Genomic DNA, 288,358 nt, shown 5'->3' with positions numbered 1-288,358 from the left:
CTTCTTACTTGTCCCTGTGGTCTGAGATATGTAGCGATGACCACTAGGAAGACCCATATTTCAGAACACAAGAGTTCAATTCGATGTAATAAAATCATTAGCAAATTGACCACACATTTTTATGATATGGAACATGGACCTCATGAACTTACCAGGACAGACTTGGACAAAACAGATATTTCACAGCCAATTGCCAACAAGACACAATTCTTGATTAGCAAGGAACAGCGTTCGTCTTTAGACTAAAGAGTGATAGTCAAGGACTCAATAATGAGATTCCTGGGTTCTCTCTGTCGTGCTCATAGTATGCCCACTTATAATAATAATAGGACTATTGTCCATATGATTACTACTTACTGAGAGATACATTTGTGCATAATAGACCATTCACAAAGATTACTACACTTCAGCATACTATCTAGGGCTCACAACCTGTGAGAGGCCTTTTCCCATGTGGGTCATGTAGTGTCTGTGCTCAGGCGACACACACAACACCTATCGACATAGGCACAGAATGGCAATGGTCATTACAACATCACACAAATTGTAACTCTGAGAATTTGGTTTATCTTCTTACTTGTCCCTGTGGTCTGAGATATGTAGTGATGACCACTAGGAAGACCCATATTTCAGAATACAAGAGTACAATTCGATGTAATAAAATCATTAGCAAATTGACCAGACATTTTTATGATATGGAACATGGACCTCATGAACTTACAAGGACAGACTTGGACAAAACAGATATTTCACAGCCAATTGCCAACAAGACACAATTCTTGATTAGCAAGGAACAACGTTCGTCTTTAGACTAAAGAGTGATAGTCAAGGACTCAATAATGAGATTCCTGGGTTCTCTCTGTCGTGCTCATAGTATGCCCACTTATAATAATAATAGGACTATTGTCCATATGATTACTGCTTACTGAGAGATACATTTGTGCATAATAGACCATTCACAAAGATTACTACACTTCAGCATACCATCTGGGGCTCACAACCTGTGAGAGGCCATTTCCCATGTGGGTCATGTAGTGTTTGTGCTAAGGCGACACACACAACACCTATCGACATAGGCACAGAATGGCAATGGTCATTACAACATCAAACAAATTGTAACTCTGAGAATTTGGTTTATCTTCTTACTTGTCCCTGTGGTCTGAGATATGTAGCGATGACCACTAGGAAGACCCATATTTCAGAACACAAGAGTACAATTCGATGTAATAAAATCATTAGCAAATTGACCACACATTTTTATGATATGGAACATGGACCTCATGAACTTACAAGGACAGACTTTGTCAAAACAGATATTTCATAGCCAATTGCCAACAAGACACAATTCTTGATTAGCAAGGAACAACGTTCGTCTTTAGACTAAAGAGTGATAGTTAAGGACTCAATAATGAGATTCCTCGGTTCTCTTTGTCGTGCTCATAGTATGCCCACTTATAATAATAATAGGACTATTGTCCATATGATTACTGCTTAAAGGCCCACAAAGTTACTTCTCTATCTTTCTGGAGGGAGATTTTATATTGTGTATTCATCATGTTTCAGTTATGTTGCACGGTATTTGTTGTACGTGTGATATATTACAATCTAAATAGACTGTTCATGTTGGTCATTTTATTTGTTGGTTTACAGTTTTCCATTAAATCGATATAGCTATTGTGGTCCACTGGCCTTTGAATCAATTTTTTTTCTCCGCTATACCCCTTTGTTAGAAATGGGGGTCTCTAGTTGGCAGAGGTAGGTACCTTTGTCCAAATAGGGACCCTTGCTTCTAGTCAGGATAAGGGGGATACACACTTTAGATAACCCCTGAGTCCCCCTCTTGGTAGCTTGGCCCTATCAGACAGGCTTATCCCAAAGGCAATGTGTAAAGTATTTGTACCAACACTCACAGAAACACAGTGAAAACACCACAAATAGACACCACACCAGTTTAGATAAATAAAATATCTTTATCTAAACTACACAAGACCAAAACGACTAAAATCCAACATACGGTTACCAAGGAGAATGTCTTCAAAACAGTTGTTGCAAAAATATAGTTGTAGATGATAAATGCGACACTTTAGTCTCAAAGTACCTGGAATGCGTAACACAAATCAAACAAAAGGGGCACAGAGAAGGTGATGCGTCGATTCTTCCTGTGCTCCGGTACTGATGCGACAAGATGGCGCCTCGATGCGTTGTAACGATCCGGTGCAATGCGACAAAATGGTGCTCTGTTCCAATGAGACAACGTGGAGGCAATGCGTGCACACCCCATGGCCGTGCAGCAAAGTTAGTGGTTTTCTGAACTGCGACAGGCCCTGCGACACGCTCCCCCAGTGATGCGACGACACCCTCAGTGACTGCATTATGCTTCTCCGGTGTTGTGGCGGTGCTCAGAGGCAGTGAGTTTCCTCAACAATGCAACTGCCCTGTGAAACACTTCTCTGGTGATGCGACGGCACCCTCTGTGGCGGTGTCCCACTTCTCCGGTGATGCGACGGCAAACAGCGGCAGCGGCGACACGCTTCCTTGATGATGCGACAGCTGCTGCTGCGGCGGCGTCAGGCTTCTCTCTCGTTGCATCGCGCTTCTAGCTACCAAAAGCAAAAAGGCCTCCCTTACAGTTACAGGCCCTCCTGGCAGACTGGAACTCCCAGCAAGGAAGTTCAGGGAAGCTGGAGGTGAAGTCTTTTTGTGCCTAGAACTTCAGAAACAGGAGGCCAGTTCTTCTCAGGCCCTTGGAGAATTTCTTTCAGATGGACACACCACACAGCAAAGTCCTTCTTCAAGCAAGGGACACAGTACACAGCAAAGTCCCTTGGTCCTCTCCTCAGTAGAAACAGCAAACTGCAGGCCAACCAAAGACACACAGCAAGAGCAGTACTTCTCCTCAGTCTCTTCAGCTGATCTTCTTTGGCAGGGATTCCTCTTGATCACAAAGTAGTCTTGGAAACTTTTATATCCCTGTGTTTCCACAACAAGAGGCCAGATCTTCTCAGGCCTTTGGAGATTTTCTTTTCAGGACAAAGCAAAGTCCTTGTCAAGCAGGGGCACACAGCACACAGCAAAGTCCCTTGTCCTTACTTTGGCAGAAATAGCAACTGCAGGCCAACCCCAGACACACAGCAAGGGCAGTACTTCTCCTTCAGCTCTTCAGCTTTTCTCCTAGGCAAAGGTTCCCCCTTGTCCCCAAAGTAGTCTAAATTTCAGGGGTTTCAGCTTTCATATTTATACCCCAAAGGTCTTTGTTCTCTATGTGTAAGGGGTCCTGGACCCAGTCCAAACCAGTTCTGGGTGCACTCTGCCAGTGCACAACTTCTTAAATTGTGAGTATGGGCCAAGGTTGTTGTAAACGAATCTAGGACCCTAGTGTAACTTTTCTCGATTCATGCCCTTATATAGGTATACTTTACCCTGTCCTTATATAGGCATAGAAACCATTACCATATTTGACCTGAACCTTACAGCCCAAATACGGCAAGGCTACTTCCACTAAGTTCCGAGAATTCACAACGATTTCTTGGAAAAACCCGCCTTCAGCAGCTAGGCTCTTCCGCCTGCTTGAATATTAAGTTATCCAAGAAATCCTGGAGTTTTCTGGGAATTGAACCTTTGAGTGACGTTATTAAGTCCAATCATGCGTCAAACTCGGCACCTTCATGGTATAAATATGCCTACATTTGCCCAAACTAACACACAGTGGTTCTTGGAGCAGATCGATTAACTACTTGCCCGACGCCCTGTAGCAGCAAGTGCCGAAGGAAGCCGACCCTCCAGCAGACGCACTGAGAGACGCTGTTTCTTCTCTTGCCGAGAAATCCAGCTCCAGTGCTTCCAGCTTACCCTTGCGGGTATCTGGGAGATCGAGTCCTGAGAGAGAGATACAAGACCTCCTTCATTCTAAAACCAAGGTACGGAGCTGATTAGACCCTTAGAGAATTCTTGATTAGACTCTTGGTAGATTCTAGGCAAAGAATACTAAACTTAAAACTACTCCTAAACTTATTTATTCTCTTGTGCTAGGCTTAGGTCAGGTACATCAGGGTAGGCGTATTTTAGAAGCACCAGTTGAGTACTTTTAGCCTTCTCATTTATCATTGTATGTATTTTATGCATTTTATCTAATTAAAGCAACTTATGGCTTAGAAACCATATCATGCTTTTACAGTACTACTTTATAATACTGTTTGTATTATATGCCTTGTACTTTATAACCAGCATTACTATTGTAGCAGTACATTTCTCATGCCTGAGGTAGAAGACTGTTCAATAAATACCTTTTATTGAAAACGCCCGTCTCTCTCTAATTTCTCAGCAACTCTGGTGAAACTAAGTATACACGATTGACTGAGTAAAATAGTTATCTATTGTTTCCACGACTCTGAAGATTGATTTCTTATTCTTGGGAAACAAAGTTGTCATGTTATATGGTTGTCAGAAACTAATACCTTCTTGTACGTTCGAGAAAGTTTCTAATGACCTCTGAGCTAGCTGGCACACACATAATTAAGTCTAATATATTCGGCAGAGACCTAGTTGACCTTAGTCCTACGTCTAAGCTGCAGTATATATTATTCCAATGCGCAGAGCCTATTGGGAATATAGGAGCTACACTACAGGGTCATCAGACGCACCACAGGAGGTGGAGCCAGCATTGTGGCAGGCAGGCACAGCCCTATTAATGCCCAAGTGCTACTCCTCCCACCACTCCAAATACAGATAGGTCTATTCAGCCTAGTGCTGACTCACCCAGACTCCTGGAGTCACCCCAGCCCCTGTCACACCCAGACCAGACAGTCAATCCACAAACAGGCAGAGGCACGCAGTAAGGTTGAACACGAAAATAGCCACTTTCTAAAAGTGCTATTTTCAAATACAGAATGTAAAAACCATCCTTCCTAAAATATGTGTTATTATATTCTGAGTTCAGGGATACCAAACTCCAATTTTCTATGTCACTCCTATGAGAAGATATGCAGGTAAACATGTTACCCAGCATTCTCTATTCTGTCCTATGGGCAAGATAGCCTTTCAATAGTGAAAAACAAAATTGGCACGTATTTCACTATCAGGACATGATACACACACCAGTACATGTCCTACCTTCTACATACACATCACCCTGCCCACAGGGGTACCTTGGGCCTACCATAGGGGTGTCCTAGGTGTAAGAACAGGGAAGGGTAAGGTCTGGCAAGTGGGTACACTGGCCAGGTCAACATGGCAGTTAACAAACTGTGCACAGACACTGTGGTGGCAGGCTTGAGACCTCTTTTCAGGGATACTTATGTGGGTGGCACAATCAATGCTGCAAGCCCACTAGTAGCATTTAAATTACCAGCCCTGGCACACTCTGCGCACTTTACTAGGGACCAACTGGTAAAACAAATATGCCAATCATGGATAACCAATCACAATAGCAATTTACAGGGAGAGCATATGCACTTTCGCACTGATCAGCAGTGGTAAAGTGCCCAGAGTCCTATAGCCAACAACCACAGGTCAGGTAAAATGAAGGAGAAAGAAGTAATAAGTTTGGGGATAACCCTGCAAAAAGGGTCATTTCCAACACCCTTCTTTTATATCAGAATTTGTGAGATATGTATTGCTACAAAGAATACATGAGCAAATTGCTGTAGTTTTCTGTAGTCGCTATCAAGATTACACTTCCCATCTTACTCTTGATCATGTACTGAATGATGAGTTTCTGCCCTCTGTGACATGGTACGTTTCACGCCACTCGCCGGAAGGCGTTCCTCATGCACATATGGAAAATTAACTGCGGTTTCCTATGCCTTTTACTGACTGCGGACCGGACCACGTTGGGACCGTATCTTTTTCTTCACAAGGTATGAACAAACTTTGTTTCCTTATAGTTGATTTAGGTACTGGGATGCCATTATGGTGTATTTGGGGGTCATTTCTGTGATTTGGACGCTGGTTCTGAACGATCCGGCATTTTGATAGATCTTTCTATTGCATGTGATGGACACTAGCCAATTCCAGGAAGCCGTGTATGTTTCCATGACACTGTTGGTCCGTTTTTTGGCTGTGAATAATGATTAAGTGTGACTGGTGCTATTTACGTCTTTGGTCATAGTGACTTTTTTCCTCTATCTATAGCTCGAGTCATTTCTGCCCTTTTAAAATACGACCCGGTTTTTGGCACTAGTTAAAGAGATATATATTTAATTTTCTGTTGCTACCTTAAACATGTTAGCAGATTTTACTTTCACTTTTTTCTACTGTGTGTCAACTGCAAAGTCTACTGTATACTCTGTGTGATCTCTCTATACTACAGTCTATAGTCATATTTTATCACCAACTTTATATATTTTTATACGGACTGGATGCCGCCGTGAGTCTGTGATACTGAGGTTACAGGTATCCATGCAGTCACCCTACCATTCGGGTAAGTGCTGTACACTACATTTACACTAAATTACACTACTATATGCACTTTAATTATAATTACGCATACTAGGGGCTGTGTGTTTAACTGTTGAAATGCACTATTTTTTGGTTTCTCTTTCTATGGAGTTTGTTGACCAGTACATTTGCACTTTCTTCTGGTCCTGATGAAAGCAGTTGCATCCCAATGGGAGCATTAGGCATGAAACATGTCAACCTTTTTTCACTATTTTTGACAGATTAAATTCCCCTATGACAGATATTTTCTTTCAAACCCTGCCTTTGTATGCAGTATTAAAATTGTTTAGCACACATAGAGCTAGTTATAGTCACTTTCACTCATTCACTTAGCCCCTCCCCATACCCTGCTCATCTAGAGGTTTAGTCTACCTTATTATCTCTACTTAAACATCCCTGAGTTCCTCGCCTCACAGAGAGGGGGTTCTAAGCCACACTACGACTAGGCTCGTAGTGTGAGGAAATCCCCTATGATGAAGCATGACATCTTTGGGTGGGTGAGGGGAATCGTCCTTAGAAAGGGATAGTCCAATACTTTATTGTTGTATTAGACCCAGTTGCCTGTTATTGTGTTTTCTATTTGCCTTCTCTCATCTGGACTGCAGCACTGTGGATAATGCCAATATAATGCAGGCTTTGTCTAATCCATTCTTCCCACACCTGCGGCATCTCTCCCCATCCTTACTGCAGAAATCCAATAACTTATCCATGCTGTTTCCAGCATCTGCCCAGCGTCCCTCTCCTTCACGTGCTTCATGCAGTGGCAGATGCCTCGGAACAGGGGTGGTGGGGGGAAGGAATGAAAAATAATTAAAAATAAGCGTACCTTACTGGCAACACCAGAAGCATCCAGGCTCCCATACTCTTGCAGCCAATCATGAAGCTAGCATTTTGATTGGTCTGGTCACCCTATCCGGCAGTTCGGGCATTGAATGGGAGCATGAGCATGTTCTCCACTGGGCTGTGCAACACAGCCAGGTGGAGAACATGCTAAGTGCCCATGACAGTTTGGCCCGCACAAGAGGGCCGGCCAACCTGTCATGTGCACTTAGGGAGAACAAACCACTCCTGCTCCCTCTGACGGCGGCGAGCCCTGCCTGGCCCGCCCTAACATAGCTGTGAGTGGCACAGAAAAATAAAAGGATAATAAGGTCTTATTATTATTATTTTATTTTTATTTTGCACTGTTCAATGAGCAGTGGGGCGAAGCTCCTCCGCCTTTGCGGGGAAGTCGCCATTGAGATCACCCGTTCGCACATATGAACAATGCAACTTTTCTGTATTTTTTCAACAGGCTGTATCGATGAGGAAATAATTCAGCCAGGGCACTTACCGCTCATATCAATACTCTCTATGTGCTGCTGCATATTTCTTCATACGTCCCTTTTTTTTTCCAACCAATATAAGCCGCGCTGAATACAAGCCGCGCTAGAGGACATTGACACTACTGAGGCGGAAGCTGGGCAATTCGCTTGCTAATTTTAAAAAAATTGTATTTTGCATTGTGTTTTTACCTGGCTGCTCACTCACTTCTGGGCACCTTTCCCCTAAAGTCTTGCTGAAATATCCCCGCGCAGTGGATGTAAGCGGGTTGGGAAATCCATCGCCGCCATCACTCGCCAAGCCCACAGGCCATGCCCACTCACGTGAGGCCACGCCCCCTCCACCCTACATCAATGTGAATTCCTTGGACGCGCAACGGACGAGCGCAGCGGGCGTGCCACCAGCGCGCCGAAGGCGCACCAAAGGCAAGCCCGTCTGCGCCCGTCCGCGCCAGGCCAGGCCCAGGGGCCTGCCAAGCCGGCTATCTCATCTCATACGCGGCCGACTCCCTCAGAGAACTACAACTCCCTCACCGCTCACCCTCTCCCATCACCATCAGACGCATCACCACAGCCGGCCTCGCATGCTCAGACCTACGCCCCCCCCAGTCGGAGCACTCCCCAGCTACACCGGTCAGGAGTGACACTCCCATCCGGGTGTTGTATCTGAACACCCGCTCCTTAGTAAAACATCAAGCCGACATCTATATCCTCCTGTCTAAAGAGAAGCCAGACGTACTTCTGCTTAGAGAAACCTGGCTGACTACAGATTCTCTCCCTGACATCCTGGCGGCCCTCCCCCCAGACTACTACATCCTCCATACCGATCGCTCCGGTGATCGCCCTGGGGGTGGAGTGGCAGCCATAATATCAAAACACCTCAACTTTATCTCCACATCTTCCCTTGTCCTCCCGGAAGTAGACAACCTAATCATCAACCTAAAAACGGATGTAGGAGCCTTGACACTCCTTCTCCTATATCGGCCCCCTCACTCTATGCCATCCTTCGCTGTCACCTTGATCGAACAGCTGTCCGACCTACTTACATCGCATTCCAGACTAGCTCTCTTTGGCGACCTTAATTACTGGTTCAACGACGCCAACGCCGGGCCCCACGCCACAGAACTCTTTGAAGCCCTCAATAGCCTTAACATGATTCAACAAATCTCCCTGCCCACCCACATCAAGGGCCACATCCTTGACCAGATCTGGACCCAAAACTTAACACTCTCCCAGCCCTCTGTCTCCCCCTGCGTTTGGTCAGACCACCACCTAGTCGAAACCACCCTCACCGTCATTGGCAGAACCCCCGCCCCTCTGATGGCTGGCGGCCTCTCACGCAAATAGAGTTCTCATGACTCCCAAGGTTTTCTCTCGACCTTATCCGACACCCGCCCAGCCATCAATCCGCTAACTAACATCGACATGATGGAAAGCAATATTGGCACCTGGCTAAAATCGGCCAGTGACCAATTCGCCCCCTCACCAAATTTCCCCCCACCAGACACCACAACTCCCACAGATGGTTCTCTAACGACCTTAAGCAACATAAACTGAAGGTGCACCCATTGGAACGGACATGGAGACGCAATTACTCCGAACCTGACAGACTACAATACACTATAGCCCGCAGAGAATACAAAAATGCAATTTCCTCCGCTAAATCGGAACATTTTTCAACCAGAATCTCGTCCGTGGACAATAAATCAAAGGAGGTCTTCAAAATCATGAACAAACTCACCTCAGATGACAGAACTCTCCCAGGCCAGACCCCCACCCAAGAGACTTGCGATGCTCTTAATCTTTTCTTTGTTGAGAAAATCAATAAAATCAAGGACTCCATCCCCCCTCCCTCAGACACTCCCCCTAGACACTCCTTTGCATAACTCATCGATCTTCACCCACTTCCCCACCCTCAACCCCAACTCACTAGCTGAACTCGCGACCCGGGTAAAATCAGGCTCTCCGAATGACTGCTGCCCCCCTCGGTCCTACGGACCGTCGGCCTCAATCTACCCGACTGCATTTTACCTCTGCTGAATGGCTCCCTCAGCACGGGTATTGTCCCCAGTTCCTTCAAAGAGGCCATCTTAGTGCCCCTTCCGAAGAAACCTGTCGCGGACCCGGCGGAACTCTCCAACTACCGTCCCATATCCCTCTTGCCATACTTTTCCAAACTAATGGAGGCCCACGTCACCCGGTGTCTCTCCAACTTCATCGAGACCTCCTGCTACCTGGAACCTAACCAGGCCGGCTTCAGGCCAGCCCACTCCACCGAGGCCGTCATTCTGGCAGTCCTCGACACGCTAAGGAGGAACGCTGATACAGGGATCCCCCAGGCCCTCGTACTCCTGGATCTGTCAGCCGCGTTTGACACGGTTGACCACAACATCCTTTTTCACCGTGTCGAGCAGGCTGGCATCCAGGGTCCTGCCCTCAAATGGACTCAGTCCTTTTTGACCGGCAGAACACAAGCTGTCCGCTTGGGCCCCTACATAGCGCCCAAAACTCCCACTACCTGTGGAGTCCCTCAGGCTTCCTCCCTGTCACCCCTACTATTCAACCTCTACCTTCGGCCCCTGATCCGTTCGCTTCAAAACTGGGACATCACAGTGTACAACTACGCTGACGATTTGCAGATCATCTTTCCACTCAACTCTTCGAACGCTGTGGACAATTTCCATTCCGCCATGATACACATCCAGGAGTGGATGAACTGCAATCAACTAAAATTAAATCCTGGAAAAACTGAGCTCCTTCTTCCTGGATTCAGCTCCTCCCACTGGGGCTCGCAGTTCTGGCCCAACAAACTAGGCCGCCCCGATGCCTGCGAAATCGGTAAAGAGTCTTGGTGTGACCATCGATGCCGAACTCTCCCTCAGACCTCAATTTGGCACCGTGATCTCATCACGTACGTTCCAGCTTCGTAAAATCCGCAAAGTCAGTCATTTACTACCACCAGCCGCTCTGACCCAGGTCATCATCTCCCTGGTGCTATCCCGCCTGGACTTCTCCAATTCCCTGTATCACGTACTCCCAAAATCACTACTACACCGCCTCCAGGTCGTGCAGAACCAAGCAGCCCGCCTCATCTACAAAACCCCCAAATGGCAGTCGGCTAAACCCCTGCTGCACAAGCTGCACTGGCTGCCTATAGAACAGAGGGCGGCCTTCAAGCTGGGCTGCCTCACGTTCAAAACCCTCCACTGTACCAGCCCCGCTTTCCTGACTTCACTCATCAACCCACACCGCCCTACTCGCAACCTCCGCTCAGCTCACCTCAACCTGCTTGCTGTCCCCAAAACCAAAACCAACAAATTCGGTGGCCGTCGGTTCGCCCTCCAGGCCCATAAATTCTGGAATCCTCTCCCCCTGACCATCAAATCCAGTAGCTCCCTCCTTCATTTCAGGAAACTGCTAAAAACCTTCCTCTTTCCCCCACCCTGTTAAACCCCGTTTCTTCCGTCCTCAGCCCTACCTCTGTCCTACAGCGCCAGGAAACCCATGGTGTCAGCGCGCTTTACAAATCTCATTTAACATAACATAACATAGCAGTCGTAAAATCCTAAGTAATTTGGACAAACTTGCCCCTAATAATGTGCAGTATAGCTTACATGCAATCTCTCACCAAACTGTTTGCATATGTTCTGTCGACAAGTAACGAATGGTCATAAGTCAGTGGCTTTAGACTGCCACCTGTAATATTCACGTTGATAAGTTAATGTCAACTTACCTGCTCAGCAATAGGCACATTCGACTTTCAAGAGATTCCCTTTTAGCACACATTTTGCCTGGGGTGAGCTACTGGAGAGTTACTGTGTTTTATTCTTTTTTACACTGAACTGTTTTTAGCCTATGATCTTTTTATGATACTGCCTGTTTATTATGTTCTAAACGATTGTAATGGTTTTAATTAATCAAACAGTAATGGATCTCAGACTCAGACATTAATTTTCTTTAATCCAGCCCTCTGCAGTGATTGTTCCTGTAATTTAAGACAGGGCTAAACATTCCTTATATTTAATTAAGTACTGCGTCCAACCGATTACACAGGATGTACCCATCAATCTCTGCTATATGTGTCTGGTGACATTCCAAGCACATGAACCTGATAAACATGTTCTTGGGCTACACAGAACTATCTGGGTGCTGGCATGGAGTCAATCACACTGTAAATCAGCTGACAAGAAAACCAATTAGCAACTGTCTAGTAAGTTACTACAAATACCCCTAACTAATTCAGTAGATTTATTGTTGATAGCAGGAACTGCTTAGCAGTGAACATAAGCCATTACTTGCTCCTCCAACTGCCATCCGGCCACTGCCACTCATCACCATTCTATTCTGGAACAGGATGACACCCACAGGCTGCTAAAGTTCTATCGGGTGACAAAAAGGCCAACCCACTACTTATCACTACAAACTGCTAGATGGTGTGATTTCTAGGCTTACGAAAACACATTAAAAAAAATAAATCAAATTGTAGATTTCCTGACCTAGCCCGACTTTTCACCAAAACACAACTGACAAGGGTGTGGGCACCGGCCTCAAGTGGGCAGAAGAAATACGGCATTAATGACACAGAAGACCAGGCGAAGGAAAGCAACATGCTTGACAGGCTAGGATGCTATACACACATAGCTCATAGAGAAAAATGTAACTAGAGTGCAGATAGCCAATTAAATCAGAAATAATAGGCTTATTACTTATTAAGCATCCCAAATGCACTTCACGTGAGGCATGACACATGACAGCTCATCCACATATAGGAAATGCATCGTCCCATAGGGGTTTGGGGGGTGAAAAACAATTATAAAGAATTGTGAGGGGAAGCGAAATGAAACAACTTGGTGACGCATGTGTAAAGGTCCCCAATGTGGGAGGGTAACTGGAGTGATGCATTGGAATTTCTCAAGCGATATTGTAATTTTTAAACAACGGGATGGAATAATTGCATAATATATGTACTGTAATGTAATATTGCCCTGCATCACTGTAAAATGTGCATCTTTCCTACTAACAAAATGTCAATAAATAAATGTAATATTTTTACTGTTGTGGCATCTTGTACTTATGCATGTCTTCTCCCTTTCTCTTGGCCAGCCCTGACTAGAAGAGTGATGTGCTTGCGTTTGATTTTACAAGAGAAAGACATCTCCTCTGTCTCATGCTCTGGATGATCATTCAGCAGAGGGCACTTATTGTTGTTCAGTGATGCTCAGCCTCTGAGTCCATATTAGTCCGCCTGTATTTGATGATCCCTATAACCCACCTGAAAGCTCCTGTTCTACAGACATGTTCACCTGAATCATATCTCCATCCATTTTTAAGAGGGTGAGCAAGTAGTTTGAGAGTTGTTCACTGCACCCAGGTGGACAGGGTCTAATCCTTCAACAGCTTTTCTGTATGTATCAGGAAGGGGGAATCTTCTCGATTTGAGTAGGATTTCATCAGTTTGATAGTAGGATGGCAGCTTAACCACACTGTGGGGAATATGTATTAGGAAGTGGCAGAGTGAGGCTTTAGCCTTCATGGCTTAACGCCTCACTTCGCCACTTCTGAAACGCAAGGCTACACCATATTTACAACAATATGGTGCAGCCTTGTGTTTCCCCTGCTCTGACGCTACACTTAGCAGTGTAGCGCCAACACAGGCACCCTTGCACAACAGTGCAAGGGTGTGTGCATGCAGGGGAGGATTGTTTATGTGTACGATGGTGTCCCTTCCTGCACATATAAAATCCTAAAATGCCATTTTGTCACTTTTATGATAGTCACAAAATCGTATTTTTTTACAGATGGTTTATGTAGAGGAATGGACACATTCCTGTACATAAACAATCCATGGCAGTTTGCTTTTTCCATGTGTGCTGCACAATGGAAAAAGCTAAAACAAGCAGAAATAATGAATTTCTCGTCATTCCGCCAAGTTAAGTCCTGAACACCGGAATATGGATGAACGGAGGTAAGTCAACATTAATGTGTTTTCTACCCCCCACACTGCCCCTCCCCCACCCCACTTCACCGCCCCACGAAACTCCCTCCACGGGCCGCTACTGCCTGTGTCCTTTTGGTGAATGCATACTTTGTACAGCACTTAGAAAATGGGGGCCACATTGCAACCGCCGCTCATCTCTCAAATTTGCAGCATTTGCCTCACAAGCGGTTCTTCCCCTTCCTTCATCTGGCCTTCAATTTAATTCTGTTAAACTAGCTCAAGCTGTGGAGATTTAAGGGCTTGAAAGCATCTTTCTTTTTCCCAGCCATTTTCATTGAAGTTTTACTTTTACACATCAGGGTCCTCATTTATGAAAAGTGACGCATCGCTGCGTGAAAACAGTGATGCGTCACTTTTCACTGCGCCCTGCTTGCGACACCAATGATGCGTCATATTTACAGTATGACGCATCATGGCACAAGGAGTTACAGATACGTCAGAATTTCTGACGTATCTGTATGCCGCAAAAGTGACGCATTGCTGGATTGTGTCACAAAAGTGACGCAACTCCAGCAATGTGACCTTTCACATGGAGCAAGCCCCATGTGAATGGGCCTGCGTCAGACTTACGCCTGCTGTGAGGCAGGGGTGGGTTGTAAGAATCTGGTGGCGTGTGCAATGTCATCTCTGTGGAAACAGCTTTCAGCCATCTTATTCGCAGCAGCAGCAATGTCTACGGAGTTTTTTTTATTATTTTTTATTTTTAAAGTTTATTACTTGAAATATAGTTTCCCCTTGGGCTGCTGCAGTTATTTTTCATTGGTTTTCAGAACCTTTTTTTTAATCTATCTTCGGCCTTCTGCTACACGCATAAACCTCTCCCATTTGCTTCTCTGATTTATGTATCCCATTCTCAATCTCTTCTGGCTGGAGCCGTACCTTCCATGGATATGAACTTCAACTGCCAGCCCCCGTGTCAAGTGGCTTCTACATTACAAATGCACGGTCTTCTACTAAGCGAAGTTTACCTGTTCTTATCGGGGTTTGCTCCTAAAATTCATGAAGTTTAATGTTCTGTGTATTTTAAAGGATTATATATTTTTGTTAATATGGTTATACAGTAAATCATAGCCTATACTGCAATATGTGTATTATGCACTGGCTTGCTATGTTGGCATGAAAGATCCAGGTGAGTGACACTCCCGGGTAGATATGCAAAGGGTTTAGTTTATAACTACATCACGAGGGACTCTTAAGATAAATTGTATTAATTTAAAACGTTATTAATTCAAGGAAACATAGATCACACAAGCTGAAGACTGAAAGTCAGTTGAATATTAAGTTTAATTTATTCCCATATGTGGACTTTTCAAATAAAGGAAAGTACAGTAGTGTTATCTCTGCGGAGCAGACTGGGATGCTGAAGTTTTGTTAGAAAGCTCTTTGTGCATGATTTGAATATTTTCACAAATTCAGTCTATAGTAATAATAAGACTATTAGACTTTACCTGCACTGTAGATAAACTAAAAGGCTATGGTGCAGCATTAGTTAAAATAGGTCATGCAATTTTGCACTCCTAATTTCACAAGTAGTCACAGTGCTCCTGATGGAAGAGAGACTCAATTCAAGCAAAATGTTAATTCCAAATAAATGTCATTTTTTATTTTAGGTGGAGAGTCAGCATTGTCTTACATGGGGAGTCAGCATAAAGCGCAGTGACTTCGATATGCTGTGCATTGCTTCCCTAGGGTTAAATTTTTAAAAAAAATCTGATAAATTAACAGGAAATCGATATTAATGAAACAAAAATCTCATGAAATTTGTATCGTACAAAGGTACAACAATGTCAAAAGAAGGCTACAGCATTCAACCAAAAGGAGTAATGCCAATCTGCCCACATAGAAATGAAGCTGTATAAATCCCCTTCAATATAAAAAAGACTTACTATCGTTCCAACATCAAAAATGTACAGGATATCACACCACCTACTACAACGTGAAAACCGCTTATCAGATACATGCACAACCGAATACTGCTGTGAATGAAACATACTGTACACGACAGACACCTAATAAAAAAGAACTTGCGTTGCTACACCACCCAAAAACAGGAATATTCACAGACGGTCTCTGTAAATGGACCCATGGTTGAAGTAAGCAACTTATCTGCATGAAGGATCTGAAAACATTCAGGTTCCATAGTAGCAAATGGTACATCATCGAAAACGCAGGGAAATTTTCAAATTCTCACATGCACATCTAGCATTATTGGCAGCGTCATATATAGGATATGCAGCAAATTCAATCCAAATGTTTGTATTTAGTCATCAAGTGACCATAAAAGATGCAATAATATACAGTCGTACATAATAGTGTCACTTCAATACATGCATACACAGTTAAAAGAATAAAAGCAATACACTTTATCATTAGAAAATTCAAACGAAGAAAAATTTCACTATACAGTGTCTGACCTCAGTCGTATGGCATGTTGTATAAAAGTGGCGAATGAAAAAGATAAACTTGGTGTGATAATAGTTATTGCAGAAACACCATGGCAGCCCTGCAATGCCTAAATATAGCTTATTTGACAAAAGGGAAAATATGCTTCTTCTTCAGCATAGAATACAATTAACAGAATAACATAAAGTGCAACGAGCTTTGTGCAGAAGAGCCATCATATGAGCAAACAGGTACATTTGAGAAATATATGCCCTGCACAGGGTATGCCACAAGGAATTGTACAATATTCAGCCTCAATCTTGTCAACATGGATCTACGTGCAAATTAGATACCCAGGATGAATAGGGTTCAGTACCAGAACTAGTGCAAACCAAGACATAAGTTGAAACAGAAGGCTTCTTAGAGCCTATTATTTACCATCTTTCATGTGTGCATTTAGTAAAAAAAATGTTCCCTTAATGGTTTGGAAAAGCTAGCAGACAAAATAGTTGGCTTTCCAAAGAGATCAGGTAAGTTGACGCTATTACATGTATTATGATTATACGATATCCTAGGGAATTTTAGTTCTCTCTCAAGTTTGAGGCAGTAAGTTAAGACTGACTGATTGAAAGAGGTTTTATTATTGGTCCATACCTTCAGCCATAATAAGAGCCGCTGTAACTTAGCAAAATAGTTTATCTAGCCCAACCCCACTTCAGAAGGCAGCTATAAGTACTAGCAGTTTTTGGTACGGCCAGCAGTCTTTTGATAAAGCAGTTCTCAACCCTCAGTAGACCAGCATATTCAGTAACTCCCTATAAGTATGCCCCATAGATAGCATTAGAGCAATATTCCGCCTAATAAATTGTCAGGAGATCTCTGATGGGTTTGCTGCCCAATCTGGATGCAAAATTAAAAATCACCTCTGTGCTCCTTGCAAGGGCCGCAGTTCTAGCAGTTTTCAAAAGACCCCAAGTGAGTTTATGACCAAACAAGATTCCCAGGTATGGCTAGGAGGGAACCGCACTAATCTCATTATTAACAATAAAAGAAGTTGGTTTCTTTTTCTGCGAACCATGGACCATTATTTGTGTTTTTGGTTGATTTACTCTGAGGTCCAAGTTAGCCATGAAAATTCAAAACTGATCTAACAGCCTCCACAAATCAATTGCAGTTCTAGTTAACAAAACTTTGTCATATGCATAAATCATTGCTGGAACGCTGCGGTCCTCTACCCTTGGACAGTCACCTTTAAGATCTATCAAGTATTTCTCAAGACTATTGACATATTAGGAAAAGGTGCCAGAACGCAGATTTGACGTATGCCTCTGGCTACCTTAAAGGGTTCAGTTGTCTCCCCACTAGGGTGAAACCTCAAACTGGCAGTCACTTCTGAATGTAATTCCTTAAAGAGATTGACAATGCTTGCCTCAACCCCAAGTTAATTCATTAGGCCCAAAGTTTGAACTATTAACCAAATTGAACACCAAACTCAGGTCCATAAAAGTTAAGTATATCTTACGTTCCTTAGCATCTTTGTTTATTATGAGGTATAAATTGAGCCATTGCTCAAGTGTCCCGAGACTGGTGCGGAAGTCAAACTGCAGTTCTGAGAGGATGTCGTTCTCATCAGCCCAAGTTTGCAATCACCCTAACAAGATCTAAACCCAATATTGTTGCAGTGGAATTAATTAGCTACATAGGGCAATAACTTTGTGGGTTCCCTGTGCAACCTTTCTTGAAAATGGTTGAAATGTTTGCATGTGACCAAGCTTTGGAGAGGTCCATGCCTGACACAGCCATCAAAACATTTGACAGAAGAGGGTCCCACAACGGTATGTTTGCCTTGACCCCTTCGCTGATTGGCCCTTTCCCCCCCTGTGCTAAGCCTTTTTTGGTTATTTGGGGTGGTGCGCGCTTAGGCCTCTATAACGTTTCGTCCAGATAACGAATCCGCTCCAAATTTGCGTCCTTTTCTTCCAAGATCACAGGGATTCTAAAGGTACCCAGGGTTTGTAGATTGCCCTGGAGGGGACTGAGAAATTTGCCAAAATACATCTACATTTTTTGGGGGGAGGGGAATGGGGAGGGGAATAAAGGGCTACAGATGAAAGCATATGTTTTCCCCCTGAAAATGGTATCAACAAAGGGTTTGTAGAGCTGAAATCACCATCTTCCCAGATTTCAGGGACAAGCAGACGTTTGTCAGAAAACCAAATTTTTTACACAGTTTTGGCATTTTTCCTATGTTTTGTGCTTTCAACCTCCTTCCAGTTAATGGTAAAAATAGGTATGAAAGCAATGGGGGATCCTGGAAAGCTATACATTTATGAAAAGTAGATAAAGCTTTAAATTCAGCAAGGGGTGATTTGTGTAGATCCTTCAAGGTTTTTGTAGAGAAACTAACAGATGAACATAGAAAAATTGAAAATGGATTAAAACAAAACAGCCATTAGTGCCAACGTTTTCACCTGTAACTTCAAATAAGTATGACAGATGTTTGAAAGCAATATACCGTTACATCCGCTGGATCCTTCTAGTTCTGAGGATATATAGGACTTGTAGGTTCACAAAGAACCTGAGGAACACAGAGCCAATAACTGAGCAGTGTCTTGCAATGGTTTTTTATTGTGCATCGGGTTTATAGCAATTCATTTGGAAAAATATAAACAGGGAAAAATCGGTTTGAAATTCACCTATGTAATTCTGAAATGGGAACAAAATATAGAGTTTAGAAACAGTAGCTATTTGGACATCTCCAAAATTGTGGGTACCCATACCAGCATCTGAATTATAGGTCATTTTTCAAAGTTACTTCTTTTTACACATTGGAAGGCAGAAATGCATTGAAAGTCAATAGGTAATAACAGCTGCTCCACAATTTTGTGTTCCCCTAAGTCTTCCGATAAAAATAATACCTCACTTGTGTAGGTAGGTGAAGTAGCCGTATCAGGAAACGGCCCAAAACGCAACATGGACACACCACATTTTCACAGTGAAAATGGACCCTTTTTTTTGCAAAGTGCCTAGCTGTAGATTTTGAACTCTAACTCTGCCAGCAACTAGGGAAACCTAGCAAACTTATACATTTACGCAACTTACACACCCAGGGAAATCCGAGATGGGGTGAATTAACTGGCTCTTACCATGTTCTGTTACCCAGAATCCCTTACAAACCTAAACATTTGTAAAAAAACAAATTTTCTTGACATTTCTGTGGAGAAAAGCTTGGGAATCTGCATGGATCCACAAAATTCCAGCCATCCCGCATTTCCCAAAGTCTTCCGAGAAAAATGATACCTCACTTGTGCGGGTAAGCTTTGGCCCACGACAGGAAATGGCCCAAAACGCAACGTGGACACAACACATTTTTACAGTCAAAACTGACCCTTTTTACCAAGTGTCTAGCTGTAGACTTTGGACGCTACCTCTGCCGGCACCGGGGAAACCTAGCAAACCTCTACATTTTTGAAAACTAGACACCCAGAGGAATCCAGGATGCCGTGACTTGTCTGGTTCTCACCAGGTTCTGTTACCTAGAATCCCTTGCAAACCTAAACATTTGTAAAAAAAAACACATTTTCTTCACATTTCTGTGGTGAAAAGTTCTGGAATCTGCATGGAGCCCCAAATTCCAGCCACCCCACATTTCCCAAAGTCTGCCGAGAAAAATGGTACCTTACATATGTGGGTAAGTCTAGTGCCCACGCCAGGAACGGCCCAAAACTCGATGTGGACACACCACATTTTACAGTGAAAACTGACTCTATTTTGCAAAGTGCCAAGCTTTAGATTTTGAATACTAGCTCTGCCGGTACCCAGGTACACCCACAAAACCTATACTTTTTCAAAACTAAACACCCAGGGAATCTAGGACGGGGTGACTTGACTGGCTCTCACCACGGTTCTGTTACGCAGAATCCCTTGCAAACCTCAACATTTGTAAAAAAAAAACACATTTTCCTCACATTTCTGTGATGGAAAGTTCTGTAATCTGTGTGGATCCACAAAATTCCACCCATCTCGGATTCCCCAAAGTCTTACGAGAAAAATGGTACCTCACTTGTGTGGGTGGGTCAAGTACCAGTGACAGGCAAGGGCCCAAAACCTATTGAGGCGACTTCAAAACTACCTATCACAAAACAACCTGTTTTGCAAAGGGGGGGTCCCATGAGTTTTGTGCCTGGGCACGGAGGCCATCTAGGGAAACCTACCAAACCCACACATTTCTAAAAGCTAGACACCCTGGGGGGTCCAGCCAGGTATGGCTCGTGTGGGTCCCCCAACATTTCCCTACCGAGAATCCTCTGCAAACCTCAGATTTAGCTAAAAAAAAAACTTTTTCTGAAATTTCTGTGTGGGTAAGTTCTGCAATCTATGTGGATCCACAAATTTCCTACCACCCAGCGTTCCCCCAGGTCTTCCAATAAAAATTATACCTCAATTGCGTGGGTAGGTCAAGTACCCGTGACAGTCAAGGGCTGAAAACATATTGAGAAGAAATCAAAATGACCTATCACAAAACAACCTGGTTTTGCAAGAGGGGTCACCTGGGTTTTTGGCACCGGGCTCAGCGGCCATCTAGGAAAACTGCCAAACCCACACATTGATGAAAACTAGACACACGGGTGAGTCAGGCGGGGTATGGCTTGCATGGACCCCCCAACGCTTTCCTGCCCAGAATGCCCTGCAAACCTCAAATGTAGCTTAAGAAAACATGTTTTCAACATATGTTTGGGTGGAATCACCATGGCGGCACTGGGGGAATGCTGTGTAGAAGCAAATATGTGGATCCACGCAGATTCCAGAAATTTCCTCCACAGAAATGTGAGGCAAATGTGATTTTTTTTACAGGTTTTTAGGTTTGCATGGGATTCTGGGTAATGGAACCTGGTGAGAGCCAGTCAAGTCACCCCATCCTGGATTCCCTGGGTGTCTAGGTTTCAAAAATGTATAGGTCTGCTAGGTTTTCCTAGGTTCTGGCAGAGTTAGGGTTCAAAATCTAGAGCTAGACACAATGCGAAAAAGGGTCTGTTTTCACTGTGAAAATGTGGTGTGTCCATGTTGCGTTTTGTGCCGTTTCCTGTTGTGGGCCCTAGGCCTACCCACACAAGTGAGGTACCATTTTTTTTCGAGGACTTTAGGGAACGTGGGGTGGGTAGAATTTTGGGGGTCCACGCAGATTTCAGAACTTTCCACCACAGAAATTTGAGTAAAATGTGTTTTTTTTACAAATGTGTAGGTTTGCAAGGGATTCTGGGTAACATAACCTGGTGAAAGCTAAGCATGGGCATGAAATCCGTTACGTTCGCGGAATTTGCGGCAAAATCCGCGAAATAGCCTTCGGGACGGATTTTCAAAAACTGAAGTACATGAAGCACTAACAGGGTTACAGCAGGTGCCCAAGTTGAAGCTAATTTCTTTGTATCCATTTACAAAATGGTTACAAAGAAATTAACTTCAACTTGGGCACCTGCTGTAACCCTGTAAGTGCTTCCTGAGCGGCGCCTCCAGAGTGGTTGCCTACTTGCAACTATTCTCTGACCCTGTTCTGACCCTCGAAGCAGGGTCAGAGAATAGTTACAAGTGTGGCACAATGCTCCAGGCTGTCACAAAAATTAAACCACAACAGGAAGCACTTACAGATAAGGAACCAGGTGCCGGACTTGAAGCTCAAATTCAGTAATACATTAACCAGCCCCTGGCTGGGCAGGTGTGCTTTCTCCCCATAATCTACAGTGGTGAACCAGAGGGTGCTGTGATGAACCAGAAGGTGCAGTTGTGAACCAGAGGGTTTTGTGATGAACCAGAGGGTGGCAGTGGTGAACCAGAGGGTGGCAGTGGTGAACCAGAGGGTGCTGTGATGAACCAGAGGGTGGCAGTGCTGAACCAGAGGGTGGCAGTGATGAACCAGAGGGTGGCAGTGGTGAACCAGAGGGTGACAGTGATGAACCAGAGGGTGGCAGTGGTGAACCAGAGAATCTGTGATGATGAACCAGAGGGTGGCAGTGGTGATCCAGAGGGTGGCAGTGATGAACCAGAGGGTGGCAGTGGTGAACCAGAGGGTGGTAGTTGTGAACCAGAGGGTGGCAGTGGTGAACCAGAGGGTGCTGTGATGAACCAGAGGGTGGCAGTGATGAACTAGAGGGTGACAGTGATGAACCAGAGTGTAGCAGTGGTGAACCAGAGGGTGGCAGTGATGAACCAGAGGGTGGCAGTGGTGAACCAGAGGGTGACAGTGATGAACCAGAGGGTGGCAGTGGTGAACAGAGGGTGGCAGTGATGAACCAGAGGGTGGCAGTGGTTTACCAGAGAATGTGTGATGAACCAGAGGGTGGCAGTGGTGATCCAGAGGGTGGCAGTGATGAACCAGAGGGTGGCAGTGGTGAACCAGAGGGTGGCAGTTGTGAACCAGAGGGTGGCAGTGATGAACTAGAGGGTGGCGCTGCTAAACTGCCCGGGAGCCCTGTGGGTGTGAGCCCCCGCGTTGCTGAGCTGCCCAGGAGTTGTTTATTTATTTATTTATTTATTTGAGCGTTTTTATATAGCGCGGACTTTACCCGAAGGTGTCAGAGCGCTTCACAATAGGAACAGAACTAATACATGAGAACATTACAAGTGAACAAAATACAAAAGCAAACGTTACATTAAATGAAGCAAAAATGACAATCGTGAGCCAACAAAATACAAGAGGTAGCAGTTGTTGTGAGCCCCCGCGCTACTGAACTGCCCCGGGGCCCAGTGGGTGTGAGCCCCTGCGCTGCTGAACTGCTCCAGAGCCCTCTCAGTGTGAAAATCATTCATGCTCAATTGCCTGGGAGCTCTCTGGGTGGGAGCACACATTGTGCTAAGTGCCCCCCTGCCCCCAGTACATATATACCCGTACCGCACAGCACCATTATGCTCTTGCACCATGAAGTCTGGTGCCTGGATACTCCTGATCCGTGTAGGTGGTACCACCGTCTGGTGCAGTCAAAATGTAACTTGCTACACAGCACCAATAAACACGTGTCCCCCTGGCACTGGCATGCGCTTGAACCAGGCGTGCAGCACCTGCATGCCACTGCACCCTACTGCCCAGCGCCAGCATATGCCTGTACGGGGCAGTTTAGTATGAGATGGGACATTATCCAGCAGCAGAAGCTGCATGCGCCTGAACCCACTGAGCAGGATCAGAATGGCTTTGTACTAAAACGCGCAGCAGAGCTATCTTGGACAACTGAAGGATTCTGGGGTCCTGTGCCAAACATATTTTTGCATCCATGAGTTTTCCGAGCGCCATCCCCGTGTAGCTTCTGTGACCAGGAGGCAACTTTCTCCTCATCTGCTGCTCTGCACGGTCTCTGACCCTTTATAAACAAGATGCATGTGAAGTCGCATAGTAGACCCGCCCGTTTGGCCCCGTCCACCACACAATAGCGGTATGAAACGTCTTCCTGCCCGTCCCCACTATAATGGGCAGCTCATTCAAGGGACCTCGGCGCCTTTTGGCGTGCTGGCAAAGTTACAGGCACACGTGGTCACGTATTTGTGCAGATGGCAAAAAAATCCGCGAGTTCGCGGGAAAATTTGTGAACTTGCAGATTTTTTTGCCATGTCGCAAATTTCACCCATACTTAGTGAAAGCCAGTCAAGTCTCCCCATCCTGGATTCCCCTGGATGTCTAGTTTTCAAAAATGTGTAGGTTTGCTAGGTTTCCCTAGGTGCCGGCAGAGCCGGGGTTCAAAATCTACAGCTAGGGTCAGTTTTCACTGTGAAAATTTGGTGTGTCCATGTTGAGTTTTAGGCTGTTTTCTGTCGAGGGCACTAGCCCTACCCACTCAACTGAGGTACCATTTTTCTTGGATGACTTTGGGGTACCCAGGGAGGGGAGAATATTGTGGATCCACGCAGATTCCAGAACTTTACACCACAGAAATGTGAGGAAAATGAAAATTAGGTTTGCGAGGGATTTTGGATAATAGAACAGGGTGAGAGCCAGTCAAGTCACCCTATCCTAGATTCCCCTGGGTGTCTAGTTTTCCGAAATGTATAGGTTTGCTAGGTTTCTCTAGGTGCAGGCAGAGCTAGGTTTCGAAATCTACAGATAGGCACTTTTAAAAAAAAGGTCCTGTTTTTACTGTGAAAATGTGGTGTGTCCACGTTGCGTTTTGGGCCGTTTCCTGTTGCGGGCACTAGGCCTACCCACACAAGTGAGGTACCATTTTTCTCAGAAGAATTTTGTGGATCCATGCTGATTCCAGAACTTTCCACCACAGAAATGTGAGGAAAATGTGTTTTATCTTACACATTTTTAGGTTTGAAAGGAATTCTGGGTAGTAGAACCTGGTGGGAGCCAGTCAAGTCACCAATCCTGGATTCCCCTGTGTGTCTAGTTTTAAAAACTGTATAGGTTTGCTGGATTTCCCTAGGTGCCGGCAGAGCTAGGGTTCAAAATCTACAGCTAGGCACTTTACAAGAAAAGGGTCAGTTTTCACTGTAAAAATAAAGTGTGTCCATGTTGCGTTTTGAGCCGTTTCCTGTTGCGGGCACTAGGCCTACCCACACATGTGAGGTACCATTTTTATCGGGAGACTTATGGTAACACAGAATTGTGGAGCAACTGTTATTACCTATTGACTTTTGATGCATTTCTGCCTTTCAAATGAAAGACAATGTATAAAAAAGAAGTCATTTTGAAAAATTACCTATAATTCTCATGGTAGTATGGGTAATCACAATTTTGGAAATGTGTAAATATCTACTGTTTTTAAACTCTATATTTTGTTCCAATTTCAGAAATACATAGGTGTCTTTCATACCGATGTTCCCATAGATATAGTTTCTCAAATTAATTACTATATACCCAGGACATAATAAAAAACCATTGTAAGATGCTGTTCAGTTATTGGCTCTGAGTTCGTCGGGTTCTTTTTGAACATACAAGTCCTATATATCCCCACAACCAAAAAGGTCCAGCAGATGTATATTGTTTTCAAACAGCTGTCATAATGAGAAGAAGTTACAGGTCAAAACTTTGACACAAATGGCTGTTTTTTCAACTAATTTTCAATTTTTCCTATATTCAACGGTTAGTTTCTATAAAGAAACCTTGACGGATCTACACAAATGACCCCTTGCTGAATTAAGAATGTTGTCTACTTGCCTATAATGTATAGCTTTCCACAATCCATTATTGCTTTTATACCCACTTCTACCATTAACTGGAAAGAGGTTGAAAGAACAAAAAATAACAAAAATAGGCTTTGTCGCAGAAAAATGCCAAAACTGTGATTTTCTGACAAAAGTCTACTTGTCCCTGAAAGCTAGGAAGATGATGATTTCAGTACCACAGCCCCTTTTTAATACCATTTGCAGGGGAAAAAACAGACACTTTCATCTGTAGCCCTTTTTTCCCATTCTACCCAAAACAATTCCTTGTATTTTGGCTAATTTCTGAGTCCCCTCCAGGGCAATCCACAAACCCTCGGGACCTTTAGAATCCCCATGATGTTGGAAAACAAGGACACAAATTGGCTTGGATACCTTATGTGGTCAAAAAGTTGCAGGGGCCCAAGCATGAACTACCCCATATAGCTAAAAAAAGGCTTAGCATGGGGGGGGCTAGCAGCTTAGGAGTTAATGTTCACTTCCCTGTCACATATACCCATTGTAAATAAACACTCCTTACACACCTATGTTTTCGTGTCAGCTCCATGTTTATCACAGGATGTACAATGTTAAGTCTGATTACAATGTAGCAGGAGCACTGATTGTTTGGAGGCATTGAGAGGCTCAAGGGCACTAGGAAAACACAAGAGAACAATATTCAGGTGTCAGGTGCTGGCATCACAGCCATTATAGAACACTTGTCATCAAGGTACTCAAATCTGCACACATTACAATGAGCAACAGTACCAACATGGACATCCTGTAGCTGTGCATAACTACCCTGTCCCAGAAACATTAGCAGCCAGCACAGAGCCAACAACAGGCAGCAGTCACAAAGCTTCCCTAGGCCTTTTCAGCAACAACAAAATCAACAGACAATGGCACTATTGTACATTGGTACCTTCAAGGGAGCTAGTGGTTGAGAGCTGTTGACACAGGTCGACACCTTCCGCCTCTCCACTATCCTTATCACTGAACATTTGTGGGTTTGCAGGCAGGATCCTTGGCTGCTCATCATCGTCCAGGAGCAGGGGGATCTCTTTGCGCAAGGCCAGGTAGTGGAGCATGCAGCATGCAACTACGATCTGACACACCTTCTGGGGAGAGTACATCAGTGCACCTCCGGTCTTATCAAGGCAGAGAAACCAAAAGTACGCTCCACCACACGACGTGTCCTTCCATGGGCTCATTGTAGCGGATTTTACCCGGGGTCTGGGGATTCCTCAGTGGGCTCAGCAGTCAAAGCTGGTTGGGATATGCAGAGTCACCTAGGTGTAAGACACACAGAAAGAACTTGTAGCAGAACATGCTTTATGTGTGACAGCATGTCACACATATAGCACGCTCATTATCTCTGCTTAATCACCCACAATCCACTCACACTTTGGATGCAGATTTGCCATCAGCTGTGGTACAATGCTGTTACGCAGGATGTAGAAGTCATGGGCTGATCCTGGAAATTTGCTATAGACAGGTGAGATTATCATATCCGCCTGGCATACCACTTGCACATTGATGGAATGGAAATGCTTCCTATTCCTGTAGATGTGCTCACGTGCTGTGGTGGAACCAGGCCAACATGTGTGCAGTCAATGGTACCAACAACATTAGGGATGTGGGCAAGGTCATAAATATCACCCTTCACAGCCGCCAATTCATGCCTCCTTGGGAAATGGATGTATCTGTCCTGTAGGTCATCATAGCGGACAGGACATCACATAGCACCATGCTGAACATTGGTTGTGACATCCCAGCTGCGCTGGACACCGTGTACTGGAATGAACCAGCAGCAAAGAAATGCCGGGCCCCCATCACCTTACACGTTGGTGTCAAAGCAGCCGGATAGGTTCTGCCAGGCCTCAGATGGTGCTCCAACAGAGCATATAGGTCTTGAAGGGTAGGTCGATCCAGACAGAATTTATGTATGATGTCCTCAACCTCAATGTCCGTAAGCACTGTGACTGGACGATGCACATTTGGTCGCCTCCTAGGTGAGATGAAAGGGGACACATGCCAATCCAATCCCGCTATGAGATGTGTCAAACATCCTACACTTTGACTGACACAGCGCCAACAATGACTGGCATCAAACTTCAGGTTACAGCACAACTTACATGTAGGGACATCTTGATCTAAACTAGTCGTACACTTGTCCAATATTCACAAAGTGAGTACCCCCAAAACAGATTCAGACTATGTGAATGCCAAAAGGCACATTTCAACATCTTGTGTTGCCAGTCCTGAGAGTAATTGACACAGCACATGTGTGAGACAGCAACACTGCTAGCATCTACGTAGCTGCTGTACCTGCCACAATGAGCACAGTGTGCATAACAATCAAGTATATACAGGAGCTCGGCAATGTACACAGTGAAATTGGCACATCATGTAGTCAGACCTTCATTACTGTGTGTTGCTTAGCCATCTCACACATTGAAATGTGTACATATTTGAGAGTCCATCACACCACAGATCTGTGTACATGAACAAAAATATCATAAGTGACATGTGAGGGAGTACATGCCAATGCACGTAATTCAGTGCACTGACATGGCATGTGTAGTCATCAGTGGGCTAAATGTTACAGTGGCATTGGTTTGCACTATTTATTTATTTATTTATTTATTTTTTGCATTTATAATGCGCGCAGATACCCACAAAGGGTTTCCCGGCGCCAGGACTGAGAGACCGACAACACAGAAAGCAACACGGTCAAAGACCACAATTATTTATTGAAAAGCCAGGTTTTAACGCTTTTCTTAAAACTGGCAAAGTTTTCCTCCTTTCGTAGAGCTGAGGGAAGGGAGTTCCAAAGGACTGGTCCCAGATGGGAAAAGGATTTCCCTCCCACTCGGGCCAGTTTAAATCTAGGAACCACAAAGTTTGCTCCATTTGAAGAACGGAGGTTGCGTGCAGGAGCGTAGGGCCTAACTAGTTTTTGCAGATACTTTGGTGCGGTTCCTGCCTTGATCTTAAACATATAGGTCAAAGCTTTGAACCGGACCCGGTTCTCAACCCTGAGCCAGTGCAGGTCCTTGAGGTGCTTCGAAATCCTTGCTGTCCGGGGGATTTTACACAGCAGCCTGGCTGCGGAGTTCTGGACAAGCTGAAGCCGCCTGATCACGGCTAAGTTGGAACCCAGGTATAAGATGTTACCGTAGTCAAGCCTAGATGTAATAAGTGCATTGACTACGGTCTTCTGGGTATCCGCAGGCAGCATCCAGATAATCTTCCGCAGCCATTTGAGGATAGTGAAGCAAGTGCCAGCCACTTTATTGACCTGCTGTTTCATCGATAGTGAATCATCGATGCACACCCCTAAATTTCTGACCTGGGTAGCCGGGATAGGAAAAGCTATCTGGTGGCATGATTCATGTGTCTACTGTACAATGTTGAAAATTTGCTGTTGCCACTGCCACAGCATGATGTGTCCATAGGTGCCATAAGCGTGCACCACCACTGCAATCAAGGCCATAGGCACCAATGTCAAGTGTCTAAATCGCGGAAGAGACAGCCTGGCCCCTGCGGTGTGACACCGGCAATGCCCAAGCCCTTGCAGCCAATGGGAACCGCATTCGCTGTAGTGATATGCACTTTGTAAAATGGCGGTTGTCGTGCTCCGCCACCACAATTATGGCCATAAGCACCAATGTCAAGAGGCTAAATCATGGTAGCGACCGCCTGTCCCCTAGGGTGTGTCACCGCCAATGCCCATGCCCTTGCAGCCAATGGGAAGCGCAATTGCGGTAGTGATATACACATCATAAAATGGTGGTTGGCGTGCTCCACCACCACAATTATGGCCATAGGCACCAATGTCAACAGCCAAATCGTGGTTGCAAATGTCTGGCCCCTGGGGCGTGTCACCGCCAATGCCCATGCCCTTACAGCCAATGGGAACCGAAATTTACTGTAGACAAACGCAATTTTGAAAATCGTGGTAGGCGTGCCCTGCTACTGCGGGGCCAGTCATTGGATACAATTGTAAGATGCACGATCGCGGTAGCGACTTCCTGGCCCCTGCGGTGTATCACCGCTAATGCCCATGCCCCTATAGCCAATGGAAACCGCAATCGCTACCGTGGGACCGGTCATTGGTCAAATTTGAAAGAAGCTGACCTGGAAGACCAATTGCAGCAGCTTAGTACCACTGAAACTACCCCAGGGGGCTATGTATGTGTGGGAGAGATTCACACATTTCTACTGTTTCCAGACACAGCTGACTGACACTCTTTACCAACTGCTGCTGCTGTTCCTGGCTCATGGACCCAAGGATTGCGAGGACTGAGAACATCAGGGACCATCCCTTCACCACAGAGGAGCAGGAGGTCCTGGTGGAAGAGATGCTCACACAGTATGGGAGGCTATATGATGATCCTGATGTCATGGTAAGTGTTTCAGAGTGAAAGTAGGGGAGTGCACACATGAAGTTCATCTGCTGCAGTATGTGCCTGAGAGTGTGAGTTTGTTTGATATACTGCATAGCATGCTGACTTCAGGGAAATTGGGTTTGTAACCTATTTTACACATTTCCCGGGCTGCATATCAGGATGGGAGGGACACACAGTGTTTTTGCAGCCATGCAGTGACACTGCAAGTTTGGAAAGTGGGAGTCAGGACAGACATTGCATGTGCTAATGGATGTTTGAGTCCATGAGGTGTCCACAGGCTATTTGTGACATTACAAAGACTTTTCGTCCAGAGGGTACTGATGGAAGTGGGTTTGACTTTATATTGCCACCATGGATATGTAAGCATTATGCATAAGAGTGAAATGCTTGAGAGTGACACTCTTGGTGGAAATTCACCTATGACACAGCAGATTGTTGTACTTCTGAAACATCCCCCTTCCATTCACTTCATTATGTGTACTGACTCGCATGTGTAGGCACTGTTTGCCCTCTCATATTGTGCATGCATGTGACAGTTCTGATGGCCCATGTTAACCTGCAGTGTGAGTCCCCTGGCATGCACAATTACTGCCCAATTTGACAGGGACCCATCACTGAATTTACAGAGTGACACATATGGGTTGTCTGCTACCCTATTCATCAATGAGCTATCTTAGGCCTGTAGATTGCTCAAGACAGACCTTGTGATAAGGGTGTGAGATTGTAAGATCATGTCCCTATATGTGACCTCCATGACACAGTGAGCCATTCACTGGGCAAGGACATTGAGGGGTGTGCAGTGTTGGACACAATGAGTCTGCCCCGACACATCATTTACAATGTAATGTATGTCTTGCTCCCTCACAAACTGCATCACAGATGTGGGCCTTCTTCACATTGATTTCTGTGCTGGCCTTCTACATGTGTATGAGATGGCCAGGTACTGTGTCAATCCTCATACCTGCATGCATTTAGGTACGATTATCTCATGCTAATATACTATATGCATGCTGTATTGTCTCTGCTAAACATATCTGAATAGCTGTGCTGAGTGTGTGCATGCTCCTGCACTGAGACACAGTGGTACATAACCCAGTGTCACGGAAATGTCCTCTTCTTGTCTCCCATGCCTGCAGCTCAAAGTCCACCTGCGTAAGGTCGTATGGAAGGCCATTGCACGCAAGTTGCAGGCTCTGGGTGTGTCCAACCGATGACACACACTGTCACAAGACGTGGGATGACATCTGCCGGCTTAGAATAAACGAGGCAGAGATGGCGCTGGGGATGCTCCCTTGGACTGGCAGGTTGGCATGCAGGAAGCATAACACCACTAATGACCCACATCTTGGCAGTGACACAACCAGAGCTGGATGGACGTTTAAGGGCCCATCAGCAGAAAGGTGGGGGTGAGTATTCTGGGAAGGACTTTGGGTGTGAGTGACTGAATGTATTCCAACCCTGAGCCAGTGTGGAGCTCTGTGACGTTTCTAGTGTGATGCAATGGCTTGTAAGTGACCTCTGTGTTGGGTGCAGCTGTCATGCATTTTCGCTACATGTACTTTCTCATTTCTTTAATGTAATGGCTCTTGACATTGCATGCAGAGTTGTACCCTTATGGCATTGGCTGCATTAGGGGAGTCATGGATATCCCCTGACAGTGAATGGCATTGTGCCTCATTTTAGTGTTTCGTTGATATGTGCAGTGCCTAACCTCGAAATTGTGAGAACTACACATCTGACACCAATGTGAAACTGTAGTTGTGCTTCAAAGCACAACATAGTGGACAGCAGGAGCTTATGGAATTGCAAAAGGACATTTGGAAGTTTGTATCTGTGTTGTCCCCTTATAGTGACTCCATATGTGACTGTAATAAAATGTTGAGGTGTACATCTTTTTCACCTACAGGGTCCTAATTATGCTCACAGGGATCTGTATGTCAGGTTTCACAGAGGCACGGGCAAGCAATTTGACTGTATGGACATCAGAAGGGTCATTAATTCCAAGTGTGCATGTTACCATGCATGTTTTGAGTTTTGAATTAAGGTTGCACATGCAGACTGCACAGGGTGGTGCGCAACATGGGAGTATTATCATCTTGTTTTGTGCTTTGCTTGCATATGCTGTTTGTGTGTATGGCACTAAACTGAACCGACGTCTCTGTCTCTTGCAGCGTCTACTGAGGGCACAGAAGGACAGGGGATGGACACCAGTGGTGAGGCATCTTGCACGACTGCTACACATGAGCTCACTGACACTGATGTGACCAGTACCTTGGAGGGGGACAGGAGTGCCCTTGAGGAATCACGCCCAGAAGCACCAACCTCAACGTCATCTGACACCAGCAGTGACTTCTTGATGTTGGCGGGCCCAGAGCATGGGAACTCTGCTTCCTCCGAAATTGATGGGACCCCCTCAAGAAGGTAAGTAAAGGCCAGGGAACAGAGGGGAAAAAAACAAGTAATAAGAGAAGAAGTTCCCTCCTAGGCCACAGTTATTTCAAATCTGTATTTCTCAAATTATTCATTTATTAGTGACAAATTGTACCAACCACATTTTTTTCTCATTTTTTTCAAAAATATATATCATTTATTATTTTTATACTTTAAAGTATTAGCATTGCTTTCACAAATACAGTACAAAATTCATTATTTGAAAACACCAGATGAAGCCAAATCACAAAATCCATATGACAAAAGTAAATAATTAACACAATATTATCCCATCGAGGTGCCTTTAATCTGTTTAAAAAGAGAGCCATTGTATTCAAAAAAATTGTTCAGAAGAACAATTTCAAGACACTGTAAAATGAACATGTCTGGGCGGTTATTGGGGTATCTATCCAAAAGAGATGACACCGCCTGTAACGCTCGACACTGAGGTATGTTGGTATAAAGTGCCTCAATGTCGAGCGTCACAAGGATGTCAGTCTCAAGATCAAAAGGTAAACCTTCGATTTTTTTAATGATGTCACCCGTGTCCCGGATATATGACGAGTATTTCTGTGTGAGTGGACACAAAAAGGTGTCCACATATTTGGACAGGGGCTCCGTACATGAACCGATGGTAGATATTATTGGTCGCATCGGGGGGTCACTCTCAGATTTGTGGGTCTTTGGTAGACCATACAGGGCCGAGATAATCGGACAAGACTTATTCAGAAACGCGAGTTCATCCTCACAAATGAATCCTTCCCTGAATGCCTCCTGGGTCATTTCTTGTATACGTACGTTCAATCTGTCTATTTCCCTTCTTTGTGCCGGTCGATAATGGTCTGTTACTGCCAGCATCTCCATCATTTTTTGGTCGTACAAGGTTTTGTCAAACACTGTAACGCCTCCACCTTTGTCGCAAGGTTTAATGACAATAGAGGGGTCTGCCTTCAGTTTATTTAATGATGTTAGTTCCAATTGAGATAAATTAAGTTTGGGTTTTTGTGGTTTCTTGATGATACGTTCAATGTCCCGAAGGACATTTTGTTCAAAGATGCGAACCTCAGCTCCTACCATGTCCAAGGTGGGGGTGAATGTAGATGGAGGTTTACAATTAGATAGATTGTCGTCTACACTATTGGTCGGTCTATCTAAAAAGTATCTGTTTAGCCTAACCTTGCGGAAGAAAGCAAATAAATCCTCATGTAATTTAAACTTATTCAGACATACGCTAGGCACAAATGACAAACCTTTACTAAGTAAAAATCTGTGGGGTTTTCTATTGTGTTTGGTGGCAAGGCTTACAACCACTGTCATTATATTTTTTAGGTCCCCTTGGGTCTCACTGGGTTGCTGTTTCATCTGGGGAAAGGTCCTGAGGAAGGTGGCCTAGAGCCGCCGAAACGCGCGTCGACTACCAGAGTGCGGGTCTCAAAATTCTGGTTGAGACTGTTCTAGTGACAGGGGGCTCCCTGTCTACTAGTACCCAGCTACCTTTTCACAATTGGAGCTTTTGTGAATGAGTATGCATGAGTGTGTTAGTTGTTTGTGTGGGTGAGAACCTTTTGGGACACATGAATAATCATTTTTTCTCCCTTTTTTAACGAAAATAATTTCCTTTGTGTCTTTTTGTATAATGTTGTTGTAAATAGTGATTCCTTTTTCTTTGTTGTACATATTGTGTTAATTATTTACTTTTGTCATATGGATTTTGTGATTTGGCTTCATCTGGTGTTTTCAAATAATGAATTTTGTACTGTATTTGTGAAAGCAATGCTAATACTTTAAAGTATAAAAATAATAAATGATATATATTTTTGAAAAAAATGAGAAAAAAATGTGGTTGGTACAATTTGTCACTAATAAATGAATAATTTGATAAATACAGATTTGAAATAACTGTGGCCTAGGAGGGAACTTCTTCTCTTATAACTCTGCTTCCTCCTTCACCACACATCGTCCAGTGCACACCCTCCCAGCTACTTCCACTAGTGCTGCACGTGCTTGCAACAGTAAGAAGGGAAGAGTGTCTTTTCCTCCCGGCACTGCTGCTCCTGCCCCTGTCTTCCCTGCTGCACTCAGTGTTGAGGCTGTGGACCTTTTGCGCCAGTTGTGTGTGGGTCAGACAACTCTCCTGAATGCCTTCCAAGACCATGACAAGAAGTTGGCACAGGTAGTTGCCTTCATGGTGGGCATTCATTCTGACGTTGGTGGGCTACACATGACTGTCCAGTCTTTGTCCTCCACAGTGACGGCAACCATTCAGCTGTCACAGGCTCAGAGTCCAGCTCCAGTCCCTTCGGCAACCCCCCGGCCAGTGGCTACATCTGATCAGATTGACCGCACACCACAACCCACAGGCTCCAGGTACACCACACAGCACAAAACAGCAGCACCCAAATCGGGCCAGAGTGCAGACACCATCCCCAAAACAAACATAAGTCACACAGGAGCGCAAATGCAAAAGCCGTTCAGGTGACACTCAGGGGCATCAAGCCAAGAAGCAGGCTTCCGGCTCCCATGCCTCAAAATCAGCCCCAACCAAGGACACTCCCGTCCCAAAAGTGGCTCCCAAACACAGGCACTCAGTTGCTGTGCCTGATGTGAAGCTAGTGCCTGCTAAGAGTCTGCAGAAAAAGTCCTTTAAGGCAGATTCTCCCACAACCTCAACTCCCAACCACACCCCTGTGAAGCTGGGACAGGAGGGCACTGTGGTGGGTTCACCTGGTCAACAGGAGATGGAGGGGAAAAGGCAAGGCCAGGCTAAGCATACCACCAGATACAGCTGATCCCCAGCGGGAGGGCCACAACCTGCACCTGACGCACCTTTGGTGGAGAGTGTGCCTGTTTTTTTTTCTTCTTTTTTTAGTCCCCATAAGCCTCTTTAATAGGAAGACAAAACAATGACCTTCTTCCACTTTGCACAACTTGATGGGCCCCTAGACGCCTCTTCCCTCTTATGCTTTTCGACAGTGCGGGTATTTGTAGGTAAGAATAGGGAGGGGCAGGTCTAGATTTTAGATGTCCCTTAGTATCCGACTCCCCCCCTCCCTATGTGCGTTTGTCTGTTTTCTCCCTCTCACTTTACAACCGGCAGAATAAAACCACAAGTACCAGAACCCGGATGCCAAGCGAGGCTGGTAAGGCATAATCATTGGACCGTAATGAGACTAACTATTATAGTTTAAATTGTCACACCATTCAATAAAGTGAAGCCAGAAGTTCACATCTCTAGAACTCTTTCCATCTAAAATGGCTATGTATTTAACCGTGTTCAACAAATAATCCAAACTTGGAGAAAGAGGAGACACCCATAATTTACACATTTCCCTACGCCAAGCAATGCAATATAAAAGATCAGTCTTGTCAGACCTTGGGTAGGTTTTGCTTCAGGCGCCAACTGGCCAAAAATAACAAGTAGAACGCTTACCTTAAATTGCAGCTTAATCATTCGAGATAGTGCCCTACTCACTTCACTCCAATAAGTTTGTAGTTTCACACAATCTAGAAACATACGGACATCATCTGCCTTCGTATTACCGCATTTCGGGCAAGGGACTTCACCTCTCCTTCCAATCTTTGACAGCTTCAAGGGTGCCTGTAGTGCCCACCCCACTTCCCAGTCCTCCCAAGACAAATATTCCCTATCGAATACCCAAGAAGTGGAAAGGCAGCCCTCCACATTCTCCCTCACACACTGTGTCTCACAGTAGCATGTGTCTGCCTCCACGTGCCACCACACCAAACGGTACAACCAGCCCTCTGTCTCCCAAAGCCATTGATGCCTATACCTCAGCTGGTCCTTTCTCTCCCAGGTCTAGTCCTCCAACTGGGCCCGACAATCAGCCACCCCCCAATTTGACTGACAGCCAAGTCTGAGACAAAGTCCTCCTCCCACACCTATCTCTCCCACAGTGGTACCTGGACTACCCATTGTTGTCCCCCTAGTTGAGTTGCTGACCATGGCAGGGTACAGTGTCACCCATCCCCTGTGCAGGTTTTAATGCACACAAGTCCCTCCTTTGTACTATGGACTGGCCACTGACCTTGCTACTTGTAATTTGAATGCCCATTCCCTGTGTAGGTTCTAATGCGCACATGTCCCTCCTTTACACTATGGGCTGGCCACTGGCCTTGCTGTTTGTAATTTGGATGCCCATTCCCTGTGCAGGTTCTAATACACACATGTACCTCCTTTGCACTATGGACTGGCAAATGGCCTTGCTGTTTGTAATTTGGATGCCCGTTCCCTGTGCAGGTTCTAATGCACACATGTCCCTCCTTTGAAGTATGGACTGGCCACTGGCCTTGCTGTTTCTAATTTGGATGCCCATTCCCTGTGCAGGTTCTAATGCGCACATGTACCTCCTTTGAACTATGGACTGGCCACTGGCCTTGCTCTTGTCTACTTTTGATGCCTATCTTGGTGATATGCACTGACGTCAGTTACTCCTGTTGTCTGCTTTGTCAGTGTCCTTGCTAAATAAAATGTTCTATGTATGGGTAAGGTTTCATGTGACACATGCTCTGTATGCCACTTTAACATTGCCAATTGCTTCTTTAACTTTTTCAGGGTTTGCCAGTGGTGAGAGGCACTTTAGTTCTTCTTTATTCTGAGGCTTGGGGGTGCAATCATGGGTGTTTGTGATAATCTACTATTATCATACTCATCATATGGTCATGTTTGCTAAAGTGTACACATGTCATGTAATGATGCTATACCAGAACAGAGGTGAATTATATCCATGGGATTACTTGTGGGGTGGCCAGGGTCCATCATATCTGTGTGATATTTGTTGATGTATGGTCATCTTGTGATGGCCTGTCTTCCTAGTCAAATGGTTTGATTGGAATATATGCACTTGTGTGGTCATGAAGTGTGAAGGGGTGACTTTGTCAGTAGTTTCGATGTGTGTGTGCCCCAGCAATGCCAACTGCACACATGTATCACCCAGAAGCTGAGAGCCTGTTTGTTTGAATTGTCAGCCATGTGCTTCAGATTGTGGGCACATGTAGGAGTTGTAGGTTGTGCACTGTGCAGTGTGTCCTTGCACTCCTGGGGGACACCTACTTGCTGTTGCTGCCAGTTGTGAGTTTGCAGAGTGTGTGACTGCCAAGTCTCTGTTGTGTTTGGTGATCAGCCATGTGTCTTGTTACTGTTTGTACTCACTGTGCAGACCTGCTCAGCCACACTGACATTATGTGTGAGTTTTCTCATGCATTGTTGTCACCTGGCCCATTTCTGGCTCCAGTATGGTATGTTGGATGTGGAGTCATACCATCCCATGTCTGTGCTTCTGATGCCTACCCATTGTGAGTGACTCCTCTATGTGTTTGTGTACAGTACACTCCTGACCTGTAGACTACTGATGTGCACACCACTTCAATCTCATGTCACGTACCCCTTGGGTTGCGAGTGTGTGAGCCTCCTCACCACTTCATTTGTTACACCATGCTTTGTGGTGCTGACCTGTGCACAGGATCTATGTGCCACTCAGGACAGTTTACCAATTAGTTATGTGGGATATGCTTGTACTGGTTTGCAGTCATGATTGTTCATGTGCAGTGCAAATCTGTGTGCTGCACAGTCCTCTGATCATGTTGTTTGCACCTGGGTGTCCCTGAGTTGTGCATCCGTGGGTGTTGGGTAAGCTGTATGTGTGTTTGCAGAGGTACTGCTACCCTTCCTGAGTGTGATGTTGTCTGTGTGCTGTGCCGATTTGTGTTGTGGGATTACATGTTGTGGCACTGAGATGTGTGTGCTACTGATTTGGTTGGTGTGCACACACTGCTTGGCCTGCATGCAGTGCTGTCAGTGTATGTTGCCTTGTACGTGACTGGTGTGCATCCCCCTGATGTCGAGCTGAGTTTACTATGTGATGGATTGGCATGTGCATCTGTTGTGTTTTTGTTGTGGATGTATGCAGTGTTTTGTCTGTGTTGGCTCTTTCTGCTCACAGATGCTCTTTGTGTGTGATGTTCTATTTGCATGACATTGTGTGTGAGTAGTTTGTGCATTGTGATACATTCGGATGTGTGTTGCAAGTGTAGTGTGCATTACTTGTGTGTCTGTCACATGCAGCAAGGTGTATTCTTGTTACTGGGCTTGTTTTGAGTACAGAATAGTGCTATGTCTTCCTATATTTGTCCTGTCACTTGTCTGTATTGTGCATGTGCATGCTTGTGGTACACTATGACACCATGTTGACTTGATGGGTGGTGTGGTGTCTCTGTCTGTGTTAGCTTATTGTCCCATTGATCCCAGTTTGTATTCATGATTGTTTTGAGATGATGCAATTCTTGTTGGTGTTGGGTATGGTGTCTGTGCATTGGTCCTGAGTGACAATGTTGTGTACTCCTGTTCTGTCTGGGGTTCTATTGCCTTTCCAATGTTTGGGTGGCCATATGTGGGCTTGTTGGACTTCTGTGTATTTTATTTGTGAGGTTTGTGTTTGGCTATTGTTATTGTGTCAGAATTGGTTCAGGCATCCCTGAGTGTGTGATGTTTGTGAAAGCACCCCAGGGAGTGTGATTGTTTGTCAGTGAACTCACAGGACATTATTTGTTTGTTTAACAATGGTGTTGAGTGCTGCAGGTGTGAGGTGGTTAGAGAAGGGGTATGTGGGAAGGTCCACCTTGGGTTTGACAGTCAGGGAGTGTGACAATGAGCCATGTGTATTGTGCTGATGACTTACACATGTCAAGTAAGTTGACACTGATGTGTGGCTGATCACTGTTTGACTTCAGACACTTCCTATCATTCCTGTGCCTATGCATGGCTTGCCTTGATGTCTCCCTGAGTTGTTGCATGGAAGTCACTTTGGTTTAATTTTACTCACTGTGCCACCCATGTCTGATTTGATGGCCTAAGGGTGGTGTGATATGTTCCTTCTCTTGCATATGATGTACACATGCTTTGTGGCTTGCTCCAGGGCTTTCCAGCACTGTCCACTTCACTTTTCGCTAGCCCATTTATCGCCCTCCATTGCTGCTGACATCTGGTATGTGTTTATGGCCGTGTGTCAGTTTGGGGTGTGTCTGAGGAACTTGACAGGCAGTGTGAACAGTTCAATGGATGTTCATATGTAGTATGAGACTTCATTTTGTGATTAGACTCAGTTTGCTTGACATGAGTGGAAGGTAGGTGTTAGGAGGAGGGATGCCCTGCCCCTTGAGCTTCTGTGCAGGGTGTTCCTCTTCACCCCCACCTTCTAAGGCAGGCTCCCTGGTTGTTTGGTGTGTGAGGTGCAGCGTCTGGCTATACCTGGAAGATGAATTGTGCAGGGGTGGCACAGGAGGAGCACACTGCATGTCCCCAAATGGGTGTCGGGAGTGTAGTGTGTGAAGGATGGAGGTGGGGCCCTGTAAATCTTTGTGGACTACCTAAGCTTGGCGCCGGCCCTGCCTACTACATTGTGCACAGGGTTTCCCGCATATGCACCACTGACTTGACGTGACCGGGACATTGCATTAATTACGCGGTTGATGGTTGACCCGAATACAGAGGGGTGATTTGCTTAAAGGTAGGATATGTGTGGGTACACTTGGGGATGTGTTCCTGTCTCCACCAGAGTGTCTGATGTGGACAGGAACCGTATGTCGGCACAGGAGTTGTGTGTTGTGGTTGTGTGTGGAGTTGTGTGTTTGCGTACCTGCAGCGTTATCCGCCACGGTGCATTACTTGCTGGTAGTGGAGGAGGCACAGCACCGGAAAGGCTTGTAGAGCTGGATCCATTGCAGTCGACACCGGGTGGAGGGGACCGGGAAAATTGTTTCGCGCTCCGCTTTCGTGCTTCCGCCGACTCTGGTTGGGTGGTTTCCCCGCTGTGGTGTGACGGGTTGTTTGGGGCTTCCTGATTTGTACGACGGACGAGACATCATTCTGCAGGGTGGTGTCATGTATTCCTATAGGTTCTGAATCGATCCCCCTATTCCTGACCCTATTCTGGTTAAACTAACTATCAAGTTAACTAACAGTCAGCCCATGAGGCAAGAAAAGCCCCCATGATGCAGATACCGTTATCTGACGCAGTCACACTACGGCACAGGAACGTGTTATCTGATTAGGTCATAACGCTTGAGATCTAATTAGACAAGCGACATTCCTCCAGCCCCTGATAAGGCATACGACGTTCTCATAACAAATCAAACCTATGACAACCTGGAAAATCCGTGCGGCCATTGTTTTGATTTCACAGAGAACTTTAGTAAAGAATGTGCTAACGAGCAAGTCGTATGACATCTTTATTGACGTATCTATGTCCATCCTTACGTCAATCTCGGCACCTTTAAGGTATAAATATTGCCGATCTTGCCCTATGCAAACACACGCGTGGTGACAAGACGGAGCAGCCACACTTGCCGAAGCCGAGAGCAGAAGCAGACCCCGCTGGCAGCAGCCCCGCCTTCCTGACACGCTGAGAGACGCGCTGCTATCTCAAGCCGAGAGACCCAGCACCGGCGCTTCCGGGTAGCCCTCGCAGGCAGCCTGGAATATCGAGACCAGAGAAAGAGATACCATTCCTCATTCATCCTAAATTCCAGGTACAGAACTGAATAACCCCTCACAGAGAATTCTTTAGTTATTCACTTGGCAAAAACAAACTTAACTTAAACTGTAACTTTCTATTCCCGCCCACGCATTAGACTTAGGTCAGGTACACGGGGTAGGCGTATTTAGAAACACCAGTTGAGTACGTTTAGTCAAATGTATATGTGTATGTAAATATATTTTAATCATTTCAAACATCATATGGCTCAGAAACCATATCAATGTTTTTACAGTATTATTTTATACTATTGCTTTTAATGTATGCACTTTACTTAACTATAAGTATTGCAATAATATCGATCCATTTCTCATGTATGAGAAAAGAGACTGATCAATAAATAACACCTTTTTATTGAACACGCCCGTCTCTTCCTTTTCTCTACATTCTGATGAGACTAAGAATGCACGTACTGACTGAGTAAAATAATTGCCTTGTGCTCACACGACTCTCGAGATTGACTCTTGATTAGGGGAGAGCAAAGTTGTCATGTTCTATGGTTGTCAGAAACTAAATCCCTTCTTGTCTAATCAGGGAAGTTAATTCCTCCTTGAATATTCGAGAAAGTTTCTAGCGAACTCTGAGCTACGCTGGCAAACCCAAAAATTAAGTCTAGTATCGACAGTAGTAGACCTAGTTAACGTCTGGTCTAGGCCTTTACTGCTGTAGGTATTATTCCAATGCGCAGAGCCTATTGGGAAAATAGGAGCTACACTACATGGCGCCCAACGCGTTTGGAAAGGGCGATAAAACTAACGTAAGACATTTAGAGTAACTCAGTCGTGCTTTCTCACTCAGACCCCTTTTCCCATTGTACTCCAAAGACGTCTGGAGTGGGTGAAAGGTTATATCCTCCAAAACCTCGCAGGAGGGAACTCCTATGTATGGTTCTTGGTATAGTCAACGTTGAAGGATACACTGTTCCAAAATATTGTGCATCTAATCTCTGTTTCCATAAAGAAACCTGATCTGCAAACAGCTATAATACCATCCGGTCAGTAAAATGACTGAAAGTGATGATGAAAGAGAAACAGTTAGATTAGCAACTGAACTCGCAGATGCTGATGCTACCATGCAAGCAGCAGACCCGAATATAACACTCATTCCGGTCATTAAAAGGAGATCTATAACCTTAAAACTTATAGAAAATGGACTGACACCTAGAGGTGGCACAGTCATATTCGTAATCGAGGCACACGAATATCGGCAGACAGAGGTATATTATTCATGGATACATTTTCCAGCAGCTAATGCTGTAACAAAGTACTTCCACTATTACAAAGTAGAGGAACCTCCTAATGAGTACACTCCTTTCGAGGAGGTGGAAGTACCACTCAAATTCCAAGAGCATGTGCTCTTATTTGATGGCGCCCTAATACATAACAATCACATTACAAGGCTCGGTCCTTTAGGAAGACCAGGAGCAACGTGGCCGGTCTTAGCCGGATACACACCACATCCAGACATCGAAAGAATGCCTGCAGCAGAGCTGTTAATACAGCTAAAACAACTACTAAAAATTCATAGACAATTAGTTCAGTATGTAATGCGGACTTCAACAATTCAGCCAGCGATTAAACTTCCACAGCTGACCCCTCACCAGGGGAACACAAATAAAATTACACCACAGAACATCCAATCCTGCCTAGGTAAAGTTCCAGCTAAACGGGAACAAATACCATTCTGGTTGGCACAGAAAATTACCCAAATAGAGGCGGTGTTTCCTGACACCACCCCATTAGAAAAACACAGGATTCTGACTATATGTCTCCCAATGGGAATCGCACCACACATTGAGGACTGTGACACTTGGGGTACAGTCTTTGCTTCCATCTACACAAAAACGCACGGTGTTCCATCCATTTCGGTAATACCAGATGTGCTAAAACAAATTCAAGATGAATACGGTCCAGAACCTGCTTTAACTCTTGGTATGAAATTACTAAAAGACTTCAAGCAGGTCTCGGCTATATTATTAGCCAACATAAAAGGTGAAGCAGCAAACGTGGCGATCCGCCAGAGGTTAAAAGAGACAGATATAGCAGACCAACCAGCTGAAATTGCCAGAATCATAGAAAAATCCTATGAAGAACTAGGCAGAGATAGTCTAGGTGGAATACCAGTAAAACCGCAACTGACTACAAGTCCAGAAAAAATATTTTTTAATAATAATTCACCAAAAAAGAACTGGGATGGAAACAAACAATCCAATCCTAAAGAAAAGAAATTCCAGTCCCGAGGGAGGTCTCCCAGGCGAAGAGAGAAATCTCCAAACCAAAGACAGAGGTCACCGCAGAGTGACCCCTCTGGGAATAGATATAACCTTAGAAATAGGGATAATATTAAAAAACCTGATAGATATCAAGACATTGATACACGTCCCTCTCAATCTTTTCAGACTTCCTCGCAGAAATCGGAAAGAAGAGGACGATCAGAAGAGCACGCCAAGTCCAAAGACAAGGAACCTGCTCAGCTAAAAAAGAAATTACAATTTCCAAAAAAGAAGGTAGCCAGTATCAAGGTAGTTAACAATGCCGAGAATACTGAGGACACAACTGAAAAACGGAGAGTGGGCGCAGACAATGCTAGACAGCGCAGCAGAGGTGAGCATAGCTCGCAAAGTCCTTATGAATCATCTGGAGACAGTGGACACGAATGAATATCTTCAAGTGGAAACTGCAGACACCAGAGTTAGCAAACCCCACAAGATATACGAGATAACATTACGTATAGAGGGAGATAAGACTAGGAAAATAAGGGGACTATTTTGGGATAATCTCTCCAAGGGCTATGATATCCTTCTAGCTGAAAAAAGACTGGCCACCAGAATTTGTCAGGGAGTGCCCTCATGGCGAAGAAGTAATTATGCCTGCCTTCTCGAATCAAATCCCGATTCATAAAAAATACACACTTGCTAGAAAGTGGGCAGTGGCCTTAGCACCTGCTTTATATAAAAATCATGTAGGATGGGATGAGGATTCTCCTCCTCACAAAATCCAGTTAAAATCACAACCTACTGCACAAAGGCAGTACCCAATTAAGCAAGAAGCTAAAAAACAGGTAAATGAAATACTAGATCAGCTAGAATACCAGGGGGTGATTGAAACTTGCACCTCACAAATGAACAATCCTTTGTTTCCGGTCTCCAAACCAGACAATTCATATCGTCTAGTTTTGGATTACCGACACCTTAACACATGTTGCAAAACCTTTGCAGTGCAAAACTCACACAGTGCTGCACTAATGAATAACATAGTGCGCAAAAAATACAAAACAACCTTGGACATCTCCAATGGATTCTTTTGTCAAAACATAGCACCAGAGAGCAGATATTTAACTGCATTCTCAGTAAATGGCACTCAAAAACAATTCTGTCGGTTAGCCCAGGGGTACAAGAACAGCCCGGGGGTATTCTCAGCGAGAGTAACAGAATTACTACAACTATATGATGATGAAGCATTATCCTATGTCGATGACATTTACTTAACAGATGATGACTTGGAGACTCACTTGAAAAGGGTGAACACCATAATACTTGGGTTCGCTGCAGAGGGTTACAAATTCAACTTCAAAAAATCCAGAATTGCCCATCTGACGGTCCTATTATTAGGATATGAGTTATCAAGTGAAGGCAAAAGCCTGGCAGACAATTTCCTAGAGAAATGTGCCGTAATCCAAGCACCTAGAACACTAAAAAACTTACAGTCGATTCTAGGTTTCCTAAATTTCGGAAGAACATACATTGCAAGTTACGCAGAAAGGGTCAAACCCCTTTATGATCTAATTAAACCAGACTTTAAAAGATCCAGTTGGACTCAAACACACACAGAAATTTTGAGATCCTTACAAACAGACATGCTAATTAAAACAAAATTAGAAACACGTGATAACACACGCAATCTTGTGATTCGAGTCATCCCAGGGAGATGCGGATTCACAGACCTGACCTCTAATGAGGGAGAAAAGGTACCAATTGCATTCAAATCACACTTGTACACAGAAGCTGAACAGAAATTCAGTAATACAGAAAAAATCATTCGTGCAGTTCAAACCGCAATAGCTAGAGAAAAAGAGATAGCTGACGGCAGACATATCACAGTCAGAACAGCAGAATCAGCCTTTGAGGCACTAACAACACAGTGTAATTTACCAACAACAACATTGAATCCGGAATGGATACAATGGGTGAATTCAATCACAATGGACAAAGTATACTACTTCTTTGATCCAGAACTAGAAGAATTAAAAAATCTAAAATATGAAAAGACGTATTCTCTGCCAATCGACATTCTGCCTCTACGACATTACGCCTGTGTAATCTATACAGACGGACATGCTCAACCCTCCGTTTGGGGAGAACAAGCATACAACCCCACATGTGAGATTACAAAAGAAGTGTGGCGCGGAGGTAAACTAAGACCTCTATTAACAAAATCACACTCAGTAGAAACTAATTCAGAACAACAAACTGAAATAATAGCTTTGAAAATGGCGCTAGATAATGCGGATCGCGAATTCCCGACACTTATAGTGTCAGATTCATATTACTGCGTCAAATCATACAACAAGGATTTGCAGACATGGATTCAAAACGGTTACAAAGATGACACAGATGCACCGATAAAGCAGAAACTGCTCTGGGAACAAATAGCTCTTTTACAAAAAGAACTACCAAAGACTCACGTGACACACTCACTGAGTCACCAGCGTGATGGCGTTCACGTTGTAGGGAATTCATTGGCTGAAACAGCCGCAGCGGCAGCCACTAAATCGGCTCCCGTAGTTCGGAAAAAGCGTACATTAAAATACATTGACGGTGAAACATTGCTGCCGGTGAAAACGTCATCAAACGGCGACTGCTCAGCACTACCGATCAACTATCCACTCAATTATACATACATAATCGATGCAAACTCCGTCCCTTTTGCTCGAATCCCTGGAGTGGGGGATAGAGTGATTCCAAACATGGACAGGAGAAACTTGTTAATCGCAGACGCACACATGGGCGAGGGTCTCAGACACCTTAAATTAAAAGATTCTCTGGAAGAATTACAATCACGGTACTGGTGGCCAGGCATGAGCCTGCACTACACCATGTTTGTAAAAAACTGCCCAAACTGCAACAGAGATCGCAGTGGGGAGAGAAGCAGTTTAATACCTCGTCGTATCAAGGCAGATAATATTACCAGCAAAAAGAATGGCTTGCGATTAACATATACAGGCTAGTTTCCACTTATAATGTAGATCACCAGCACTCGGCTGACGTCCGGACTATTATACAAGATTTGCGAGTCTAAATGGCATATACGCTAAGAGCATGTTACGTTTGACCATTGTTTTCACTCAGGCATACCAGCCTGGGGGGAAACATGGCCAAATGAGCACAGTCCAGCGGGAATCTTCTCACTTCCTTCCTGAGGGTACGGGATGGTGTAAAGAAAAAACCAAGGCAGAAAGCAATCTATAATGGAAAGGATATTAGGTTCGGGAGCTGGGTGGGTCAAACATCTAATAAGTGTCCAACGTAGTCTAAATAACTTGCCAAGAAATTCTCTGAAGGGATTCAGTCCGTACGAATTATTATTTGGAACTAGGATGATGATCTCTGACCTTGATAGTCAGACTTCAGTGGTGAAAGAAAAAACCTTTGATGTCAAAGACCGTTTGGCTATTTTGCAGGACTTAAACAAAACAAGAAAAGACCTGAGCAACATACAGTTGAAACAACAGCCAACAACCACTGAAGAATCACCACCTGTCCCAGCAAGACCTGTCTGGATTCCAAAAGTCGGGGATCTAGTCAGGGAGAAGATCGCGGTAAAGAAGGAATTTGGGCCTTCCTACAGAAAAGCAGTTCCTGTCTTGTCTGTCAACGGGACAAGATCAGTTGTACTACCGCCACTTGCTGGAAAAAAGGAGAACCGAGTTGTATCCATCGACCTGGTAAAACCACAACATGTGGCCGATAACAAACGGTAGGCCAAGTGGACTCCCAATAAGTAGCAGAACACCAAGGTTTGCTACCAGCACAGAGGTCCTATCAAAAAGGCATCTGTGGGTGTTGGGTAAGCTGTATGTGTGTTTGCAGAGGTACTGCTACCCTTCCTGAGTGTGATGTTGTCTGTGTGCTGTGCCGATTTGTGTTGTGGGATTACATGTTGTGGCACTGAGATGTGTGTGCTACTGATTTGGTTGGTGTGCACACACTGCTTGGCCTGCATCCAGTGCTGTCAGTGTATGTTGCCTTGTACGTGACTGGTGTGCATCCCCCTGATGTCGAGCTGAGTTTACTATGTGATGGATTGGCATGTGCATCTGTTGTGTTTTTGTTGTGGATGTATGCAGTGTTTTGTCTGTGTTGGCTCTTTCTGCTCACAGATGCTCTTTGTGTGTGATGTTCTATTTGCATGACATTGTGTGTGAGTAGTTTGTGCATTGTGATACATTCGGATGTGTGTTGCAAGTGTAGTGTGCATTACTTGTGTGTCTATCACATGCAGCAAGGTGTATTCTTGTTACTGGGCTTGTTTTGAGTACAGAATAGTGCTATGTCTTCCTATATTTGTCCTGTCACTTGGCTGTATTGTGCATGTGCATGCTTGTGGTACACTATGACACCATGTTGACTTGATGGGTGGTGTGGTGTCTCTGTCTGTGTTAGCTTATTGTCCCATTGATCCCAGTTTGTATTCATGATTGTTTTGAGATGATGCAATTCTTGTTGGTGTTGGGTATGGTGTCTGTGCATTGGTCCTGAGTGACAATGTTGTGTACTCCTGTTCTGTCTGGGGTTCTATTGCCTTTCCAATGTTTGGGTGGCCATATGTGGGCTTGTTGGACTTCTGTGTATTTTATTTGTGAGGTTTGTGTTTGGCTATTGTTATTGTGTCAGAATTGGTTCAGGCATCCCTGAGTGTGTGATGTTTGTGAAAGCACCCCAGGGAGTGTGATTGTTTGTCAGTGAACTCACAGGACATTATTTGTTTGTTTAACACTGGTGTTGAGTGCTGCAGGTGTGAGGTGGTTAGAGAAGGGGTATGTGGGAAGGTCCACCTTGGGTTTGACAGTCAGGGAGTGTGACAATGAGCCATGTGTATTGTGCTGATGACTTACACATGTCAAGTAAGTTGACACTGATGTGTGGCTGATCACTGTTTGACTTCAGACACTTCCTATCATTCCTGTGCCTATGCATGGCTTGCCTTGATGTCTCCCTGAGTTGTTGCATGGAAGTCACTTTGGTTTAATTTTACTCACTGTGCCACCCATGTCTGATTTGATGGCCTAAGGGTGGTGTGATATGTTCCTTCTCTTGCATATGATGTACACATGCTTTGTGGCTTGCTCCAGGGCTTTCCAGCACTGTCCACTTCACTTTTCGCTAGCCCATTTATCGCCCTCCATTGCTGCTGACATCTGGTATGTGTTTATGGCCGTGTGTCAGTTTGGGGTGTGTCTGAGGAACTTGACAGGCAGTGTGAACAGTTCAATGGATGTTCATATGTAGTATGAGACTTCATTTTGTGATTAGACTCAGTTTGCTTGACATGAGTGGAAGGTAGGTGTTAGGAGGAGGGATGCCCTGCCCCTTGAGCTTCTGTGCAGGGTGTTCCTCTTCACCCCCACCTTCTAAGGCAGGCTCCCTGGTTGTTTGGTGTGTGAGGTGCAGCGTCTGGCTATACCTGGAAGATGAATTGTGCAGGGGTGGCACAGGAGGAGCACACTGCATGTCCCCAAATGGGTGTCGGGAGTGTAGTGTGTGAAGGATGGAGGTGGGGCCCTGTAAATCTTTGTGGACTACCTAAGCTTGGCGCCGGCCCTGCCTACTACATTGTGCACAGGGTTTCCCGCATATGCACCACTGACTTGACGTGACCGGGACATTGCATTAATTACGCGGTTGATGGTTGACCCGAATACAGAGGGGTGATTTGCTTAAAGGTAGGATATGTGTGGGTACACTTGGGGATGTGTTCCTGTCTCCACCAGAGTGTCTGATGTGGACAGGAACCGTATGTCGGCACAGGAGTTGTGTGTTGTGGTTGTGTGTGGAGTTGTGTGTTTGCGTACCTGCAGCGTTATCCGCCACGGTGCATTACTTGCTGGTAGTGGAGGAGGCACAGCACCAGAAAGGCTTGTAGAGCTGGATCCATTGCAGTCGACACCGGGTGGAGGGGACCGGGAAAATTGTTTCGCGCTCCGCTTTCGTGCTTCCGCCGACTCTGGTTGGGTGGTTTCCCCGCTGTGGTGTGAAGGGTTGTTTGGGGCTTCCTGATTTGCACGACGGACGAGACATCATTCTGCAGGGTGGTGTCATGTATTCCTATAGGTTCTGAATCGATCCCCCTATTCCTGACCCTATTCTGGTTAAACTAACTATCAAGTTAACTAACAGTCAGCCCATGAGGCAAGAAAAGCCCCCATGATGCAGATACCGTTATCTGACGCAGTCACACTACGGCACAGGAACGTGTTATCTGATTAGGTCATAACACTTGAGATCTAATTAGACAAGCGACATTCCTCCAGCCCCTGATAAGGCATACGACGTTCTCATAACAAATCAAACCTATGACAACCTGGAAAATCCGTGCGGCCATTGTTTTGATTTCACAGAGAACTTTAGTAAAGAATGTGCTAACGAGCAAGTCGTATGACATCTTTATTGACGTATCTATGTCCATCCTTACGTCAATCTCGGCACCTTTAAGGTATAAATATTGCCGATCTTGCTCTATGCAAACACACGTGTGGTGACAAGACGGAGCAGCCACACTTGCCGAAGCCGAGAGCAGAAGCAGACCCCGCTGGCAGCAGCCCCGCCTTCCTGACGCGCTGAGAGACGCGCTGCTATCTCAAGCCGAGAGACCCAGCACCGGCGCTTCCGGGTAGCCCTCGCAGGCAGCCTGGAATATCGAGACCAGAGAAAGAGATACCATTCCTCATTCATCCTAAATTCCAGGTACAGAACTGAATAACCCCTCACAGAGAATTCTTTAGTTATTCACTTGGCAAAAACAAACTTAACTTAAACTGTAACTTTCTATTCCCGCCCACGCATTAGACTTAGGTCAGGTACACGGGGTAGGCGTATTTAGAAACACCAGTTGAGTACGTTTAGTCAAATGTATATGTGTATGTAAATATATTTTAATCATTTCAAACATCATATGGCTCAGAAACCATATCAATGTTTTTACAGTATTATTTTATACTATTGCTTTTAATGTATGCACTTTACTTAACTATAAGTATTGCAATAATATCGATCCATTTCTCATGTATGAGAAAAGAGACTGATCAATAAATAACACCTTTTTATTGAACACGCCCGTCTCTTCCTTTTCTCTACATTCTGATGAGACTAAGAATGCACGTACTGACTGAGTAAAATAATTGCCTTGTGCTTACACGACTCTCGAGATTGACTCTTGATTAGGGGAGAGCAAAGTTGTCATGTTCTATGGTTGTCAGAAACTAAATCCCTTCTTGTCTAATCAGGGAAGTTAATTCCTCCTTGAACATTCGAGAAAGTTTCTAGCGAACTCTGAGCTTCGCTGGCAAACCCAAAAATTAAGTCTAGTATCGACAGTAGTAGACCTAGTTAACGTCTGGTCTAGGCCTTTACTGCTGTAGGTATTATTCCAATGCGCAGAGCCTATTGGGAAAATAGGAGCTACACTACATGGCGCCCAACGCGTTTGGAAAGGGCGATAAAACTAACGTAAGACATTTAGAGTAACTCAGTCGTGCTTTCTCACTCAGACCCCTTTTCCCATTGTACTCCAAAGACGTCTGGAGTGGGTGAAAGGTTATATCCTCCAAAACCTCGCAGGAGGGAACTCCTATGTATGGTTCTTTGTATAGTCAACGTTGAAGGATACACTGTTCCAAAATATTGTGCATCTAATCTCTGTTTCCATAAAGAAACCTGATCTGCAAACAGCTATAATACCATCCGGTCAGTAAAATGACTGAAAGTGATGATGAAAGAGAAACAGTTAGATTAGCAACTGAACTCGCAGATGCTGATGCTACCATGCAAGCAGCAGACCCGAATATAACACTCATTCCGGTCATTAAAAGGAGATCTATAACCTTAAAACTTATAGAAAATGGACTGACACCTAGAGGTGGCACAGTCATATTCGTAATCGAGGCACACGAATATCGGCAGACAGAGGTATATTATTCATGGATACATTTTCCAGCAGCTAATGCTGTAACAAAGTACTTCCACTATTACAAAGTAGAGGAACCTCCTAATGAGTACACTCCTTTCGAGGAGGTGGAAGTACCACTCAAATTCCAAGAGCATTTGCTCTTATTTGATGGCGCCCTAATACATAACAATCACATTACAAGGCTCGGTCCTTTAGGAAGACCAGGAGCAACGTGGCCGGTCTTAGCCGGATACACACCACATCCAGACATCGAAAGAATGCCTGCAGCAGAGCTGTTAATACAGCTAAAACAACTACTAAAAATTCATAGACAATTAGTTCAGTATGTAATGCGGACTTCAACAATTCAGCCAGCGATTAAACTTCCACAGCTGACCCCTCACCAGGGGAACACAAATAAAATTACACCACAGAACATCCAATCCTGCCTAGGTAAAGTTCCAGCTAAACGGGAACAAATACCATTCTGGTTGGCACAGAAAATTACCCAAATAGAGGCGGTGTTTCCTGACACCACCCCATTAGAAAAACACAGGATTCTGACTATATGTCTCCCAATGGGAATCGCACCACACATTGAGGACTGTGACACTTGGGGTACAGTCTTTGCTTCCATCTACACAAAAACGCACGGTGTTCCATCCATTTCGGTAATACCAGATGTGCTAAAACAAATTCAAGATGAATACGGTCCAGAACCTGCTTTAACTCTTGGTATGAAATTACTAAAAGACTTCAAGCAGGTCTCGGCTATATTATTAGCCAACATAAAAGGTGAAGCAGCAAACGTGGCGATCCGCCAGAGGTTAAAAGAGACAGATATAGCAGACCAACCAGCTGAAATTGCCAGAATCATAGAAAAATCCTATGAAGAACTAGGCAGAGATAGTCTAGGTGGAATACCAGTAAAACCGCAACTGACTACAAGTCCAGAAAAAATATTTTTTAATAATAATTCACCAAAAAAGAACTGGGATGGAAACAAACAATCCAATCCTAAAGAAAAGAAATTCCAGTCCCGAGGGAGGTCTCCCAGGCGAAGAGAGAAATCTCCAAACCAAAGACAGAGGTCACCGCAGAGTGACCCCTCTGGGAATAGATATAACCTTAGAAATAGGGATAATATTAAAAAACCTGATAGATATCAAGACATTGATACACGTCCCTCTCAATCTTTTCAGACTTCCTCGCAGAAATCGGAAAGAAGAGGACGATCAGAAGAGCACGCCAAGTCCAAAGACAAGGAACCTGCTCAGCTAAAAAAGAAATTACAATTTCCAAAAAAGAAGGTAGCCAGTATCAAGGTAGTTAACAATGCCGAGAATACTGAGGACACAACTGAAAAACGGAGAGTGGGCGCAGACAATGCTAGACAGCGCAGCAGAGGTGAGCATAGCTCGCAAAGTCCTTATGAATCATCTGGAGACAGTGGACACGAATGAATATCTTCAAGTGGAAACTGCAGACACCAGAGTTAGCAAACCCCACAAGATATACGAGATAACATTACGTATAGAGGGAGATAAGACTAGGAAAATAAGGGGACTATTTTGGGATAATCTCTCCAAGGGCTATGATATCCTTCTAGCTGAAAAAAGACTGGCCACCAGAATTTGTCAGGGAGTGCCCTCATGGCGAAGAAGTAATTATGCCTGCCTTCTCGAATCAAATCCCGATTCATAAAAAATACACACTTGCTAGAAAGTGGGCAGTGGCCTTAGCACCTGCTTTATATAAAAATCATGTAGGATGGGATGAGGATTCTCCTCCTCACAAAATCCAGTTAAAATCACAACCTACTGCACAAAGGCAGTACCCAATTAAGCAAGAAGCTAAAAAACAGGTAAATGAAATACTAGATCAGCTAGAATACCAGGGGGTGATTGAAACTTGCACCTCACAAATGAACAATCCTTTGTTTCCGGTCTCCAACCCAGACAATTCATATCGTCTAGTTTTGGATTACCGACACCTTAACACATGTTGCAAAACCTTTGCAGTGCAAAACTCACACAGTGCTGCACTAATGAATAACATAGTGCGCAAAAAATACAAAACAACCTTGGACATCTCAAATGGATTCTTTTGTCAAAACATAGCACCAGAGAGCAGATATTTAACTGCATTCTCAGTAAATGGCACTCAAAAACAATTCTGTCGGTTAGCCCAGGGGTACAAGAACAGCCCGGGGGTATTCTCAGCGAGAGTAACAGAATTACTACAACTATATGATGATGAAGCATTATCCTATGTCGATGACATTTACTTAACAGATGATGACTTGGAGACTCACTTGAAAAGGGTGAACACCATAATACTTGGGTTCGCTGCAGAGGGTTACAAATTCAACTTCAAAAAATCCAGAATTGCCCATCTGACGGTCCTATTCTTAGGATATGAGTTATCAAGTGAAGGCAAAAGCCTGGCAGACAATTTCCCAGAGAAATGTGCCGTAATCCAAGCACCTAGAACACTAAAAAACTTACAGTCGATTCTAGGTTTCCTAAATTTCGGAAGAACATACATTGCAAGTTACGCAGAAAGGGTCAAACCCCTTTATGATCTAATTAAACCAGACTTTAAAAGATCCAGTTGGACTCAAACACACACAGAAATTTTGAGATCCTTACAAACAGACATGCTAATTAAAACAAAATTAGAAACACGTGATAACACACGCAATCTTGTGATTCGAGTCATCCCAGGGAGATGCGGATTCACATACCTGACCTCTAATGAGGGAGAAAAGGTACCAATTGCATTCAAATCACACTTGTACACAGAAGCTGAACAGAAATTCAGTAATACAGAAAAAATCATTCGTGCAGTTCAAACCGCAATAGCTAGAGAAAAAGAGATAGCTGACGGCAGACATATCACAGTCAGAACAGCAGAATCAGCCTTTGAGGCACTAACAACACCGTGTAATTTACCAACAACAACATTGAATCCGGAATGGATACAATGGGTGAATTCAATCACAATGGACAAAGTATACTACTTCTTTGATCCAGAACTAGAAGAATTAAAAAATCTAAAATATGAAAAGACGTATTCTCTGCCAATCGACATTCTGCCTCTACGACATTACGCCTGTGTAATCTATACAGACGGACATGCTCAACCCTCCGTTTGGGGAGAACAAGCATACAACCCCACATGTGAGATTACAAAAGAAGTGTGGCGCGGAGGTAAACTAAGACCTCTATTAACAAAATCACACTCAGTAGAAACTAATTCAGAACAACAAACTGAAATAATAGCTTTGAAAATGGCGCTAGATAATGCGGATCGCGAATTCCCGACACTTATAGTGTCAGATTCATATTACTGCGTCAAATCATACAACAAGGATTTGCAGACATGGATTCAAAACGGTTACAAAGATGACACAGATGCACCGATAAAGCAGAAACTGCTCTGGGAACAAATAGCTCTTTTACAAAAAGAACTACCAAAGACTCACGTGACACACTCACTGAGTCACCAGCGTGATGGCGTTCACGTTGTAGGGAATTCATTGGCTGAAACAGCCGCAGCGGCAGCCACTAAATCGGCTCCCGTAGTTCGGAAAAAGCGTACATTAAAATACATTGACGGTGAAACATTGCTGGCGGTGAAAACGTCATCAAACGGCGACTGCTCAGCACTACCGATCAACTATCCACTCAATTATACATACATAATCGATGCAAACTCCGTCCCTTTTGCTCGAATCCCTGGAGTGGGGGATAGAGTGATTCCAAACATGGACAGGAGAAACTTGTTAATCGCAGACGCACACATGGGCGAGGGTCTCAGACACCTTAAATTAAAAGATTCTCTGGAAGAATTACAATCACGGTACTGGTGGCCAGGCATGAGCCTGCACTACACCATGTTTGTAAAAAACTGCCCAAACTGCAACAGAGATCGCAGTGGGGAGAGAAGCAGTTTAATACCTCGTCGTATCAAGGCAGATAATATTACCAGCAAAAAGAATGGCTTGCGATTAACATATACAGGCTAGTTTCCACTTATAATGTAGATCACCAGCACTCGGCTGACGTCCGGACTATTATACAAGATTTGCGAGTCTAAATGGCATATACGCTAAGAGCATGTTACGTTTGACCATTGTTTTCACTCAGGCATACCAGCCTGGGGGGAAACATGGCCAAATGAGCACAGTCCAGCGGGAATCTTCTCACTTCCTTCCTGAGGGTACGGGATGGTGTAAAGAAAAAACCAAGGCAGAAAGCAATCTATAATGGAAAGGATATTAGGTTCGGGAGCTGGGTGGGTCAAACATCTAATAAGTGTCCAACGTAGTCTAAATAACTTGCCAAGAAATTCTCTGAAGGGATTCAGTCCGTACGAATTATTATTTGGAACTAGGATGATGATCTCTGACCTTGATAGTCAGACTTCAGTGGTGAAAGAAAAAACCTTTGATGTCAAAGACCGTTTGGCTATTTTGCAGGACTTAAACAAAACAAGAAAAGACCTGAGCAACATACAGTTGAAACAACAGCCAACAACCACTGAAGAATCACCACCTGTCCCAGCAAGACCTGTCTGGATTCCAAAAGTCGGGGATCTAGTCAGGGAGAAGATCGCGGTAAAGAAGGAATTTGGGCCTTCCTACAGAAAAGCAGTTCCTGTCTTGTCTGTCAACGGGACAAGATCAGTTGTACTACCGCCACTTGCTGGAAAAAAGGAGAACCGAGTTGTATCCATCGACCTGGTAAAACCACAACATGTGGCCGATAACAAACGGTAGGCCAAGTGGACTCCCAATAAGTAGCAGAACACCAAGGTTTGCTACCAGCACAGAGGTCCTATCAAAAAGGCTCATCACATTCGAAACGCCTGCAGAAGAACAAGAAGGACTATGCAACAATGCAATAGAACTCAGACCTCTGAAAACCCAAATAAAGACATTTAGCAGAGACACACCAATCTATACTGAAGTACCAAGTGAAAATGCAAAAAACAAAAATCCTGAACCAATTGGAACAATTGACAGAACTGCATCCGGTTACTTCATCAACTTCGATGATTCCTCTGACGGCTTCAGTGAATCAAAGACACAGCCATCATCAAAATCCTTTAAAGACAAAGCGAAGGAACTTTTGAAACAACTGAAAGAAACATATCTGATTTCTCCATGGATTGAATTTTGGGTGGGTTTTGGTGCATTTATCCTCATACTTTGGCTCATCATGGTATTTACTTTGGGACGCTTCATTGAGGGAAAATATGCTAAAATGGACACAGCAAGTCAGAACATCAACTTGATCCTCAAACCACACACATCTTCACACGTCGAGAAAAGAGAACTTTCTTCAGAACTTTCTTCAGCCAACTTCACAGCCAATCCGATACCTGGTGGGGTAGCCTGGGACAACACTGACTATGAAATTTATGGTCCGGTTGAGATCATGAAATATCCACACCAAATCAAGATCTCCTTGAGTGATTTTGCAAAACCAAACTCATTTGCTGATGATTGGGACTTCGAAAGCATTAACAACATGATGTCTGACTTAGTAATGTCTGCTAAATTTACAAAACATGATTATTTGCAAGGTTCTACAAATTATGATAGTATGTATTGCTATAACCATTATGGTAACCATTTTTTACATAAATCTGCACAACCTAGAAATGTTTTAAATTATAATCAATGGGAACATTGTGCTACACCTCCAAAAGGGAGCTCTAGAACCGTGTATGACAAATATTCATATTTTTCAGGTTTTAACACAAGTAATGCTGAAACATTTTATTTTAAATTGTCAAACAAGACAGGGATGAAAACCATGATAACCAACACAAAATTGATTTATTCAGACTCATTCTTTGAACAAATGAATACCTTTGGATTTGATTATTGGGACAAAAATGTTGATTTGAAAAGTGTTTGGGGTACAAAAGAATGGCAAGTACAGGGTATAGAAGCTTTGTTTAGAGCCTGCATGATCCCAGAACAAATCATATTTTTAAATGACACTGTTCAACAAACCACCTGTCTTGGCTTAGCCAAAATCAAAGATTTAAATAAACCGTCTATTCCAAAGCCAACAATGTTTAGCAATAGCTCTGATACAGATGAAGAGATAGACGTAAACCAGATATTAAACCAAAACAGAACACATCCTGATTGGAAACAATGGTTGATCTGGCCCACAGATACAAATACCTGTCAAGACAGATTCCTGAATAAAACACAAGGTTTCAAAATGACCAGGCCAGACCCTAGATATCCTCAAAGACATCACCCAGGGATAATAACAACCTACAGTGTGGGCAAATTATGCCTTCAGTGGCTACAAACTTCCACACTGCCTGAAATTAAGCAACACCTAACTTTACTTACTGATGGTGCTGACTTGCGTGATTTCATTCTGGGACCACGCAAACAGCGTCAAAAGCGTTTCATAGCAGCCTCTGTATATGCAGCATACAATGAGGCCTGGAAGGTTACTCAAATTGAAACAGCAGAAAGAATACGGGAAATTGACCGTATTAATTTGGAAAAATCACTCTCTGTAGTGGACAATGGGTTAATGACTCTGTCCTCCAGAATTTTTTCATTGGACAGCATTGTGTCTTCAGCAATCGATATATTATCGCAAGACTTACTGTTATTACAACATGGTCAGTCACAATTGCGTTCTATTGTACAGCTTGGCTGGACGTTACAAAATCTGCGTTCAGGCTATGTGCCTTGGCGTTTAATCAACACAACGTCACTATTCCAAATCTTTAACCTTACTGATAGACAAATCGGTATGGCGCAAAAGGGTGCTGATTATACAATCTTGAGCATTGAAAAACTAGAAAGATTACCAATGACAATGTCAGAACGACCTGTCAGTGAATGGATAATACACGGAATCATAAATATTCCAATCTCAACCTTCAGGTTTCAATACTGCCAAAAATATATACAGGCTGGCATGTACGAGAAATTGGGAAAGGGGTACCTTAAAACAACTTGGAACCTGCCCTATTCACATGCATGTGTCAGTAATAAAGGACAGAAAGTGTTTCTTAGTGGCAACAATTGTGCTATGTCACTAAGCGGCACGCTTCTGTGTAACGGTATTAGTTTGCACGGAGCCTGTGAAGGGAATTCATACAACCTTTCATGTCACCAGCAAGGCGCACCTGCAACTGAAATAGAACCATTCTTTCAAAGACTCTATAATGGGAGTTACATTCTTATTGTAGACCGCAGATGTTGTAGTCTTAGGCCCGGGACTCCTTATCTAGTCACTACGACGGCGAAGGTCAAGTGCTGTGGACGTTCTTTGTTCCCCAGCTCCTTTCCAGACAGGGAGGCAAGGGCATGGCCCAATTTGAAAATTACTTCTATTCGAATAGATACTTTAAGCAGAATGAAAACAGTGCTTCTACAGACGCCTACAAGGCTCACGTCATCAAAAGAAACGTATGATCTACAAGTCGCAAGGACGACTGCAGAGATACATACATTATTATCAACTAATTCCCCCGTACATTTCGCGGAAATCCTGAGCGAAATCTTAAATATTTCTGATACCAATGGGATCTCAGGGGTATTTAAGACAGTATTTTCGATGGCATTAACACCATTCAAAGCCATACTGGGTATTTTTCCAGATTTCGTCCATTCGATTTTTGGCGGACTTCCCCTGATCCTGGGACTAATTGCAGGAATCCTATTCTTAGTCCTTATTTTTCGTTATGGCAACCCATGTCACAGATCAAACTCTCGCGACAATGGAAGAGACGATCCTAGCCATTGGATACCGGGACCGGATATCAAAAATCCTGGGACTCTCCCGGCTTAGAGACCTGAACATGACTTGGTTTCTATCATTTCGACCAATGTGGCAAAGGTGTGTTTTACCTGTATTAAGGTGTCTGCTATGCGGAGAAGAATGCGTGTTAGACACCTGTCTGACGCTACAATCGGATGCGCCAGTGGATGCAGATACACTGTTGGTTCCTACCAAGGTTCACGCTTTGTGCTGCCCTCAAAGGCTGCCAATCCTGATGACGGCATTCGTGGAGTCTTCACCACTACGATTGATGAGTAGTGAAGTTCAAGATGAAAGCAGCATCGAACAGGTACGACCTTCTGTCAGCAATGCGAATCAGAATGCCAATGGAGGCAATCATGCGCATGAATGCATGGTTACACCTATTTCCGACTTAGTGGAACTTTCCCATGAAGCTGTTGACAGTTTTTTCGAAAGCCTGAATGATATGATGTTCTCTCCAGAACAGAAATAGAGACTTTTGAGTAAGCTCGCACACGGCGTTCCCTGAATTCGGCCTTCAACTTTAAAAATAAAGTCACATGAACAATTTTTCCCACCAGTTCACGGACAGCAATTTTTTAGCAGCCCCAAATTATTTTTTACAAAATTTTCGGGACACTTATCTTCTGCTTAAAGTAAGAAACTATTCCTAGAGAACTAAGATTTCTATTTTTAGATACTTTATAAAATTTAGTTGCCCGCTGGGATGTTCACAAATATTTTATCATGTGATGAAATGGTCTCGAACTTCCTTTCTGTATAGCTATATTAAGAGCCATTTCATGTGTATTTCTCAAATACCAAATTAAGCAATAATGCATACAAATGCGTGTTTACTTTTGCATTTAATTCATAGCTTAAGTGCATACAAAATATATGACAGCAATTTTTCAGTATATTTGAAAATTTCAAAATGCATTTATGTATTTTGGGGTGGTATGGTATACACTATTCTCTATAGTATGTTGTACTATGTTATACTATGCATAGATTAGTAAATATGACCATAGTTAGCGTGGAGTGGGTGTCATGTATTCCTATAGGTTCTGAATCGATCCCCCTATTCCTGACCCTATTCTGGTTAAACTAACTATCAAGTTAACTAACAGTCAGCCCATGAGGCAAGAAAAGCCCCCATGATGCAGATACCGTTATCTGACGCAGTCACACTACGGCACAGGAACGTGTTATCTGATTAGGTCATAACGCTTGAGATCTAATTAGACAAGCGACATTCCTCCAGCCCCTGATAAGGCATACAACGTTCTCATAACAAATCAAACCTATGACAACCTGGAAAATCCGTGCGGCCATTGTTTTGATTTCACAGAGAACTTTAGTAAAGAATGTGCTAACGAGCAAGTCGTATGACATCTTTATTGACGTATCTATGTCCATCCTTACGTCAATCTCGGCACCTTTAAGGTATAAATATTGCCGATCTTGCCCTATGCAAACACACGCGTGGTGACAAGACGGAGCAGCCACACTTGCCGAAGCCGAGAGCAGAAGCAGACCCCGCTGGCAGCAGCCCCGCCTTCCTGACGCGCTGAGAGACGCGCTGCTATCTCAAGCCGAGAGACCCAGCACCGGCGCTTCCGGGTAGCCCTCGCAGGCAGCCTGGAATATCGAGACCAGAGAAAGAGATACCATTCCTCATTCATCCTAAATTCCAGGTACAGAACTGAATAACCCCTCACAGAGAATTCTTTAGTTATTCACTTGGCAAAAACAAACTTAACTTAAACTGTAACTTTCTATTCCCGCCCACGCATTAGACTTAGGTCAGGTACACGGGGTAGGCGTATTTAGAAACACCAGTTGAGTACGTTTAGTCAAATGTATATGTGTATGTAAATATATTTTAATCATTTCAAACATCATATGGCTCAGAAACCATATCAATGTTTTTACAGTATTATTTTATACTATTGCTTTTAATGTATGCACTTTACTTAACTATAAGTATTGCAATAATATCGATCCATTTCTCATGTATGAGAAAAGAGACTGATCAATAAATAACACCTTTTTATTGAACACGCCCGTCTCTTCCTTTTCTCTACATTCTGATGAGACTAAGAATGCACGTACTGACTGAGTAAAATAATTGCCTTGTGCTCACACGACTCTCGAGATTGACTCTTGATTAGGGGAGAGCAAAGTTGTCATGTTCTATGGTTGTCAGAAACTAAATCCCTTCTTGTCTAATCAGGGAAGTTAATTCCTCCTTGAACATTCGAGAAAGTTTCTAGCGAACTCTGAGCTACGCTGGCAAACCCAAAAATTAAGTCTAGTATCGACAGTAGTAGACCTAGTTAACGTCTGGTCTAGGCCTTTACTGCTGTAGGTATTATTCCAATGCGCAGAGCCTATTGGGAAAATAGGAGCTACACTACAGTGGTGGGTCTCTGTTGGCTCCCACCGCTGCAGTGGCAGGTGCATATTTATGGCGGTTCACGTCGCACCATGGCGGATGGGAAATGGCCTATGTTTGCCCATTGTAATATGGCTGTAGCGAAGACCACTGCTGGAGTGTGGAAAAAGACATTTTCCGCCATCGCCATCACTGCGGCTGTGCCTCCACCCGCCATCCTAATGAGCCCCTAAAATCTTTAAAGAATGCATGGAGATGGGGAGAATCTGCAGGGGCTAGTGGATAAATGAATTCCATGCTCTAAGTAATAAAGAGAGAGGTAATGGAGTACTGACTTCACAACTAAACACTTTATTTTCATAACATACTTCAAATGCTAGTTGAACAAACAGAGAAAAAGTTAGCAAAGTTACAAATTCAAACTAAACATAAAAAAAGAAAATAATGAATATTAAATTAGAGAATTCCACAAACTCCTTAAATATACTAGAAGACATGTCAATATACCAGAATCAAATTAAGAAGCATACAGTATAAGATAGATCACAGAGTGGAATAATGGTAAATAACAAATATTAGGATAGAATAGTCCGCACTTAAGAAGCACGTGCACAATTAAAATATTTAGCTAATATTATTTATGCACATATCGCAAAGTCTAAAATAATGTTTTGCTTCACTTTTGCCTTTTTGATTTCATGCTGTATTGATTTTCATGAATATATGAAAAATATTTAACTGACAGACATTTTTATATGAAACAAAATAAAAATATACTATAAACAGCATTTTGAAGAAGTTACCCTTTACAGGGATCAATATGAAAGCCCGGAATATGCAAAGATGTATTTTCCAACCCCAAGATTTGTTTCCGATTCGCACTTCCCTCAGGTTGCATAGTTTTCTTGTTTTCACTTAAAGTTACGTGGTCAAAGATTTTGCTCAACATGCTGAGATAACTTTCACGCACATAGAAGTCAGCCAAGCCAAGCACAGCTCTTACAATGTGATTCACGATAGTTACATATTTCCTGCATTATTCAATGCTAGAAAATGAAAGCAGATTTTTTTCTACAAGTTGTATTTTTTCTGTGAACCATAGATTCTGAAGAATCATTTCCAGTCTTAATCAAGGTGTACATGGCAAAGATTTTTGCAAAAGTCATATTCAAGCAGATGTCTAGCTACAAAAAAATACAACTATGGAAGTTGGAAAGTTGTCTGTAAACATTCCTGAAGATTTATTAAAAAATGTAGCAGAGGCTCTGGCAATATGAAATATATTTTTGATAAATGAGATAGTCCTAATTTCCTTTGAGACTGTGTCTAGGCGCCAATGAGAAGTGCTTAATTTGAGCTTGTGGGTGCAGGTGGAGCCAACTGGTACTCATGCTTGGGGACTAGCAAATATTTTTTACCATTAGTCTTTGATCCAGAACAAGCAAGAGAAAGGAAGAAAAGGGGAAAGAAAGAGAAAGACGGAAAACAATTGCAAAATGAGAAAGCAGAAGTGAAGAATTCCTGCAACAGTGATGGGGGATGACAGGGGCATGAGGTGCGATCAAGACTAGGGTGCCTTCTTTTTCTCAAACCATGACCTTCAGTAGCACTGGCCGTGGGCTGCTGGGTAAAACCTTGGGCATTTAGGTCCTCATATATGAGGTTCTGCTGTAGGGCAGAGCAGCAGGCCTTCCTGCTGCACTGCCCTACGGCAAAAGAAAAGGGCAGGAATGCGCTGTACCTATCAGATACGGCGCATTCCTGTCCTTTTCCCCTGCGCCGGCTCACAATGGGCCACCATGGTGCAAGTGAGCCTGTGTTGCGAGGTTGATTATTCTTGTGCACAAGAGACTTTTCCTCTTTCTATGTGTGCTTCAGTATGCAGCGCACATGGAAAAAGGAAAAACAAGAAGAAAGAAAGATATTTCTCCTCCTTGAGCCTCCCTCAAGAGGCATACGTTTTGGCGCCGCCTCAGATGTGCGATTTCTCGTAAATCTGGGGCAGTGTCAAAAAGCCATGGATGTTGCTGAGAACGCCCCCAGCAACACCCATTGCACACCCCTTTAACGCAGAAAACTGCATTAAAAGGGAACAATATTTATGAGGAAGCATTGAACCAAAAAAAGTTGCTTAGTGCTGCCTCGTAAATATGGAGCAGGCTCCTGCACCACAGAATGTCACAAAAAGTGACGTTCCGGTGGCGCAAGAATACCTTTACAAGTTAGGCACTGTGAATGAGATATTTTAAAGGGCCATTGGGCAGTAGTTTCAGCCAGACTTGCCTGCGAGTCTACAGGTTCTCCACACTCAAACTTCTCTTTTCCTCAGTGAAATCATAAACATACCACAGCAGCATCAATGAATTGGTGCTACACACATCTCAAGGTACTCTCAGGTTGTAACATGCAACATTTTTGGATAACTCACTGGACATTAGGTTCAATAAATACCATTTCAAAACTATAAATTCCACATACTGAATTTTAAATGTGGCCACATAAACAATTTAAAGGTTGGAGGTGGCAATGTGGTATTGTCTGTATGAGATAAAATGCAGGGGAAGATGAACACCGACTAACTGCCATGCTTGTACATTTTCATACACCTCTTACAAGTGCATTACCACCCTGTAAACACAGTAAAAGTCCAGATTGAGTAAGAGATGAAACTTCCCAGTAATTAATGGGGATAACATTGAAATAGTTTCCTCTTGGTGGAAAACCATGTTCCACTTGGAGAACTCAAAAAGTCAGATATGCAAATACTCACTTTATCTTCATTTCGTGCACTGGAACACACCTGGTAATCTTCAACTTTTGAGCATTGTTTTGTATTCCTAAAAGTTAGGAATCTGCTCCAAATCTGAGTGTCCTCATAAAAGTAAATTTCCAACCTTCATACTAGGCAGCTATGTGAATTAGGCGGACAACAGCATATGTGGCGATTCTGCCGTAGTAAATATATGGACATATTTTGATGCGCTGTAAAGCAGCAATGGCCTCATTAGAGGACATATGCTGGTAGTAAAAAAAAGAAAATTCTATTCGGGAATGAAAATACAGTGACACTTGTCTGCTGTCCCTTGCAAGTCTTTCCCTGCATTGCCAGCCTTTCACATGGGGTCACAAACTCTGTGCACATGGGGTTACAAACGCACACATTTTCACAACTGTGCACTTGAGTCAAAACATTATAAACCTTTGCTTTCCCCTCCAAGAGACCAATTTATAAAGTGGCCTTTTAGTACATAGGTCGTATCTCAAAGTCCCATTCACATTCCCAAGCCAGATGGTTTGCAACTAGCCCATCCCTGATTTACAGATACAAATAGTACAGCTCTGTGGTTCTTGGAGGTGAGGACGTTTCTCTTCCGTTGGCTCTTTAGAAAATGTGCTCTCTGGGAAATTCAGATTAACTGTTCTCACAGGATTAAATGGATTATCTTTGTAGGATGACTTGTGACCTGGGACCCCTTATTTCCCTCTGCGGTTATTCTTCTCTTGCTGTGCCATAACCACACTAATGTGCAAAATTCCCATTTCTGCAAGGCTAGAACACGGTTAGATTTGATGTACCAAGAAATAGATATTTAAAAGAAAAAATGAAAATGCAACAACACCCAACCAGTCCTTAGAACATTCCTGAAATGTAAAATTGTAATTTGTGTCTCTTTTAAAAGCCATACCAAAAAAAACAGGGGACCGTTAATATGGAACAGCAGTTTGGGCTGAATAGAAAGTTTCAACTATGATAAACCCTGTTAGTGTGGTCACAAAAATAGATGAGATTTTCCTTGATGGGGTTTATGTACTATTATTATGTTGACAGATGACCAGAAATGTGAGCAGGATATAATGAATTGTGTTTGTTTTGGTTTAAAAGAAAATGTTATATCATAAAATACTTTGGGCAGCGGTGGATCTTTCATAACATAGGAGTAGCCTTGACCTCTGCAACCATGGTGCTTATCCCCACTAACATTTAATGAAGGTGTTCTAAGCCTTTGTCTTCCTGTGTCCACAAGAGGCCTAATTGAATATTTAGGGCCTCATCATGGGTTTGGAGGTGGGGGGAGCGGGACCGCCCGTTCCCGCACTGACAAACCCATGTACAAACCGCCCAGTAGATCAGGAGTTTTCTCGTGTCTGGCAGGCAGTTCTTTGGCATTCTCAGGGCGGTGCCTATGAAATAGGCACTGAAATGGGAATGTCATAGGCAGTGCCTGCACGGCACGGACTGCTCCAGTCCATGCCGTGAAGGTACTAATGTGCATGCACACAGGGGGGCACATATTGTGCCCCTCTAAGTGCATCCACATGGCGTGAGGCACAAGGAGGCCATGCAGAGCCCCGCTTTGTTTCCTCACTGCTACACTTTTTATGGCAGTCGCACCACCATGAAAAGTGTGGCAGCGTGAAACCTCGGAATATGCTTGGGGGTGCAGCGGCACGCCAAGCATATTGCACCCTAAAAACCATTTAATCGCCGCCAGGGATCTCTGATCCCTGGTGGTTATGATGGTCCCAAGGCAGCCCAACCACCCTGGTTGTAAAGGGGCGGCCAGAAGACTCATAATAAAGCCCTTAGTGTTTCTGAATGTCTTTGGTTAAAAAGAACACATAACAAAACTGGCTGTTGCTTCAGTGGATTGGCTATTCAGCAGTGGGACATATCTCCCAGCTATAGGTGGTTTAATATCCCTGTGTATACACATGGTCACAATAGCAGGGTTCCATAACCACAGCTTGTAGGAGAGACGCATAGGGTCTTATTTACAAGAAGTGAAGTATCTTTTCCGCAATGCAGCGAAGCGTCAAAATGTAATTTGCCGCATTGCGACATCGCAAAATGCTACAGTTACACCATATTTACAATTTGGCGACTGTGACATACGTTGGGTGCTTGTATCATAAAAAATTACATAGGTGTCGCAAAAAAGCTGCAATTCATATTGACGCAACTCTCGGAAAAGTGATGGAAGGCAGACTTGTGTCACATAATGCAAGTCTGAACACCATGCTTCAGTTTTAACTGCATCAAGCTGGAAAAACCTTTGGGGGGGGCTATACTGGAGTCAGCAATGGAGCAGGAAGCACACTGCAGTACTCAGGAGAACCAACAAAACAACCCCAATACCAGTCCAGAAGCCCACGCAGACAGCCAGGAAAAGAGGAAGAGGAAGTCAAATTTCAGTGAGGAGGAAAACGAGATACTGCTCACAGAGGTCACCAATCATCAACATCAGCTGTTTGTGAGCTCCAAGTTGCCACTATGGCACAAAGAGGTGATATGTCAGTCTATCATGCAGAAAATAAACTGTGTTGGTCAAGCAAAGAGGACGTTATCGACTGCAGAAGCGTTGGCACGATTTTCAGAGCAGAACAAAGGCCAAATTAGCATCAAATCTGAAGTCAGCATTGCGGACCGAAGGAGGAGGTCAAGCAGACCAGGAGGTGTTGGATGCCCTGGAGGAGCAGGTGGCAGCTGTCATCCCAGAGGAGTTGGTAACTGCAATTTCGGGACAGGAAAGTGCAGCCCAAGAGAACCAACAAGAGTCATCCGGTAAGTCACAACAAGGGGCAACATGGGTGTAAACGGTCATGTTGTTGACTGCAGCCAGCTAAGTACCTGGGCTCCAGGGTGCTGTGTGCAGGTTAATGGTTTGGGTTCTGGGTCTTGTTCCAGTACCTGACACTGGCCAATCACACATTGCCCAGTCCAGTCAAGCTCAGTCATGTCTCTAACTGCCATGAGTAAAGTCTAGCACCAGTCCATGTCCCACTTAGTGAACTGCCTCCGGATGTTGAATGTACAACATGAAAACAAGATCTACACGTATCTGAATACAATGGGCTGCATTGAAAATAAAGCAATGAGGCTCAGCACTGCAAGCCATGTGGCTGTGCTGCACTGTGTCACCTTTAAAGTACAGTGAGGGGTCATATGTAGAACAATATGTTCCATTTCTGTGCTTTCCCCTGCACAGGTGCACAATTGGCTGCCATTTGCAAACACAGGCACCTCCATGCCATGGTGTAAGGGTGCATGTGTTGGTGCATGGCAGGTCATAGTGCTATAGCACAGGATGTAAAGCACAGTAGTGGGCCATGGCATAAAGACATCATCGTTGCACCTCCTGATTCCACCCCTCGGGTGGCATTAGATTCTGAGGCATTCCCAGGTTTGCGATTTCTTGTAAATCTGGGAATGCTTCAGATTCCATGGAAGTTGTGAGGGAACACCAACAGCAACACACATGGAAAGCCCCTTTCTCGCAGTGTTCTGCATACAAGGGGTGCACATTTCCAAGGCCATGAATAGCCACATAAAGTGGCTTTAAGTGGCCTTGTATATATGCTGCAACACCGGAACGTAAAAAAAGTGATACTCTGGTGGGGCAAAAGTGCCACCCACAGTGCATACCTGTACATAATGCAGTAGGTTTGCACTCCAAAAAGGAATTCTGTATTGACTCACAGCAATCAAATGTAAACGTCCCCCCCATGAAGTAGCAAAGTCAACTCAATCCAAAATCACTCTGCAATCAGCAGTAACATATCTCTATCTCTTTTCAGGGGATGCATCTATACCATCTGTCCAGGTGTCTGATCTAATGGCATTTCCTGACTTGGATAAGAGCCTGTCCACCCTTGATCAGGATACCATCCACCAAATCCTGGACTCCATACAAACACCTTCTCTGGTTGCTGGGAGGGTCACCAATGTAGTGGGGTCTCCAGATGAGCTGCACACAAGTGCACCCACAGAACCTGCCTGCAGATATCCACCACTTGACCCCAAATGACACACGCTGTTTTCCAAAAGAGTGCTGTAGGACTCAAGCATGAGCTTGTGAATGAGGCGCATGTGGGGATGGAGACCATGGCAGGCAGCTTACAGGCACTCTATTGGTGCCTCAGCTCCAATGACAACAACCTGGAGGATACATAAGGCAACTACCCTCCACGCCATGGCCTTGTTCAATCCCTGGCTATCATTGTTTGCGTCATGAGGCAGAGGCATGAACAAATGCCCGGCCAAAGTGGCACCAGTGAGGTAGGCAAACAGCTGATGGAAATCCAGAAAATCCTAAAGTCAATGGAGAGGAAGCAGGATACCTATATTGACACAATGGCTGCCTACCACCGGGATGTAGAAGCTGCCCCGAAAAGCCAGCAGACCATCCTAAATGCAGTGCTGCCTTACCTGTTGGCACAGGGAAATGTTTCTACAGGCATGGTTTCCACATCCTCAGCCCTTGATGTGTGTGTTCCTCATCCAAATATGTCACCTACAATAGCCCCTCAGAGCAGAGGAAGAGGATTTTCATGAGACACAATTCCGGGGTAAGATTGGCTGGCCACTAGCAATTCCCTATGTCACATGTGCTGTGAAATCTTTGAACTTTGATCATAACCGTATCAGTGTTAAAACAGTAGCTACTATCCTCTTCTAGCTTTGTCCACATGTTGCACTCCACCAGTGCAGGACTTTTGATGTGGCTGAAATTCCATAGTGGCACTGTTGTTCACATCCTCACTAGAATAATACTTGCCTACACGTGTCTTCACATATCTTCCCCCTGGAAACATGTCTCTACATCTAAAGTCTTGCTTTATGAATTTGGTTTATTACTTAAAGTATCTGCCACTTCCCCATTGCTTCTTGTGAGAAGTGTAAAAATGAACAACTGTGCCTGTGTGTGGAATGTCTCTTCATGTGTATTACAAGGGCTTATATGTGCATGCGTTAATCCCATGTTCAACTACAAACATCTGAAGAGAACATCTTACCATGGTCATACCACAACATAGCCACAGTGAGAGTAAGCAGTTATATCAGCAACCATGATGCATGCTAAGTAGTTATATTTTACCCCAGGTCTCATTAATGCTCTACACCATGTTTTCTAAACAGTAATTGTGAGGAACAGTAGTACACATTTTCCATTTGCTGCTCACTACCATGGTGATCATGCAGCAAATCCGAGGGTTCTCACCAGAGAATGGGGCAATGTTGAATGTGTTTATGGTTGCCACCTGTGTCTGAACCAATACATAATGGTCGGAATGCAACAGTCACCAACAGTAATTCTCATAATACCTCTTGCTAAACATGCACATGGACTTAAAGCTGCAAGGTGATAAATGAAATGGGCAGTTTGTACATTTGCATAAAACACAAAAGTGTCAGAGGGTCTACAAAGGTCTATGTGTGGTTCATTAGACTAACAGAGGTGAGTGTTAAATCATCTATTAGATGTGAAGACACATTGATGGATACTGGTGATCATTAACAGTATACCCATCAGTCATCACTCGGAACCGCCCTTCATCATTTGGGATTCCTGTTCACAGCTCGGTCCATCACTGGTTTAGATTAAAGGTCAGATGGTTTAACCTTAAGAAAACCTAAGTGGTGGCCTGCGTGGTTCTGAGTGTCACCAACTACCCAGCAAGATGGAATGAGAGTGACTGATTTGCAGTGCTTTTTTGCAAAAACGTGATGAGTGAGTGAGATTTAAAAATGAGTGAGGGAGCTTGAAATGAGACTAGCTTTATTCTGTTCTATGCTCACTCCACCATTGCTAAAAAAAGCAGTACAAGTAGATTAACAAATATCTACATAGATGTAAACAAGGTCAACATGTTTCAGCAATTCACAAGAGACCAAAGAGTCTGTTGCTTTCATCAGGACCAAAGATAAAAAAATGCTACTGCAAAAAAGTGGTGAAGTTAAAATTAGAAAAAGATCTACGTGACTACATACTAATAGTACTGGAACATGAAAAAAGGTCACCTGATTCTCTAGGTGAGTTCCTTACTTGCAGTCGTAATGTATGTCACTGGAAGAAAAGAAACACAGACACACGCAAGTGAAATGACCACATACATATAGACTTGACAATGTGTGATATATCCACATTTGACCATAAACCAGATTTGACTATCAAACTGTGGTTTTAGAGTAATACCTCATTGGATATGTAATTTAGAAAACATGAAATGCTAAGTTGAACAATTTTCATGTCGAAGTTAGTGCTCCATCTTACCCTGATAGCAGAAGCACATGGCCTCGCCCCGCCTGGCAACAGCTCAGGGTTCAAGGGAAGCCCCGCTCTGGTGAAAAGAAGCAAAGAAGACCAAGAAATGTCATTGCTTCATGGTCATACTACAGAAAAGCAAAACAATATATTTATTGAAACAAAGTTTGTTAATGTGCGTTGTAGTTAAGGTTCTCTCCTGTCTTGACTTCAGAGGAGGGGTGCAAAGAGGCAGTCCAATGTCGTTCAATGTGATTCAGTCTGGGGCATGGAAAAAAAGAGAAAACAAGAACACTGCTTTAATGCAGGGATCTGCCGGTCATTTCTTAACTACGGGGAAGAGGAGTGAGGGAAATGCACCTTGCCACCACCAAGTGTTTCTTCACTTGTGCATGCCAACCAGCTCAGCGAGAATACGCAGGCTGCCCGATACTTAGCCCTCCCCAGCCCTGGTAGCCGGCTTGTTCCCCATGTACCTCCAGTAGCCACGGTCCTCCAGGAGCATGGTTGGCTGTAGCGTAGTGCAGGATAGGGTCCGGCTTCCTTCTTGACTTCTCCGACATCCTTCGTCTTGGCTCAAGGGTTTTGTAGATCCCAGTTGGTGCTTTGTGGAGAGTTGTGGTCCGCTGCACCGCGTCGCTCCCTTGTCGGCATCTCGGGTCTCCGATCTTGTCCGGATTTCTCCCACACAGGTTCAACGTCCACGCTTCCTCTTTGAAGGGCCTCCCTCACGTCTTCATTGGTTGGCGGCGGAGCATGTGACAGCATCACATGGGTTTGCTCAGCATCCTGGAAGACTTAAATGGGCCACAGTCGTTCACCGGAAACTGTTCCCATGGTGACTGTGAATACAATGTGGGAGAGGCATGAGGGGGAAAGAGTTAATCGGTCCCTTCTTCCTTCAGATCGGGCATGTCGCGACACAGGCAAAACATGTATTTTAATTACTATAAAAGAGAACAATAAATATTAAAACTAATGTAGAAACCTTACTAATCCTAATCTACAAATCTGGCACCTAACACATTTTACCAAAACTAGCCAAATCTAACATTACTAATCTACCTTTACTAACCTTAACTAAATCTACGTTACACATGTATCACAGAAGACAACTAAACCATCTACCCACCCGCCCCCCACCAGCTATTTAACAAATTAATGCACTTTGGACAAACATATAATTAACCTATATAACAACTAACTAAACATTGAAGCCTACGCAAAAATAGTTTTGTTTTCTTGTTTTTTTAAGACACATACATTATACAAACCTATGGGCCAGAGCCAACCCACCCAAATTCTACCTACACTGTAAAATTACTATTAAAAAGAATTTAAATATGATCAAAATCTACAACTATCCTATTCTAACCCTAACTAATTTGATCTTAACTATTAAAATACTATTACTATAATAAGGTAACAATAACATACTGAGCAGAAACTTTTTAGTCCGTTTGGGGGCATATAGCTGTTGCAGGATTTGGTCCACAGACTGCTGCAGCGTGTCCACCTTTTGCAATAGCGTGGCCATCTGCAGCTCGAGACCCGCTAGTTTCAATTTACAAAAGGCCACAACCTGGGAAGTCACCTCCTGATCTGCAGATTGTCCCACACTGTGTTGTGTGAGTATGACCTGCCTCAGGTGTAGCTGCAGATGAGGGTCCTGCTTGAGGCTCCTGTCCTACGGCATGTCCCATGTCCTTGTAGGCCCTGGTGTCCTTTCTAGTTGATGGAACATTCCCAGAGAGAAGGTGAGACCAATATTTTGACAGCCTTTTTCTTGTCTAATCTGAGGCCCATCCTCATGAACCCCTTTGAGATGCGACTGGTGTACTGGTATCCTGTCTTACTGATGTGGAATTGCCATTCCTCCTCTGCAGTCATGTTGTCTGTTGGAGAAGGACACATATCTCAGACAGTGTGATCATAGATGAGACTCTCTGCTGTCCAATGCATGAGAACATTGTAGATGCAGAATGCTAAAGTAGTGTCAAACTTCAGATATATGTGAGCCAACCACACAACAAATGTACACATGTAGCTTGTTCATCACATCCTGTGTCATGAAATGTGCAGTCTGGACTTGGCCTTGTGGGTACAGGAATTGTAAGTGTCTGTCAAAAGACATACTGAGCCCTGCTAATCTCTATTCCTAAATTACATTTATTGGTTGAAATAATGGGCACAAACATCAACACACAGCGCTCATTTAGGTACCATCTAGGTACTCTATGGGGAATGTTATACAGCATGCAAGAAGGTACCAGCAAGGGGAACCCAGCTATGTCTAAATGGTGTAGTGACACATGTCCTTGTGCACTGTGTGGATACCTCACCATTGCATACTTCTGAATTGTACACCTGTCAGGGCAATTACAGCACATTCATCCCATTGCATTTTCTCAACAGATCTTGTGGGTACTGCCTGTTGGAAATGGCCCTTTTTGCAGGGTTGTGGCCAAACTTTTTGCTTCTTCCTCCCTTGTTTTTCCTGACCTGTGGTTGTTGGCAATAGGACTCTGGGCAGTTTACCACTGCTGATCAGTGCTAAACTACATATGCTCTCCCTATTGTAAATTGATGTATGGATTAGTGATTCCATGATTGGCGTGTTTGGTTTACTTGTCAGACCCTAGAACAGTGCACTGAGTGTGCCTAGGGCTTGTGAATCCAAATGCTGCTGGTGGGCTTGCAGCACTGGTTGTGCCACCCACAGAAGCAGCCTTGTAAAATGTGTCTAAGGCCTGCCATTGCAGAGCCTGTGTGTAGTCTGGTACTGCCATGTTGACTTGGTAAGTGCACCCACTTGCCAGTCCCTAAACCTTCCCTTTTCTTCATATCAGACACCCCTATGGTAGGCCCAAGGGTAGGGTGCATTGTAAGTATAAGGTAGGACATGCCATGGTGTGTGGGGCATGTCCTAATAGTGAATTACAGCAATTTTCGTTTGTCACTATTGAAAGGCTACCTGTTCTCCATAAGCTATAATGGGGAATGCTGTGTATAATGTTTACCTAAATATCTTCCCATAGGAGCAAGAGAGAAAATTGAAGTCTGGTATCCCTGAACTCAGAATTTAATAACACATCTTTTAGGAAGGATGTTTTTCAAATCCTGTGTTTGAAAGCGGCACTTTTTGGAAATTGGCTGCTTTCTTGTCTGAACTTTCTGTGTGCCTTTGGCTGTTTGTGAATTGACTGTCTGGTTTGTGAGTGACAGGACTGGGGGATTCCAGGAGACAGAATGAGCCTGCCCAGTGGTGAATAGAGAGATCTGCATCTAGATGGGAGGGAGGAGTTGCACCTTGGACCTGAATAGGACTGTGCCTGCCCGCCACAGTGCTGGCTCCTCCTCCTGTTGGGCGTCTGATGTTTCTGCTCTGCACTGTGAAAGGAAAGAAGGAGTCATGTAAACAGAGTGCTCCAGAACTGGTTTGGACCGGGCTCAGAGCCCTCCTGCACAAAGGGAACACAGACAGTTGCTTTGCTGCCAAGGAGAGGGGAAGGACTTTGCTGTTTCTGTGTCCCCTTGCTTGAAAAGATCTCCAAGGGCCTGAGGAGAGCTGGCCTCCTGTTAAGAAGTCCCAGGAATAAAAAGGCTTCACCCCCATCTTCCCACTGAACTCTGCTGTATGAGCTTTGCCCTTGCTAGAGTGCTTAATCCAATTGTGGGGCCTCTGGAAGTTATGCCTGCTGTTTGGGGAGCTGGACAAGAAGAAAAAAAGAAGATCTGCAATTTTCACACATCGCTCGCTTGCGGAGCGCATCGTCGACAGTGCAAGAAAATTCCCGTTGCCACGAAGATCGTCGCATCGCCTGTTGCCGCTGAAAGAACCGACGCATCGTTCGCTTGCGGAGCGCATTGCCCCTGTGCGGGAAGATTCCTGTCGCTGCGAATATCGTCGCAAAGCCTGTCGTTGCTGGGTGAGATCGTTGTACCGCTTGCTCGCGGACAGCATCACGTCACTGCGAACATCGTAGCAGAGCCATCGAATCAAGGGGCCACGAGAGGAGAAGATTGAAGCTGCGTCGTGCATCACCGCTGCACCTGAGATTGTTGCCATCCCGAAGATCGACGCACCGTGCCTGTGCGAGACTCTTCCTACCGAACCTGCGCACCGGAATCCATACAAGGTATCGCATCCCTCCCCATGCAGACTGGATTTGTCACAACACGCCCGCTGCGTGCAGCAGGGGTTGTTGCATGGCCTCCCCAGGGTCTCAGGAGTGATGCATCGCCTATTTTTCAATGCTGTAGCTTCCATTTGGATTTTTTTTTGCATCTACAGGTACTTTGGGCTAAATGTGATGCAAATGTGGATTATTTTCACGCAAACCCTAGAAATCTTTTTAAGTCATATTCTTGAATTGTGTATGTTGGATATTTGTTATTTTGGTCTTCAGTAGTTTAGATAAAGATATTTTATTTTTCTAAACTGGCGTGGAGTCCATTTGTGGTCTTTTCACTGTGTCACACAGTGAGTGTTGGTACAAATACTTTACACATTGCCTTTGATAAGCCTGTCTGCTCGTGCCAAGATACCAAGGGGGTAAGCAGGGGTTATCTAAAGAGTGTATCCCCCTTACCCTGACTAGAAGCAAGGGTCCCTATTTGGACATTGGTACCTACCTCCACCAGCTAGAGACCCCCAGATCTAACATTGGTGGTCAGCGGTGAGGATTTGAACCTGCATTTGTACTTGACCCACAGTAATTGATGTACATCACTAGTTTAGAGCAGACCACTATGCAACCACATACTGTGTTTTGTTTTGGTTCTATTTTTGATCGTAACCCTAAAAGTATCCATGCATAATGTCTCAGAATGGTACACCAGCAAGTGAGGTTGCGGAACTGGAGTTTGATATTGAAATGTTACGTGATTACAAAGTAGGTCAACTCAAGCAGTTCTGTAGGAGCTTTGGATGTCCCATGAAGAGCGGCTCCAGGAAGGAGGAGCTACAGAAGGCCTTAAGGGCCTGGTGGGAGGACAAAGAGGCTGGGGAGACAGAAGGTACAGAATTGGATGAGGATGCAGAAGGGGATGGTTTCAGGTCACAGGATCTGCCTGTTTCCAGAGCAGCCTCCAGGGCTGGCAGCAACCATTCCGCTAGAAGTTTTTCCCCAGTGGAGTTGGAGGGAAACCAAAGGGTTAGAGATCATGAATTTGAATTCATGAGAATCAAGACGAAGCAATTGGAAGTTGAGAAAGAAAAGGAAAAGATGGCAGAGGAGTGCAAGAAGATGTATGCCTTGGAAGAAATAAAATTGACCTTGGCACATGAATTGAGAATGAGGGAGCTTGATTTGGAGCTCGAGAGGCTTGAGGCCATGAGTGTCTCAGCTGAAGAAGAAATATGTGTAGCTCAAGAGGTGAGCTTTGCTGAGTTGGAGATGGAGTCCAGCTCAGATGGTGGCAGCAAGATTGTAGTTTCTAGTGCTGAGAGAAAGGTACAAACAGCCAGAGATGTGGCGGCTGACTTGAGGGAGGGTGTTGACATACACCAGGGGGTTCAGGTTTATGCGGTAGCTCCAGTAGTGTGCAGTGTCCCTGAAGTAGATTGGGGGACTGTCACAGGGGATCATATTCCTAGTGATGGGAGGGATGCTCTACTGACTCTAGATGAGAGGTGCTGTGAGAGGGGTTCCCCCATGGTAGAAAAATTGGTGTGTGAGTGTTGAGACCGCCTAGAAGAGTGTGGGTTGAGTGACAGAGACAGTCAGATACTGTCTTGTCATTCTGAGGAGAGTGTTGTGGAGTACGTGTGCAAGGCACTAGATGGTGAGGCAAAGGGTAGCTTGGTTAACAACTGTGTGGGGCTATGGAATTCAGTTGTTGGAGAGCATATTTTATGTCCCTGTTTTCCAGAGCTATGCCAACACCCGGTGGAGTGTGAGTTCTCTGACTCCAGAGAGCTTGCGTTGGAGGCAGACCTCTTGGTGGATTCCAGAGGGTCTGAAGAGGCATTGGGGAGTGATCCCAAAAGGAGTGGCGCAGATATCCTCCAGACCTGTGAGGTGGAAGAGGTTCAGAATAGCCCAGCTAGGTCCCAGTGTAGTGGCAGGGGTGTAGGGGCTCACGTCCTGTCTCAGTGGAGAAGGAGTGAGTGTGAGACTGCGTGCCCAAGGTGCCCGAAACCCAGTCTCAGGGCCCGGAGGAAACCTTAAGGGAACACCCGGTTGGGGGCCCTTGAGGGCACTAGTAGGCCACTTGAGGAGGATCTCTTAGTGTCTGGTGAACGGGGAGTGCCTGTAACCAGGCCTCCATAAGTTCTGGTGTCTGGAGTGCCACTCCAGTTGGGAGGATGCAGAAGTCCAGACTGAGGGGTGAGAGGGGGAAGGAGTCTCCAGTGGGAGAACCAGTGTGTCAGGGGCCAGTGAGTGACCATGGTGGCCTCACTTCTGTCCTGGGGATCTTCCCGCGTTGTCAGGAGATCTGCACCAGGCAGACTGTCACATGACACCTGAGTTGTGTGTCACCCTTGGGGGGCATATGTGCTCCCAATGAAGTCCTGGTGAGCTGGGCAAGTGCACAACTGCAGGTACAGGTCCCTGGGTTGGGAGGCCAGGTTCAGGATCTTCCTGACCTGGAGGGAAGGATATCTGTAAGCAGTGTCCTGACCGGTTTTACTTCCAGGGGTACCACCACAGTTGGGGGGGTGCAGCCCTCTGGAAGGGGGTGCAAATGGAGGGAGTCCTCACCTCTGACCTCGGGGCAACCTGAGGGTTTAGACCCTAGGTTGGGAGACCAGTTGCTGGAGAGAGGTCCTGAACTGCTAGGAGAGTTGTATTCTGAGGGCGACTTTCCTGGGACGAGAGGGTACAGACCATGGGCTGGCAGGGCAGTGTCAGGATGCCCTACCTGACTTGGCAAGAGGGAGACTGGAGGAGAGGTGCCAGGCACCTCGGGCTACTGCCCCCCCACTCTCTGATGTCACAGAGGTAAGAGAGGCCTGACAGGCACGAGGCCTGGCTCTCAACACTGACAGCTATCAGTGGCCCCTGTGGCTGGTTGTCCTGGTGGACAGGTTGGCCCCTGGAAGGGGGGAAGGAGTCACACCCTGGGGTAGACTGGGCCACACCATTGTGTTGGCCAGGTGGGTATTGTGTGAATCCCCAGAAGTCCTGGTGTGCCAGGCAAGTGTTCAACCACAGGGGTTGGTCCCTGGGTTGGGAAGCCAGGTTCAGCTGTTGCCTCACCTGAATGGAGGGACATCTGTAAGCAGTGTCCCTACCAGTTTGTCTTGTAGGGTTACCACTCCAAGTGGGAGGGTGCAGAACTCTGGAAGGGGGTGCAAAGGGAGGGAGTCTTCGCCTCTGACCCCGGTTCGCCTGGAGGGTTTAGACACTAGGTTGAAGGGTCAGGTCTGAAGTGTCCCCCCTGACCAGGAATCCTAGTTACAGGATAGAACCCCTGAACTGGTGGGTGAATGGTGCAGGACACCTACCACAGGTGCCTTGACTATTCTAGAAGGGGGTACCTCTCCAGGTGGGAGGGTATAGAGCCCCAAGGAAGGGGAGGACCAGGTGTGGGGTAGCCCACTCAGGCTCCCATCCAGCCGCCGGATACAGGCCCGGGACTGGTGGGTCAGTGCCAGGATGTCAGACCTGACCTGACTGGGGGAAGAATGGACAAAGGGTGCCAAGCACATGGGGCTACTGCCTCTACCCTCTGATGCACTCAGGGGTTTGAGAGCTCTGAGAGTGATAAGGCCTGGGTCTCATCCCTGACCACTGTCAGTGGCCACTGTGGCTTGCTGTCTGTCTGTTGGGATACACCTATGAGCAAGTTAAGTTTAGGTGCTGCGCAGATGATGTCCACAGGGGAGGAAAAGGGTACCTCATGGGTTGGCTTGATGGACCCTGAGAGTATGGATAGAGTGATCCAACTGGGTTCAGGAAGGCGTAGAACAGGAATAGTGCTCTGTTGTTTGGGCCAGTTTCCATGTTTTCTCACCCTAAACAGGGAATCCCATCAAGGTATTGCTTGGTCTACCCTGCCTTTAGGCTGGAAGAGGGTTGTGTTGGAAATGGACCTTTTTGCAGGGTTATCCCCAAACTTTTTGCTTCTTCCTCCCTAGTTAGTTTTTCCTGACCTGTGGTTGTTGGCAATAGCACTCTGGGAAGTTTACCACTGCTGATCAGTGCTAAAGTGCATATGCTCTCCCTATTGTAAATTGATTAATGGATTAGTGATTCCATGATTGGCATGTTTGGTTTACTTGTCAGACCCTAGTACAGTGCACTGAGTGTGCCCAGAGTTTGTAAATCCAAATGCTGCTGGTGGGCTTGCAGCACTGGTTGTGCCACCCACTGAAGCAGCCTTGTAAAATGTGTCTAAGGCCTGCCATTGCAGAGCCTGTGGGCAGTCTGGTACTGCCATGTTGACTTGGTAAGTGCGCCCACTTGCCAGTCCCTAAACATTCCCTTTTCTTCATATCAGACACCCCTATGGTAGGCCCAAGGTATGGTAGGCCCAAGGGCAGGGTGCATTGTAAGTATAAGGTAGGACATGCCATGGTGTGTGTGGCATGTCTTAGTGAATTACAGCTATTTTTGTTTTTCATTATTGCAAGGATACCTGTTCTCCGTAGGCTATAATGGGGAATGCTATGTATAATGTTTACCTGCATATCTTCCCATAGGAGCAAGATGAAAAATTGAAGTCTGGTATCCCTGAACTCAGAATTTAATAACACATCTTTTAGGAAGGATGTTTTTTAAATACTGTGTTTGAAAGCAGCACTTTTAGAAAGTGGCTACTTTCTTGCCTGACCTTTCTGTGTGCCTTTGGCTGTTTGTGAATTGAGTGTCTGGTTTATGAGTGACAGGACTGGGGGATTCCAGGAGACAGAATGAGACCGCCCAGTGATGAATAGAGGGATCTGCATCTGGATGGGAGGGAGGAGATGCACCTGGGACCTGAAGAGGACTGTGCCTGCCCCCACAGTGCTGGCTAAACCCCCTGTGGTGCATCTGATGTCTCTGCCCTGCACTGTGAAAGGAGAGAAGGAGTCATGTCAACTAAGTGTTCCAGGGCTGTGCTGTCCCTCCACAATGCTGCCTCCACCTCCTGTTGGGCGTCTGATGTTTCTGCTCTGCACTGTGAAAGGAAAAAAGGAGTCATGTAAACAGAGTGCACCAGAACTGGTTTGGACCGGGCTCAGGGCCCTCCTGCACTAAGGGAACACATACTCTTTGGGGTATAAGTACAGCACCCCAGCCCACTGAACTTTAGATCATCGTGGAATCAAGAAGGAATCTCTGCCAAGGAGAAAGCTTCAAGACTGAAAATGAAGGACTGTCCTGCTGTGTGTTTGTGGGCTGACCTGCAGTTGCTTTGCTGCCAAGGAGAGGGGAAGGGCTTTGCTGTTGCTGTGTCCCCTTACTTGAAGAGATCTCCAAGAGAATTGTTACACTTGTTACCATCTGCCACAATATATCAACTGCCCCATTTCTTTCACCTTTTAATCAAGTTTTTTCAAAAATTGTATTTGATGTATAATTGTTGTTTCTGTATTATGTATGTCCTCATTGTGTTGTTTTTGATAAAGTGCCCGCCGCCCGTTACCTAATACATTACAATTGATGTATAGGCACTTATGTATAAATGTGTTTGATTTTTACCTTTTGATGTTTGAACCTTTAAAAAAAACACTAATAAAAGAATAACTAATATGTTTTAAACAGTTATTTGTTAATTGCACTGAGCTTGGGTCATCCCCCCACATTATGTCATATAAATTAAAGTAATACTTATGAATCTCACTGCCTAGGAAAGTTTTTCCCATTGGTAATGTGCCCTGTCCTAGGAGCTTTAGATCTATACAGGGAGTCCTAGGGCCAGATGTAGGTAATTCTATTTTACCGACTCATAAATACCGAATTTTACCGATTCGGAATTCATGAATCGGTAAAATAGAAGTACCGAGATGTAGGTAAATCCAGATGTGTATTTACCGAATCTTTAAATGTCGGTATTTACCGATTCGGTAAATACCGACCGGTAATGCCCCATTCATTCCTATGGGCTTTGAAGCCCATAGGAATGAATGGGGCATTACCGGTCGGTATTTACCGAATCGGTAAATACCGAATTTGACAAGGGTGCAGGGGGGGTCACTTTGACACCCTCTAGCACCCCCAAAAAAGGTTCGGGGGCCATGTGGCAGGCATACCTGCCCTAAGGGCAGGTCTGCCTGTCATATGGCACAGGTGTGCATGCACTCATGTGCATGCACACCTGAATCGGTATTTTACCATCAAATGGAATTTGATGGTAAAATACCGACTTTGTAGGGCTTGTGGGTAAAATTACCGAAATGGCCTGTTTCCTGCCCCCTACATGTCAAAAGCCAAATACCGGTCGGTAACGGCCGAAATCGGCCATTACCGACCGGTATTTGGCTACCTACATCTGGCCCCTAGTTCCTTACATTGACTTCCTAGAGTGCTTGGTCCAATTGTGGGGTCTCTGGAAGTTGTGCCTACTGTTTGGGGAGCTGGACAAGAAGAAAAGAAGGTCTGAAATGTTCACACATCGCTCGCTTGCGGAGTGCATCGTCGACAGTGCAAGAAAATTCCAGCCGCCGTGAAGATAGTCGCAGCGCCTGTTGCCGCTGCAAGAACCGATGCATTGTTCACTTGCGGAGCGCATCGCCCTGGTGCGGGAAGATTCCTGTCTCTGCGAGTATCGTCACAGAGCCTGTCGTCGCTGGGTGAGATCGTCGCACCGCTTGGTTATGGACCGCATCACGCCACTGCGAACATCGTCGCAGAGCTATCGCATCGACGGGCCGCGAGAGGAGAAGATTGCTGATGCGCCGCGCATCGTCGCCGCACCTGAGATCGTTGCCGTCCCGAAGATCGTCGCACCGTGCCTGTGCGAGACGCTTCCTACCGAACCTGCGCAGCGGAATCCATACAAGGTATCGCATCCCTCCTGATACAGACAGGATTCGCCGCAACACGCCCGCTGCATGAAGCGGGGTTGTCGCAAACCCTCCCCAGGGTCTAAGGAGTGACGCATCGCTTGTTTTTCAAAGCTGCAGCTTCCATTTGGAATTTTTGTCGCATCTACAGGTACTTTGGGCTAAACGTGACACAACTGTGAATTATTTTGACGCAAACCCTAGAACTCTTTTTAAGTCAAATTCTTGAACTGTGTATGTTGGATTTTTGTCGTTTTGGTCTTGTGTAGTTTAGATAAAGATATTTTATGTATCTAAACTGGTGTGAAGTCCATTTGTGTTTTTTTCACTGTGGTACTGTGAGTGTTGGTACAAATACTTTACACATTGCCTTTGAAAAGCATGTCTGCTTGTGCCAAGCTACCAAGGGGGTGAGCAGGGGTTATCTAAAGAGCATATCCCCCTTACCCTGACTAGAAGCAAGGGTCCCTATTTGGACATTGGTACCTACCTCTGCCAACTGGAGACCCACAGATCTAACACTGCCCAATAGGCTTAGGGTTGATGTCACATTAGCTCACTTGCTTTTCACAATCACATGTTACTCACATGCTGGACTCAGAAGGATGTGCAGGCAACCCTGATGTAAGCTGGGGCATGGTCTAGCTGGCTGCAAGATGGCCACACCTTGAGTGGGCTTTGCCAGCCGAGTACTCTATCCGGCATAAAATGGGAGCTGGTGAGCTGCTGACCCACTCTGAATCTCTGCACATTTTCCTATTGAGACCCTGGCACCTGCCCCACAGTTGCGTTGGGCGTGGCCAGACCCGGGGTGATACATGCCGCCTCTCTGTGAGGCTGGGAGTGGTGTGCGCCTGCTGGGTCCATTGAGTGGGCCGAAAGGCACGCTACTGGGGCTGCCGAGGTGGCTGTCTGGAGCTGCGACTGGTTGCATGTGCCAGGACTGGTGCGTGGTGCCCTGCCTGTCAGTCTTTTGCAAAGACTGAAGACCTGCGCTGGCCATTGGTGACTGCTGTGAGAGACTACACAGTTAGAGGGAGTGCTGGCGGGGGGGTGAAGCCTACGCCTGTGGCCTGTCTCCTCCAGTGGTGCGCAGTGCCCCACTCCCCCTGGACTCCACGGCCCATCGATTCTTCCACTCAAGGCCTGATACATGTGTTCCTGGGGTCGCTGCCGGCGCTGGGTACATCTGTTTGATCTGACGAGCAGGAGGGTGTGGGAGGCTGATCCTCTCATCTTGGATGCAGGCTGCCCACCTGTGGGGTTTGAGGCCTAGCGCATTGTCTGCGGGTTCCATTGCTATACACCTGGTCACACGAAGAGCAAAGTTCTAGTGTACTGGGCCCCCGTAGTTGTAGCTGCTCACTACCTACCACCAATATATCTTGCCTGCAGAGGCCTGCGACATTGCCGATACCCGGCAGTCTTGAGGTGTGAGGGGATGGAAATGACCACCAAGACATCAGAACTGCTACAACATAAAAACGTGCTATTACACCTTCCCTTTGCTGCATTTTGCTGGACCACCGTCTCCTTAAACTTGGCATTATGGGGAAATAGGACACAAAACAGTCTAAGCTACCATTTGAAAACTGACGTATGGGATGCCATGGAGAAATATTGCAGGATGCGGAGGAGCAGGGCATGCAGACTGAAGACACAGTAATGCAAGATAGTGGCATACGCACCCTACTGCTAGAGGTCATATCCAGCCACAGTGGTGGCTCCTCGAGGGAGTGATGTGGGCGGTGGGGCGGGACAGGAGAGGGGCAGGGTGGGGGGGTAGAAAACTCCGGCTCACGGGAGAACGGAGTAATGTAAATAATTAAATAAATAAAACTAATTACATTGCGCGCGCTGTAACGCCAAATGGCGATGCAGCGCAGGCAATGTAAATGTAATCTGGGCAAAGAATGAGAACTTGGAATCCCGTTCCAGACAGAACAATATAAGTATCCTAGGTATCCCTGAATCCACGGGGATCGGTAGAATTGAGGACTATCTAGAGTCACTGCACTGTAAACTGCTTGGGGCAGATTTGTCTGCGTTATTCATCGTAGAGCAAGCCTATCATTCGCTGGGACTGAGGCCACCACCTGGCGCACCTGATTGCCCAATAATCGTTCGCCTGCTAAACTACAGAGATTGTGATGTAATCATATGGAGGGCTAGAGAAATGGGGGAAGTCAGACATCAGGGCAACACCCTATCCTTCTTCCTATACTCCACTCTAATGGTGCAGGTGGATCGGTGTAAATTCCTGCCAGCAAAACAAATCTTCCAAAGGCTCGAGATCCCATACGCCCCCTTTATCCTGCTAAGTTGCGCATCATGTGCGATGGGAGGCTGAGCTTCTTTACAGATCTAAAAGCCGCACTGTCACATGCCAAAGAACAGCAAATCTCATTCAAAGTCCCCCCGAATATCGGAGGATGGCCGCACTAGTGACAGCCACTAGCCCTGGGCCAACGTGCTGTTTCGGACGAGGTCCTAAAGACATTGTGCTATATTGGTCCAATAACTGAACTGCAACAGTGAACTTTACTTGTGTTAGTCCCTGGAAATGGCGGTTTGACACAACCACATTACACTATAAGCTATTGCACCTTCTCATGTAACTATTGCTCGGCCACCATGGCCTTGAGTCAGGGGTGTCCGCCTGGTGTGACCTTAGCCCCATGGGATAATTCCCACAAGTACCTATTTTTGTTTCCTGGCTGTAGCTTTATGTGCTGTGATGGTAAAATGTCTCAAGCTGTTTGAGGGTTTGGAGTGGGCGGGGTGGGAACTGCCAGTGCAATGTAGTCAATTTTCACTTGGGGGAAATTCAAGATTTTGAATTGGTTTTGGGTGGTGGGGATTGTGCATGACGAGGTTACTTGTTCAATTTTTACAAGTTTTGTACCGCAATAATACTGAAACTCAAAAGTTACACTAAACACAACAATAAGGTTCAACGTGCACACGCTCATATTAGATACACCACGAGTTATGTTGATACACACGCTTTAACTACTGACATGGCGAATGTAACGTATTTGACATGGAATGTGCGGGGCCTTAATGATCACCGCAATCCTGATGAATTCACCCATATCTAGTGCCCCACTGTGTAGATATTTGTTTCCTGCAAGAAAATCACTTGTCCTTCAATTGCACAGCCTGTCACAGGGCCAGATGGTGGGGGGAATCCTACTCCTTTGTCTATTCCAGCTATGTCTGCAGTGTTACTATTCTCTTTAAGAAGGGATTGCTATGGTGCACCACTAACTCTTTAATAGATAAAGATGGTAGATACGTCATTCTGGTGGGCACACTATACGCACAACCAATTATTATGCCTGCAGGATACAGGCCAAATACTAATGACCCTGACTTTGTCCCCAACATCTGGAGGCAGATTACGGACCCAGGCTGATGGTATGGGGAGGAGCATTTAACATCACACTGCAGGAACGTCTGGATCATTCAGGTGCTAATCTGCTATACCCATGGGCTGCTGAGGAACTGAACACGCTCAATGCTGATTACATGCTGGCCGACATTTGGCGCCATATACACTCCAACAAGCATGAAGGCACATGCTTCTCTTCGTCCATGGCTCCTTATCCTGTATAGACTTCTGGTTAGTAGCCCGAGACTAAGCCGCTTGGACCACAGATGCCGATAATTTACCACACACTTTCTCTGATCACTTCCCAGTCCACCTGTCCCTCCAGATCCCTCAGACTCTGCCACAGATGTTTTCGTGGCAACTCCCCCTGTATGTGCTGCAAGATGCAGCTTTCAAAGAGAAGATCCAGAAGGACATTATAGACTATTTCACCTTGAATGCTGGATCAGTGGAATTATCCTCCTCACTCTGGGTAGCATTCAAGGTGGTGATTTGCGGTGCATGCATTGCCAGACAGTCAGGAGTGTTAAAGGTGATCAGGGGAACCTTAAAGAAACTAGAAGCTGAAATACAACAATTAGAGCAGACATAGAATCAAGATCCCAAGTCGGCCATTTTAGCAGCCATTAGAAACAAACTCTCTGAATTCCAAGTGGAAGCGGGGAGAGAGGTACTATACCTGGGGTGGGAGGCACAGGCCCGACGATATGGGGATGGAGACCACCCTGGTAGAACACTCATGGGATTTCTATAGAAACCGCATGCCTCTGCCTATGTGTCTAAACTGTTAGTCAATACTGGTAAGTTGATTACATCCCCAATGGAATTGCCAGAGGTCATGTCCACCTTCTTCACTCACTATACATCGCAGGCGTGGGAAGTGAGCAGGATGCCATGCGGCATTATTTGAACTCCAAAGAATTGCTCTGGCTAGACATTGCTATAGATAATACATCAATACCCCTGTCACACCAGAGGAAATTGCACAAGTTATTGCCAGCCTTCCTAGAGATAGAGTTCCGGAGTCAGATCACACAATTTCAGTCATGCACATATTCACCCCTCTCTACCGGCAATAGTGGCACTCCTCAATATCAAAACTGAAGCAAAAACTTCTCCAATAGCTTAAAGAGGGGACATTACGTCTCCAACACTAATAAACCATAAGTCAGATCAATTCATTTTGTATTTTATTCTTCATTTGTAAAAAAATTAATTCAAATAACTTATGACTGCGCAAGCGCCACGCGGAGTAGGGGATCGGCTTTACCACACGGGGATCGGTGGTGTCTATGTAAGCTGATGACATTACCCTTTACATCCACGAACCCCGCAAAAATCTAGATCCCATGATGAGGGAAGTGATCCGCTTTGGGGACTACTCTGGTATCCAGAATAACTGGAGCAAATCGATCCTTTTCCTGCTTACTGAAGCTGCAAGACCATATCAAATGGAATACCCACAAAAATGGGCATCCGAACCGGCTAAATACTTAGGCATATGGCTGTACAGAGACCTGGAGGAGTTGTGGAAAGCAAATTATGACTGGGCTCTCGAATGGCTTGAGGCACGCATTGAATTATTGAATAAACTCCTGCTTCTCTTGCCGGGTGCATAGCGATAGAAACAATTGTGGTCCTACCAAAATTCGTATATCTCTTCATTAATAACACGATTCCCCTCACGGCACAGGTCTTTAAGACTGTGCTCCAACATGATCACTCTAGCAGTAGCTGTCGGTGGTGGGAGTGTTGCTGGGTGGTAACATGGGGTGGGGGAGGGGCAGGTTGGCGGGTAGTAAACTACGGAATATGGCCAAATACAGGTAAGTGAACATATAAATGAATAAAACGAATTTCGTTGCTTGCACTGCATCGCCCAATTCTATGCAGTGCGTGCAACAAAATTCATTTTATTTATTTATATGTTTACTTACCTGTATTTGGCCGTATTCCGTAGTTTACTATCCCCCACCCCACGTCACCGCCCAGCAGCACTCCCACCACCGACTGCTACTGCACTCCAGCATGGGCAGGTCATCATCCCAGATTGTTGTATGAAATCCTCACACTGCCTCGGCACACGCCAGATTGGGAAAGCCTGATGTAAAGCTATACGCCCTCTGCGCCCAGGTGAGCTTTTTGCATTTTTGTATACACCCCACACTGCCCCAGCCACACTTGGCGGTAGAAACTGATCAGACCTCCCCATGGCTGCTAAAAACGGCCTTGTTTCAGCCATATAAAGTACCTTGGGCCAAATAACACAATTGAGTGTGTGAGATGGGCGTGGTAGGGTGCCCGTAGACAGATTGTTATCACCCAGCTCTATGCGCCATCTGCCGCTCTGGCTTCTACTCCCTCCTTCCCCCCTCTGCATGAAAGTGACAGGGCGTGGTGTGCTGCGACATTGGGCATCAATACATACTCTGACCTGTACCTGAATGGCCAGGTCCTCTCCCCATTTACTAGTATGGACGCAAAGGGAGATCACTTTGCTGGGTACATTTCTATACTATGAAATCAGATCGATGTGCAGAACTGTAAATGCTTCATACCCAGTCCCCCTAAACTGCTCAGGCACTAGAATATATACACACAACCTCTTCCCCACGTAAACTCATTACCAGACTCTACTCCTTAACAATGACTTCCTCCCCGTTGGACATTTTGAGGGCTCGCTAGGCTTGGGAATTAGAGTTAGGCCAGGAAATAACTGATGAGCAATGGCTCTACTACCAACACAGCTGACTTCATTCTGGGGCCTCATGTCGCTGGCAAGTCGCCCTCGTGTCTGCGGCGCCAAATGGCACTCAAAACGTTTACTTTACAAAGTGAAAAGATGGTGCATTGTCACACATACTGCGCCATAATAAGGGTCTTAAGGGCAGTTTGCGAATTGGATAAGCATGCCATGACATGATTTGGTTAAACTGGCCCGTTCTGCCCTCTGTTCCACTCGTTTTTCTCTTGTTTTTGTTCCCCTCTGCCCTCTGTTCCACTCTTTTTTTTGTGCCTTTCTGCCCTCTGTTCCACTCATTTTCCCCTCGTTTATTGTGCTCTTCTGCCCTCTGTTCCACTCGTTTTTTGTGTCTTTCTGCCCTTTGTGCCACTTGTTTTCCCCTCGTTTTTTGTGCCCTTCTGCCCTCTGTTTCACTCGTTTTCCCCTTTTTTGTGTGCCCTTCTGCCCTCTGTTCCTCTCGTTTTTTGTGCCCTTCTGTCCTCTTTTCCAATAGTTTTTTGTGCCTTCCTGCCCTCTGTTTCACTTGTTTTCCCCTTTTTTTTGTGCTCTTCTGCCCTCTGTTCCACTCATTTTCCCCTTCTTTATTGTGCCCTTCTGCCCGCTGTTTGACTCGTTTTCCCATTTTTTTGTGCCCTTCTTCCCTCTGTTCCACTTGTTTTTCCCTCGTTTTTGTTCCCCTCTGCCCTCTGTTCCACTCTTTTTTTGTGCCTTTCTGCCCTCTGTTCCACTCGTTTTCCCCTCATTTTTTGTGCCCTTCTGCCCTCTGTTCCACTCGTTTTTTGTGCGTTTCTGCCCTTTGTTCCACTCGTTTTCCCCTCGTTTTTTGTGCCCTTCTGCCTTCTGTTTCACTCCTTTTCCCCTCGTTTTTTTAGCCCTTCTGCCCTCTGTTCCACTAATTTTTTGTGCCTTTATGCCCTTTGTTCCACTCGTTTTCCCCTCATTTTTTGTGCCCTTCTGCCCTCTGTTTCACTCGTTTTCCCCTTTTTTGTGCTCTTCTGCCCTCTGTTCCACTCGTTTTTCCCTTATTTTTTGTGCTCTTCTGCCTTCTGTTCCACTCGTTTTTCCCTTATTTTTAGTGCCTTTCTGCCCTCTGTAACACTCGTTGTTCTCTTGTTTTTTGTGCTCTTCTGCCCCCTGTTCCACTTGTTTTTTGTGCCCTTCTACCCTCTGTTCTACTTGTTTTTGTGCCTTTCTGCCCTCTGATTCACTTGTTTTCCCCTTTTTTTGTGCCCTTCTGCCCTCTGTTTCACTCGTTTTGCCCTTTTTTTGTGCCCTTCTGCCCTCTGTTTCACTCATTTACCCCTTTTTTGGTGCCCTTCTGCCCTCTGTTTCACTCGTTTTCCCCTTCTTTTTTGTGCCCTATCTGCCCTCTGTTTCACTCGTTTTCCCCTTTTTTTGTGCGCTTCTGCCCTCTGTTCCACTAGTTTTCCCCTCATTTTTGTTCCCCTCTGCCCTCTGGTCCACTCTTTTTTTTTGTGCCTTTCTGCCCTCTGTTCCACTCGTTTACCCCTTCCCCTTGTTTTTTGTGCCCTTCTGCCCTCTGTTCCACTCGTTTTTTGTGCCTTTCTGCCCTTTGTTCCACTAGTGTCCCCCTCATTTTTTGTGCCCTTCTGCCTTCTGTTTCACTCGTTTTCTCCATTTTTTTGTGCCCTTCTGCCCTCTGTTTCACTCGTTTTCCTGTTTTTGTTGTGCTCTTCTGCCCTCTGTTCCACTCGTTTTTTATGCCCTCTGTCCTCTTTCCCAATAGTTTTTTGTGCCTTTCTGCCCTCTGTTCCACTCGTTGTTCCCCTGTTTTTTGTGCTCTTTTGCCTTCTGTTCCACTCGTTTTATGTGCCCTTCTGCCCTCTGTTCTACTTGCTTTGGTGTCTTTCTGCCCTCTGTTCAACTCAATTTTCCCTTGTTTTTTGTGCTCTTCTGCCCTCTGTTCCACTTGCTTTTTTGTTCCCTCTGCCCTCTGTTCTACTCATTTTTGTGCCTTTCTGCCCTCTGTTTCACTTGTTTCCCCTTTTTTGTGCCCTTCTGAAATCTGTTTCACTCGTTTCCCCCTTTTTTGTGCCCTTCTGCCCTCTGTTTCACTCGTTTTCCCCTTCTTTTTGTGCCCTTCTGCCCTCTGTTTCACTTGTTTTCCCCTTTTTTTGTGCCATTCTGCCCTCGGTTTCACTCGTTTTCCCCTTTTTTTGTGCCCTTCTGCCTTCTGTTTCACTCGTTTTCCCCTTCTTTTTTGTGCCCTTCTGCCCTCTCTTTCACTCGTTTTCCCCCTTTTTTTGTGCCCTTCTGCCCTCTGTTTCACTCGTTTTCCCCTTTTTTTGTGCCCTTCTGCCTTCTGTTTCACTCGTTTTCCCCTTCTTTTTTGTGCCCTTCTGCCTTCTGTGTCACAGCTCTTGTGTGCTGTGAGGACGCGGGGCAGACTCTGGACTTTTGTTTAAGTATTGCTGTTAATCAGAGCCCCTTCACGGTCTCCGATTTACAGCAATACTTAAACAAAAGGCCAGAGTCTGCCCCGCGCTTTCCTAACAAAAGCGTAGAAAGTTTCCAAACACTCCCCACGTTTTTGTGCCCTTCTGCCCTCTGTTTTACTCGTTTTCCTCTTTTTTGTGCTCTTCTGCCCTCTGTTCCACTCATTTTTTGTGCCCTTCTGTCCTCTTTTCCAATAGTTTTTTGTGCCTTTCTGCCCTCTGTTCCACTCGTTTTTCCCTTGTTTTTTGTGCTCTTCTGCCTTCTGTTCCACTTGTTTTTTGTGCCCTTCTGCCCTCTGTTCTACTTGTTTTTGTGCCTTTCTGCCCTCTGTTCCACTCGTTTTGTCCCTTTTTTGGTGCCCTTCTGCCCTCTGTTTCACTCGTTTTCCCCTTCTTTTTTGTGCCCTTCTGCGCTCTGTTTCACTCGTTTTCCCCTTTTTTTTGTGCGATTCTGCCCTCTGTTCCACTAGTTTTTCCCTCGTTTTTTGTTCCCCTCTGCCCTCTGTTCCACTCTTTTTTTTGTGCCTTTCTGCCCTCTGTTCCACTCGTTTTCCCCTTCCCCTTGTTTTTTGTGCCCTTCTGCCCTCTGTTCCACTCGTTTTTTGTACCTTTCTGCCGTTTGTTCCACTAGTTTCCCCCTCATTTTTTGTGCCCTTGTGCCTTCCGTTTCACTCGTTTTCCCCTTTTTTTGTGCCCTTCTGCCCTCTGTTTCACTCGTTTTCCCGTTTTTTTGTGCGCTTCTGCCTCTGTTCCACTCGCTTTTTGTGCCCTCTGTCTTCTTTCCCAATAGTTTTTAGTGCCTTTCTTCCCTCTGTTCCACTCGTTGTTCCCTTGTTTTTTGTGCTCTTCTGCCCTCTGTTCCACTTGTTTTATGTGCCCTTCTGCCCTCTGTTCTACTTGTTTTTGTGCCTTTCTCTCCTCTGTTCCACTCGTTTTTCCCTTGTTTTTTGTGCTTTTCTGCCCTCTGTTCGACTTGTTTTTTTGTTCCCTCTGCCCTCTGTTCTACTTGTTTTTGTGCCTTTCTGCCCTCTGTTTCACTTGTTTACCCTTTTTTTTATGCCCTTCTGCCCTCTGTTTCACTCATTTCCCCCTTTTTTGTGCCCTTCTGCCCTCTGTTTCACTCGTTTTCCCCTTCATTTTTGTGCCCTTCTGCCCTCTGTTTCACTTGTTTTCCCCTTTTTTTGTGCCCTTCTGCCCTCTGTTTCACTCGTTTCGCCCCTTTTTTGTGGCCTTCTGCCCTCTGTTGCACTCGTTTCCCCTTTTTTTGTGCTCTTCTGCCCTCTGTTCCACTCGTTTTATGTGCCCTTCTGCCCTCTGTTCTACTTGTTTTTGTGTCTTTCTCTCCTCTGTTCCACTCGTTTTTCCCCCTTGTTTTTTGTGCTCTTCTGCCCTCTGTTTGACTTGTTTTTTGTTCCCTCTGCCCTCTGTTCTACTTGTTTTTGTGCCTTTCTGCCCTGTTTCACTTGTTTCACCTTCTTTTTGTGCCCTTCTGCCCTCTGATTCACTCGTTTTCCCCTTTTTTTGTACCCTTCTGCCCTCTGTTTCACTCGTTTTCCCCTTCTTTTTTGTGCCCTTCTGCCTTCTGTTTCACAGCTCTTGTGTGCTGTGAGGACGCGGGGCGGACTCTGGACTTTTGTTCAAGTATTGCTGTTAATCAGAGCCCCTTCACGGGCTCCGATTAACAGCAATACTTAAACAAAAGGCCAGAGTCTGCACCGCGCTTTCCTAACAAAAGCATAGAACGTTTCCAAACACTCCCCTCGTTTTTTGTGCCCTTCTGCCCTCTGTTTTACTCATTTTCCCTTTTTTTGTGCTCTTCTGCCCTCTGTTCCACTCACTTTTTGTGCCCTTCTGTCCTCTTTTTGAATAGTTTTTTGTGCCTTTCTGCCCTCTGTTCCACTCGTTTTTCCCTTGTTTTTTGTGCTCTTCTGCCTTCTGTTCCACTCGTTTTTTGTGCCCTTCTGCCCTCTGTTCAACTTGTTTTTGTGCCTTTCTGCCCTCTGTTCCACTGGTTTTTCCCTTCTTTGGTGCTCTTCTGCCCTCTGTTTCACTCGTTTTCCCCTTCTTTTTTGTGCCCTTCTGCCCTCTGTTTCACTCGTTTTCCCCTTTTTTTGTGCCCTTCTGCCCTCTCTTTCACTCGTTTTTCCCTTGTTTTTTGTTCCACTCTGCCTTCTGTTCCTCTCAGTTTTGTGTGCCTTTCTGCCCTCTGTTCCATTCGTTTTCCCCTCATTTTTTGTGCTCTTCTGCCCTCTGTTCCACTCATTTTTTGTGCCTTTCTGCCCTTTGTTCCACTCGTTTTTCCCTCGTTTTTTGCTCCCCTCTGCTCTCTGTTACACTCTTTTTTCTGTGCCTTTCTGCCCTCTGTTCCACTCGTTTTCCCCTTCCCCTTGTTTTTTGTGCCCTTCTGCCCTCTGTTCCACTCGTTTTTGTGCCTTTTTGCCCTTTGTTCCACTAGTTTCCCCCTCATTTGTTGTGCCCTTCTGCCTTCTGTTTCACTCGTTTTCCCCTTTTTTTGTGCCCTTCTGCCCTGTTTCACTCGTTTTCCCGTTTTTTGGTGCTCTTCTGCCCTCTGTTCCACTCATTTTTTGTGCCCTCTGTCCTCTTTCCCATTAGTTTTTTGTGCCTTTCTGCCCTCTGTTCCACTCGTTATTCCCTTGTTTTTTGTGCTCTTCTGCCCTCTGTTCCACTCGTTTTATATGCCCTTCTGCCCTCTGTTCTACTTGTTTTTGTGCCTTTCTGCCCTCTGTTCCACTCGTTTTTCCCTTGTGTTTTGTGCTTTTCTGCCCTCTGTTCCACTTGTTTTGTGTTCCTTCTGCCCTCTGTTCTACTTGTTTTTGTGCCTTTCTGCCCTCTGTTTCACTTGTTTCCCTTTTTTGTGCCCTTCTGCCCTCTGTTTCACTTGTTTTCCCCTTCTTTTTTGTGCCCTTCTGCCCTCTGTTTCATTTGTTTTCCCCTTTTTTGTGCCCTTCTGCCCTCTGTTTCACTCGTTTTCCCCTTTTTTTGTGCCCTTCTGCCCTCTGTTTCACTCGTTTTCCCCTTTTTTTGTGGCCTTCTGCCCTCTGTTTCACTCGTTTTCCCCTTGTTTTGTGCCCTTCTGCCCTCTGTTTCACTCATTTTCCCCTTCTTTTTTGTGCCCTTCTGCCTTCTGTGTCACAGCTCTTGTGTGCTGTGAGGACGCGGGGCAGACTCTGGCCTTTTGTTTTCACTTGTTTTCCCGTTTTTTTGTGCTCTTCTGCCCTCTGTTCCACTCGTTTTTTGTGCCCTCTGTCCTCATTCCCAATAGTTTTTTGTGCCTTTCTGCCCTCTGTTCCACTCGTTTTATATGTCCTTCTGCCCTCTGTTCTACTTGTTTTTGTGCCTTTCTGCCCTCTGTTCCACTCGTTTTCCCCTTGTTTTTTGTGCTTTTCTGCCCTCTGTTCCACTTGTTTTTTGTTCCCTCTGCCCTCTGTTCTACTTGTTTTTGTGCCTTTCTGCCCTCTGTTTCACTTGTTTCCCTTTTTTTGTACCTTTCTGCCGTTTGTTCCACTAGTTTCCCCCTCATTTTTTGTGCCCTTGTGCCTTCTGTTTCACTCGTTTTCCCCTTTTTTGTGCCCTTCTGCCCTCTGTTTCACTCGTTTTCCCGTTTTTTTGTGCGCTTCTGCCCTCTGTTCCACTCGCTTTTTGTGCCCTCTGTCTTCTTTCCCAATAGTTTTTTTGTGCCTTTCTTCCCTCTGTTCCACTCGTTATTCCCTTGTTTTTGTGCTCTTCTGCCCTCTGTTCCACTTGTTTTATGTGCCCTTCTGCCCTCTGTTCTACTTGTTTTTGTGCCTTTCTCTCCTCTGTTCCACTCGTTTTTCCCTTGTTTTTTGTGCTCTTCTGCCCTCTGTTCGACTTGTTTTTTGTTCCCTCTGCCCTCTGTTCTACTTGTTTTTGTTTACCCTTTTTTTGTGCCCTTCTGCCGTCTGTTTCACTCGTTTCCCCCTTTTTTTGTGCCCTTCTGCCCTCTGTTTCACTCGTTTTCCCCTTCATTTTTGTGCCCTTCTGCCCTCTGTTTCACTTGTTTTCCCCTTTTTTTGTGCCCTTCTGCCCTCTGTTTCACTTGTTTTCGCCCTTTTTTTGTGCCCTTCTGCCCTCTGTTTCACTCGTTTCCCCTTTTTTTGTGGCCTTCTGCCCTCTGTTTCACTCGTTTCCCCCATTTTTTTGTGCTCTTCTGCCCTCTGTTCCACTCGTTTTATGTGCCCTTCTGCCCTCTGTTCTACTTGTTTTTGTGCCTTTCTCTCCTCTGTTCCACTCGTTTTTCCCTTGTTTTTTGTGCTCTTCTGCCCTCTGTTTGACTTGTTTTTTGTTCCCTCTGTTCTACTTGTTTTTGTGCCTTTCTGCCCTCTGTTTCACTTGTTTCACCTTCTTTTTGTGCCCTTCTGCCCTCTGATTCACTCGTTTTCCCCTTTTTTTGTGCCCTTCTGCCCTCTCTTCCACTCGTTTTTCCCTTGTTTTTTGTTCCACTCTGCCTTCTGTTCCTCTCTGTTTTTTGTGCCTTTCTGCCCTCTGTTCCATTCGTTTTCCCCTCATTTTTTGTGCCCTTCTGCCCTCTGTTCCACTCGTTTTTTGTGCCTTTCTGCCCTTTGTTCCACTCGTTTTCCCCTCATTTTTTGTTCCCCTCTGCTCTCTGTTACACTCTTTTTTCTGTGCCTTTCTGCCCTCTGTTCCACTTGTTTTCCCCTTCCCCTTGTTTTTTGTGCCCTTCTGCCCTCTGTTCCACTCGTTTTTTGTGCCTTTCTGCCCTTTGTTCCACTAGTTTCCCCCTCATTTTTTGTGCCCTTCTGCCTTCTGTTTCACTCGTTTTCCCCTTTTTTTGTGCCCTTCTGCCCTGTTTCACTCATTTTCCCGTTTTTTGGTGCTCTTCTGCCCTCTGTTCCACTCATTTTTTGTGCCCTCTGTCCTCTTTCCCAATAGTTTTTTGTGCCTTTCTGCCCTCTGTTCCACTCGTTATTCCCTTGTTTTTTGTGCTCTTCCGCCCTCTGTTCCACTCGTTTTATATGCCCTTCTGCCCTCTGTTCTACTTGTTTTTGTGCCTTTCTGCCCTCTGTTCCACTCGTTTTTCCCTTGTTTTTTGTGCTTTTCTGCCCTCTGTTCCACTTGTTTTGTGTTCCTTCTGCCCTCTGTTCTACTTGTTTTTGTGCCTTTCTGCCCTCTGTTTCACTTGTTTCCCTTTTTTGTGCCCTTCTGCCCTCTGTTTCACTCGTTTTCCCCTTCTTTTTTGTGCCCTTCTGCCCTCTGTTTCATTTGTTTTCCCCTTTATTGTGCCCTTCTGCCCTCTGTTTCACTCGTTTTCCCCTTTTTTTGTGGCCTTCTGCCCTCTGTTTCACTCGTTTTCCCCTTTTTTTGTGGCCTTCTGCCCTCTGTTTTACTCGTTTTCCCCTTGTTTTGTGCCCTTCTGCCCTCTGTTTCACTCATTTTCCCCTTTTTTTGTGGCCTTCTGTCTTCTGTGTCACTGCTCTTGTGTGCTGTGAGGACGCGGGGCAGACTCTGGCCTTTTGTTCCCTTCTGCCCTCTGTTCCACTCGTTTTTTGTGCCTTTCTGCTCTTTGTTCCACTAGTTTCCCCCTCATTTGTTGTGCCCTTCTGCCTTCTTTTTCACTCGTTTTCCCCTTTTTTTGTGCCCTTCTGCCCTATTTCACTCGTTTTCCCGTTTTTTTGTGCTCTTCTGCCCTCTGTTCCACTCGTTTTTTGTGCCCTCTGTCCTCTTTCCCAATAGTTTTTTGTGCCTTTTTGCCCTCTGTTCCACTCGTTTTATATGCCCTTCTGCCCTCTGTTCTACTTGTTTTTGTGCCTTTCTGCCCTCTGTTCCACTCTTTTTTCCCTTGTTTTTTGTGCTTTTCTGCCCTCTGTTCCACTTGTTTTTTGTTCCCTCTGCCCTCTGTTCTACTTGTTTTTGTGCCTTTCTGCCCTCTGTTTCACTTGTTTCCCTTTTTTTGTGCCCTTCTGCCCTCTGTTTCACTCGTTTTCCCCTTCTTTTTTGTGCCCTTCTGCCCTCTGTTTCATTTGTTTTCCCTTTTTTGTGCCCTTCTGCCCTCTGTTTCACTCGTTTTCCCCTTTTTTTTGTGCCCTTCTGCCCTTTGTTTCACTCGTTTTCCCCTTTTTTTGTGGCCTTCTGCCCTCTGTTTCACTTGTTTTCCCCTTGTTTTGTGCCCTTCTGCCCTCTGTTCCACTCATTTTCCCCTTCTTTTTTGTGCCCTTCTGTCTTCTGTGTCACAGCTCTTGTGTGCTGTGAGGACGCGGGGCAGACTCTGGCCTTTTGTTTAAGTATTGCTTTTAATCAGAGCCCCTTCACGGGCTCTGATTAACAGCAATACTTAAACAAAAGGCCAGAGTCTGCCCCACGCTTTCCTAACAAAAGCGTAGACAGTCCCCAAACACAGCGCTGTGTTTGGAAACTGTCTACGCTTTTGGTATTAAAGCGCGGGGCAGACTCTGGCCTTTTGTTTAATTATTGCTGCCCTCTGTTTCACTCGTTTTCCCCTTTTTTTGTGCCCTTCTGCCCTCTGTTTCACTCGTTTTCCCCTTCTTTTTTTGTGCCCTTCTGCCCTCTGTTTCACTCGTTTTCCCCTTTTTTGTGCCCTTCTGCCTTCTGTTTCACTCGTTTTCCCCTTCTTTTTTTGCCTTTCTGCCTTCTGTGTCACAGCTCTTGTGTGCTGTGAGGATGCGGGGCAGACTCTGGACTTTTGTTTAAGTATTGCTGTTAATCAGAGCCCCTTCACCGGCTCCGATTAACAGCAATACTTAAACAAAAGGCCAGAGTCAACCCTGCGCTTTCCTAACAAAAGCGTAGAAAGTTTCCAAACACTCCCCTCGTTTTTTGTGCCCTTCTGCCCTCTGTTTACTCGTTTTCCCCTTTTTTTGTGCTCTTCTGCCCTCTGTTCCACTCGTTTTTTGTGCCCTTCTGTCCTCTTTTCCAATAGTTTTTTGTGCCTTTCTGCCCTCTGTTCCACTCGTTTTTCCCTTGTTTTTTGTGCTCTTCTGCCTTCTGTTCGACTCGTTTTTTGTGCCCTTCTGCCCTCTGTTCTACTTGTTTTTGTGCCTTTCTGCCCTCTGTTCCACTCGTTTTTCCCTTTTTTGGTGCCCTTCTGCCCTCTGTTTCACTCGTTTTCCCCTTCTTGTTTGTGCCCTTCTGCCCTCTGTTCCACTCGTTTTTCCCTTTTTTGGTGCCCTTCTGCCCTCTGTTTTACTCGTTTTCCCCTTTTTTTGTGCGCTTCTGCCCTCTGTTCCACTAGTTTTTCCCTCATTTTTGTTCCCTTCTGCCCTCTGTTCCACTCTTTTTTTGTGCCTTTCTGCCCTCTGTTTCACTCGTTTTCCCCTTCCCCTTGTTTTTTGTTCCCTTCTGCCCTCTGTTCCACTCGTTTTTTGTGCCTTTCTGCTCTTTGTTCCACTAGTTTCCCCCTCATTTTTTGTGCCCTTCTGCCTTCTTTTTCACTCGTTTTCCCCTTTTTTGTGCCCTTCTGCCCTCTGTTTCACTCGTTTTCCCAATTTTTTTGTGCTCTTCTGCCCTCTGTTCCACTCGTTTTTTGTGCCCTCTATCCTCTTTCCCAATAGTTTTTTGTGCCTTTCTGCCCTCTGTTCCACTCGTTGTTCCCTTGTTTTTTGTGCTCTTCTGCCCTCAGTTCCACTCGTTTTATGTGCCCTTCTGCCCTTTGTTCTACTTGTTTTTGTGCCTTTCTGCCCTCTGTTCCACTCGTTTTTCCCTTGTTTTTTGTGCTATTCTTCCCTCTGTTCCACTTGTTTTTTGTTCCCTCTGCCCTCTGTTCTACTTGTTTTTGTGCCTTTCTGCCCTCTGTTTCACTTATTTCCCCTTTTTTTGTGCCCTTCTACCCTCTGTTTCACTTGTTTCCCCTTTTTTTGTGCCCTTCTGCCCTCTGTTTCACTCGTTTTCCCCTTTTTTTTTGTGCCCTTCTGCCCTCTGTTTCACTCGTTTTCCCGTTTTTTTGTGCGCTTCTGCCCTCTGTTCCACTCGCTTTTTGTGCCCTCTGTCTTCTTTCCCAATAGTTTTTTTGTGCCTTTCTTCCCTCTGTTCCACTCGTTATTCCCTTGTTTTTGTGCTCTTCTGCCCTCTGTTCCACTTGTTTTATGTGCCCTTCTGCCCTCTGTTCTACTTGTTTTTGTGCCTTTCTCTCCTCTGTTCCACTCGTTTTTCCCTTGTTTTTTGTGCTCTTCTGCCCTCTGTTCGACTTGTTTTTTGTTCCCTCTGCCCTCTGTTCTACTTGTTTTTGTTTACCCTTTTTTTGTGCCCTTCTGCCGTCTGTTTCACTCGTTTCCCCCTTTTTTTGTGCCCTTCTGCCCTCTGTTTCACTCGTTTTCCCCTTCATTTTTGTGCCCTTCTGCCCTCTGTTTCACTTGTTTTCCCCTTTTTTTGTGCCCTTCTGCCCTCTGTTTCACTTGTTTTCGCCCTTTTTTTGTGCCCTTCTGCCCTCTGTTTCACTCGTTTCCCCTTTTTTTGTGGCCTTCTGCCCTCTGTTTCACTCGTTTCCCCCATTTTTTTGTGCTCTTCTGCCCTCTGTTCCACTCGTTTTATGTGCCCTTCTGCCCTCTGTTCTACTTGTTTTTGTGCCTTTCTCTCCTCTGTTCCACTCGTTTTTCCCTTGTTTTTTGTGCTCTTCTGCCCTCTGTTTGACTTGTTTTTTGTTCCCTCTGTTCTACTTGTTTTTGTGCCTTTCTGCCCTCTGTTTCACTTGTTTCACCTTCTTTTTGTGCCCTTCTGCCCTCTGATTCACTCGTTTTCCCCTTTTTTTGTGCCCTTCTGCCCTCTGTTCCACTCGTTTTTTGTGCCTTTCTGCCCTTTGTTCCACTCGTTTTTCCCTCATTTTTTGTTCCCCTCTGCTCTCTGTTACACTCTTTTTTCTGTGCCTTTCTGCCCTCTGTTCCACTCGTTGTTCCCTTGTTTTTTGTGCTCTTCTGCCCTCAGTTCCACTCGTTTTATGTGCCCTTCTGCCCTTTGTTCTACTTGTTTTTGTGCCTTTCTGCCCTCTGTTCCACTCGTTTTTCCCTTGTTTTTTGTGCTATTCTTCCCTCTGTTCCACTTGTTTTTTGTTCCCTCTGCCCTCTGTTCTACTTGTTTTTGTGCCTTTCTGCCCTCTGTTTCACTTATTTCCCCTTTTTTTGTGCCCTTCTACCCTCTGTTTCACTTGTTTCCCCTTTTTTTGTGCCCTTCTGCCCTCTGTTTCACTCGTTTTCCCCTTTTTTTTTGTGCCCTTCTGCCCTCTGTTTCACTCGTTTTCCCGTTTTTTTGTGCGCTTCTGCCCTCTGTTCCACTCGCTTTTTGTGCCCTCTGTCTTCTTTCCCAATAGTTTTTTTGTGCCTTTCTTCCCTCTGTTCCACTCGTTATTCCCTTGTTTTTGTGCTCTTCTGCCCTCTGTTCCACTTGTTTTATGTGCCCTTCTGCCCTCTGTTCTACTTGTTTTTGTGCCTTTCTCTCCTCTGTTCCACTCGTTTTTCCCTTGTTTTTTGTGCTCTTCTGCCCTCTGTTCGACTTGTTTTTTGTTCCCTCTGCCCTCTGTTCTACTTGTTTTTGTTTACCCTTTTTTTGTGCCCTTCTGCCGTCTGTTTCACTCGTTTCCCCCTTTTTTTGTGCCCTTCTGCCCTCTGTTTCACTCGTTTTCCCCTTCATTTTTGTGCCCTTCTGCCCTCTGTTTCACTTGTTTTCCCCTTTTTTTGTGCCCTTCTGCCCTCTGTTTCACTTGTTTTCGCCCTTTTTTTGTGCCCTTCTGCCCTCTGTTTCACTCGTTTCCCCTTTTTTTGTGGCCTTCTGCCCTCTGTTTCACTCGTTTCCCCCATTTTTTTGTGCTCTTCTGCCCTCTGTTCCACTCGTTTTATGTGCCCTTCTGCCCTCTGTTCTACTTGTTTTTGTGCCTTTCTCTCCTCTGTTCCACTCGTTTTTCCCTTGTTTTTTGTGCTCTTCTGCCCTCTGTTTGACTTGTTTTTTGTTCCCTCTGTTCTACTTGTTTTTGTGCCTTTCTGCCCTCTGTTTCACTTGTTTCACCTTCTTTTTGTGCCCTTCTGCCCTCTGATTCACTCGTTTTCCCCTTTTTTTGTGCCCTTCTGCCCTCTGTTCCACTCGTTTTTTGTGCCTTTCTGCCCTTTGTTCCACTCGTTTTTCCCTCATTTTTTGTTCCCCTCTGCTCTCTGTTACACTCTTTTTTCTGTGCCTTTCTGCCCTCTGTTCCACTCGTTTTCCCCTTCCCCTTGTTTTTTGTGCCCTTCTGCCCTCTGTTCCACTCGTTTTTTGTGCCTTTCTGCCCTTTGTTCCACTAGTTTCCCCCTCATTTTTTGTGCCCTTCTGCCTTCTGTTTCACTCGTTTTCCCCTTTTTTTGTGCCTTTCTGCCCTGTTTCACTCATTTTCCCGTTTTTTGGTGCTCTTCTGCCCTCTGTTCCACTCATTTTTTGTGCCCTCTGTCCTCTTTCCCAATAGTTTTTTGTGCCTTTCTGCCCTCTGTTCCACTCGTTATTCCCTTGTTTTTTGTGCTCTTCCGCCCTCTGTTCCACTCGTTTTATATGCCCTTCTGCCCTCTGTTCTACTTGTTTTTGTGCCTTTCTGCCCTCTGTTCCACTCGTTTTTCCCTTGTTTTTTGTGCTTTTCTGCCCTCTGTTCCACTTGTTTTGTGTTCCTTCTGCCCTCTGTTCTACTTGTTTTTGTGCCTTTCTGCCCTCTGTTTCACTTGTTTCCCTTTTTGTGCCCTTCTGCCCTCTGTTTCACTCGTTTTCCCCTTCTTTTTTGTGCCCTTCTGCCCTCTGTTTCATTTGTTTTCCCCTTTATTGTGCCCTTCTGCCCTCTGTTTCACTCGTTTTCCCCTTTTTTTGTGGCCTTCTGCCCTCTGTTTCACTCGTTTTCCCCTTTTTTTGTGGCCTTCTGCCCTCTGTTTTACTCGTTTTCCCCTTGTTTTGTGCCCTTCTGCCCTCTGTTTCACTCATTTTCCCCTTTTTTTGTGGCCTTCTGTCTTCTGTGTCACTGCTCTTGTGTGCTGTGAGGACGCGGGGCAGACTCTGGCCTTTTGTTCCCTTCTGCCCTCTGTTCCACTCGTTTTTTGTGCCTTTCTGCTCTTTGTTCCACTAGTTTCCCCCTCATTTGTTGTGCCCTTCTGCCTTCTTTTTCACTCGTTTTCCCCTTTTTTTGTGCCCTTCTGCCCTATTTCACTCGTTTTCCCGTTTTTTTGTGCTCTTCTGCCCTCTGTTCCACTCGTTTTTTGTGCCCTCTGTCCTCTTTCCCAATAGTTTTTTGTGCCTTTTTGCCCTCTGTTCCACTCGTTTTATATGCCCTTCTGCCCTCTGTTCTACTTGTTTTTGTGCCTTTCTGCCCTCTGTTCCACTCTTTTTTCCCTTGTTTTTTGTGCTTTTCTGCCCTCTGTTCCACTTGTTTTTTGTTCCCTCTGCCCTCTGTTCTACTTGTTTTTGTGCCTTTCTGCCCTCTGTTTCACTTGTTTCCCTTTTTTTGTGCCCTTCTGCCCTCTGTTTCACTCGTTTTCCCCTTCTTTTTTGTGCCCTTCTGCCCTCTGTTTCATTTGTTTTCCCTTTTTTGTGCCCTTCTGCCCTCTGTTTCACTCGTTTTCCCCTTTTTTTGTGCCCTTCTGCCCTTTGTTTCACTCGTTTTCCCCTTTTTTTGTGGCCTTCTGCCCTCTGTTTCACTCGTTTTCCCCTTGTTTTGTGCCCTTCTGCCCTCTGTTTCACTCATTTTCCCCTTCTTTTTTGTGCCCTTCTGTCTTCTGTGTCACAGCTCTTGTGTGCTGTGAGGACGCGGGGCAGACTCTGGCCTTTTGTTTAAGTATTGCTTTTAATCAGAGCCCCTTCACGGGCTCTGATTAACAGCAATACTTAAACAAAAGGCCAGAGTCTGCCCCACGCTTTCCTAACAAAAGCGTCGACAGTCCCCAAACACAGCGCTGTGTTTGGAAACTGTCTACGCTTTTGGTATTAAAGCGCGGGGCAGACTCTGGCCTTTTGTTTAATTATTGCTGCCCTCTGTTTCACTCGTTTTCCCCTTTTTTTGTGCCCTTCTGCCCTCTGTTTCACTCGTTTTCCCCTTCTTTTTTTGTGCCCTTCTGCCCTCTGTTTCACTCGTTTTCCCCTTTTTTGTGCCCTTCTGCCTTCTGTTTCACTCGTTTTCCCCTTCTTTTTTTGCCTTTCTGCCTTCTGTGTCACAGCTCTTGTGTGCTGTGAGGATGCGGGGCAGACTCTGGACTTTTGTTTAAGTATTGCTGTTAATCAGAGCCCCTTCACCGGCTCCGATTAACAGCAATACTTAAACAAAAGGCCAGAGTCAACCCTGCGCTTTCCTAACAAAAGCGTAGAAAGTTTCCAAACACTCCCCTCGTTTTTTGTGCCCTTCTGCCCTCTGTTTACTCGTTTTCCCCTTTTTTTGTGCTCTTCTGCCCTCTGTTCCACTCGTTTTTTGTGCCCTTCTGTCCTCTTTTCCAATAGTTTTTTGTGCCTTTCTGCCCTCTGTTCCACTCGTTTTTCCCTTGTTTTTTGTGCTCTTCTGCCTTCTGTTCGACTCGTTTTTTGTGCCCTTCTGCCCTCTGTTCTACTTGTTTTTGTGCCTTTCTGCCCTCTGTTCCACTCGTTTTTCCCTTTTTTGGTGCCCTTCTGCCCTCTGTTTCACTCGTTTTCCCCTTCTTGTTTGTGCCCTTCTGCCCTCTGTTCCACTCGTTTTTCCCTTTTTTGGTGCCCTTCTGCCCTCTGTTTTACTCGTTTTCCCCTTTTTTTGTGCGCTTCTGCCCTCTGTTCCACTAGTTTTTCCCTCATTTTTGTTCCCTTCTGCCCTCTGTTCCACTCTTTTTTTGTGCCTTTCTGCCCTCTGTTTCACTCGTTTTCCCCTTCCCCTTGTTTTTTGTTCCCTTCTGCCCTCTGTTCCACTCGTTTTTTGTGCCTTTCTGCTCTTTGTTCCACTAGTTTCCCCCTCATTTTTTGTGCCCTTCTGCCTTCTTTTTCACTCGTTTTCCCCTTTTTTGTGCCCTTCTGCCCTCTGTTTCACTCGTTTTCCCAATTTTTTTGTGCTCTTCTGCCCTCTGTTCCACTCGTTTTTTGTGCCCTCTATCCTCTTTCCCAATAGTTTTTTGTGCCTTTCTGCCCTCTGTTCCACTCGTTGTTCCCTTGTTTTTTGTGCTCTTCTGCCCTCAGTTCCACTCGTTTTATGTGCCCTTCTGCCCTTTGTTCTACTTGTTTTTGTGCCTTTCTGCCCTCTGTTCCACTCGTTTTTCCCTTGTTTTTTGTGCTATTCTGCCCTCTGTTCCACTTGTTTTTTGTTCCCTCTGCCCTCTGTTCTACTTGTTTTTGTGCCTTTCTGCCCTCTGTTTCACTTATTTCCCCTTTTTTTGTGCCCTTCTACCCTCTGTTTCACTTGTTTCCCCTTTTTTTGTGCCCTTCTGCCCTCTGTTTCACTCGTTTTCCCCTTCTTTTTTGTGCCCTTCTGCCCTCTGTTTCACTTGTTTTCCCCTTTTTTTTGTGCCCTTCTGCCCTCTGTTTCACTCGTTTTCCCCTTTTTTTGTGGCCTTCTGCCTTCTGTTTCACTCGTTTTCCCCTTGTTTTGTGCCCTTCTGCCCTCTGTTTCACTCATTTTCCCCTTCTTTTTTGTGCCCTTCTGTCTTCTGTGTCACAGCTCTTGTGTGCTGTGAGGACGCGGGGCAGACTCTGGCCTTTTGTTTAAGTATTGCTTTTAATCAGAGCCCCTTCATGGGCTCCGATTAACAGCAATACTTAAACAAAAGGCCAGAGTCTGCCCCACGCTTTCCTAACAAAAGCGTAGACAGTCCCCAAACACAGCGCTGTGTTTGGAAACTGTCTACGCTTTTGGTATTAAAGCGCGGGGCAGACTCTGGCCTTTTGTTTAATTATTGCTGCCCTCTGTTTCACTCGTTTTCCCCTTTTTTTGTGCCCTTCTGCCCTCTGTTTCACTCGTTTTCCCCTTCTTTTTTTGTGCCCTTCTGCCCTCTGTTTCACTTGTTTTCCCCTTTTTTGTGCCCTTCTGCCTTCTGTTTCACTCGTTTTCCCCTTCTTTTTTTGCCTTTCTGCCTTCTGTGTCACAGCTCTTGTGTGCTGTGAGGATGCGGGGCAGACTCTGGACTTTTGTTTAAGTATTGCTGTTAATCAGAGCCCCTTCACCGGCTCCGATTAACAGCAATACTTAAACAAAAGGCCAGAGTCAACCCTGCGCTTTCCTAACAAAAGCGTAGAAAGTTTCCAAACACTCCCCTCGTTTTTTGTGCCCTTCTGCCCTCTGTTTACTCGTTTTCCCCTTTTTTTGTGCTCTTCTGCCCTCTGTTCCACTCGTTTTTTGTGCCCTTCTGTCCTCTTTTCCAATAGTTTTTTGTGCCTTTCTGCCCTCTGTTCCACTCGTTTTTCCCTTGTTTTTTGTGCTCTTCTGCCTTCTGTTCCAATCGTTTTTTGTGCCCTTCTGCCCTCTGTTCTACTTGTTTTTGTGCCTTTCTGCCCTCTGTTCCACTCGTTTTTCCCTTTTTTGGTGCCCTTCTGCCCTCTGTTTCACTCGTTTTCCCCTTCTTGTTTGTGCCCTTCTGCCCTCTGTTCCACTCGTTTTTCCCTTTTTTGGTGCCGTTCTGCCCTCTGTTTTACTCGTTTTCCCCTTTTTTTGTGCGCTTCTGCCCTCTGTTCCACTAGTTTTTCCCTCATTTTTGTTCCCTTCTGCCCTCTGTTCCACTCTTTTTTTGTGCCTTTCTGCCCTCTGTTTCACTCGTTTTCCCCTTCCCCTTGTTTTTTGTTCCCTTCTGCCCTCTGTTCCACTAGTTTTTTGTGCCTTTCTGCTCTTTGTTCCACTAGTTTCCCCCTCATTTTTTGTGCCCTTCTGCCTTCTTTTTCACTCGTTTTCCCCTTTTTTGTGCCCTTCTGCCCTCTGTTTCACTCGTTTTCCCAATTTTTTTGTGCTCTTCTGCCCTTTGTTCCACTCGTTTTTTGTGCCCTCTATCCTCTTTCCCAATAGTTTTTTGTGCCTTTCTGCCCTCTGTTCCACTCGTTGTTCCCTTGTTTTTTGTGCTCTTCTGCCCTCAGTTCCACTCGTTTTATGTGCCCTTCTGCCCTTTGTTCTACTTGTTTTTGTGCCTTTCTGCCCTCTGTTCCACTCGTTTTTCCCTTGTTTTTTGTGCTATTCTGCCCTCTGTTCCACTTGTTTTTTGTTCCCTCTGCCCTCTGTTCTACTTGTTTTTGTGCCTTTCTGCCCTCTGTTTCACTTATTTCCCCTTTTTTTGTGCCCTTCTACCCTCTGTTTCACTTGTTTCCCCTTTTTTTGTGCCCTTCTGCCCTCTGTTTCACTCGTTTTCCCCTTCTTTTTTGTGCCCTTCTGCCCTCTGTTTCACTTGTTTTCCCCTTTTTTTGTGCCCTTCTGCCCTCTGTTTCACTCGTTTTCCCCTTTTTTTGTGCCCTTCTGCCCTCTGTTTCACTCGTTTTCCCCTTTTTTTGTGGCCTTCTGCCCTCTGTTTCACTCGTTTTCCCCTTCTTTTTTGTGCCCTTCTGCCTTCTGTGTCACAGCTCTTGATTTGCTGTGAGGACGCGGGGCAGACTCTGGCCTTTTGTTTAAGTATTGCTGTAAATCAGAGCCCCTTCACAGGCTCCGATTAACAGCAATACTTAAACAAAAGGCCAGAGTCTGCCCCGCGCTTTCCTAACAAAAGCGTAGACAGTTTCCAAACACAGTGCTGTTTTTGGAAACTGTCCACGCTTTTGTTATTAAAGCGCGGGGCAGACTCTGGCCTTTTGTTTAATTATTGCTGTTAATCGAAGCCCCTGAAGGGGCTCTGATTAACAGCAATACTTAAACAAAAGGCCAGAGTCAGCCCCGCGCTCCCACATAGCCTCAAGTTCCACAAGCCCTCCCCAACTCCTTACCTGCACTCCTCACGACTGCTCCTCCACATTCCCACGCTCGCTCCTTTCAAAGCTGCCGCCGGGCGACGTCTTGACTGTGTGCGCGCTCCACGCGAAGTGGTGTGCGCTGAGGTCAGGAGCGGTGCGCGCGCGCGAGCCCTAGAGGGAATGGTTGTGTCCACACATACATGAAGGAAAATGCATGGAAATCAGTTCTGCACACTGCTACAGGTGACTTCATACATGCTGGATGCAAAGTAGATATGGGGTTAATTCGCACATACCTTTCTTCCCTGGGCAAAGCTACATACATGACTTGCCCTCACATACTCATAATGGGAAGTCCCATGCCTTCGCATCAAACATTTCTCTGACATAAGGCATCATAAATGATGCCTGAAACAATCATTTGCATCATAATTCAATATTTCAGATACACAGGAGTGCTAGTAGCCTTAGTACTGTTTTTTAGTGAGTGAAGAGATGACTAAAACAATGGCCCAAGCCAAGAGTGCACCATGGTGTAAGGGTGTCTGCATTGTAGGGATGGTTGTATTTGTGTTAGTAGTTGCACATTCCAGCTCAAATCTATTGTGTGATTGCATTTTCCTCTTGCTATGTGTGCTCCTCAATGCAGGACATGTGGATAGAGCAATGTTCCAGGTCAGTTAAGGTTTTTCTTCTGATATCCCTGTTGAAGACCAGGTATACTCAGGCTATACTTTATGCCTTGCCCCATTCCTTGGAAATATGGGGCAACATCAATACACCAATTGGTGTTGTAATGGAATGTCCACTGCAACACCCATTGCAAGGCCGTTCCACGCTAAGTGGTGCGTGAATGGGGGAATAACTTACAAGGCGGCATGAAGCCACACTAAGTGGCTTAACATTACCCTGTAAATAATGCAAAGGAGTCAATGCCACTAGAACTTTTAAACTAGTGTCATTTTGGGGGCATTGACTCATTGTAAATATGCACTTAAGTGTGGCTGGATAGGATGCATTGTGAATGGATACATTTTTCGCAGATGGATACTTGATGCAACACCTAGCAAGACAGCAAGTTAAGGCACATGTAGGGTGCAGCTTGTCTGCACATGTTGATGATAGTTGTGGCACATGAAAGTGTTAACATTCCAGGACAATTATTAGAATTAGCCTTATGGACCATCCAAATGTTAACTTGATATTCACTGGTAGCATTATGCTCCTGAAATGAGCCCATCCCTCCTCCTTTCTAGGATTGGGGTCCACCTATGAGACATAAACAGTGGTACATTGACCTGTGAATGCAGGACATGTGTACAGTGACTGCATGGAGCACAGTACATAGCCATTGCACAAGATGTTGCCATACAATGGCTTTTGCTCATAAAATCATGTTGTAACACCAAAGTGATGAGTATTGGTATGTCATCATACTGTCATGCCAGTACATAGGGGCCATGGGAAGCACTGAGTTCAGTGCAGGTACAAGAGGTAATGTAGCTAGCTACATGGGTCACGGTTGTTTAACTTTCTGGCTGTGTGGAGAGTTCAATTGGAAGTTGCACGCAAAGAACTGTAAGACAACAATCTTTACACACCTACTTACGTGTGATCACATGTACGAGATACATAACACTGTTCCCATGATCATTGTACTCTGATATTATCCTATTTACAACACACAAACAAGTTGAGGCACATGGGGTCTCATTTATGAAGGCCTTGGGCCACCTTTGCCGCATTTTTCAATGACGCTGGAGCACCATGATCAAATGTGCTACACTATGCCTGGTTTACAAAGTGACACATCTAGATAGATGCGTAACATTGTAAAAGGTCTGTGCTACATTATACCTGCATCAGGTATCATATAGGCAGGGTAGGCATTCCCCCATAAAAAACTTGTAGAACTGATGCAGTGAAAATTAAGAGGTTTCTCTGCCCCACTCCTATGACTTGACTCCATCAAAATCCTTACACCTGCTACAAGCAGGAGTAAGGAGTGAAGCAGGGCTTTTCACATGAGATTTGCCCATGTGTAATGACACATTACTGGAGTTATGTCAGCTATCCAAAACACTCCAGCAATACATCATTATTGGGCCACCAGATACGTCAGGATTCCTGATGTATTTGTTAAGTAGTATAAATACGGCGCTTCCAAGGTGTTGTAAAGATGGCTCTATGAAAAGTGTTGCATCGCTGTTTTTGCCCAGTCATGCATCCCTTTTCATAAATGAGGCCCACAGAGCCTCACTTACTGAACATATCACTATTCCGCACAATGGATATGTATGTGTGATTTGAGCTACAGGGGTTTAGGTATGCAGTGATTTACGAAGAGGGCCATTGACTTCCAGGCCAAGATGATCCAGCAGATCAGCCTCTCTGCTGACGACATCTTGCCAGCGGTGCTTTAGCTGGTGGACAGTCCTCTCCAGACCAAAAATAAGCAACATCTGGTACTGCACCTTTTCCCATCTCTGATGGCCTTCTCAGGGGTGGTGGGGGCAGCCTTTGCTGACTTGTCTCTCAGTGCTAATCATATTTGGGAAGTAATGCAAAATAAACAATACTAGGCCCCCAAACTCATTTGCCAACAGGTTTGTGGACCTACATGACATAGCTGAAATAATTTAACCCCAAACAAATCAAACGTAAACTTATCAACTAACCTTACCCCTACCCCTACAACTATTGGCCCCCAAAAGCAGACACACACCCCACAACACAATACTATAAATACCCCACTTTATTTCACACAGCAAAAATCAGTCATTTTTACAAGAGATGCATGGCTGTTATGTTTAATGTGTAATTTTTCTAAAAAATGGTCACGTTTTGTATGGCGAAGAACCTCTTCTAATACAAGCGTGAAATTCTGAAGTGATGGGTGGATTTTTCGAAGTGATGCGTCACATAAGGCTTAGGTTATGTTACCATACCTCCAAATGTGTAATGTTTATTATGTTAATTCACATTTGGGACAGAAAATCACACACATCTTAGGGATATGTCACCATTAGGTCTGATGCGTCAATTTTGTTTTGTTGATGTGCTAACTTATGACACTTTTCAAGGGAGATGTGCAATTTACTAATGAGATACATCCCATTCATATGTACTGTGCACTGTTGGTTATTCTTTGATACCACATATTGGCGTACTAACTTGCTACCTGGGGATCTATTATGAAAAAAAGGGAAAAATGTCCCAGTTTGTGCCATGTACAACTTAAAACAGGTGCGCCTGCCGCAACAGGGAAAATATGCCATTTTACATGGGATGCACTGACCCCAAGGATGCTGCAAACTTGCACCTCCTGAGAGCTTCTTGGACTCTGCAACAACGTCTGTTATATGGTGCAGAGCATAGGCAAAGGATTTCCTCATTTGCATGGGGCCATGCAACCATGCAAATGCTGGGAGCGACCTCAGAAGATGGACATGGCGCTTTAAGTGCGCCTCTCCTATCAGTATCACAGAAGGGGCCACACAAGCATCTGTGGCCCCTATTGTAATAGCAGAGTGTCTGGGGGGTGTGCAAGGCGGGTGAAAACGCCTGTTGCACCCCCAGCGCAGGTCAGTAATATGGCCCCTGTTATTTTGTCCAACTCCAAGCATTTTCCATTTTATACAAAAGATGCCTCATGGCCTGGGAACAGAATATACACCTACAACTCATTTGAGAGTACTTGAAATTTCATTGCGAACCTTAGTGTTGTGTTGGACATTGAGTTAATAGATAGTTTATGTGAAAAAATGAATGACAATGTTTGTACATCATCTTATACCGACAGCAGTGTGGAGGATGTCCTCCTATCAGCTTCTGCTTCATCCTCATCATCCTCCAAAGTCTACAGAGGTTGTCTTTCTTCATCCCATGGCACATTTGTTTTCACACATATATTGTGGAGTATAGCACAAACTAGGATCATCTTACATACCATTTCTGGTGAATAAAGCAGGATGCCCCTTGGATAAGTCCAAACACCTACACCTACCCTTGAGCCAGCCAAAGCTTCTCTCTATTACGTTGCATGTTTGGCAATGTGCATGGTTGTAGGCCTTTTGAGGATCTGTATGGAGGTGTCCAAATGGGGTCATCACCCACGTCTGTAGGTGATATACCTGATTAGCTGTAAGAAAGAAGTAGGAGAAGTGTCAGTACTGTTGCTCATGCTGACCAATACATGCCATGGTGTGTATTTTAAGTACGATGAGATTTGTTTCCATATTACTTCTATTATGATTAGATGATGTGTTTGCCATACAGGTGATAAAAAGATTCAAGGAGTCACCCTTCAATGAAAAGGGAATGGGTTTCAACTAGAAAAAAACAAAGGATTCCCTTTTCCTGGTTGTTGTGAACAAATAAGACAGGACGTCTTAAATGTCAAGTTCTAAATCACATAAGTATGAGGCACCCACCACTGATAACAAATTTACAACAAAGCTACTAAATGCGAGTGTTCTTTTTCCAAACAACTATTCAATTTAAAGATGAAAAGAGGTAATTAAATGCTAGAGTCATGTTAAAATTTATGCATTTATTCAGTTTAGTTACATTCGGCAAAACCAAAAAATATTTACAGTTTTCACAATTTCATTAAAAACAATGTTTTATATTAAAAAACAAGTGAATATGCAATGTAATTAAAAACAATGGCAAGAAAGCACAGAGATTGTCGACGCGGCGTTTCGGGGAACTGGCTTGAACACCTTCTTCAGGACTATGCTTTTTACAGGTTAAAAACAATCTAAGCAAAAAATAAAACAGTGTTATTAATTAAACATTCTAGCAAAAAACTAAAACTTCAAATAGTAAGTGCCCCTACTACAAGTTCTCAGGGTTTACTAAATTTTTGGCTTTATACATTTTACACATACAGCATTTTAATGGTCTTCTGCCATTTGTTACCCCGTGGTGCCTCATAGTTAACTTGTGGTCTACCCCATTGTTAGTTTGAAAATAGGGGGACTAACTGGAATTGCTTCAAAGATGCCTGAGTGTCCGCATGTTTGTGCTGGACTCTCAGTGTCGTCTCTCCCTTTTGAGTTTGAGGGGACCACTGAAATTTGTTTAAGGGATTACTAAATTACCCTACTTTGGAGCATAATACAAATTTTAAGTATTTCACTCACTTTTCATGTATTTGTATCAGACGGATCTTATTCCTTTTTAAATTGGTATAGATGCTCCCTATAAGAGAAATTAATAATGCTCAAAAATGGTGATATAAATTTTAAGGTCTTGAATAGAATCAGACTAGCAGCTTTGTACTGACCTTTTATTCAGAAAGCAGATTGTTCTATTTACCCCACATCGGTAACAGAATTTTGATCCAAGGTTGATTGTCAATTTCTTCCTTTGGATTTTAGGTTCTGGGGGTGTAACATAATTTTTGTAAAAACTTAGGTTTAACCCAGTTGTTTTATTTTAAAGGTTTATTACCTACAGACGCTTACCTTGAGTTAAAACCTATGGACCCCTTGTAGGACGGGTGTACGTATTTACTGCGTTTAATGTTGAAATTTAGAGCTGGAAAAACAAGGGACAAAATTGTTTTAATTGTTCAATTCCCAGACGCCTTTCCAAAAAAACAGTTTTGTTTCTCTGTCTTAGTTTTTACTTGTCTTTACCTTTTAGCTTCTATTTGTTGCATCAGTTTTACTTCTGATATGGTTCCACTCCCTGAGGGCTCCTAATTTTCTTCCAGGGTATTTCCTCTAAAAGAACAAGGTGTGTTAGTTCTAAGGAGTTCTGGGATATTTTATCAGAAGAATCTAACTATTCTCCCTTCTCTCCTGCTTACCTTGAGGTACTGCAGACCCGCATCCACTCCGTCCTGTGCCGAGGTCGTGACTGAGAGCGATGCCTAGGATTGTTGTTCTTTTATACCCTTCTTAATTGCTTAATTAGTTCTTATTTCGCCGCCAAAAACGGGTTTAATGATAGCGAGTGAAATTTTAAGGTTGTCCTGTCGGCCATCTTGTAATGGGTTTTTAATGTTCAATCACCTCATTTTTACGCTTTATTAATGCGTGTTTGCAGTGCAGTTGTGATGTTCTAGTAAGATTTCATCTGTGTTATTATTATCTGTGACTCATCATTTACCCGCGTTGCACGTCATTTGCGGGGGTGTAGCGGCATTTAAGTTGCGAATGTTAGTGTCCGTTCCGACCATTTTTTAATCGTCTATTTTTGGGATCTTTGCCACTTAATACTCATTATGGGTTTGTCATTTAGGTCGATTTGATTATTCAGTGCGGGATCATCTGTGCTTCCTTTGTCACGTGTTCCCGATTCTAGTGGCGCGTTAGACCAGTTATTAACGTTTCGGCCATCGTGGAAGGGTTTACTATTCCTTAGTTGCGATGTATATATGTATGTTCTCTTGGGTTATTACCATATTAGTTGTTTTAACTACATGCAATTATTAATATTTCCTTCCTAGTGTGTGGCTGTCACTATGTTACCATGTTTTAATAGTGCTCTTCAAGGTATTTGAGCAAGAGTAAAAATGACATTTGCTAGTTAACAGTTCCAGTTTAGGGAAACAACTCCTTGGTTGAAAAATATTCGTATATCCTCTTTCTTTTGTCAAATTCGTTCATAAAGACAAAAGGGGGGAAGGTTGTGTATATATATATCTGGGATCTCATTCCTGTATTACACCTTCATGTAAATGACTGTCCCTAATTGGAGTTTCAGGCGAGGAAAATTTCAATTCTACCAACTTGGTTAAATTTTTTTTCCATATGGGCGTATTACGTTGCTCCATTAAACTACAGGATCCTGTCTATTTTCTTCAGGGGATTAGAGGATTCTTTCCCATTCCTCCCTATTGTTTAATCCATTCTTAAATGTCTCAAATTTGGACATGTAGAATTGCTCTCTTTTTTGGCGTTTGCTGTCTAGGTTTCCTCCTCTCTTATTTAGGGTCACTGCTTCCAGTATGCACCATCTAATGTCATTTTCTGTGTGTTGGGTATTGATCCAATGTTCCACCAGAGGTGCATTGGCTCGTTTGGTCCTGATTGCTGACCGGTGTTCGTTCAGGCGAATTCTGACTTCTCTGGAGGTCTCGCCTACGTAGGCTAATTTGCAGGGGCATTGAATCATGTAAATTACATTCTTTGTTTTACAGTTAACAAGTTTCTGATGTTTGTGGGTCACCCCTCGGTATTCAATAGTGGTTCCTTTAACAATTAGATTACAGTTTTTGCAGGATCCACATGGAAAATTGCCCACAATATTCTGACCGTCTAGTGTTACTGTCTTATTGGTCTTCTCTTTATACGTGTGGACTAGGCATTAATAAAGCGTAAAAATGAGGTGATTGAACATTAAAAACCCATTACAAGATGGCCGACAGGACAACCTTAAAATTTCACTCGCTATCATTAAACCCGTTTTTGGCGGCGAAATAAGAACTAATTAAGGAATTAAGAAGGGTATAAAAGAACAACAATCCTAGGCATCGCTCTCAGTCACGACCTCGGCACAGGACGGAGTGGATGCGGGTCTGCAGTACCTCAAGGTAAGCAGGAGAGAAGGGAGAATAGTTAGATTCTTCTGATAAAATATCCCAGAACTCCTTAGAACTAACACACCTTGTTCTTTTAGAGGAAATACCCTGGAAGAAAATTAGGAGCCCTCAGGGAGTGGAACCATATCAGAAGTAAAACTGATGCAACAAATAGAAGCTAAAAGGTAAAGACAAGTAAAAACTAAGACAGAGAAACAAAACTGTTTTTTTGGAAAGGCGTCTGGGAATTGAACAATTAAAACAATTTTGTCCCTTGTTTTTCCAGCTCTAAATTTCAACATTAAACGCAGTAAATACGTACACCCGTCCTACAAGGGGTCCATAGGTTTTAACTCAAGGTAAGCGTCTGTAGGTAATAAACCTTTAAAATAAAACAACTGGGTTAAACCTAAGTTTTAACAAAAATTATGTTACACCCCCAGAACCTAAAATCCAAAGGAAGAAATTGACAATCAACCTTGGATCAAAATTCTGTTACCGATGTGGGGTAAATAGAACAATCTGCTTTCTGAATAAAAGGTCAGTACAAAGCTGCTAGTCTGATTCTATTCAAGACCTTAAAATTTATATCACCATTTTTGAGCATTATTAATTTCTCTTATAGGGAGCATCTATACCAATTTAAAAAGGAATAAGATCCGTCTGATACAAATACATGAAAAGTGAGTGAAATACTTAAAATTTGTATTATGCTCCAAAGTAGGGTAATTTAGTAATCCCTTAAACAAATTTCAGTGGTCCCCTCAAACTCAAAAGGGAGAGACGACACTGAGAGTCCAGCACAAACATGCGGACACTCAGGCATCTTTGAAGCAATTCCAGTTAGTCCCCCTATTTTCAAACTAACAATGGGGTAGACCACAAGTTAACTATGAGGCACCACGGGGTAACAAATGGCAGAAGACCATTAAAATGCTGTATGTGTAAAATGTATAAAGCCAAAAATTTAGTAAACCCTGAGAAAATTGTAGTAGGGGCACTTACTATTTGAGGTTTTAGTTTTTTGCTAGAATGTTTAATTAATAACACTGTTTTATTTTTTGCTTAGATTGTTTTTAACCTGTAAAAAGCATAGTCCTGAAGAAGGTGTTCAAGCCAGTTCCCCGAAACGCCGCGTCGACAATCTCTGTGCTTTCTTGCCATTGTTTTTAATTACATTGCATATTCACTTGTTTTTTAATATAAAACATTGTTTTTAATGAAATTGTGAAAACTGTAAATATTTTTTGGTTTTGCCGAATGTAACTAAACTGAATAAATGCATAAATTTTAACATGACTCTAGCATTTAATTACCTCTTTTCATCTTTAAATTGAATAGTTGTTTGGAAAAAGAACACTCGCATTTAGTAGCTTTGTTGTAAATTTGTTATCAGTGGTGGGTGCCTCATACTTATGTGATTTAGAACTTGACATTTAAGACGTCCTGTCTTATTTGTTCACAACAACCAGGAAAAGGGAATCCTTTGCCATACAGGTGACCATTGTTTGTCAATCAATCAATCAATAATTTATAAAGCGCACTACATACCCGCAAGGGTTTCAAGGCGCTGAGGTGGGAAATGGGGGGGTGGGTGCTGTTGCTACTGGTCGAACAGCCAGTTCTTGAGTCGTCTCCTGAAGGTTAGAAGGTCTTCGGTTTGTTGTAGGTTGAGGGGAAGGGTGTTCCAGGTCTTGGCGGCGAGGTGCGAGAAGGATCTGCCTCCGGCTGTGGTTCTATGGATACGTGGGACAGTAGCCAGGGAGAGGTCTGCGAAGCGGAGTTTCCTTTTGGGTATGTAGAAAGAGAGTCGACAGTTGAGATAGGCTGCAAAAAACACAATTGATGGACAGAATGTAGAACAATGTCATACATTCACCCCAGTACAAGGATCTGGGCCTAAATCCATCGTTTTTTTGCACTCCACACCACCCTGGGTTAGACACTGGCTATATACAAATCAGCTCTGACCCTGTGCCTCATGGGAACAGTCCAGTCCGAACTACCAAGCCATGTCTTTCCCAGACCGGAATCAAGCATCCAAGGACCGGTTTCTGGCTATCAGCCTTCTTCAGCCTGGATAGCTTGACTCCAGTGGTGTGGAGAGCCTGGGACTCACGTCTGAGCATCCCCAGCCCACTCGGGCTAAATTGCAAAAAACACAGTTGATGGACAGAATGTAGAACAATGTCATACATTCACCCCAGTACAAGGATCTGGGCCTAAATCCATCGTTATTTTGCACTCCACACCACTCTGGGTTAGACACTGGCTATATGCAAATCAGCTCTGACCCTGTGCCTCATGGGAACAGTCCAGTCCGAACTACCAAGCCATGTCTTTCCCAGACCGGAATCAAGCATCCAAGGACCAGTTTCTGGCTATCAGCCTTCTTCAGCCTGGATAGCTTGACTCCAGTGGTGTGGAGAGCCTGGGACTCACGTCTGAGCATCCCCAGCCCACTCGGGGTGAAATTGCAAAAAACACAGTTGATGAACAGAATGTAGAACAATGTCATACATTCACCCCAGTACAAGGATCTGGGCCTAAATCCATCGTTTTTTTGCACTCCACACCACCCTGAGTTAGACACTGGCTATATGCAAATCAGCTCTGACCCTGTGCCTCATGGGAACAGTCCAGTCCGAACTACCAAGCCATGTCTTTCCCAGACCGGAATCAAGCATCCAAGGACCGGTTTCTGGCTATCAGCCTTCTTCAGCCTGGATAGCTTGACTCCAGTGGTGTGGAGAGCCTGGGACTCACGTCTGAGCATCCCCAGCCCACTCGGGGTGAAATTGCAAAAAACACAGTTGATGGGCAGAATGTAGAACAAAGTCATACATTCACCCCAGTACAAGGATCTGGGCCTAAATCCATCGTTTTTTTGCACTCCACACCACCCTGGGTTAGACACTGGCTATATGCAAATCAGCTCTGACCCTGTGCCTCGTGGGAACAGTTGAGATAGGCTGGGCGGGTCTTGTGGGGTGCTTTGTGTGCGTGGATCAGGAGCTTGAAGGAGATTCTTTTGTCGACGGGGAGCCAGTGCAGGTTCCTCAGGTGAGGGGTGATGTTGTTGCGGCGCGGGACGTCGAGGATCAGGCGTGCAGAGGTGTTCTGGATTCTTTGCAGTCTGTTGATGAGCTTGGTCGGGGCTCCGGCATAGAGGGCGTTTCCGTAGTCGAGTCTGCTGCTGACTAGGGCCTGGGTTACTGTTTTCCCTGTGTCTGTCGGGATCCATCTGTAGATCTTGCGGAGCAAACGAGGGTGTTGAAGCAGGTGAAGGAGACAGCGTTGGCTTGTTTGGTCATGGTGAGTTTCGAGTCGAGGATGACTCCCAGGTTGGGTGCGTGGTTGGTAGGTGCAGGGGGTGTCCCCAGCGATGCAGGCCACCAGGAGTCGCCATGCTGAGGGGTTGGGCCCGAGGATGAGGATCTTCGTCTTGTCTGTGTTCAGTTTAAGGCGGCTATCCTCCATCCAGTCGGCGACGGCCTTCATTCCATGGTGGAGGTTGGATTTGGCGGTGAGGGGGTCCTTGCTGAGGGAGAGGATCAGTTGTGTGTCGTCGGCGTAGGAGATTATGTTGAGGTGGTGGTGTGGGGCGATGCGTGCAAGAGGCGCCATGTAGACGTTGAACAGCGTCGGGCTGATGGAGGATCCCTACGGGATGCCGCAGATGATTTCGGAGGCTTCGGATCGGAACGGGGGGAGGCAGACTCTCTGGGTTCTGCCGGAGAGGAAGGAGGAGGTCCAGTCCAGGGCCTTGTCTCAGATCCCTGCGTCATGGAGTCGTGTGCGTAGTGTGCGGTGGCAGACGGTGTCAAGCGGCGGAGAGGTCCAGAAGGATGAGGGCTGCTGTCTCGCCGTTGTCCAGTAGGATCCTGATGTCCTCTGTGGCGGCGATGAGGGCAGTCTCAGTGCTGTGGTTGCTGCAGAATCCTGACTGGGAGGAGCCCAGGATGCTGTTGTCTTCGAGGTAGCGGGTGAGCTGGATGTTGACTATCTTCTTGATGACCTTAGCTGGGAACGGAAGCAGGGAGATGGGCTGGAAGTTTTTGAGTTTGCTTGGGTCCGCCTTCGGTTTCTTCAGTAGGACGTTGATCTCAGCGTGTTTCCAGCTCTCAGGGAAGGTCACGGTCTCGAAGGAGAGGTTGATGATGTTGCACAGGTGGGGTGCAATGGAGCTGCCGGCTTTGTTGAAGATGTGGTGTGGAAAAGGGTCAGACGGCGAGCCGGAGTGGATTGTGCCCATGGTCTTGATTGTGTCTTCGATGCTCAAGTTGGCCCAGGTTGTCAGGGGGTCGTGGTTGGTGGGGTGTGGTGTGTCCGGAGTGTTGGTGCCTATTAGGGTCGTCCGTGGTTGAATCTGTAGTGATTGTCGGCGATCTTGCGGTGGAAGAAGGTGGCGAGGGAGTCGTAATGGGTTTGTGACGGCAGGATGTCGTTGGCGTTGGCGCTTGTGACACGTGTCACTTCCATTGCTGTGTGTCTTGTCAAATGCTGGACAGGGGATGGAACATTGCTGGTCTTGAGTTGCTGACTGCAATATAGAGTGGATCCTAATCCCTGACGGATACCTGGTGCCCTATTATGTATGGGTTGCACTTTTCCTGTTTGCGCCTGGCACAACTTAAATAGGTGCACCGGCCACAAACAGAGAAAGTGTGTCCTATTAATGGAATGTGCTGCCTCCAGGGCAGCTGCAAACTCGTAATGCCCTGAGGGTATCGCATTCAAGTGAAATACGGAGCAGCTGTAAAGCAGCCGCTCTGTGTCTCACTGTGCATACGGAAACCGGTCTGCAATTTTCAGGGGATTACAGATCCCATTGCTGGTGGGTGCAGTGAGTGACTGCATCCACCTGCAATTGGATGTCAGGGAGATCCATGGGCCCACCCTTTCCCCCTTCCAAAGGGCTGCTCTCCCGGGGCCCACTGACAGTGCGCCACTTTCAAGGTAGCGCACTGTTAGTGCGCCTCCTGAGAGCTTCTTTGCCTTAGCACACACGTCTGTTATACGGAGCAGAGGTAACGGTATTCCCTCATTTGCATCGGGCACCCCCATGCAAAGGAGGGTCCGGCCCCAGAAGAAATCTATGGTGCTTTATGTGCTCCAGGTTATCGGTATTACAGAAGGGATTGCACAAGCGTCTGTGGCCTCTTCTGTAATGACAAATGCCTGTTGCACCCCAAAGGCACTTTGTGTAATACGGCCCCAGGTGTATGTAACTTTCCACTATATGTTGTGTGCTTGGAGTCAATGTGTGTCTTATCCTTTGGGCTTTTACTTCATTGGTCAGGAGTTGGGTCTAATGTTGGTTATGTGCTATACAACATGCCTTGCACTGACCCATGCATATCACCATGATTACGCAGTGGTCAGTGCTAGGTTACATTATATGCATGCAATACCATTGAAATGGCCTGTGGACACATGTCAACACACATGTTACCACTTACGTGCACACAGTGATGCTATACCTAGGTGTGCCAATGACAGGGTATGCATCCTTTGAAGCTCAGGAAGGATCTCAGCACAGCCCCAGGCCATCTTGCTGAAGGAAGAAAAACACCCCTCCACATCCTATCCACTGTCTGGGAGTAATCCACATCTCACCACATGGGAGCAATGAGCAGGTGACACCCGACACTGGCAGAAAGGCCCACTTGGCTTAGGCAGAAACATGACAACCATCTAAAACGATAATTTCTAAAATAGCTTTATAAGACCTGTCTTGACCATTATGTTGGATTTTAAATCGTTATTAAAATGAGTCTTTGAATTATTTTTCTAGCACTTTCGAAACTGAAATTTAGCACTATAAATGTTTATATTCTTGCCCAATATTTTTTTGTTGTTGGTCCAGCATTGCCATTGTAAAAAATGACTTTGAAGGTTTTTCACTGCCATGCATTCTGCCCTATGTGCATTTAGGGCCCACCTTAGGGGTGATTTACAGGTATGGCAAAGAAGGGTTTAGGCCTGACAAAATGTTTATTTTGCCAGGTTGAAAAGGCAGTTTAAAATTGCACGCCAAAGCTGCACGGGGCAATCCCTGAGACATATATTATAGTGCTACTTTACTGGATGGCACAATGAATGCTGCAGAATACTAGTAGCATTTAATTTACAGGCCCTGAGCATATATAGTACCATATACTAGGGACGTATAAGTAAATTAAATGTACAAATTAGGAGTGTGTCAATTTCGCCATGTTTAAAGGGAGAGCACAAGCACTTTAGTAGTGGTGAGTCTATGGTCAACCAAAAGTAAACATCTGAGGGAATACCATGCACAAGATGGTCATCTTCAACAGTAACTTAATTAAGCAATGTATTCTGATTGGAACTTTCCATCTTAGAGAAAATATGGAAATAAACATTGAGCCTACGCAGTGGAGAAATTCGGCAATTTTGACTACCTGCATCTGGACCATATACTGCAGTGACATATATGAATAGTTACATAGGCATTATTGATTCTCTTCAACAATGAATATCTACATTGGTTACAAATTCTAGCTAAGCGTACCAAGTATTTGATGGCCTCCCTCATTAGTTCTGGCTGAGAGAGATTCTGCTTTTCTGCCAGTTTATTGTGTTTACAAGAAAAATAGCTTCATACAAACACACATGAAAAAGGAGAGTTGTTCTGGTGGATCTGATTGCTGTTCAGTTATATCAGGTGATTTTGCTTTTACAAAGTGCACTAACCCACAACACTGTGAAGTGTACTTGCAGAGTAACCCACACACTACACTGCAAGCCAAGGCCACTAATCTGTCACACTGCTCTCTTTCATGGGCACAGTAACTCATGAACCAACACTGCACCTATCGTGACGTTGGCGTCCAGCCCGACATGGCTTTCAGAGGGGGCTTCGGGCAGGTGGTATGTACAGCTGAGCGAGTGCAGTTCAGAGCTGGGAAAGGCTGGTGGGCCACAGTGCTCCCTGTCGAAACATATCGGTTGTGGCTGGTCTGCCAATATGATACCCTACGCTGACATTCTTCCTTCTGGGAGTATCTTGATGGGGCCGGCCATTAGCACATCTTCATTTCTGCAGAATTCTGTATCCCAGAATTCCCTCTACAATACTATATCCTGCCAATCTAAGATGGCTACCTTGCCATCTTCACCTACCACTTATTTACCAATCCAAAATGGTGATGCCTGTTTTTGATGCTATGTCCTGTTTTTAGAGTATATACAAGAGTCTATCCTTTCTCCTTTGTATCGCAATGCTTCCTACGGTTAGATGTGTTTCCTAGCTCCCGATTCCTATCCAGGGCTCTCCGTTGTTCATGGTATTTTTGGGTTCCAGCAATCCCAGCTTCTACTCTGCTTACTCACCTCCTGCTCTGTGCTGTTGCTCTAGTCTCCCTGCCACATGAGGCTTGCTGCCACCTGGATGTTTTTTTCCCTTGGGCTTTCTCCTTCATCTGGGGCTCTTTCCTAAAGGCACTCTCTACTGGGTGCAGCCAGTATTGTAGGTATCATCACTACTAGAAGAGTTCGCGCTTATCTCTGTCAGACAAGAACAGCCAAGGCTGGGACCTTTCAGTCTCCTCCTCGTTGACATTGTCCAGACCAGCGTCTGGATCCTGACAGCACCCTGGAAAGCGTTACCCACGCATTCTAGGGGCACTCTATAAGGAACCTCATCAACATTAGCCTTCCACACTGCACAGCACCTTGGAAAAACGAATCCAACACAATGTATTCAATAATAGGGACACTAGCCCACCACACTGCACTACGTCCTAACAAAACTAGCAAAGTACATGGCACATTTAATTACGCCGATGACCTCCAACTTATTTTCAATCTCTCCTCCTCCCCTTCCTCTGCTTCGAACTTTCAGAAGGTTATGCTCTTTATCCAAGGGTGGATGAACTGCAACCACCTCAAATTAAACCCTGACAAGACCGAATTGGTTCTGGCGGGGGGTGGTTGCAGTCCCTGGTCCTCTTCCTTTTGGCCCCCTTCCCTTGCCCCCCACCCCTTCCAGTTCCCAAGGTCAAAACCCTAGGCATCTTCATTAATCCCCTGCTCACTCTTCACGCGCAGATCAATTCAGTGGTGTCTGCTTGCTTTTTCTCCCTCCGGATTATCCGAAGGGTTTCCCGTTTCTTCTCTGCCGCTGCACTCAAACTCATTCTCATGGCTATGATGCTTTCGCGCCTTGACTATGGGAATGTAATTTACAACGGTGCGCCGGCCTACCTGATCCGTCGGCTACAACTGATCCAAAATCAGGCGGCTCGCCTGATTTATGGGCTCCCTAGGTTCAACCATGCGACCCCCCTGTTGCAGTATTTGCATTGGCTACCAGTGAGGGAGAGGGCCCTCTTCAAGCTGGGTTGCATTACCTATCAGGCCAGGTCAGGGACTGCCCCGTCTTCCTTTGTGAAGCCATCTCTCCATATCTCCCGACCAGAGAGCTCCGCTCCACCCATCTGGCTCTCTTGTCAGTCCCCCGTTTTAGGAAACAGAAGTCCGGGGGGGTTAGATTTGCAGTGCTGGCTCCATCTTTCTGGAACTCACTCCCGCTCGCACTTAGGGCTTCATCTTCCTATTTGGAATTTTGCAAGTTACTAAAGACCTTCCTGTTTTCCAGATTTGTAGCAGCCTAGCCCCCTTCCTCGCCTCCACTGATCTACAGCTATCCAGCGCCATGAAACCGTTCTGGTATAAGTGCGCTCTACAAATATTTAAAATTCAAAAATTCAAAATTCAAATCTAGAAATCCATTTCACTGAAAACGTGCTTTTCGACCACGGCAGGGAGTGCAGGAAGTACGGGGCCCGTGACTGTCCGGCTATCCTCCTTCGCCACCCTCGGCTTGATGCGTCTTGTGTCTTGTGGGCGGCTGCCCCTCCGCCTGGTACAGTCCATGGTCCAGTCCGCGGTCCGCTTTGTGTAGTGGGAGGGAGCGAGCAGACAGGCACCAAGATGAGGCAGAGCACTAGCTGTGCTAGGAAACACTGAGAACTTCCGTTCCGCCTCCACGTGTCGCTTCCTTGCATCACTTCCTCCCATCCTCAGACAGCAGCAGAGGTCGTTTTGTGTATCTTGATGACTCCTTCTTTTAAATACTATATAGTCACCATTAAGTAGGCCTTGTAGCCCACAAAGCAGAGTGACGTGTTAAAAGGTGGCACATACAATCATATAGTGTATGCTTCTACACACAGTGACTAGCCCTGAAAAGAGCTAATTTTGCTTTACCTGTCCTAGGAGAAAAACTACATTTCAGCATAAAACTCTGCTGTCTGTGGTTTAGGAATCTACAGGAATAATTCAAACATCTTTTTGTTGTTTACTTAGAAACGTGTTGGACTTCCATAGTCAGTGGGAGAATGCGATGAAGGAATGAAATGAAAAGATAATTTATAAAGCGCGATAGCTGCCCTCAGGCGTCCCAGTGCTGCTAAAGTGTGATAACGCTGTCTTGAAGGGACTTCATTGAACAGAGCTTCAACTTTGCCGCACTGAAGGATTTTGAGCTCCAGAAAAACTAGTACGTTTGAAGGTAGATATCTCGTACAGATGAATGCAAGAAAAGTATCTACCTGATGCAACGACTTTGGTGGCTGCAAAACCTGAAATCCTCCCACTCAGACCTTTTCTTGCCAAAACCAATGGCTTCAGGGATCACTTTTCCAATGTCTACAAGGTATCTAAAAGACTTTGGTGGATACAGCCTGCAACATTGCTTCACTGGAGGATTTTGACTTCTATTTCAAAGAGTAAGTCAAAATCTAAAATCCTTGACTGGGTTGACGAATTTAATGCATTGGACCAGTGCTCCAAAGCTGTTGTCCTGAAATCACTCCTAAGTCCTAAGTCCTAACGAGCAACAATGACTACTGATTGGCACTTTATTTTTTTCTGGTGCTTTTTTGCATTAAATCTTTTAAAAAAAATCATGTGTTCAGTTCCTTTATTAGATTTTGTAAATTTTTTGGTTATCTTGCTCATTAAACTGTTCTCTGCTTTAGGAAATTGGTTGTAGAATTTTTACTGTGATATATTTTGAATTTTATTTGTAATTGTTCTGTTACAGCTAAATCCTCTGCACATTTTTTATAGTTAAGCCTGTCTGCTTTGTGCCATAACTTTGACAAATTAAATGGCTTGACATTACTGATGAGATCCTAAATGATATTATTGATGACATTACTAATGAAAGCATATGCAGAGGTACCAATATTCTGCCTTTGGCCATGCAGCGCAGGGCTTAGCCGCAAGACTAAGCCCCATTCCCAACCCTCTATGACTGTGCACAGCAGGGATTCGCTGCATGGCCCCCCTCCAACCCCGGGTTAGCCTCAGGTACTGTACTATGGCCAGGCTTAGATTTTAGTTTTGGTCAATCTCGAAGCCCCAGGAGAGTTCATTGGACCCAGTGTGGGTCCAAGATTCACTGATGCTCCAATGAAAATCACATTTTGTATATGTTTATCATTGCCAGGGAAGGTCACTTTGGGGCTGCTGTTATGACTTGGGGGTCAGGTTAGGTTCACTCTGTGAGAAGACGGCCTGGTAAATGCTGAACACTAATAATAGTGGGCACCTTGTATCAGTCCACACAACCCTTATTGATGATTAGGTTAAGACAACCTTTATTGAAAGCTATCCTAGTGGTAGCTTTGGAGAGCTCGAAGGAATGTAAAGCAGCTTGTTTTACCAGATCAGAACCTCCTGAATGACCAAATAAAAGGAGAACCACATAAGGAATATATAAAATATATGTATTTATTACTAAACACTCTCTACTAACCTCTTTATGAGATTACAGAACAAAGCACACAATAATAAATCACTAGAACGACAGTAAATAGCACAATACACAGTGGGCTCCAGGGTGAGACCAAACCATATACTAAGAAAGTGGTGTAACAACCACGACTTGACTAGACACTGTGCCTAGAGCACATAGAATCGCTGGGACCCTAAGGAATCACCCAAGATAGTGACACAGGGGACCCACGGAGGACAGGTGCAGTGTGAGAACACAGACGCGAGCTCCATACAACTCTATGGGAAAGTCACGGTGGAATTTCAAAGATTAAGGACACTTCGGAGGGGACTTTGAGCAAACCCTTTCAAACATAGAAGGTTCTAAGGCCAGCACCCTTGTGAGTACCGCAGTACCCGTGTTACCTAACCCAGGGAAGCCAGGTGCATAGGTGTCAAGCGATGTCGGGAATCTTTGTTGTTTTCAATGGCGTGATGCGGAAAAGTGCTGCTGCCGGGAAGATGAAAAGTGTCCGGTGGAATCCAAGCCTGGATTCGAGTTGAGAAGAACCTAAAAGCAGAGGGGACAGAGTCTGGGTCACTTCTGGGTGACCAGGGGCTCATTAGACGAATGCCCACCGATGTCGGGTGCTTCAGGTGAGTTGACATGATGCTTGACTTTGCAGCCATGAGGACCAGGAGATGTTGACACTGAACAAAGTCCAAAGGTGAGCTGTCCCATAAAGGATGTCGAGTGCTGGGGTGGTCAGTGTTCGGATGGAACACCAACAAGCCTTGGCAACTGCAACCCATGCAGTGAGGACCAGCAAGGTCCTGGGGACTCTCCAAGCAATGAAGAGTCAGGTCACATCTGGAGCAACCAGGAAAACTCACATAAAGTTAGAGCTACCTTCACAGTGTCTCACAGGCCAACAGACCAGAGATCGCGAAGGGACCTCAAGTTTTATCACGAAATACCAACCCATGGAACACTCGTGGAGAGTAGGCCGGAAATCTTCAGTGGAAACACTGCTTGGGGTCAGGACTACAAGTAGCCTAAATCACAGCCTCAGGGGTCACCGAAAATCATATGCTGCTGCAAAAGAGCATGGTGCACAGGGGTTCGGGTTGCACAGTCTCTACGAGGGATACAGGCCTCAGAATTGTTGTGAGCGCAGACCAACATCAGAGACCTTGGAAACCCACCTCTTGTGTTGCAGAAATCTTCAGAGTCCTCAGGAGCTTGGGAGATGCAAACCAGTCAGATGAATTTAGGTGCCTGCTTAACAGGGGAGTAACTCCTTTACTCCAAGGGAGATTCTTCAGATGGCCAGCATCGAGCAGATCGTTGAAGTACTTGGTTTCTGTAGCAGAGCTTAGTCAGGTAAAATCTCAAGTCCTGTAGTCAGGGGTTCCTACTATACCCAAGGAAGGTGTGGGACAAACTCTGGGGACCCACCTATGGGAGGGTCAGGACAGAGGGGTGGTTACACCCATGTCCTTTGTCCAGTTTCACACCAGAGCAGGAGCCAATGGCTCCTGCAACCGGTTTGAACTGGACTATGCACAAGGACACCAAATGTACCTCAGTGCAGACATCAAAGCACTCTCAGAGTGCACCCACCCAGCCCCAATATACTAAAGCCTGTCTGGGAGGTGGTTACACTTCCCTGTGAAAAGCAGCCTATTGTCAAACCTTCCCGGCTCAAGCTTGGCTCAGCAGCAGGAGGGCAGACTTGTGTCTGTGGCTGGCAGCATCCATTTTGTGATACCCAGGTTGAGAAAGCTGGTACCGGGTGTACCGGTGGGTCACATATTTCCCTTTAGGAGGGTGAAATCATATCTCCCCCGCCAGTTACTGGTGGGGAGGTACGATTCCAAGGTGTTTGACACCAAACACGACAGGTTTCTAAGCAGCCATTTTAAAGTTAGCATTTACAGCGAGGTTATAATGCACTTAAAAGTATAAGGTTGGAAAATAGGTTCCGAAGGCTGCAGAGGGGCTCTGCTCAAGCAGGGGCACCCTCTCACATATAACCCAGCACCCTGCCTTAAGGACTGGTAAAGCCTGCCATAGGGGTGACTGAGGTTTACATGTGCAGTGATATAAGGTAGATATAGTGAACCTATATCTAAGTAAGGGGTTCATGCACCACCTTACACAGGCTGCAGAAGCAGACCTGTGGTGTCAGTTTGAGTGGTCTCTCAGGGGTGGCACAATACATGCTGCGGCCCCTGGGAGACCTCTGGGGTACCTATGCCCTTGGTACATAGTATACTATATACTAGGGACTTATAAGGGTACCCCAGAATCCAATCTAGAGTGTACCTAAAGTACATGCATGCAATTTAGAGGAGAGAGCAGCTAGGCTGGGTTCCTGAAGAGCAGGATCCCAGCCAGTCTAAGTCAAAAACAGTGAAACATCAGCAAAAAGTGGGGCTAAATAGAAGAAGCAGACCCTACTCTCCTACACACTCTACCCCTGTATGCCATTTTCTTTTTTCCTAACATGGTGCACCATGTTTAGTAATAGCCATCACAAAAGAACCTTTTATATGATTGCTGAACTCAGTCCTTTTTGCAGGGTCATCCCTAAACCTTTTGCCTTCACCCTCCTATTTGCCGAACCTATATTTGTTGACTTTTAGGACTCTGCACACTTTACCACTGCTAACCAGTGCTAATGTGTGTGTGCTCTCTCCCTAAAACATGGTAAAACTGGCTTGAACCCAACATTTATTTTCCTTGTAAGTCCCTATTGAAATTCTACTACCTGTGCCCAGGGCTGTACATTAAATGCTAATAGTAGGCCTGTAGCACTGACTCTGCCACTCACTTTAGTAGCTCTTTAAACATGTCTCACACCTGCCATTGCAGCCTTTGCATGCAGTTTTCGATCTGGCAAAATAAATCCTTTATCAGGCACAAACCCTCCTTTTTAATCCATATGTCACCTCTAATGTAGGCCTTTCAGAGAGCAGGGCACAGTGTATTTGAAAAGTAGGACATGTTCTTTAATGTTTTTCATGTCCTGGTAGTGAAAACTCTTCAATTCGTTTTTCACTACTACAACACCTACCTCTCCAATAGGATAACATTGGAGTAATTTTTCGAAAGAGAACAGGTCAACAGTATATAAATGGTGTCTTTGGAATTGTGATTCAAAAACTTATAGTGAATTCGAATTTTTTATTGCAATTTTGAAAATGTCACTTTTAGAAAGCTACCATTTTCCTGTCTTAGCCATTTATTGCTTGCAGCCTGTCTCAATCAATCAATCAGGAGATTTGTAGAGCGCACTGCTTACCCACTAGGGTCTCAAGGCGCTGGGGGGGAGGGGCTGCAGCTAGTGGTCGAAGAGCCAGATCTTAAGCAGTCTTCTGGAGGCTCGGAGGTCTGCGGTCTGTCGTAGGTGGAGAGGGTGGGGGTTCCAGGTCTTGGCGGCGCGGTGGGAGAATGATCTGCCCCCGGAAGTGGTTCTGTGGATACGAGGGATGGCAGCCAGGGACAGGTCGGTGGAGCGGAGTTTCCTGTTGGGTACGTAGAAGGAGAGTCTGTTGTTGAGGTAGGCTGTGCCGGTCATGTGGAGAGCTTTGTGTGCGTGGATCATGATTTTGAATGTGATTCTTTTGTCGATGGGGAGCCAGTGCAGGTCTCTCAGGTACGGGGTGATGTGGTCCCGGCGTGGGATGTCTAGGATCAGGCATGCGGAAGCGTTCTGGATTCTTTGGAGTCTGTTGATGAGTTTGGACGGGGCTCCGGCTTAGAGGGCGTTACCGTAGTCGAGTCAGCTGCTTACGAGGGCGTGGGTGACGGTTTTCCGTGTGTCCGCCGGGATCCATCTGTAGATCTTGCGGAGCATACGGAGGGTGTGGAAGCAGGTGGAGGAGACTGCGTTGACTTGGTTGGTCATGCTAAGATTGGAATTGAGGATGACCCCTAGGTTGCATGCGTAGTTGGTAGGAGCCGGGGGGGTTCCCAGTGATGCTGGCCACCAGGAGTCATCCCACGCTGAGGGGTTGGGCCCGAAGATGAGGATCTCTGTTTTGTCCGTGTTCAGTTTGAGCCAACTTGCCTCCATCCAGTCGGCGGCGGCTTTCATATCCTGGTGCAGGTTGGATTTGGCGGTGAGGGGGTCCTTGGTGAGGGAGAAAATCAGCTGGGTGTAATCGGCGTAGGATATTATGTTGAGGTTGTGTAGTCTGGTGATTCGGGCGAGGGGCGCCATGTAGACGTTGAACAGCATTGGGCTGAGGGAGGATCCCTGCGGGACGCCGCAGATGGTTTTGGTGGTTCTGGATTGGAATGGGGGAGGCGGACTCTCTGGGTTCTGTCGGTGAGGAAGGAGGAGGTCCAATTTAGGGCCTTGCCTCGGATCCCTGCGTCATGGAGGGGTGTGCGAAGTATGTGGTGACAAACGGTGTCGAAGGCGGCGGAGAGGTCCAGGAGGATGAGGGCCGCTGTCTCGCCGTTGTCGAGTAGTATTCTGATATCGTCTGTGGCGGCTATGAAGGCGGTCTCGGTGCTGTGGTTGCTGCGGAATCCTGACTGGGAGGGGTCCAGGATGCTGTTGTCTTCTAGGTAGCAGGTGAGCTGGGTGTTGACGATCTTTTCGATGACTTTCGCTGGGAACGGAAGCAGGGAGATGGGCCGGAAGTTCTTGAGGTCACTCGGGTCCGCCTTGGGTTTCTTTAGTAGGGTGTTGATCTCGGCGTGTTTCCAGCTCTCAGGGAAGGTGGCGGTTCCAAAGGAGAGGTTAATGATGTTGCGCAGGTGAGGCGCGATGAGGCTGTTGGCTTTGTTGGGGATGTGGTGCCGAAGGGGATCAGACAGGGAGCCTGAGTGGATGGTGTTCATGGTCTTGATTATGTCTTCGGTGCTTACGTTGGTCCAGGTGGTCAGAAGGTCGTGGTGGGTGGGGTTTGGAGTGTTCGTCGTGGCGGGGTCCGCAGGGTTCAGCCGGGGGTTGAAGCTGTTGTGAATGTCGGTGATCTTGCAGTGGAAAAAGGCAGCGAGGGTGTCGCACAGGGCTTGTGATGGCGGGATGTCGTTGGTACAGGAGCTAGGATTGGAGAGTTCTTTCATGATGTTGAAAAGCTCTTTGCTGGTGTACCCGACAGTTGGGCTTTGTGTAATCTTAGGTGGCTTAGGTGTGACTGTACTGGCCATCACTGGTAGGATGAGTGGGAGGAGTTGGGCATAGCCCTACTAACACTTGGATAGGGTTTGTCCTCCTCTACACAAAGGGATGCATCACCCTGCAGTATGAGCAGGGAAGGCAGAAAACCTGGGCACTTCAAATGGAAACTTCTCAAAGTTTCCCCCATTTCAGAGGAGATGCCTGGTATAAATATTGAACCTCAGATACCAGCTCTTCAGTAGATTTCTGGACCTGTGGAAACTTGGCCAGAAAGAAGGATTATTATTCTGCTGAAAGGACCGCCACTCTGCTAGACTGCTGCCACACTGGACTACTGCCTTGCTGGATTACTGTTTTGCTGCCTTGCTGGATTGCTGCCCTGCTCCCCTCCTGCCTGAGATAGGGGATTGAACCTGCACCTGAACTTAGGACTCCCAGAGTGACCCCAAGGGCTAGTCTGCTGGCCTGGCCCCTCACCACCAAATGGTGTCCCTCAGGTCATGGACCCCTGGCATGGGATCAGTGGAGCTGAATTGACGTTTTTTTATGGAGTAATTGAAACATATATATCTATATATATATAAAAACGAATGTATGTCTGTCTGTCTGTCTGTTTGTCCTTCATGCATTACTACACCATTCATTCGATCACCATGAAACTTTGGGAAGTTGTTGAGTACACTCCCGAGATGGTTTCTGGCATATGCATTACTACATCATTCATCCGATCGCCATGAAACTTTGGGACGTTGTTGAGAACACTCCCGCGAAGGTTTTTGGCATAATTGTTTTTTTTAAATATCGGCCACCCAGGGCCCTCATAATCTTTCGAATACTGATGTACGCAGGAGACGGAAAAACAACAAATTGTGTATCCACAAGCACTCGAATAAATAAATAGAATTAAAACACCATTTATCCGATCGCCATGAAACTTTGGGAAGTTGTTGAGTACACTCCCGCGAAGGTTTCTACCATAAAACTTTTTTTAAATATCGGCCCCCCAGGGCCCTCATAATCTTTCGAATACTGATGTACGCACAAGACGGAAAAACAAAAAATCGTGTATCCACAAGCACTTGAATAAATAAATGGAATTAAAACACCATTCATCCGATCGCCAGGAAACTTTGGGAAGTTGTTGAGTACACTCCAGCGAAGGTTTCTGGCATAACATTTTTTTAAATATCGGCCCCCCAGGGCCCTCATAATCTTTCAAATACTGATTTACGCACCAGACGGAAAAACAAAAAATAGTGTATCCACAAGCACTCGAATAAACACTTTGAAATGTTTCCCATATTAAAATGAATAAGATTCAATAAAAATGACACAATGTAAATTGAATGTTATCATGACGAGTTTCCTTGAATTTCCTTTCTTCGGAGATCGCAGCAACGCGCGACGGGTAAGCTAGTATATATTTAAATATATTTATATTGCAACAAAGTATCGATGAGTCTTCAACACCAAACGGAAAGCACACACAGGGGCTATTTCTCAAAGTATAAATACTTTATTAGTGCAGACCCCCCGCCCTCTGACATTTTTGACGCATTTCGCCTTTCGGCTTTTTTGATTTCAGTTGCCCTGTGCGTGATTGGCAGTATTTCAAATCGCAGCATGTCACGTGTTCATTCACTCTCACAAATGATGTACTAGCATTATGCTTCAAATGGCTAAACAATTGGCCTACTGCTTGGGACTACTGCAATAGTCTCCTTGCAGGAATCAACAAAAGTATCCTGAGGAGACTACAGGTGGTCCAGAACGCAGTGGCCAGACTGGTTTTACGACTACCACGCAGGGCGTCGGCCTCAGCTGCACTGATGACCCTTCACTGGCTTCCGGTTTGTAAGAGTGTCTTGTTCAAACTCCTACTGACAACTTTTAGAGCCCATCGTCACATCACATATTGGGATCCATATATGAGCATGTATATATACAGCTGTTTTAAATCGCCTAGTTATGACCTTATGAAAAAATTCATTCTGCAATTATAGGCCACTGGCAGAAAAAAAGGGCAAGCTGTCACTTCATAATTTTAGAACAATATATGCATACACAATGCTTTTGTAATGAATCCCATTTGTGTATCAATTACGCCCTAAATGGGCATTTCCCAGGCAGCGGCTTTATATATGGTTACACTTGTCTTACCCTCATCCTTATTCAGCCCCAATGGGCATACAAGCATTTAAGATCAATCAATACACAAACCCTAATTAGAAGTATAGACACATACATTTTCAAGATAGATTTTGTATGTCGATAACATTGAATTGGTTTAATGTTTACTTCTCATGTCCTGTTCATCCAGATGTACCCAGAGCTCTTCATCATTATTAGGCTCAACGGGGGCCTTTATCTGAAGATCTATGATATATCTGGATTCCAATATACATAGCTTTTTAGCCCTGTCGCCTTCTCTTTCCCTTTTTTCTGCCTGATCTATACAATATTATTTTCAGAGGTCTCGGTTGCTCTGGTGGAACTGGTCAAAATGACGTGCCACTGCATAGCTTGCGTCTTTGTTTGTTATTGCGCGCATATGCTGGAGGATGCGCTTCTTAGCTGGATTGATGGTACTTCCAATGTAACGTTTCGAACATGGACATTCTAAGCAGTATACCACGTAATCTGAATTGCAATTAAGAAACTTCTTAATTGTTCTGGTCGTTCTAGGATCCCCTGGCCTCCCCATGTAAGTGGTTGTTTTTTTACTATATTTACATGCTTTACAACGTAAACACAGATAGAATCCCAAGACATTCATTTTATTTCTTGTTGTCATTATGGGATCAAAATGGATGTGTACTAGGTGGTCACTAAGAGATTGGCAACGTTTCTAAGTTATTAAGGGACGAGACGGTAAATGATGCTTTAAAATATTGTCCATCTGTAAAATATGCCAATTCTTCTGGAAGATATGTACAACAGCGCTGGATTTGCTGTTGTAAGTGGTAATCATTCTCACACTGCTTTCCTGTGAGTCAGGTGTTTTCATTTTAGCCACTAGTAGATTCCTTCGATCTAACTTCTCTACTTTGACCTCCGCCTGTTTTAAAGTGGATGTACCATACCCACGTCTTTTGAATCTCTCTAATTGCTGCATCTTTCGCTGATTCAAAATCCCTCTGGTTGGAGCAATTGTGTTTAATACGTAATAACTCCCCAAACAGGATGTTCTCAATCAGGCTTCTGGGGTGATAGCTGGCTGCGTGTAATATCGCACTGACAGCTGTCGGCTTTCGAAAGAGTCTTGTTTGCAGTGTGTTATTCTCAATGAAAACTTCCAGATCTAAGTAATTTACTGAGACACCGCTAATCTCGCCTGTAAATTCCAGATTTAATCCATTGTTGTTAAGAGAGGATATATACTCCTCAGCCGAGGAGTGACTTCCTCTACAAACAACAAACCGGTTGTCAATATATCTGGCCCACAAAATAATGTTTTCTAGCCAAAGTTCATTTGCCTTCCCCCAGGCATGTGCTTCTCCCACCAGTACACAAATAAATTTGAGTAGCTGGGGCGAAGCACGTGCCCATGGCGGTACCGCGGTGTTGTTGATACAATTTGCCCGAAAATAAAATATTGTTGTGCAAGCAAAAGTTGATCATTTCCAAAAGCATGGTATTGTGCGTATGGAATTTTGGAGCTCTCTTATTTAAGAACCATTTCACCACTGTCAAGCCATCTTGATGGCGTATGCAGGTATAAAGGCTCGTGATGTCAAGCGTTAATAAAAGTATGTCAGGTTCCCACACAATTCCCTCCATTAGTCGAACGAAGTCTTGAGTGTCTCTGACATATGATGCTAAATCTTTGACTAAGGGGCCTAGGAAAGAATCTATATAGTGTTTTCCAAGAGTCTATTGATTGAAGCCACAATAGGCCTGCCTGGAGGGTTAACAGGGTCCTTGTCGGGCGCTTAGGGTGTCCAGGCAGTAATCCAATAACCCCAGGAGCGAAGTCAATGCCTCAGCGTTTCTTACAGGTGTTTCCCTCTCTGTGTTACAGGGAACACAACAGTGAGGAAAGAACGCCTCCAGAAAATGAAGAGACCAAGGACAATAGGTCCGCAGATGTGAGCCACCAGCAAGAAGGGCAAATAGACTCATGTAGGAAGGATATATATAATCCCTGCAGTGTGGGAGAGAACAGAACAAAAACACTGAGATTAGATAACAAGGAAATATCAGTGTAATAATCTCATTTAAATCCACCCTCTACAGTGTGCTATCCCACACTTACCAAGGAACAAGTGACAGAAGGATTTATGTTTGACTTATTGGTCTCTTCCAAAAAAGGGTCCTGGTTACTTTCACCATCAGAATAAGATTGAGCGCTTCTACATCAGCACTGCACAAAAAGGAAAAACAACTGCTCAAAAGTTCTGAGGATATATGACTCCAACAGTCTTTGAATTATTCACACTTATCCAAAAGTGTCATTGTACCGTTATCGTTGTCTTTAAAAGATAACAGTACCTTGAAATCGCAACCATGTATCTGGGCTGTCCACACACTAAACAACGTTGCGTGATTCCTGATGAGGCAGCAAACAATAAACGCTGTGAAGACGCTGAGAACAAGGCGCTGGGAATGCGCTGAAGAAAAATGTCCGCTTAAAGTTTTTTTTCAACAAAAGAAAATTTCCAATAGCAACAAAAAAAAAAAAGATGAGCATCAGCTCGTTATTCCACGGGAACGCCAAGGCACCATCTCTTCAATGTTCACATGCAGACGTGTAGAAGAGTAATGGAGTCGAATGCCGTGTAACAGGTTCCCGCTAAGATTGTCAATAGTGGTGTCCACAGAGCTTCATGACTCACGGCATTCAGGGAGAGTGAAGGGAGAATCAAATACGGGAATGCAGCGTAGACACTACGCACCAGGACACACGGTTCTTTGATGAAATATACAGGCGGGCAAACACACGCTGGTATGGGAGTAGCTTGACTCGAAGGCAGCAGGAAAAGGAAATAGGGAATCCAGAAAGGCAATAATTCAGGTCAGGGCAGGAAAGCCAAGTGCCGCCATTACTTCTCGGGCAGCTTAAGAACCTCCCTTCATACCAGTTGACCTATTGCAAGCCAGTATGGGACGGCACACCTATCCCCCCTCTATGTTGCATTAAGGTTCTTGTAGTGCATTTATGGTATTCCTGATTAGAGGTCTAACAGTCCTTATGAATTTTAGGTAAATGATAGAACATCTAGACAACTGGCGATTCACAATATAAAAACAAGAACTCATCTTGATTTAATATCCCTTCATACCTCCACCCTGCTAAAAACATATGATAGTTTTTTACGCAGTTCAGATATTCAGTTCTGTTAATGACTGCATAACATTCAATATCTCCAAGATTTCTTAGGGCCTCTTTCAAATAATGCTCTTTATTGAAAACAACAATATTGCCTCCTTTGTCTGAGGGCTTAATCTCTACTGTTAGATCCATCATAAGTGTGTGTGTGTGTGTGTCTGTGTGTATATATATATATATATATATATATATTCCAACATTAAAGGTTGCCCTTGATGAAAACGTCACACACCAGAGAGTTGTCACCATATTTTAATTGCAGGTTAGCAGTCTCATCACGTTCCCTCATAAGTCCTTATCAAATGCCAGACGCGTTTCGGGCAGCATTGTGCCCTTGATCACCGGCGGCTTGAACCACAGTCCCGGCAGCAGTGAGGGACCATTTATTGAAATCATTAAGACCCTCCCCAGTGGGCATGGAGCTGCAATGCTTCATGGTCTTAGAAGTCCCTCGTCGTTTTACCACGGTTGGTGTTGGTGAGTTCTGGAAAATAAAACAAAAAAGTACTTTACCCAAATGGGCTACTTGAAGAGGAAAACAGTGATGTTGCTGCTTAATTCATATCCCACAACCTCGGCCTCTCTGATCTCTCAGCTCCCGACAATTCAGGAGTTGCAGGTCCGCTGATATGCGGAGGTACCTGGCGGGCTAGTTGGCCCCCAGGGACCCTCAAGATTCAAGGGGAATTAATTCTCCAACTTAAAACGCGCAACATGGTGTCATGGACCTTTTTCCCTCTTCTATCTTTCCGCTATCCATCTGAATCAAAATAACTGACTAACCTATCCACCACTCAAATTACTTTCATATTTACTATACTAATTCAACCCTAATCCTTTAGGGGTTCCGGAGTACAATACTACCCAGGGCAGGGATTGGGCTCAGTGTGACTATCTCTGGAGGGTTGGGGGTCACTGTGACCACCCGGGCAGAGTTTGGGCTCACTGTGACCCTCTGAGGCAGAGTTTGGGCTCACTGTGACCACCTGAGCAGATTGTAGGCTCACTGTGACCACCCAGGGCAGAGTGTGGGCTCACAGTGACCACCCGGGCAGAGTTTAGGCTCTGTTTGACGACCCGAGGCAGAGTTTGATTTTACTGTTTTCATTGAGCCAGAGTCAGGTTCAAAGTGTCAATTTGAGAGCCGAGTTTGGGCTCACGGTCTGCATTAGTGGCAGGATTTGGGCTCATGGTCTGCATGAGTGGCAGGGTTGTGGCTCATGGTTTCCATGAGTGGCAGGGTTTGGGCTCACTGTGTCAATCTGGAACAGAGTTTGGGCTCCCAGTGTCCACTTCAGGAAGGAGTGTGGGCTCAGTGTGTCCATTCGAGGGCAGATCTTTGGCTCTCAGTCCACTTGAGGGCAGAGTTTGAGCTCACAGTGTCATAAGTGGCAGGGGTAGGGTTGTGGGTCAATGTGCCCATTTGATAGCATACTTTGGGGTCACGGTGTCCATCTGGAGCAGAGTTTTGGGCTCACAGGGGCTATTTGAGGGGAATAGGGCAGACTTTGGGCTCACTCTCTCCATTAGGACCCGAGTTTGGGCCCAACATGTCTATTTGGAGCAGAGTCTGGAGCCTCCAAGTGGCGCACAGACCTCCGGGCGGCGACAGCTGGCGCCTTGCCCCGGGAATATCTGATGCCAGGGAGCAGAAATTATGACTGTTGACTGCAGTGCCGTGAGGGACTGAGGCGCTCAGGTGCAGCCTCCTATTAATAGGGCATGCGGTGTGGGCAGCGCCCCTCCCTGCCAGAGATGGGGGCTTCATTGTGTACCGACCGGAGACCTGGACGAGCGCTGGGTACAGGTGGGCACCTCCTCCTCCCTGCCTGTCTGTGTGAATGTCAGCCTCTGCCTGCCTGCGCGCCTGTCCACATCTGTCTCACTGTCTGTGCATCTACCTACATCTGTCTCTGCGTCTGTCCACATTTGTCTGCCTGTCCACCCCTGCCTGTGCGTATGTCCACATCTGCCTGTCTGTCCGCCCCTGCCTGTGCATCTGTCCACATCTGCCTGTCTGTGCATCTGTCCACCCTGTTTGTGCATCTGCCCACATCTGCCTGTCTGTGCATCTGCCCACATCTGCCTTTTTGTCCGCACCTGCCTGTCTGTGCGTCTGCCCGCATCTGTCTTACTGTCTGTCTGTCCTTGCGCTTGTGTGTGTCTGCTCGCCCTATTCCTGCTGGTGAGTCTGTCCGCCCTGTCTGTCCATGCCTACCTGCCTGTGTGTCTCTCTGCCCTACCTGTGTTTGTCTGTCCGCCATACCTGCCTGTGAGTCTGTCCGCATCTGCCAGTCTGGGTCTGGCTACCCCGTTAGCCTCCATGTGTTTACGGCTTTCTGTCTGTGCGTCCGTCTGCCTGTCGGTTTCTATCTCTACCTGCCTGTGAAGCCACCCGTCCTGTCTGAGTCCGACTCCCCCCTGCCTGTGTTGGACTCCTTCTACCTGCCTCTGCGTGTCTGATGTTGGTAACTGTGGGCAGTGTGTGTGGGGGACGTCTGGGGGGGTGGAGCACATGAGGGGGGATGCCTCTGCACAGTGGCATGCACCATATGCCTAGTCTACAACCCCCCAGCAGTTATTATTATTATTGTTGATGTAGTTGTTGTTATTAATGTTATTTAGACAATGTGGCGTCATTGTGAATTAGAAGCCGGCCCGGCTCCCTCTGAGGAGCCCCCAGGCTGGTCGTATTAGCAGTGACCACATGCACCCGGTGTCACTGTTGGTTATGATTCCAGTAAATGGTGCGGTCACACTCCACCATGAACAAGTGAGCTGATGATCATTATTATAGCGCCTTGTGGACGTCAGAGAGGATGAGTTTGGGCGTCGCTCGCCATTAAGGTGTGAGATGTTAAACAAAGGTAAAAGGAAATTATTCACATAATTCTGATGCTAAAGATCCAAAGCACAACTCGCACACCAATGTCACACAGCACTTAGTAGACCTACTAATGTTACCCATCGCCATGATGCTCGTTTTATCTGTCAGAAGGATGACAGACTGAGGCTGCCCTGCTGAGAGTCAATACTCTGTCCAGCAGGATGCACACAGGCCTCGGCCACAGGCACATTTTTTAACATAAATGTGTCTATTGGCATTTAGAACAACACATACATGGTCGCAGATCCTGGTGCAAAGCAACATATACAAGTGCAGAAAAATATGCAGTTCAATTAACAACAACAACATAACAGTTAGAGGTCAAAATAACATTCTCACATCAGAGTAATGACACCTAAGCAACATCCCTCGTACATATTTATTATCAAAATGAGGCCCTGGCCCACCCAGGGCCTCATTTAAAAAAAAATGTGTCTGGATTTGTGCACCCAGGCTGAATTCGGCAGATTTTTTTTATTTTTAAATGGTTTTTTTGGCCGTGGGGGTCCTTCTGGGACCCCCTGAGCAGGTCTAGGGGGTCAGGGTGTGTCTACCCTGCCCCCTTTTCTTTTTTTCACTATTGTTTTTCTCTTTTCTTGTGACTTAGTTCTACGGAGTCACAAGATGGCTGCCAACACTTCCTGGTTTGGAGTGTTGACAGCCAATTAGAATAAAGCTCGTGGTCTGGAGGGTGGGCGGATCCACTGCGCCTCTAGATATCGATATTTTTATTTTTTTAATTTCTCAGCAACTACTGAACACATTTACACCATTTAAAAAAAAGGTTGCTTTATGATCCAAGCACTACCTTTTTGGCATATTTGTTGTAACTCCGTTCAGCAGTTTCGGCTGTAGCCTTGCCCAAAGTTTCCTAAGGGAAATTCATTTTTTGACTCTTATTTTTTTAATTTCTCAAAAATTACTGAACGGATTTACACCATTTAAAAAAGGTCACGTCTCAAATTTTCCTATGGAAATTAACATGGGCAAAACACGTTTTGGGACCCCCATTTTTTCCCAGGCCCTGCTTGATGAATCACCCCCAAACTATCAGGATAGGAGCTGACCTGGATAGACTTTTCTTTGGGAGAATTTCGCGAAGATTCGCCAAACGACGCCAAAGTTATTAGCAAATCAAAAAATGCTTTTCCTATGGAAACTAGGTTCTAACTATAACTACCTACTGGTGACTGCCAGTAGGTTATATATATATATATATATATATATATATATATATATATATATATATTACCTACTTGCTATAGGTGGTTATAGTTAGGACCTTGTTCCTATTCAAAAAGTTGTTTTTTCTTTTGCCAATATCTTTGGTGTCATTTGAGGAATCTTCACAAAAGTTTCAAAACTAATGGTTCACTCAGGTCAGCTCTTGTCTTGGAAGTTTTGTTGTGATTCGTCAAGCGGGGGCTTAGAAAAAAGGGGGTCCCAAAACACATTTTCCCCATGTAAATTTCCATGGGAATTTTGGAACAGGCTACAGCCCGAACTGCTGAACCATATTACACCAAATTTGGCAAAAAGGTAGCTCTTAGTTCAGAAAGCGCTCTTTTAAAAAATGTCTAAATCCTTTCAGTAGTTCCTAAGAAATTTAAAAAATAATTTTTTTTATATCTGAGCTCCTTAGGAGGATTCACAAATCCTCCCGAGCCCGAGCTTAATTCTGATTGGCTGCCAACACTCCAAACCAGAATGTGTTGGCAGCCATCTTGTTACTTGGTAACAGAGTCACAAGAAAAAGGGGAAAAAAAGTAAAAAATGAAGAAAAGGGGGCAGGGTAGAAACACCCTGACCCCCTAAGCCTGCTCAAGGGGTCCCACAGGGACCCCCATGCCCAAAAAAGCATTTACATTTTTTTTATTTTGGCCGAATTCGCACTGGGTGCGAGGATCCGGCTGAAATTATTTTAAAAAACTTCAAGCCCCTGGGTGGGCCAGGTCCTGGAGGCAATTCTTAATTATGGTGCGGGCCCATGGTTGCCCCCAGAGCCCCGAGTACCGTCACCTCCTCAGGGTTTTGTTTATTATATGCGGGGGGCACATGCCCCCCATGCTGCCCCAGGGACCGTGACCTCCTTGGGGCTTTAGAAATGCTGGTAGGGGGCCCATGCGGCCCCCCTCCTGGAGCCCTCGATGGACTTGGAGGCCACCACCCCCCAGGGCCAGCTCCTGCAATGTCCTGCGGTGCCCACCCCCGGGACATTGCTGTTGGCTATGGCAGGGCGGAAGCACGGCTCTTTTTACACCACTCTGCACACGCACCTCATGGCGCAGTGCTGGTGGGGTGATGAGGTCCTCTTGTGTCCTGAGGAGCTCAGGACTAAAGGGGACTTCATCCCCCAAACAGCAGTGTACCAGGGGGCGTGTTGGCAGCGTGGTTTAAAAAGGGGGCATGGCCTCGGACCACTCTCAGCAATCCATCTGTGTGGAACTTACTGGAGGTACCTGGTGGGCTAGTTGGCCCCTAGGTACCCTCAGGATTCAAGGAGACTTAATCCCCCAACCCAGAACGTGTCAGGAGGTATGTTTGCAGAGTGGTGAAGAAAGGGGCGTGGGCTGGTCCACCTTTCATAAATCCCACTATCTGGGAAATACTGGAGGTATCAGGAAGGGTAGCTGTCCCCTAAGCACCCCCAGCAGCAAAGGGGACTTTATTCCCCTCCCAAGAGCCCGCCAGGAAGTGTGTTTGCAGAGTGGTGGATGTAGCAATCCTGCTGTGTGGGACTTACTCGAGGAAACAGGAGGGGTAGTTGGCCCCTAGGATTCACCCTGGGGGACAAATCCCCCTCCTATTACCTCCAGTAAGTCCTACACAGTGGGCCATGCTCACCTTTCTCCACCACTCTGCAAATGCGCTTCCTGGCACAGTACTGGTTGGGTGATGAAGTCCACTTTACTCCTGAGGTACTTTGGCACCAAGTAGCCCACCTGGTATCTAATGTAAGTCCTAGGCAGCGGAATTCCTGAGCGCTGATTGGAGTCCCAGCCCCCTTTCTCCACCACTCTGCAAACGTGACTACCAGTTAAGGAAGTATTTTTAATGTAATAGAAACTTGCATTTGCAAGAGTTAGAGCTATTGGAGTTGTAAATCTAATAGGTTTTTACTAATGTTTTTTGGAGTGTAGTGGATGTACTTTGTGTGTAGTGGAATTATGTGGTATGTTGTGCAGTGGAATTATGTGGTATGTTGTGCAGTGAAATCATGTGGATTAAAAGTATGTGGTATTTAGTGTATAAGAATTATGTAGATTGGGATTATGTGTTATGGAGAATAATTATGTGGTATGGTAGTATGTGTTGTGGAGTGGTAACCCCAGGTTTAGTCTTCCTCGTTTCCATAGAAGCTAAATTATGAAGTCAATGATACGAAAAAAAGATGGAATCACTGAGGAGCACTTCTCGACCTTGTCAGAGGTATGAGCAGGGCCACTGGAATTATGCGACTGTTTGGCTGCACCTACCTTCGCACAATTATATATTTTCTGCATTAGCCACATAATTAATCATCTGCTGTCTAATCTGCAGATCTGAACAATAAAAGGCTTGTTTCTAGCTCAAATGGCTCAAACTTTTCCAAAAATGCAGCCACAAGTGTTACAGCGTGGTGAAAGGCCCTTTGCAAACCTAGAGTGGTCACCTGTTACTTATTGCTAAAAGTGGGTGTTGAATTGGTACTAATAGTGTGCAAACCACTCTTGCTTCTTTCTGCGCCTCTCTTGCCACTTTCTGCATTTATGTTGCTTCTTTCTGCAACTTTCTTTTTTTTCTGCACCTCTGTTGCCTCTTTCTGCAACTCACTTGCTTGTTTCTACACCTCTCTTGCCGCTTTCTATACTTCTCTTGCCTCTTTCTGCACCTCTGTTTTTTTTGCACTTCTCTTTCCTCTTTTTGCACCCCTTTTCCCTCTTTCTGCACCTCTGTTGCTTCTTTCTGCACCCCTCTTGCCTCTTTATGCAACCCTCGTCCCTCTTTCTGCACCTCTCTTGCCTTGGTCTGCACACCTGTTCAGTGTTTCTGCACCCCTTTTGTCTGTTTATGCAACTCTCTTTCCTCTTTCTGCAGTTTTCTTGCCTCCTTCTGCACCTCAATTGCCTCTTTCTGCACCTCTCTTGCCTCTTTCTGTACCTCTATTGCCTCCTTCTGTACCTCACATGCCTCTCTCTACACCTCACTTGCTTCTTTCTGTACCCCTTTTGCCTGTTTCTGCACCCCTGTTTCCTCTTTGTGCAACTCTCTTGTCTCTTTCTACACCTCTCGTCCCTCTTTCTGCACCACTCTTGCCTCTGTCTGTAACTCTGTTGCTTCTTTCTGCACCTCGCTTGTCTCTTTCGGCACCCTTCATGCCTCTTTCAGCACCTCTGTTGTTTCTTTCTGCAGTTGTCTTCCTTCTTTCTGCACGCCTCCTGCCTCTTTCTGTACCCCTCTTGCCTCTTTGTGCACATCTCCCAACCCTTTCTGCACCCCTCTTGCCTATTGTTGCACCTCCGTTGGTTCTTTCTGTGCCTCTTTTGATTCGTTCTGCACTTCACTTGCTTCTTTCTGTACAGCTCTTGCCTCTTTCTGCACCCCTGTTTGTTCTTTTGGCACTGCTCTTGCTTCTGTCTGCACCTCTGTTCCAAATTTCTGCCTCTTTCTTTACTTTTTCTGCAGCCCTCTTCTCTCTTTCTGTACCTCTCTTGCCTCCATCTGCCCTCCTTTTCCCTCTTTCTGCACCCCTTTTGCCTGTTTCTGCAACTGTCTTGCCTCTTTCTGCAGTTCTCTTGCCTCCTTCTGCATCTCACTTGCCTATTGTTACACCTCTGTTAGTACTTTTGCGCTGCTCTTGATTTTTTCTGCACATCTCTTGCAAATTGCTGCACGCCTCTTGCTTCTTTCTGTACCCATCTTACCTGTTTATACACCTCTCTTGTTTCTGCCTGCACCCTGTTGCCTCTTTCTGTACCTCTTTTACCTGTTTCTACATCTCTCTTGTCTCTTTCTGCAGTTCTCTTGCCTCCTTCTGCACCGCTGTTGCTTCTTTCCTCACTTATCTTGCCTCTTTCTGCACCCCTGTTGCATCATTCTGTACTTCCCATGCTTCTTTCTGCACCTGTCTTGCTTCTTTCTGCAACTCTGTTGTTTCTTTCTGCGCACATCCTCCCTCTTTCTGTACCTCTTTTGCCACTTTCTGCATCTCACTTGCCTCTTTCTGCACTACTCTTGCTTCTTTCTCCACATCTGTTGCTTCTTTCAGAAATCTCTTGCCTGTTTCTGCACCTCTCTTGCCTCTTTATGCAACTCTCTTACTTCTTTCTACACCTCTCTTCCTACTTTCTGGACCACTCTTGCCTCTTTCAGTAGCTCTGTGGCTTCTTTCTGCACTTCTATTGCCTCTTTCTGCACCCTTCTTGCCTTTTTGAGCACCTCTGTTGCTTCTTTCTGTATTTCTCTTCCTTCTTTCAGCACTCTTCACGCCTCTTTCTGCACCCTTCTTCCCTTTTTCTGCATGTCTCTTGGTTCTTTTTGCACTGCTCTTGCCTCCTTCTGCATCCCTTTTGCCTCCTTCTGTATCTCTGTTGTTTCTTACTGCACTGCTCTTGCTTCTTTCTGCACCTCTCTTGCAAATTTCTGCACCCCTCTTGTCTCTTTCTGCACCCCTCTTCTCGCTTTCTGCACCCCGTCCCTCTTTCCGCACCTCTTATGCCTGTTTCCACACTTCTCTTGCCTCTCTCTGAAATTCTCTTGCCTCATTCTGCACCTTTTGCTTCTTTCTGCACTTCACTTGCTTCTTTCTGCACCCCTCTTGCCTCTTTCTGCACCTCTGTTGTTTCTTTCTGTACTTCTCTTGCTTCTTTCTACACTTCTCTTGCTTTTTTCTGTATCCCCATACCCTCTTTCTGTACCTCTGTTGCTTCTTTCAACACCTCTCTTGTCTCTTTCTGCATCCCTCTAGCCTCTTTCTGTATCTCTTTTGTTTCTGCTCCTCTTTTGCCTCTTTCTGTATCCCTCTTGCTTCCTTCTGCACCTCTGTTGTTTTTACTGCACTGCTCTTGCTTCTTTATGCACCTCCCTTGCAAATTTCTGTACCCCTCTTGCCTCTTTTGGCACCCCACTTCTCTTTCTGCATCCCTGTTCCCTCTTTATGCACCTCTTCTTCCTGTTGTTTCAGCACCTCTGCTGCCTCTTTCTGAACTCCTCTTGTCTCTTTCCGTACCTCTGTTGGTTCTTTCTGCACTTCTCTTACTTCTTTCTGCACTTTTTATGCCACTTTCAGCACCTCCGCTGCTTCTTTCTGCACGTCTCTTCCTTCTTTCTGCATCCTTCTCCCCTCTTTCTGCACCTCTCTTGTTTCTCTCTGTATCCCTCTTGCCTCCTTCTCTACCCCACTTCTCCCTTACTACATCTCTGTTGCTTCTTTATGCACTTCTCTTATTTGTTTCTGTACCTCTATTGCATCTTTCTGCACTTCTGTTGCATCTTTCTGTACCTCTGATGGTTCTTTCTGCAGTTCTCTTGCTCTTTCCTCACCCTTCGCACCTCTTTCAGCACATCTGTTGCTTCTTTTTGCACTTCTCTTCCTCCTTTCTGCACCCTTCCTGCCTCTTCCTGTATCTCTCTTGCCTCTTTGTTCACCTCTCCTCCCTCTTGCCTCTTTCAGCACCTCTGTTGCTTCTTTCTGCACTTCACTTCCTTCTTTCTGTACCCTCTTCCGTCTTTCTGCACCTCACTTGCTTTTTTTGCACCTCTGTTGCTTCTTTCAGTAATTCTCTTTTCTCTTTCTGCCTCTTTCAGAACTTCTCTTGCTTCTTTATGCACCTATCTTGCTTCTTTCTGCACCCTTCTTCCCTTTGTTGCATCCCTCTTGCCTCTTTTTGCTGTTCTCTTGTCATTTTCTGCACCTCTTTTGCCTCTTTCTGCACCTAACTTGCCTCTTCCTGTACTTCTCTTGCTTCTTTCCACACCTCTTTTGCTTATTTCAGCAATTCTCCTGCCTCTTTCTGCACTTCTTTTGCTTGTTTCTGAACCTCTCTTACATCTTTATGCACCTCTATTGCCTATTTCTACACCTCACTTGCTTCTCTCTGCACCCCTCTTTCCTCTTTCTGCATCCCTCTTTTCTCTTTCTGCACCTCTCTTGCCTCTTTCTATACCCCTGTTCCCTCTTTCTGCACCGTTCCTGCCTGTTTCTGGACCTCTTTTGCCTCTCTGTGTACCTCTGTTGGTCCTTTTCACACTTCTCTTGCTCTTTATGCACCCTGTTTGCCTCTTCCAGCACCTCTGTTGCTTCTTTCTGAACTTCTCTTCCTCCTTTCTGCACCCCTTCTGCCTCTTTCTGTACCTCTCTTGCCTCTTTGTGCACCTCTTCTACCTTTTTTCTGTACCACTCTTGCTTCTTTTTGCAAATCTGTTGCTTCTCTTTTCTATGCACCTCACATGCCTCTTTCTGCACTTCTCTTGCTTCTTTCTATACCTCTGTTGATTCTTTCAGCAATTCTCTTGCCTCTTTCTGTACTTCTATTGCTTGTTTCTGCACCACTCATCTGTATTTCTGCACCTCACTTGGTTCTTTCTGCACCTCTATTGCCTCTTTCTGTACCCCTCTCCCCTCTTTCAGCACCTCACTTGACTCTTTCTGCATCCCGGTTCCCTCAGTCGGCACCTTTCCTGCCTGTTTCTGCATCTCTCTTGCTTCTTTCTGTACCTCTCTTGCCTCTTAGTGTACCTTTTCTACCCTTTTTTGTACCGCTCTTGCTTGTTTTTGCACCTCTGTTGGTTCTTTCTGCACTGCTCTTTATTCTTTCTGCACCTCACGTGCCTCTTTCTGTACTTCTATTGCTTCATTCTACACCTCGGTTGCTTCTTTCAGCAATTCTTTTGCCTCTTTATGCACTTTCCTTCCTTTATTCTATACCCCTTCTGCCTCTTGCTGTACCTATCTTTCCTGCTTGTGCACCTCTCCTACCTCTTTCTGCACTCTTCTTGTCTCTTTCAGCACCTCAGTTGCTTCTTTCTGCACTTCTTTTTCTTTCTATACCCCATTTCTGTCTTTCTGCACCTCGCTTGCATCTTTCTGCACCCCTCTTACCTCTTTCTGTACATTTCTTGCCTATTTCTGCACCTCTCTTCCCTCTTTCTGTACCTCTGTTGCTTTTTTCTGCACTTCTCTTGTACTTTCTGCACCCTTTGCGCCTCTTTCAGCACCTCTGTTGCTTCTTTCTGCACGTCTCTTCCTTTTTTCTGCATTGTTCCTGCCTCTTTCTGTACCTCTCTTGCCTCTTTGTATACCTCTCCTACCTTTGTCTGTACCCCTCTTGCCTCTTTTGGTATCTCTGTTGGTTCTTTCTGCACTGCTCTTGCTTCTTTCTGCACCTCACTTGCTTCTTACTATACCTCTTTCAGCATTCCTTTGCCTCTTTCTGCACTTCTCTTCCTTCTTTCTGCATTCCTCCTGCCTCTTTCCTCACTCCTCTTGCCTCTTTCAGGACCTCTGTTGCTTTTTTCTGCACCTCTCTTCCTTCGTTCTGTACCCCTCTTCAGTCTTTCTGCAACTCACTTGCTTTTTTCACCACTGTTGCTTCTTTCAGCAATTCTCTTTCCTCTTTCTGCACCTCACTTGCTTCTTTCTGCATCCCTCCTGCCTCTTTCTGTACTTCTCTTGCTTCTTTCTATACCCCTCTTGCCTTTTTCTGCTCCTCTCTTGCCTCTTTGTGCATTTCTCTTGCCTGTTTCTGCACTTCCATTGCCTCTTTCTGGACCTCATTTTCTTTTTCCTCTTTCTGTACCTCTCTTGCCTCTTTTTGCACTTCTCTTGCTTCTTTAATGCAGTTCTCCTGCTTATTGCTGCACCCTTCTTCCCTTTGTTGAATCCCTCTTGCCTCTTCCCGATGTTCTCTTACCGTTTTCTGCACCTTATTTGCCTCTTTCTGCACCTAACTTGCCTCTTTCTGTGCTTCTCTAGCTTCTTTCCACACCTCTGTTGCTTCTTTCAGCAATTCTCTTGCCTCTTTCTGCACCCTTCTTTTCTCTTTCTGCATCTCTCTTGCCTCTTTCTGCATCCCTGTTCCCACTTTCTGAACTTTTCCTGCCTGTTTCTGCACATCTTTTGCCTCTTTCCGTACCTCTGTTGGTTGTTTCCGTACTTCTCTTGCTCTTTCTGCTCCCTTTGCGCATCTTTCAGCACCTCTGTTGTTGCTTTCTATACTTCTCTTCCTTCTTTCTGTACCCCTCCTGCCTCTTTATATACCCCTCTTGCCTCTTTCTGCGCTTCAGTTGCTTCTTTCTGCACCTCTCTTGCCTGTTTTGGCACCTCTGTTTCTTCTTTCTGCACTTCCCTTGCCTCTCTCTGCACCTCTGACCTAGAGGTAGTTTTAATCCCCTTGCCCTATTAGGTGCTAGGCCCTTACAGTGGAGGTCATGCCTATCAGAGGGGTACCTCAACCCATAGTGTACCCTAGTGTACGTAGATGTTTTCACTGTATTCTAAGTGTCTTTCCGCATAGCACTGGCTCTGGGCCTGGTTAGTCAGAGTCAGTTACCACCAATACCAGTCAGCAAATAGTTAGGGGCACAGGCTAACTTTGCAACAAAGGCTCTTTCTGCCCCTCTGTTGGTTCTTTCTGAATATCTCTTGCTTCTTGCTACATCTTTCTTCATCTTTCTGGACTTCTGTTTCCTCTTACTGCATTTCTCTTGCTTCTTTCTGTGATTTTCTTCCTCTTTCTGCACATGACCTACCTCTAAAGGCATAGTTAGAAATTAGCATTCAGAAAACCTTTGACATTCACTGAAACAACCATAGGTTTCAGGAACATTATAGTTTGGAATTAGCATTTAAAAAACCTTAAAAATTCACTTAAAAATCCATAGGTTTCAGGGACGTTATAGTTAGAAATTAGCATTTAAAAAACCTTTGAATTTCATTAAAAAAACCATAGGTTTCAGGGATGTTATTGATAGAAAGTAGCATTTCAAAAACCTTAGAAATTCACTGTAAAAAGCCACAGGTTTCAGGGACGTTATTGTTAGTTGGACATTTCACTCGTACAAAACCAGAAAAATTTGTCCGTTATAGTTAGTTGAACTAACTATAACTCGCACCCCTGCAATGCACTGCTGATGATGTCACAAATTCGTTCATTCTGATAACATCATTGATGACATCTCAAATGACATCACTGATGACATCATCCATGTTATAATCTGATACCCTAATATGACCTTTGATACACCCACTCTAAAATACAGATTACCATTTTCAATGCCATAGACACACCAATACCAGTTACTACATACCAACTCACTGATTCCTAGGTCTATACACACATCCACTCATTCACCCAAACAGTCATTCATACATGCAGTCACTCATCAATACAGCACTTTCATATGCAATCATATACACACCGCCACTCATTCATAGAGTTTTTCACACACCTAGTCAGTCGTGCAAAAAATTAATCACACTTTCATTTACTCACCTATACGGTTATACACACACCACCTCACTTATTCATACAGATAGTTGCACATACTTACTCTCTTATATAATCACTGATACAAGCACACACTCATCCATACAGCCACTGTCACAATCGCTCACTCTCACATATAGTCATTTATAGACTCCAACACTCACATATACTGCCTTTCACATAGGTAGTTACTCACACATGTACCACTGAGACATCCATTCCCTCACCAACACACCTGCACATACACTCACCCACCCATACAGCCCTTCACAGATGAGCTCTTGAACCCATACACCCACACAGACACTCATGCACCCATACAGATACTCAGGCAACCAATCAATAACACATATAGACACTCATGTAACTACTCACCAACTCCTGCAGCTGCTTACACACCAACTGACAAACTGATACAGACATTCACAGAGTTTAGTCAGTATGCCATGAATTCAGTAAGACACACGTAATCACTCACTTATAGAGTCAGTCACGCAGATACTGAATCATCCATTCAGACTCTCATACACCCACTCATTCTTCAATACACCTTGGCATATATATATATAAAACATATTTAAACTTTACAGAAACACACAGTCACTGGATGATGTCATCAGTGATGTCATCAGTGACATCACTGACCATGTCATGAATGAACGAATTTGTGACATCATCAGCAGTGCATTGTGGGGGTGCGAGTTATAGTTAGATCAACTAACTATAACAGCTGAATTTCTCTGGTTTTGTACAAGTGAAATGTTCAACTAACTATAACATCCCTGAAACGTGTGACTTTTTTCAGTGAATTTCTAAGTGCAAGTGGCCCCACTCCCTAAGCCATTGATCTGGATTTGGAGACCCCAATCCCCAGGGTGCGATATTATTGCAGTGTCCCGGGGACCCCATCCTCCAGAACACTGTAGTTACCTCCCAGGAGAGAGTGACCATACCCTGGCTGCATTCTTTCTGGGCAGGAAACCAACTTTGCTGCTCCTGCCTGGGCAGAAGCAAAGTAATGGAGCTGGTTCCTGCCAGCAACCAGTACGGTGCTTACTAGGGAGCCACCAGGTCCCTGGGGGACCTTGGGGCTCTTCCTGCACCCCCCAACAAAATACACAGTGTGGGTGCTGTAGATGGGCACCAGTGCACACTCACTTACATTTTTTTTAAAAGACTGGCTGAACAAATCCATTGATATTCACCAGTTATGGTTATGTTACGTAACTAAACCTCATGCCCTATAGTAACTATGCACAGTGTTGGTGGCTAAGGACCTATATTAACTACAACTCGCCCCTTATTCATGAACCATTTATGCCTTTTTATTTTACATCACTTACACCATCTGAAATGATATCATTCATAACAACTCTGATTACATCTCAGATCACATCATTCGTCACAGCATAGTGCATAGTAGGGTGGTGAGATATAGTTAATGTAGTGTGACTATAGAGCTCAGTACACTGTGTATGGAGGTTTGCATGTTATAATAACTTGAAGGTGGTGCATAAATTATTAATTTAAGGTATAACTATAACTTTAGAAATTCTGTGTGTGTAGTTTAACTTTGGTTTGTATATAAAATATACATTAATTTTCCTAAACATAACTAAGATTTAACCGTTGTTTTTTTCATTGAATTTTATTGGTTTTTTTATTACGAAGAAACTGTTTTAAATCATAGAGTACAGTGTCATCAAGAGAAGTGTTGTTGAGTGTAGTACAATAAAGTGGAGCAGAATGTTGTAAAGTGTAGTGTTGTAGAGTGTAGTGGAGTAAACGGGAGAGAAGAGTAGTTGAATGGAGTGGTGTGGATTAGCATAGAGTTGAGTAAACTGTCATAAATTTGAATGGCGTCCTGTAAAGTATAGTGGTGTGTCATAGAATGGCAGAAAGTGGAGTGCAGTAGATTGTTGTAGATTGGAGTGTAGGTTCATTGAGTGGAATAGAGAATTGGACATTGTAGCATAGTGTAGGGCAAGAACGGAGTACAGTGCGGGAAAGTGGCACATACTACAGTAGAGTCATGTTGGGTGGAGTTGCATAGGCTGGAGTAGAGTATGGTAGAGTGGAGTGTCATACAGTTGCATAGAGTGGGGTAAAGTGTTGTGCAGTTGAGTGGAGTAGAGTCCAGTGGAGTGGTGTAGCTTAGAGTGGGGTAGAATGTTGTTGAGCAGAGTGGCATGGAGTGGAGTAGAGTGGACTGGTGTAGCATACAGTGGTGTAAAGTGTTGTGGAGTGGGGAGGTGTGGTGTACAGTGTAGTGGACTAGCATGTTGTAGAGTGTTGGGAAATATCATAGAGTGGAGTAGAGTGGAGTAGAGTGGAGTGCCACAGAGTGGATTACAGTCTTGTACAGTTGGAGTGGCATTGAATTGAGTAGAATATGGTACAGTATGACGAAGGAGAGCTAACCGCCACTTACCTGTGAGACCTCTGAGACGCCGCCACCGCCAGGAGTCATACTGTGGCAGCCAGGTACTCGGAAGCACGCCGCCACCGCCAGGAGTCATTTCACTGCTGACTACACGCGCCGCCGCTCCGGGACTACAATTCCCGGCAGCCTACACGGCGGCGCGCTCTCTGACACCGCGAGAGCGCCAGGAGGCGCGCATAAGCAGCGCTGCACCCGGCGGAGTGGGGGAGACGAAGGAGAGCTAACCACCACTTACCTGTGAGACCTCTGAGACGCCGCCACCACCAGGAGTCATACTGTGGCAGTCAGGTACTCGGAAGCACGCCACCACCGCCAGGAGTCATTTCACTGCTGACTACACGCGCCGCCGCTCCGGGACAACAATTCCCGGCAGCCTACGCGGCGGCGCGCTCTCTGACACCGCGAGAGCGCCAGGAGGCGCGCATAAGCAGCGCTGCACCCGGCGGAGTGGGGGAGACGAAGGAGAGCTAACCGTCACTTACCTGTGAGACCTCTGAGACGCCGCCACCGCCAGGAGTCATACTGTGGCAGCCAGGTACTCGGAAGCACGCCGCCACCGCCAGGAGTCATTTCACTGCTGACTACACGCGCCGCCGCTCCGGGACTACAATTCCCGGCAGCCTACGCGGCGGCGCGCTCTCTGACACCGCGAGAGCGCCAGGAGGCGCGCATAAGCAGCGCTGCACCCCGCTTCGCGGGACGCCCGAGGCGAAGCCCGGGCAAAGGGCGGGCCCTCTACGGCCCTCATCGGCAAGAAGAGACAGGGACAGGGCTCCGACCCCTGGTCAAATTGCCCAAGTAAGTTACCTTCTCCCTATTGGAATCACTAGTGATTGTGATACCTCCTAGTGTTGTACATTACACGGATTCATAGACACGCTACTCGATATATCTGCCTTTTAACATGTCTAAATCAAATTCGACTGTCCTTCTTAATACTATAGATAACTATATGGTTCAGAAAGTGGACAAAATAAACAATGACAGGAGATCATCCTTGGGCCAGAGCCTCTCTCCAGATTTGCTCATTGACAATACACCTTTACCTACTCCTACTCTGAATATTAGTAATGAAGTGTTTCAGACCCCGGAGAATAACTCTTTGACCCAGCTCCTAGTAGCTATTGCTGATTCTGTACCCGAAAGCACACCTGAGGAAGAACTAATACTCCTAGAAGAGGAGGGCCCTACACCGGTCTCAGCACCAAGAGTAGTGAAGGCAGGGGTGAAGAGTATATGTAAACGGGGTGGCCTTCGATCAGGTAAAAAACGTTATGATGTATCCCCTCTGGACAATAATGGAGATGATACAGGGGGAATTATTGAAGGAAAGGTACACTTGGATGAAGACCAATTCAAGAAGTTGTTAAATGCCCTGGATAATAAGATCAAAACTATAACCAAGCCGCTTTTAAGTAAAATAGACCAGCTAACGGAAGAGGTGAATAGGCTGGGGGGTCTTCTACAAAAATCATTAGAAGAAAAAGCGTACATTCCAATATCGAAAACACTCTTAGTTGAAACAAAAAATACCCAAACCGCCCCCAGGCTAGAACTACTTGAAAATACTCCCTTGTTCTCCACGGAGATCACTGACCTAGGGAGGGAGGGCCCCAGGGATTTACACATCAACCAGAGTGATTCTGAAGGGCTGAGACAAAGGGACAGCAGGGTAGATTTTAACCCAGAGAAGGGGCCTGTAGAACTAATAGTAGAGGCATCTCCTTTAATATTGGTACTGGCAAATGTCCCCCATTTGGAACCAGGGCAAGTTGAAAACATCCCATCCCTGATAAATAAATCCTTACACTGGTTATCTAGGAATATGGCTTTTATCCCGGGAGGCAGGGACCAGTTGGCGCAAGAAGTAGTTAAAGCTAGAAGAGTTGAGTGGATCGGGGATGGCACTAAAAAATTTAAAGGGGATTGTGTGGTGCTACACCTGTCTGATCCAGAAGTGCTGCTAAACATTCTAGCGAATATATACCCCCCCAGCGTAGATCAACTGAAATAGTGCCACTAACACTGGACTTTTTTTACACGAGTAGAGGAGGGAATACTTTAAACCCAACAATGCTGAAAACTAAATGGATCCCTGTACAAAAAAAAGCCAGAACCCTTGACAAAAGGAATGATTGGGGAATACCGACGGAAAATAGATTCTCGGCCCTTTCCGGTCTTTCTGGTCTTAATGAGTGTGACTGACTGGAAGTACGGACGATTATAGAAAAGAATAATCCTGTAGAGCCCCAAGAAAGTGGAAATGATGCCCTTATAAAGTTTTTAGAAAGAAATAATAGGGACGGTAAGATATCTGGTTGCAGTGCAGATCTCCCTAATATAGGAGGGCTTCTGCCACTAAATCCCCGCATCATCACAAGCAATGGGGAAATTAGTCCCACTCTTCCCTTGACGTACTATAATCAGGGAGCCTCATTGCAAGAGCGGCCCAATCAGTCGAAAGCTAGTCTTAAATTTATTTCCTGGAACTTGGCGGGAATCCACCATAAACTTGAATCCCCGGAATGGTGTGAATTTATTGACTCCCAAGATGTTATCATGTTACAGGAAACTTGGGCAGTGGCACCTGTTTTTCTCCAGGGCTTTTTAAATTTCTCTGTCCCCGCTAATAAGAACATTAAAGGGCGGCCCTCAGGGGGTCTAACCACTTGGGTACGACAATCCCTACAATGTACCATCAAGCAGAGGCCTGCCAGCAATTGTGATATACTCCCGATTGTGATCACCTGGGCCGATGGCCATATTATGGTCTTATATAATATCTATGCCAGGGGAACCCAAGGGGGCAAAGCATCGGAAGTGATAGGTGCATTGGACAATGATCTAGAGACCCTTCCGGCCCATTATACTATTCTAGTGGGGGGAGATCTGAATACAACATTTGAGCCACTAGGAGTTGAGGATAATGAATTGGCCCTAGAGGAAGATACCAAATGGGGAGTCCCCCAATTGGATCTACCGAGGGTAAAAAAATGGACAGAAGTAGCAATTCAGGTGAAGAGTTTGTGCTTGGCTAGGGGGCTGAGGGCAGTAAATGGCCGCACCCCCTCAGACCAGCAGGGCACGCATACTTTTGATCATTTGAGGTCAAGTAGTCGGATAGACTACATCCTCATAGATGTAAGAGATTGGCACAAAGTAGAAGACATGAAAGTGACATCAAGATTGGAGAGTGACCACAATCCATTGTGCTTACTCTTTAATCAGGATCAAGGTAAAAGCTCACCTAATAAGGACGGAGGTGTTACGACATTAGAAGTCATTCCAACTAATAATCTCCGTCACGTTAAATGGGCAACTTTGGTAGATAATCCTGGGGTTATGCAGGACTTACTGGAGGTAGTTAGTAAAGAGGTTAGTAATCTACAGATCCATTGTAATGAATTACATTTTAACCAACTTATTGAAGAGTCACAGCCAAAGTTTTTCACTAATTTACAGAGGTTTTTCCTAAAAAAAACACAGAAGGGGAAGGGTGCTGGTCCCCCGAGAAAAAGAGGGTGGTATGACTATTCATGCAGAAGGGCGCGACAGAACCTTAGTTCAGCATTAAGGACCAAAGTAGGTGTACTAAAGGCCAGGGATGACTACAGGAAAGCCCAAACCAGAGCAAAAAGATTGTGGGATGAGAACTCATGGTTAGACCTTAAGAAGGCATGTGTAGCAAAACAACAGAAAGAGTTCTGGGCTATCTTAAAGTGGGGTAGTGGGGGAATAGCTGACTGTCCGAAAAACCATGTAGCGAAGGAAGCATGGGTGGAATTTTTTAAACCTCAATATGCTGATAACCTGCCCCAATCAATCGAATTGCCCCCAGAAAGAGTATTCTATAGTCATGGAATATTCTCACTGAAAGATGTAAATGAGGCGATGGATGGGGTAACTAGAGGTAGGGCACCAGGAATGGATGGAATACCAGCGGATGTATTTTTATCTGACAGAGCTAACTGGTGTAAATATTTCGTATGGCTTGTGAATTCTATCGCACAAGGAGCAATGTTCCCAGCAACATGGAAGGGTGCGGAGATTATACCAGTTTTCAAAAAAGGGGATAAGACTCTACCAAGTAACTATAGGCCGATTAGCCTTATCGATTCGGCACAAAAATTGATGGGCAGGATGATTCAAAATAAAATTCAAGCCTGGATAGACGATAAGGATATCCTGTCCCCGTATCAAGCTGGCTTTCGACCATTAACTAGCTCTGTTGACCAGGTATTCCATTTTTTAACTTTGTTTTGGAAAAATGTAACCTTGATAAATGGACCATTATATGCTGTTTTCGTTGACTTGAAGTCAGCGTTTGATTTGGTTCCCCGGCAAAAACTTTGGATTGTTTTGCGCGATCTCGGAATAAGCCCCGAATTGTTGACTTTGCTTATACGCATGCATGAAAACAACTATGCAAGGATTAGGTGGGGTGCACAGGGAGACGTCACTGAACCTTTCCCCGTGGAGCGTGGGGTCAGGCAGGGTTGTGTCCTGGCCCCCACCTTATTCTCCCTTTATATCAACGGCATAGTAGATTTCCTAAAGCAATCTCCGACAGATGCCCCGGTATTAGATGGGGAGCGGGTCCCAGTATTGATGTTTGCTGATGACACCTTACTGGTCTCGCGGACCCCTAGTGGTTTACAAAAGACAATCAACGCCTTTGGAGATTTCTGTCGGATTCGGGGCTTGGAACTAAATACGACAAAGACTAAGTTTATGAACCTGAATCCTGCAAAGCAATTTAAGGGAAAAATGCATTTTAATGGGTCTATTTTGGAGGAAGTGAATGCTTTTACCTATCTAGGTATTTCTCTACAGGCCAACATGAATTGGAAATCTCATATGGACTCTGTGGTGCTAAAGTTCAATCAATTGGCTGGGGCTATAGCACAAAAACATAAATCTTCATTTACAAAACCCATTCAGCCCATAATGGAGATTTATAGTATGAAAGTGCTGGGCGCTTGCCTCTACGGATCAGAGCTATGGGGTTTTACCAACTTGAGTACTTTGGCTACTGCAGAAAACAAATTTCTTCGCCGAATGGTTGGTGTCCCACAGGGCACTCCCTCGATCCCGCTCCAATATGACCTTGGGAGGAAGAAAATCGAGGATATGGCTAGATTGCGTCCTCTTTTATATTGGAGGCGCGTAAAGACTACCCCAGAATTGGGCCATTATGCATCTGCTCTTATGGACATTATTAGCTCTGATCGGTTTCATAAAATACCCTGGCTTAAAGAAATTAGGACTTTGCTCAAAAAAATGCACCTAGACCATTTATGGACTGTAGTTGATCCTCAGGCCTTTCCATCTAAGGCATTATTAAAAAAGATGTATTGGGACATGATATTCAATACCGTTTTAATTACTAGTCAACCTTCCATGTTGGCATCCCAGTTTTTGGATTTAAAAATAATCCCCAAATGTGAACAGTACTGGGATTTGATTACTAAACCCCTAGATAGAAAGCTGTACTTCCAGTTTAGAATTGGCTCCTTACCACTTAATGCTTTTACTGTTAAATGGTCCCCAGGCAATGTAAACACATGCTGCTATTGTAAAGATCATGTTGAGGACATCCCACATTTCCTGTTTGCATGCCCATTATATGCTGCCCCGAGAACAAGATGGCTAAAACCGATTTGTAGGAATTTGGGGATAAGGAAATATCTAGAGGCACTAAGAATATTAAGATCAAATTGTGCCCCCAATCTTGCTATCGCTTTAGCCAAATACCTGGGATGGGCCTGGATAATACGCACGCGCACTTTTAAACTGTAACTAATCATGTATAATGGATTGCGTAACTATGGGGTCAACCTCAAATAGAAAAGATTTTGTATTGTGACTCGGATTTTAAAATGTATGAATTTTATAAATTGAAGTATTCGTCAGCACATTGTAATTTGATGGTGTTTAATATGTATTTTATGCTGATCTTAAAGTTCTAGAATAGTATTTATATTGTTTAGTATAGGGAAATATGCTTTTATGACAATGCTGTCGAATAAAGTATTTAAACTTGAACTTGGTACAGTATGGTAGATTTGAGTGGCATAGAGTTCAGTGGCATAGAGTAGTGTGCAGTGGAGTGCCATAGATGGCATTAGTGGAGCAGAGTGGAGTAGTGTCTCATAGAGTAGAATAGTAAAGTGGAGTGAAGTGGAATAGAGGGAGTAATGCAGAGTGGAGAAGAGTGTCAAACAGTGGTATGAGTGGTGTCCACTCACATTGACAGGATAACATTTTTTGTTTTGAGTGGAGTGGGATGTAGTGTAGTTCCTATTATCCCAATAGGCTCTGTGCATTGGAATAATACCTTCAATAGTATAGGCCTAGACCAGACGTTAACTAGGTCTACTACCGTCGATATTAGACTTAAAGTTTTGGGTTTGCCAGTTAGCTCAGAGTTCACTAGAAACTTTCTCAAATAGGCAAGGAGGAGTTGAACCTCCCTGGATAGACAAGAAGGGATTTAGTTTCTGACAACCATAGAACATGACAACTTTGCTCTCCCCTAATCAAGAGTGTATCTCTAGAGTCGTGTGAAAACAAAAGACGACTTATTTTACTCAGTCAGTACGTGCATTCTTAGTCTCACCAGATTGTAGAGAAAAGGAAGAGACGGGTGTGTTCAATAAAAGATGTTATTTATTGATCAGTCTCTTTTCTCATACAAGAGAAATGGATCGATATTATTGCAATACTTATGGTTAAGTAAAGTGCATACAATAAAAGCTGAAGTATAAAATAATACTGTAAAAACATTGATATGGTTTCTAAGCCATATGAAGATTTAAAATGAATAAAATGAATAAATACACATTTACATTTGACTAATCGTACTCAACTGGTGTTTCTAACTACGCCTACCCCGTGTACCTGACCTAAGCCTAATACGTGGGCGGGAATAGAAAGTTACAGTTTAAGTTAAGTTTGTTTTGCCAAGTGACTGACTAAAGAATTCTCTGCAAGGGGTTATTCAGTTCTGTACCTGGAATCTAGGATGAATGAGGGATGGTATCTCTCGTCTCTGGTCTCGATATTCCAGGCTGCCTGCGAGGGCTACCCGGAAGCGCCGGAGCTGGATTTCTCGGCAGGAGAAAGCAGCGTCTCGTTCTCAGCGCGTCAGGAAGGCGGGGCTGCGCCAGCGGGGTCTGCTCTGCTCTGGGCTTCGGCAAGTCTGGCTGCTCCGATCTCGTCACCACCGCGTGTGTTTGCATAGGGCAATATCGGTAATATTTATACCTTTAAGGTGCCGAGATTGACGTAAGGATGGACATAGATACGTCAATAAGGATGTCATACGACCTGGTCGTTAGCACATTCTTTTGCTGAAGTTCTCGGTGAAATCAAAACAATGGCCGCAGGGTTTTTCCCAGGTTGTCATAGGTTTGATTTGTTTTGAGAACTCCGTATGCCTTATCAGGGGCTGGAGGAATATCGCTTGTCTAATTAGATGGCAAGCGTTATGACCTAATCAGATAACACGTTCCTGTGCCGTAGTGTGGCTTTATCAGATAACGGTTCCTGCATCATGGGGGTTTTCTGCCTCATGGGATGGCTGCTAGTTAACTTGTTAACCAGAATAGGGTCAGGAATAGGGGGATCGATACAGAACCTATAGGAATACATCACACCCACTCCACGCTAACTATGGACATATTTACGAATCTATGCATAGTAAAACATACTGTAGAGTATCGTGTATACCTTACCACCCCAAAATACATAAATGCATTTTGAAATTATCAAATATACGGAAAAAACAGTCACATGTAATATATGCACTCAAGCTGTACAATAATGCTAAAGTAATCACGCATATCTATACATTATCACTAATTTGTATATGAGAATTTACACATGAAATGGCTCTCAATACAGAAAAAAGTTTCGAGACCATTCCATCACAGAATAAAATAATTATGAACATACCAGCGGGCAGCTAATGTCTATAAAGTACCTAAAAATAGAAATCTTAGTTCTCTAAGAATAGTTCTTACTTTAAGCAGAAAATAAGTGTCCCGAAAAATTCGTAAAAATATTTTGGGGCCGCTGAAAAAAATCGCTGTCCGTGAACTGGAGGGAAAATTGTTCATGGTATTTTGCTATTCTAGTTGAAGGCCAAATTCAGGGAACGCCGTGTGCGAGCTTGCTCAAAAGTCTCTATTTCTGTTCTGGTGAGAACATCATATCATTTAGACTCTCGAAAAAGTTGTCAACAGCTTCCTGGGAGAGTTCCACTAACTCGGAAAAAGGTGTAACCATGCATTCGTGCGCATGATTGTCTCCATTGACGTTTTGATTAGTATTGCTGACAGAAGGTCGTACCGGATCAATGCTGCTTTCATCATGAACTTCACTACCCCTTAATCGTAGTGGTGAAGTTTCCACGAATGCCGTCATCAGGATTGGTAGCCGTTGAGGGCAGCACAAAGCATGAGCCTTTATTGGACTCAACAATGTTTCTGCATCCATTGGCGCATCTGATTGTAGAGTCAGACAGGTGTCTAACACGCATTCTTCTCCGCATAGCAAGCACCTTAATACAGGTAAAACACATCGATGCCACATTGGTCGAAATGAAAGAAACCAAGTCATGTTCAGGTCTCTAAGCCAGGATAGTCCCAGGATTTTTGATATCCGGTCCCGGTATCCAATGGCTAGGATTGTTTCTTCCCTTGTCGCAGGTGTTTTGTCTGTGACATGGTTTGCCATAACGAAATATGAGGACTAAGAATAGGATTCCTGCAATTAGTCCCAAAATGAGGGGAAGTCCGCCAAAAATCGAATGGACGATATCTGGAAAAATACCCAGTATGGCTTTGAATGGTGTTAATGCCATCAAAAATACTGTCTTAAATACTTTTGAGACTCCACTGGTATCAGAAATATTTAAGATTTCATTCAGGATTTCTGCGAAATGTATGGGGGAATTAGTTGATAATAAGGAGTGAATCTCTGCAGTCGTCCTTGCGACTAGGAGATCATACGTTTCTTTTGATGACGTGAGTCTGGTCGGCGTCTGAAGAAGCACTGTTTTCATTCTGCTTAAAGTATCTATTCGAATAGAAGTAATTTTCAAGTTGGGCCATGCCCTTGCCTCCCTGTCTGGAAGGGAGCTGGGGAACAATAAGCGTCCACAGCACTTGACCTTCGCAGTCGTGGTTACGAGATAAGGAGTCCCGGGCATAAGACTACAGCATCTGCGATCTACAATTAGAATGTAACTCCCATTATAGAGTCTTTGAAAGAATGGTTCTATCTCTGTTGCAGGTGCGCCTAGCTGGTGACATGAAAGGTTATTTGAGTTCCCTTCACAGGCTCCATGCAGACTAATTCCATTACACAGAAGTGTACCGCTCAGTGACATTGCACAATTATTGCCACTAAGAAACACTTTCTGGCCTTTATTACTGACACATGCATGTGAATAGGGCAAGTTCCATGTTGTTTTAATGTACCCCTTTCCCAATTTTTCGTACATGCCAGCCTGTATATATTTTTGGCAGTATTGAAACCTGAAGGTTGATATTGGAATATTAATTATCCCATGTATTATCCATTCACTGACAGGTCGTTCTGACATTGTCACTGGTAATCTCTCGAGTTTCTCAATGCTCAGAATTGTATAATCAGCACCCTTCTGTGCCATACTGATTTGTTTATCAGTAAGGTTAAAGATATTGAATAGTGACGTTGTGTTGATTAAACGCCAAGGCACATAGCCTGAACGCAGATTTTGTAACGTCCAGCCAAGCTGTACAATAGAACTCAATTGAGACTGACCGTGTTGTAACAACAGTAAGTCTTGCGATATTATGTCGATTGCTGAAGACACAATGCTGTCCAGTGAAAAAATTCTGGAGGACCGAGTCATTAACCCATTGTCCACTACAGAAAGTGATTTTTCCAAATTAATACGGTCAATTTCCCGTATTCTTTCTGCTGTCTCAATTTGAGTCACCTTCCAGGCCTCGTTGTATGCTGCATATACAGAGGCTGCTATGAAACGTTTCTGACGCTGTTTGCGCGGTCCCATAATGAATTCACGCAAGTCAGCACCATCAGTAAGTAAAGTTAGGTGTTGCTTAATTTCTGCCAGTGTGGAAGTTTGTAGCCATTGAAGGCATAATTTGCCCACACTGTAGGTGGTTATTATTCCTGGGTGTTGTCTTTGGGAATATCTAGGGTCTGGCCTGGTCATTTTGAACCCCTGTGTTTTGTTCAGGAATCTGTCTTGACAGTTATTAGTATCTGTGGGCGAGATCAACCACTGTTTCCAATCAGGATGTGTTCTGTTTTGGTTTAATACATAATTTACGTCTATCTCTTCATCTGTGGAGCTATTGCTGTTCATTGTTGATTTTGGAATAGACGGTTTATTTAAGTCTTTGATTTTGGCTAAGCCAAGACAGGTAGTTTGTTGAACAGTGTCATTCAAAAATATAATTTGTTCTGGGATCATGCAGGCTCTAAACAACGATTCTATACCCTGTACTTGCCATTCTTTTGTACCCCAAACACTTTTTACTTCAACATTTTTGTCCCAATAATCAAAAACCAAAAGTATTCATTTGTTCAAAGAATGAGTCTGAATATATCAATTTCGTGTTTGTTATCATGGTCTTTGTCCCTGTCTTATTTGACAATTTGAAATAAAATGTTTCGGCATTAATTGTGTTAAAACCTGAAAAGTATGAATATTTGTCATAAACGGTTCTTGAGCTTCCTTTTGGAGGGGTTGCACAATGTTCCCATTGATTATAATTTAAAATATTTCTAGGTTGTGCAGATCTATGTAGAAAATGGTTACCATAGTGGTTATAACAGTACATACTATCATAATTTGTCGAACCCTGCAAATAATCATGTTTGGTAAATTTAGCAGACATCACTAAGTCAGACATCATATTATTTATACTTTCAAAGTCCCAATCATCAGCAAATGAGCTTGGTTTTACAAAGTCACTCAATGAGATCTTAATTTGGTGTGGATATTTCAGGATTTCAACCGGACCATAAATTTCGTAGTCAGTTTTGTCCCATGCTACCCCACCCGGTATAGGATTGGCTGTGAAGTTGACTGAAGAAAGTTCTCTTTTCTCGACGTGTGAAGATGTGTGTGGTTTGAGGATCAAGTTGATTTTCTGACTTGCTGTGTCCATTTTAGCATATTTTCCCTCAATGAAGCGTCCCAAAGTTAGTACCATGATGAGCCAAAGTATGAGGATAAATGCACCAAAACCCACCCAAAATTCAATCCATGGAGAATTCAGATATGTTTCTTTCAGTTGTTTCAAAAGTACTTTAACTCTATCTTTAAAGGTTTTTGTTGATGGCTGTGTTTTTGATTCAGTGAAGCCTTCAGAGGAATCATCGAAGTTTATGAAGTAGCCGGATGCAGTTCTGTCAATTGTTCCAATTGCTTCAGGATTACTGTTTCTTGCATAGTCGTTTGTTACTTCATTATAGATTGGCGTGTCTCTGCTAAATGTTTTTATTTGGGTTTTCAGAGGTCTAAGTTCCATTGCATTGTTGCATAGTCCTTGTTGTAGTTCTGTAGGCGTTTCGAATGTGATTAGCCTCTTAGATTGAACCTCTGTGTTAGTAGCAAATCTTGGTGTTCTACTACTTCTCGGGAGTCCACTTGGCCTACTATTTGTTATCGGCCACATGTTGTGGTTTTACCAGGTCGATGGATACAACTCGGTTCTCCTTTTTACCAGCAAGCGGCGGTAGTACAACTGATCTTGTCCCGTTGACAGACAAGACAGGAACTGCTTTTCTGTAAGAAGGCCCAAATTCCTTCTTTACCGCGATCTTTTCTCTGACTAGATCTCCAACTTTTGGAATCCAGACAGGTCTTGCTGGGACAGGTGGTGGTTCTTCAGTGGTTGTTGGCTGCTGTTTCAACTTTATGTTGCTCAGGTCTTTTCTTGTTTCGTTTAAGTCCTGCAAAATAGCCAAACGATCTTTGATATCAAAGCATTTTTCCTTTACCACTGAAGTCTGACTGTCGAGATCTAAGACTAACATCCTAGTTCCAAATAATAATTCGTACGGACTGAATCCCTTCAGAGAATTTCTTGGCAAGTTATTTAGACTACGTTGGACACTTATAAGATGTTTGACCCATCCAGCTCCCGAACCTAATATCCTTTCTGTTATAGATAGCTTTATGCCTTGGTTTTTTCTTTACACCATCCCGTATCCCTCAGGAAGGAAGTGAGAAGAGTCCCGCTGTGCTATGCTCATTTGGCCATTTTTCCCCTCAGGTTGGAGGGCCAGATTGAAAACAATGGTCAAACGTAGCATGCTCTTAGCGTATATTAGACTCGCAAATCTTTGTATAACAGTCCAGACGTCAGCCGAGTGCTGATGATCTACATTATAAGTGGAAACTAGCCTGTATATGTTAATCGGACGCTTTGCTTTTTACTGTTGATTTTTTCTGGAGTGAAACGACACGGTATTACACCGTTTCTCTCACCACTGCGATTTCTGTTACAGTTTGGGCAGTTCTTTACAAAAATGGTATGATGCAGGCTCATGCCTGGCCACCAGTACCTTGATTGTAATTCTTCCAGAGAATCTTTTAGTTTGAGGTGTCTGAGACCCTCGCCCATATGTGCGTCTGCTATTAACAAGTCTCTCCTGTCCATGTTTGGAATCACTCTATCCCCCACTCCAGGGATTCGAGCAAAAGGGACGGAGTTTGCATCGATTATGTATGTATAATTGAGTGGATAGTTGATCGGTAGCACTGAGCAGTCACCTTTTGATGACGTTTTCACCGCCAGCACTGTTTCACCGTCAATATACTTCACTGTACGCTTTTTTCGAGCTACGGAAGCCGATTTAGTTGCTACCGCTGTGGCTGTCTCAGCCAATGAATTCTTTGCAACGTGAACGCCATCACGCTGATGACTCAGTGAGTGTGTATCACGTGAGTCTTTGGTAGTTCTTTTTGTAAAAGAACTACATGTTCCCAGAGCATCTTATGCTTGATTGTGCCTCCTTTTGCATCCTTAAAGCCATTCTGAAGCCAGATCTGCAAGTATTCATTGTAAGACTGAACGCAGTAATACGAATCGCACACTATGAGTGTGGGGAATTCTCGATCGGTATTTTCAAGCGCCATCTTAAACGCCAGTAGTTCAGCTCGCTGAGCTGTACAATCTCCTAGAGATTGTGTCTTAGTGATAGCCGGTTTGAATTTTCCTTCGTGCCAGCGACCTTTAACAATCGCGCACGCAGCACTGTAAGCTTGTTTACCCCCTACTGCGGGTTGTGCTGATCCGTCTGTATATATTATACAGCCGTAATGTTCTAGAGGCAGAATTTCGGTCGGCGGAGGACATTCAAATTCATATTGGAGAAATTCTTGTGTTTTTAAGTTAGGATCAAATTCGTATGCCGCGTCTGTTGCAGCAAGAGAATTAGCCCATTGTATCCATCTCGGATGGAGCGCTTTAGCATTTGGAATGCTTGCTTTTGTTACAGCCTCTAGGGCTGGTATTGGTGTCACGATTATTATTCGTTTACCTTGTGCCAGGGCTCGTTCTTTTGCTATAGCTGTCTGTGTTGCAGTAAGAATTTTTTCCGTTGGGCTAAATTTCATTTCAGCCTTAGTGTACAAGTGTGATTTGAATGCAATTGGTACCTTTTCTCCCTCATTAGAGGTCAGGTATGTGAATCCGCATCTTCCTGGGATGACTCGAATCACAAGATTGCGTGTGTTATCACGTGTTTCTAATTTTGTTTTAATTAACATGTCTGTTTGTAAGGATCTCAAAATTTCTGTGTGTATTTGAGTCCAATTGGTTCTTTTAAAATCTGGTTTTATTAGATCATAAAGGGGTTTGACCCTTTCTGCGTAATTTGCGATGTATGTTCTTCCGAAATTTAGGAAGCCTAGAATTGACTGTAGGTTTTTTAGTGTTCTGGGTGCTTGGAGTACGGCACATTTCTCTAGGAAATTGTCAGCCAGGCTTTTGCCTTCACTTGATAATTCGTATCCTAAGAACAGGACTGTTAGATGGGCAATTCTGGATTTTTTAAAGTTGAATTTGTAACCCTCTGCTGCGAACCCAAGTATTATGGTGTTCACTCTCTTCAAGTGAGTATCCAAGTCATCATCTGTTAAGTATATGTCGTCGACATAAGATAATGCTTCGTCATCATATGTTTGTAGTAATTCTGTTACTCTCGCTGAGAATACCCCTGGGCTATTCTTGTACCCCTGGGCTAACCGACAGAATTGTTTTTGAGTGCCATTTATTGAGAATGCAGACAAATATCTGCTCTCTGGTGCTATGTTTTGACAAAAGAATCCATTAGAGATGTCTAATGTTGTTTTGTATTTTTTGCGCACTATGTTATTCATTAGTGCAGCACTATGCGAGTTTTGCACTGCAAAAGTTTTGCAACATGAGTTAAGGTGTCGGTAATCCAAAACTAGACGATATGAATTGTCTGGTTTGGAGACCGGAAACAAAGGGTTGTTCATTTGTGAGGTGCAAGTTTCAATCACCCCCTGGTATTCTAATTGATCTAGGATTTCTTTTACCTGTTTTTTAGCTTCTTGCTTAATTGGGTACTGTCTTTGTGCAGTAGGTTGTGATTTTAACTGGATTTTGTGAGGAGGAGAGTCCTCATCCCATCCTACATGATTTTTATATAAAGCAGGAGCTTGAGCTACTGCCCACTTTCTGGCAAGTGTGTATTTTTTATGAATTGGGATATGATTTGAGAAGGCAGGCATAATTATTTCTTCGCCATGAGGGCACTCCCTGACAAACTCTGGTGGCCAGTCTTTTTCAGCTAGAAGGATGTCATAGCCCTTGGAGAGATTATCCCAAAATAGTCCCCTTATTTTTCTAGTCTTATCCCCTTCTATACGTAAAGTTATTTCATATATTTTGTGAGGTTTGCTAACTCTGGTGTCTGCAGTTTCCACTTGAAGATATTCATTTGTGTCCACTGTCTCCAGAAGATTCATAAGGACTTTGCGAGCTATGCTCACTTCTGCTGCGCTGTCTAGCATTGTCTGAGCCCATTCTCCGTTTTTCAGTTGTGTCCTCAGTATTCTCGGCATTGTTAACTACCTTGATACTGGCTACCTTCTTTTTTGGAAATTGTAATTTCTTTTTTAGATGAGCAGGTTCCTTGTCTTTGGACTTGGCGTGCTCTTCTCTTTGTTCTGATCGTCCTCTTCTTTCCAATTTCTGCGAGGAAGTCTGAAAAGATTGAGAGGGACGTGTATCAATGTCTTGATATCTATCAGGCTTCTTTATATTATCCCTATTTCTAAGGTTATATCTTTTCCCAGAGGGGTCACTTTGGGGTGACCTGTGTCTTTGGTTCGGAGATTTTTCTCTCCGCCTAGGAGACCTTCCTCTGGACTGGAATTTCTTTTCTTTAGGATTGGATTGTTTGTTTCCATCCCAGCTCTTTTTTTGTGATGTTGAATTATTATTAAAAAATATTTTTTCGGGACTTTCAATCAGTTGTGGTTTTACTGGTATTCCACCTAAACTATCTCTACCTAGTTCCTCATAGGATTTTTCTATAATTCTGGCAATTTCAGCTGGTTGGTCTGCTATATCTGTCTCCTTTAACCTCTGGCGGATCGCCACATTTGCTGCTTCTCCCTTTATGTTGGCTAATAATATAGCCTAGACCTGCTTGAAGTCTTTTAGTAATTTCATACCAAGAGTTAAAGCGGGTTCTGGACCGTATTCGTCTTGAATTTGTTTTAGCACATCTGGTATTACCGAAATGGATGGAACACCATGCGTTTTTGTGTAGATGGAAGCAAAGACTGTACCCCAAGTGTCACAGTCCTCCACGTGTGGTGCGATTCCCATTGGAAGACAGATAGTCAGAATCCTGTGTTTTTCTAACGGGGTGGTGTCTGGAAACACCGCCTCTATTTGGGTGATTTTTTGTGCAAACCAGAATGGTATTTGTTCCCGTTTAGCTGGTACTTTACCTAGGCAGGATTGTATGTTCTGTGGTGTAATTTTATTTGTGTTCCCCTGCTGAGGGGTCAGCTGTGGAATTTTAATTGCTGGTTGAATTGTTGAAGTCCGCATCACATATTGGACTAATTGTCTATGTAATTTTATTAATTGTTTTAGCTGTGTTAAAAGCTCTGCTTGAGACATCCCATTGATGTCTGGATGTGGTGTGTATCCGGCTAGGACCGGCCACGTTGCTCCTGGTCTACCTAATGGACCGAGCCTGGTGATGTGATTATTATGTTTTAGGGCGCCATTAAATAAGAGCAGATGCTCTTGAAATTTAAGTGGTACTTCCACCTCCTCGAAAGGAGTGTACTCATTAGGAGGGTCCTCTGTTTTGTAATAGTGGAAGTACTTTGTTACAGCATTTGCTGCTGGAAAATGTATCCATGAATAATATACCTCTGTCTGCCGATATTCGTGTGCCTCAATCACGAATATGACTGTGCCACCTCTAGGTGTCAGTCCATTTTCTATAAGTTTTAAAGTTATAGATTTCCTCTTGATGACCGGGATGAGTATTATATCCGGGTCAGCATCTTGCAGTGCATTATCAGCTGCTGCGAGTTCAGTTGCTATCCTAACTGTCTCTCTTTCTTCATCACTGTCTACCATTTTACCGACAGGAAGGTTATTTAGTTTGTTTGCAGATCAGGTTTCTTATGGAAACAAAGATTAGATGCACAATATTTTGGAACAGTGTATCCTTCAACGTTGACTAAACCAAGGACCATACATAGGAGTTTCCTCCTGCGAGGTCTGGCGGATATTACCTTTTACCCACTCCAGATGTCTTTGGAGTATTATGGGAAAAAGGGGTCTGAGTGAAAAAGCACGACTGAGTTACTCTAAATATCTTACGTTAGTTTTATCGCCCTTCCAAACGCGTTGGGCGCCATGTAGTGTAGTTCCTATTATCCCAATAGGCTCTGTGCATTGGAATAATACCTTCAATAGTATAGGCCTAGACCAGACGTTAACTAGGTCTACTACTGTCGATATTAGACTTAAAGTTTTGGGTTTGCCAGCTAGCTCAGAGTTCACTATAAACTTTCTCGAATAGGCAAGGAGGAGTTGAACCTCCCTGGATAGACAAGAAGGGATTTAGTTTCTGACAACCATAGAACATGACAACTTTGCTCTCCCCTAATCAAGAGTGTATCTCTAGAGTCGTGTGAAAACAAAAGACGACTTATTTTACTCAGTCAGTACGGGCATTCTTAGTCTCACCAGATTGTAGAGAAAAGGAAGAGACGGGCGTGTTCAATAAAAGATGTTATTTATTGATCAGTCTCTTTTCTCATACAAGAGAAATGGATCGATATTATTGCAATACTTATGGTTAAGTAAAGTGCATACAATAAAAGCAGAAGTATAAAATAATACTGTAAAAACATTGATATGGTTTCTAAGCCATATGAAGGTTTAAAATGAATAAAATGAATACATACACATTTACATTTGACTAATCGTACTCAACTGGTGTTTCTAACTACGCCTACCCCGTGTACCTGACCTAAGCCTAATACGTGGGCGGGAATAGAAAGTTACAGTTTAAGTTAAGTTTGTTTTGCCAAGTGACTGACTAAAGAATTCTCTGCAAGGGGTTATTCAGTTCTGTACCTGGAATCTAGGATGAATGAGGGATGGTATCTCTCGTCTCTGGTCTCGATATTCCAGGCTGCCTGCGAGGGCTACCCGGAAGCGCCGGAGCTGGATTTCTCGGCAGGAGAAAGCAGCGTCTCGTTCTCAGCGCGTCAGGAAGGCGGGGCTGCGCCAGCGGGGTCTGCTCTGCTCTGGGCTTCGGCAAGTCTGGCTGCTCCGATCTCGTCACCACCGCGTGTGTTTGCATAGGGCAATATCGGTAATATTTATACCTTTAAGGTGCCGAGATTGACGTAAGGATGGACATAGATACGTCAATAAGGATGTCATACGACCTGGTCGTTAGCACATTCTTTTGCTGAAGTTCTCGGTGAAATCAAAACAATGGCCGCAGGGTTTTTCCCAGGTTGTCATAGGTTTGATTTGTTTTGAGAACTCCGTATGCCTTATCAGGGGCTGGAGGAATATCGCTTGTCTAATTAGATGGCAAGCGTTATGACCTAATCAGATAACACGTTCCTGTGCCGTAGTGTGGCTTTATCAGATAACGGTTCCTGCATCATGGGGGTTTTCTGCTTCATGGGATGGCTGCTAGTTAACTTGTTAACCAGAATAGGGTCAGTAATAGGGGGATCGATACAGAACCTATAGGAATACATCACAGGGATAGAGTGAAGTGGCATACAGTGCATCACATACAGCGGAGTGGTGTACACTGGAATAGCGTAGAGTTAAGTGGCATACAGTGGAGTAATGTAGAGTGCACTGGCAGAGAGAGGCGTGGTGTACAGTGGAATATTGTGCAGTAGCATGGCCCACAGTGGAATAGTATTGAGTGGAGGGGCGTAGAAGGGAGTTACATACAGTGGAATAGCACAGAGTAGAGTGGCTTGGAGTGGAGTAGCGTACACTGGAGAGGAATAGGATACAGAGGGTAGTGTGTGGTGTGGACTCTCCAATCAACATCATGGGAGTAGAAAGACTATTGCATCCTTTTTTCTGCAGGGGCATGGCCATGACCATAGTGGGCCATCCCTTGTGCCTTCTATCTAAAGTCTGAGACTGAGAACTGAGTTACCTCATTTATAGGATACAGATGTATCTGCATGTATGTCATATGTGTGCATCCAGATATATCACACAAAGTACACCCATTACAATAAATAAAATATTCAGCTAAAATATCCCTGATTTATTGGCTTTGCAGGTGCTTGTCCAGATTGAACTAACTTGAGGGGCAAATTAAGAGCGATCCCAGATACTAGCCTAAGCCCTGTGATTGTTAATACTGACAAAAGCGGTAGGCTCAAACACTATGTCATTGAACACGAGGGTCTGGTTAATTTCTTTGACAAAAGCTCTCACAGTAGGTACCTACCTCTTCTGTCTTTGAGCAGTTTAGTGAGAGGTGTACCTTGAATAGTGGCAAACTATGTGAATAATAGCATAATAAAATTAAGTAACACTTTTAGACTATTGCATTAAGTTAGTAGGCTAACATTTCATTTGAAAGGATGTCATTATCAAGATGAGGAAAGTTCCAGAAATCTGTTTGGTATGGGCTTCACATGTATGGCAGTGGGAGAAGCAACATGTAGTATACTAGACTATAGCTTAGACGTTAGTAGTACACAGTCACAGGTCAGGAGTAGAAATTGTGCAGAACTGCATAATTTCTTTCATGATAGTGATGAACATTTTGACAAATTACACCTTCAGACAAAATGTGATTTGCCAGTATCCTCCATGACATTTAGTGAGCATTTGTGTAGCCCTTATGTATTGTTAGGATACTGGTTTGAACACAAGGGGCCTGATTCTAAGTTTGGCAGTCCGACCGCCACAGCCGTGGTCGGTTGAATGCCGGCATCCTGACCGCAGTATTATGATACTACCACTGGGCAGGCGGTGTGTCAGCTGCGGTGGAATGGTGGAGGCATGCTTCGGCTCATAAAGAGAGCCTGAAACACATACCGCCTCATTGTAGCGCCACTTGCACATCGAGTGCACTTTGTACCATGTTGTGCATGCATACAGTGCTTTCACGAAGGGCTGGCATGGGGGGCACCATTTTCAATGGGCTAATACCCCCAAGGGCCCTGGTTCTTCCCTTTATTTCCACCAACCTTTTCACGGCAGGGTCCTCACCTTGGAAAAGTCGGTGGAACGGCAGGTTGTAATAGCCATACCTGTCCCGGTATCGTCACCACCTCTATTGCCTGCCGCTTTCCTGACTGCCGCTGCCACAGAATCTGAGATACTGGCGGTGGCAATCTTGTGGCAGTCCAATGGCACTACTTGTAATTAAGAGGTCTGACCGACGAGGAGGCGGCGGTCAGACTGGCACCGATAGTACGGCAGTCTCAAGACCGCCGTACTCATAATCAGCCCCAAAATGTCTCCTGAAGGCATCTCGCAAGACTTGTAGTTGTTTTTGCAGCATGCGAGCTTACTTAGAGTAACATGAAATTGTGTCATTTGAAATTGTGAGAAATTTCCTAAATTTCTTCAATATAATCAAAATTTTACAGAGCTTTGGTAATATTTCTGCAAATTTTCCCTCGAGGATTCAAACTTTGTAAACAAGTAGTGATGCATAGTAAAACAAACACATATTCCTTTCGTTATTCAGAAAGCCATGTACAAAGGAGATGCCAAGACCAGTTTTGTAATGCGCGCTTCCACAAGTACATATGTGCTGCATGATGAAAAGCCATTCATTTCAAAGGTACCTGATGTTCCTTTCAAAAATGTACGGTACTTTATCAGCCACTTTCTATCATTATAAAAAGCTTTCCTTTTTACAAACCGCTAATCTCATTTCTTATAATGCTAGCATAGTAGTAATGTGATTTATGGGTCAAGGGAAACTTTTAGTCACTCTAACTATTGGAATTTACTTCCAAGGCACCTAAAAGCAGCAAAGCAGCCAAAAGTAGTTCTCAAAGCGTTAGCCATACATGGACAAAAACCGTCAGTTGCACCGTATTTTCTAAGAATTTATACTTATTTCTCTTAAGACAAACTGCCTACAATCGCCACAACTTTAATAACATTGAGTCTAAACTTGAGACTTCTGAAGCAATACATATATTCATAGAAATTGCCGAACAATAGGGGCTCAATTTAAGAAAACAATGTGTTTCTTCACAAAAGCAAACTTTTGCAAGTGCATTATTTCATTCATAAACACTCTGCGCATGGAGGCGCGTTTTTGGCTATGCGCCTTGTACATAGATTGTACGGGGCAGAGTTACAAGGACGGGGGTAACCCTGCATTTTAGTAGGAATGCGCCAGTACCGATGCAACATGCAATTCTACCCTTGCGCCACCACGGATGTGTCGCATTTACAATGCGGAGCACCGTGACGTAGGGATAGACAGATGCGTGTCACATCTTATGGCATAAGGGCGGCGCATTGCTGGAGTCATGTTGCAAGTGCGGCACAAGTCAAGCAATGTTCAGGGACCGCCCATGCCATTTCAAATGTGCTGCACCACTCTTTAAGCCTGCTTCAAGGTGCAGGCGTAAGGTTCCGTCGCAGCGGCCTCTGAAAAGTGACTAAATAAAATCTTGTAGATTTTACTGCATCACTTTTACGAGGCTTTTTCCGATGGAACGCCCACCTTACATACATTAAACCTGACGCATGTTTAATGTGGCGCGGGGCTTTACAATGTGATGCATATCCCTAGATGCGTCACGTTGTAAATGTGTTGCAACGTGGTGCATGGTTTACGCCGCCACAGCGTCACAGAGGTGACGCAATAGCGGCATAAATGTGTCGCAAGGGGCTTGTAAATCTGCCCCTACATGTGTATAAAATTCAATTGAATGAAAGTAGGTATTTAGTAGACATTTGGGCAGTGCCGTAGCTAGGCCTTATGCTGCCCGTGGAGGGCTCTGCGTTTGCTACCTGCAGCAGGCAAATGTAAGAGACCCCCCCTTGCTATGCCACTGGATTTGGAACTGTCAAAATTCACTCTTTGCTCATGAAAAGGCAAGGAATTATCTAGAAAAGACAACTCCAATGAGGAACTACTAAATATGGAAACCAAGACCACAGAACGTTTGTAGATTAAGAAATATAAGGCGATTACTCCGTAGTCCCTGTCCCTAAACTTGCCCCATACAAAGAAGGCTCCAGTAATCATAAAGTCTGATCCAATTGTTCCAATTACTATAGTTTGCCATGGGTGTATATTGTTTCAATGCATGTTTTGACAGTGGATATAATTCATGAAATTGAGAAGAATTCACTTTTCCTGTTTCAGTTTAGGATTATTTAGCAATGCCTAAAATCTGCCACATGCGGGTGCACCTGTGAAAATCGGTGATTTTTTTCTTATGCTCAACAATTTCATATACTTCTTTAACTAAGCACCTTTAATGTTTATGAAATTGGTTTATTATTTGAAGCCCTTCTCAAGTGATACGCACAAATCCTGTCAGGGTGAACCTTAAAAGTAACTAAATAAACATGTGCCTAACCCTCCGGCAGCTTGGCTCAAAAGCAGTCAGGCTCAACTTAGAGGCAATGTGTACCGTAGTTATGCAGCATTCAAACAGTAATAAAGTGAAAACATGAAAACATGACACAATAGAAATCTTATACCAATTCAGAATAATAGAGTATATGTTAATAAATACAATGACATCAAAATAGCAATAATTCATAGAACCATATTTATGAATCTTTAAAGGCGTAGGTAAAAATAGTTTTAAATAACCCAAAGAGTCACTCCGTGGGTATCTTTTGGTGCTGAACTGGGTCAAAGTCACAAGTTCAGGCAGACCGCGATGGAGCGTGGGTCAGGTACAGGGACCAGGTTTACCCCAGCGAAGAGTTTACCTTTTCCCAGTACAAGTCCTTATGGGAAGCCTCAGCTGGAGCTTTCCGTTGGCGGGGGCTATAAGGAGTCCATTGTCAGCAAGGGGTAGGTCACCGCTGGAGCTTCGTGTTGGTGAATGGCACAGGTGGCCACTGATTGGCACAAACAGTAGGTCATCACTGGAGCTTCGTGTTGATGGGAGACCTAGAGGTTGTTGCTGAAGCAGACGGCCATAGCTAAGGTAAAGAGTATGTCTTTTCTGGAGATAAGAAGGCATCGGAGACAGTTGTGTCTTGGCATGAAGAATCCGCTTGTTGTTGTGATACATCCAGAACATCTGGATTTTCTCCTTGAGTTCTGTTTATAGGTAAGAGCAGTACACTCTGATGGCAGCCAAGGGTCCAGGACATGGGGGCACCTCTTTGGGAACAGGACTCACTCAAGGAGAGACCTGCAGCAAGGGTCAGCTGGTCATTTACGGGGAGGCCTCTGGAATCTTGCTCTTTCCCTGTAATTAAAATAGGAGGTCAGCCTACTAACTTTTGGAGTCACTCCTAGGGAGGCTGGTTCAAGGCAAGCAGGTCCAGTCTTCCTTCGATAGGCAACAGGGCAACCCTTTTCTGAATCTTTACCAGAGTGTTATGATGCCAGGTTCTAAAGGTGCTATTCTTACATTCAGTGCGAGTCTGTGGGTGGGGGATGCCCCCCGTCTCTAACCTTCCCCTTTCCTGTATTTTGCTACAAACTGTATGGTAACAAAGAGTAGGCAGGCCTAGCTGTGAGCTTCTTTTGTGTTTAATGTTTAACAGGAAAATGCTTACTAAAAATGGCATTTTCAGACGATTTACTTCAAATTCGACTTTACCAATTAAGAGACTTTTAAATTACAATTCAAATGAGTGGATGAGGCATTCCTCTACGTGTACCAAAACTGAAGCTATCACTTAACGAGTGTGGTAAGGTATCCCAGTGTTGATCTATGGGAGATAACCTTTTGAATTTCATGCATACTTCCCTATGAACCTTTAGGACCTATCTTAGGACTGATTTATAAGTAATAAAAAGAGGAAGGTTTAGGTCTGGCAAAAGGTTTGTTTTGCCAGGTCAAAATGGCAGTTTAAAACTGCACCGCATGCTGCCATTGCAGGCCTGAGACATGTTTGATAGTGCTACTTTATAGGGTGGCATAATGAATCCTTCAGCCCACTGGTAGCATTTGATTTACAGGCCCTGAGTACATGTAGTACAATTTTCTAGGGACTTGTAAGTACATTTAATGTGCTAATTAGGTGAAGGGACAATTTTATCATGTTTAAGGAATAGAGCACAAGCACATTATCAATGGTTAACAGGGACAAGGTGCACAGAGTCCCTAAGCAAATAAAAACAAATTCAGTAAAATAGAGGAGCGTAGGGAAAAAGTCTGAGGGAATACCACAACTAGGATATCAAGTCTAACATTATGCATACTTCTCATGGGAATGAAAGAACAGATGTGCCCTACACAAGTCACAACTTGCTATTTTCCTTTACTTTTCGAAATTATGAATGAAATGGGAGCCAAGAGAAATTGCTTATGTAATACTTGAACCTTTTTAAATTTACATTGCATTTTTAAAATAAATATGTAAATACAAACCAAAGGTGGTCTGCGAAGGGAACAAAAAATGCCATTCATTTTCACTATTACATTTTTATTTGCCTTTTTCTTTTGTTGATTAAATTGTGTTATTGGGTCTTTAGAACTTCCAAAACAGTAAGAAAAAACACAGTTTGTAAAAGTTCAAACATGTCACTTCTGGTTTTTTTCAGAATCACAAATTCATCAAGAATAAAACGGAAAGTGTCACATTTGGTAGTCAATTACATGGTTAACAATGGTCACACACTATATCCACTAACTGCCTCATAACAGATTGTTATAACAGGTTCAGAATAATTGAATCATTTATGTCAGTCATTTTTGGCATCAGATGAGAGTTCTAAATTCATTAAGGTTAGTTCCCAAACATAAATACTTGACTTGTCACCCTACTGGATGGATTCATTCCTGTTTTATGTCTCCTCATTCAGCCATGGTTGCTAGGGGTGGCCGGAACTCGCTGAGGTGTACTTTGTGGAATTCCACAGAGTTAAATAAAAACTCAGCGTGATTCCACGTAGTTCCACCCACCCATACCTTTTAAGGGCGGTGCATTCTTAGGGCTCTGGGGAGTTGCCCCACTCATATTCTGGCCCTAAATAAGTTATATATGCTGTTCAACAATAACCACAATCAGCAGCAATACCTTTAATCCCGGGCCGGCCGCAGGGTCAATCATCATCATCAGTGATGACTGACATGATGATTTCATGTTCATAGGGGTGGTCGAGCCGAGCGCACTGCACAAGTGTGCATGTTGGTTTGGACGGATAATTTCTCCGACCAGCCCGGACATGCGCACTAGACTTCGCTCTGGCTGCACATTAGGAGAACCAGGTTTGATCCATGCCACAGCCCCATATCTCCTCATGAGTGGTGAGTATCCCTGCTCAAGCCAATCCAGGTGCTGCTGGAGCAGCATCTGGATTGGCTGAGAGTGATACGGTTGCCAAACCTCTCGGCAGTCCGGAGCAGCAATTTGTGAACATGAGGCATGGGAGACTCTAACATCGGAGTATGACCAATTACTGTCATGGCTAATTGTGAAGCCATGCAGTGATTGGGCATTTCTACCATTGCTGGGCTGTTCAGCCTGCCTCACTGTCCCAGTCCCTCCCCCCTCAAGGAGCGTGACGGTCCGGAGGCAGACTACACCTAGACCTCTTGTTGTTCAGTAGTCTACTACTGTCTACTCAAGTTATTGTTGTTGACTTGTGGCCTGCCCAGGCTCGGGTGGGTCACATTAGACCTGACCGCCACGAGCCTCAGCCTTGATGTCTGAGAGATCACAAAGATCAAGTCGACCCCGCCCCAGTCCTGGTCGACCCCACTTTGTGTGTGGACTCTGTGGCATCGATCTTCTACTGCACTGACGGAAGTAAAGTCAGCCAGCCACTTTAAACCAGCGGCAAAACAAGTAGGTTGGTGCGATGTCACAATTTTAATTGAACTAACTAGCTACTTCAGGGTAGGCAGTGCGTCAGGGATTGGTTGTGAATGCAAACTGCATACTGTCTTATTGTCTTTGCTGCAGACCAGGCCCTGATCTGCCGCAAAGACACTAAGACAGTAAGTATACTGCGCCAGAGAGGAGGAGCTCTGAGTCAAAGAGCAGGGAAGTCTTTACGAAAGGCGGCGATGGTAGGTAAACAATTCATATGCCATGCATCGGTTGTGGCTATGTAGAAGCAGAATACTCTTTTTTTGTCCTTTACTTTCTATTTAATGTTTTAGTTTTTTGCGTATAAGTATTTTTACAAAATATTACCGCAGATGCCCCGAAGGTTGGAATACGTCCCACCCCTGTTTTAACATATGCACACGATGCTGTCCTATTACCAAGGACAGCAAACGGTCTCCAACGCCTAATAGAGAACTTCGCCCTGTACATGACAGACAAAGACTTACATCTAAATTTAAAGAAAACATTTGTCATGTCATGTGGGAGCAACAGGCCTAAGAACAGATAGCATCATGTGGGTGGGGTTGTTATCAATAGAGTGCCATCTTTTTCGTATTTGGAGATGCTTTGTAATAAAAACAGTACTTGGAATATGCACATAGAATCATGTACATGAAATGTTAAGAAACACTGAGGGCATTTTTAGATTCCCTACAAAACTGGGAAATAAACTTATACGAGAATTTCTATCTTTGTATCGAAGTAAGTGTGTTTCAGGGGTCTGTAACGGGGCCGCGATATGGGGGAGAGCAAATATGTCCACCCTACAAACTAACGAAAATACGTTTTTCAAATGATTACTGGCAGTTCCAAGAGCAGCAGCGAACATCATAGTACAATAAGTATAGCAGGCCTTATATTTTGGCAAGAGCTATGGGCAAAAGAAGAAGCACAATTTACAAAAGACTTAATAATGGATTGCCTAGCTCTTGTCCACAGTTAAAAAATACCATGGTCGGAGTACATTTTTAACCTTTAAACACGATGCAAAGTAAATGTTGATAAAAAGAACCCCTCACTTATTTTGGACTATAGTAAAAACGACTTGAAATTGAGATACATAACCGCCATGGAATATGAAAGAGAAAGGGCTGCCACACAAAAACAGAGCGTGGTTTATTTTTGTGAACGCCCGCTCATGGGGGTACTCAGCCATATTTTATCCTGGTAAGGGACAATCAGCATAGATTTTATTTAACCAGGTTAAGGATGGCCATATTACATTATTTAGTTGCATTCCCGAGAACGGAAAAGTGGTGCCATAAATTACCAGCCTGCCCGTGCGATGGCAAAACCCCACAATATATGTTGCATTTTATCCTTTTTTGTAGTTTTTACAGGGAAATCAGTTTTAAACCCCCTTTTTTTCCAAACATGCTTTATAACTATAAATATGCGTTTAATTTTGTGTGTAGCCTGGAAAACATGAAAATGATAAAAAATGTAACTCGATTTATACAATTATCAATTAAGAAAAGAAAGGACTACACGTACCTGGATGCATTGTTATATGAAAACCAGGATGATTGTTTTTAGCATATACCCTTACATTTTTATTATGATACGATGTGGCATAGCGCACTTTATGTACTGCTTTGCACCTATTATGTATCAGCACTTGATCACATAACTTGTGGCAGCTTATATCTCATGTATCCTTGGCACCTTAATGAATTAGCACTTTATAATTGTTTAATACGCTATGTGAACAGCTCAATGAGTAAAACCTGATCCAACTTAGACTATTAAGGATCATTTTTTAACAGTATTTCGTACAATAGGCATATCTGTTTTTATTTGTATTCGAAATTGGCCCTAATCTCGCCATTGTTTGGCTTGGAGTTTTATAAATTGTTAACTTCTCTTAAACTAATCATGTTGTTATGTAGGAATGTTGTTAGTATATGTGTGTTTTAGTATGCTTTTATGGTATCCTCTTTTACATGCACCGAATGAAGCTGATTTTGAATTTGTGATAAGTATTTGTTCATGTTAATGTGCTCTTTATTCTATCTAGTGCTTTTGAGAAAAAAGCAGAATAAATACTTTTGTAAAATAAGTAAACTTTTACAGCTTTGTGGCTCTTAATGCAGATGAACAGTTGAATTGAAACATAGAGGTAATTGCAAAAAGAAAGAGGCGAATTTGAGATGCAAATGCAGATTTTTTCCTTTATACCCGAATATGCTGGAGCATGACTGCGGCTGCAGGCATTTCTTAGCCAAGGACAGGTCAGTATAAGTTTCTGTTTAATTAATTGTAAAGTGCATTCTGCAAAGCAGTATTGATTATTGGTGCTGAACTAGAGAGTAACTTTGGTTACCGTAGTGGGGGGTTGGGGGAAGGGGAGTACTGCTCGTGGTAACAGTGATTCTGCCTCCCACAGGTATCCGCATTTAAAGGCAAGGTGAGAGTGTCCAACGTCTTATCATTACGTTTGTTACTTCTTATTTCCTTGCATTACATCTCATTACTTCACATTTTACATTACTTTGTGAGCATGTGAATAGTATTACGTCTATAAGGACTCTGTTTATGCATCACCCATCTTGTTTGAAGCCTCATTTATAATGTATTCCTGTGACACACTGAGGCGTGCAGGCCTTCTTGTCTAGTAGAGGCTGAGCCTCATTTTCACTTTGGCTCTCATGAGTGAGAATGTTAGAATTCTGCAGAGAAGCTTCTGCACGTGACTCGTTCGTCATCAAGGTCGTCTCGGCCATTTCTCATGACACTGAGGGTCCCCTGCCTTTTCTCTCATTATCGAAGGTTGCTGCGCCAATCATGCCACTCCTTCCTTTACCTGTAAAGCACTTCAACATCTCGTCAGGGGTAGTAAGCACTATATAAATGCAATTAAAATTTCCTATATATTTATTCTACAGTCTTCTATAATGCAACAGCACGAGTACCAGTGCAAAAGACAAAGAGATAGAACTGCATCCTGGGAAGTGATAGGATAAAGATATGTTATGTAACTGAGTTTGTGTACTAAGTGTAGCACATGAGACCCAAAAGCATTTAATCTACACCCTTAAGGATGTTAGGGTGGTCAACTAACCAGCTTCTGCAGAGGCAGGCAGTGCATCAGGGATCAATTTTGAACGAAAATTGCATGCTGTGCTAGTGTCTTTGCTGCCGATCAAGCCCTGATCTGCAGCAAAGACACTAAGGGGCATAAACACATGAGATTACCTCCAATTTATCTCCACCTTAACGCATCAAAAGTGGAGAAAGAACTAACACCCCCTTTACAAGCTGGTGCAAACATCAGAAATCGTCAGTATTCCAGCAATAACTGCCCCAAAACCTAACACCATGGCGAACACCACCAACTAACCATAATGAGATGTAGAGTAGGCGTTCCTGTGCAGAAACACATGAAAAAACAACAACATCACTTTCACAACAAACTGACAGATCCGCGAAGCGAACCAAAAACAGGTGATAAGCCACGGTAGCCGCAGGTATTTAACACCTACCTCAAACAGGTGTAAAGATGGACGACTATCTGCAGTAGGCAACGGAGCCCCGCACACAGCCATACCCAAAGAAACAAAACGACGCCATGGAGCTACTCATCATGCAGCTCAGAGCCCCAACAGGGCCAGAACACCCACCGCCACCACCCCCAGGACTGCCACTTCCCCCAGGACCCAGACTCGCCACCCCCCCGGACCACCACAGAGGCAGCGCAGAGTAAGACAGCGAACCAACTGAAAAAGCACCACACTCACAGACCTAATGCCCGCGGAAGTCATTGCCCACTAAAGGCTCAAAAGGACAACCATTCACCGCATCATGACCCACATCGCCCACAGGCTGACGGTCCCAACACAGAGGAGATCCAACATCCCTCCGCAGACAAAGCTGCTGGCTGTGCTGCACCTGTTGGCCTCTGGTACCTTCAACTAACAACTGCCAGAGTCCGAGGGGTCTCACAGCCAGCCCTATCAGAGTTCATCACACCTGTCCTGGATGCCATCCTCAGCTTCATACCCTAGTACCTTCACTTCCCCAACACTGCGCAGGAACAGCTGGAGACAGAGCAAAGCTTCTAGGCCATAGCTGGATTCCCGGCCATGTTGGGGGCAATCGACTGCACACATGTCCCACTTGTGCCCCCTGCGGATACTGCACACCACTACCGCAACAGAAAGCGCACGCATTACATAAATGTGCAGGCAATAATGGACCACTGGGGACTCTTCTCCAATGTCGTCGCCAACTACCCAGGCATGATTCCTTCATCTTCCCACAGTCCATCATCAACCAGCGCCTCCAGGATGGCACATATGGAATGGGACTGCTCGTTGGTAAGTACCAAATCAACTCACCACACATCCCAAAGCCTCCAACGCACAAAGCATAACTGTAGGGATACACATGTGACCAAACCACATTTGACATGTCAAACTACACGACCACCTACCAGACACAACCACACCATTCCATGGTCATCCTGGGCTACCCCTGCACCCAATACAGACATTTCATTGCACCACAGCCATACACCAGCTGAACGTGTGGAGATGTGGAAGGCAGCCATGACACATTTGAGGCACTGTGCTGCCCACATGTCCCGTGGCAGTGGGCCCGTGTCGGCAATTGTGCATCCGGGGCCGCTAGCCCTGTGCGACTCGAGTCATCCCCCCTTGTAGTTTTGGCATTGCATTTCTGAGTGCCTGATGACTGTTGAAGTTGTTGCCAGCATCAGCTACTCCCTGAGGGCTGGCTTCCACTCACCCCACATACAGCCAGCACAGGCGCTACTGGATTGGTGGACCTGCAATCACATCCTGCCGAACCAAGTATTGCCTCTTTTCTCCCTGCACTGTCACAGGTGATCAAGGATATGCACTCTGCCCTAGGATGATGACACCCCTCCGAGACCCAGCCACACCCGCCCAGAGGCAGTACAATGCGGCCCACATACGCACCAGGGGCATCGTTGAATGCACATTTGGCTTATTGAAGTCACGTTTCAGGTGCCTGGACGGCACAGGTAGGAAGCTGCTGTATAGCCCAGACATTGTGTGCAAGCTGATCGCTGCATGTTGTGTGTTGCACAACATCTATGTTGTCACCTGAGCCCCATGGATTTCAGTTCCAGAGGTACCGGCCGATGATTGTGGTGATGGGGCAGGTGGCCCACATCCCACTGCAGTAGCGGCAGGAATGGCCTGTAGGAATACCATCATTGACACTTACTTCTTATGAGCACGTCATATTGTGACCATCCATGTCAATCATGCAACATTAGAAGATGTCCAACTGCACTGCACGTGTGAATAAAACGTATTTGCAGGTGACAGGTTGTACTTGACATTGTCATGTTACATTTCCCTGTGATTTCAGATGTGATTTCCCAGGTTGTGTTCAAATGTGGAGGGGCTGCTGTTTGTACTGGGATGTTGTCACTGTTTTCTTATCGCACTTTTGCCCATCGCAGTTTTTTCGCGTTGGAGTTTCTGTTTTTTTCTCCGTCAAGGTGGTTGGCCGCGGTTTCGGCAAACTATCGCATGCTACCACCATGTTGTGAGTTCCACGTTGTCACAGAGTTGTTTTCCCGTGATAGGCTGCGATGTTGAAAGTTGTGTTACGCTACTCTTGTGGTAGTTATCACACGTTCTTGTGAATATACCCCTAAGACAGTAAACTGAGCCAGATCGGAGTAGCTCTGAGTCAAAGAGCAGGGAAGACTTTATGAAAGGCTGCAATGGTAGGTAAACAATTCATATGCTCTGCATAGGCTGTGGCTATCCAGAAGCAGAATACGCTATTTTATCCTTTACTTTCTATTTAATGTTTTAGTTTTTTTGTGTAAGTATTTGTTTTTGTTAATGTGTTCTTTATTATATCTAGTGCTTTCGCAAAAAAAAGTAGAACAAATACTTTTGTAAAATAATAAAATTTTACAGCTATTTGGCTCGTAATGCAGACTAACAGTTGAATTTATGTATTAACCTTCTTGCTTTCTCAAATTTGCTTGAAAATGCACCATTTGCCCACTTTTTTTTCAAACTTTTCTCGGGGGAGAACCCCTGAGACCCCAAGCCCGTTTAGGTTGTTCGGGCTCGCTCACTGTGCTCGCTCCCCACTGTGCACTCCACCGCACATTTTACGCCTCACCACTTTCAAATGTCACCAGCCACAACTGCTTCGAGAACCAAATACTTTTTGACTCTCGTTAGGTCTGTTAGCAATAACGATTTGTTAATGGGACAACACGCATGCACCTGAGTTTGTAAAACACCTCAAATACATTAAAACAAAACACATACAAATGTTCCAAATGCTCAGAAAAAGAACTTTTCATTTTAAATGTAACTGCTTGGAGTTCAATTGTAAATATATATGCAATCTTGCTACGGGCAGTGCTCCGTATAAGCAATGATGGCCAAAAAAATGTACTAAAAAGCCATCGCCTTCCGTTGTAAGCGTAAAATGTCTCTTAGACGTTCATGCATCATTTCTATGAAAGAAATTGTCCCCAAGCTTCCACTTTCCACATAAAGTTGAGAGGGAGCTTGAGATATTCCTAGAAGTTCAGGAGTGAACCTCTCAGAAAAACACTTCAAATCAAACCATCAGACCTGAGGGAATGGAGCGAACAAACTTTTAGCTTGGAGGAGAACTATCATGGGTAGAAGATTGGCATGATGAATGAGTGCACCGCGTGTTTGTGTATGATATAAAGGAGCTAAGAGAGAGGAATATAGAGTGATGCAGAAGGAAAGAGAAAGAGAAAGCGGCAGAGAGAAAGTTGAGCTGATTCAAAAATTCACTAGACAAAGCAGGAGAAGGCTGAGAATAATTGCAAAAGAAGACTGCATGTGTTTGAAGGAAGAGATGCATCTTTCAAACCATTATAAAAGAGTATAGTGATAGGACAACACATTGTGATACTCTATTGTGACACGTATAGCTACTCACCAATATCAATCATGAGAAGTGCTTACTGTTTCTATAAACATGTAGAGCCTAAAAAACGTTGTGTTGTGCTTAGTAGATCTAGCCACCAGGAGTACTCATTGGAAATACATGCATGCAAAGAATAATGAATCAGGAATGTTCCCGAGTCAGCCTTGTGTGATTTCATAATATCGGCTGCCTTTTAGGGGACACATGATAAATACCGTACACCAAAAGCTGCACCCTTTTCTAGGTGGCAATGGAAGCCTCCACATAGCAACGACCTCCCACCTACCTGCTTAGTGCTTTCCATTGGCAGTTGACTTCCACGCACAGCTCTGGCCTGGCTCAAAATCCCCATAAGGTTCCATGGCAAACACTCACAGGATGTACCTGCACCCCTTGAGAACCCGCCTGCCTTTCTGATTCCTCCTTTACTGCCTTACAACCAACACGAAGCAAGTTTAGACAGAGTTGAGTTCCTCCTTCCCTGACACACCCCAATACGCCTCTCAGCTATTCTCCAATGCATGTCTCTCTTTACTTGTCAACTCTGCGGCTCCTATTACCCCAGCGTCCATCTTCTGAAAGTGCATGCATTATTCATGAACAGAACATGCCTTGCTAGGTCTAATCAGTAGCACTTTAATTGGAGGTTTGCCAGTAAACTCCGCTACACGACGGCGGTTGGGGTTTTTGTCCAACTCCACACTCCAAGCAGAGTGCAGAGTGGCAAAACTCTGTGAACTCCGCTGGTGAAGCGGAGTTTCCCACCCACTCTATATAGCTTTCTTGTCTTAGAGAGTCAACTCAAGGTTGTTTCCAACTATTAACAATCCTATATGCAAGTGGAACTCCAAAGTCTTTTATTATTTTCCATTGATTGTCTCAATTCTTGTGGGGCACAATAAGTGGCAAACATAATCGTGGGCTCAGCATACACAACTGTGAGTACATTTGTGTGAATAAGTTTGAGTTCGGCATTTATTTTTTAAATATATTCATAAAATTTTCAAAAACAATAAAAACCCATACACTCAAGGACAAAATTGCGCCCAGTTAATTTGCCCTAAGCATGAGATCAAATGTGCTCACAGTAATCTGTGTTAAATTACTTTTCATTGTACCTTTTCACATCTTTGAGAGCTAACACATCTAAAGAATTAAAGATTACTTTTTATAGACAACCTTGGGTTTAATATACATAACTCCCAGCTGTATCCTGCATAACTAGTGGCGCTCAGGAGTGCAAGTCACACACATGCTAGTCTTATCTCTCAGGACATTCTCTGCAGTTCAGTACAGGGTCTCTTTTCTTTTGAATGTTATTAGGAATGAGGCTATTAATGTAAAAGGGAGTACTCTTACCAACTAAATAAACCTACTCTGGTTAGGTCAACCCTTGGTAGCTATGGAACCACCAGCAGTCAATCTACAGAGATGTGTGTACTAAGTTTAAGCAGTGCCAGCAATTTTGAATTAAAGAAGAAATACAATAAAATTCCAAGAACAATTTTGAAAAATAGAAAAAAAGTTATTGAGCAAAACATAATCCAAATTCATTAAAGTAAGTATGTGAAAATGCAGACACCAATTCTATAACAAGCATTTTCAATGCAATAGGTCTCACATTTACGTGAGTTTGAGCTATTAACATTGCAAATGACAATGCCTTTTATTTTTATTTTCGTTTTTAAAACATAAATAAAAAGCATTGTCATTTACAATGCCAATATCTTAAGCTCGCGTAAATGCGAGACCTGTTGCATTGCAAATGCTTGCTTTCTATGCTTTCAAGGGCGAGGCAGAGTGATTTGTTGGGGTGTGTATATCAACTTCTAATTTTTATAACGCCGGGTGTGGAGTTCCGAATACACGCGTTAATGTGAAGTATTTTATTGTTTGTCATGGTGTTATAAAGACACGTTGTTATATTGACTAAACAGTGTGCCATTTTCGTGTGTAAGTGTGATCCTGCCTCCTCAGGCCCCCCTGGTGCCATCTCAGCAGCACAGGAATTCTCAGGTTCCCAAGACAGGATGATGGAAGACCAAGGTCACTCGTGGTCTAACAGTGCGTTGTGTGATAGCCCACGAGTTGACTGTGGATGGAGAAATTTCAAAACAACTGTGGCACCAGACGCTTTCACCGCGAGTAAAGTATTCATCTCACGAGCTGCTTTGCGTACATACCACTCCTGGCTCTGCCAAGCCGTAATCTGCTCACTGCTGCTAAGCTCTGCCCGGCAGAGGAGCCGTGTTCAATGTGTCACAGAGTGCAGTTCACACTTACCCGTGAAGAGCCACCGGTTTGGTGCCAGTCGCGTTTGCATGCTCTACATCGGTTCACCCGAACAAGTCTCGTTGATCATGTGGCTCTTCTTGCTACTTGGATGATGTCTAAGCGCTAAACAATTTAGCAGGTACAGGACATGGCTCTGAGAGACAAAGTTGTCCAAGACCACAAAATGTGTTCAAACGAGGATCCCGGGATTAGAACCATGTACGAACGGACAGAAAGTAAGCGGTTTGGACAGTAGACTATTTGGAGCGACCTTGTACATCGGGCTGTGGGAGGTGTACCCCTACATCTTGGAGCATTGTCTCTGGGCCCAAGCGGAATGTTTTCAAAGCGGGTATATTTTATGTGAAGTGGACGGGTGATGGGGAGGGACAGAGCTATCTCGGGGATGCTTCGAAAACAACCAGCTGTGATGTCCACGTGCCGCCCACTCAATGATGCCTATTTTAGCCTGCTTGTGCCTCAGAATTTGGCGTACCAGTTGACTGGTGGGACGCTGTGTGTGTGTGTGTGTGGGTGGGAGCTCGGATGCTGTCGGACATCGGTTTGTTCAAGCATCTCTTCTGTGGTCAGTGGTGTGTTGCTGTTTGGCGTCCATGGTGCTTGTGGAAGAACAGACCGGCGGCCGAACGAAGGCATGTTGATGATTAGTCAGTGTTTAACCCTTGGACCAAAGATTTTCACACCCTTTTGTACGCTCAACTCACATCAGAAACACTTACTTTTCTACTGCTTTGGGGGTGAGCGGGTAGGGGGCGAGGGCTTAACTGAAAGCGCACAACCCTGTGCTGTGATGTCATCGAATGATTAAAACAACATGTACAACTTTGGCAGCACAGAATCGAACCAAGGAAAGTGTGGAAATTGGAGGTGGGGATGGGACACGGGGCGGGGAGAAAGAAGGAGGAACAAGAACCCCCTCTCTGAATAAACTGGGGACACACTGTTTACTCTGATTCGTTTTAGTTCTTTCCGCGCCTCCCTTTTTTCCAAGTGCACATGCTTAACACTTTAATGACAAGCCCATCGCAGTGAGGCTTCTCGGGCTGGGGTTGAGGCACACAGTCTGGGCGGGACTGGGGCACAGGTCGGCCTGGAGCGCAGAACAGCCTCCGTAGTAGAATAAGACGGAACGGAAGAGACGCGGGAGCGAGACGCCGTGAGCGTGCACATTGCCGTGCCCTGCAGCTCGTGCCAGTGGCGGCGCATACGGTGTTCGCTCGCTGTGTTGGAGTACTGCTGCACGGCTTGTGAGGCTATGGGAGGCCATCAAGATGGGTGAGTAGCCACACTGCAGTGTCTGCGAGCGCCACGCGCTACTTCTGCTTGAGTCTCTCCTTTTGCCTCTCTCCTTGAGCAGGCTCTATGTCTGTGGTGGTTTCTTTGATCCCTTGTAGGTGGCATTATATTCTGCTCTTCCACCCAAGACCATGCTTGTCGTGTAGTCATTGAATGGCGCGCGAGCCGATCTCATTCAGCATACTGCCATGAAGCTTTCAAGAGAGACACAAGAGCGGGGCGACGTGGATGTGCAAAGGCACTTTTAAGCGGGACTCAATAAAAAACAGAAATGGCAGTCTCAACTGCAAAATAACCGCTCTGAAGTTCGGCCACCATGGATCATTTTGCTAACTCTGTGTACAAAGCTTTCTTTTAAAAGTTTCGGAATGCTGAGGGGGGAGGGGGGGGTCTGAAGGCGCCGCTGACCGCAAATACAACAAGCACGAGCCGCACTTGGCGTACAGCCAGGCACAGTGCGATTTAGTACGCTTTTGGCGGACGGCACATTGGTAGCAAGCACGAGCCGCACTTGGACACGCGCACGTTACACATGAATGAAAGCGCAACAAGCAGCCAAGGCACCAAAGCGCGCCCACGAGGTCAAATCTCCGGCAGGAGAAGCGCATGTCGGTCTGCTGTCCACATTCCCCCCAGAGTGATAACATAAGTTGTTGAGACCTAGACAGCAAAAGCTTCGCTTTTGCTTTCGTCTAGGCTCGACCTAAAAAGGAGGGCAAAATGCATCATGAAAAAGTAAAGTGCCAATCAATGTCAATGTTCGGGACCAAGACTTGATTTTATTCATAGTCATGCAGGCATCCTTGAAGCTGGATACCTTCATTACGAGGTCCCTCTGAACCAATAATCTCTGCAGCAAAATGCTCCAATTGAAGCAAAGCAGGTTCTTTGGCCCATCTTCAGCCTACCTGAGAAAGGCTTCAGCACCTTGTCCCTGTCCTCCGCAGAAGGGAATTACCAAGTCTGAACATTTGCCAAGTAGTTGAAAAACCTCTCCTGTTCTGTACTGCAGTCTGCAGCTCTTCAGCGCAGGCTTCTAAACACTAGGTCTCTCTGCAGCCAAGTCTACTGCAGAGTTCAGTCTTTTGGGGGGATATGGCTCCTCTTGGAGTTAGGAATCCCTCTCTTTTTGTGTCCCCAGAGCAGGCAACCGGAGGCCTATCTGACCCTGGGAGAGCTGGGTCCCTAAAAGAATCATGTTGTTCTATCAGGAGCCAGGAATTATCTTTCAGCCTGGCCTTCTTCCTCAGATGGAGTCTTCTCAGATTCAGGAATGTTCTTAGGAGGTAGTGGTTGAGGTGGCAGATGTATCGTTTGCACCAGTCAGTGATTGGAGAAATGCTACTTTCCAATCCAAACATCCGTCCCTCCTTGCCATATAAAACACTACCCAAAAGCCTATGTTTCATCATGGCAGAACCCAGCTGCCATGAAACAGGCGGTCTGTAATGCATCAGTCACTCCCCAATTTGAGTGGCCTCTCTTTCCACCTAACAGGGTCAACACATATGCTCTCCTTTACTGTGACTAGATTCTAGCTGTTTGGAAGGGTTTTTGGAATGACAAGAAGAAGCCTTGTTGCTTTACATTCTGCCAGCTTTTACTGCCCACTCACAGGCAGCTAATCCCTGCTCAGTGGTCAGCAGCTATCACCCATTTGCTGTTCCTGGGCTCAGAGGTCATTGTCCTCTGGGACATCATCATTTACTCTCCTGGCCAAGAATGCTCCAGAGGGTTTAAGCCAGTTCTGACTCAGGCTGCCTAAATGCATTTTTACAATATTACTTTTCCACTTGCTATCAAACATCTGTTTCCACCTTTAAAACTGATTGTGAAAATTAGCAGGAAATAAGTTTGTAGCATTGTTTCTAGCATTTTCCCCAGTGAAGATCGGAAATAAAGATTGTAATCACATGTTCAGGCAAATTTTTAGCAAGGCCTACCTAGTGAAATAGCTTTTGGATTAAGCCCTACCGACTGAAACAGCTTTTGGGTTTTATTCACACAAATTCCTGTAGATTGCGTGTCCTATTTGTATATATTACGACGCTGAACAATGGGCTTGCAAGGCACACTCTAATGGTGTTTTATGAGTATACTAGCAGCCCGCCCCGACGTTGTCCGGGGGCAATCAGGCTTCGCGCAGGCAGTCCGCCAAACTTTACCGCTCCTCCCCGCCCTCCAAACGGCCCACTCCAGTCCACCAAAGTTTACCGCTCCTCCCCTTGCTTGACCCTCCGGGGGCAATCAGGCTTCGCGCAGGCAGTCCGCCAAAGTTTACCGTTCCTCCCCACGCTTCTAAGTTAACCGCTCCTCCCCTTGCTTGACCTACCTCAGCCCGCTCCAGTCCGCCAAAGTTTACCACTCCTCCCCGCGCTCCTGTCCGCCGCTCCTCCAAGCGCTCCTGTCCGCCGCTCCTCCCCGCGCTCCTGATGATGTCAGCACGCACTTCGTTAGTGCACACGGCCGGCGCTACTTCCAAGGGACTACTTTTTTTTGGAGCGTATATTTTTTAAGGAACGTATATTTTTTTGTGGTATATAGCCTATGTCACTCTGCAGACCCTGACAATTCCAATGATGTATTGGGTATTTGGATTGGCTCTGCGGTTCCCGAGTTTACCCGCCTCAAAGGTTCACAGTTCTCGCTTTATAATAGTAGTATAGATAAAAATATTTTTTTCTTATATGGCAAAAGCAACCTTATCCTGCCATGTGCCCCTGCAGTGCATTTAAAATGCAAGCTTGCCAGAGTACAATGTTTTTATCTTGTATGCAGTTGGTGTGAATACACAATGTAGCTCACATATGATATTTAACCTTTCATGGAATAAGTGCATGTAAGGCATCACAAAACAAAGTGATGGATGGAATGCCTGATTTAGTCTCAGCCACTGGCGAACACTTGGGCCGAATCACAATCCATCATTTTTTCCCCCATTATGCAATCTCAGTTTGAACCCTGCCACATGCAAATCCGCTCAAACCCTGCTCCTCATAGGAACAGTCCAGCCCACACTCCCGGCCAGGTCCTCCCTGAAACAGAATACAAATCACCCAGGAAAACAATTGAATGGGATGCAGCTCAAGCGATCACCAGTGGCTGAGATTAATTCAATCATTTTATCCATTACCTTGTTGCTTTTGCATAAGTGTATTTAAAACACCATTTACTATCGATCCATAGGGACATTAAATAGGCCAAATGTACAGCACGTATTTTATTGTGTCAAGCATCTTCTGTTGATCCTCTGTCAAGATCTCCTTTTTGGGTTGCTTGATTGTCTGTGGTGCAACAATGCTCATGTACCCCTTAACAAATCTACAGTAGTGCCTAGTGAGACCTATACTGTCTAAGCCTGGGTCTGGAAAGGCCCCAGACCATGATGGTGTAGCTCTTGTGCCAGAGATTCACCTTCCCATCTTGGTGAACAAGGTACGCCACACAGTCCTTCCCTATCTGCCACCGACTTACTTTGATAGACATGACAGCCTGTATCAGCTTTAGGCACTTCCTTTAGGTTGGACAGGTGGTCTTCCAAGCTGGAGCTGAAGACAGCAATGTCATCCAAATAAGTAATACTGAAGTAATTCCTTTCAGAAAGCACCTGTCCAACCAACATTTGGAAGGTGGCAGGCAGCTACTTGACAGAGCAAAGATGCAGTGCAACAATGTGTGCATAGAGAGAATAGTGTACAAAACAGTAGGCCCTAGTGCTGAAATGTTTCTGGAGGACCGATTAACAAAGACAGTGATACCTGGACATCCATAAAAATTATTTTCTGTGGAATGAGTTCTAGTGCAAACTACTGTCCCTTGGACCACACCCGTATCAATATTAGCACTGCTATTACATTATAGAGACAGGGATATATGTATCAAAATTGAGCATCATGGCAAAAGAAACACGGCATTTTTGACAGACCCCTTGAAAGCCTTGACATGGTGGAAATCCAAAAGAGTGTCTGTCAGAGACAGTGAGATATTAAATGCTGAATAAATCTCGTGCCATAACAGGAAGCACGATAGATGTGTCCACCCAGGGTGGGCGTAGAACAGAAAAAGCAGCAGAAGAAAGGGGTTGACTAGTGGTAAAAATAACACAACAACGAGATCCCCTACAGACAATTTTAATGGATGTATGACGTTACAATGCATACTTTTACAATGCAAACCTTTACAACGCATTTTTTACAACACAACATCCATTACAACGCATTCCATTACAACACATACTACCTTTACAACGCATACCATTACAACGCATAACATTACATTGCATGTATGGTAAGTATTGGATAGTGTAGGGGTAAAAATTACTATGCTAACTCCAGGGGGGTGCAACAGTAGGGTAAGTGTTGGATAGTGTAGGGGTAAAAATAACTATTCTAACTCCAGGGAGGTGCAACAGTAGGGTAAGTGTTGGATAGTGTAGGGGTAAAAATTACTATTATAACTTCAGGGGGTGCAACAGTAGGGTAAGTGTTGGATAGTGTAAGGGTACTATGCGTTGTAATGACATGCGTTGTAGTGGTATGCGTTGTAGTGTCATGCGTTGTAATGGTTGCGTTGTAATGGCATGCGATGTAATGGATGTTGCATTGTAAAAGTTTTGTGGTAATGGTAGTGCGTTGTAAAAGTTGCGTTGTAAAGGTTGTTTGCCATTTTAATCAGTGATCAAGATACATCTGGAGATAACCTGGAGTTTGGCATGGGATACCTCACCAAAGGAATCACCCAAAGGCCTGGAGGTCACCCCTGTGATGGCCGACAATATTGTGAGTAATTCATAAACCACACTGGACTGAGTTTAAGAGGGATCCCAATGGTACACAGAAAACTCCGCTGACTGTTTGTATGTATACAATTTAATGAATGTATGGGACGTCGAGAGTGGGGATGCCGGGGAAACAGGACTAGATTTAGAGATACCCCCAAAGCACACTTTATAACTATAATGGAAAGATTTGCATATAAAAGTTGGTTATTAAGATATGATGGTCGAAGCTTCACAATGGCTCTAACAGGGGCGATGGGGTTGGGAAAATGTGTGCAAAGATCGGGGGCAGATGCACTAACACAGTGGATAGCAGCAAAAAAAACTGATATAGAATTATAGGGAACAGAAACCACATAATGAACACCTTTGGTGCCTCCACAATTGGTACTTTCAACGGGAGAACAAAGGGGAGAGACACCAACTCTCCCGATAGCATGAACCATCAACTAAGTCATCAATAAAGCAAAATATAATAGGTGGTGGACATTTTGCAGCCATTCTTTTAGCAGAGAGATACTAAAATAAGTTCTCTAAGGGGAAGGGAAGGATGCAGAGCTGTCAATGTTGAAATTCAAACGTTGATAAGGTTCACCAGCATTCTGAACATAGCCGTTTGTTTGCTGTACTTAATGGTGGATCAGTGATGGAGGTTTTTTCGGTTCTGTGCAAATGACAGATAATCTATGTTACATTTCTAAAGCAACTAGTTGCACACCTATGAGTCCATAGGTGTGTCTCCCATGGCACCAGTGTGTATTGCTGTGTCTTGACAGCTTCAATTTTTATCCAAAAAGAAAACTTCAAACAAAAGTTCTTATGTTGTTCAAGATAAATTATATTTCAATTCTTTTTCAGTTGTTCATAACGTGTAGCAACATTCAAATTGTTCCAATGCATTTCGGTGATAACATAAACCTTCTTCAGGGAACATCTACAAATGAACACAAAATATATACAATGTAATCACTTCAATTTGACCATGTTACTTCTAACGTATAAATGCGCTCGTTTTATTCAGTTTATGCAACCCGATTATGTCTTTAAATTCATATACCAAAGCCCTTTAGGACTAACCTGAGACTCGTGTATAACGCTAGTATGGCCCCACCGATTATAATCGATGTAAACTAGTGTACGCTCTAACTACCCTTCTTTTAAAACGTCTAACGTCTCGCTTTGACAGTTCTCTGAAGGTGTGAGCCTCTCTTAAAGTTCGCATACCGCTTACGCTTAACTTATCAACGTATTGCTTTGCTCACCCGTTGCTTAAAAATCGCTGCTCTGGAAATAGTACCGAGGAAAGAAGGAGCTTTGAACAAAAAAAAACTCTTAAAGCGAGAAAACCACTGGATTTATTATTTAAATAGCCTCAAGCCGCATGGTTTGAATGATCGTACCGAATTTTTGTGTTATTTGTGAATCACTGTATCTTTCATACCACTATGATACAATTTAACTAATACTATCATCTAATAGGTATGTAAATATCACTCATGGAGTCTTCGATAAATCTCTACTTGCAAATGAATCTCCATTCGGAGATAATGTTCGTTAACAATGGTTAGAATACTAAAGTTTTGTGGTTATTTAAAAAAAACGGGTTACTTTATAAAAAATGAGAGAGTTTGCCACTGCGCATGCGCTGGGAGAGGGGCGTCAGTTGGAAGTTCCCACACGGAGAGGACGCTAAACAGCGGCAGGAACCCATACAGAGCAGCGATTTTTAAGCAACGGGTGAGCAAAGCAATACGTTGATAAGTTAAGTGTAAGCGGTATGCGAACTTTAAGAGAGGCTCACACCTTCAGAGAACTGTCAAAGCGAGACGTTAGACGTTTTAAAAGAAGGGTAGTTAGAGCGTACACTAGTTTACATCGATTATAATCGGTGGGGCCATACTAGCGTTATACACGAGTCTCAGGTTGGTCCTAAAGGGCTTTGGTATATGAATTTAAAGACATAATCGGGTTGCATAAACTGAATAAAACGAGCGCATTTATACGTTAGAAGTAACATGGTCAAATTGAAGTGATTACATTGTATATATTTTGTGTTCATTTGTAGATGTTCCCTGAAGAAGGTGTATGTTATCACCGAAATGCATTGGAACAATTTGAATGTTGCTACACGTTATGAACAACTGAAAAAGAATTGAAATATAATTTATCTTGAACAACATAAGAACTTTTGTTTGAAGTTTTCTTTTTGGATAAAAATTGAAGCTGTCAAGACACAGCAATACACACTGGTGCCATGGGAGACACACCTATGGACTCATAGGTGTGCAACTAGTTGGTTTATACAGGTACACTCCAGGAGGGGAGTGATTCCCATGTTTGCACGCTAAAACATTAAGAGAAAACAGGCGGTGCACATCCCTTATCCTCAAAGCTTGTAACATTTCTAAAGCAACCAGAAATAATTATAGTGGGGTGTTCTATTATCACGCAACCATATTACAGACCCTTAACAACGTATAATGCCCGAAGGTAGCATATGAAAAGCATAAAACAAAGCAAATCATTAATACCAATTAATGGTTTGGAAATGTAGCGACATATCTTGAAAGAAACTGTCAAGATTCTAGGGAAAACCAGGGAGAGTAAATTATACTGAATCACTGTCAATGAGTACCTCTTTGAAAATAGTTCCTTTGAATATATTGCAGACACGAAAACTACACATGTAACTTGATATTTCTTTTAAAAATAAAAATGCATCAGTCCTAAAACGGAGGCAGGATTTACAGAGAAACAGTCCAATTAAATGGTTTGCTTCTGCTTCAACAGAGGCAGCGTGCCTACCGCCTTCCCCTGCTCCACCTATGCCTACCAGTACAGAAATTACGTGTAATGTAGAAAAATATGAGTAGGTATATATCAAATAACCACCTTCTGTCTTTCAACGCAGCGATAACTAGATTGTTTGGCAGGTCTGGAAATCCTCCCTAAAATTATAAACATATTTTACTGTCAGAAGACAGAGGGTAAGTGAATTCAGTCCAACTCACTTGTGTAATTGCAATTACAAGGAGAACAGAGTGCCGGCAAACGATCTCTTTTCAATTGAGCAATCATGTATCATATTTCGGTTGCCATATCCCTAAGACTGAGGAGACATTTACTGTGTGTCCAAGAGTGGCTTAATGCACTTTCCCCGAACTCTAATAATCCAGGATATCTGATCAGAACTACAAATGTAAAGCAATAAAACAAAACACGTCTCTTGTTTTCAGGATTTGAACCATTTGGTTTTATATAGTCAAAAAGAGTAAAATATTTTTATTGAATAATAGCTGTGCTCCGAAAAGAGTCTTTCAAAATTGTATGACTCGCACGTTCGTTTTAGATTAAAAAATAGAAAAAAATTAAAATGAATAATTAGAGGTTGAAAACTCGCAACAGAGGAAATCTTTTGATTAGGATCTGGTAGTTTCTGGAACATGAGTGCATACTTTAAGACTACATATATTTCAAGAGGATTTTTCAGTTAGAAGTTTCTTTTAACATTAAAGAATTATTTTGGGAATTTAGGAACTGCTGTACTGAAATTAAATTTTGCGATTCACAAAATATTTGAATCGCAAAATTGATGTATAAGGGCCATATGTATGAAAATGTCCATTCGCGATTCTCTAATAGCGATTTTTTGTGAATCACTATTTGAGAATCACAAAACGCTATGTATGTAGGATTTGCAATACATTTTGCGAATCCTACATATTCCTTAATTGCGAATCGCAAATTGCATTTCGCAATTAAGGAATACCTCCCCATTTATTCCTATGGGCCCATACTTTTGCTCTAGCAGGGGAACACTAACCAACTACCTCATTTTTTACAAAAAAGGAGAGCTCAACGGAGGAATATATATATATATATAGTCACTAAAAAAAACATAGGTTTCAGTGGTGTTATAGTTAGCTGGACATTTCACTCATACAAAACCATTGAAATTCCTCCGTTATAGTTAGTTGTACTAACTATAACTTGCGCGCCCGCAATCCAATGCTGATGAAGTCACATATTACATCTTTCATGACATGGTCAGTGACATCACTGATGACATCATCCAGTGAATGTGGTTTGCTTCCATAATTAAATACGTATTATATGTATATAGGAATCTGCATTGAAGACTGAGTGAATGTAGAAGTAACTGGATGGAGAATTTAGTAGCACTTTAATTGACTGTCTAAGTCCCTAATTTTAAGTGTCTCACAAAATATATGGAATAGTGATTTAACTGTGTGAATATCTGTATCACTCTGTCTCTTGTTGTGTAAACTATTGCATACGATCATTACTAGCTATGTGAAACTGTATATTAGTAATTAATTAGTTAAGTGAGTATTTGTATGGGATAGTAAATGTGTGTGTGGTTGGGTGGGAGGTGTGTGTGACTGTTCAAAGATGTGTAAATAGTTGATTTAGTAGATATATGAGGTTAAGACTGTATGTGGAAACAGTTGCTTGGGTGAGTGAGTTTCTTTATGGGTGTGTTGATGAATAAATACATTTCTCAATGATACATGTCCAAGAGAATAGAAATATAAACACAGTGTATGTGACAGTGGTTCTACATAAATAAGTATACATAACAGTCAGACATTGTCTGAGTGACTGAATGGAAAACTGTATACTTGTAATACTGATTTTATAGCACACTAAGTATGAGTTAGTACCTATATGAATAAATAAAGTGGTGTTTGTAAGAGTGTGTAGCTGAGTAAATGTAAGTATAATGAATTATTTGCATACGTGAGTGGGATGACTATATAAATCAATAAAATGTGTGCTGGTGGGTAATGTCAATATAAGTCTATAAGTATATTTAATAGTGTTATATTGATCTTTGTTAGCATGTATGAGTAAATGTATACGTAAGTGTTTAGATGTGTGTGTAGATCTAGAAAGCAGTGAGTGGGGTTTTAGAAAGTTATGTTGGTGTGTCATTCTTTTAAAAATGGTACTCTATATTTCTTAGTGAGTGATGAAAAGTTATACTAGTGTATGATCAGGTGTAGCAGATTGTCACGTGGATGATGTCATCAGTGATGTCATCAGTGATGTCACTGACCATGTCATGAATGGTGTAATATGTGACATCATCAGCAGTGGGTTGCGAGCGCGCGAGTTACAGTTCGTACAACTTACTGTAACAGAGGAATTTCAATTGTTTTGTATGAGTGAAATATCCAGCTAACTATAACACCCCTGAAACCTATGTTTTTTTCAGTGAATTTCTAAGGTTTTTTAAATGCTAATTCCTAACTATAACATACCTAAAACATATGGTTTTTCAGTGAATTTAAAGGTTTTTTAAATGATAATTCCTAACTATAACATACCTGAAACCTATGGTTTTTTCAGTGAATTTCAAAGGTTTTTTAAATACTAATTTCTAATTATAATGTTCATTAAGCATATCTGTTTTTTCATGTCTTTTTTAATTATCATCCCATTCTCAACATAGTAAAAACTGCAAATATCACCACTCTTCCATTGATACCTTCCGCTAACAAAATTGCCACAAACCAGAACCACAACTAACCGTAATAATATACAAACTAGGCTTTCCCGTAGCAAAAAACCCAAAAAAAGACCACTCCCCATATTTTCAACAACAAGACAAATCTGCAATGCTACCTAAAAAAACAGGCGATAGTTCCACTTACCACTAACAAATTAACATCAACATTTAACTAGTGTAAGGAGGTCGACTATGTACTGCGTGAATTACATCCAACTCACACCCTTATTTAAAGACAAATATGTGATTGAGGTACTAAATATGCACCTCCGACACCCAACAAAATCACAATACCCAGCGCCACCACCATTACAACCACCCCTCCTGACCCCTCCCCCTCTACTACCTCAGAGGCAGCGCAAAACAGGACAACGAACATTCCCAAAATAATATATACCCTCAACAGCACACTAACTGAACATTCAGAGATGTGGCAACCAACTATGTATAAGGGAGGGAACTTGCACATCAACAATAATTTACACAATGCCAAGACTACCAGTGATATGCTATGCACAACTCACTATACAAACCAAAAACTTTTCCGTATGTATATATAGCATTGATACATGTAGTGTACTGCACAGTGGACACAACCATATTATCTCAGACACTGGGGAATAGTTCGGTCATATAGCTGTGTCGTCCTCCCCTTGAAGCAGAAGCGGAGTGGGCTGGTCCAACATACGCAACTCCAGCGTAAGAGTATAAATACATAGGCTATGTTGGTTCCTTCCGACTATGCCCATACAATGCAGGAGCGACGATTACCCCGTTCCACTGCCCTTACCCATAAGCGACCCACCGAAGATAATACAATGGGTCAACAGAGGGGCAACGGACAGGGGGCGGGAAAAGGGGGTTGACAGATAAGGGATCCCAGGTATTCAGTCTAGGGACTCGCTGCAAAGACCAATGTTCTCCACGTACTGCACCTATAGGGACAGAAATGGATTACTATCTACCACACATGGTATCTTTATACACAAAGTAGCACCTCTTTCTCTGATCATGCCCCGCAAAACCCCCTCACACCTCATTACCCACAAGCGCTGTGGTCGTTGACTTGTGGAGATCTCCGCCGAGGAGGGGTTCAATACAGTCTAAGCAGGAAGAGAAGGGGCAGGGAGGGACGTGACATTAGGGAAAACGCTCCAGCAATAACAGAGCCAGAGGTATAGGGAGGAAAAAGTCGTGATAACGACTGAAAAAACCTCCGTCTATAGGACAAGAAAATACTCAGGGCATACAAGGGAGGGGGGGGCAAAGGCAGGGAAAGGAACGCTGTAGGGCACTGGCTTCCACCGCGACTCTTGCTCAGTCCGGATGCGCCCAAAACTGCACTCCGCCTCCACACAACGATGTGGACAGGATGGAAAACAAGGCGGAAGTGCTTGTACTGCGAGTTCCACAGTACAACAGAGACTCGTGACGGTGACCCAGCTGGACCACCGATCACATCAAGGAGCGCTGGAGCCCCAGCTACTCGCTATACCCAGCCGGGTTAAAAGGCTCAAAACCCAACACCAACACGAATAGACACAAAAAGACACAAAAAGACACAACAAGGTAAAGGGGGCAGATGCAATCCAAGGATCGCCTGGAACAGAAACAAAATAAAGGGAAAGGAAGGGCAGGGCAGGGAAAACCTAAGAGCCAGGAAAATGCAATAGCTAGATCACGAGCCCGTGAACTACAACACAAAGTCCAAAAGTACAAAAACAGCCCCTAGCCCAGGACCAGGAACCACACGACTAGATATCAAGCACTGAGGACAGGGAGAAGGCAACTTATATCTCCACCCCAGCAGGTCACATGGGCTCACAAACATGGTCAGAGAAAGAGGACCACGCACGATTCCTAACAGGCTACGCCTTTGGCGTGGTTCACTTGTGCAAAGACAAAATACTCTGCCACAGCTAAGGTTCTCACCCTGCCACATAGCTGCCGCCATGGCCACGTGACTCCTCGATAAAGGCCCATTGCGAACTCAGCACCACAGCACTGCAGACTTATGTCTGTATCGACTACTACCTTCGAACTACACTGCTGACAGCAGGGTTCATAACCTGAATTCAGATTTGGATCTACACTACAGACAACATTGAATTAAACCTTTATTTATTTAATGCAGAGACAATTATACTATATGTCTTCAGATTTTGTTAAAGGATGTGGCAAAAGCATTCCTCGATGTCTGTCCTGACTACTGCCTTCGATCTACACTGCGGACAGCAGGGTTCACAACTTGAATTCAGCTTTGGATATACACTACGGACAGCATTGAATTTAGCCTTGCTTTATTTAAGGCAGAGACAAGTGTACTGTATGTCTTCAGATTTTGTTAAAATAAGTGACAAAAAGCATTCCTTGATGTCTGTGTCAACTACTGCCTTCGATCTACATGGCGTACAGCAGGGTTCACAACTTGAATTCAGCTTTGCATCTACACTACGGACAGTAGGGAATTCAGCCTTGCTTTATTTAATGCAGCGACAATTGTACTATATGTCTTTAGATTTTGTTAAAGGATGTGACAAAAAGAATTCCTCGATGTCTGTGCTGACTACTGCCTTCGATCTACACTGCGGACAGCAGGGTTCACAACTTGAATTCAGCTTTGGATCTACATTACGGACAGCATGAAATTCAGCCTTGCTTTATTTAAGGCAGAGAAAATTGTACTCTATGTCCTCGGATTTTGTTAAAGGATGTGACAAAAAACATTCCTGGATGTCTGTTCTGACTTTTGCCTTCGATCTACATTGTGAGGGCTCATGATTCAGGTGGAATGGCGATTGCAAATGACGCATTCCAGTAAGCAAGAGACATTGTACCAGTGCGACCCGCCCGAACCACAAATCATCGCAGGGTACGCACATGCTGAGTTCTTCAGGTACCACTAACTCACTGCACCACAACTCATCTTCACGTGGCCTTATTAAGGCAGAATTCACAAGGCAAAAAACATTGCTACCAGTGCGGCCTGCTTGGACCACGCATCATCGCAGGCTCCACAGAACCTTGCTTCAAGTGCCACTAACTCAGTGTTATCATCGCTGCCTGCACACATGCTAAATTATCAATACTGTGCAGCTCTCCTCAACGCCACGTGGTCATAGGCTCTTGCTATCCGCTGCCTCGTGCCTACACCGCGGTCATCAGAGCTCACAATTAAATACACTCTTGATTCATTATTTGCAGAATGCAGTACCAAACTAAGTATAACGTCCCTCGAACCTACACAATATCCCTTTAGTATCCTTCCTTCAAGAACTTCTTTTATATCAGTTATAGGTTTAGTTGAATAACAAAATTCACCCTGCAAGTGCAAAGGAAGACTGAATGGCAGTCTAGACTGCGGACAGCACAGGTCACAATTTGAACTATAATGTCCCTGAAACCTACATATTTTGACAACGTATTCCATATATGTTTTGTCTTTTATTTGAATCCTGATTACAAATGATGCAGTCCAGTAGGCAACAGACAATGTTTCCAGTGCAGCCCGTTCGGACAACGCATCATCGCAGGGTGAGCACACGATGAGCACCACACCTACCACAAACTTAGTACACCATACATAATCGCCACGTGGCCTTATTGAGACAAAATTCAGTAGTCAAAAGACATTCTTACCAGTGTGGCCTGCCTGGACCACGCACCATCGCAGGCTTCACACAAACCGCCCCTACCTCAGTGCACCACAACTCCTGAACCCTTTGCGATAGAATCTTCTGTGTATTATTTCACATGTAGTGCTCCTACATTTGTACATCAGAAGTCATAAACCGTTTATGATGGAATATCTGTGTATGATATGATGATTACCATTGTACTTGTTACCAACAGCAATGTAATGAAATGGAGTCGAGCGTATTGTGCCCGTACACACTTCAACTATCTATCTGTTTGTAAAATGCTGCCTCTGGGCCCTACCACATTATATTGTGCTGTAAACAGAGTAAAAAAACTTTGGTTATAGAACTTTCTCTTGCTCATTCTACAAATACGAACGTAGAAACTGGATCATTACAATACTGCAAGCAAAGTGTATAGTAAATTTATAAGTGGGTGCTATTGCTTTAGATTTTTTTTGGAGCATATTTACATAGTCCAAAGTCGACCCAAAACTATGTCAGTGATTTACATGAGCACCGTTTTTTCTGTACATTTTCATGCACGCATAGATTACGTGATTTTTCTACAATAACAGGATGTGGACGCAACTCCGAGGCTCGAACGCTGATTTCCAGCACCAAGTTCGACAGCATACCCGAATGACCACATACGTATATATATTAGCTGCCCTTCAAGTGCCAAAAACTGCAACCTAAAGCTTTCATAGCCCTGTATTAATACAGCTACAACACTCCACTGAATGTACAACAAACATTCATATTTGCAGAAATGCGTCATGTCCACCTTTTTTATGTGTGGAACTATGGATGAATGTAGAGTCAGTGATTCCCATACCTTCCATGTTGGCCATGTTGTGGAACTTCACAGACATAATGACACATTTGCGTTTAAGTCCCGGGTGACAGCAGCACTACAACACGGGCATTTGAATTAGTTGATTTCTCATATAGCTCGCGACGGAGCCCCGCCCATAGGTCCAGAGTCAATGTTCACAGCCTCGCGCAGCACTGGCATATGTCAAGCCAGCCCACTCCGCTTACGCTTACAGGAAAATACAACAACGCTACATGGCCCAGATTTTCATTGTAGTGATTTGCTAGTTCAAAGTCTAGTTGTCAGAATGGCACACACACACACTCCCTCATGGCTGGTATACACCACACCCATCCAGCACAGGCGTCACAACACACTTGACCCTACCAATAAAAAAGACTGGGCGCACATCCTCTACACCATTTTAGAGTTTCTCCATCGCAAGCACTGTGATGGCCCGTCCTGGTGGTTCGGACGCCTCATGTAGGCCCGAACCACTGAACCGGGGGGCCCACCACCACGTGCGCGGCCTCTTTGGTCACTGAGTTAGTGGTACCGCAAGGACTGAGCGGGTGAGGAACCTGCGATGATGATGGATGTACGAGTATGTCCTTTGCCATAGGGATATCAAGACTCAGCACCAAATGTGAGACTTCTTGGTGGCAGAGTTGGACTGCATGATGTAGAAGTTGCGCTGTCTGCAAAAAGGTGAGCAGTGAGGCCTGGGTGCGCACCGGAGGGAGTAGATGTGATACAGCAGACTGAATACAAAAAAGCAACGCAGCGATTTAGGTGTACACAGTCCTACATACCCTATCTTATTGCATTTGTATTTTTTTTCCAATAGCAGCAAAGTTTTTACAGTCGGTCAAATGTCCGTCGCTCCCACATGCGTAGCGAAGTAGATGAGTATTTTTTTTATACTATGTACACTTAAATTTACCATCTTATTTTGACAACCTTTCCTTTCTCAATTCATTTAGGACTCACGCCTCCGTTGCTGTGCACAGTACAGCTCGTACCTTCATTGGATATCCACAGGACTGCTCACGCAGCGCGAGACATTTCCTATGTGAAAAAACAGGGATATGAACCTAACCTACGAATCACACACGCTCATGCGAGTCTGTTTCCTTCCGTGCTAAACCATTGGCCTTTGCGTGTGACCTATTCTAAAAGACTGCACGCAATTGGCCAGAGGTGGGTGCATTGCTCTGTCCATGGCCTATTTCTATCTATTACACGCTTGCTGCATGTAATAGACTCCAATAGCACATGAGGTTTCAAATATCGTGCCCAGACACGGGCGTGATGATTGAAACCACGTGTATGACTGCACACCATTTGTATTCTATAACCGGATGGAAAACACTGCTACACTACTAATTGTTCATAAATCGAAGCCCATTAAACAAGTTGGAACCGTACAAATGGTTGTATTTTTAATGGGGGAGGGAAGATGTGTGAAAGGGCGATGTTATTCTACTCCACATTAAGATAGTGGCAATTACTAATCACAACACCTTTCTTTTAGATGTGGAGCTTCAGGGTGCACTATGTAACGGCACGTGGTGGAAGACACACCGGTGACAGAAAGGTGAGCTGCGAATATTCTTTTCAGAGTCACTCTGTCTCTTCCTCTCTCCTTTGATGAACAAATGAGTGACGCACAATCTTATCTTCCTTTTTATCTAACAGGTTGTGTTTCACAAATTGGCGTCCCCCCAACACCCCCAAAGCTCAATGTTTGAGGAATCTGCAATGATGAAATAAAATTATATTAAATGAAAATAGCATTTATAAAGCGCGTGCTCACCCGAATGCATCCCAGCGCTAGCGGCAGCAACTTATCATCTAGGCAGTCATCAAGGGAAAAGATAGGTTTTTTACTTTATTTCAAAAGGACAGAAGATCAGCCTCTAGGTGTATATGAAGAGGCAAAAGGTTCCAAAACTTTGCCACATTATACGAGAAGAGTCGGCCCCCACTTCGAACTCTTCTAATTTTTTAAACTGTGACCAATCGGTCATTTACAGATCTCAGCGCTCCAATTGGAAGGTAGGGCTGGATAAGAGAACACATCAAAGAAGAGCCTTTACCAGTGAGTGCTTCATGTGCAATGCATAAAGCATTAAAATGAACTTGTTCTTTGATGGGGAGCCACTGGAGGGAGGCAAGAGCAGATTTGGCCAAGATACGCCTAGGAGTATTCAAAAACATACGGGCTGCACAATTCTGCACAGTCTGCAGTCTTCTAATTGTGGCAAGTGGTGCTCCAAGATATAAGGCGTTGGAGTAATCCAACCACGAAATAATTAATGCCTGGACCAGCAGCCTATTAGCACCAAATGGTAGTAAGGGAAGATCTTTCTGAGCAGCCTCAGCATTCCATAGCAGCTAGCCGCAACCTTTCGAGCTTGTTCTTTAAGTTCTAGGTTACGGTCCAGCCACACACCAAGGCTCTTAATGTGGTCCTTTGGGTTAGAGACAGGACCCAGAAAAATGGGCCAGAGATGATCTTCAGGGGGGCTGAGTTGCCAAGTTGCAAAAGCTCGGTCTTAGTCCCATTAAGCTTTAAAAATAAGATTCATCCATCTACTTAGAGTCGGCTCCAAGACATGAGGCTAAGCCTAGTGAAGAACTATCTTGATGGTTGATGGAAACCACCAGCTGGGTGTCGTCAGCATAAGTGAATATTTGTACCCCAAATGGCAATACTATTTGAGCCAAAGGGCCCATATAGATATTAAATAAAGTGGGGCTTAAGGAGGACCCCTGAGGAACCCCACAATTTAATGGCATCAAGTTTGACATTATGTCATCTTCCAAGACGGCAAAAGATCTGTCTTCAAGAAAAGACTGTATCCATTTTAACACAATTCCTGTCACTCCCATATTTCTAAGTCATTGAATCAATAGTTGATGGTTCACAGTGTCAATGGCTGCGCTGAGATCTAATAATGCGTGGCCATCGTAACAACGCCTGGTGGACCCTCTTTGAAACACGCCGGTGGCACAAGGTGAGCAGAGAACCTTGTTTTCGAAGCAACGAGAAGTCACCTAAGGGTGGGGAGAGTGGATAGTGTGCAGCAACTTGAGTGCATAGGAATGTACAATCACCTCCGGGCAGTGGGAGTGGATAGGTTGCAACAGTCTGGGTGCGCAGTAAAGGGCACTCACCTCCGGACACTGGGAGCAGATGGGGTGCAGCAGTCTGGGTGTGCAGTAATAAGAACTCATCGATATTCAGTGGGAGTGCATGGGGTATAGCACCCTGGGAGGAAAAGAGCGCACAGACACCTCCTTGTAGTTGGAGTTGATGTAACACAGTAACCTGGGTGTGCAAAGGCGTAACGCAGAAATATGTGCAGTTGTATGTACTCTGCAATTACTAATTGTATAGTATCTTTCAGATCACTAAACTTGAGGGTGTACTATAACCCGGCACGCGGTTGGACACACACCGGTGGCAAAAAGGTGAGCTGCGAAGATTTTCTCCAGTATCAACACTACCTCTCCTGCTCATCTATTACTTTCTCTCTCTCACACTTTCAATATCTTTCTTTCTCTTTTTTTCTCTCTCTCTCATTCTTTCTTTCTCTCTCTTCCTCTCTTCACTCTTTCTCTCTCCCTCGTCCTCTCTCTCACTATTTCTCTTTTTCTTTTCAAGTTATGAACCCTGCTGTCCACACTGCAGATTAGTATATCAAGGCTGAATTTAACACTGTTTGCAGTAAAGATCCAAAGCAGAATTCAAGTTGTGACCACTGCTAAATGCAGTGTTTGCAAAAGGTAAGCAGAGCGGCCTAGGTGCACAAGGCCTCCAATTAAACGCGTTGCAAACAAGCGATATTGTCCTGCATAATGACATGATCTCTCACCTCATTATGTCTCATCTCTGAATCCTTTTAAAGACCTGCTGGACCTCTAGATCTGAGCCAGCGGGTACTTCCCTACAAACACCTCTTCAACGCGGACCTACGAGAGGGGTGGGATACATCAAGCACACTGCACAAATGTGAATAAGCAATATTGCCAAGTGTTATGTTAATTTGTCATCTTTTACCTCATTCAGTCACATCTCTGTCTCATTTTAAATACTATCTATACCATAAGATAGGCCTAAGCCTACGAGCAGCACTGCCCTACAGACTCCTGTTGAGAGTGATTCTGCGGGAGGGGTGGGGTGCACTTCCCTGAGTGTGCAAGTGAGAAAATGCGAACGTACCTTCTGTAATGATGTAATTTCTAAGTATGGGGGAATTTTGCGAATTCGTGATCTGCAACATTCGCGAATTTGCGGATTTTTTTATTTTTGCGTGTTCGCGGGGCGCTTTGCATGTTCGCGGGGCGTTTTGGCATGTTCGCGGGGCGCTTTGCGTGTTCGCGGGGTTTGTTTTGTGCAAGACCGCGATGCGCCCTCTGGTTCATCACTGCCAGCCTCTCGTTTTTTATGCCCTTCTGCCCTCTGTACCACTCGTTTTTGTGCCTTTCTGCCCTCTGCCCCACTCGTGTTTGTGCCCTTTTGCCCTCTGCCCCACTCGTTTTTGTGCTCTTCTGCCCTCTGCCCAACTTGTTTTTGTGGTCTTCTGCCCTCTGCCCCACTCGTTTCTGCCCTCTGTCCCACTCGTTTTTGTGCTCTTCTGCCCTCTGCCCCACTCGTTTTTGTCCCCTTCTGCCCTCTGCTCGGTCAAATTAAGTTACACAATCATTAATCACCCCAAGTTTGGGGTGATTAATGATTGTGTAACTGAATTTGAGCTTCAACTCGAGCACCTGCTTTACTTTATCTATTAGTGCTTCCTGTTGAAGCTGACTTTTGTAACTATTTTAGAATGGCTCTGGCAGCTTGCTGGCAGCTTGCCGGCGCCATTCTAAAATAGTTACAAAAGTCAGCCTCAACTTTTGACCCAATCCGTTCCGGTCGCGGATTTTGCGGGAAATTTGCGAATCTCGTGGACCGCGAATTTGCCGAAAATCCGCAAAATCCGCGAGCGGAACGGATTTTCCGCCCATGCTTAGTAATCTCTCATCTCATTCAATCTAATCCATCTAATTTTAAAGACGTACTGGACCGTACTATAGACCTCAGCCAGCAACAAGCGCTGCTCTACAGACACGTGACGTTAGCTTTTAGAACGCTTTAGTTACTTCCTTACTGAGTGTACATACACACAGGTTCCCGCCACTGCATTACACGTGAACATCAAGCTTCTAGCATACGCTCTATTCCTTTGTATATTATCATTAGCATGATATATTATAATTAAACCTTGTGTTTTCTCGTGCATTCCAACTCCTCTTTGAACCACGATTATCACTAACAATTTATCGTACTTCAAAAACGAAAGATGCACTCAACTCCTATTTTCTACCAAGCATAAAATAAACATTCATTTACCTGCAAACGTTTCCACCATTAAATTACTTCTCTCTTTACAAAGATTAATTGATTGGCTGAGAGGGGCTGAGCGGGAACTCTCTCCTGCAATGATGCCCTGAGCATTTTAAAACCTCCCATGGCAGTATCAAGACACCGTTCCATTGTGGAGACCTGCTCTTCCATACAAATGTATTCCGGACTCGGAGCTTGCAGCAACACATCGTGGGACACACCATTGGAACCGGCGCATTAAACATCCATAACACATTGTAGTTTGAGGAGATTTCAGCGCCCCGTGTGCACCCTCATTGCTGGCAATGTGTTACGGATGTTTAATGCGCCGGTTCCGGGCGCAGAGGGTTGCACCACCTGAACACTGAGAAGGGGCCATGGGCTCGTAATTGATGTAGACATTGTCTGTGGGGACGTTATCCTGAATTACAGGCAACCCTGGCGCCCTGCGGCTCATTGGGGACGATTTTACCTGCATCTCACTGATATCACTCCGTCTCATTGGGGTTAGAGGCGGACCACGAACTACAACTCCCAGAAGACATTGGGACATTTAATCTTGAAGCCCATTGGAGGGTTATAATTTAAATAAAGTGCTTGTGGTCAAAGCAATTATTGGAGTCACGCCTATGATTAAGGGAAGTACCCGAAACGCGTCAGGCAAAGCAGAGATGCGGATTTGGGGTGCTGGCTGTGCCTGAAGGAGATTTTAGCGCCCCATGTGCACCCTCATTGCTGGGCAATGTGTTATGGATGTTTAATGCGCCGGTTCCAGGCGCAGAGGGTTGCATCACCTGAACACTGAAAAGGGGCCATGGCTCGAAATTGATGCCAACGCCGTCAGTGGGGACGCTATCCTGAGTTACAGGCAGACCTGGCCCCCTGCGGCTCATTGGGGCCGATTTTACCTGCATCTCACTGATATCACTCTGTCCCATTGGGGTTAGAGGCGGACCACAAACTACAACTCCAGAAGACATTGGGACATTTAGGGGCTCATTAGGATTGCGGATTTCCCGCATCCTCCGGGCCGGCGGAAGCCACCGCCGGCCCAGAGGATGCGGGAAATCCGCTGCGGACTGAAAAAGACCCCCCGCCAGATTAGGATGGCTGGGGGATCGTTTTTCAGTCCGCAGCTTTTCCGCCGCGGTCGCCTTCTGACCGCGACGGAAAAGCAATAACATGGCTGGCGGTGTCTATCAGACACCGCCAGCCATATTATGATCGCGTAGAAAGTATGCTTTTCCACGGCGGCTTTTCCGCCGTGGAAAAGCATACAGAGATTACCTTTGGGGGCCTGTTGCGGGCCCCCTGGGTGAAGGGGGGATGGGGGGTGCACATGGGGGGTACCTATGGTACCCCCCTGCATTTGCGCGAACACAGCGGCAGGCACCACGCGGTGCCTGCCGCTTTGTGCACGCAAATGCTGTGCATGCATTTTTAACATTGCGGCGGGTGCAGCTTGAAGCTCCACCAGCCGCAATGTTAAAAATAGAGGATGTGACCGCCACCCTGGCGGTCACATCCTAATCTGTATGGAGGGACCGTCGCTTCCCCGGCGGACGGTCCCTCCTACTCTATGGTGGCGGACGGACTCAGGTTCGTCCGCCATCATAATCGGCCCCCTAATCTTGAAGCCCATTGGAGGGTTAAAATTTAAATAAACTGTTCGTGGCCAAAGCAATTATTGGAGTCACGCCTATGATTAAGGGAAGTACCCAAAAAGCGTCAGGCAAAGCAGAGATGCGGATTCGGGGTGCTGGCCGTGCCTGAAGGAGATTTTAGCACCCCGTATGCACCCTCCTTGCTGGGCAATGTGTTATGGATGTTTAATGCGCCGGTTCCGGGCACAGAGGGTTGCACCACCTGAACACTGAGAAGGGGCCACGCACTCTAAATTGATGTCGACGCCGTCTGTGGGGACGCTATCCTGAATTACAGGCAGACCTTGTGCCCTGCGGCTCATTGGGGCAGATATTACCTGCATCTCACTAATATCACTCCGTCCCATTGGGGTTAGAGGCGGACCACGAACTACAACTCCCAGAAGACATTAGGACATTTAATCTTGAAGCCCATTGAAGGATTATAATTTAAATAAAGTGTTCGTGGCCAAAGCAATTATTGGAGTCACGCCTATGATTAAGGGAAGTACCCGAAATGCGTCAGGCAAAGCAGAGATGTGGATTCGGGGTGCTGGCCATGCCTGAAGGAGATTTTAGCACCCTGTTTGCACCCTCATTGCTGGCCAATATGTTATGGATATATATATCAGTATCAGTATGTCTGCCGAATGGGACAGCGAGAGAAAGGAAGCAGCTTTGGATGTATTTACGGACACTGACACAGGCAAAAGCGGCACAAACCCTCAAAGCGCCCAGACACAACCCGCAGTACTGGATGAAACAAAGAAGCTACTAAATGAATTGAAAAAACTTCGCAAAAAAGAGACAGGAAAATGGTGGGAAGTGAAATCCCTCACGAGGTATCTGGAAGTGGGTAGAATTCCCAGAGGGCTCAGAATTCTAGTGGCCCCACGTATGAAGACCCAGACCCGGCAATGCTACAAAGGTGGGCGGAGAACAGCGCCAAATCGTCAGAAAACATGTTAAAAATTCTGATAGAATTTGCAATAAGCGACAGACAAAAAATGATATCTCGTATTACTGAAATAATGCAACAACTTGAACTAAAATCAAATCAGGATGAAATCACTAAGAACTTAAATGAAATAAAAGAAAGAGTTATCAAACTTGAAGCAGAAATCAAGGAACGGAAGGCAATAAAATTCCAGCGGGACCGTAACGACTATATGAGCGGAAGAATCTACACCTTCGCAAAAAAGTACGACCAAATACGAAGGCAAACACCCAACACACAAACGAGTGGGGGAAACACAACAGTGGAACCAAGTGATAATGAAATCAGCTCAGAATACGAAACCGATGCTGAAAGCAATCACAGCACTGGCAGAGTGGGCCCACCACCAACTCCTGCACTAGAACTGGCTTTTTTAAGAATGCAGCGCCTCAGGACATTGAGACCACGCTTCCCTTCGAAACAAGACGGGGGGGCTGGCCGAGGCAAAAACCAGAACAAAAATCAAAAACAGCAACAAAAAACCGTAGGAGAAAAAACAGACGGTGGAGAAACACGAGGCCAAAATCAACAACAGAACAAATCACAAAACAGACGCCACAAACGCCGATAATGGAAGTACAAAACGAAACAGACAACACAGTCATTAATCTAACAGACATGGAGCTGAATACACAAGAACTGGAAATGTTATCCCTTGGTTTAACATATTGTACAAATACAAACTTTGATTATGCCCAAACACGCATAGATCTGTTTCAGTACATTCGAAAACTAAAATTGCAAAAGTATTTCATAAATACGAATAAACGCCCAACAACAACTATGCAGATCGAGGATAACAGTCAGAATCTATCAGTGGCCAACATGGAGGCTTTGCAAAACCTGATTGATTTGGAACAAGAAATAGGAGGCGAGGGGATATCACCTAGTGGAGCAGCCACCGCATCTGAATTGAATTTCTATGCAACAGTCAAAACAAATTTTAAACCAAAATCAATGTTCATGCCCATGATGCCCAAAGACAATCTCGATCTATTCTCAGACAATGTCATCAAAGACCTAAAGGATCTGTCTTTTCAAAGTACAAAAGAGTATTGGAAGGAAAATGAAGACCACAGAAGAAAATACAACAATCTAATGACAAAAATAAAATCAAGATCTGACATCGTGGTAAGGTGGTCGGACAAAGGGGGCAACGTTGTACTGTGGCCCCTACACATGTACAACCAAGAAGCCTGCACTCAACTCCAAGACAAAGATTGCTATATGAGAATAAGCCCAACCCACAATGTGGGCATTCAAGAGAAATATCACAATGAGCTGTATAGATGGAAAGGAATGGGCCTCATCAATAAAGACGAATTCAACTATCTAAAGAATGACTACCCGGTAACACCTCAACTATATCTCATACCGAAGGTGCACAAAAATGCAGAAAGACCACCCGGTAGGCCAATAATATCAGCGATTGGCAGCCTATTTGAAAAAACAAGTATCTTCATTGACTTTTTTTCTGCAACCTGAAGTCAAAAAACTCCCGGCCTACATCAAAGATACGGGGGATTTCTTGTCAAAGATTTTCAACATAAAATGGCAAAATAATTATCTCTTCATGACATTAGATGTTCAATCTCTGTACACCAGTATCAGACACCGGGATGGATTGAAAGCCATGCAACACTATCTAGGAAAAAGACCTATTGAACTATATAACCACACGAAAATGTTGTTGGAAATGGCAGAGTGGTGTCTGACAAACAATACGTTCATTTTTGACAAATTGCACTATAAACAGCTCCAGGGATCGGCCATGGGAACCTGCTTCTCCCCCAGCTATGCGAATTTGCATATGGGCTGGTGGGAGGAGCAGGTACTTAAAGTCCAGCACTGTGAGACCATGCAAAACAACGTTGTGATGTACAAAAGATACATCGATGACATTTTTATCCTGTGGCAGGGCAATGACAGAGATGCAGAGAATTTTGCACTGGCTTTGAATGAAAACATGCTCAATTTGAAATTTACATGTAATACTAGCGCTGTAAATATCCAATTTCTTGATCTGGAATTATATGTGCAGAATGGCAAGATACAGACACGCACATTCAGGAAACCGACCGCAGGGAATGCCCTTCTCCATGCACACAGCTTCCACCCTACACCTTTGAAACAGTCAATTCCATATGCAGAGTGCCTTAGAATGACACGTAATTGCAGCACCTCCGAAGGACTCACTAGTGCCAAACAAGATTTATTCAAAAGACTAAGGAAGAAGGGGAAACACTGAAAACACATGCCAGAGGGCAGAAGCAAAATGTAGTGTTAAAAACAGGAAAGATCTAATTTTCCCCAAAAATGTGGTGAAAGAAAAGGACCACAATGAGAAAACTCCCCCGAGATTAATAACTGGGTTTAACCGATACCACAACAATCTCCGAAAAATCCTGAGAAGGCACTGGCCGTTAGTCCGGGGGGACACAAGCATAGGTGAAACAGTGGGCAGAAATCCCTTGGTCACATTCAGAAAGGCTAAGTCTATGAGGAATGAAATCGTCTGCAATGCACCAATACTCAAAAAGACTAAAAATTGGCTGAATTCCCAAAAAGGTTTCAAAAAATGCAGCAAGTGTAAAGCGTGCACACATGGCGTGAACACCACCACAGTTCACGTTCCGTTTAGAAATAAACCGTACATGTTGAGGGACGCGTTCTCATGCAAAACAGATTTTGCAGTATATGTATTGGTGTGTTCATGTGGCAAGAGATATGTAGGTTCCACAATCCATCCAGCACACGTGCGGATTTTACAGCACTTGCGAGCCATCTCCAACAATGACCCGGCATACCCGGTAGCGAGGCATATCCATGAGGCGCATAAAGGCAATGCGAATAAAAGTAACAGAGGAGGCAACCGCCCACTGGCGTTGCGTCGTTTGGAGTCAAGGTACATCATACTGCTAAACTCCAAGATCCCATTCGGTCTGAATGCGGACGAAGCCTTAAGTGTCCACCTCTAAAGTAATGTCTGTATTCTCCCTCCCCGAGTCCTATTCGTGTAACATCTGCAGTTCACGTATCACACAAATCACGGGATTTCACATGGGCACAAAGAGCACACTACAGACATCCTATGTCAGTAGTACACATCACCATGTCAGCAATTGAGCTCAGCACATTCAATAACACAGTAGCACATACCTACGTATCGTCCTCTGAGCCACGTACTTTACTTAAAGCTAAACGACATGTACCACATTCTAAATAGGTCCCGCCGGGTCCCCCCGGCAACTATTCTCCATGTAGCCACTAGTTTTGGAGACCACTGTGTTACCCCGAAGCTATAGATTTGCGCCAATCCGATCACATTCATGTGATTTACTTTCCTAAAGTACGCCGATCATTAACTGACAAGCCATGCAACTTCGCTCGAGAGCCTGAGTTACTTGACGGCCGATAGCGTAACTTGCAGGGCCTATTCAGGCTCAGACAGGCTTTTTTGGTAAACATGAGAGTTGGTAGTTACGGATCCCACTATGATCGCCAAACTTATCACTGCACTCTTTAGCAACTTACCTTGGATGGAATGAGCAATGGCGGGTGTCTGTGAGTTCCAGGAGCATTTCTTGGGGGTCGGCCCAGAGGAACCTTTCCTTATTTTATTTTATTTTTATTTATATAAAATTTGTATCGCGCGCAGTTACCCAGGGGCATCCCGGCGCTGTGAACACAGGAAGGAAGGCTCTCACTCAGTCCTACACCGGAAACAAGTGTGTCTTCAATAGTTTCCTAAAGTGCAGGATATTGGGCTCAGCGCGGATCTTGAGGGGCAAGGAGTTCCAGTGTGCCGCCACTTGCACCGAGAAACGTCGGCCCCCAGAGCGAGCTCTTTTTACTCTTGTAGTCTGCATCAGATGTCTTTGATCTGAGCGCAATGGACGTGTGGGCTTGTAGGGGCGTGCCATCGCGGACAAAATAGAAGGACCCCTACCATGCAAAATTTTATGGGCTGTACATAGCGCCTTAAATTTCACCCGCTCCTTAACAGGGAGCCAGTGGAGCGCTTTCAGGGCGGGGGCAGCTGACTGTCTTCGCGGCACATCCATCAAAACCCTCGCGGCTGCGTTCTGCACCTGCTGAAGGGTTTTAAAAGTCGCTTTGGGTGCGCCCAAAAATAGCGCATTCCCGAAGTCGAGCCGCGACAGAATTAGACCACGGATCAAAAGCTTCCTAGATGAATTAGGGAGCAAAGGTAACACCTTGCGGGCAGATCGCAGCAAGCCAAAGCAAACCCCCGCGATTTTCCTAGCATTGGTCCTGAAGGATAAATCTTCCTCTAACCAAACCCCCAAGCTCTTGATTTCCTTCTTGGGGGATGGCGGGTCACCCAGGGACCGAGGCCAACAGCTAGTGATGAGAGAGGGACTGGCCTTGCCCAGCACCATCAGCTCAGTCTTGTCACCGTTGAGCTTCAAAGCGGACTGGGACATCCAGCGATGAACATTAGTAAGACAGTCATGAAGGACTTCGGGTTGTTCCTCCAGCTGGGTGAGGCCTACAACCAGCTGAGTATCATCAGCATAGCTGATGATCTTCACTCCTGAAGGGGAGACCACTCTTTCAAGTGGAGCCATATAGGTGTTAAATAAGGTAGGGCTCAAGGATGAGCCCTGCGGGACTCCACATTGAAGAGGGAACAAGGTGGACTGTTCTCCCCCTTCCCATACTTGATAAGACCGGTCTGAGAGGAAAGATTTCAGCCATTTCAAGGCCATCCCTTTAACACCCACCTCTGCCAGCCGTTGGAGGAGCACCTGATGATTAACGGTGTCAAAGGCCGCACTCAAGTCCAGGAGGATCACTGCCACTGATCCCCCTGAATCAAGAATGCTCCTTGCTTCCTCCACCACTGCCAGCAAGGCTGTGTCTGTCCCCTGACCAGGGCGAAAACCCGTCTGGGAGTCCCCTAGCAGATGGTGGTCTTCAAGATGGCAAGAGAGCTGGTAGTTGACCAGCTTCTCTGCGACTTTTGAAAAGCCGGGCAGGAGTGAAATGGGCCTGAAGTTGGCCAGATTTGATGGATCTAATCCAGGTTTCTTCAATAGTGCTTTGACAACAGCGGATTTCCACCTTTGAGGCACTCTGTCCTGGGCAAGCGAAAGGTTAATAAGATCCGCAAGCGGAGTGGAAAGAACATTTGCCACCTGTTTAAGGAATTTCATGGGCGCCGGGTCACTTGGAGACCCACTCTTCATCCTTTTCAGGACTTTTTCGACCTCCTCCTCTGAGAAGGGGCCGAACGAGGGCAGCTCAACGGGGCTTATTGTTGGGCTGCCGTCCATTTCCAAACTCTGCGACGTCGCAGGCAGTGAGGACAAAATCTTCTCGATTTTCAAGTGAAAGAAATCGGCCAGCTCCTCACATTTCTCCTGCGGGTTGTCGTGGACAACTGGGGGGACCGGAGCCTTCAGCAGCTCTTTAAAGATCTTGAAGGATTCCCCTGGTGAATTGCTTGCCTTCTCAATCCTATCACTAAAAAAGTTCTTTTTAGCCTCTTCCAAAGCCACTTTGTACTTCCTCATCCCTGTATTGTAGTCGTTCCGATTTTCGTCGGTCCGCTCTCTTCTCCATGCACGTTCTAATCTTTTGCATGAAGTTCTAAGAGCCCTGAGTTCGAGAGTGTACCATGGGGCGGAGCCAACTCTTCTTTCTCTGAGAGGCCTCCTCTTTTTCGGGATCAGCGAATCCAAAGTATTAGTGAGCCAATTGCCCACCTGTTGATCCGCTACAGTGGGATCAGTAACAGGGGGAGGACAGGTTCTTGCCAACTCGGCTGCCCAGCTTTCCACTGGTAGCCTTGACCAGAGACGTTCCACTGTGTACCGTTGGGGTACCGGGTCTTTCCCCTTCACCAGCTGCCATCTAAAAGGAACCAACCGGTGGTCAGTCCAGGGAAGAGCCAAGGGATGTAGGGCAAGCAGGTTTTCCGAGTTCGCAAAAACAACATCCAGCTGATGGCCTCTCCCATGGGTGGCGCCGACATTAACAAGGTGAAGATCAAGTGAGCCCAACATACCTTGTAAGTCATTCGCCCATCCATAGTGAGGGTCATCAAAGTGCACATTCAGGTCCCCAAGAACTACAAAATTAGAGGATGCAGCGGCTAATGGTATCACCGCTTCGATAAAGGAATCTACAAAGTTTCTTTGTGCGCGTCCTGAACGTCTACATGGCGCTGCCGAGGGAACAAACAACAGGCAAACCAGATGGACTACTAGTGCAGGACCTATATATCGGAACCTTCACGGCAGGGACAATCAGAATTATGTAGCACACTGTGTCAATTACATTCTTTCCACTCGTTTTTTCACTTTTAAGATTATTATCACTCAGGGTTTCACTATAACCTCAATTCAGATGTCACCAGTTTAACATGCTGAATGATGAGAAGGTTAAAAAACAAACAAACACATGTATTTGGTGATGTATAAATATTTATAAAATGTTTCCTAAAAAATGTTCTTTATGTGTACTAAAAAGTGTTTAAGGACTATGTAAGACAGGTCTGCCACATTGTAACCATGGCAACATCTAGTTTAAACCTGTTACACTGATTAAGAGACACACCCATGTTTATGTACATATAAGTACGCCCTCACCAGAATGGCAGATGTAGTGAACAAGGCGGTAACGCCGAAACGCTTCTAAGCAGCAACTGATCTAAGAAATAAAAGTTTGGATTCAGATTCACGGAGTCAGCGCCTTCTTTGATGGTGAAAGTTTGGCATGTAAGAATATATATATATATATCAAAAAGAATTGCCACTTGCTCGGAGACGCACACAAAGAACAAAGAGGGACCCCATTCTTTGCAATAAGGTCCTTTATTTCCTTACTGAACAGCATTCATTATGAAAGTTCAATGTGACAGGTCCTACGCGTTTCGAAGCTCCTGCTTCTTGTTCACGGACCGGCACTGTGATTGATGGCAGACAAAGTCTGTTTAAATTAAGAACCAGGTTCCTTTTGAAATACCCACTGGAGGGTTAATAATAGCGCCAAGAAACAGGATTGTATGGCCAGAATCCTTCGGAAAACTGCTGGTGCAATTAAGCCTACAAGTCCCAGGGTGCCTGAAGATCTGAGCACCGGAACCAGCCCACCTGGGGGCAGGTAATCACCATTTAAATGAGGGACTTGCAAAGATGACGACATCTCTGCCATCAATCACAGCGCCGGTCCGTGAACAAGAAGCAGGAGCTTCGAAACGCGTAGGACCTGTCACATCAAACTTTCGAAATGAATGCTGTTCAGTAAGGAAATAAAGGACCTTATTGCAAAGAATGGGGTCCCTCTTTGTTCTTTGTGTGCGTCTCCGAGCAAGTGGCAATCCCTTTTGATATATATATATATATATATATATATATATATATATATATATATATATATATATATATATACAACAGAAAAACATCCCATGCTCTTAGGCTATCTATCGGCAGGGCGGATGTTACCATATCTATATACAACAACAGGAACATCCTAATACAATCCTCAAATGAAAAAGTGACATTAGTGAACAAGATCTTCCCTATCTACTGGAAGATGGTGAACAAGAAGATCCATTTTCCTTCCCTCCCTCCCTAAAATCACACTAGCAACCTCGACAAAGCAATTTCTCCCCCTCCAATGCCCAAATCCACTCCAACCTCATGCAGCTCACCTCCAGTCATCAGGGATTACTACCCCACCTTCTCTAATATTATGCCCATTCTAGAGCTCTCATCAGTGCTTAAGAATTAATCCATGACTGGCAGAACCATCGCATCGGCTCCCCCGCCCTTATTAGGGCAAGCCCAGACTCCTCCATCACTGGACCCTTTCCTTCAAATGAGCTCTCTCTTCCCCTGAGTCCCCCAGCGAGGCACCCCCGGGTACCCCCATGGCGACCCTCTGTTCCGAAAATCCCCATTTATCCAAACCTACATCCCCTCAATCAATCAATCAAAACCATTTATATAGCGCACTACTCACCCGGAGGGTCTCAAGGCGCTTGGGGGAGGGGGGTCCGCTACTGCTCGAACAGCCAGGTCTTGAGCTGCTTCCTGAAGGCGAGGTGGTCTTGGGTCAGGTGGAGGTGGGTCGGGAGGGAGTTCCAGGTCTTGGCGGCCAGGTAGGAGAAGGATCTTCCTCCTGTGGTGGCTCTTCGGATGCGGGGGACGGCGGCGAGGGCGTGGCTGGTCGACCGAAGCTGGCGAGTGGGAGTGTAGAAGTTGAGGCGGCTGTTGAGGTATCTTGGGCCTTGGTTGTGTAGGGCTTTGTGTGCGTGGGTGAGGAGACGGAAGGGGATTCTCTTGTTGACCGGGTGCCAGTGCAGGTCTCTCAGGTGTTTGGAGATGTGGCTGTGTCGGGGGATGTCGAGGATGAGTCTTGCTGACGCGTTCTGGATACGCTGGAGTCTCTTCTGGAGCTTGGCGGTGGTTCCGGCGTAGAGGGTGTTGCCGTAGTCCAGTCGGCTGGTGACGAGGGCCTGGGTCACCATCTTCCTGGTCTCGGTGGGAATCCACCGGAAGATCTTACGTAGCATGCGTAGGATGTTGAAGCAGGACGAGGAGACGGCGTTGACTTGTCTGGTCATGGAGAGGGAGGAGTCCAGGATGAAGCCCAGGTTGCGTGCGTGGTCTGTTGGTTTGGGTGCGCTGCCCAGGGCGGGGGGCCACCAGGAGTTGTCCCAGGCGGAGGGCGAGGAGCCCAGGATGAGAACTTCCGTCTTGTCTGAGTTCAGTTTCAGGCGGCTGTTCATCATCCACTCGGCAACGTATTTCATCCCTTCGTGTAGGTTGGCTCTGGCGGTGGCCGGGTCGTTGGTGAGGGAGAGGATCAGCTGGGTGTCGTCGGCGTAGGAGATGATGTTGAGGTTGCGTTGGTGTGCGATGGCCGCAAGAGGGCTCATGTAGACATTGAAGAGGGTGGGGCTGAGCGAGGAGCCTTGAGGAACGCTGCAGATGACTTCGGTGGCTTCTGATCTGAACGGGGGTAGGCGGACTCTCTGTGTCCTTCCGGCGAGGAAGGAGATGATCCATTCTAGTGCCTTCTCCTGGATTCCAACGTTGCTGAGGCGCTGCACTAGGGTGCGGTGGCAGACAGTGTCGAACGCCGCGGAGAGGTCCAGGAGGATGAGGGCCGCTGTTTCCACGTTGTCCAGCAGGGCTCGGATGTCGTCCGTGGCTGCGATGAGGGCGGTCTCGGTGCTGTGGTTGGCCCGGAAGCCAGACTGCGAGAGGTCGAGGGATCCGTTCGTCTCGAGGAAGGCGGCCAGCTGCTTGTTGATGGTCTTCTCGATGACTTTGGCCGGAAACGGGAGGAGCGAGATGGGACGGTAGTTTTTGAGTTCGGTGGGGTCCGCTGATGGTTTCTTCAGCAGAGCGCTGAGTTCGGCGTGCTTCCAGCTCTCCGGGAAGGTGGCGGTGTCAAAGGAGGTGTTGATGATGTCCCGCAGGTGGGGTGCGATGACAGCGTCGGCTTTGTTGAAGACGTGGTGAGGGCAGGGGTCGGTTGGAGATCCGGAGTGGATGGAGTTCATCATACGGATGGTGTCTTCGGTGGTGGTCGGGGTCCAGGCGCGGACAGTGGTTGAGGGGGGCGTTGGTGCGGTCCTGGGGTGCGTCGGTTGTGTGCTGAAGCTGTTGTGTATGTCTGCGATCTTGTTGTGGAAGTAGGAGACGAGGGAGTTGCAGAGGTCTTGATATGGGGTGATGTCGTTGGTTCCGGCGTTGGGGTTGGAGAGCTCTTTGACGATGTTGAAGAGTTCCTTGCTGTTGTGTGCGTTGTTGTCCAGTCGTGCCTTGAATGCAGTTTTCTTGGTGGCGTGGATCAGTTGGTGGTGTTTTCGGGTGGCAAGCTTGAGGGTGGTCATGTTGTCTGGTGTTGGGTCTTTGCGCCATGCTTTCTCGAGGGCTCGGCAGTTCTTCTTGGAGCTCTTGAGTTCGTCGGTGAACCAGGATGCTTTCTTGCTGCCGGGTCTGCTGGGAGGGGACCTCAGTGGGGCGAGGTCGTCTGCGCAGTTGCTGATCCACTTCGTGAGGTTGTTGGCGGCCTGGCTAGGGTTCGCTGAGCTGGTGGGAGGGTGCTGGCTCAGGGATGCGGCGAGCTGGTCGGCTGTGATCTTGCTCCAGCTCCTGTGAGGAACCTGTTGCTGGTGGTGGTGGGTTGTGGTTCTTCTGAAGCTTAAGTGGACGCAGCTGTGGTCCGTCCAGTGGAGTCCGGTGGCGTGGCTGTAGACGATGTCCTTGCTGGATGAGAAGACGGCGTCGAGCGTGTGTCCGGCGCAGTGGGTGGGGGTGGTCACCAGCTGCTTGAGACCGAGGTTGGCGAGGTTGTCCAGCAGGGTGGTGGTGTTGCGGTCGTTGTTGTTCTCCAGGTGGAAGTTGAGGTCCCCGAGGAGGATGTAGTCAGCGGAGGGGAGGGCGTGCGGGCTGATGAAGACGGCGATGTCTTCGCTGAATTGTTTGCGAGGTCCCGGGGGTCTGTAGATGAGGGTGCCTCTGAGTGTGGTCTTGGGGTCTGTGTGGATCTGGAAGTGCAGGTGTTCGGCGGTTGTGAGGGTGTCGTCGGTGTTGGTCGTGATGCGGATGGTGTTCCTGTAGATGATGGCGATGCCTCCTCCCGTCTGGTTGGCGCGGTCCCTCCGGGAGATCTTGTATCCATCCGGGATGGCGATGGCGATGTCGGGTGCTGAGGATGCGTTCATCCAGGTTTCAGTGAGGAAGGCGATGTCTGGAGAGTTGGTGTCGAGGAGGTTCCAGAGTTCGATGGCGTGTCTGTGGACAGAGCGGGTGTTGAGCAGGATGCACTTCAGGTGGTTGCTGCTGGTGTTCGGCTTGTTGGGTGCTGGTGTAGTGCAGGTCCGGTTGCAGGTGAACTTGCAGGAGTGGCAGCTGAAGGGTCCGTGGGTGCGTCTCGGAGTGGCTCTGTGGCATCCCGGGGATCGGCCGGTGTTGAGTGCGTTGAGTTCCGTGGCGTCGTAGGTCTGGCGGATGGGCTGGTGTCTGCGGGGGCCAGGGGTCCTGGTGCTGGGCGCGGTCCTGGCGCGGACGGGCGCAGACGGGCTTACCTTTGGCGCGCCTTCGGCGCATAATCGGCGCGCCCGCTGTGCGTGCGCACGGTCGCCATTTATGGCGAAGTGCGAGGGAGGGAGGAGCAGCTGGGAGGCGGGAGCGGGGAGGGCACAGAAAGAAAAGGGGGCGTGTCCGATCTCACAGCGGCGGGAAGCGGGGAGCGGGGCGGGAGGGCACAGGGGGCAACAATGGGGACAAACAGCACAGGGGGGCCCATAGAAAGCGAGAAAAAGGGGCAAAAAAGCCTAAATTAGGCAATCAGGCAACAGAAATAACTCAGCAGACACAGACTGCAGGCGACCACGCCGAGCGAGGCAGGGGGCGTGGTCAGCCGGCAGTAGGCAGGCTCAGCGAGGCAAGCGGGGAGCATACGCTACAGCTGGTGGCCGTGCGGCACGGGAGTGTCCTAGGAATAGGTCACACTCACCTGCGCCGCATGGTCTCAATTTATGGCCAAGTGCGAAGGAGGGAGGAGCAGCTGGGAGGCGGGAGCGGGGAGGGCACAGAAAGAAAAGGGGGCGTGTCCAATCTCACAGCGGCGGGAAGCGGGGAGCGGGGCGGGAGGGCACAGGGGGCAACAATGGGGACAAACAGCACAGGGGGGCCCACAGAAAGCGAGAAAAAGGGGCAAAAAAGCCTAAATTTGGCAACCAGGCAACAGAAATAACTCAGCAGACACAGACCGCAGGAGACCACGCCGAGCGAGGCAGGGGGCGTGGTCAGCCGGCAGCAGGCAGGCTCAGCGAGGCAGGCGGGGAGCACACACTACAGCTGGTGGCCGTGCGGCGCGGGGGTGTCCTAGGAATAGGTCACACTCACCTGCGCCGGACGGTCGCCATTTATCTGACCAAACGCCCAGGTCCTTTGACCACCCCTTATTCAGCCCTACTGTGCCCCATCACCGAGCATCAATTGATACTCATCCTGGCCCTCATCAAAACCGCCCTGACTCAGAAGTACCCCGAGTGACCCTCAATAGCTTATCCCATCAGCTGAGCCTCTCATATGGCCACTCTCTCCACCTGGAACCCTCATGTGGCTTGGATTATTCCCCTCAACCCATAAATACCTGTAAGCATACCTATTGGGAGATGCGATTTAATGAGATCTTTCATAGTTTGCTCCATCTCAAGGAAGCTCTAAAGAGACTCACATCCATCACTTCGGAGCTATGGCTTAATTCTAGACCCAATAGTGTCTTGAAGACTCAGACCAACCCTCAAACAGATACACGACCATCCCATGTCCCTCACACTCCCAATCCTGGTACGAAAAGACATACCCTTCACCAATGCTTCTTCCTGACCGATGAGATTGAGTAAAGATCTATTGGAGTGGCAGCTGAAGGGTCCGTGGGTGCGTCTCGGAGTGGCTCGGTGGCATCCCGGGGATCGGCCGGTGTTGAGTGCGTTGAGTTCGGTGGCGTCGTAGGTCTGGCGGATGGGCTGGTGTCTGCGGGGGCCAGGGGTCCTGGCGCTGGGCGCGGTCCTGGCGCGGACGGGCGCAGACGGGCGCAGACGGGCTTACCTTTGGCGCGCATTCGGCGCATAATCGGCGCGCCCGCTGCGCGTGCGCACGGTCACCATTTATGGCGAAGTGCGAGGGAGGGAGGAGCAGCTGGGAGGTGGGAGCGGGGAGGGCACAGAAAGAAAAGGGGGCGTGTCCGATCTCACAGCGGCGGGAAGCGGGGAGCGGGGCGGGAGGGCACAGGGGGCAACAATGGGGACAAACAGCACAGGGGGGCCCATAGAAAGCGAGAAAAAGGGGCAAAAAAGCCTAAATTAGGCAATCAGGCAACAGAAATAACTCAGCAGACACAGACTGCAGGCGACCACGCCGAGCGAGGCAGGGGGCGTGGTCAGCCGGCAGCAGGCAGGCTCAGCGAGGCAAGTGGGGAGCATACGCTACAGCTGGTGGCCGTGCGGCACGGGAGTGTCCTAGGAATAGGTCACACTCACCTGCGCCGCACGGTCTCAATTTATGGCCAAGTGCGAAGGAGGGAGGAGCAGCTGGGAGGCGGGAGCGGGGAGGGCACAGAAAGAAAAGGGGGCGTGTCCAATCTCACAGCGGCGGGAAGCGGGGAGCGGGGCGGGAGGGCACAGGGGGCAACAATGGGGACAAACAGCACAGGGGGGCCCACAGAAAGCGAGAAAAAGGGGCAAAAAAGCCTCAATTTGGCAACCAGGCAACAGAAATAACTCAGCAGACACAGACCGCAGGAGACCACGCCGAGCGAGGCAGGGGGCGTGGTCAGCCGGCAGCAGGCAGGCTCAGCGAGGCAGGCGGGGAGCACACGCTACAGCTGGTGGCCGTGCGGCGCGGGGGTGTCCTAGGAATAGGTCACACTCACCTGCGCCGCACGGTCTCAATTTATGGCCAAGTGCGAAGGAGGGAGGAGCAGCTGGGAGGCGGGAGCGGGGAGGGCACAGAAAGAAAAGGGGGCGTGTCCGATCTCACAGCGGCGGGAAGCGGGGAGCGGGGCGGGAGGGCACAGGGGGCAACAATGGGGACAAACAGCACAGGGGGGCCCACAGAAAGCGAGAAAAAGGGGCAAAAAAGCCTAAATTTGGCAACCAGGCAACAGAAATAACTCAGCAGACACAGACCGCAGGAGACCACGCCGAGCGAGGCAGGGGGCGTGGTCAGCCGGCAGCAGGCAGGCTCAGCGAGGCAGGCGGGGAGCACACACTACAGCTGGTGGCCGTGCGGCGCGGGGGTGTCCTAGGAATAGGTCACACTCACCTGCGCCGGACGGTCGCCATTTATCTGACCAAACGCCCAGGTCCTTTGACCACCCCTTATTCAGCCCTACTGTGCCCCATCACCGAGCATCAATTGATACTCATCCTGGCCCTCATCAAAACCGCCCTGACTCAGAAGTACCCCGAGTGACCCTCAATAGCTTATCCCATCAGCTGAGCCTCTCATATGGCCACTCTCTCCACCTGGAACCCTCATGTGGCTTGGATTATTCCCCTCAACCCATAAATACCTGTAAGCATACCTATTGGGAGATGCGATTTAATGAGATCTTTCATAGTTTGCTCCATCTCAAGGAAGCTCTAAAGAGACTCACATCCATCACTTCGGAGCCATGGCTTAATTCTAGACCCAATAGTGTCTTGAAGACTCAGACCAACCCTCAAACAGATACACGACCATCCCATGTCCCTCACACTCCCAATCCTGGTACGAAAAGACATACCCTTCACCAATGCTTCTTCCTGACCGATGAGATTGAGTAAAGATCTATTGGATAAAGAAATCCATGACCTCCTCCTCACTTACACTCCAAGAAAAATACCATTAAGGCTGGCCTGATTCAAATCCAAACCATCCAGTTTAACCCCCTCAGAGGAACTAGCTACAAACAGAGAGCTGTAAACAAGAATAACTTAAAGATCATTACCATATCACTGGAAACCTTGCCTCACACCAATAGCCAACTGAAATGTATGGTCCTTAATTGCAGATTAGCAAATAAACACGCTGTCAATATTTCTGACATCATCCGCACACATAACTTTGATATTGCTATCCACACAGAAACTTGGTTAAACAGATCATCTCAGCCTAATAGACCTACTAGTCCCCCCTAGTAACAGGATCATTCAACCAGATAGACCAAATAACCTGTAGGTGGAATAGCCTGCATCTATCACAACACCCTCACTGTATTTCAGGCAGAATCAAACAACTTGCCTGCATGTAAATATCTATTCATCAACATCACTAGTAACAATAAACCTAGTTATAAACTACACGCCTTCTACTACCCTCCTGGTGATAATTTGCCATTCATCGAACAAATCATGGAGGTCATCACAACCAACGATAACTCTCAAGAATCCCAGAATTTCCTCAGAGACTTTACCCTTCACTGGAATTACCTGAATGACCAGGCAGTGAATAGCCTGTAGTCTTTTATATCAGACCATGAGATGACCCAATTCTGTGACAGTCCGACTCACAACAAGGGTGAGACTTTGGATCTTATCATCTCAAAGATGGACAATAACATGTTGGAGTCCATTAGCCCTGCAACCGAAGAAAACAGAACAATGGAAAAAAAATCTTCCGGAAATAAACTCCAATGATTTATCCAACCACTGTAACAACACCTTGACTTCTCAGACCAACATGAATGATGTCCATTACCTCACAGAATTCTACAACACCTCCATATTGGAAGTCCTTGACTCATTTGCCCCCTTCTACAAAATCATTTATCGACTAGAGTCTTCAAACCCTGGTTCAGTGATAACTTGAACTCTGAAAGACGCAATCTAAGATCAGCAAAAAGAGCTTGGAGATCTTCTCCGTCCTTGGAACTCTTAAAATGTTTAAGATCAGTGGGGAGCACAAACAACAGAAGGATAAGAAATGCAAAAGCTAACTCTTTTAGAACTCAGCTTGACCAAACCAGAAGAGTCTAAAAAAAATTGTTGGCCTCTAGGAAGCGACCCTTACCCAAGGGGTCGCTTCCTTTACAAATAAAATACAATCCCTGGTGTCTAGTGGGCTTTTCTGCCCCCCCCCCCCTGGGTCCAGATTCGGGCCAAAAACCGGCCGATCTACCCCCAGGGGGGGGCAGAAAAGTCTAAAAAAAATTGAGGTCCCCTAGGAAGCGACCCTTACCCAAGGGGTCGCTTCCTTTTAACTAAAATACAATCCCTGGTGTCTAGTGGGCATTTCTGCCCCCCCTGGGTGCAGATCGGCCAAAAAAACGGCCGATCTGCCCCAGGGGGGGAAGAAGAGTCTGAAAATAAATTTGCCCCAAAAGAAGCGACCCTTGCCCAAGGGGTCGCTTCCTGCACACATAAAAAAAAAAAAGAAACAATCAATGGTGTCTAGTGGGGGCATTTCTGGTGCACGATCGCGACGCTGTGCGTGATCCTGAACCAGAAATGCCCTGCATTGGGACATCAGGGGAGAGGAAACACTGTTTCCTCCCCCCCGATGCCTCAAGGCACCAGGAAACGGCCCCACCGGAGCACCAAAAACCTACCTGGTAGCTGGACGCGCTGGAAACAAATGGCTTCCAGCGGCTGCAAGACTTGACGTTGAAAGTGCTGACCTCTGGGTTGCACCAGGCATGGTGCAGCCGGCATTGCCTGAATTTACTGGTGTTCCAGGGTGTAGGGTGAACAATTAAAACTTTTTGCCTATTGATTTTTTCAAGTTGTTTATGGATGATGTGTTTTTGGCAGAGATTGTAGAGGAGACTAATTTGTATGCTGAAATTTTTTTGAGGGTGAACAGTGCCAGCCTTAAGCCCCACGCTAGAGCTACCCGGTGGACTCCCACAAATTTGAAGGAGATGAAAAAGTTTTTGGGTTTAACTTTTTTGATGGGCTTGCTTAGGAAACCATCAATGGCTTCATATTGATCTACTAGTCCCTTGATGGCAACAGCTATATTTCCGGCAGTCATGAGTCGTGATAGGTATTTGCTTCTGCTTCGGATGATGCATTTTGTTGACAATAGTTCTGCTTTGGCACGAGATCACCCTGATTGTGACCGTCTTTTCAAGATTCGGCCTGTCATTGATCATTTCGTTGATCGATTTCCTGAGATCTTTTATCCTGGGAAAGAAATTGCAGTGGATGAGTCTTTGCTGTTGTTCAAGGGCCACTTGGTATTTCGGCAATACATTCCTAGTAAGAGGGCACGCTATGGAATTAAGCTTTATATGCTGTGTGACAGTCTGACTGGATATGTCTCTAATTTCAGGGTGTACACTGGTAAGGAATCCAGGATTAACCCCCCTGGTTGTCCGTCGACTTTTGGAGTGACTGAGAAAATTGTGTGGGAACTTGGTCGTGGATTTTTTAACAAAGGCCATCATTTGTATGTCAATAACTTCTACACTAGTGTGCGGTTGTTCAGGGAATTGGCCAAAGTGGACACTGTTGCTTGTGTCACAATCCGCTCAAACCGTAAAGGTTTCCCTAAAGAACTTGTTTGTCAAAAGTTTGTTCGGGGACAGTGCAGTGCATTGCGTTGTGAGGAGCTTCTAGCTGTGAAGTTTTCAGACAGGAGAGATGTCTACATGTTGACTTCCATACATGATGAAAGCACTGAATCGGTGACTGTTTGGGGTCAGGTTGCAGAAGCGCGCACACCTGTGTGCATTTTAGACTGTAATAGGCACATGGGTGGTGTTGACAGAGTAGATCAGAGGTTGAAACCGTATGCTGCTCTTCGTAAGGCTTACATTTGGTACAAGAAGTTGGCTATCCATCTTTTCCACTTGGCAACCTTTAATGTTTTGTTGTGTTCCAGAAATCTTGTCCCCAGTCAGAGATGACTTTTGTAAAGTTTCAGGAGTCTGTAATAGGCAGCCTTGTTTTAGTGGAACAGGCAAGTGTTCCTAGAATTGGAGTGGTGGAGGATGTTGCCAGATTGAAAGATCGCCACTTTCCTGATCAAATTCCTCCTACAATCTCAAAAGACTTTCCCAGTCAGAGATGTAGAGTCTGTTGGCGAAGAGGTTTGCGGAAGGAAGTTCGTATGTACTGCCCCGACTGCCCTTCAAACCCTGGGCTGTGTGTACCTGCTTGTTTTAGATTGTACCACACGCAAAATAATTTTTGGGAGCATCCATGAGTGGTAAAGTGAACTGGTTGGTCTTTATTCTTTAAAACTTATTGTTCAGTTTCAAAGTTTGCATTTGTGTAGTTTTTTTAGATTTAGTTGTTGTGCTAGTAGATTTGTATCATTTTGCAATTTGTTTTTGTTTTTGTTTTATTTTGAAAAAAACTAAAGTATGATGTTGGTTTGCGTGTAGTGTCCATTGTCTGACGGTGTGCATGGTTTGGCGCTTGGCTGGCGGTGTCTGTGGACTGGTGCTTGTTTGGCGGTGTCTGTGGACTGGTGCTTGGCTGGCGGTGTGCGTTGTCTGTTGTTTGGTTGGCGGTGTGTGTGGTCTTGCGCTTGCCTGGTGTTGTGTTTGGATTGGTGCTTGGCTGGTGGTGTGCCTGGACTGGTGCTTGGCTGGCGGTGCCTGTGGACTGGTGCTTTCCTGGTGGTGTGTGTGTGGACTGGTACTTGGCCGGCGGTGTGCGTCATCTGGTGCTTGACTGGCGGTGTGTCTGCTCTGGTGCTTGACTGGTGGTGTGCTTGGACTGGTGCTTTGCTGGCGGTGTGTGGGAAGTGACTTAATGCTGGTTACTACACACAGTGCTAGTTGAGCGCCACTCCATGTAATCCATGAGTTTGTGTTGTTGCTGTGTCAGGAATGTTGGCGTGTGAAAGTGATAGGCCCTTGATTGGCGTTGTCTGCTGGTGGAAGTGAAGTAATGTGATGGGTCCGCGGCTGGCGGTGTGAATGTTTTGTATGTGTCACATGTATGAAAGGTGTATGAATGGCCTGTAAAGCGGTTGGTGCCTTGTCATGGCTTCACAGCTCATGAGCTGTGAGTCAATGGTTCAGTTTCTTGTCCTTTCCATTATTAACAGTGTATTTCATTTTTTGTGAAATCACTTGCTAATACAATGCTATATACTGAACCATCACTCACCCTCGTGCCAAATCCAAACAGTATGTGTGTGTGTTTGAAAACTTGATGTCAGTGTTTTTTTTTTGTTTTTTTTTTAAGCAGGACGCACCTTGTCACTTTTTTGTAAATGTTGTGATGTGTTGCTTTTGTGCCTGGTGGTGGGAATGGTCTTCTGTGTGTCAGGTATGAGAGGTGTGTGAATGGCCTGTAAAGCGGTTGGTGCCTTGAAGTGGCTTTACAGCTCACGAGCTGCGAGTCATTGGTTCAGTTTCTTTGTCCATGTAATTGAAAGTGCATTTCATTTTTGTGAAATCTCTTGTTAATTAAATTTTATATACTGAATCATCACTCGCCCTCGTGCCAAATCCAACCAGTATGTGTGTGTGTTTGAGGAATAGCCGGCTGTGTAGGGATCTTGTTTTTCTTAGTCTCTGTGCCAAGGTGTACCTTCTGCTTTTGATTAACCTGCCAATTGTAGATATTATTGAAAACCCATGGGACTACATGGTGATGTCTCTCTGGTGAAATCTAACAATTAATTGTTTGCACAATATCCTGCAAAACTCACAATGTCCGTCTTATTTTCCTTGTAATATTGCGCCCAAATTGTCACGCTGCACAAGTAAACAACTAATTTTGTCAAAACTAATTGGTTTAGCTAGGGGGGTCACATGGGTTTTTCAACTCCTTCCTCGGTTGCCATCTAGGGAAACCTAGCATACCCACACATTTTTGGAAAGTAGACATCCGGGGGCTTTCAAGGGGGTATGGCTATCATGGATCCTCCTACGTTCCTTTTCTCAGAATCCCTAGCAAACTTTAAATGTAGCAGAAATAATTAATTTTTTTCAAACATTTCTGCGTTTAAAAGTGTGGCATTACTGGGCTCACACAAATTTTCACCCACCCTGCGTTCCCCCAGGTCTCCTGAAAAAAATGGTACCTCACTTGCCTGGGTCTGCCTAGTACCTGCGACAGGAAACTGCGCACAACGCAAAGTGTTCGCACCGCAATCTCGCAGTGAAAACGGGCCCTTTTTTGGCCAAGTGCCTACCTTTTGTTTTTGAACCCTAGCTCTGCCGGCCCATAGGGAAACCTAGCAAACCTATACATTTTTTAAAACTAGACACACAGGGGAATTCAGGATGGGGTGACTCAACTGCCTCCCACCAGGTTCTGTTACCCAGAATCCCTTGCAAATTTAAAAAATTGATTCAAAAAACGCATTTACCTTACATTTTTGTGGTGGAAAGTTCTGGAATCTGTGTGGATCAACACATTTCCACCCACCCCGCGTTCCCCCAGGTCTCCTGAAAAGAATTGTACCTCACTTGTGTTGGTAGGCATAGTGGCTGCAACAGGAAAAGGCCCAAATCGTACGGTGGAGACGTTAAAATAACCTATTGTAAAACTACCTTCTTTTTTGGGGGGCACATGAGTTTTTGGCCCGGGGCTCGGCGGCAAACTTGTGAAATTACCAAACCCAAGCAGTTCTGAAAACTAGACACCCGGGGGAGTCCAGGGAGGTATGGCATGCGTGGGTCCCCCAATGTTTTCCTACCCAGAATTCCTTGCAAACCTTACATTTAGGAAAAAAAATCACTTTTCCAAACTTTTTTGCGTGGGACCTCCGTGCCGGCACAAATGTCCTACCACCCAGCGTTCCCCTTGTTCTCCCGAGTAAAATGATACCTCACTTGTGTGGGTGGGCCAAAGCAGAACAGGCCAAAAATGTATTTTTAAGAAATTGTAGCATTCAGGATTGACAAATTAAGGACAGAGGGGCATATTATCAAGGGGGTTTATCTCTGCTTTTTTGGCTTTAAAAGCCAAGAAAGCGGAGATAAAATTATCTCCCTATTACCTAGCTGTCGCTAACACCAGTTAGCGACAGCTAGTAGGAGATAGCGACCATCTTGGGCCCCACTTTGCATGTCAGTGATATTTATCACTAATGACATGCAAAGTGGGCGTGCCAAGATGTTAGCGACTTGAAACAGTCGCTAACATCGCTATCTCCTATTGCCAACTTTTGGAGATATTCGCGCTAAGCGCGAATATCTCCAAAAGCTAACACCTGCCCTGAGCAGTTCTTAGCCATGTTATCCAATGGGAGGTGGATAACATGGCTAACAGCATTAGCTCGGTAATGCATGAATATCGCGGACTTTTCAGCAATATTCATGCATTGCGGCCGTTTTTTATCGCATTTGCGATAAACCTTGGTAATACCAAGGTTTATCTGTGATAAAAATCGCCGCAGCTCAGCGGTAAAATTTTGTCTCTAACCAAGCAATAGCGATAATATTGCTTGGTATTATGCCCCAGAGTTTTCTAATGTTTTGGGGTCATCCTAGTCACAGGCCTTTGGCCCACCCACACAAGTGAGGTATCATTTTACTCGGGAGATCAAGGGGAACGCTGGGTGGTAGGACATTTGTGCCGGCACGGAGATCCCACGCTAAAATGTATGGATAAGTGTTGTTTTTAACCTACATTTAAGGTTTGCAGGGATTTCTGGGTAGGAAAACATTGGGGGACCCACGCATGCCATACCTCCCTGGACTCCCCTGGGTGTCTACTTTTCAGAACTGTTTTGGTTTGGTAGTTTCACAAGTTTGCCGCCGAGCCCCGGGCCAAAAACTCAGGAGCCCCCCTCAAAAAAAAGAAGGTAGTTTTACAATAGGTTATTTTAAAGTCTCCACCGTACGATTTGGGCCTTTTCCTGTGGCAGCCACTATGTCTATCCACGCAAGTGAGGTACCATTTTTTTTGGGAGACCTGGGGGAACGCGGGGTGGGTGGAAATTTGTTGATCCACGCAGATTCCAGAACTTTCCACCACAGAAATGTGAGGAAAATGCGTTTTTTGTCAATTTTTTAGGTTTGCAAGGGATTCTGGGTAACAGAACCTAGTGGGAGACAGTTGAGTCACCCCATCCTAAATTCCCCTGGGTGTCTAGTTTTCAAAAATGTATAGGTTTGCTAGGTTTCCCTAGGTGCCGGCAGAGCTAGGGTTAAAAAAACGAAAGGTAGGCACTTTGCCAAAAAAGGGCCCGTTTTCACTGCGAAATTGCGGTGCGAACAAGTTTTGTTTTGCGCTGTTTCCTGTCGCAGGCACTAGGCAGACCCAGGCAAGTGAGGTACCATTATTTTCGGGAGACCTGGGGGAACACGGGGTGGGTGAAAATTTGTTGATCCACGCAGATTCCAGAACTTTCCTCCACAGAAATGTGAGAAAAATGTGTTTTTTTGTCAATTTTTTAGGTTTGCAAGGGATTCTGGGTAACATAACCTGGTGGGAGGCAGTTGAGTCACCCCATCCTAAATTCCCCTGGGTGTCTAGTTTTCAAAAATGTATAGGTTTGCTAGGTTTCCCAAGGTGCCGGCAGAGCTAGCGTTAAAAAACGAAAGGTAGGCACTTTGCCAAAAAAGGGCCCGTTTTCACTGCGAAATTGCGGTGCGAACAAGTTGCGTTTTGCGCTGTTTCCTGTCGCAGGCACTAGGCAGACCCAGGCAAGTGAGGTACCATTTTGTTTCGGGAGACCTGGGGGAACACGGGGTGGGTGGAAATTTGTTGATCCACGCAGATTCCAGAACTTTCCACCACAGAAATGTGAGAAAAATGCGTTTTTTTGTCAATTGTTCAGGTTTGCAAGGGATTCTGGGTAACAGAACCTGGTGGGAGGCAGTTGAGTCACCCCATCCTAAATTCACCTGGGTGTCTAGTTTTCAAAAATGTATAGGTTTGCTAGGTTTCCCTAAGTGCCGGCAGAGCTAGGGTTCAAAAACGAAAGGTAGGCACTTTGCCAAAAAAGGGCCCGTTTTCACTGCGAAATTGCGGTGCGAACACATTGCGTTTTGCACTGTTTCCTGTCGCAGGCACTAGGCAGACCCAGGCAAGTGAGGTACCATTTTTTTTGGGAGACCTGGGGGAACACGGGGTGGGTAGAAATTTGTTGATCGACGGAGATTCTAGACCTTTCCACCACAGAAATGTGAGAAAAAGACGTTTTTTTGCCATTTTTTTAGGTTTGCAAGAGATTCTGGGTAACAGAACCTGGTAGGAGGCAATTGAGTCACCCCATCCTAAATTCCCCAGGGTGTCTAGTTTTCAGAAATGTATAGGTTTTCTAGGTTTCCCTAGGTGCCGGCAGAGCTAGCGTTCAAAAACGAAAGGTAGGCACTTTGCCAAAAAAGGGCCCGTTTTCACTGCGAAATTGCGGTGCGAACACGTTGCGTTTTGCGCTGTTTCCTATCGCAGGCACTAGGCAGACCCAGGCAAGTGAGGTACCATTTTTTTCGGGAGACCTGGGGAAACACGGGGTGAGTGAAAACCTGTTGATCCACACAGATTCCAGAACTTTCCATCACAGAAATGTGAGGAAAGTGCGTTTATTTTGTCAATTTTTTAGGTTTGCAAGGGATTCTGGGTAACAGAACCTGGTGGGAGGCAGTTGAGTCACCCCATCCTAAATTTCCCTGGGCTTCTAGTTTTCAGAAATGTATAGGTTTGCTAGGTTTTCCTAGGTGCCGGCAGAGCTAGGGTTCAAAAACGAAAGGTAGGCTCTTTGCCAAAAAAGGGCCGGTTTTCACTGCGAAATTGCGGTGCGAACACGTTGCGTTTTGCGCTGTTTCCTGTCGCAGGCACTAGGCAGACCCAGGCAAGTGAGGTACCATTTTTTTCGGGAGACCTGGGGTAACAAGGGGTGGGTGGAAATTTGTTGATCCACGCAGGTTCCAGAACTTTCCACCACAGAAATGTGAGGAAATTGCGGTTTGTTTTACAATGTTTTAGCTTTGCAAGGGATTCTGGGTAACAGAACACGGTGGGAGGCAGTTGAGTCACCCCATCCTGACTTCCCCTGGGTGTCTAGTTTTCAAAAATGTATATGTTTGCTAGGTTTCCCTAGGGGCCGGGCGAGCTACGGTTCAAAAACAAAAGGTAGGCACTTTGCCAAAAAAGGGCCCATTTTCACTGCGAAATTGCGGTGTAAACACGTTGCATTTTGTGCTGTTTCCTGTCACAGGCACTAGGCAGACCCAGGCACTTGAGGTACCTTTTTTTTCGGGAGACCTGGGGAAACACGGGTTTGATGGAAATGTCTTGATCCACGCAGATTCCATAACTTTCCACCACAGAAATGTGAGGAAAATGCGTTTTCTTTGTCAATTTTTTACTTTGCAAGGGATTATGGGTAACAGAACCTGGTGGGAGGCAGTTGAGTCACCCCTTCCTGAACTCCCCTGGGTGTCTACGTTTCAAAAATGTATAGGTTTGCTAGGTTTCCCTAGGTTCCGGCAGAGCTAGGGTTAAAAAACTACAGGTAGGCACTTAGCCAAAAAAGGGCCAGTATTGACTGCGAAATTGAGGTGAGACCACGTTGCGTTTTGTGCCGTTTCCTGTTGAAGGCACTAGGCAGACCCAGGCAAGTGAGGTACCATTTTTCTCAGGAGACGTGGGGGAACGCTGGGTGGGTGAAAATTGGTTGATCCACGCAGATTCCAGAACTTTCCATCACAGAAATGTGAGGAAAATGCGTTTTCTTTGTCAATTTTTTAGATTTACAAGGGATTCTGGGTAACAGAACCTGGTGGGAGGCAGTCGAGTCACCCCATCCTGAATTTCCCTGGGTGTCTACTTTTCAAAAATGTATAGGTTTGCTAAGTTTCCCTAGGTGCCGGCAGAGCTAGGATGCAAAAACTACAGCTAGGCACTTTGCCAAAAAAGGGTCAATTTTTAACTGCAAAACTGAAGTGTGACCACGTTGCATTTTGCGGCGTTTCCTGTCGCAGGCACAAGGCCGACCCACACAAGTGAAGAACCGTTTTTATCGTGAGACATAGGGTAACTCAGATTTGTAAATCAACTGTTATTACCTATTGAGTTTTTATGCATTTCTCCTTTCCCAATGAAAGACATTGTGTAAAAAAACATCTTTTTGAAAAATGACCAATAATTCAAATGCTAGTATGAGTATTCCCAATTTTGAAAATGTACAAATATATACTGTTTCTAAACTCTATAATTTGGAACCAATTCAGAAATACATAGGTGTCTTTCATACCGATTTTTCCATGTATACATTTTCCAAGAGTAAGTGCTCTATACCCAGTAAATAATAAAATACCATTGAAAGTTGCTGCTCAGTTTTTGGCTCTGGGTTCGTCGAGTTCTTGGGGAAACTAGAGGTCCTATATATCCCCCCAACCAGGAAGGTCACACGGATGTAACGGTATATTGCTTTCAAAGAGCTGTCAAAATTACAAGAAAATATAGGTAAAAACGTTGAGACAAAAGGCTGTTCTTTTCAACTAATTTTCAATTATTCCAATATTTAAATGTTAGTTTCTATAAAGAAACCTTCATGGATTTAGGCACATGACCCCTTTCTGAATTCAGAATGTTGTCTACTTTTCGAAAATGTATAGCTTTCCAGGATCCATTATTGCTTTCAAACTCATTTCTACCATTAACTGGAAGGAGGTTGAAAGCTCTAAAAATAGCAAAATTAGGCTATGTCCCAGACAAATGCCAAAACTGTGTGAAAAATGTTGGTTCTCTGACAAAAGACTGTCATTCCCTAAAATCTGAGAAAATGGAGATTTCAGCCCCACAAACCCTTTTTTGATAACATTTGCAGGGAAAAACCCAGAGGCTTTCATTTGCAGCCCGTTTTTCCCATTTTTCTGAAAACAACTAAAATTTCACTGTATTTTGCTTACTTTCTGGGACCCCTCCAAGGGAATCCACAAACCCTGTCCACCTTTAGAATCCACATGATGTTGGTAGAAAAGGACGCAAATTTGGCGTGGATACCTTATGTGGTCAAAAAGTTACAGGGGCCTAAGCGCGCACTACCCCAAATCGTCAAAAAAAGGCTTAGCACAGGAGGGGAAAAGGCCTAGCAGCGAAGGGGTTAAAAAAAGAAGCAAAACCTTTTCTGATGAACAAGTTTTCACCCTAAGCTATCACTTCTGTGTTTATTAATTGTAACCACCCTGTGACTCTTTTCTTCGCTGAACAACTCTGATAACAAGCGTAGTAATTTGTGCATTATCAAGGCCCTTTACTCGATTCATATATATGATTGGATAATCATTTCAATTATACCCTACCTCCCCTTCTTGTAAAACGCTCTGATACCCACTAGGGTCATGTTCGTGCTATACAAAACTTTATAAATAAAAGAATAAAGAATTCCAGACATTTCTGTAGACGGGTTGGCTACAGGCACTGACACTATGTGCAGACGTACTGCAAACATGCAGGTAGACAGCCACGGCCCGTGGAGGGAGTTTCGGTGGGGCGGAGAGGCGGGGCGGGAGGAGCAGGGTGGGGGGTGCTAAAAACTGGAGTATGGCTAATTGAAGGTAAGTAAACAATTTAATAAAGACAACGAATTTCGTAGCGCACCTTGCATCACATTTTGCGATGCAGGGCGCGCTACGAAACTCGTTTTATTAATTAAATTGTTTACTTACCTTCAATTATCCATACTCCGGTTTTTAGCACCCCCCACCCTGCCTCTCTGCCCCACTGAAACACCCTCCACGGGCCGTGGCTGCAGGTAGAGCGTGTTCATTACATTGGTGATGTAGGATGGAGTCTAGCACACATTACCAACCCGTTAGCAGAGATGCAGATATTTAATGCAGTTGTTAAGGCTGCAAGGACAGTAGAAGAAAATATGAAGGATTCCAGTATCACCAGGGTGGTGTTATCATCAAGGAGCACATGAAATTACATTGGTGAAGGACAAGCAAGTTCCACTCAGCACGACTGCGAGACCAATCAAAGGCCGAAAAAGATGCAATTACAATTTAAAAATATTGTTAAAAAATGAATGCTTATTTACAATTTACAGTCTACAATATTATGTGACTTTAGTTTTCATACGATAGAAAATGTTTCAGTGTTATAAATCGAACTTCTATATTATATCCTGGAATAAACATAATTATTTTGTTAAACACGTAAATGTTGTTCTTAAAGGATATGTAACTTAAAAGTAGTGGTTGGTAACATGATCCCTGTATGCACGTCCCTCTGCAGCTGCTGTGTGTAAGTTGAAGAGGGTTTTATCATCATCATCAATTACAGAATGTATTGGAAGTCCCTTTCTAATGCAATGTTATGCAACATGGCTCCGATCGTTATGATTTTACAATACATACCAGTATCATACTCAAGTGCACAACAACTGTTGTGCAGACAGCGGAATCGCCTCCTCCTTGATGCTTCTTGTTTGCCTGTGAGCAGAATGGTAGCTCTTTTGCCTAGGTGAATGTCGATTATAAGGAATAAGTACATATGCACTGTAACCTGAAATGACATCATAATACTTAATAACAATGATATAAGTGCACATATATGTAGGATTTAAATTAATATTTCAACTAAGCTTACCTAACAACCAATGTCTCCTCTAGGAAGCTGGTCATTTAGTGCTCATTGTTGAAACATATTAATCAAGTGTTCAACTAGATCGGTGTTTAGGCATATGGCATTGCACACTACCTCTATATATTAGGGAGCATTGACTCTTTATATTTCTGTCTGTACACACTCACAGAGGGGGTTTGCAGGAGAATATGACTCCCATGAACTTGTGGAAAATATGTATCAGAATATAATTCAACATTTGAAACTCAACAGGGGTGCTTGGGAAGTTGGTATTTGGATGAATTTATCACAAAACTGTATTGTAAAACCTGCTCAACACCAGTGATAAGGCACTCTGTCATATCACCCCTCCAACTGCTACTGTACTTAATACATTTCAGGTGTTAAGTGGAGTAAACTACACAAACACTGTAAGTGGGTGGGATTCTTCCACTGCGATCAGGTATGCCTGCCTAGATCAGGGTTCAGCTCAATACTTTTTTATTTTATCTATAACAATTTTATCGCCTCATCAGAAAAATATTTATACTTTGCACTTGGTTAACCCCTTCTTCAATTTGAGGCATTTTGCATGTTTAATTTGCTATTTTTAAAACTATTTGCAATTTTCCAATCTTTTGTACATCGGATTTGTAAATTACTATTTGGTAATTGCAAATTAAGATTCACTAGAGTTGCAAGCTAATAAATTGCTACTACGTGTGTTACACTGTGCTATTTTTACAATAACAATGGGGGCATATAAGCAAGAAGCTTGTTAAAATTATCGCTGTTTTAGCGGCAGGAAAACGAAGATAATGGGCTTGCTAATATGAGGTATAGAATTCCAATAGAAGCCAAGGTTAGAGGTCCTGCACATCTAACCTGGGCTTCTATTGGAATTCTATAACGCATGTTAGCAAGCCCATTATCGCTGTTTTAGCGGCAGTTTCCTGCCGTTAAATCAGCGATAATTTTAACAAGCTTCTTGCTAATATGCCCCAATGTTTTGTGGCTCTTAGTACACCAGAAAGCCCTATTTTGTTGCGGTCAACCCACTTGCGACTCACACATTCATCGTACATCCAGACCTTATTTTCTAGAGAAAGATGACATTTTATGTTGTCATGCAAACTGTCCGAGTTTTTAGTGAATTGTTTTGCAGTGTTAACCATGGTATTAATGATGACGATGAAGATCAGCCAAAATAAATCAAATCAAATAATGAATTTAAGTGAGAAACTGTATATAATAGTATTTCTGATTATTGATCTGCTATTTCATATGAAAAAGGATGAAATAAGAGTGAAATAAAAGATGCAATGTAATTCACAGCCAAATGTGGTCCATCTTGGGAAGTTTAGCAAGCAACATTGTATTTATTTAATTGATTTGTATTGTCTTCACAGGCTATAAAGACTGATTTGCATCACTTGCTGGGCAGCTGATTGCTCAGATGATTCGCCAAAGAGTGATAAAGGAAGATCACATGCAAATAGCATAGACAGAAATAGGGTTCTTAGGGCTTGATTGTGAGTTTGAAACATGGTACTTGTCTATCAGTCTAGGACATTACCTTTGCAGTGGACCAGCTAGACCTTTGGTCCCCCTTAGGCGGCAGCAGTAAGAACAGGGTGGGGGTGGCAATTCCTCAGATTGCTGGACTGTGATGGACGCACTGAAGGGCGGGTGGGCTGCTGGCGATGGAAGCCCAGAGGCGGCAGGTAAGAGTGTGGGGAGCCCGCCCCCCTCCCTTGCTACGCCACTGTACCATCGTCATTCCGACTACCATCTGTCAAATCTAGAGATGAGCAATGACGCAGCAGTCATCCCTATAAATTGAAAAGAACAGCTACCACAGTGGTCCCTTTTTTCTTTTTCAGAAAGAAACTCCAAAAGAAGGAGTGTGCTTTTGAAAAACAAAACACTAATAACCTGCAAACCCTGGGAGATCTCTCAGAGGCTGTGGGTTCATTCTTTTTTTTTCTGTCCCTCACTGTTAAGTTTTTCCTGGTGGTAATAGCAAAAAAATGACTTTACACCATCTACCATAAAAAAGGTGAGCAGTATAATTTCTTTCCCCTGATGGCTCTTTCTTCATCTACAGAAAAGTTAAGGCCCACTCATCTCTAAGGGCCAGATGTAGGTAAATCTCATTTACCGATTCTTAAATACCGAATTTTACCGATTCGGTATTCATGAATCGGTAAATGAGATGTACGACAAAATTCGGTATTTATTACCGAATCGGTAAAATTCGGAATCGGACTTTCGGAATTCACCGATTCGGTATTTACCGAATCGGTATTTACCGAATCGGTATTTCCCATTCATTCCTATGGGTCAAAAGGCCCATAGGAATGAATGGGAAATTTGATTTACCTGTCAGACCCTAGTACAGTGCACCACGTGTGCCCAGGGCTTGTAACTCAAATGCTGCTGGTGGGTTTGCCGCACTGGTTGTGCCACCCACAGAAGCAGCTTGTAAAGTGTGTCTCAGGCCTGCCATTGCAGAGCCTGTGTGCAGTCTAGTACTACCACGTCAACTTGGTAAGTGCACCCACTTGCCAGTCCCTTAACCTTACATTTTCTTCAAGTTAGACACCCCTAAGGTAGGCCCAAGGGCAGAGGGCATTGTAAGTATAAGGTAGGACATGCCCTGATGTGTGTGGCATGTCCTAATAGTGATTTCCAGCCAGGGAACTAGGTAGAAATTTGAGTTTAGTATGCCTGAACTCAGAATGATAAAATACATCTTTTAGTGAAGTTGGTTTTAACATTCTGTGTTTGAAAATACCCCTTTTAGAAAGTAGGTATTTTCTTGCCTAACTATCCAAGCCTGCCTCTGCTAGGTTATGTATTCCTTGTCTGGAGTTTGAGTGACAGGGGTTGGGGGATTCCAGGAGACAGGGTGAGTCAGCACAGGGCTCAATAGAGATATCTGCATGTAGATGGGTGGGAGGAGTTGCACCTGGAACTTGAATTGGGCTGTGCCTGCCTTCCACAATGCGGGCTCCACCTCCTGTGGTGCGTCTGATGTCCCTGGCCCACACTGTAAAACGAAAGAAGGAGTCTTGTCAACAAAATGCTCCAGGACTGCCGAGTACAGGTTTGGACTGGCACAGGACCCTCTGCCTTCAGAGGACAAGGGATTTGCTGGTATAAATATTGTGGCCCAGACCCCAAGACTTAAGATCACTTCTGGAACAACAAGATAAACCTCTGCCAAGGAGTAGAACCAAGGAATATGTAGGATTTGTACTAACCCCTGCCAGAGTGCTTTGTTGCTGGGTTGTCCTACAGTGGTGTCTTCAGTGCCAAGGAGAGGAGAAGGAACTTTCAAAGGACTTTCATCATCTTGCAGAATATTACTTCATGGGCTTGATTTGAGTTTGCCTCCTAAGCGAAGTCTCAGGGGTACCAGACTTCACCCCTTCTGTTTGCCTGCATCTGTAACTTGCTGTTCTAGATTCTACAGAAGGAATTCTGCAACACCGATGCCGGCGAGCGACGCCGTCACCTGCATCGAAGCCGTGAGTGCTGCTCTGACTTGCAACGTAGACACGACGCCGGCCACCGTGCCACATCGACGCCAGCGAATGACATCGTACGCCTGCCATAGCCGTGAGCGCTGAACTGACTTGCGATGCCGGCCCGACGCCTGCTGTTGTGTCGCATCGACTCCGAAGCCAACATCATCGTGCAGCCGATCGTCGACGTGGGTGGTCAAGAATCCATCGACATCGTGACACCGTATGGAACCGTGGTTTCGGCACCATCGTGACGTCACCTCCTCTCCCTTCAGGGAAAAACGCCTCCCCTACCTGCGAAAGCATCCAGGACACCAACGCATCATCTGCCCCGAAATAAGGAACCAACTCCGCAATGAGCCAACGACGCCGCACCTCCCTGACGCCGTGAGCTGTCTTTGTTTTCGCTTTTTCAAGGTACTGTTCTCTGTGGGTCTGTTTTGACTCCGGGCCTGACGCCACGCACCTCGTGGTCGGCGCCGTACTTTGGGATTTCTTTGACCATGTCATCATAATAGCTCCAGTTGGGGTTATCTGTTGCTAAAGACTGCTTTGAAGTGAATAACCTATTTTTGAACCGTTTCTACCATCTTGAAGAATTATTATTGATTACAATATTGTGCATTTTTGTCGTTGTGGTCTTGTGTTAAGTCTACATAAAGAATACTTATTTAAAAAAAACCTGTGTTGTGTCCATCTGTATTGTTTGCACTGTATTACTGTGTGTGTTCACAAATACTTAACACACTGCCTCTGAGATAAGCCGGTCTGCTCATTCCAAGCTACCAAGGGGGACACCAGGGGTTATCCAGTAGTGTAATCCCCTTTCCCTGAATTAGAAGCAAGGGTCCCTATTTGGTCAAAGGTGTATACCATTGCCAACTAGAGACCCCCAGTTCTAACAGTCAGCTACACCCAGTCATTAAATGGTTGAGACAGGAAAATGCCAATTTTCTAAAAGTAATGGAGTACATTGGGCAGCCCAATCAACCCAAGGAGGCTTGGGTAGTGGAATGTTTCTATCAGGTAATAGTGCCTACAGGGGATTTGTTTAGAGAAAATCAGGATCAATTGTTTCCAGTCACCTTTTAGTGCCCTAATCAGTGGACTCAGATATATAAATTGTAGAAATCAATTGCACTAATCGAACAAATTGAATATATCAAAGAGAACAACAAGTGTATACATTTTTGTAGAAATTCATATAATAAGAACAATTTGCAGGGTACAGAAAATATTCACATTCACAAAGATAACAGAGATTGAGAGTCTTTCAAATAAAATTGTCTCATAGTCACTTTTGTAGATAACTAATTTCTCTCGCCTATTTACAAATAGAAATCAGCATTCGACTTTCAATGATTAGTTCCTATATAACAATTCTTTTGTTGAAAATGGGTTAGATATGGTGAAGTTTCGGTCTTGTCTTGTGATACATCTAAAAGACCATCCTCAGGACAAGGAAATTCATATGTTGTCTCAAGACCCTTAAGATAGGATAAACATAAGGACTTTAAGGCAATTAGTCCCGACGAATAATAAATGCATCAAAGCGATTCTTGCCTGCGGTATATTTTGGTTACTTTGTGCAGTCTTGATATTGTTTTGCCATTTACCTTTTGACGAATCAATACTTGCGTTGACGGGTAAGTAGCACACCATTAGATATTGGCGTCCTAACCCCTGCGAGACAGCAGTGCGGCAAAACAATATCAAGACCATGCAAAGTAATTAAAATATGCTGCAGGCAAGAATCACTTTGATGCATTTATTATTCGTCCTGAATAATTGCCCTAAATTCCTTATTTTGGTCCTATCTTAAGGTCTTCAGTTCATATCTGAATTTCCAATCAGTAGAATTGGAAATATAAAATGTTAAAGCCTTTTGTGAAAAGAGCACGAAGAAGCACACAGTGCTACTTGGAGTTATCTGGTTGCGCTGGGCCGGGAGAAAGTTACAAGTTCAGGTCGAACACAATGGAGTGCGGGTCAGAAACTGGGACCAGGTTAGTCCAGCTAAAGAGTTAACCTCTCAAGTCTGGTGGTAAGAATTCCATTCTCATTGGAGAGGGCTGTGAGGTAGAGGCTTTCGGCATGAGAAGCAGGTCCAGCATTGTGGATGGTCATTGCTGTAGCACAAAACCTGGTCTTGTGTGGTTGGTTGTCACAGATGGTCAGTGGGTGAGGAATTTGCCCTGATGCCAGCAAAGGTTCTAGGACCTGGGAGCACTTCTTGGGGGAATAGGCATCATTCTAGCAGAAGCCATAGCAGGGCTCAGGCTGATCCTGGCAGGTCTTGTTGGTGCTGATCAGCTGCACAGTTTCAGGGAAGTCTGGAAGCTTGTTGTGGCCCTGTAGTTCATAGAAAAGGTCATCCAACCGACTCTTAGAGTCATTGTGATACTGTAGGATCAAGGCAAGCATGTTCAATCTTCTTTCTTCAGACAGCAAGGCAGTCCTTCAGCAGAAGTGCAGTCCTTCCGACAGAAAGTGTTCTGATGAGTGGTACTAGAGGTATTATTTATTTTATACATGGAGCCAGCTTTTGTGTGGGGTAATTCCCTGACCTAGCCCCTAAACTGGTTCTGGTCAGTTTTTCCCCATTGCACTGGTCTAATCAGTCTAAAGTAACAAAGCAAGAGCAGGCCTAGTGTCAGGTGCCTATGTGTGGGCTGTGGACAGAGCCCTTTGAAGAGTAAGACAGTCGCCCGACCCATCCTGACAGAAGACCCTTTCCCCTCACACCCAGGCCTTCTTTATCTCACTGTCTGGAAGCAATACACAACCCCAACAGCAGAGCCATTCACAGTCATGTGACACAGAACACTTATAGTTGGTGTGGACAGGAAATGAAAACTTTCTAATAATGGCATTTTTACAATTATATCTTAAAATACGACTTCCGTTTAAAAGGACTGTAAATTACAATTCCTTTGAATGTAATCAACATATCTCTCTATCTGCTCCCAATCTGAAGTTAGCACTTATTGAGTGTAATAAGGTAACCCAGTGTTAGTTTATGGGAAAGCCTTACAACTGTGAAAAGTTACTATAGGAGTTTATCACTATCAGGACATGTAAGATATAAACATGTATCCCACTTTTTAAATACCATGCACCCTGTCATGTGAGCCTTTAAGATCTACCTTAAAGGTGACATAAATATTTAAAGAAAAGGTTTAGGACTGAAAAAAGCTTATTTTTGCCAGGTCAAAGTGGCAGTTTAAAACTGCACTACAGGATGCAGTGCCAGGCCTGAGACATGTTTTGAAAGGCTACTTGGGGAGGGGGGGGCACAATGAGTGCCGAAGGCCACTAATAACATTTTATTTACAGGCGGCCCTGGATTCATGTAATATCATTTACTAAGGACTTTCAAGTAAATTGATTCTGCAACTTAAGTGTAGTCCAATTTTACCATGTTTTAAGCAAGGGTACAAGCACTTTATCACTGGTTAGCAGGGGTGCGCAGAACCGTAATGCTAGCAAAAATGAGTTCAGCAAAGTATGGGAGCGAAGGCAAAACCTTTGGGGGAAACCACACCAAGGATGTCAGGTCTAACAAAGAAGTTACTATTAAACACACAGTGCCACTATAGACAAATAATTAATCAAGCACATACACAAACATAGCCAAGGTGCAGGTCAAAAAAGAAGAGAAAATAAAGGACAGAGGTTCCTTCAGGTTCCACCATTTCCACCATACTTTTTGCTCATCCAAGGAGTTGCCATATTCACTCAAGACAACTGTTTACAGACTTTTAGTATGTTTCTGGATAGCATTTTCTGAATGTAGATATGTCTTCATGTAAAAATATTTTTTTTATATACTTCTCATGTGTCAGATCACTATATCAGTTGTTTAAAGTGTTTACATTAACTCAAATTTGTCAGTAGTTTCATCATACAGAACAGGGGTATTTGGCATCAACTTGTTGACTAGGTAAAATGTAAATGGATTTTGTTTAGTCACCTGCCAACTCATCAATCTTTGTTGTGATACCTCATTTTCATGATGTATGAGGGTTGCTATATGATAAGTGAAACAGTCAAAAGTCTATGACCTGTCAATTTGTGAGAGGCATATTACATTTTGAGAATGTATAAAGAATCAAATAGATGTCTGGGGACATGTAATATGGCAACAACACATTGAATGGTTCAGAAGATGGGTGAAAGACACAATGATGTTAAGATTCACGTCTCTCTTAACAACCATGTTTTTGGTGCCCTATATGTAATCATGCGCCCTTCATTCATACATAAACACTAATCCTTGTACATCTGAAGATTCATACTGGAATAAATCAGTCAATATGTACAGGTGACGCTGTGCTGGTTGGGGGCTGCCTGCAATGGACCACTCGCCCCTCCCCCCTGGGACCGGGGGCTACTTTTACTGCTCGCATCTCCCGCTCTGCGGCAGGCGCTTCGCCCAGGTGACACTGTGCTGGTTGGGGCTGCCTGCAACGGACCACTCGACCCTCTCCCCTGAGACCGGGGGCTACTTTTACTGCTCGGTTCTCCCCCTCCGCGGGAGACGCTTTGCCCAGGTGACGCTGTGCTGGTTGGGGGCTGCCTGCAACAGACCACTCGCCCCTCCCCCCTGAGACCGGGGGCTACTTTTACTGCTCGCGTCTCCCGCTCCGCGGGAGACACTTCACCCAGGTGACGCTGTGCTGGTTGGGGGCTGCCTGCAACGAACCACTCGCCCCGCCCCCCTGAGACTGGGGGCTACTTTCACTGCTCGCGTCTCCCGCTCCACGGGAGACGCTTCGCCCAGGTGACGCTGTGCTGGTTGGGGGCTGCCTGTAACGGACCACTCGCCCCTCCCCCCTGAGACGGGGGGCTACTTTTACTGCTCGCGTCTCCTGCTCCGCGGGAGACGCTTCCTCCAGGTGATGCTTTGTTGGTTGGTGGCTGCCTGCAACGGACCACTCACCCCTCCCCCCCTGAACCCGGAAGGACTTAAAACAACTGGCTCTTCCCGCAACGCAGGACGCGCGCGGGTGGGCGCCGGGCTAAGCCCGGTCAAAGGGCGGGCCGTCAGTGACCGTCAGGGGCCGGAAGAGGCCGGGTTGGGCCATCTCCTTTGGCGTTTCGTTTAAGGACTACCGACCCCCTGAATTAAGGTAATGAGCCAACTGTATTAAGCTAACGTGACATATTGATCTTTCACCAAGATTTTTAACGTATAAAGTGAAGTTTCGACTGCCAAAATGAACAAGCGGAAGGGGGTAGTCGGCACACTTGATGACTTTATCATAAGTGCCGAATCGGTGCTGATACAGGAGATACAGGCAACCGAGAGACGTTTATCCTTAGACCTTGCCCCGCCCCAATCACGTTTGTCAACTGGGGGCACTCACGATCTACTTTCTGTAGATATTCTGAGACCTTACCCTGTGCCTTTAAGTCCGGACATAGAAGCTATAAACACCTTATCTACCCCCTCTCTGGCTATCCAGGACTTAAATGCCCCCGCAAGTAACACACGACGCAAGGTAACCAGAGGGCGGACACCGAACGCTTTAGTACCTGGAGGAAAGAAAAATGCACTAAAATTAAACCAGGCAAAATCCAGGCGAAATACGACAGACCAAGACAAAGATGTCACAAGCAAAAACGAAGGAGGGAGTGGTAATGGAATAACGGAGGCAAGGTTGACCAACTCCATCTCCACTCAGACTGAAGACTTCCCGGCTAAAGGCCCTAACACAACTGACATGGGCATTGAAATTTTGGACACCTTAATGGAAGGTTTTGAATCTAGATTAGAAGACCTAATGGGGATTTTTGTAAAGAATGATATAATCACTGGAGAGAGCGAGGGTTTTAAGGGGCAAGTCCCATCCCCGGATATATAATAATGAAAACAACTTGGACTGGCCCACTGTGTGGAAGTTGTGGAATATTAGTTGATATTCCAAGTCACTTGTAGCATGAGCTTGTGAACTGGGCACAATAAAGTTTGTTTATAAACCCCTCACACACCAACCTGGTTGGTGTCATGCTTCATCATAGGGGTTCGACCAGGCAGCCGAATGCCGCCTGGTTGTGCTACAACGCCTGACTTCAGCGGAGCGGGTGTGGTGTAGTAGTGTGATGAGGATGAAGGTGAGTAATAAAATGCACCTCTGGGGATCCTTGCCCAATGTTTTATTCGTGGCGGCCCAGGGTGTGAAAAAAAAAATATGTGGTGCAACTACAAGTAGAGAAATTATGACTACTTAGTTGGCTAAGTGTAAGCGGTCTACATGTTTCAGTCCCATGAAAAAGTGTGCGGGACTTTCGTCAGGACCAGGTAGTGAGTGGCAAAAAGTAGTGCCACGTGTGATTATTATCCAACACACGCGCTAAGGTGTGTGGAAAAAAGGGTTAAAAACGCAGTTGTTCAACTTACATATACTGCAGGAAAGCGAGAAAAATCCTGTGGGGAGAAAGAAGAACAGTGCACAATAAGGCAATCTCTGGGTCTGCTGGAGGCAAGGATCCCCAGAGGTGCATTTTATTACTCACCTTCATCCTCATCACACTACTACACCACACCCGCTCCGCTGTAGTCAGGCGTTGTAGCACAACCAGGCAGCATTCGGCTGCCTGGTTGGACCCCGATGATGAAGCATGACACCAACCAGATTTTTGTAAAGAAACTTGACATCCTATGGAAGGAAATGTCCAGGAAAAATGATGTGGCAGTAAACATAAATAGGGAAGGGGAGGAATAAATGCTCTGTAACCCATGTTGACTGGTCGAACAAGCAACCAAACAATTTGTGATAAAGTCTCGCATTCCCGAAGCGCAGCTGATTCCATGACGCCACTCCAAGCTGTTTCTGGAGATTTATGTGGGGATGGGGGGTTATCCTCGTTGGCAAAAAGTGACACTAATACTAACAGAAGTGATAGGGTGTTAGCAGAGAATGTCGGTAAAAGTACTCACAAGGGAGGCACTAATCAAAGCAGGTCATCTAAGCAGGGTATAAGGCCAACCATTGGCAGCAATGATGCAAACAGAGCGTTTAGCGTGTCTAGCCCCACTAATAATCCGGATGTCTTACACCTTGTTCGAAATGGCATTCCAGCGCTTAGAGAGGGACAGAGGGAGTCTTGGTCTGATTTGCAAAATAAGTCGGTAGACTGGCTCCATAAACATAGAAATTTTGACCCACATAGGAGGGAGGATATAATCATGGCCAGGAGAGTAGGGTGGGTTGGACCCTCAAACAAATGTATAGAGGGGGACTGTATTGTCCTAAATTTTAGAAGGCCCCAGCTGGTTCATCACCTTTTATCTGTTACTGACGAGACCCTTAACCCCCCGACTAACATCAGCACACTCCCTCTGGGCTATTTTTACAAGCCAACGTCTACCCTAAATAGTGGCACTAGAACAGCTATGCCCCTATCGAACAATTACCAAGTCTTCTCTAGTCTCGATTTGCAAGATTGACCATCAATAATGCTACACATCGTAGATGCTAGCGACACGCCAACCCAAAACACACTAATCAGACCTAACTGTGCCCAAGGGAGGACAGATTTAGTATAAAGTGTTAATGGAGCTAGTCTGAGTGTATTGAGCTGGAACGTAGCAGGTCTCCGAACAAAACTTGATAACATAGAATTGATAAATTCAATAAAGGAATATGATATTCTCATGTTCCAGGAAACCTGGGCCACTGAAGATCTATACATTGAAGGTTTTCATTGTTTTAGTGTGCCATCCCAAGCACCTAGGATGGGAAGACCATCGGGAGGACTGTTTATGGGGATTAACGTGGCAGCTGGGGGAAGTCACAAGGCAATTGCAACTCATAGTTTAGATTATCAGACTGTATTGTTTAAAAGGGGGATTCATTTTTACTTGATAAACTTTTATAATAATGATTTTCAGTCAGTTCCAAACACGAGTTTTTTAAAGCTTTTTGATTTTATTTCAGATTTGAATAATCAATCTATAACGGGGACCTCCTGGGTATATTAGTGGGGGGTGATTTTAATGCTAAAATTAATGTTACGGGATCTAATAAGGGAAGAGCTCATTTTGCACAATCTACCAGTAGAGGTAGAGAACTCGAATGGTTGACTAAATCGTATAACTTAACTAATGTTATGGACTTGGTCGCAGGGTCAACCACGACCAATCATCCAACTTATAGGGGAAGGGGGTGCAGATCTATAATTGACTATATTTTTGTATGCCTTCTGATTGAAAAACAGTTGGTCTCTGCCGAAGTCGTACCCTCTGACTTTGGAGACCACAACCCCATTAAGGTAATGATACACACAGCCCAACGGCCGATCTTTCAGACCGAATGTGGGGCAGCTAATTTAGTAGTATCAACTGATAACTTTAGACTGTGCTGGAAGGGGGGCGATAATTCGGAAACTTTCAGGAAATTGGCAAAGGACAATATGCCTCTTATCGACTCCTGCCTTTCATTAGAATCACCACCAGCGCAGATAATCGAGGACTTTGGGAAGATCTGTCAGATGATCAAAACCATCCTGTCTAAACCTTCCCCTAAGGTGGCCCTTATTCCTAGATGGTTTAACCACGATTGTTCCCAAGCGAATAGGAACCTATGTAGGGCATTAGCTATCACCCAGAGGTGCCCAATAGGAGTCAAACAGGCTAGAGAGGAATATAAGGAGGCCATTAGATGTAGGAAGAATGAACTTTTGAGGGAACGATGGGACAAATTGTCCAAGGCTGCTAGTTTAAAAAATGGTAACATCTTCTGGGCGGCGGTCAGGGAAGTCCGTTGTATGGGCCAGTCTCTGACGCCGATCAGTTGTAATATTGCTAGCAACGCATGGGTTGATCATTTTTCAGCTATTTATTCCACCCCATCTCCATGCGAATCAACCTTTAATCCAGGTAACCCAATACCTATAGATATAAGTATTTCAGAAGTAGTGGAAGCGATTAATCAGAGTTTAGGCACTAAAGCGCTCGGCCCAGACAGGCTCCCTATCGATTTAATCAAGTGGACCCCGGCTTTCTGGGCCCCGCTGCTTCTGAACATTTTTAATGACCTGACACTGGCAAAGATATCTGAGCCTTAGGCTAGAAGTATAATAGTCCTGATTTTCAAGAAGGGAGATAGATCTCTTCCGTTTCACTACCGACCCATCTCCCTAATAAACAATACCCTCAAAATCCTAGGTAGAGTCCCCTATAATAAAATCGTGGATTGGACAGAAGCAAACGACTTCCTAGATCCCTGCCAGTTGGGTTTTAGGTAATGAGAGGAAGGGGTCCCAATGAAATGGAGAACATCAAATAAAACTGGATAAAGACAATAATCACGGAAGCAATAAAGTTAACCACATTGTTTTAATCACAATGGGTACAACATAATCAAATAACATCAATCGTTAAGTAATTGGTGAAGGTGGAGCAGGGCCCCAGAAGGAGGGAAAGGGGAAGTGCGTGATGTGGTGAGGATTTCAGTGATAGGAAAGGGTTGACAGGTGACAGAATAATCGGTATTTCAAGCAAGTGGTTTCGGTCTTTACATATTATGTACAGAACACAAACTGGAAAGAATCCTCATTAAAGTAAAATGACATCATACTCCAGACAGTACAACATATGAACAATTGGGGTGTGGAGTCGATGATTAGAACAAATAGTTGTCGACGTTTCGACCCTCGTAACTGAGCAGGTAAAGTATAATCCTTGCAGTGGGGTCTTCTTCAGGACAGGAAAAAGGGGGTGGACCACCTATTTAATATATACAAATGCTGGTGTTAATTAAATATTTATTTGGACTAGTGAAAATAAATCAATCACCACCATTCGATAGAGAGAGCACAGGGGTTTATTCAAATGGACAGGGAAGGCATGTATGATTAAAAAAGGAATATATTGGTGCAATATCATTGAGGACCCCGTGAGTGGGGGGTGCCATTGATCAAGAATCACCCATGATTGGTGTAATCTGCTTCAAGATGCGCGGAGAAAATCAGGGAACCGCCACCAGGAGATGTATAAATGGCACGGTGGTTCTAAAAAGGTATCAGGATGGTTCAAATCTACAATTGTGGGGACTATAAAGGTCGATATCATCAGAAGGGGTGCCATGGCCACGTGATGCATGCAGCAAAATAGTGATCTGCCACCATACAGTGTGTAGTTGGCACGTTGTGTCTATTAGGGGACACGGTAGAAAATCGAAAATTACCTTGTCGGAATAGGTTCAGGTATTGGGCCACAAAGGGGCACCAAAATAGAGATTCCTAACAGGGAAAAATGGACCGACATTTGGTTAGATGTCATAACCAGTGTGTTGTAAACAGATTGCGATGGCCGAGCGCAATTGCACTGCCAGACTTACCCCGTCAAGTTGTTCGTTCCACGAGGAAGTAGGGACCGGAATGACTCCCGTGTTAATCCTCACGTTAATCTGGGCGGGGATCAAGGGAAGACGAATCAGTTACACGTGAAGTTGCAAAAAGCGGTAAAACACTGTGACTGACGGAGCCAAGAACGTGCGCGTGAGGCTTACCGGCAGCCGAATTAATCAGGCGATGAATCCGCTTGCGTTTGGGAAAGCAAGGCTCATTTCCTGATACGTTGAGTTGTCAGGGTAACAGGGTCACGTGGTGACCGACTTCAAAATAGAACTCGAAAACAGACTGCACTGTTGCCGAAGGCATGTGTCTGCTAATCACGGTGTGATGTTGTACTCGCCTCATACGGCGGTCTGATTAGAAATAAGAAAATGCTAATAATGAAAATAATATGAAAATACATAAATGAGGAAAATAAAGAAAATAAAGAAAATTAAAGAAAAACATTAATTTAAGATATTTAAACACGCGAGTGGATCGTGTGGTATTTATAGCCATTAGGTATCCAATGATTCTAGCGGATCAACGGATACAGGGAAAATTGAGCGCTCCCAGGTAATGGTTACAGAATCCTGGTGGTCAGTCTAAGAAACGGTACACGGATTCGATGGGGTATTACTAGTAACTTGATCACGTGTCATAGTATGAGGATTATACATCATTGGTAGCATAATGAATAATAGGTATGAGAGTGACCCACAGGCACATGATGAATTATTAGTACATGGGGGCCCCTGCCGTACTAAATGGCGTACCTCTCGCATGAGGGTAAAGGCCGAGTTAGTTACGTAGTAAACCACAAATGCTGTACATTGACAAAACGGTCTCCATCATGAATCAAACGCCAGTTGGCGTACCTCTTCCATAAGGGTAAAGGCCATGGCGTTACATGCTAGATGGTACAAACATTACAATGTGGCCAACTGAGAGAAAGAACTGTCTTGTTCGTTAAGGCCTTTGTCAATAGAATTAAAGAAAAACATCCATTTTAGTTCACGTGTATTTAGAATGGTTGCAATGTTCCCACCCCTGGGGCCCAAGACAGCCTTTTCTATCACCACCCATCTCAGACTCTCAGGTGGATGAGTAGCTGTGTTGAAGTGTTCATCCAATGGAGCTCCCTGTACACTACATCTAATTCTACTCATGTGTTGGAGAATGCGCATTTTGATTTTCTGTTGTGTCTGTCCTATGTATAGTAGTTGGCAAGGACACAGTATCGCATAGATCACGTTTGAGGAATTGCAGTTGGTGTGGGTCTTAAGCTGAATTTTCAAATGGCAGTGTTGGAATTCTTTTCCTTGGATGGCCGTATCACACGCTTTACAGTTGCCACATCTAGAGTGGCCAGTAACCGGAGGTAAGTTCCATAAGGTGGCAATGGTCGACTCAGGTGGTGTGGGTAGGAGGGATCTCACCACAAAGTCCTTGACGCTTTTGGCTTTTTTGAAAGCGTGTAGGGGTTTGGCAGAGTGGTTGATGTCATCAGAGATCAACTTCCAATGGTGATTTATGATCCGTTTGATCTCGTTGCTTCTGGTGTTGAATGTAGTGACACACACAATCCTAGTTTCCTGTTGGCTGATGTTGGTCTTGGGCGACAGTAGTTCATCGCGAGGATAGTACCATGCTCGTTTTCTTGATCTTTTTACTAACCGTCTAGGGTACCCTCTCATCAGCAGGCGATTCGTGAGCTCGTCAGATTCCATGAGATAGTGTTCTTTAATGGAGCAATTCCTGCGGAGTCGAAGAAATTGCCCGAAGGGCAGATTGTCCCGGAGGGCTCTGGGATGGTGGCTTTTAGGGGCAAGGTAGGAACTAAGGAACAATGCCTCAACCTAAAACAAATTGTTGGTAAATACTCTATCGCAAAGAGGTCCCCTGTCTACATTGGGTTGGGGCGGGTGGAGAGGTTTCTTGGCCCATTGTCATTGGCAGGGGGGTCAGACAAGGATGCGTGTTGGCCCCCCTGCTTTTCATTATATATATCAATGGCCTCAATGCCTCTCTGAAATCAGCTACTCAAGACGTCCCATATATTAATAGAGAGCCCATCCCTGTGCTGCTTTATGCAGACAATGCGGTTCTTATAGGCCGTACCCCAAATTCATTGCGTCTTCTTGTTCAAAATTGTAATAATTATATGAAAAAACTAGACCTGCGGGTACATTTTAAGAAATCCTTTTTAATGAGCAGTGGCCCGGGGAAGCGTGATATAGGCCCGATTACAATAGATGGCCAAAAATTGACCTCGGTAAGATCTTTTGTTTATTTAGGATTGGCCTTTGCTGCGAACGGCTCCTGGAGTGAGCATTTAGCTCACGCCAGGAGCAAGTTCTCAAAGGCCACTAACTCGATCTTAAGCTTACCCCGTCCAAAGACTACGGGTGCGGTTTTAGCTGTACAGAAAATGTATAAACTTCAGTGCACCCCGGTGGCCACATATGGCACCGAGATCTGGGTAACGGTCAACTGCTCAGTAATCCAGCAGGAAGAAAACAGGTTCTGCAGAAAATTATTGAACATCCCAATTTCAACCCCCCAATATATATGTCACAAAGAGCTTAATATTAAAAAAAAATTAATTAAAACTGATTTTATTAGAGCTCGTCCGGCACTTATGTGGGTTGCAGTGCGGAAGAACGAAGCGGCATCCCTGACACAGCTGAATATTAAGGATTGTTTACGCTGTGACATGGGTCTACAAATCCCATGGCTAAGCGGTGTGCTGAGTAGTTTGCGCAATATAAATAGAGAAAATGTTTTCCGGGATCCCATACTAGCAGCTTCAGTTGCAAAAAAAGAACTGCAGAACACTTTGTACTCCCTATGTAACAATGAGCGGGAGTTGGTAGAGGCCAGGAAATCAACTGTGCAAAACTATTTGGCTATTGAACTGTATTGCTACTTGCTTCATACGTATTTGACCCTACCAATGAGCTGCTGGGAAACGAGCCTACTGTCCGACTAAGAGCTGGCACAATTCAATTTGCACTTTGCTTCCCACTTGGTTATAGCCCAAATTTGAATTTTAACTTGTGTTCTTGTGATGGGAAGAGTGAGCAAACTATTATGCACTTTTTATTTCTCTGCAAACATTACATCAAATACTCCAAGCAGTTTTTATATCCCTATTTTAACAAAAGAAGATCAATTACCATGGAGGTAGCGTATCGACTAATACTAGATTTAGATGATGTTGAACTTATCTTTCGCACTGGCACTTTCCTAAAAACCACAATAAGGGCGCGGCGATCTATGATGGACCCCTGACACCGCATGATATAATTTGTGAATTGTTTTTAACAATTATATATATTGACATGAGGGACAGTTCTGCACAAGGCACTTTTGAAACTTGTATATCGTATTTTTAATCTTTTATATTGATTATTGCAATGTATTTGTGTTTGTATGCTTTTATGGGTACTATTGTATCCGAATACAGTTGAACTGAACTGAACTGCACAAAAAACATGCACAAACAAATATATAATTTGCATTTCTTCAACTTCATAGTTAATTGCTAAAGCCAGGGGTGGCTCCTACGTTTGAGCGGAGGAGCGTCACCCCATTTAAATTTCCCCCAAAGCCCTAGAGATGAAAAATGATTTTATTTTTGATCATCCTGTCTTGAACAAAGTGTCAGGACTGGGAGGGGCCAGCTGAGTGGCAGCAGGGAGGAGTGGTGGGCACAGGACTGCCTGTGCACTGTTTGAAGTGTGCATGTCTCTTTGGCCGGCTGTCTTGTGACTGTTAGCTAGACATGTGCATTTTAAACATGGGTTGAGAGAAAGTGCAGACCTCAAGTGCACTGGGGAGTGCTGAGAGAGGCCACTGCCCCAGTCAGTACGCTGCTCTCATGCTGTTTTAACAGTACGTGAGCAGTGCCAGGATTGGTTGAGGGAGTTTGCTGGGGTCCGCACTGCAGACCCAGCAGAAGAAGTCTGGAGCAAGTAGGACGTTGTGTCGTCTTAATCCGGTAAGTCTTTTAATTTTAGTTACATTTTTTTTCTATTTGTGCGCGCACACCCACCTGTTTGTCCAGCCATCCTTCAGTAGATGCCAGCCGCCAATGGCTAAAGCTCGTCTGTAATGACATAGTTTGAAGCTGTCTAACATACAGTTTAAATATAAATAACCCTAAAACTGTGCACAAACCGAAGAGCTTAAACATTGCATGTTTTGCATATTTCATGCTTTGCTGACAGAATATTTGGGCCGAGAGAGGGATCTAGCTATCATGTAGTGGTCTACAATATTTTCATACAATCAAAAAGCCAGTGACGAGGCTTCAGATCACAATATATTAGAAGACATACAAGAAAGTATAAGAGTGAAACGGAAAAAAGAAACCAATGTTATATTAAATGCTATGGCCCTGTCTGTCTTAACCGTGGGAAACGCAGTCATATACTCCTAAATCACATTTCATTACTCCTATGCCATGCCAGACTAATAAAATGCAGACTTGTAAGAATTGTTATCTTATCTTGGTGGATTACAGAGTTCAAAAATATGGACAACATAAAGCCTTGTTACAGGGTGAAATGCACAGACACAAAATGATTATGATGCATTTATTTATCAGTCAATAGTAAAAGCATATTTGGTTTTGCTCGTAGCTTTGCCTTGTCATAGAAACTTATGGAGAACTTTGATAAATAAATGTTCGACTTATGACTGATTAGGATAGTTATGTGCATGCACTCAAATGGATGAACTCAGCTTTTTATACGTAGAAACAGGCCGCTCTCTTCAGTATTGTTTAGGTCTGGCATTAATCAGTCTTACCTGTTTGCAAGCCTTATGTGATAGTAAATGAGACAACACTCAAACGTTTTTCAGTGTTGACTCGCAAACGTATATATTGTTTTTATTTTGTGAGAGGGATGGATTTGAGGTGGTCATATGTCTTGAGGTCTTGGATGAGACACCCTGTGATGTGGAAAATGCCCCTAGGGGATGCTAGTGTGGAGTCTGGGATGCCATTGAGCAGGGCATTACCACTATCCAGATAAGAGAGTACAAGGTTAGAACAGAACAGGAGTACATGTTTCACTTTCTGAAGAGATGACTGATACCTGGCCATCTTTGTTTCTTTGACAATGCGGTCCCTGAGGGTGAGGTTGGTGTCCAGGGTGAATCCAAGTGACTTGACATCCGGTAAGAGTTGGGGTACGAAACCATCAATGTTCATGTGCGTGAGCCTTGTTTTTTCAGTTTCTTTGTCGTTGTTCTTGGCAAATACCAGAAATTCTGTCTTGGTTGAATCACAGGCAGGCGCTGGACATGATGTCTGGATGATATGCAGGCAGTGTTTGAGGCATTGGAATGTCTGTAACTGAACTGGGGCTTTGAGTAGAGCTGTGTGTCTACGGTATATTGGTAAATCATGATGTTGTTATCTGTGCGTAGGGCACTAAGTGACTCCATGAAGAGGTTGAAAATGAAGGAAGACAGTTTGGAACCTTGGGGTACACTACAGGTTTGAGAGATCATTTGGGACCTAGAGGTACACAGGTGAACAAACTGGTGTTGGTTAGAAAGGTTGGAGGACAACCAGTAAAGGACATTGCTGATGGATCCCATTCGAGCCTCAGCAGTATGTATGAGGGTTAGATGGTCGACAGTGTCATAGGTAGCTGAGAGGTCCAGCAATATCAGGAGGGAGAATTCATCTTAATCTGTGGTCAGGAGGGCATTATCTATGATGTGTCAGGTAGTGGTCTCTGGGCTGCAGCATGATTTGAATCAGACTGGTGGTTGTGCACGCAAGTGATGCCATCTTAGAGTTGAACATTGAAAGCTTTTTCAATTATCATGCCAATAAATGGTAGATTAGTGATGGGTCTGTACGTGGTTTAGTCATCAGCATCTAGTTTAGTTTGTTTTCTTTAGGAATGTGAGGATCTAGCCTGTCTTCAGAGCTTCTGGGAGGAATCGTTGAATGAGGGATGTGTTGGCAGCGGTGCGTAGAGGTGAGAGAGCATCCACATGGAGAGATTTGAAAAAGGACAGAGGTAATATATCATCGTCATAAGTAGGAACTTTAAAAGAGCTGAGTATATGGATGAGATCTGCAAGAGATAGGGCTTTGAAGGCTAACTATTTTGGGATTCTACAGGAAGGGATAGCTATAAGAGAGGAAGCATGCTTAGTGTCATTGATGTGCTGTTGGATATGCTGTATTTTTTCACTGAGGTTGATGGCATTGCACTTTTCTGTGAACTGAGGAATTGGCGGGTCTGGCCAGGGGATGGTGCAGGGCTTGCCTTGAAAAACAATCTTCTTCTGTTGGTGGCTTAATTGATTGTTTTGGTACAGTATTTTGGTTATGCTGATCTAATGAGGTGTCTGTGTGTTGTAAAGGGGGATTTCAGTGTCATCAGGAGTTTTGTTTTACTACCCTTTTTACCTGTCTGCAGATGGTTCATTAATTAGCAGTGAGGTCTTTAGAGTACTAGGGTGCTGCAGGCTTTCTTAGGTGAGTACAAGATTTAGGTTGTGGTGCAGTTTTTGAAGGATCTGAAGGTTTGCTATTTTATTTTGTGTTGATTTGGTTAGTTGGTAGGATGCGGAGCAGGAGCAGGAGATAAGAATGGTGGTCCGTCAAGGGGCATTAATGGTTTGCATTGGATTGTTTATGATGTTTAGAAGACACAGTTGAGGATATGACCTTTGGAGTGTGCTGTTTGGGTGACATGCTGTACTACATTGAGTACAAATTGAAAAGGGCGTCCCTTGCTTTCTTTGAGCTTGTGTTGTCTAGTAGGTTAAAGTCACCCATGAGGGTGATATGAGCATGTCGGATGGACAAGGCAGTGAGGAGATCATCAATTAAATCCTTGTTCTGCCTGTGAGTCCTGTAGATGAAATGGAAGGTGGCAGTATGAGCTGCAGAGTGGGAAAAGGCACATATGCAGCTCCATAGAAGTGAGTGTCACTCGTTTGCCTAAGGTGCAGGACCAGAAGGACTTATAAATAAGAGTGATGCCTCCTCCTTTTTCATTGTTTGGGTCCACATGATGAATGCTGAGCCTGTGGGAAGAGGGACATCTCAGATGTGTGAGGTTATGGGGTGAACCATGTTTCTAAGATGAAGAGGGCTTGAAGCGTATGAGAGGTGATGAGGCCTTTGATATCTGGTGTGTGGAGTACTTCATAGTGAGTGTTAAAGAGCTTGAACTTGAATGTTTGTTCTGTAGTTTGTCAGTATGTGGTAGTTAGGTGGGTGAGGGGTGTGTGTAGGAGGTTGGGTCTATGTGTTATGGAAATGATCAATGAGTGTTTGGATCATCTTTCTCTGGGTGTAAATGTGGCGAGTAGCAGTATGGTGTGCAGGGTGGGACACATGATATCTTTCCCTTTATGATTCTGTGGAACAGGGGTTCTAGTGCAAGCCCTACGATTAGAAGCATGTAGCTATAAATACATATACTAGCCCATGTTTGAATTTTGACAGTTATTATACATTTTATCATTCATTGTGACACAGCATTTGACCATTAGCTACATGCAAGGATCACCAAAAATAAATATTATTGAATTAGCAGCATTCTTATTTCTGGCAGATTAAGCTTACATGCTTGCTGTTTTGCCATGGTCTGCAATACCATAAATGACCACTCTGAAACAAAAGCCAACATATTGCCATCCTTCAGGTTTCCAGACACCCACTACCCCTTCATCATGCTACTAAAATATATATTGTTCAGTTAGTGCAGGCTCAATTCTAGTAGACCAAACTTCATGCATGTTGTTTCACCATGCCCTGCAACACCCTAAATGACAACTCTGAAAATCAAAAAAACAAAATGTTGCCACCCTCCTACCTGATAGACTCACTACCCTTGCATCGTGCTGCAAAATGTATATATGACCTTCCAAAAAAATCAACCTAGGTGGACCACATGGACTCTGCACTATGTTACTAAATGTATTAATAACTCACAAAAATTAAACCAAAAACTAGGTTAGGCCAACGTTCTACTTAACTCTGACCAGACACTAATGCTCACACATCTGCCATAAAATGATTACTCAGAATGAAGCAAGTGATGCTATATCTTAAATACTAACACATAAATAAAAGCATAAGAAAATGGCCATTGGGCATAGATGCTGGCCATGAGGGCCTCCCCTTTTCTATGTTGCCAAATGCATACCTAATGTCCTAGAGTTCAGTCCAAATATTTGAGTTGCAATCCCCTCTGTGGCTGCATCATTTTACCGTAGACAAATGACTCCCAAGAAGATAAAAATAGAGTAATGGGGTTTCCCATACTTGCAACCAACCTGTCTCTGCAGCATGTCACTAAGGGGCATATTATGGGCATTCAAATTATCACCAGATTAGCGGCAGAAAACTGCCGCTAAAGCATTCATAGGGGCTTGATAATATGCCCTGGAGAATTCCAATAGAAGCCCATGTTGACACCAGAACATGGGCTTCTATTGGAACTCTCAAGGGCATATTATCATGCCCATTATCGCTGCTTTAGCTGCAGTTTTCTGCCTCTAAACCGGCGATAATTTTTAATGCCGTCCTTGATAATATGCCCCTAAATTACCACACTGCCCTGAACAAATGATCAAAAATATTTGGTTCTCAGTATGCAAAACCCTTAAGCCCATGTTTCGTACCATCACATATATTAGAATCCTACCCCCAAAGAAAATAACTAAATATTAGGTACCTTAAGCTATACTCCTCCATTCCAGTCTCCAGATAAGAAGCTTGAGAAAAACATACAAATCCAAAAGCAAATGGCTGCCAACACTGTAAAAGTATGTTCCATAATTTGATAGCATTTGCCACATCCATACTAATATTTATTGAAAATAAAAAGTACTTATCTGCTTTGTGCAAAACTAATGAAGAATTCTAGTTGCATTTATATAACTACCAGATTGGGGAATGATTTCTCACTTTGTGAGGTTTATCTTAACCAGGAAAAAAGATTCCTTGCTCGATGGTAGTGACTAGTAAAACGAGTGGAGATACCTACTCAAATATAATGCAGTTTATCTAAGTACTTTTAAGCTCTGCTCCCTTCAGCACAGCTTGAGAAGAGCAGAGCCATCTAATGAGTGGTCTAGGTAGCTTCCAGAATGGTATTAAAGGCTACCAGACACTCTGGCTAGATCTCCTATTCCAATTTGGACAAATTGAGCTGACTAGAGTTATCAATACTGGTAGGGTAGTGACAGATAAGGCATGGGAGCTTTGGCTGGAGTTTGAAGTGTGATCCATGCTTATTGAGGCATCCAAAGCACAACAGCTCCAGATGTCTAGGAAGGCATCAGGGAGGAATACGCTGGTCTTTACAAGCAACATTAGCAGTGAGTTGATCAAAATCCTTATTGAATACATGATGCTGTCCTTCCAGAAAGATTACTTTATTGTTTACTAAAGGTTGGTAATAGAGGTTTACAGGAAAAGGTAATATGCAGAGCCCACATAGTGACAGGGCTCATTCACAAGGAGCCATGTCAGAGACCCAGTGTGTTACACATGAATGGACCTCTATTGAGCAAGGACAACATGGCTTATATATTACTACTGTACTTTCCCTGTCATTCTGTGGTGTCTGTACCTTCACTTATGTGCACTGCAAATACCCACCTAGGAGCAGGATTGCACTTATGCTGAGTGTAGTAGGCCAACATAGAGCAGGCAAAGTGTGACACCCATCTTGAGAATGGTTGGTTAACGCACCCTCAGGCCAACATGTTGATGCCGAATTCGGTACAAAATTAAGTGGTACTGATTGGCTCAGTGACATCCCTATTGCTCCTGCTTACCAGCATGGAAGACTCTTGTTTGAATTTCAAGACTTTTTGGTGCTATTCAAACTCTAAATAGCGAGGTGACCTGTGATAGTGGTACTCTTAACCCTGAGTTTACACTTGTCAACCACTAATGAAATTTCCTCTTTTGTGTTTTGCCATTTTTTGTAGGTGGGTGAGCTTTTTAAGTTGCTTCCAAGGTGTGTTATGTTCAGGGCCAAACTAACTTTAATATATCAGGTAGAATGGCACCAGGGCCCTGGCAGCACCAGTTTCACCCAGGTCTCTGGGGTGAACCCCTCCATAGCCCAGTACCTTAGAAATTAGAACATCTCTATGGGAATTAAACACCTCCAGAGTGGGCTCATCACAACAACAAAAAAGAGAGACGCTAACACAAGAAACACGTTTGTGCAAAATTGAGAGGTATGGACGGTGGAAATTAAGGTAGGTAGGGTTTAAGTTGTTTCCCAAACCTGTCAGGCTTGACTCACCCCCACAGGAATAGGTTTCCAGGTTTTGGCAACAACAGTCCTTCTTGATGATAGTCATGGCCGTGAAGATAGATAATTCTGTACTTTTTTTTCTAACAGATTTTATTAGGGATTTGTTCAGAATGATTCAGAAATCTGTTTTCAGCCAAATCAAAGGGGATGATGGACGGAGTGTTGTACATTGCAAGCACTCACCCCCAGTTAACTGATCTGGGTTTAAGCCATCATCATTCTTGAGCTCACTCCGCCACCCCAGTTCAGACATGGCCATATGCAAATCAGTGTGACCCTGTGCCTCACGGGAACAGTCCAGCCTGAACTGCAAAGCCAATTCTTCCCTGGACCGGAAACAAGCATCCTGGAACCGGTTTCTGGCTAATCAGCCGTCATCAGCCAGGCTAGCTTGAATCCAGTGGCAAAGTGGCCTTGCAGTTTGGGCTGGACTGTTCCCAATGGGCGCAGGGTCAAGACTGATTTGCATATGGCTTGGTCCAAACTGGAATGGCATGGTGAGTTAAAAAATGATGGATTTAGGCCCAGATCTCTGTACTGGGGTGAATGTATGACATTGTTCTGCATTCTGTCCATCAACATTTTTTTTGCAGTTTTCACCACGAGTGGGCCGGGAATGCTCAGGCGTGAGTCCCGTGCTCTCCATGCCACTGGATTCAAGCTATGCTGGCTGAAGAATGGTGAAACCCCCGAAAATGGTCCTAGGATGCTTGTTTCCAGTCCAAGGAGGACCTGGCCTGGTAGTTTGGGCTGGACTGTTCCCATTGGGTGCTGGGTCAAGACTGATTTGCAAATGGCTGGGTCCAAACTGGAATGGCATAATCAGCAAAATAACGATGGATTTAGGTCCAGATCTCTGTACTGGGGTGAATGTATGACATTGTTCTGCATTCTGTCCATCAATAGTTCTTTTTGACATCTGTTTTCAGTACATCTCATGTAAAAACATTCTTACAATACCCACCATCCCCTCGCTGTTAACGTTATTGGTCCAACTCCCATACCCACCCTTCCTGCGAGTTGCTTCACTGTTGAGTGTCAGTCTAGGTGACGTGTGATTATGTTATAGGGTGCGCTGCTTGTTCATGGGGAAGTCATAAGTTGATTTACGGTAGTGTCCATCGGTTGCCTTTTGCTAATACTGTCTGGCCCATCCGTTCTCTTTTCTCTCAGGCAATTGGGAACGTGAGGCGTCCACTATTACCTCGTCCAAATCAAGTGTCCTTAAGTCATATACTAATTTTCTCCAGGATCTTGCTGTGCCAATGTACCTATAGCTCCTCCCGCTTCCCTCAGCAGAATTCTCTCTTCAGAGCTTTGCCACTTTTCTAGCTCTCTCCTCCATGTTCCCACTCTTGGTCCCCTCGTCGACTTCCAATTTCTAGTGATTTCCCGCTTGGCAGTATATATGCGTGGTCCTGGAATTTCCCAGTCATCTTGGTTATGGCTGTATGTGGAAACCAGCTCAGAAGACAGTGACCTGGTGAGTGTGTGATCTCTTTGCCTATGATGTTTTCTACTATTCTCAGTTCCACCTCCTAGAAAGCACAGAGATTGAGACAGTCCCACAGAATGTGTATCACATGAGCCTCTCTTTTTCTGGGATAAGCTGCTGTCTCTGCTTGGAAGTATCTTCAAACCCGCATAGGGGTAAGATACGCTCTATGTAGGAGATAATAGTTTATTAAATTAAACTGCACATTTCTCGATATCTTGAGGGTCCTCTTCATAATGGATCCATATCCCTGAGTGTGTGCTCTCTTTGCCTATGATGTTTTCTACTATTCTCAGTTCCACCTCCTAGAAAGCACAGAGATTGAGACAGTCCCACAGAATGTGTATCACATGAGCCTCTCTTTTTCTGGGATAAGCTGCTGTCTCTGCTTGGAAGTATCTTCAAACCCGCATAGGGGTAAGATACGCTCTATGTAGGAGATAATAGTTTATTAAATTAAACTGCACATTTCTCGATATATTGAGGGTCCTCTTCATAATGGATCCATATCCCGTCTCTAAAATTGGTATGCCCAAGTCCTGTTCCCACCTGAGCCGTAGCCGCTCCATGGGTTTCTGTGTGACACTCTTGATCACCCTATAGAAGCAAGAGATCCTACCTGCCAATAGGGCCACATATCTAGAGCAGTCTAGTGGTCACGACTAAGTGAATCCAGAGCCCCAGGGTTTCTTAAATGCTGTGTTGTGGGTCCTGTGCAGCAGAAAGTGGCCTTGAGGTAAATCAAATTCTGTGCGAAAGTCCTCGAGAGGGGGCATCTCAGAGTCCCGAAAGAGGTCTCCCATCACCATCGCCCCACCTCCCACCAGTCATCCAGACCCATCCAGTTCCCCCGTGAGGAAGGTGCCGTAGTAGTTCAAGGGGAAAGTGAGGGGAGTAGGGGACCCTACACTGGGTGCTTTGCATATATCTAGTCCAACACCGCGCCACTCGCAACAATATTTTTGCTAGTTCTGGGGCTTCTGGAGCGAACTGGTAAGAGGTCCTCTCCGGGCCCCTCCTGGTCTCCACCAATTGAAATGCACCGCACTGTAATAGACTTCAAGGTCAGGGACCCCCAGTCCTCCCGTCACTGTGGTGTGCTGCATCGTGGCTAATGCCACTCATCTGTAGCTCGATCCCCAAATAAACATTATAAGCTGCGAGTCCAGGTCCTGAAACGCCGCACGCTGGATCCACACCTGGAGGGTCCTGAAGAGATACAGCAAGTGCAGCAGAGCCGCCATCTTCAGAAATGCCACTCTGCCCTCTACTGACCGCGGCAGAGACCCACAGAACTCCATGGAGGAACAAAGGGATGATATCACTCTGCCCACGTTGTCCTCCATAAGGTCAGCAGCTGTATGATATACCTTTATTCCCAGATACACCAGGCAGATGGGTTCCCACTGCCGGAATCCCAATTCACCCGGGGGGGCCTATCAGTTGACATGGGAAATGATCTCAAATTCTGCCAGTTCACCCTCAATCCTGAGAGTCGGTCAAAGCCATCCTGCATAGTCTGGACCCCTCTCAGATCCTCCTCTGTGTCCCGGAGGAAGGGAAGAGCGGAAGGTCTACCGCATATTGGGCTATGTGAGGTTGCACCCCTTTCACATTCAGTCCTCTGTAGTATCGCCCTAACTTCGCTCAGCAGGCTCGAGGCTCCATGGCCAGGGCAAACAGTAGCGGAGAAAGGGGGCATCCCTGCCGCATACCTCTCCCCACCTTTTTACTCAGGAAGATTGCCTTCCCTGTGCGGACTCTGAACTTCTAGTTGGTATATAGTAATTTCACCTAGTCCAGCAATCCCCCACCCTGGCCCAGTCTGCTCAATACCTCATATAAAAAGTGCCACTCCAGGCTATCAAAAGCCTTTTCTATAGGCCATGAGCCTTCATACATTAATGGCTGTGTTTCACCCTGGAATTAATCCAGCTTGGTCAGGGTGAACCAACATTGACATGTGTGGCAACAGTCTGGTCGCTAGTATTTTGCTCAAAAGTTTGTAATCCATTTTCAGCATGGACAGCGGCCAATATGCAGTGCCATCATGTGCCGGCTTCCCAGGTTTTAACTCTGGTATGTGCTTCTCTGGTGCTATCAGGTACTGTCCTCAACTCTCGAGCTGCGGTATAAATCGAGACCAATCGAGGAACTCGTTCCCCTGAATAGGTCAATTAAAATTAAGCCGGTAAGCCATCTGTTCCCCCCATTTTTTGTGTGAGTCTTCTGCTTGATGGCCGCCTTTACCTTGCCTAACATCAACCTGGCAGCAGTGTTCTAAACTAATTTATGACAATGTGAGGTTTTGACCAGACCAGCAGAGTAGATGACATTTCGGTATACCATTCTTGATGTATCAAAGGTAATACTTGTAAGGATCGTCAATGGCAAAAAACAGGAATAAGAAACCTTAGTGAAGTGAACCTTCAAAGATGAGTTAGCATCCATGTGAGTGCTTAGCGTATGGATTGTGTCGGTATGCAGAACAGAAGGGTCCATTATCTGTTGCCTTACAACCCTATCACAGAAGACTGTCTTACCTCTAGTCAAAAGCTGCGCTCTTCAGGTGGGATTGTAGTTTAGGAAGTTTCTTACTCAATCAATCAATCAATTAAAATATTTTATTTTGTATACAATAATCCATACAACACAATAGAACAGGTTAAGAAATATAAAAACAGTAGGTTCCAAGCAATAAATTCCAACAATCTCATGCAGGACATCAGTGCCACAGTCAATTAAATACATAATAAAAAGTTGGAAGGGAAATGCCAACAATGTTAAAAACAGCATTCAGTGTGGATACAGATTCAATAGAGGAAGGTGGGCTTTTGAGGCATCACTGCTTCATCGCTTTGGCACTACGCATTTAGATAAACGAAGCAGCATGCACACATTTTGTGATCCCAACGACAAATACCTCTCTCGTGCCAGATGCTAAAGTGCGCAGTGCAGGCACATAGTGGCGAAAATCCAAGAGTTTACATACTGGCTAAAGCCACAGTTTTCGTGGCCTATCCTAAGCAGGACAGAAAAAGGCAAAGTGATGCAGAGTTTTCTTCACAAAGTTACATAAGGGGCACTTCTTGGAGGCACAATACTGTGCACCCCATATCATTCAAAAGCTATTTAACAGCAGTACCCCATACCTCCATTTAAAAAAGTTGCAATGGGATGGGACCTGGAATGATATCAAAGAATGATTCATAAGCAGGAGTAAGCTTCATGTCTAAAATGAGGACAGATAGGCTCCCCACTTTAACACATTTCATTTCCCTCAGCCACAAATGCCCCATTAGTCATTCTTTAACCAGGGAGTGAGGTACTGTGATGTATTCCTATAGGTTCTGTATAGATCCCCCTATTCCTGACCCTATTCTGGTTAACAAACTAACAAGTTAACTAGCAGCCATCCCATGAGGCAGAAAACCCCCATGATGCAGGAACCGTTATCTGATAAAGCCACACTACGGCACAGGAGCGTGTTATCTGATTAGGTCATAACGCTTGCCATCTAATTAGACAAGCGATATTCCTCCAGCCCCTGATAAGGCATACGGAGTTCTCATAACAAATCAAACCTATGACACCTTGGGAAAAACCCTGCGGCCATTGATTTGATTTCACCGAGAACTTCAGCAAAAGAATGTGCTAACGACCTGGTCGTATGACATCTTTATTGACGTATCTATGTCCATCCTTACGTCAATCTCGGCACCTTAAAGGTATAAATATTACCGATATTGCCCTATGCAAGGACACGCGGTGGTGACGAGGACGGAGCAGCCAGACTTGCCGAAGCCCAGAGCAGAGCAGACCCCGCTGGCGCAGCCCCGCCTTCCTGACGCGCTGAGAACGAGAAGCCGTTTTTCTCCTGCCGAGAAATCCAGCTCCGGCGCTTCCGGGTAGCCCTCGCAGGCAGCCTGGAATATCGAGACCAGAGACGAGAGATACCATCCCTCATCCATCCTAGATTCCAGGTACAGAACTGAATAACCCCTCACAGAGAATTCTTTAGTCAGTCACTTGGCAAAACAAACTTAACTTAAACTGTAACTTTCTATTCCCGCCCACGCATTAGACTTAGGTCAGGTACACGGGGTAGGCGTAGCTAGAAACACCAGTTGAGTACGATTAGTCAAATGTATATGTGTATGTAATATATTTTATTCATTTTAAACCTTCATATGGCTTAGAAACCATATCAATGTTTTTACAGTATTATTTTATACTTCTGCTTTTAATGTATGCACTTTACTTAATCATAAGTATTGCAATAATATCGATCCATTTCTCTTGTACGAGAAAAGAGACTGATCAATAAATAACATCTTTTATTGAACACGCCCGTCTCTTCCTTTTCTCTACAATCTGATGAGACTAAGAATGCACGTACTGACTGAGTAAAATAAATTGCCTTTTGTTTTCACACGACTCTAGAGATACACTCTTGATTAGGGGAGAGCAAAGTTGTCATGTTCTATGGTTGTCAGAAACTAAATCCCTTCTTGTCTATCCAGGGAGGTTCAACTCCTCCTTGCCTATTCGAGAAAGTTTCTAGTGAACTCTGAGCTAGCTGGCAAACCCAAAACTTTAAGTCTAATATCGACAGTAGTAGACCTAGTTAACGTCTGGTCTAGGCCTATACTATTGAAGGTATTATTCCAATGCGCAGAGCCTATTGGGATAATAGGAACTACACTACATGGCGCCCAACGTGTTTGGAAGGGCGATAAAACTAACGTAAGACATTTAGAGTAACTCAGTCGTGCTTTCTCACTCCGACCCCTTTCTCCCATAATACTCCAAAGACGTCTGGAGTGGGTAAAAGATAATATCCGCCAAACCTCGCAGGAGGAAACTCCTATGTATGGTACTTGGTTTAGTCAACGTTGAAGGATACACCGTTCCAAAATATTGTGCATCTAATCTTTGTTTCCATAAGAAACCTGATCTGCAAACAAACAAAGTAACCATCCTGTCGGTAAAATGGTAGACAGTGATGATGAAAGAGAGGCAGTTAGATTAGCAACTGAACTCGCAGCAGCTGATGCTGCACTGCTAGACGCAGACCAGGATATAATACTCATCCCGGTCATTAAAAGGAAATCTATAACCTTAAAACTTATAGAAAATGGACTGACACCTAGAGGTGGTACAGTCATATTCGTAAATGAGGCGCACGAATATCGGCAGACAGAGGTATACTATTCATGGATACATTTTCCAGCAGCAAATGCTGTAACAAAGTACTTCCACTATTACAAAACAGAGGAACCTCCTGGAGAGTACACTCCTTTCGAGGAGGTGGAAGTACCACTTAAATTTCAAGAGCATTTGCTCTTATTTAATGGCGCCCTAAAACATAATAATCACATCACCAGGCTCGGTCCCTTAGGGAGACCAGGAGCAACGTGGCCGGTCCTAGCCGGATACACACCACATCCAGACATCAATGGGATGTCTCAAGCAGAGCTTTTAACACAGCTAAAACAATTAATAAAACTACATAGACAATTAGTCCAATATGTGATACGGACTTCAACAATTCAACCAGCAATTAAAATTCCACAACTGACCCCTCACCAGGGGAACACAAATAAAATTACACCACAGAACATACAATCCTGCCTAGGTAAAGTACCAGCTAAACGGGAACAAATACCATTCTGGTTAGCACAAAAAATCACCCAAATAGAGGCTGTGTTTCCAGACACCACCCCGTTAGAAAAACACAGGATTCTGACTATCTGTCTTCCAATGGGAATCGCACCACACATTGAGGACTGTGACACTTGGGGTACAGTCTTTGCTTCCATCTACACAAAAACGCACGGTGTTCCATCCATTTCGGTAATACCAGATGTGCTAAAACAAATTCAAGACGAATATGGTCCAGAGCCCGCTTTAACTCTTGGTATGAAATTACTAAAAGACTTCAAGCAGGTCTCGGCTATATTATTAGCCAACATAAAGGGAGAAGCAGCAAACGTGGCGATCCGCCCGAGGTTAAAAGAGACAGATATAGCAGACCAACCAGCTGAAATTGCCAGAATCATAGAAAAATCCTATGAGGAACTAGGTAGAGATAGTTTAGGTGGAATACCAGTAAAACCACAACTGATTGAAAGTCCTGAAAAAATATTTTTAATAATAATTCAACATCACAAAAAAAGAGCTGGGATGGAAACAAACAATCCAATCCTAAAGAAAAGAAATTCCAGTCCAGAGGAAGGTCTCCTCGGCGGAGAGAAAAACCTCCGAACCAAAGACACAGGTCACCCCAGAGTGACCCCTCTGGGAAAAGATATAACCTTAGAAATAGGGATAATATAAAGAAGCCTGATAGATATCAAGACATTGATACACGTCCCTCTCAATCTTTTCAGACTTCCTCGCAGAAATCGGAAAGAAGAGGACGATCAGAACAAAGAGAAGAGCACGCCAAGTCCAAAGACAAGGAACCTGCTCAGCTAAAAAAGAAATTACAATTTCCAAAAAAGAAGGTAGCTAGTATCAAGGTAGTCAACAATGCCGAGAATACTGAGGACACAACTGAAAAACGGAGAATGGGCTCAGACAATGCTAGACAGTGCAGCAGAAGTGAGCATAGCTCGCAAAGTCCTTATGAATCATCTGGAGACAGTGGACACGAATGAATATCTTCAAGTGGAAACTGCAGACACCAGAGTTAGCAAACCTCACAAAATATATGAAATAACTTTACGTATAGAGGGGGATAAGACTAGAAAAATAAGGGGACTATTTTGGGATAATCTCTCCAAGGGTTATGACATCCTTCTAGCTGAAAAAGACTGGCCACCAGAGTTTGTCAGGGAGTGCCCTCATGGCGAAGAAATAATTATGCCTGCCTTCTCAAATCACATCCCAATTCATAAAAAATACACACTTGCTAGAAAGTGGGCAGTAGCCCTAGCTCCTGCTTTATATAAAAATCACGTAGGATGGGATGAGGACTCTCCTCCTCACAAAATCCAGTTAAAATCTCAACCTACTGCACAAAGGCAGTACCCAATTAAGCAAGAAGCTAAAAAACAGGTAAAAGAAATCCTAGATCAGCTAGAATACCAGGGGGTGATTGAAACTTGCACCTCACAAATGAACAACCCTTTGTTTCCGGTCTCCAAACCAGACAATTCATATCGTCTAGTTTTGGATTACCGACACCTTAACTCATGTTGCAAAACTTTTGCAGTACAAAACTCGCATAGTGCTGCACTAATGAATAACATAGTGCGCAAAAAATACAAAACAACATTAGACATCTCTAATGGATTCTTTTGTCAAAACATAGCACCAGAGAGCAGATATTTGTCTGCATTCTCAATAAATGGCACTCAGAAACAATTCTGTCGGTTAGCCCAGGGGTACAAGAATAGCCCAGGGGTATTCTCAGCGAGAGTAACAGAATTACTACAAACATATGACGACGAAGCATTATCGTATGTCGACGACATATACTTAACAGATGATGACTTGGAGACTCACTTGAAGAGAGTGAACACCATAATACTTGGGTTCGCAGCAGAGGGTTACAAATTCAACTTTAAAAAATCCAGAATTGCCAATCTAACTTTCCTGTTCTTAGGATACGAATTATCAAGTGAAGGCAAAAGCCTGGCTGACAATTTCCTAGAGAAATGTGCCGTACTCCAAGCACCTAGAACACTAAAAAACCTACAGTCAATTCTAGGCTTCCTAAATTTCGGAAGAACATACATTGCAAATTACGCAGAAAGGGTCAAACCCCTTTATGATCTAATAAAACCAGATTTTAAAAGAACCAATTGGACTCAAATACACACAGAAATTCTGAGATCCTTACAAACAGACATGCTAATTAAAACAAAATTAGAAACACGTGATAACACACGCAATCTTGTGATTCGAGTCATCCCAGGAAGATGCGGATTCACATACCTGACCTCTAATGAGGGAGAAAAGGTACCAATTGCATTCAAATCACACTTGTACACAGAGGCTGAAAAGAAATTCAGCATTAAAGAAAACATTGTTCATGCAGTTCAAACCGCAATAGCTAGAGAAAAAGATCAAGCGGACGGTAGACATATCACAGTCAGAACAGCAGAATCAGCCTTTGAGGCATTAACAACCCCGGGTAATTTACCAACAACAACATTGAATCCGGAATGGATACAATGGGTGAATTTAATTACAACGGACAAAGTATACTACTACTTTGATCCAGAACTAAAGGAATTGAAAATTCTAGAATATGAAATAACATTCCCTCTGCCAATCGACATTCTGCCCTTACGACAATACGCTTGTGTAATCTATACAGACAGACATGCCCAACCCTCCGTTTGGGGAGAACAAGCATACAACCCCACATGTGAGATTACAAAAGAAGTGTGGCGCGGAGGTAAGCTAAGACCTCTATTAACAAAAACACACTCAGTAGAAACTAATTCAGAACAACAGACTGAAATAATAGCATTGAAAATGGCGCTAGATAATGCGGATCGCGAATTCCCGACACTTATAGTGTCCGATTCATATTACTGCGTCAAATCATATAACAAGGATTTGCAGACATGGATTCAAAACGGTTACAAAGATGACACAGGTGCAACAATAAAGCAGAAACTGCTCTGGGAACAAATAGCTCTTTTACAAAAAGAACTACCAAAGACTCACGTGACACACTCACTGAGTCATCAGCGTGATGGCGTTCACGTTGCAGGGAATTCATTGGCTGGAACAGCCACAGCGGTAGCAAATAAATCGGCTTCCGTAGTTCGAAAAAAGCGTACAGTGAAGTATATTGACGGTGAAACAGTGCTGGCGGTGAAAACGTCATCAAAAGGCGACTGCTCAGCGCTACCGATCAACTATCCACTCAATTATACATACATAATCGATGCAAACTCTGTCCCTTTTGCTCGAATCCCTGGAGTGGGGGATAGAGTGATTCCAAACATGGACAGGAGAAACTTGTTAATCGCAGACGCACATATGGGCGAGGGTCTCAGACACCTCAAACTAAAAGATTCTCTGGAAGAATTACAATCAAGGTACTGGTGGCCAGGCATGAGCCTGCATCACACCATGTTTGTAAAAAAGTGCCCAAACTGCAACAGGAATCGCAGTGGTGAGAGAAACGGTGTAATACCATGTCGCTTCACTCCAGAAAAGATCAACAGTAAAAAGCAAAGCGTCCGATTAACATATACAGGCTAGTTTCCACTTATAATGTAGATCACCAGCACCCGGCTGACGTCTGGACTGTTATACAAAGATTTGCGAGTCTAAATGGCATATACGCTAAGAGCATGCTACGTTTGACCATTGTTTTCACTCAAGCCCTCCAGCCTGAGGGGAAACATGGCCAAATGAGCATAGCACGGCGGGAATCTTCTCACTTCCTTCCTGAGGGATACGGGATGGTGTAAAGAAAAAACCAAGGCATAAAGCAATCTATAATGGAAAGGATATTAGGTTCGGGAGCTGGGTGGGTCAAACATCTAATAAGTGTCCAACGTAGTCTAAATAACTTGCCAAGAAATTCTCTGAAGGGATTCAGTCCGTACGAATTATTATTTGGAACTAGGATGTTAATCTCTGACCTTGACAGTCAGACTTCAGTGGTAAAGGAAAAAAGCTTTGATATCAAAGATCGTTTGGCTATTTTACAGGACTTAAACGAAACAAGAAAAGACCTGAGCAACATAAAGTTGAAACAACAGCCAACAACCACTGAAGAACCACCACCTGTCCCAGCAAGACCTGTCTGGATTCCAAAAGTCGGGGATCTAGTCAGAGAAAAGATCACGGTAAAGAAGGAATTTGGGCCTTCTTACAGAAAAGCAGTTCCTGTCTTGTCTATCAACGGGACAAGATCAGTTGTACTACCGCCGCTTGCTGGTAAAAAGGAGAACCGAGTTGTATCCATCGACCTGGTAAAACCACAATCATGTGGCCGATAACAAACAGTAGGCCAAGTGGACTCCCCATGAGTAGCAGAACACCGAGGTTTGCTACCAGTACAGAGGTCCTAACAAAGAGGCTAATCACATTCGAAACGCCTACAGAAGAACAACAAGGACTATGCAACAATGCAATGGAACTTAGACCTCTGAAAACCCAAATAAAAACATTTAGCAGAGACACACCAATCTATAATGAAGTAACAAACGACTATGCAAGAAACAGTAATCCTGAAACAATTGGAACAATAGACAGAAATGAATCCGGCTACTTCATAAACTTCGATGATTCCTCTGAAGGCTTCACTGAACCAAAGACACAGCCATCAACAAAAACCTTTAAAGATAAAGTTAAAGTACTTTTGAAACAACTGAAAGAAACATACCTAATTTCTCCATGGATTGAATTTTGGGTGGGTTTTGGTGCATTTATCCTCATACTTTGGCTCATCATGATACTAACATTGGGACGCTTCATTGAGGGAAAATATGCTAAAATGGACACAGCAAGTCAGAAAATCAACTTGATCCTCAAACCACACACATCTTCACACGTCGAGAAAAGAGAACTTTCTTCAGTCAACTTCACAGCCAATCCTATACCGGGTGGGGTAGCATGGGACAACACTGACTACGAAATCTATGGTCCGGTTGAAATCCTGAAATATCCACACCAAATTAAAATCTCATTGAGTGACTTCGTAAAACCAAGCACATTTGCTGATGATTGGGACTTTGAAAGTATAAACAATATGATGTCTGACTTAGTGATGTCTGCTAAATTTACCAAACATGATTATTTGCAGGGTTCGACAAATTATGATAGTATGTACTGTTATAACCACTATGGTAACCATTTTTTACACAGATCTGCACAACCTAGAAATGTTTTAAATTATAATCAATGGGAACATTGTGCAACCCCTCCAAAAGGAAGCTCAAGAACCATTTATGACAAATATTCATACTTTTCAGGTTTTAACACAAGTAATGCTGAAACATTTTATTTCAAATTGTCAAATAAGACAGGGACAAAGACCATGATAACCAACACAAAATTGATATATTCAGACTCATTCTTTGAACAAATGAATACTTTTGGTTTTGATTATTGGGACAAAAATGTTGAATTGAAAAGTGTTTGGGGCACAAAAGAATGGCAAGTACAGGGTATAGAATCTTTGTTTAGAGCCTGCATGATCCCAGAACAAATTATATTTTTAAATGACACTGTTCAACAAACTACCTGTCTTGGCCTAGCCAAAATCAAAGAGTTAAATAAACCGTCTATTCCAAAACCAGCATTGAACAGCAATAGCTCCACAGATGAAGAGATAGACGTAAATTATGTACTAAACCAAAACAGAACACATCCTGATTGGAAACAGTGGTTGATCTGGCCCACAGATACTAATAACTGTCAAGACAGATTCCTGAACAAAACACAGGGGTTCAAAATGACCAGGCCAGACCCTAGATATTCCCAAAGACAACACCCAGGAATAATTACCACCTACAGTGTGGGCAAATTATGCCTTCAGTGGCTACAGACTTCCACACTGGCAGAAATTAAGCAACACCTTACTTTACTTACTGATGGTGCTGACTTGCGTGATTTCATTATGGGACCGCGCAAACAGCGTCAGAAACGTTTCATAGCAGCCTCTGTATATGCAGCATATAACGAGGCCTGGAAGGTTACTCAAATTGAGACAGCAGAAAGAATACGGGAAATTGACCGTATTAATTTGGAAAAATCACTTTCTGTAGTGGACAATGGGTTAATGACTCTGTCCTCCAGAATTTTTTCTCTGGACAGCATTGTGTCTTCAGCAATCGACATAATATCGCAAGACTTACTGTTGTTACAACACGGTCAGTCTCAATTGCGTTCTATTGTACAGCTTGGCTGGACGTTACAAAATCTGCGTTCAGGCTATGTGCCTTGGCGTTTAATCAACACAACGTCACTTTTCAATATCTTTAACCTTACTGATAAACAAATCAGTATGGCCCAGAAGGGTGCTGATTATACAATCCTGAGCATTGAGAAACTCGAAAGATTACCAGTGACAATGTCAGAACGACCTGTCAGTGAATGGATAATACATGGGATAATTAATATTCCAATCTCAACCTTCAGGTTTCAATACTGCCAGAAATATATACAGGCTGGCATGTATGAAAATTTGGGAAAAGGGTACATTAAAACAACATGGAACCTGCCCTATTCACATGCATGTGTCAGTAATAAAGGACAGAAAGTGTTTCTTAGTGGCAATAATTGTGCGATGTCACTAAGCGGTACACTTCTGTGTAACGGAATTAGTTTGCATGGAGCCTGTGAAGGGAACTCAAATAACCTTTCATGTCACCAGCTAGGCACACCTGCTACAGAGATAGAACCATTCTTTCAAAGACTCTACAATGGGAGTTACATTCTAATTGTGGACCGCAGATGCTGTAGTCTTATGCCCGGGACTCCTTATCTCGTAACTACGACTGCGAAGGTCAAGTGCTGTGGACGCCTTTTGTTCCCCAGCTCCTTTCCAGACAGGGAGGCAAGGGCATGGCCCAACTTGAAAATTACTTCTATTCGAATAGATACTTTAAGCAGAATGAAAACAGTGCTTCTTCAGACGCCGACCAGACTCACGTCATCAAAAGAAACGTATGATCTCCTAGTCGCAAGGACGACTGCAGAGATACATTCATTGTTATCGACCTATTCCCCCATACATTTCGCAGAAATCCTGAATGAAATCTTAAATATTTCTGATACCAGTGGAGTCTCAAAAGTATTTAAGACAGTATTTTCGATGGCATTAACACCATTCAAAGCCATACTGGGTATTTTTCCAGATTTCGTCCACTCGATTTTTGGTGGACTTCCCCTCATTTTGGGACTAATTGCAGGAATCCTATTCTTAGTCCTCATATTTCGTTATGTCAAACCATGTCACAGACAAAACACCTGCGACAAGGGAAGAAACAATCCTAGCCATTGGATACCGGGACCGGATATCAAAAATCCTGGGACTATCCCGGCTTAGAGACCTGAACATGACTTGGTTTCTATCATTTCGACCAATGTGGCAACGATGTGTTTTACCTGTATTAAGGTGCCTGCTATGCGGAGAAGAATGCGTGTTAGACACCTGTCTGACGCTACAATCGGATGCGCCAATGGATGCAGAAACATTGTTGAGTCCAACAAAGGCTCATGCTTTGTGCTGCCCTCAACGGCTACCAATCCTGATGACGGCATTCGTGGAAGCTTCACCACTACGATTAAGGGGTAGTGAGGTTCAAAATGAAAGCAGCATCGATCAGGTACGACCTTCTGTTAGCAATCCAAATCAAAATGTCAATGGAGACAATCATGCGCACGAATGCATGGTTACACCTATTTCCGAGTTAGTGGAACTCTCCCAGGAAGCTGTTGACAACTTTTTCGAGAGTCTAAATGATATGATGTTCTCACCAGAGAAGAAATAGAGACTTTTGAGCAAGCTCGTACACGGCGTTCCCTGAATTTGACCTTCAACTAGAATAGCAAAATACCATGAACAATTTTCCCTCCAGTTCACGGACAGCAAATTTTTTCAGCAGCCCCAAAATATTTTTGCATATTTTTCGGGACACTATCTTCTGCTTAAAGTAATGACTATTCTTAGAGAACTAAGATTTCTACTTTTAGATAGCTTATAGACATTAGCTGCCCGCTGGTATGTTCGTAATTATTGTATTCTGTGATGGAATGGTCTCGAAACTTTTTTCTGTATTAAGAGCCATTTCATGTGTAAATTCTCATATACCATTTAGCAATAATGTATACAAATGCGTGATTACTTTAGCATTATTTCACAGCTTGAGTGCATACAATACATGTAAATGCTTTTTTTCCCGTATATTTGATAAATTCAAAATGCATTTATGTATTTTGGGGTGGTAAGGTATACACGATACTCTACAGTATGTTTTACTATGCATAGATTAGTAAATATGTCCATAGTTAGCGTGGAGTGGGTGTGATGTATTCCTATAGGTTCTGTATCGATCCCCCTATTCCTGACCCTATTCTGGTTAACAAACTAACAAGTTAACTAGCAGCCATCCCATGAGGCAGAAAACCCCCATGATGCAGGAACCGTTATCTGATAAAGCCACACTACGGCACAGGAGCGTGTTATCTGATTAGGTCATAACGCTTGCCATCTAATTAGACAAGCGATATTCCTCCAGCCCCTGATAAGGTATACGGAGTTCTCATAACAAATCAAACCTATGACACCTTGGGAAAAACCCTGCGGCCATTGTTTTGATTTCACCGAGAACTTCAGCAAAAGAATGTGCTAACGACCTGGTCGTATGACATCCTTATTGACGTATCTATGTCCATCCTTACGTCAATCTCGGCACCTTAAAGGTATAAATATTACCGATATTGCCCTATGCAAGGACACGCGGTGGTGACGAGGACGGAGCAGCCAGACTTGCCGAAGCCCAGAGCAGAGCAGACCCCGCTGGCGCAGCCCCGCCTTCCTGACGCGCTGAGAACGAGAAGCCGTTTTTCTCCTGCCGAGAAATCCAGCTCCGGCGCTTCCGGGTAGCCCTCGCAGGCAGCCTGGAATATCGAGACCAGAGACGAGAGATACCATCCCTCATCCATCCTAGATTCCAGGTACAGAACTGAATAACCCCTCACAGAGAATTCTTTAGTCAGTCACTTGGCAAAACAAACTTAACTTAAACTGTAACTTTCTATTCCCGCCCACGCATTAGACTTAGGTCAGGTACACGGGGTAGGCGTAGCTAGAAACACCAGTTGAGTACGATTAGTCAAATGTATATGTGTATGTAATATATTTTATTCATTTTAAACCTTCATATGGCTTAGAAACCATATCAATGTTTTTACAGTATTATTTTATACTTCTGCTTTTAATGTATGCACTTTACTTAATCATAAGTATTGCAATAATATCGATCCATTTCTCTTGTACGAGAAAAGAGACTGATCAATAAATAACATCTTTTATTGAACACGCCCATCTCTTCCTTTTCTCTACAATCTGATGAGACTAAGAATGCACGTACTGACTGAGTAAAATAAATTGCCTTTTGTTTTCACACGACTCTAGAGATGCACTCTTGATTAGGGGAGAGCAAAGTTGTCATGTTCTATGGTTGTCATAAACTAAATCCCTTCTTGTCTATCCAGGGAGGTTCAACTCCTCCTTGCCTATTCGAGAAAGTTTCTAGTGAACTCTGAGCTAGCTGGCAAACCCAAAACTTTAAGTCTAATATCGACAGTAGTAGACCTAGTTAACGTCTGGTCTAGGCCTATACTATTGAAGGTATTATTCCAATGCGCAGAGCCTATTGGGATAATAGGAACTACACTACAGTACTCCTTTTGCTATATCTGGGGTAACCCACAGTGAAGGCCAGCCTAATTCATATAGTATAGACTTGTTATAGGCAAAACAAGCAATCTCCTTACAGCCCGGAGTATTTTAAGAGTGCCATAATTATGACTCTGTAGTACTGTAGTTCGTCTACAGACCAGAGTCAATGCCAGTACATAATTAGACGAGACATGACAAGTTGATTAACTGGGACAATACCCGAATCCAGCAGTTGAGGGAGGCGTGGGGCACTCTGCGGGAGGTTAAGGATGCTTTTCACTAACCTTTTTTTCGTCTTTACCAAGGTCTTCACTTTTAGAATATCCCTACAGTTCTACACCATACAAGGCTGCACTCCTTGCTTTAATATTATATATCTTCACCTCTGGTTCAAGAGAACATGCATGAGCCCTCTTACGCAATTTGGCTAAAGCACCACCTTCTTTTTGGAGCTAGTGAGCAGCACATTCAAATATGCGTGGACCAACTCATTGTGTGAGTTAGACAGACCCCCAAATACACAAACTCCTGCACTTGTTCAAGGGTAACATCCTGCAACATAATGTTCGCTCTTACAGATTTATAAGGATTAAATGCCATAAATTATGGTTTATTACTATTAGACTCAAGGTTGTGGTTGCTACAAAACATTAAGAAGCGATCATTTATTGCCAGCGGGACAGTTGGGGTTGGGGTTTTGGAAATCTAGGGCTATATGTAGGTAATTTCTATTTACCGATTCCTAAATACCGAATTTTACCGATTCGGTATTTAAGAATCGGTAACTAGAATGTAGGTAAAAAAATCGGTAAATTTTCCCGATTCGGTCATATTCGTTATTATGGTTTGGTATTTAACAAATCGGTAATAAGGAATACCTTCCCATTCATTCCTATGGGCCTTGAGGCCCATAGGAATGAATGGGAAGGCATTTAATATTACTGATTCGGTAAATACCGAATCGGTAGTAGAGGGAGCATATTCAAGGGTGGCAGGGGTCATATTGACACCCTGTTGCACCCCTGAATCGTGCATGTGTGCACATGTGGCGCACATACATGCCCTAAGGGCATGTATGTCTGCCACATGGCACTTTTAAAAAAGCACAAAATTGCTTTTTTAAAGGTATTCGTTATTTACCACCAACTTGTAGTTGGTGGTAAATAACGAATCTTTAAACCAAAAATGCACTCACTTGAGTGCTCCCTACATAGGAGTTAAGGATTCGGTAATTTACTGATTCCTTAAATTAAGGAATCGGTATTTTACCTATTCCTTAAAATAACGAATCGGTAAATTGCCGAATCCTTAAATCCAGCCTCCTACATCGCAAAGGGCTAAATACCGGTCGGTAACGGGAAATTTACAGATTTTCGGCCGTTACCGACCGGTATTAGCCCACCTACATCTAGCCCTAAATGAGTGTCATCTGCAAAAAGAAGCATCACAATTTTGTGGGTGTCAAGTTAGGTGCATGATTTTCAGAGAATTCAAGTGCGTGAACAAGATCATTTATACAGAGGGTAAACAGTGTCTGGGCCAGCACACAACCCTGACGAACAACACTTTCACTGTTGAAGGGATCTGTAAGCTCACCAGAGTTGTCATACATGACTCTGGCAGTATTATGCGCATGCAATTTAATAAGAATGGAAGTTTATTTATGTCCACCACTGGGTTAGAGGGAGACAGTGGGCAAGAGTATTATGATCCTGAGACCCTTCCTGCAGGGATGAGGGGTTTGATAAGCTGATGATAAGCTAAAAATCATCCACAAATAGTAACAGTTCACTAAAAGCAAATGGGAACGGTATAGATGCCTGCATGACTCCGCAGCTGACCCTCTTGTTTAGAAATGAATAAGCAGGTATGACAATTGTCTGGAAGCTACTGGCCATAAATTACTTTAGTGACTCCAGGACCAACTGAAGTGCTATGTCATCCCTCATCTATGGCACCTAGAAAACAGAAGATGAGAGAGAAAAAATTATACAGGTGTCTTGCAGAGTTGTGTCGTTGGCAATGAACACAAACTATTGTGCCATTGGCTCATAGAAGGCTACCTAAGGAAGAGTGAACACGAAAGCAGGTGTGAGAGACAGATACATCAAGTTGTACCCTATAAGGAGTGCCCACCACATGACTCTATGTGCAGCTGAACCTTAGAGCATAGGTCTCGTACATGTGTGTCCTTAAAAAGTACCAGCACCGTTTTGCCTTTTCCATTTAATAGACACAAGGACCGCATTTTGGGCTAGTGCTTAGGTTCCCATTTGCATTTCTTAAATAGTGACTCCTTAGGAATGGCTATTTAAGAAATGCAAAAGGATATGTACAAAATTTGTGATTCCCTAATAGCGATTCTTCCAGATTCAGAATCGCCATTAGGGAATCGCAAATAGTAAATTCCAGTGCATTCCCGCCTATGGGCGAAATAGGAAATGGTTTGCATTTCCTATATTGCGATTTCCAAATAGGAAATTGCAATTTAAGAAATGCAAAGCCAAGGCCCCTCTGGAGGCACCCTGAATTTCTTAGTGCACATATAAGTGCACATATGCCCTAGGGGCATATACGCGTTACATGTCACAGCAAAAAAATTCATTTCTAATGCAATTATTTACTTTACACATTTAGGAAATGCTTTGTACATGTGCTTTAGGAATCTAAAATAGGTAATTCCTATTTGTGATTCCTAATCCTTGGTTGCAATTTATGATTTCTTCAGTGTAGGAATCACAAATTGAGACCGGATTTGGCACGTATTTCTTAATGGGCTGAAAAAGCAATTCTGCTGGTTAAGAAATGCTAAATGGCGTCGTACATCTGGGCCTTTCTCACCTTTTAACCGACCATCGGTTTCTACATTATAACCCAGTGAAAGACAGAAATTTGGCGCCTGGAGGGTTCTTCGTTGCCAAGCAGTACGCAGTATTTAACAACGCTGTCTTTGTGATTCATTATTCCACTATGCCTTTGATTTGTGTTCCTTAAATTGTGTTGGCTGGATTCAATGTTCTGCTGTTATCTTCTGTTTATCTAAGGCTTTAGGAAATAATTTGTGGAGCCTGGTGCAATTTATAGACGTGCCCGAATATTTATAGCGAGTCTTGCCTGTGCTGAGTCCCTGATGCTTATCAGAATGTTACTTTTAGCTAAAGAGAGAGCAGTGGATTTTAAACAAAAGTCTGTCTAATACTTGACCGAAGTGTCACAACTTAACTGTTGCCAGCGCAATGGACCGCCTCTGCTGCAGTCTGGTGTTTACATGAATGCTGTCTAAATCTGAGGGCAACAGGTTGAGCAAATAGTCTTTTTAGGATGTGACGCAATGGACCCTACTGCAATAAAAGAAGGGTTACATGGGGATCAGGGCGCAATGGTGACAGTGATGCAACAAGCACAATATAATGTAGAAAATAAATCACTGTAGAGCAGGGGAGCCACTTGCCTTTGAAGATATGAGAGTTTCAGATTGTAAAACACCCTCCTATTTTCAACTGTTACTTTGTCAAGACTGGAATCCGGTGTGAAAACCTGCACTGGCTCAGAGAAGCAGAAGCCATTAATCAAATGCTCAATGGCCCTGCTGATGAATAGCAGGCAGAGATTCGCAGAGCTGCTGTAAACTTGCACCATGAGCCATGCTGCTCTGGGAAACTTTTGTCTGCCTGCTCTTCTTGGGATAGACAGACGGAAGGATATCAAGCAAAATGGGGCACACGAACCTATTTTCATTTGTGCCAGTAGAAGCAGCAGGGGGGTAGCTAGAGCTTCTGGCGCCCGGGTCTATTCCTTAGATTGCCGCCCATGGAAGTCCGACTGAGAACAAATGACCATCTCATTCCAAGTATGACAGCCTTGCTTTGTACTCTTGCGGGTTAAACGTGCAGCAGCACTTTTGAGAACAGGAGATGGCTTCTTGCTCTTCCTTTCAGTCTGCACATATGATTACCCACAGGAAGGTAAATTGTTTCATCAGCTCCAATTTATGTCTCATCTAGGGACAGTTTTATCTGTTGGTAAGAGACCTACTATATTTATTATAGAATAGGTTAATGTACAAAACTTAGATATCTATCTTTCTTCTTAACTTTTTCCAAGTGGATGTTCTGCAACGCTTGAATGATTGGCATTGGACTACTGTGTTGAAACCTGAGTCGGGTCGGGGACAATCGATATTTGCCCGGCGGTATTGCCTCTGTGACCCTCTAGTTATTTAATCAATGAAGAGGCAGGCGCTGGAGACTGGAAAGCAGGAAACAAGGTTTTTATTCTCTCCGGAGGAGAACACAGCAAAACGGACAGAAGGTATCGTTCTGAGGTGCTCTAACTTACGTTTTGGGGCATGGCCCCTTATATACAGTGTTTGTGGTTTTTATTACAGTTTACATACAAATGATAAAGCTTTGATGTACGAAAAGACATTCCCGGAATCCCCCTTCGGGCCCGTTCCCACACATATCTACAGTAGAAATCCCCACCCTGGTCACAGCAGGTGATGACTATCGCGCAGCTGGATATTCCGCCAATTCATGGAATGCGGGGTTCGATCGGATCTCATGGGGTGGGGGGCTTTGATCAACTCGGGGGTCCTTTGAGGAGGGAAGCTTTCTATTGTACGGGGAGGGGCAAGGGATAGTATCGGCAGAGCTGGGTGTCGGCCTGGGAACGGGGAAGACAAACGGGCACACGGGGAAAAGGGGGTTTGCATCTAAGGGCCGGGGATCATGAAAGGGAAGAAGGGAGGTGTCGCGCTGGGAACAGGATGAGGGCCTGGGGCAGAGCAGCGCCGAAGAGGGGTTTATGATTCAAGGCAGGTGCAAGCAGGGGGGGGGGGTCAGCGTGCAGGCTTAGTGAAGGCGAAGGGCTATGTCAGGGGCCAGCGGCATGCAAAAGGGTTCGTTCTGATCGGGGCGTCTTAAAATGGCGGGTGCGCACGACAAAAGTGTGGCATCAGGGGAAGAGGCAAGATGGCGCAGATAATGTTCACCAAAACTTACTAATTTTCAACAGTCCTCCCTTTAACATATTCAAGACATCTTGCTGGTTCATTTTCTACTTGGTTCTATTGCGGTGGGCATGAGAAAGAAAACGGTAGGAACCCTAGATGAAAGAGTTGTAAACAATACATTTTGAGATTTCTAGTTTTTAGGAGGTGGACCTATTGGATAAACTTTGATAAACTTGTTCAGCAGGAAAGTCATAGGAATGTAATACAAAAAACGGTTCTGTAGCGAGAGCAGCAAGTACATATCATAACGTGAACTGGCAGGTTATTACATATCTCAGATTCGGATTGGAGCAGGATCAATACAATGGCGGCTGGGAGAGAAATGAGGCATAGCAGAAACGGTGATTGAGGATGTCAAATGTTCGAAGTTAACGAGTTCTCATTATTCTTTGTGGTCTTTCGTTGGCGCTGTGGAGCACCGGCGATGGAGCTACGGGTCCAGCTCTATTCTAAGTTCTGCGTTGCAGGGCACGACCCTTTCCTCGCGTTTCTGGTCGGAAAGGTCCCTTTCGCCCTGTGTCCTTTGAGGTGATTGTCAGAAAGTTCAGATGGAAGAAGAGCGTACAAAACAGTCCATAGGGTAGGTCGGAGAAAAAGGGGGATGGAGCAAGGCCAAATTAGGAACAGACTAGGGGAACGGGAGACTTCAGATAGGCGGGCGTGTGACCGAATTCAGAGAGCGGGGACTTGTCGGCAAACACTGGACATCGAGCAGGGGCATCAGGTCGGCCCTTTCTTCTCATGTTGTCGAAAACAGTGCCTCGTCCTGCAGCTCTTTTCTGTCGTGGTCTCGCCTTGGCTTATGTCGCAGGTGTTCCTTAGTCTGCAGTCAGGCCTCGTGCTCCCACATCCGGTCCTTCTCTCCTCCAACAGCAGTACCCTTAAACAAGTTTGAAAAGACAGTCTTTAGAGAATTTGCAGATGAAGATAATCAAAAAGTCTATTTCTCTCCCAGCTCCAGGCAAAGAATGAAAATGCCCGTTATATTAGTGTTCACAACTGGCATATGAATGATCGGTGACGGGCCTGTTGGATCTACTATGACTTTCCTTCACAATTATTTATTACAGTCACGACAGTTCATCTGATGGTGACCCACCTTCGTGAGACGAACCTGGCAAAGATATGCCGTTCTCTAGAGTTTTACATTTACAAAGGGTACTGTGAGTTGTCAACATGGTACTACACAGGCATTTTGCTGAGAGACGAACATGGCTAAATATTTCTTTTCTATCGATGCATCCTGCCTTTCAACTACTACGGGGTTCATTTCGATGATTCACCTTGGACTAGTCAGTTAACCTTGTAAAACATCATTCTGGGTCCTACGTAACTTCCTACGGCCTGAGTACTTAATCAGAAAAGACAGGGGTTTTGTGGGAGACGACTAGGGACATAGAAACTTGTGGTAAGGGCGTAAATCGACCCATCTCTCACAACCGGAAATGAGGGGTAGTTTCATAACTCCCGTTTTTGGGCGGCTGATACAGGGGATGTAACAGGGGTGATCATTTTTCCTGTTTGGGTATTGCGACAAGTCGGGGTGGGGAGGGTCGCGTATTCTGAGGTCCTTTCTTATACCATAGGAGCCGTTGACATGTAGTTCCCTTATTATGGGCCAGATTAGGGAACCTCTGTCGTCTTACCTGTCCTTTCCCTTACGGCCCAACCTCGGTTCATTGACTTCTAGCGGAAAAGGAGAGGTAATGACGCGGTCTCGGGGTGATTGTATTAAAGACAAGTTTTTTTTTGTGCAAATACTGACGGTATTTGAAGCCAATTAGGTGGTGTGCTAGGGGTGGCAGTCTGCCAATTTCGGGGCTAATCACTCGGAAGAGTGGGAGTGCAAAAATAGAGGGAGAGAGAGAGAGAGAGAGAGAGAGAGAGAGAGAGAGAGAGAGAGAGAGAGAGAGAGAGAGAGAGAGAGAGAGAGAGAGAGAGAGAGAGAGAGAGCGCAACGGCAGGCTAAATAGTACACGTGCAACAGAGAGGGTGGCAGTGTATTCAAGAAAGGCTATTTAGTGCATTACACAGTAAAGGGCATTCATGGGTCTGCGTTAGAATCTTGTAATCATGCAGTTTGAGCATTAAACAGGGTAGAGGGGACGCGCCTTGAGAAAAAGGAAAGAAGAAAGGAGGTACCATTTTGTCGCACTTTCTCGCATTCTCGGTCCTTCGACCAGTTGGGTCAACGCCTCAGTCACACACACACATTCTCTCATAGTTTCGCATCATATGTGACATGGGTTCATTCGTCCGGTCTGGTTTAAGGGTGATCACTTTTTATCAGGTTGTGCTAATTTTTCGGGTTTGTTCGATACGTGAGTAGTTTGCAGGCGTGCTTAGGCACCACCTTGCGGTGCTAGTCTGCTCCGTGTATTAGACATGGCAAGGCTTCGGATCTTCGCCACACCTCGGCTGTAATCTCTGATGTAACCTGCAGAGGGAAGGAAAAAGGGGTGGGGGAGACAGCATTCGCGCATATTTAAATACATGTATTCAAGAGTCCTTTTTACTCACCTCTTACTCGTCTTCCCTCCTCGGGGCAGAGTCCCCGGGGATATGGTTCCTGGAGTCAGGGGGGGGGGGGGCAGTGTGCCCTTATAGGTCGTGTGCGGAGAAAACGTAAAAAGGAAACCAGAGGTGCCTAGTACGAGGTATCTAGTCAAAAGGATGTATCTCACTATCGGGATCCTTAAACCTCTTTCAACGCTGTGGCGTTCTAAGGTTCTTCGGTTCTTGGGTCAGCTCCGTTCCCCGATACCTTGGAACGTTGTACTTTATAACATTTACACCATTTCATTTTACCCTCCTTTTACATTCCCTCATTTACACCGTTCGTTTTACCCATCCTTGGAAGTCAAGGCCTTCCTCTACGCGAGAGTTCATGGGTCAGTCGCGTACTTTTGAAGGCGGGGTGTCGTGTTGTCGATCCGACCCGTCCTCCAGGGCTGGGCAACCATCTTCTTTTAACCTTAAAGAGAGAGCAGAGTAGGGTGCACAGAAAAGAACTTTCCCACCGATCCCACATTTTAAAAATAAAGCATGCAATACCCGTCCATAGTTTCAAAAACTTTATTTTGCAAAATCATTTCAGCACGTGGATTATGAGGGTGCGGTCGTATTTGGCCGGTCGTGGCAATGGCTAAAGTGCGTACAGTGGGGGGTGTCGTTTGCAGCAATAAAAAACATCGGAAAGTTTTATTCATTCATTTGTAAGAAACTAAAACGTCTTTTAATTGGCTGGGGGTTCGGGGGGGGGCATTTATTTTCATAATTTAGAAGCATAATCATAATAGTTGCAATCAGATTTCCTATATGTATACCGTATGTGTGCGTCGTAGATGAGGTTATACATCAGCTATAAAAAAATATAATACATTGTACATTTGTAATCAGCACTTGTAACGCGATCCTTTCATACTGTTCGTCGAGTGAGCTCTCCTTGTCTTTTCTAGCCAAGGGTACAAAGGATCATATAAAGTCTCAGAACATCAAGTTTATATTAGTGCGAAGGAACACCACGAGGTGTTCGTAAGTTCCGATGGATACCAGCGCCATCTTGGGCGGGGCCGGCTCAGTCCGGAGGCAGCATCAGGGGGAAATGTTCCCATTACTGGCAGTTGGACCAGAGTCCTTTTCGGCAGTTCTAGAATTCATGCTAACAGAGGGAGTGGCAATGTCACGTTTATTTCGTTGGCGATCAAGGCAGCCGTCCCTTACCGGAAACCTGCAGAGGCCGAAGGTTCCGCCGGGGACCTTTGTAGGATCTTCAAGGCTGCGGAGATGCTGTCGGAGATGGGGGGCTCGTGCCCCAGCGGGCAAATGTTTGAGTTATATTGCTGGTCAAAGTTACTCTCTTGGCCGGGGCTCGCCTTCCAGCGGACCCAGACGCCATTTTGAGGCCCTACAGGGGCCACTCTCGTCGAGTTTGCAAGAGTGGGAGAGATCCTTCAGAGTGAAAGGAAGAGGTCCCTGTTGTGTGAAAGCGGGACGTTCAGCTGGGGTGCAGCTGTGATGCCCCCACCTGGGGGGGGGGGGCGAGGGAGACTCGTTCGCGCCGTCTCCTTCTCCCGGTGCACTCCATGCTGTTCTTTTTCATCGCCCCGCATGAAGGTCTCTCCACATCCGGTGTTCCCCAAGTCTTGTGCTCAGTGCTGTGGGAGTATGGCCACCTGTGGCGCGCATTCGGCGCGGCACGAGTATCAGTGCAGTCATTGCTGGTTCGGTGTTCCGAAAATATGGCCACCATTGCACGTTCGGTGCTGCGCAAGTACTGGGGTGCCACCATGGTGTGTTCGGTGCTGTGGAAGTATTGGCACCATCGCCTGACTGGGGGTGTTCGGCGTCGGGCCGGGGGCTGGGAGACCTCCTATCGGTGGAGGTGGGAGAGGCTCGTCCGCGTCGCCTCTCCCTCCCAGCCCAACTTGGACAAATTGTTGTGGAGGTACGTGCAGGACATCCCGCCGTCCAGAGCTGCTGCGGCTGTTACGGAAGGGAAAAGAAAGAGGTGCCTCGTTCTTCTCTGGACATGTGGCGGGACTACTTAAGTCTATCCAGGCCCGTTGCGGCTGGCTGAGGAGACATGTGGCGGGACTACCTACAACTGCCCAGGCTGCTGGCTCCTGCCTCTCCTCCGGCTCCCCCATACGTTAAGATTTCCTGACCAAGAGTTGGCAGCGGGGCCCGCCTTATATGGGTTGTCGCTGGTTGGGCGTAGCCGTAACCCTGCCCTACCTTGGAAGGTTCCAGAATGGGGGGGGGCGAATGTTCTGTTTGACTTTCATTTTCTACAGTTTTACCGTTATTATTCCTTGTTTGTTGTGCTAAATTAAAAGTTCAAGTTCATCAATGGTCTACGGATTTTGTTTTGCCATTTCTTTCTTTCCAGGTTGCTTTTATGCTAAGTTTCTGCTAACAGAGGTCGAGTAACACGGAAACACGTGTAGAGGGATGACGCAGATTCGTACATTACATACACACAAACTCAGACGGGGGACAGTACAAGTACGACATACAAAGACCCAAGACGAATATAAAACAGTTATTGGTCATGATTATCTCTTTCCGTCTGTGAATTTTAAAGCGAGGCTGGGTTCCCGTCTTGACGTTGCCCGACCTAGGAGAACTTGAGCATGCCGCTGAAATTGTCCTGGCGAAATCTGTGCCATCGGGCATAATCAAACGTGGTGGTTCTATCTGGTCTGCCTATGTAAGTCGGGTTCTTCTTTGTCTCGCGCTTTTTCTCGTACTGCCGGTCTGTCGTTCCTGTCGGCCCTTTGCCTTTACTCACGCTCAGTAGAGTCGGGCATTGGGCTTTCCAGTGTCCGACATATCTACAAAAAGCGCATTGGTCTGGCCCTAAGTCTGGTCGTCTTTTGCATAGTGTCGGGGGATAAGTTGTGGGTAGCGGTGTCCTGGGGTTGTCCTGTCGGTATATTTCTCTACTTGGTTTGTCCTCGTCTTTTCTCTGTCGTTGCATAGCCTCTCTGCGCCACATACCGAGACTGTCGAGCATAATAGGCGTTGTCTTATTATTTCGAAGGGCTATTTCTAACGTTTCTATTTTATCAAGGTCAAAGGATCCTGCCAGTGGCCACTGTTTGTCTTGACTTTCTTTGGTATACCTGTGCCACAATTTATTATAGGCTATGGTAACTAATCCATAGTTTATGAACATGTCCTTATTAGGGGTGCCTTCTAGTGGAGCTATATGGTCCACCTCTAATACACGGTCCGGGCTGAACCAATTATCAATCAATGGGGAGAAGACAGACATGACGGCTCGTAACGAGGGACTAATAAGTCAGCAGTGCCTATCTTATCACTAGGTTTAAAGACTAGACAGAATATTCCTATTCTACGTTGTTTGCAGGCAGTGAATACCTCATGAACAAAAATAAAAAAAGAGTAACCAAGAACGCGGAACAATCAAGCAATTAATAAATAAATAAATAGGATAGAAAAAGACAATGGGGAGAGTAAGTAGGGCGCAAAAGTCTGCGTCCTCTACCCTTTCACTAACCGCAAAGAGGAAGCTGTTGTTTCCGGTTTGCAGACAGAGAATCTCCAGAAGACAATCTGTGAACAGTAGTTCGGGGTTAAAGAACCCAGTTAATCAGTGAGGGAGTGGGGAGTCTCCCAAAAACCGTTGAGAAATAATAGAGTCAGTGGGGGAGAAAGATAGGCGCGACGGTTACGTTACCTATCCTTCACCGTTTGCAAAAGAGAAGGAGCCTACTGTTTCTCCGTGTGCAGACAGTGAATCTCCAATTAGGTCAAACAAAGAGTAATACTAGTATTTTATAATAATCAAGCAATCAAACAATCAAGCAATCATTTCGCACCTTGTCGTGATTACACGACCTTACCCGGACCATGTGGACAGTTTCTTGTCTTCCGCATCCAGCGCCCGATCGTCCTCTTTTTCTCGTAATTCTCACGGCACTCCTA

Source organism: Lissotriton helveticus, chromosome 5_1, assembly GCF_964261635.1.
Source record: "Lissotriton helveticus chromosome 5_1, aLisHel1.1, whole genome shotgun sequence".
NCBI classification, from domain to species: Eukaryota; Metazoa; Chordata; class Amphibia; order Caudata; family Salamandridae; genus Lissotriton; species Lissotriton helveticus.
The sequence above is the reverse complement of the archived record's forward strand: the minus strand, read 5'-3'. Positions refer to the sequence as shown.